The 286,215-nt window shown below is 38.8% G+C and overlaps 20 protein-coding genes, 5 long non-coding RNA genes, 1 other non-coding gene and 2 pseudogenes across 41 annotated transcripts in view; 14 read left to right on the top strand and 14 right to left on the bottom strand.

Annotated features, from left to right (window-relative positions):
- The first annotated feature begins 11,952 nt into the window (after positions 1-11,952).
- On the top strand, positions 11,953-15,333 carry LOC112185533 (aspartyl protease family protein 1). Its single transcript, XM_024323797.2, has 10 exons — positions 11,953-12,400; positions 12,506-12,641; positions 12,986-13,218; positions 13,363-13,587; positions 13,713-13,848; positions 13,948-14,021; positions 14,102-14,183; positions 14,264-14,327; positions 14,822-14,893; positions 14,986-15,333. Exons 1-10 carry the CDS (start codon positions 12,087-12,089, stop codon positions 15,183-15,185), a joined length of 1,536 nt encoding a protein of 511 aa, XP_024179565.1. The 5' UTR covers positions 11,953-12,086; the 3' UTR covers positions 15,186-15,333.
- A 3,929-nt stretch (positions 15,334-19,262) lies between these two features.
- LOC112185535 lies at positions 19,263-21,593 on the bottom strand. The gene is made up of 3 exons (XR_002930314.2): positions 21,109-21,593; positions 19,789-19,834; positions 19,263-19,573 (listed from the first exon to the last, which is right to left on the bottom strand). It is a non-coding gene; the product is annotated as an uncharacterized LOC112185535 (long non-coding RNA).
- Positions 21,594-33,547: 11,954 nt separating this feature from the next.
- LOC112185534 (aspartyl protease family protein 1) lies at positions 33,548-44,524 on the top strand. The gene is made up of 10 exons (XM_024323798.2): positions 33,548-34,571; positions 34,676-34,811; positions 42,211-42,446; positions 42,591-42,815; positions 42,942-43,077; positions 43,178-43,251; positions 43,335-43,416; positions 43,497-43,560; positions 44,063-44,134; positions 44,219-44,524. Exons 1-10 carry the CDS (start codon positions 34,195-34,197, stop codon positions 44,305-44,307), a joined length of 1,491 nt encoding a protein of 496 aa, XP_024179566.2. The 5' UTR covers positions 33,548-34,194; the 3' UTR covers positions 44,308-44,524.
- A 673-nt stretch (positions 44,525-45,197) lies between these two features.
- On the bottom strand, positions 45,198-50,128 carry LOC112188812 (pre-rRNA-processing protein esf1). The gene is made up of 7 exons (XM_024328023.2): positions 49,505-50,128; positions 49,341-49,415; positions 48,912-49,147; positions 48,669-48,831; positions 48,365-48,490; positions 45,890-46,605; positions 45,198-45,682 (listed from the first exon to the last, which is right to left on the bottom strand). Exons 1-7 carry the CDS (start codon positions 50,063-50,065, stop codon positions 45,418-45,420), a joined length of 2,142 nt encoding a protein of 713 aa, XP_024183791.1. The 5' UTR covers positions 50,066-50,128; the 3' UTR covers positions 45,198-45,417.
- A 5,920-nt stretch (positions 50,129-56,048) lies between these two features.
- LOC112188811 (T-complex protein 1 subunit zeta 1) lies at positions 56,049-60,930 on the bottom strand. The gene is made up of 13 exons (XM_024328022.2): positions 60,454-60,930; positions 59,859-60,010; positions 59,659-59,706; positions 59,414-59,506; positions 59,032-59,138; positions 58,606-58,720; positions 58,416-58,502; positions 57,587-57,791; positions 57,312-57,406; positions 57,074-57,142; positions 56,866-56,973; positions 56,609-56,727; positions 56,049-56,446 (listed from the first exon to the last, which is right to left on the bottom strand). The coding sequence occupies exons 1-13, from the start codon at positions 60,785-60,787 to the stop codon at positions 56,371-56,373; spliced, it is 1,608 nt and encodes a 535-aa protein (XP_024183790.1). The 5' UTR covers positions 60,788-60,930; the 3' UTR covers positions 56,049-56,370.
- Positions 60,931-64,884: 3,954 nt separating this feature from the next.
- LOC112187049 (peroxidase 64) lies at positions 64,885-66,391 on the top strand. Its single transcript, XM_024325676.2, has 4 exons — positions 64,885-65,141; positions 65,226-65,414; positions 65,548-65,710; positions 65,804-66,391. Exons 1-4 carry the CDS (start codon positions 64,935-64,937, stop codon positions 66,196-66,198), a joined length of 954 nt encoding a protein of 317 aa, XP_024181444.1. The 5' UTR covers positions 64,885-64,934; the 3' UTR covers positions 66,199-66,391.
- Positions 66,392-66,581: 190 nt separating this feature from the next.
- LOC112187051 (methyltransferase-like protein 23) lies at positions 66,582-68,165 on the bottom strand. The gene is made up of 7 exons (XM_024325677.2): positions 67,887-68,165; positions 67,678-67,782; positions 67,480-67,566; positions 67,266-67,316; positions 67,064-67,157; positions 66,888-66,972; positions 66,582-66,798 (listed from the first exon to the last, which is right to left on the bottom strand). The coding sequence occupies exons 1-7, from the start codon at positions 68,061-68,063 to the stop codon at positions 66,645-66,647; spliced, it is 753 nt and encodes a 250-aa protein (XP_024181445.1). The 5' UTR covers positions 68,064-68,165; the 3' UTR covers positions 66,582-66,644.
- On the top strand, positions 68,146-69,843 carry LOC112187052. The gene is made up of 4 exons (XM_024325679.2): positions 68,146-68,542; positions 68,632-68,689; positions 68,816-68,893; positions 69,543-69,843. The coding sequence occupies exons 1-4, from the start codon at positions 68,243-68,245 to the stop codon at positions 69,737-69,739; spliced, it is 633 nt and encodes a 210-aa protein (XP_024181447.1). The 5' UTR covers positions 68,146-68,242; the 3' UTR covers positions 69,740-69,843.
- A 189-nt stretch (positions 69,844-70,032) lies between these two features.
- LOC112187050 lies at positions 70,033-74,996 on the bottom strand (annotated as a pseudogene).
- Positions 70,756-72,184, top strand: LOC121051678. The gene is made up of 3 exons (XR_005806460.1): positions 70,756-71,024; positions 71,149-71,201; positions 71,753-72,184. It is a non-coding gene; the product is annotated as an uncharacterized LOC121051678 (long non-coding RNA).
- Positions 74,997-80,498: 5,502 nt separating the features above from the next.
- On the top strand, positions 80,499-85,387 carry LOC112187859 (la-related protein 1C). The gene is made up of 6 exons (XM_024326812.2): positions 80,499-81,333; positions 81,888-82,404; positions 82,484-82,622; positions 82,733-82,823; positions 84,550-84,621; positions 84,765-85,387. The coding sequence occupies exons 1-6, from the start codon at positions 80,821-80,823 to the stop codon at positions 84,957-84,959; spliced, it is 1,527 nt and encodes a 508-aa protein (XP_024182580.1). The 5' UTR covers positions 80,499-80,820; the 3' UTR covers positions 84,960-85,387.
- A 4,148-nt stretch (positions 85,388-89,535) lies between these two features.
- Positions 89,536-90,948, bottom strand: LOC112190274 (protein FD). 3 transcript variants are annotated; one of them, XM_040515293.1, is made up of 3 exons: positions 90,246-90,948; positions 90,073-90,150; positions 89,536-89,965 (listed from the first exon to the last, which is right to left on the bottom strand). In XM_040515293.1, the coding sequence occupies exons 1-3, from the start codon at positions 90,885-90,887 to the stop codon at positions 89,936-89,938; spliced, it is 750 nt and encodes a 249-aa protein (XP_040371227.1). In that variant the 5' UTR covers positions 90,888-90,948; the 3' UTR covers positions 89,536-89,935. The 3 variants fall into 3 exon arrangements, with proteins under 3 accessions (XP_040371227.1, XP_024185470.1, XP_024185469.1); XM_024329702.2 differs by having other exon boundaries at positions 89,536-89,968; XM_024329701.2 differs by having other exon boundaries at positions 89,536-89,981.
- Positions 90,949-103,913: 12,965 nt separating this feature from the next.
- On the bottom strand, positions 103,914-107,196 carry LOC112189863. Of its 4 annotated transcripts, none has more exons than XR_005807356.1 (8): positions 106,982-107,196; positions 106,746-106,851; positions 106,554-106,651; positions 106,161-106,363; positions 105,388-105,454; positions 105,213-105,271; positions 104,547-105,072; positions 103,914-104,450 (listed from the first exon to the last, which is right to left on the bottom strand). It is a non-coding gene; the product is annotated as an uncharacterized LOC112189863 (long non-coding RNA). The 4 variants fall into 4 exon arrangements; XR_005807355.1 differs by having other exon boundaries at positions 106,967-107,195; XR_005807357.1 differs by having other exon boundaries at positions 106,168-106,363; positions 106,746-107,196.
- A 487-nt stretch (positions 107,197-107,683) lies between these two features.
- TRNAE-UUC lies at positions 107,684-107,755 on the top strand. The gene has a single exon. It is a non-coding gene; the product is annotated as a tRNA-Glu (tRNA).
- Positions 107,756-110,028: 2,273 nt separating this feature from the next.
- LOC112186374 (UPF0434 protein Mmar10_2939) lies at positions 110,029-111,298 on the bottom strand. Its single transcript, XM_040514322.1, has 3 exons — positions 111,032-111,298; positions 110,845-110,899; positions 110,029-110,472 (listed from the first exon to the last, which is right to left on the bottom strand). The coding sequence occupies exons 1-3, from the start codon at positions 111,130-111,132 to the stop codon at positions 110,362-110,364; spliced, it is 267 nt and encodes an 88-aa protein (XP_040370256.1). The 5' UTR covers positions 111,133-111,298; the 3' UTR covers positions 110,029-110,361.
- A 56-nt stretch (positions 111,299-111,354) lies between these two features.
- Positions 111,355-113,512, top strand: LOC112186372 (pentatricopeptide repeat-containing protein At3g51320). The gene has a single exon (XM_024324758.2). The coding sequence runs from the start codon at positions 111,355-111,357 to the stop codon at positions 113,017-113,019; it is 1,665 nt and encodes a 554-aa protein (XP_024180526.1). The 3' UTR covers positions 113,020-113,512.
- Positions 113,513-113,897: 385 nt separating this feature from the next.
- Positions 113,898-115,258, bottom strand: LOC112186373 (SKP1-like protein 1A). Its single transcript, XM_024324759.2, has 2 exons — positions 114,871-115,258; positions 113,898-114,330 (listed from the first exon to the last, which is right to left on the bottom strand). Exons 1-2 carry the CDS (start codon positions 115,165-115,167, stop codon positions 114,157-114,159), a joined length of 471 nt encoding a protein of 156 aa, XP_024180527.1. The 5' UTR covers positions 115,168-115,258; the 3' UTR covers positions 113,898-114,156.
- A 5,067-nt stretch (positions 115,259-120,325) lies between these two features.
- On the bottom strand, positions 120,326-125,334 carry LOC112189091 (protein MID1-COMPLEMENTING ACTIVITY 1). 3 transcript variants are annotated; one of them, XM_024328365.2, is made up of 9 exons: positions 124,995-125,334; positions 124,542-124,689; positions 124,028-124,460; positions 122,820-123,220; positions 122,473-122,582; positions 121,635-121,706; positions 121,203-121,309; positions 120,752-120,848; positions 120,326-120,603 (listed from the first exon to the last, which is right to left on the bottom strand). In XM_024328365.2, the coding sequence occupies exons 3-9, from the start codon at positions 124,433-124,435 to the stop codon at positions 120,551-120,553; spliced, it is 1,248 nt and encodes a 415-aa protein (XP_024184133.1). In that variant the 5' UTR covers positions 124,436-124,460; positions 124,542-124,689; positions 124,995-125,334; the 3' UTR covers positions 120,326-120,550. The 3 variants fall into 3 exon arrangements, with proteins under 3 accessions (XP_024184133.1, XP_024184131.1, XP_024184134.1); XM_024328363.2 differs by having other exon boundaries at positions 124,542-124,692; XM_024328366.2 differs by having other exon boundaries at positions 124,542-124,707.
- A 15,501-nt stretch (positions 125,335-140,835) lies between these two features.
- On the top strand, positions 140,836-143,262 carry LOC112189740 (F-box protein At4g35930). Its single transcript, XM_024329087.2, has 5 exons — positions 140,836-141,098; positions 141,187-141,740; positions 142,277-142,351; positions 142,443-142,552; positions 142,642-143,262. The coding sequence occupies exons 2-5, from the start codon at positions 141,294-141,296 to the stop codon at positions 142,901-142,903; spliced, it is 894 nt and encodes a 297-aa protein (XP_024184855.1). The 5' UTR covers positions 140,836-141,098; positions 141,187-141,293; the 3' UTR covers positions 142,904-143,262.
- Positions 143,263-143,444: 182 nt separating this feature from the next.
- Positions 143,445-144,956, bottom strand: LOC121051142. The gene is made up of 4 exons (XR_005805249.1): positions 144,348-144,956; positions 144,036-144,263; positions 143,660-143,922; positions 143,445-143,586 (listed from the first exon to the last, which is right to left on the bottom strand). It is a non-coding gene; the product is annotated as an uncharacterized LOC121051142 (long non-coding RNA).
- Positions 144,957-153,446: 8,490 nt separating this feature from the next.
- LOC112185619 (GDSL esterase/lipase EXL3) lies at positions 153,447-155,591 on the top strand. The gene is made up of 5 exons (XM_024323881.2): positions 153,447-153,776; positions 153,898-154,028; positions 154,118-154,351; positions 154,790-155,045; positions 155,126-155,591. Exons 1-5 carry the CDS (start codon positions 153,494-153,496, stop codon positions 155,305-155,307), a joined length of 1,086 nt encoding a protein of 361 aa, XP_024179649.1. The 5' UTR covers positions 153,447-153,493; the 3' UTR covers positions 155,308-155,591.
- Positions 155,592-162,112: 6,521 nt separating this feature from the next.
- Positions 162,113-164,177, top strand: LOC112185618 (GDSL esterase/lipase At3g14820). 4 transcript variants are annotated; one of them, XM_040515569.1, is made up of 6 exons: positions 162,113-162,248; positions 162,620-162,805; positions 162,915-163,045; positions 163,164-163,397; positions 163,504-163,759; positions 163,836-164,177. In XM_040515569.1, the coding sequence occupies exons 1-6, from the start codon at positions 162,230-162,232 to the stop codon at positions 164,018-164,020; spliced, it is 1,011 nt and encodes a 336-aa protein (XP_040371503.1). In that variant the 5' UTR covers positions 162,113-162,229; the 3' UTR covers positions 164,021-164,177. The 4 variants fall into 4 exon arrangements, with proteins under 4 accessions (XP_040371503.1, XP_040371502.1, XP_024179648.1 ...); XM_040515568.1 differs by having other exon boundaries at positions 162,147-162,260; XM_024323880.2 differs by lacking the exon at positions 162,113-162,248 and having other exon boundaries at positions 162,499-162,805; positions 162,915-162,991.
- A 985-nt stretch (positions 164,178-165,162) lies between these two features.
- On the top strand, positions 165,163-176,322 carry LOC112185620 (annotated as a pseudogene).
- Positions 176,323-204,926: 28,604 nt separating this feature from the next.
- LOC112183686 (GDSL esterase/lipase EXL3-like) lies at positions 204,927-207,411 on the bottom strand. Of its 2 annotated transcripts, XM_040514206.1 has the most exons (6): positions 206,600-207,411; positions 206,301-206,462; positions 206,042-206,172; positions 205,676-205,909; positions 205,318-205,573; positions 204,927-205,244 (listed from the first exon to the last, which is right to left on the bottom strand). In XM_040514206.1, the coding sequence occupies exons 2-6, from the start codon at positions 206,395-206,397 to the stop codon at positions 205,054-205,056; spliced, it is 909 nt and encodes a 302-aa protein (XP_040370140.1). In that variant the 5' UTR covers positions 206,398-206,462; positions 206,600-207,411; the 3' UTR covers positions 204,927-205,053. The 2 variants fall into 2 exon arrangements, with proteins under 2 accessions (XP_040370140.1, XP_024177810.1); XM_024322042.2 differs by having other exon boundaries at positions 206,301-207,411.
- Positions 207,412-207,554: 143 nt separating this feature from the next.
- LOC112186725 (translation factor GUF1 homolog, chloroplastic) lies at positions 207,555-209,817 on the bottom strand. Its single transcript, XM_024325226.2, is given in 2 exon segments — positions 207,555-207,798; positions 207,801-209,817. Coding segments are annotated over 2 exon segments (2,031 nt in total). The 5' UTR covers positions 209,713-209,817; the 3' UTR covers positions 207,555-207,679.
- A 17,095-nt stretch (positions 209,818-226,912) lies between these two features.
- LOC112186727 lies at positions 226,913-230,592 on the top strand. Of its 3 annotated transcripts, none has more exons than XR_002930867.2 (4): positions 226,913-227,125; positions 227,350-227,454; positions 227,654-227,957; positions 229,580-229,973. It is a non-coding gene; the product is annotated as an uncharacterized LOC112186727 (long non-coding RNA). The 3 variants fall into 3 exon arrangements; XR_002930869.2 differs by lacking the exons at positions 227,654-227,957; positions 229,580-229,973 and adding exons at positions 230,020-230,060; positions 230,558-230,590 and having other exon boundaries at positions 226,920-227,125; XR_002930868.2 differs by lacking the exons at positions 227,654-227,957; positions 229,580-229,973 and adding an exon at positions 230,558-230,592 and having other exon boundaries at positions 226,922-227,125.
- A 46,341-nt stretch (positions 230,593-276,933) lies between these two features.
- Positions 276,934-279,183, bottom strand: LOC112186726 (GDSL esterase/lipase EXL3). The gene is made up of 5 exons (XM_024325227.2): positions 278,841-279,183; positions 278,595-278,725; positions 278,278-278,511; positions 277,664-277,919; positions 276,934-277,336 (listed from the first exon to the last, which is right to left on the bottom strand). The coding sequence occupies exons 1-5, from the start codon at positions 279,106-279,108 to the stop codon at positions 277,143-277,145; spliced, it is 1,083 nt and encodes a 360-aa protein (XP_024180995.1). The 5' UTR covers positions 279,109-279,183; the 3' UTR covers positions 276,934-277,142.
- Positions 279,184-284,169: 4,986 nt separating this feature from the next.
- LOC112187943 overlaps positions 284,170-286,215 on the top strand; it is a 4,459-nt gene continuing 2,413 nt past the window's right edge. Inside the window, exons 1-3 of one of the 3 annotated variants that reach the window (XM_024326920.2) lie at positions 284,170-284,449; positions 285,243-285,563; positions 286,076-286,215. The exon at positions 286,076-286,215 is cut by the window's right edge and continues 512 nt beyond it. In XM_024326920.2, the coding sequence (XP_024182688.1) occupies positions 285,295-285,563; positions 286,076-286,215 (409 nt within the window). In that variant the 5' untranslated portion in view covers positions 284,170-284,449; positions 285,243-285,294. The remainder of the gene's footprint in view (positions 284,450-285,242; positions 285,564-286,075) is intronic. The other 2 variants (XM_024326921.2, XM_024326922.2) reach the window with 2 other exon arrangements.

Below are 286,215 nucleotides of genomic sequence, written 5' to 3' on the forward strand. Positions count from 1 at the left end.
TATGTTCTCTTTTATTTATTTAATTTCATACTATGGTATAATGAATTGTTTATAATTAGAACTTTTGAGCATGTTTAATTAGATAATATTGATTTTTTTTAAGCATGCCTTGTTATTTTTGTTTTATATAATTATCTTTAAGCATGATTATATATATTTTGTTATATATTATTTATGAAATTTTGAGCATGTTTTGTGATTTTTATTTACGTTTATATAATTATTCCTAAGCATGCTTTTATTATGCTATTGTTTATATTTTTATGCATGATATCTTATGTGTAGCATATATTTTGTTGTATATTTGTGAAATTTGAGCATGCCATGTAATTTATTTTTATATATGCTATGTTTAAATGTGCTATGGTTATTCCTTATTTAGCATGCTACATATAAATTGCATCTTGCCATGATAATGAAAATTCATGCGCATTATAAACACATAATTACAGTGATAAAGTATTTTCACATAGCATCGAAAAAAATGTGACCATTACGAACTTGATCTTGAAATCTAATTCATATTTTTTGAAAATAATTCATGTGGATGTCTTTATGACTGCGTAATTTATATCTTCCCTCTTGTTTATGTAGATGGTTAATCCAACTCGACCTGAATTTGACATCTTGGACTCAAAAGGACTTGAGTATCATCGTTGGATTTCCGATGTGGAAACTGCCTTTGTGGCAAAAGACTACACTGCCACCATTACTGGCCCCAAAGATGATGAACCATCTAATAAGGTGAAAGCAAATGTCTTAATATTTCTGAGGCAACATATTGATCCTAGCCTACGCTGGGAGTACCTTCAGTTGAAGACACCCAAAGAACTGTGGGATGCCCTTAAGGGACAATTTGAGAACATTCATGACATTTTACTCCCAGAACTGACAGTTCAGTGGAATGAAATCCGCTTGCTTGACTACAAAAGGGTAAATGACTTCAACAAGGACATGTTGCACCTAAAGGCACGTCTCAATTTATGTGGAAAAGAACTCACAAAAGATGATATGATCCAGAAGACTCTTTCCACTTTTCCTACTTCAGCACTTATACTAGCGAACCAGTATAGGCTGGAATATGACAACAAAAGAATCACAACATTCAATAAGCTGATCAGCCTACTGCAAGTGGCTGAGAGACATAATGAGGTTCTCTTGAACAACAATGTCAGACCCACTGGGACAAAGAAAATTTCCGAGGCTAATTATGGCAAAGAAAAAGGTGAAAAGAACTCCAAAGCAGAGGGGGTTGGATGTGCTGATCCCTACCCATGTGGCAACAATGCACCACGTGGCAAGGGACGTGGGGTCGTGTAGTATGGGTCGTGGAGGCCCTCCCAATGTATGGCGCAGAGATGGCAGTGCTGGCCCAAGTGGTCATGGAAACAAGGTGCTAAGGCACCTAAGAACCCTTCCGTCAAACAGGAAAGAGTTGACAAATTAGATTTCTGAACAAGACCTTGATTTGATTATCATTGGCTTATTAATAAATTTCAGATTTTATTCTGAAGCAACTGAATTTATTCAAATTTATTTACTACACATATTTACATGGTTCGAAATAGCACTATAAAGATGTAAAACAATACATCTAGAAAAAGAAAAATTATTTAAATGAAAAGATTATCATTCTACCTAAAATAGAAATACTCTAAAGAATATGAGATATATTTAATGTCAATGTTGAGAGAAAATCTGCACACTGTGAGCGTAAATGTCACCCAACATAATTTCACTCGTATTCATTTAGTGAATAGAGTTTTAATTATTTCGGGTTCGACCCATTTAAGACAGAATGTGTCTCTTAATTATATTCCCTTATTACAGGAAAACACCCTTTGATTCCATTTATGAAGAAACCAATTGTGGATGTGTGTTTGTCTATTTGTTTTTGCGGCTGCACCCAGATATTTGAATGGGTTGCCTACGTACCCTTGGAGAGGGATCAAGCCACTCGTAGTTCAAGATTTCCAATGGGTGAATGACCCATTGGAGGGTATTGCTTTTTGGAATAGGAATAGTGTTTGGACGAATTTGGTGTGAGTGAACCAGGGATTCGATTTGTTTTGGATTTGTTTGGGGAGGCTATGACGTTTCCTGGTGTATGGCGGAATTGGACTGATGCGGCCAGGGATTCGGATTGGATGAACCAGGGAGTCAGGGATTTTATTTAGAAAGGCTGTGACGTTTCCTGGTGTTTGGCAGAATTTGACTGATGAGGTCAGAGATTCGGATTGGACGAACCAGGGAGTCATGGATTTTATTTGGAATTGCGGTTGCATCTAGGGGGTCGCTAGATTTCCTACATACCCTCGGGGAGGGATCAAACCGTTGTAATTCTTGAGATTTGTATTTCTAGTGTTGGGAGAATTTGACTGGAGTCAGTGATTCAATTTAGGACTGGTTGAATTTGACTGGTGGAGTCAGAGATTCTGTTTGGATTTGTGGTTGCATCTAGTGGGTTGCTAGATTGCCTACGTACCCATTGTGGGATCAAACCAACCGTAGTTCACAGGAATTTGTATTTTTGGTTTTGTACCGACTTTTGTGTTTGACGGATGTAAATATATTTTTTTTTCTGAATCCGTCGAATGTATTTCTTTTGCAGAGATTCAAATCGTAGAGCGTCTGTCAATCTGATTTGGGCACCCAGTATGCCGAATTCGTAATGGGTCGTGGAATGGGCTTTTGTGTTGTCAACGAACTTGGCCGGACCCGAACATCGAAATAAACCGTTTAGAAATGGGCTTCAAGATGTGTAGGTGGGTGATTCCGGAAGCCCGTGGATGGACACCCATTAATTTATATCCATACCCAATTTGAGCCTAATGTCTTGGGCCATCTGTTAAAGGCCCTGCAGCAGGCATACTCCCCATCTCAGGTAACTCGATAACCTCTGTCTCTTTTTTTGGGGAATATCTCTGGCAGTCTAAGATGGAGATCGAACTGGAGACAGAAACCGGCTGTCAGAGTTCAAAACGGAGAAGGAGTTGTGCTATAGATGGATTGAACTCAATGTCCAGATTCTGCACTGGATTTTCTGCGTTTGAGATTGGGTAATGGCTTCGATCCTCTCACTTCTCCTCTGTACCTCCAATTTCTTGTTTGTGTACTGACTGGCTTTAATCAATCTTACCCAGATCTGCTGCTGCGGGTTTATTTCCAATTACGGTACTTGGTCGATTAGTCGTGTGCAGGAACGAAAAGCAGGTGCAATTCTTCTTCTGGTAATAGACTGGTACGACCCTTCTATGAATGGCACGATCGATCAAATATGCTTTTAGACCACCGTTTCAGGTTTTGACTCAATTACATCTCTTTTCAAAGGCCTGGAAATTGGCCATCATCGTTTTTTTCATGCCTTTCATTCTCTGACCCGTGCCAAATGTTCTAGTCTTGGTCTTTTGCATCGAGATAATTAACCTTGCTGCAATTAGTTATGTCACCCTTTGTCTTCTAGCTTGCAAGATTGAATTAACTAATTGTATTATGCTTGCCACCGTTTGACTGTGCAAGTTCCAGGTTGAATATTCAAACCAATGCTTCTTGTCTTCTTGCTTATGACATACAGCAAGTTCAAGTTTGAATTCTTGTTTAAACAATTAAGCTTGCTTCCATTGTTTTGTCTTCTTGTTTGTCAATCACGCCACCACTTCAAGAAACAAAGCAAAGCTTAATTAATCTTTCTTTTGCTTATGAGCATCTGGACCTTGTCCAGTCCCTTTTGTATTTCTTTAATATAAACTCTTTTGCAGGTTTCCATTATTTCATCACCGCCAAGCTTTGTCATGCAATTTTGTTTGAAACGTGGTCGTAAAGGATGAGACTTTGAGAGACAGACTTTTGTTCGACTCAGTTTCTATTTGCTGACTATAGCTTCGACATTGGCTTCAAGGAATATTTGTGTGATGGTCATGACCATCCATGACTTTGGCTGTTCGTGAACAACCTCCGTTAAAGCGATAACAGCGTCATCCTTTGGAGGAATTTAGCATTGAAGCTGGGCTGTTCATGAACAACCAAATATTTCAATGCGTTAAGCTTGCATCACCATTTGGGAGGGATTTTGAGCATGAAACTCGGCTGTTCATGAACAACCGCCCTTGTTTCAATGCTTCAGGCCTCGGAGCATTTGGGAGCAGCAAGAACATCCTTTCGATGAGCTTAGGAGAACTCTAATAATTGTGGTCGTTCATGAACGGCCTATTAGAGTTTTGGAGGGCCACAAGACATATGAGGATTACTTGGAGAAGGTTGTATCACAGGGAAGGCAGACTTGTTTTTCCTGTCATTGACATAATCTGGGAAATTTTGTCTATGAAAAATTAACCATAATGTAGCCTTATACCTGCAGACTTTCTTCCTCTTTCTCTTGTAACTAAACGTAGCTTCACTGCGTAGTTGTACCTCCTTTTCCCCTTTCCGCTCTCTGTATTTCTGCTCTGTAACTTTTTCTCCTCTGTCGCCTGTATCTTTGTATTTCTCTCCCCCCTCTGTGTATTTCTTTTCACGTTGCCACCTCTATATAGCAGTAGTTGGATAAGTGTAGCTGGGTAGCTGATAACCCTTTCCAACTTTGTATTTGAATTTGAATGAAAAGTTTATCTCCAGCTGTTATCTTCACATTTGAATTGGTCAAGCACTTAACCAACACTTGAATAGTCAAAGCTAGCAGAACATGTATCCTTGACGTCAGTTGTACTTATCAAAACTCAAAGACCAAAATTTTGAATAGCAATTATCCTCATTTGCTGGATATTCAAACTTTAAGCTTATCAATCAGAGATGTATGAATGTATTTCTTTTTTTCTTGGTCTCGCAACAGCTTGTACAAGCGTATAATTGTGCACCAATATTTGGTGTGATGCCCCCCCACCTTTCTGATCTAAAAAACCATCACCATATAATTTTTGGACTTGTGATTTTTTTTTTTGGTTTCAACAGTCACAGATGCTCTGTATGTACCAAGAGCTAATCGAACCTTGTTAAGTTTCAAAGATATTCGTGCCAACAGTTATCATGTAAAAACACACTGTGAGAATGGAACTGAATACCTTTTATATTACCTCTAATGAATGTGGAAGGAAACGCATTTTAGAGAAACTTATGAGTCAATCTAGTGGATTGTACCTCACTACAATTCGGATCATTGAATCATATGCTGCCACCAACAATGAAATGTGGGACACTGACTCATACAGGCTTTGGCATGACTGCCTAGGGTAACCCGGTCGTGACATGATGATCCGTATTTTAAAGAACTCATATGGACATCCCTTCTTTCGAGTGAAAAATAAAATGGGAGAAAAATCAGCCACACTGCAAGCATGGTTCTAAAAATCGGCCTAGGCGGCGTCTAGGCGCTAGGTGGAGGTTGCCCGATTTGATTTTGGTCTAGGCGAATGGTTTGGGCGCTGGGGTCTCAGGCGGCCACCTAGGCGGTCTAGGCGGAGGTTGGGCAGTCCTAGGCGTTAGGCGTTAAGCGCTAGGCACTTGGCTTTCTCAAATTTTCAGTCTTCTCGATCGTCATTGCAGCAGCAAGGCGGCAATCCTTGACTCTTCTCTGTCAGTTGGCGCCCGACCCATGTCGATACGGTGAGGATCGGCCTCTTCAGATCCCTCATGGGGTTGAAATTCGTCACCTCTCTCTGGTTTATGCTTTTCTGGTTTCGCCGGAAAAGTGTTATTCAGTGAAGAAAGGGAGCGAAGATGAAGGGAACCAAATAAACAATTGATCAAGAAAGTGGGATTCGTCACCTTCTCTGTTTACCACCGTATATAGACTTTAAGAGATAAGACTAGACCCTTGAGTAGTTAAGAGTCATAAGACTAATGATAAACTAATTGAGGTAACCAAGAATATTAGATCAGCACGTTGCTAAAACAGAGGAGGTTGCATAGGTTCTTAGTAAAATTAATATTTATTATTTAATTAGAAGTGATAGTTAGTTAGTTACCAATGAGATAATGTGAGAACGAGTAAAATGGCCTCGGGTTACCGCCCAACTAGCACCTAGCGTTTTTCAGAACCTTGACTGCAAGGTGTCGGTCCTAGTACTGCTCAAATGCAGCCATTGCCTTCTGAAGTACCAGAAGCACTACCTCCCTCCCATTATGCCTCATTGACTATTTCAAAGGCACATCACTCGTTTTGCAAAGCCTACTTTTTAGCAAAAACAGGATCGAGACCTTCCTATGCTAAAGACACAAAACAAAACATTCCATTCTTACAAATGATACAAGAAAATATCTGTGGACCTATCCATCTAGAATGCGGACCATTCAGGTACTTTATGGTTCTAGTGGGTGTTTTAACACGTTGGTCATATGTCGCTTTATTGTCCACAAGAAATGCTACACTTGCAAAACTCCTAGCATAAATTATACGTTTAAGGGCTCACCACCCTGATCATCCTATCAAGTCTATAAGGCTTGATAACGCTGGAGAGTTTACATTTGATGATTATTGCATGTCTATTGGGATCGATGTAGAGCATCCTGTACCCCATGTGCATACACAAAATGGTCTCGCAGAAGCCACCATCAAAAGGCTACAGATGGTGGCTAGGGCACTGGTTATGCTCACCAACCTGCCTATATCTGCCTGGGGTTAAGCAATATTGCACGCAGCTTTACTTATTCGTTTCAGGCCCACTGCTAGCCAACCATTTTCTGCGTACCAGTTGGTAACTAGATATGAGCCTGACATTTCACACTTAAGCATATTTGGTTGCGCAGTATATGTGCCTATTGCCCCCACCCCCACAGCACACCAAAATGGGTCCTCAGAGACGATTAAGTATTTATGTTGGATACGAATCCCCAACAATTATCCGCTACTTGGAACCCTTGACAAGCAATCTCTTTACAGCTAGATTTGCGGATTGTCACTTTGATGAGACAGTCTTCCGGTCGTTAGGGGGAGATAGGAAAAAGGATTTTCAAAGGGAACGACAGGAATTGTCGTGGTTTGTCCCCACTCTGTCTCATTTTGATCCCCGCACTTCACAATGTGAAAGTGAAGTGAAAAGAATAATCGATCTTCAGAACGTAGCAGATTCGATACCTGATGCGTTTACTGATATCACAAAAGTGACGAGATCACATAGACTAGCTGCAAATGTGCCTGCAAGGTTAGAAGTCCCTAACAAGGGGCACGGTGCCACAGATAGAGGCACTGCAACCACACTTAGTGGAGGTGTGGTTGAGGCCGTGGCTCTCCAATGGAAGAGGAGGAGGCCACTTGGTTCGATTGACACTTACCCAAGGAAGAAGAGGGCGAGTAAGGCACAAACCGATCCATTAATCATCAATGTAGATAATCCCTCTCATGAGATTGTCTCTGATTATAGTTATGTCCATGAATCAATACTGGAGGACGCTCCGATGTTTGAAATGATTCCAGAGGACAAAAAAATCTCAATGGATTATGAGAGTGCATATGAGTTGACAGAAAGATCTTCCATACACATTGATGATGTATTTGCATACACTGTTGCTCAAGAAATCATAGAGCACGATGATATCGAACCACGCTCTGTTGCAGAATGTCAACAAAGAGCAGATTGGCCTAAATGGAAAGAAGCAATCCAGGCAGAACTAGATTCTCTGGCAAAGAGACAGGTATTTGGTCCGGTAGTGCTAACCCCACCAAGTGTAAAGCCTGTAGGACATAAATGGGTCTTTGTCAGAAAGCGTAATGAGAAGAATGAAGTCCTGAGGTACAAGGCTGGCCTTGTGGCGCAAGGTTTCTCACGACGCCCGGGAATTGACTACGAGGAGACATACTCTCCCGTAATGGACTTTATAACGTTCCGCTACTTAGTTAGCTTAGTAGTTTCCGAAGGACTAGAAATGCAGCTCATGGATGTAGTTATTGCATATCTCTATGGGTATCTTTTATATATATATATATGAAAGTTCATGGATGTGGTTACTGCATATCTCTATGGAGATCTTGATTCAGAGAAAGAGAGTGATATATATATATATATATATATATATATATATATCTAAACCATTGAGTGCGTATGTAATTAGTTGAAACGCTCACTGTACGGATTGAAACAATTCGGGCGGATGTGGTATACCCGTCTAAGTGACTACTTGATTGGGAAGGGATATAAGAACGATGAATTATGCCCCTGAGTATTCATAAAGAAAACAAGTTCTGGATTTGCAATTGTAGCAGTATATGTCGATGATATGAACATAATAGGTACTCTTGATGAAATAAGAGAAACTGCGAGCTACTTGAAATCCGAATTTGAGATTAAGGATCTTGGGAAAACTCGATTCTTTCTAGACCTTGAACTAGAACACCGAGTTGTGGAATACTAATCCACCAGTCTGCGTATGTCCAAAAGATGCTCAAGCGATTTAACAAGGACAAAACGCATCCTGCTAGCACTCCCATGATCGGTCAAAGTTTGGATGCAAGGAAAGATCCATTTCTTCCAAAGGAAGATGACGAAGAGGTGTTGGGAGCTGAAATTCCCTATCTAAGTGCAATAGACGCATTATTGTACTTAGCCCAATGTACTCGACCAGACATTGCATTCTCAGTGAACTTGTTAGCTAGATTTAGCTCAGCGCTAACGCAGCGTCACTGGAATGGTATCAAGAACATTTTTTGATACCTAAAAGGAACCATTGACTTGAGACTTTCTTTCCCTACAGAGAGACAAGAGGGACCGCAGATGGAACTGCAATCCCTAAAGGAAATGTTGATGGCCAAAGCGCCACTCACTACACCGAAAAGCCAAATGACTTTTTGGTTGGTTTTGCTGATGATGGGTACCTCTCTGACCCACATAAAGGTCGTTCCCAAACTGGTTATGTATTTACCATTGGGAACACGGAGATATCTTAGAGATCAACCAAGCAAACCCTTGTGACTACCTCCTCGAACCACTCAGAGATCATTGCTCTACATGAGGCAATTCGTGAGTGTGTATGGTTAAGAGCTATCATTACACATATTCGAGGGACTAGTGGTTTGAGTTCTACCACTGAAGAGCCTACTTGTATTTATGAAGATAATGCAGCTTGCATCGAACAGATGAAGCTAGGATATATCAAGGGTGATAATACAAAACACATATCGCTAAAGTTTTTCTACAATCAGCAACAACAGACCCTCCTCAAGATTCAAGTGAATCAAGTAAGGTCTGTGGAGAATGTGGCAGATTTGTTCACCAAATCATTGCCTAAGGCCATATTTGAGAAACATGTGAAAAGCATAGGAATGCGAAGACTTTCCAAGCTCCCTTGATTAATGTAAGTATCAGGGAGAGGTGTAGACACCAGGAGGAGTCTAACACACACATGTCATCCTCAAATGTAAAAGGTGCATTGTGCTCTTTTCCTTCGACCAAGGTGTATTTTTTGTCCCACATGGTTTTTATTGTTACTTGGCAAAGTTTTTAGTGAGGCAACAACTCATGCACCATTTCGTCTTTGACTTGGCACAAGGGGGAGTGTTAAAGGAAAAACACATTATGTGCCTTCGTCAAAGTGACTGACGGAGAGGAAATCAAGGAATTAGTGATTACTATCAATCAACAAGGATTACGGACAAATCAGCATTTAATGTCATCATTGTAATTGATATTTCCGTTGTAATTCTCTCCCTATATAAAGGGACTATGAAATGAAATGAGTAAACCAATTCCAATTCTCATTTTACTTTTACAGAAAGAGAGTAATAGATGCAAGAAAATAATAGGAAATGAAAATAAGAGAGAGATTCTTAGATAGGACAAACGTGCCACGTGGCGATAGGCCCGACCAATTGGTGTCTATGCAGAGGGGTGGTTTGGATATTTCAGCTTAATTAAGCATGAGTAGTTTCATATTACAATTAAAAATAGAGAAACATGACCGGTTGGGTATATCAGCCACGTGGCACGTTTGCCCTATCTAAATTTTTTTTTTAAATGAACAACTTTCCCATATTTTTGCCACTCCTTAGAAAGTGTTTCATTTGTTTTTTCTGTATCCCAAACACATAAAATGATTGATTTTTTTTTTCTCAAAACTCCAATTCCATGAACCAAAGGAGGCCTTAGTTTATACCTATTCCATCACCTTTGTTTCAATCCAAGTAAGAGAAACATCAAACAAATTGTTAACGATTTTCAGAAATATCTGGTTCTAGCTAGTGCAGATAACATCAAGACCCGCCCTTTTGACACAATTCCATAACAATTCAACATTTCTATGATAGTTGCAAATTCGAGACCAGATGTCCAAACAAAATCTGAGATTTTCTGGTTGAAAGAAAACCCCTAGTGGGAAAAGAATATGATTGCAATATCCTACTGTACATACTAGGGAAGTCTTCACTAGGTTTGGCACTATCGGTTGGGGCCCATCAGGACTCCCAGGTACTATGCCATGGGCCGGGTTCATGACCCACCATGGCGGGGCTCATGGTGGATGCCACCCCCGGGCACCCAGGGCCCGGGGCATGGCTAGCACAACCCATCTAATTACACAATAGAGGGCTGATAAGACATCAGGAGAGCAGCCTACGTCCCACATTGAAGATAGGGGAAACTCTTTTCCCATGCCCGAGTATTAAAGCATCAGTACAACTACCTTTTACGGGTAATAACTCCTTTATCCATTATTTACTTGATACTACATATTAGTTTCTCACTCAGGCATCGGAGAGATGTAAACCGTCTGGTACGGTTTACCCCTCTAACGCAGTATTCTTGATTCAGGATCTAGGAGTTGGATCGATATCCCTGACGGTATAGCATTCTGTGTGAGGTACCCGGAGAAAGCCACCAGAAACATTGGCGCGCCAAATAGGGGAGATCCATCATGACCGAGCCGGAAGAAACGGCAGGAGAGGGTAGAAGTGTCGTCCGAGCATTGATATTCTCTCCGGGTACTTCATCAGCAAAAACGCCAAGTGTCTCAATAATTTAGCATGCATGGAATCGAGCTTTCTTATCAATCTAGTTTCAAAAATGTATTAACTGTCTAAATAATATGGACAAACAAGAGAAAGTGAAAACCGTTGAAAAATTCCTCAAGAACTCTTGTGATGTTTTGTTTTGCTCCACTTTCATCATTAGTAGTTCACAAATCTCAACAATTGGCATATGAATATTGTCTTGGTCAAGTCCTCAATGACAAGGAATTCCCCATTGGCATTTGAGTATGTTCAACCCAACAAGTAAAAAGCAATTAAAACATTCTTTGGGTGCCATTGTATTAATTTTAGTGATGACCATGTGATTTACCGAAACTCTCACATTGAGTCATTGATGAATTAATGCTGAGTCTTCTAGTGTAATATGTCATTCTTTGGGTCTCATTTTTTTTTCTTTCTTTTTTCAATTGCAGCAATGCAATAGGTAGTCTCTCTTGTATAAGAAAAAAATAGGTAGTCTCTTATTAGATATTTATCTCAATTTATTTCAGCAAAATATATATATATATATATATATATGTATTTAATGAAAAGATATTGTGTATTGTGAATGAGGATAGTTTAGGAAGTTTGAGGTTGTGTTTCTAGTAAAATATTAAAATAAAAAAGTTAATGGGTTGTGTATCTAGTAAGAAATGTGTATCTATCATTTAGCAATGTGTAACCACTGCGAGTGGCCTAGTGGTTCTTGCCTAGTTGGGTGTGCTCCCCAATCTAGGTTCGAACCTCGAAGCTGTCAAAGTGGTCAGGTACTGTGCTGCAATGCACAGTTGAAGCATTTCACATGCGCCGAAGGGATTTATTTTGGGCCTAAGAAGCCTTTATGTTCCCCTTGACAAAATTAAAAAAAATCATTTAGCAATGTGTGAAATTACTAACCAGTGTTTGACCAAAAAAAGGAAAAACTACCGACCAGTAAAATGCATGAAACAGCAGGACGCACTTCATCCGCGAGTTCGTCTAACCCAAACTTCACATACCATATATCTCTGTCTCTCTCAACGGCGACTTGACTTTGGACTCAATACGCGTATCCTGAAATCCCTGGAGTCAATCCCTTCACACATGTATATACAACAAGAGCTACGTTTCAAAGTCATGCTTCCAATCCATTCCAGACACTTTCTCTGAAGCCATGGCCGCCTGGACTGGCAGAGCTTCTAGTAGCAACTCTACTCTCTTGCCTTTGTTAGTGATTTTCGTGTTGGGTTTGGCTTGTCGGAGCTGTGACGGGTTCGGGACGTTCGGGTTTAATTTCCACCACCGGTTCTCGGATCCCGTCACCGGAATTCTCGGCTACGATGAACTCCCACAAAAGGGGAGTCCTGAATATTACGCTGCCATAACCCACCGTGACCGGTTGATCCGGGGCCGCCACCTCGGCGAAACGAAGACGCCGCTTACTTTCGTTTACGGCAACGAGACTTACCGGATTCCCGCTTTTGGACAGTATGAGCCTTTCACCAACTTTTTTGATGACTTTCTGTGCACTTTGTTGTGTTAGAAATTTATAAAGATTAAATCTTTTGTTTCGGTTTTGGTCTGAAATTTCAGCTTGCATTATGCGAATGTTTCTGTTGGGACTCCAAGGACTTCGTATCTTGTGGCTTTGGATACAGGCAGTGATTTATTGTGGTTGCCGTGTGATTGTATCAGTTGTGTGAAGGGGGTTGATACATCACATGGAGAGGTAATATTGCTTAACTCAAACTGTGTTTTCTGGGTTGTGTTTGCTTTTGTTCATACACAAATGGTATGATCTGACTTGGAAAAGAAATATGTCATAACCTGTTTTCTGACATTTTGTAGTAGAGTAAGTTTGAAATTAAAAGCAAGAGATTTATCCAAGTAGCGTAGTAGTTTATCCGTGTTGAATGAATCACATGTGTTGTTCATCAAAATTTTCTGAGAGCTGGAGAAAAATACACCATCAGGATGGATTAACATTGTTGGTGAATCAGTGCATTTGATCATTGAGGGGATCAGTAATAAACAAGTTTTGATGCTATTTATGTCTTTGACAATTATCTACAGTTGGATTTTGACATTTACAGCCCGAATAAATCAACAACAAGCAAAAAGGTTCCTTGCAACAGCACATATTGCGAACAACAACAGCTGTGCTCTTCACCAAGTAGTGATTGTCCTTATTTTATTAACTATCTTTCTGCTAGCACTTCATCTTCTGGAATCGTAGTAGAGGACGTTTTGCACTTGACTACTGATGATGCTAAACTAAAAGGTGTCAAGGCGCCGATAGCCTTTGGGTAAGTAATTCTCTCATTTCTTCCCTAACTTTTTGTAATCGAGCATGCAGTGTTGCTACTGACTACTGAGTATATATATTCCTAGACATTTCAGTTTAAACTGGTTTAGGGAACTTCTGATGTTGATGCTCTACTCTATTGCAGGTGTGGTAGGTATCAGACTGGTACATTTTTAAGTGGGGCAGCTCCCAATGGTTTATTAGGGCTTGGTATGGATGGTGTATCCATTCCTAGCATGTTAGCAAAACAGGGGCTTGCTTCAAATTCTTTTTCCATGTGTTTTGGAATTAACGGAACTGGTAGGATCAGATTTGGTGATAATGGAAGTGTAGACCAACCAGAAACACCATTCTATGTCGGAGATAAATAGTAAGTGGTTAACTTAAATGTGCATATGCAGATGACAAGTGTACATACTTTGGAATTAAACTTTTTTTTTTTTAATTTAATATCATCAAAGTTTTACTAACCTTTTGCTCTTGAACTTGTACCAGTCCAACTTACAACATTACTGTTACTCAAATAGCCATTAATAAAAGTGTTGCTGATCTTGATTTCTATGCGATTTGGGATTCTGGTACCTCATTTACGTACCTAAATGATCCAGCTTACACCCAGATTTCTAATAGTGTAAGTAGTATAATTCTGTGTTTCATAAATATAATCTTGAGTTTCTGGTCTATCATATCAGTATTTTTATCATCTAAGTCACGTTTTCTCTTTTTTCAGTTCAACAGCGCCATCAAAGATAAGCGGGCTACCGATAATTCTGATCTCCCTTTTGAATATTGTTATACAGTCAGGTAATTCTATAGGAAGACAATCTTTGTTTGCAATTTTTATCTTTCAGAAACTCCAGGCACTAACTTAACTTTATGTGCAGACCAAATCAAACGTTGAATTTGATAATGAAAGGCGGAAAGCAATATAATGTTATTCATCCACTTGTAGTTCTTTTGGATGAGGTAATTTTCCTCTACTTTTAGCATTTCCAAATCCTGCTTATGCATCATATCATGCTAAACTTTACTATTCTGATCCCCAGGAAGGAAATATACTGTTCTATTGTCTGGGTGTTGTCAAAAGTGAAGATGTAAATATAATTGGGCGTGAGTATCTCTCTCTACACACTGCTGATCTCACAATTCATTTTTCATGCTCTGCTGTCATTCTGGAATGCTTACTTTCTATACCATTAATGCTCCTTTAATTATACTACCGAGATATTATAGTTTGTTGCACCCTCTGCGAGTTCTTTTTTAATTGATTAACTACATGATGTTTCTGGTTTTATGAACATCATGTGATAATTATTTGAATTCAATTATAGGAAACCTAATTAACTTCTGGTAGAAGGGGACAAGTTCAAGAATGATCCTTTTCTGTATCCCAAATGGTACTGATGAACATATGTAATTCTGAGAAACAATAACCTTGATTAAGAAACTGCTTGATGACAATCCAACACCCTTATAACCAGGTTTCACAGATATGTACCAGGGTTGATTTGTACCCCCTTATAATCATCACAGACAGTCAAATATATTTGTTCATGTTTTCAACAATTGTAGTGTACAATGTGGATTTACTGATCTTCATGCAGAAAACTTCATGACTGGTTACCGTATAATTTTTGATCGCGAGAAGATGGTTATGGGTTGGACAGAGTCTGATTGTAAGTCTTACTTCCATCCTTTACATAAACATCTCCTTAAACTATTTTTTCTGGTGTCATTACTCATTATTGGGATGTTTTCCTTCTATTAGGTTACCATGATGAGGAAACCTCAACTCTTCCTATCAATCCATCCAAATCTCCAGCCGCATCCCCCACGGTCTATCCAGAAGCAACAGTTAACACCACTTCTAAGATACCATCAGCCTCATCACCAAGTGATTCACCGAAATTGAACTCTTTTACTTGTGCACTCCTCATGGTTCTTTCTGCAATTTTTGCCACTGTTTAATTATTCTTTATGGGTGCCAAGGTTTTATCGACCCTGTATCATATGTATTCATAATCATAGGCATTTGTTCCGGGTACAATACACAGAAAACTGGAAATTGACTTCAAATTTTTGGTATACAAAACTGACGTCAACGCCGGGTTATACATATGCTATTGGCTGTTGACCAAACAGCAGTTGTTTTTGTTTTTTCTTCTATTACAGAAATGAAAGTATATGACTTGGTTTCTTCTTCTAACATAGGTATCATTTTCAACACACATAGCCTATAGAAATAAGGGTTGGGCTTTGGATTTGGTTGTTGGGCCATCTCAAATTTTCTTGGGCCGGATATCACCACTTCTGGACAAACTATATTTGAGGCAAATGTAATGAAATAAATAAGAAAAGGGCTATAGGCTTACAGAAAAGCATGGTTGAAAAAAATTTCATGATTTCTGACTGTATCTCATAAATAACAGAAGCTACACAGAAATACTTAAGAACAAAGCCCTCTACATGTGATCTTACTGTATCTCATAACAAGGGAAAAAGAACCAAAACTGCCTTCTGCCAGAAGAATAAAATTTTATATTGCAAAAGACAAAAGGTGAGATAGATTATCATGAATTGACCTGAGCAGATGTGCTTGATTACTAAATCCGCCCACTCGGAATTCTATTTCTTCGCATGATGCTTCGGCCAATGAAGAGATATGCCCTTGGTTTCAATATCAGTTTCATTTTCGTCCAACTTTGGCCTTCTTCTTAACTGGTTGTACTATGGTTTGGGGATCCTGCTCAACTTTTGTGTCCTTTTTACCTGGGAATTGCAAAATTTCCTCTTTGTTTTTGAGGGCGTGGCTTTCATCTTAATTGATTTGATTAATGAAGATTTATCTATCGTTGACGAGAAACCCTTGGATTGTACTTTTACTTCCCTTTCTGGCACTTCTTCTGGGTCACCCTTCTGCTGTCCTAGTGCTGCCTGCCGGGCATATGTTGCACTCCTGCAAAACCCAAACCACATGTCTTTGTAATCAATATTCACAGACAATAAATGAAAAGTATTAGAGTAACTATTGGAGCCATAATTCGAAGTTTTGAACCAAAGAAGACCATTGACTTGTATATCTTTCAAAATCTTCACCAAGATCCTGGTATATACAGATTAATAATTGCTTGTCATAATATCAAGAAAACCGAAGGGAGATTACCTTTTGAATTGCGGAACTGTTGGATCCATGGCAAAGAGGGGTGAGGTGAACATGACAGCAAAGCGTGTATCTTCCAAATCAGCAGTTGGTAATTTGTTCTCCTCCGGAACTTCCTTACCCTTCTCTCCCTTCGCCTTTTTACGTTTCAAATTGTATCCCTTTACACCTTTATCTGCTCCATTGTCATCAGCAAGTAATATAACTCGAGCTCATTTCTACTTGCTTCTGCTTCCTTTTCCATATCTTGGCGCTGCTTTTCTTCTTTGTTACTTTTACCCCGAGACTCTTTTTTACTCTTTTTAACTGAAGGTTCTTCAATGAAGAAATCATCTGGCTCTTCTTTTGCTTCTTGATCAGAATCACAACTCTCATCTTCTGATGAATCATTAGACCTATTTCTCTTAGCCTTCTTTTTCTCACGTCTTTTTCTGAGATTGGCATCCTAAACTGTTCTGATTCCTATCCTTCTTTTCGAGAATGCGCTTCCTTAAATCCTCTAAGCCAGTATTGAAGGTGACCTCCATATCCTGGCCATCCTTAAAGCACGGTACATATCTCTTTTCTTACTCTTTTTATCAGGCTTATCCTCTGCATCATCTTCAGCCTCATCCTCGGCCTCATCACTTTCACTCTCGTCAGAAACCGAAAACTCCTTCATTTCCAATTCATCAAGTAGTAAAGATATAACCCTAATGTCTAACAATAATTATATATTAGCTGATAGTAATTTAGTTGCTCCTTCAATCATATTTGCAAGCCCTAAACTTTTCAGATTACTTTAACATAGTGTCCACTCAGATATGTGAAACTATTGTGAAATCCGCAAGAACGTAAAGAATTCACTACTAGCAAAACGGGCAACTCACACATATTTAAATTCACGGATGTCAGTATGTAAAAAGCGGTACCTACAATGCAAGCACGGAATGTTTTTCAGTTGCCTTCGGAGGGAGCGCTAATGCTCAACTCACACTGTTTTGGGAGTCCGTGTGAACCATTTCCACAGGTCCCACAATTTCTCCACATTCATTATTAATATTTAAAATATTTTTGAATTCTCACTTTGTGTCAAATGCCTCCACATTTCAGACATATACTTTTCTATGTGAAAAGAAAAATATCATTTAAAAAAAAATTGCTACTAGAAAAAAATATGACTAAATTCAGTTTACCCCCTCCAACTTAGGGGTAAACATCAAGTCAGTCCCTAAATTTTTTTTTTAATCAAGATCATCCCTGAAGTTCTGTTTTTCATCATCCGCGTCCAAATCACAAAATTCTCTCCGATCATGACGTCACTTGCTGAGTTGGCCCCGACATGGGGCCCCACTTTTCAGTTTTTGGGCCTCACTTTAGATGAAATGTGGAAATTACCCTCCTCTACCCCATACTATTTTCCTCGTCTCTCTTCCTCGGGTCCTCCTCCTCTTCTTCTTCTTTTTCTTTTTCTTCTCACTTCGCCGTCTCCACCCATTCACGGAGCTCACAGTCCGCGTCGCCATCCCACTTGGCCTCCACTTCTACTACCTCCTCCATCCACAACGCAAGCTCGCATCTAAGGACCACGCGCCTCCCTTCCCTCCCTCATCCTTCTCCGCTGCCATGCTCGACGACGCTTTGACCTCCAGCGACGACCTCGAAACCATCTCAGCACGCGGCAGCGGCCCCGATTCCGACTCATACAATCCATTCCTAAACTTCAAGTTCGAGTTTGTCTTCAGTGGAGACGACGTGGAGGAGGTGGGTTCCGGCGAGCTAGGCATGGGCCAGGCCGTGTTCGATGAGTAGGATTTTGTTGTCCAGGGTGGTGGTGTAGGCAGCCATGGTTGTAAAGCACAAGAAGACAAAGACAAAGATGATGAAGATGAAGGTCTCAGATTCGAGCAGCCCCATTTGGCCTTCCACCGACGAGATACCGACCTAAAAAACTCCCTCAATCAATTTTCCAAGGTAACCCATTTCTAAAGCTTTGATCTTTCTCTTCTGGGTTTCTTTCATTTTGGCTAAAGTTTCAATCTTTGGTTCTGGGCTTTTATTTTTTGTGTAGGTTTGCTCAGCTATAGAATTTGGGTTCTGAATCAGATCACTAAGTATCAGAATTCTTATTTGTTTTGTGTTTCTGTTGGTGGAATATAGTTTCTAGGTGGTTTCTTAAGCACAGGTGACAGTACCCGCCCCGGATTTCACCTTGAAATCCGAAGTGGCCCTGCGGGGCCCACCTTAGAAAAAATTCTACCAAAAATAGAACTTCCCCTAAAATGGGCCCCGCAGGGCCACTTCGGATTTCAAGGTGAAATCCGGGACGGGTCCTGTCAACAGGTTTGTTTTTCGAAGTTTGTACCTTGAGTCCTTGACTGAATTGAAGGTGAAGTGAAATCTGGTTTTATGGTTTGGGTGGTGGGGGGATGCCTTTGGAGAGTACAGAGAGTGGGTTTGGGGAGATTGGGAGATGAGGGAGAGGAGAGAGTGTGTAGTCGGAGACTGGTTTTGATGGTGAAGAGATTGAGAGCGGGAAGTGAGGTAGGAGAGGAGGGTTGTGTTGCGCTCATGGTGGCGGCTGAGCGGAGCTGCGAAGGGATTTGTGTAACCCCAAAGGGGGTTGTGGGATGTAGGAGAGGTCGAGAGGAGGAGGAGAGGATCAGAGGAGGGTAATTTCGACATTTCATCTAAAGTAAGACCCAAAAACTGAAAAGTGGGGCCCCATGTCGGGGCCAACTCAGCAAGTGACGTCATGATCGGAGAGAATTTTGTGATTTGGACGCGGATAATGAAAAACAGAACTTCAGGGATGATCTTGATTAAAAAAAAAATTTAGGGACTGACTTGATGTTTACCCCTAAGTTGAAGGGGGGTAAACTGAATTTAGTCCAAAAAAATATATATAGAAATTCACAACCAACCATTTTTTTAACATTTCAATACTTTATTCTCAATAAATTATACAAAGAAAATTCCACAACAGCAAAACTTGAAGTTTAGACTTTTAACTAGAAAGTGTCAACATTTATTTAAGGACTAAATTTAAAGGCATAGAAGATATAGTTGACATGATCATTATATCAACAAAGGATTAAGTCTGTTTTACAACAAAGGATGAAGTAGATCATGTTTGCTGATGTTCCAGTCAGTTCCACCATCTTGTAAACCTTCTAAGACCCTTTTCTTCCTCGTCATCCTGCTATAGATGACATAACTGCCAAATATGTTATAGTTGTTAAATCATTCTCAGTACTTATACACATAAGTGACATAACCATAATTTGAGCAAAAAGTAAGGTGCAGCAAAGAATACAGAAGCAAATAAGCAACAGAAAGGTCCCCTATCATGTTTTTACTATGTATTTTGCAAAAACCGAGAAGTGCAATTTGAAAAACAGTAGCTCATCTTGAAGCAAAATGAAACTATACCTGAAAATAAAGTGGCTAATCTGTAGCTTAAGGTCTTTGTTTGTACCTGCGAGATGAACATCATAAAATAATTAATGAATGGATAACTATTTAGTGTTAATATTCACTTAAGCCGCTAGGTAAAGCAAAGATATCAGTACATACATGAGTATACTGGAGTAAATATTATGCAGAAATAGAAATACTAATGCAAGCTAAGATAACAAACATGTACCATGAAATAAGTCTTTCTCCTTCAGTCTGTAATTCCAAATTATGGACAAATATGTTTAGAAAACATTTTGTAATCTTTATTAATGCTACGCATATCAATAACTACTCCAAATTTTTGAAAGGGAATACTCATTATCATCCTGCAAACTAAAGTGTTGTTTTAGGATCTTAAGGTTGAAAATCAAAAACGAAAGCTTGCAAAAAGAGTTTCAATAAAATTGAAGTTTATACTTTTCTACTGAAGGAAACATAATCTTACAGATTGCAACTTTGTTACAGAGAATGTCCAAACTTAAAGTCTCAAACTTTCAATCACAAACCTTGATACTTGATTCTAGTCTGTGATTTTATAGAGCCAATAAAATCAGTAAACCAAATATGTTTGATTAAGGACCTCGAAGATTGTAGGACCTACTATTATGCTAGACCTATTCAACAGAAACAGAACAGGAACACCAAAAGTGTATTACTATCATTCAAAAACAAAACAATGAGCTACTGAGGACTGAGGAGTCACACCACCAATGCAACCAAAAGTACAGTATAATAGTAATAAGTCTTAACTCTATTGAGAAGTTCCCTATATCAAACCCACTTTTCCCATTTCTTCTTATGAACCACATTGAATAAACCTTATCAAATCAGATAATTCAAATAAGTCTTAACTCTATCAAATAAGTCTTATGAACCACATTGAATAAACTTTACCAAATCAGATAATGCAACCAAAAAGATTCAATATATGTATGTAGCTACTGACTTACATATACAGGCATGCCTCATTAAATATATTCATTCATTCATCTCTTTGCTGCAGCTATGATAGAGACCAAAGGTGAATATCGTATATTCTAGCTTCTTACAGTTGTATATTCTGAGTTCTAACTAATATTATCATATATCAAAAGCGTATTCCGAGTTCTAACTAATATTATCATATATCAACATCTGATAAGACTCACAATACCTATTATATAACATTTTCCCACTATACTCAATCACATACCTATTATATAATCATCCAATTCAAGCACAAAACAATTGAAACAACCAAATTAATCAGTTCAATAACAAAAAAATTCATAAGAATATGGATTGTAAAGTTACCAATTAAAGAGAAGAAGAAGACGAAGAAGACATGGACGAAAAAGCACAAGCTTTTGATTCTCATGGCTGGAGATGGTGATTCCAATCTCAGCAGAACCTAAAACTTCGATGAAGGCGCGTGTGGCAATCGACCGGCGTCTATTGGAGACAAGGATTCATGGCTAAGACAATCGGCTTGGTCTGAACTCGTTGATGTCGGCGGCGTCTTGAGAAAGTGGTGGTGGTAACTTCGAGTAATGGTGCAATCTTTTGAGGTTGGGTGTGGTAAGGACCGGGTTTTGGTCATCTCTCTCCACTGCTCTTAATGGTGGTGGCAGTGTGAGATGCCGACCGTGGGCCGGCGTTGAAGCCAACAAAAACGGGAGTTTGTGAGGGAGAAAGAGAAAGAGAAAGAGGGACTGCAGCGGGTTTGAAAGGAAAGGAAAAGGAGGCCAAAAAGGATATTAGGGTTTAATCAGAGGCTGCGTGTTTTTCTAAAATATTTTTTAATAATACTTACAAATATCTGTGTGAGTTGTTTGTTTTGCCACTGTAATCGGTATGAGATACATTTACAACTCTAACAGATATCTGTGTGTAGTTAACTGGATCTTTCATACGGATATTCGTGTGTATGCTCAGTTCACACAGAAATCCGTATGAAACAATATTAGTCACAGAAGTCTGTCCTTCTATAATTTATTTAAGGGAAAATTTCACAAACAGTACACCAAGTAAATGCCACTAATAATTCTTATACACAAAGTTTCAAACCAAACATTTCGGTACACGAAATCTGAAACTCGACCCACTATCAGTACACGACGTCAATTTTTGACACCAAAATGTCCATTATGCCCTCAATTCTTTTTTTTTTTTAATAATTTTTTTTTTCTGTTATTTTTTTTTTCCTTCGTTTTTATCTCTTTCTTCTTCCTTCTTCCGGGCTCACTCCCTCGCTTCCAACGCCGCCCTTGCGAGGTGAGCTTCTCCCGCCGCTGCCACTCCGCCTCCACGTGGTTGAGCAGCGTGTCTCGGCCCAGCCCGGGTTTCCTGCCCTGTTTCTTCGGCGCTCTTTTCATCTGGCAGTCGGAATCTGCGAAGTCCGGGTTTGGGTTCGGAGCTCCGTTCTTCTTCTTGCTAGAACCAAAAACATGTTTCTTATCGTCATTGTACGAGCTGTGATCCTCTTCCTGCACGCCGGCAATGATGCCGATGTCAAAAATGGAGAAGTTCCGGTTGATGAACTCGAGCGGTCTTGTTTCCGGGTCGGGCTTATCCGACCCGAACAACGACTTGGTTTGCTGGATCAACCCCCAGTTCTCTCTGATCAAACCGGAGGAACCCATTTCAAGAACACCGTCGGAAGTTGGGATGCAGATCAAGGTCTCAATCCCGTGGATTTGGGCCTCTTTGGCTCTCTCGCAGTTGTTGAACTGAAGCTCGTGGGCCCCGCTCAGCCAGATTGAGGTCCCGGAGCCGAAGGCCTTGCCGGGAACAAAGCTGTCCCCAACGGCGAAAGATCGAGTGAGGGAGTGAGCCCGGAAGAAGAAAGAGATAAAAATGAAGGAAAAAAAAAAACAGAAAAAAAAATTATTAAAAAAAAAAGAACTGAGGGCATAATGGACATTTTGGTGTCAAAAATTGACGTCTTGTACTGATAGTGAGTCGAGTTTCAGATTTCGTGTACCAAAATGTTTGGTTTGAAACTTTGTGTATAAGAATTATTAGTAGCCTTTACTTGGTGTACTGTTTGCGAAATTTTCCCTTTATTTAACACACAAAAATAATTATTTTTAAATAAACTAATATATTATATGTACTGAAATCTGTGTGAATTTTAGTTCTAATGGATAACTGTGTGAGTAGATTATAAAATGTTTTAGTTTTCACACAAAAGTCTGTCTCTAATGTTTTTTCACACGGATTTCCGTGGTTATTGTTGCTGCATAAATTCTTATGGACCCAACCATACTTATTTCACACGGTTATTTGTTTGAATTGGTATTTCACACTGATATCTGTGACTTTTAAAAATCTGTGTCAATTAAATATGTGTGAGTTGTTTGTTTTGTAAGCAAGACAAGTAGACAACTGCAGATAGTTTCTACTGACTTGATCAGCAATGGATTTTCGTTTCAAGGTCCTTCCCCTCGGTTCATCCTCATCCCAAGAAATATCAATTTTACTTTGTTGCAGAGCTCTAGTTTGGAAGTCTAAACCAGCAATGAACGGAGGCGAATCGGGGATCATTGATGATGTTGTTATCCTCGTTCTTCTACTTCTTATTGTTCTTCGACCCCATGGCGGTGGTTTCAGATGAGGCTGGAGGGCTTAACCTACGTTCTTTCTAGGGTTTTAGGAAAACAGAAGTGACCTTAAATAAAAATTTACCCTGGAGTTCTCACCGGGAAAAGTTGTTACCAGAATTTATCAGGAAAAAGTTACCCTTGAAATCTGTTGAGCCTAATCGAGGCCGCACAAGCTAACTGACGTTTCGACCCAATCCAAATATATACGTGCCTCGAGACTTGTGGCCCAAATCCATAATATATCTATGGTACATTTTGTGGTTTGCTACTCACTACTAATATTCACCTGATCAGTAATTAACCAAGAGAATTATGTTCATAAACTCATGGATGTAATTCCAATGGTAGAAAGAATTATTCTAATTTTTTGTTGTTTTGTTTTTCACCTTTGGATTTATATCCAAAAATGGTTGAACATAATTTAATTTTGTCAGTTACTAAAAAGGTGAACACTATTGTGCTACTCACCGTTATCAAGTAAGGGGTCCTTCTAACATGAAAATTTAAAGACATGCTTAGTGTGTTCGTAACTAACTATCTATTGTATTGTTTCCAACAACATACATATGAATGTGGTATAAAAAACATGGTAATTTTTGAACAAAATTTTTCATTACAAATTTAGAAATTACTACTCTCACTTAGTGATTTTTTTATCCTTTATTTCAATTCTTCCATAATAATAGACTTGCTTATGTAAATAACTTATCAGAGGTTTAAATCGAAGACATACTCAATTCCATTATACACACTCATTATACATCGTTAAAATTTTCTAATTATCCTACATATTAAATTTAGCTTGAGTTCTCTTTTTATTTACAACCTCACATTATATATATAAACAATGGGAGTTTCTATTCATACCTCCAAAATTGGTATTTGGACCTCCTCACTTAATAGACCTCCAACTTACTTTTACAAATAACCAATATGCTATCTACACCTCCCTAATTTTCCCAAAATGCCAATTTCCCAAAAAAATCAATAAAAGTTTGTTTTTTTTTAGATTTTATTCATACCTCTGAAATTAGTAAATGGACCTCCTTCAATTTTTGAACAATTCACAATCCTATTTCCCCTTAAAAAAAAAAATATTCAGGTGGTGGTCTCTCTCTCTCACGTAATTTTGTCGCAATGTCACTCCTATTTTGTTTCTGTCATTCCATATGTATTTTTTAGTCTTTCTTCCATGTACAAGTGCATGTGATGTTGACTAGTTATATCAAAGCTAGATAGGTACTGTAGAACATATGAATGTGCATAATCATGTTATGATTGTTCAAAGTTCAAACATAAATACTCAAATTTCTGCTAGATAACTTGGTATAAATTTCTAAGTAAGAAACTGACAGAAAAAGAAGCTAAAACTAAGTATAAATTTCTAACTAGGTATTAAGCTTGATAGATTCTGTCTCACTTCTGACTCGGGGAGTAGAATCTCACCACCACGATTTACGTTTGAGAGATATAGAATAACTGTTGCTAATGATTTTAGGGTTTTTGTTGGAGGAGAAAGTTTTCTCCAAGTTGAAGACTTATAATTATTATTTTTTTCTCCCATCTTTTGTGTTTTTGTTGGTAATTTGATATGAGTTGACAAAGTCAACTATTACTTGGAAAAATATGGAGTTCCAAATACCAATCTTGGAGATATGAATAGAAGCTCCCATAAACAATATGCCTAAAAATCATGAACACTAGACATGTAGCCTAAAATCCCTCAATGACACAGACTTTCTTATGGCATTACTGTGTTCATATTTATTATTCAAGCTTTCCAACAATCATGTTCAATGATACACTAAGGTCTCGTTTGGTTCACGTAAGGGAAATCAATTCTCTTGTCTTTTCCATGGGGATGAGAAACTAAAATTCTTGTTGGGTTTCATTTCCTATGTTTGGTAAAGCAGGGGAAACTTTCAGGAAAGACCATTTGATTTCCCTTCGGGTGTTTGGTTGGTATAGGAACCGAAAGCAAAAATATAACAATGTTTCAATAATACCTTTGTATTTAAAAATAAAAATAACATCATGAAAATTCAAAAGTACACCAATTTTGACAATAGCACATTTGAGTAAGGATATTGTAGTCCAAAATTTGCATAATAAATGATGGGAAAGGAGAAGGAAAAATCAATCCCATGGGGTCTGAAAGGAATGATCTTCCCACCTATTTTTCCCCTCTATCAGGAAATACTTCCAAAGTTTGTGTCTTCCAAATAAAGGAAATGAATGGCTTTCATTTCCTGATTCCTCAAATCCTAGAACCAAACATGGTCTAAAAGTTAGGGTGGCGGGAACATAATTCGGCGCCAATGAAATTAAAGATTTTTTAGAAAATGTTGGATCATAATTCATATATATATATATATATATATATATATACACATATTTGTACCCTAAAATATGGAAATTACTTGTTCTAAAGTCCAATTTAATGTTGACTAATCCAATTCCATTATTCTCCTAATCTTGTACTTTTGCTTAACGTTTGTCTTTATTTATATATATTTAGGGGGCGGATCCGTGACCACTTAAAATATAGTTAAGATTATACTCTAATTCTAGACCATTAGATCATATAACAACTAATGGTTCAGATTAAACAATATTTTTATCGGTTTTTATTTTTAATAAATGCATATTCTAAAATACAAAAGTAGATGATTATACTTTTTCCTTTTTCTTACTCCTTCATTTACTGCAGGAAAAACCCATTTTGGAATACCAAATCAAATGACATTATCTATTTAGTCACTTTCTTTTCTAACCTCATTAATTTTAAGGTATCAATTGGAAAACTATTTAGAATTTTTCATATAACATAGAGTAAATTTTGTTTAGAGGTTGAGAAAAAAAATTCTTCATTTGTTGATTCTACTCCTTAGGTGAGTTGCATATCAATCAAAATGCAAAAAAAAAAAAAAAAAAAAAAAAAAAATCAGTTTTATTTTCTCAATTAATTTTTTCCCTGCAACAAATGAATTTAGAGAATAAGAGAAACAAGAAAGTAATTTGAGGGAATGGATCCTGTAATTATTGAGCATTTTTTAAGTTGTCTGTAATAATGAATTTGGAGGAGAATAGGAAAGAAATTACTGGCTGGTTATTTGATTAGATATGTAATAAAATATATTATTTTAAAAATAAATAACACATTTTGTTTAATTTGAACCATTAGTTGTTATATGATCTAATGGTCTAGAATCAGAGTATAATCTTAACTATAATTTAGGTAGCCACGGATCCGCCCCCATATATTTATTATGATTTACTTATCATGCTAGGAAATGATGGAGAAGCATGGAAATGCACTAAAAAGTCAACCTTAACACATTTTCTCAGTCCGGCTAGGAAAAAGCGAGTTAGACAAGAAAGGAGGGTCGGCAGCTTGATCAAACGAACTTCAAATGAGTTGAAACTTTCTAGAACCATTCTAGACATTCTAAGAATCATTTCTTATGAGAGTGAAAGAGTTAGTTCGGAGTGGAAGGCCTTTAAAAGATCGGTCCAAACTTCTGACTAAAAGATGAAAAAGGCAAAACCGGACCTATAAGGATTCCGGCAGAATTTCCGGCTAAACCACGGTGAACTAAGCTCTGAAATTTTACCATGATGATCTACATTTATCGAGGAACATTTGGTATGAAGAAGTCGAAGGCCAATTCCAAAGCCTCGGTGGAGATTCAATTGAATGAAGCTTCAGAAGCAGAAAATGAATCATAGTTGAATAAGTGTAACTTGGTCGAGAATCCATTTTGGACGGATTTGTTGTGCATTTTTGAAAGGGTTATGTTGCTGCAATTCTCAAGTAGAGTTCTAGAAGAATCCTACAAGATTATGACAAGATCAATCCATCATATTATCATTTGGATAATAGGCATGGTGCATAGGGTTCTCTCCATGCTTGTCATTGACTTTGGTGACCCATAACCACCCCAACACTCTTTAATTTCATGTTTCTCATGCATAATAAAGAGAGCTAGCTGCTCCTCTCTTCTCCTAAGTCATCTTTTTCTACTCTACACTTTAATAGCTCATCATTATTTCCATCTTTTTACTTCATCTCTTCCATACCCTTTTTCCTTATTTTTATGATCTATTACCACTCTCATACTCCACCTCCATTCTTCTTACAATGCTTGAGCTGCTATCTTTTCTTCTATTCATTATTTTACTTCTCTATCTCTTCTCTATATAAGCATCCATTTTAAACCATCACCCATTCCACCCCATTACATCTTTTTTCTCTCTATCTCCACAACAAAACCTCCATCTCCACCTCCCAAAATCCAAACCCATAATATTCGTACTCCCTTTACTACTCCATCTCCTCTATCACCACCACCACAACTACCATCTTCCAATAAACTATATCACCACCACCATAAACTCCATCACTACCACTCAAAATTAGCCAAAGAAACATCATATCTTTATCACCATTCCATTCATCATCAACATCAACAAGTTCATAATCCATTCATTCCCCCATCAAGGAGGATCTAAGGGCATTAAAGGAGGAAAACCATGGAGGAGCTAGTCATCAATTTGTCAAGTTTCAACTAGTTCATTCTTTCCTTAACTCTTTAATTTACTTTGATGTATATTATAAATTTGATGTTAATTTGTATGATTATGAGTGAGTAGTTACTTTGTTGGGGCTAGGGTTGAAAGCCCTAGCCAATCTTGTATGGATTGATGCTATAATATGATGTGATGCAATTTTCTTTAACATGCCTACATGCTAGTTCAAGAGTTGAATGCATATGCTTAGACCTTACCACTTTGAGTATGTGTGTTTGCCATATCATGATATAATTAATGTTTAGAAATTGGTAACCTTTGAATGTTAAAGCATGAAAGCACACTAGGTGTGCATGTAGGGGTTGTGAGTTACAATCACTTAGAGATAAGCTTGGCTGGTTTGCATGATTTCTTCATCTCCAAATTTTATGCACTTAGGGTAATGCACTAGATACCTAACCGGATTGAAATGCATGACTTAAGTAATTAAGTATTACACCCGAAAGGGGTTGCTTGATATCACAATAGGAGCATGTCCCTTGTCATACCCGAGAGGGATGCAATGAGAGAAATTGGTTAATTAATTTAGCATCATTCATATAGAAATGCATCAATACTTGCGAGAGAGGTTAGTGGTAGACAATCTAAATCCTAACTTTCATCCATTTGATCACTAATTTAGTTTAGAGTAATTTAGTTTACATTTAGTTTTGAGCATCTAGTTGTTTTCAATTCAAAACTATCTTCAAAAACCAAAATCAAATCACTACTCCATCTTGCACATACTCACCATGAGCTTAGATTTCTTGTGAATTTAGGTTTGTGATTGTACATTTGCATATTCTAGCTCTTCTTAGGTTCACACCCTAGCTAGTGAAAGGAATCCAATCCTCGTGAGTTCGACAACCTTTCTTAAATCCCTATACTATTACTTGTATCCATTATACTTGAGGGTGGCTATTTGGCTAACATAAAAAAATATTAGCTTCCTCCAGCATCCTATATAAGATCCTATCGATAATTACCAAATAAAGAAAATAGAAAAAATTAAGTAGAACAATGCAACTATTGTGGATATTGGATCTTTATTGACCTCTTAATTAGCAGAAACAAACTGAATTTGTGTTGTCATGGTTACTCATTCATGTTGAAGGTATCTATAATTCACACAATGCATGCACTTATGTCTCCTATTTTCACAAAAGTGGTATGACATCAATTAACACCCACATTTACCCCTGCCTAGATGAGCTAGGAGCTCAATTGGCTCTTGCTATTGCATATAAATAGCGTGCTGCAATTCCAATCACGCCATATTTTGGGCTCATCACATACCTGCCTTACTGGAGTTATCAGTCGCTCATTTAGTTACTTTCACTAATTAGTTTCCTTTGTGTAAATTGGTTGTCCATGTCGCGCGATGTGTATGGATTACACAATAAAAAACACATTGAATAATGAAAATTCCAACTTCAAGATATAAAAGGAAAAGTAAGAAGGCCTGTCCTTGAATGACCTGGTGGCTCTTTCAGGTAAACCAACCTCAACAATCCAACTGCAGTTATTTATATTTCATATTTCTCATTCCTCTAAGAAAGTAAGAAGTGAAGAGTAACTTTTGACACATCTGCACGATCAGGGCGCACTCTAGGGCTCTCCCGGTGCTCATCTTTCCAAAACAGAAAACGCAACTTCAATGCACTCTTAAACCTCGTTTGATTTGTGAAAAGAAAATTAACTCTTTTATCGAAATTAAATTTCCCGCAAACTTCCCTTTCAGGTGTTTGGTAACATAAAAAAAGTCATCTTGTTAAAAAAATTAAATGCAATACAATAGTAGAAAGAGAGTAATAGATGCAAGAAAAGAATAGGAAATGAAAATAAGAGAGAGATTCTTAGGTAGCGCAGGTGTGTCACGTGGGGATATGCCCAGCCAATTGGTGTCTATGCAGAGGGGTGGTTTGGATATTTCAGTTTAATTAAGCATGAGTAGTTTTGGATTACAATTAAAAACAGAGAAACATGACCGGTTGGGCATACCAGCCACGTGGCACGTCTGCCCTAGCTACCTAAAAATTTCTTAAAATGAACAACTTTCTCCAATATTTTTGCCACTCCTTAGAAAGTGTTTCATTTATTTTTTCTATATCCCAAACACATAAAATGATTGATTTTCCTTCCCCAAAACTCCAATTCCATGAACCAAAGGAGGCCTTAGTTTATACATATTCCATCACCTTTGTTTCAGTCCAAGTAAGAGAAACAAATTGTTAACGATTTTCAAAAATATCTGGTTCTAGTGTAGATAACATCAATATTAGACCCGCTCTTTTGACACAATGCCATAACACATCTAAGATTTTCTGGTTGAAAGAAAACCCCCAGTGGGAAAAAGAATATGAGTGCAATATCATACGATTTTCTAATTCAAGAAAACGTACCAAGATTACAGCTTCATCTTCTATTGTATTTTTTACTGCCCTCAGACCATCGCGAACAGCATCCTTAATCTAGGCAAATTGTATGGTCATTAGGCCCTACACCTCTAAAAGTGAAAATAAGAATTAAACTACCACATGACTTGCCGATGGCAATAAATTATGTGTATCATGTAAGCATTACCATGAAAGGGATGCAAGATAGATATTGAAACATGGATAGAACAAAATTGTATATAGAATTTTAGGTTTCACGAGTCTATTTTCTTTTCTTTGTTCTTGGAGGGAGTCCCTTCAATGTTGGTTTTTCTTTGTATGGGGTAAGGGTTCGTATCTTTCCCTTGACATGATATATTCTTCTTCTTTGTAGAAAAACATGTTCCTCGAGTTGTCAAGGTTTGCCAAAGAAAAAAAAAACAGACAATAATTTTAGTTAGATCAATAACAATTTTATATTGATTGATTTCTCACAAATAATATGCTAGGATGATGATTCAAAAAATGATCTATTTTCATTTCAATAATGAAACTATGTTGTGGCCCTGTGGGTTTAGGGTCAACCTTGGCTAGTAGGCTGATGGGATGCAATTTGCAGATGATGGGATGCAATTTGCAGAAAGAACAAATGAACAGAGAAAATGAAAAGGAAAGGAAATTTAATATTACTTCATTTCTTCGATGCCAATGAAATGGCTTGGTCCACAGTACATAAGCAATTGAAATAACAAACAGACAAGATAGAGCTAGCTGTCATGATAAGGATTACAAAACATCAACTCTGGTGACTCATAAGCTGTGGTCCTGGGCAGGGTTATAAATGAGCCACGTTGCTCATGATAATGCCAAGGATGGGTTAATCTCATCAAGTGCCCCCCCCCTAGAATAAAGCCTGTCCTCAGGCGCTAAAACTGGGGAAGTTTGCTGCCATGACATGTGCTTCTTCCCATGTGGCGTCCTCCACTGGTAAGCCCTTCCATTGCACAAGCCAAGTAGTCACTGCACGTTTCTTCTTTCGGATGATCCCCATATCCAGAACCTTGAGAGGCTGCCAATGGATTTCTCCGTGACAATCAAACTGTGGCAGTGTCGTGGAAATGGGAATGGAATCACCAATGCGTTTCTTGAGCAATGAGACATGGAATGTCGGGTGTATCTTGGAGTGAGCTGGTAAGTTCAATCTATAGGCAACCTTGCCAACTCTTGCAGCGACTTGAAAGGGACCATAATAGCGAGGGGAAAGTTTATGTGTAGGCCTTTTGATCAACGACTTTTGGCGATATGGATGTAACTTCAAAAACACCCAATCCCCTACAGTGAATTCTCTCTCTGTTCTATTTTGATCACTGTGCTGCTTCATTCTGTTTTGCGCAGTTGCCATGTGACCCTTGAGGTCTTTCAACAGTTGATCTCTAGCTTGCAAGGAAGTGTCCACTGCATGCACCTTACTTGAGCCAGGCAAGTATGTGGAAAGCGAAGGAGGAGGGCGACCATATAGCGCCTGAAATGGTGACATCTTTATGGTTGAATGGTAAGTGGTATTATTCCACCATTCAGCCCAATGCAGTAAGGAGCTCCAAGAAGATGGTTTGTCAGAGACAAAGCAGCGCAAGTAGGGCTTCTAATTCCTCTTTCTGTGAGTGGGCGTACCGATAAGGTCGCACGTTCACTGGACCTGCTTGAGGAAGAAGTGTAATCTGATGGTCAATATCTCTAACAGGAGGAAGGCCCGCTGGTGGTTGAAACAAGTCCTGAAATCGGTCCAAAAGGAGCTGGACACAACTTGGTAATGGGTCATTGGGCTCGAGTTTGGGCTGCTCGATCAACTGTGTAACTGAGTCCAAATGGTCTGCTGGAAGGAGAGCTAGAAGTTCTTGATTGCTGGAGGCAGTTGGTGTCTGTGTAATCCCTCGTAGTGTATGCAGAGTGCCATTAGCTATAAAGATCATAACCTTTTCAGCGAAGTGCCAACCAATGAAGCCTAAACTATCTAGCCATTTTGCCCCCAATACCAAGTCACAACCGACTACCGGAAGAAGGAGGAAATCGCCGGCAAAAGTGTACGATTATATCTGTACCTGCACGTTGTGTACTGTTCCAGCTGGGCGGAGATCATGGCCCGAGGCAGAGGTGAATTGAAGCGGGGAATCATGGTAGATTGGGAGACCCAACCGATGCGCAATTGCCGGGTTAAGGAAGTTGGAAGCAGAGCCGCAATCAATGAAAATCCGGATTGGGGTGTTGAGGATAAGGCCCTCCATACGCATCACTGCTCCAATGGTTGAGTCTGTGATAGCGTGAAGGGGAATGATGTCTTCCTGATCAGTGGAGGAGGTCTCTAAGGCTGTAACAGCATCAAAAAATTCCGGCGACTCATCGGTGAGGACTGGCAGCGGCGACTCCATGATGGCCAGAAACGGTTTCTTACAGACATGGCCCTTAGAATACGGCTCGTCACAGGTATAGCAGAGTCCTCGATCTCGTCGATCCCTTTGCTCAGCTGGGCTCCATTTTCGGAATGGACCAGCGGGTCTACCGGTCGATACAAAGTTGGAATTGGGTAGCTGTGGGGAGCTAGAAATAGAGCTAGCAGGAGGTTGTGGACGTTGAACCAAGGAGGCGACCACCGTGTTTTGCAAGGCTGCAAACTGGGCAGACATTCGATTTTGAAAGGTTTCGAAGGAGTGGTGAAGGTCCTCATTCTGATTTTGGAGGAAGTCTATGGTGTTTTGAAAGTTGAGGGCTTGGGTATCGGATGCGTTGGAGGACGAAGAGGGTTGAGCTAACGCGGGGGGTGGTGGGTTGACGAGGGCGGAGGAGAAGGGGACGGATGGGGTGGGATTTTGCAGGCCACGGGTCATGGCTTTGATACCAGATGATGGGATGCAATTTGCAGAAAGAACAAATGAACAGAGAAAATGAAAAGGAAAGGAAATTTAATATTACTTCATTTCTTCGATGCCAATGAAATGGCTTGGTCCACAGTACATAAGCAATTGAAATAACAAACAGACAAGATAGAGCTAGCTGTCATGATAAGGATTACAAAACATCAACTCTGGTGACTCATAAGCTGTGGTCCTGGGCAGGGTTATAAATGAGCCACGTTGCTCATGATAATGCCAAGGATGGGTTAATCTCATCATAGGCCCAGCAGGTCGTTGCCTCCACGCCTGGGGCCCCTGATTTTTGTAGACTTCCCTTATTGGCTTATTCGACTTCTTGAAAGGCTAGGGTTGTGGTACAAAATTCAATGGGCCACCAGATTCTTGTGGGTTGGTTATGAAGAGTTAATTGGGCTTGCCAGTCATAGATATAACTCATATAAGTCATCATCTTCATCTAATCGTTGTTATTTTTTTTGTTTGGTCTGACATCTTCATCTCATCAGATATGTGTAATTCACGCTTCTTGAACCAAAAAAATGTCCAGGTCTCCTTAACTCCTTTGGTCGTCTGGTGAATAGTTAGGGCGCAAAGAATACGTAAGTTGATTTCCAAATCCATTAATCACTCACAAACGTCCAGCCAGCCCAATTCTTTATTAGAGATCTGACTCCCGCCATGTGCTGCAAATTTCGGAAGCCATTAACCAAGTCTCACCGTGTCTCCCTTCTATTGGCGCATTGTTTTTCTCCAGTAGACTACGTGAAAATGAGGGATCCCCTTCAGTCCTTCACCCGCGAGTACGACTAACAGTGACCAAACTTAACAGTCATGCATCTCACTGTCTCTGATCAACGGTGACTTGACTTCGGAATATTCAATACGCGTAATGCCGCCCAATCCTGGAATCCCCGGAGCCAAATCAGCCAATCCCTTCACACATGCATGCATATATATAAAACAAGACCCACGTTTCAAAGTCGGATTATTCCAGACACTTCCTCTGAAGCCATGGCCTCCTGGACTTCCAGAGCTCCTAGTAGCAACTCTACTCTCTTGCCTTTTTTACTGGTTTTCGTATTGGGTTTGGCTTGTCGGAGCTGTAACGGGTTTGGGACGTTCGGGATTCCTTTCCACCACCGGTCCTCGGATCCCGTAACCGGAATTCTCGGCTACGATGAGCTCCCGCAAAAGGGGAGTCCTGAATATTACACTGCCATGACTCACCGGGACCGGTTGATCCGAGGCCGCCACCTCGGCGAAACGACGCCGCTTACTTTCGTTTACGGCAACGATACTTACCGGATTGCCGCTTTTGGACAGTATGAGCCTTTCACCAAGTTTTTTGATGACTTTCTGTGCACTATGTTGTGTTAGAAATTTATAAAGATTAAATCTTTGTTTCGGTCTTGGTGTGAAATTTCAGCTTGCATTATGCGAATGTTTCTGTTGGGACTCCAAGGACTTCGTATCTTGTGGCTTTGGATACTGGCAGTGATTTATTGTGGTTGCCGTGTGATTGTATCAGTTGTGTGAAGGGAGTTAATACATCAGATGGAGAGGTAATATTGCTTAAAAGCACTTCCAACAGTTTTCTTATATTTTTATTTTTCTTTATTTTAAGAAAAAATTGAATTTTTTTGCTCTAACGCCTCTAACAGATTCCATGTAACTAACTGTATTTTAGGATAGTGAGGAAAGAGAAAACAAAATTTTTTAAATTTAAGGAATAATTATAGAGATTTTAGAGATGGTTGTAAATTCGTTAAAAACCTAGCCGCAACGACTAGGGTTGAGAGAAACTTGGATTTTCCCTTGTTTTCTTTGCAAATTCTTCTTCGTTATCGGAGATTATGGTGGACCGAGGTCTTCTTTTCCTTCTTCTCTTCCTGGCCTGCCTGGGCAGTGAGGCATCTATTGTTTTTGGTTTTACTGATGGTGATCCTTTGGTCTTTTGGAACGAGACTTGGGCCGGCGGTGCGACGACGGTAGGCCTCCAATGTAGCGGGGCTTTGTGTCCACGCAGGCGTTCGCGGTGATCCAAATCCGACTGCAATCGAGATTGGTGTTGGAGATGGGTTCTTGGTTCTTGGCCTGTCGGCTGTGATGGTAGGTGGGGATGTGATTCAGATAAGGACGGTGTCGAGAGGTGATGTTGGAGGTGTTATTCCGGGTTTGGGCGATGGCAACGGGACCTGGAGAGGGTGCGAAGGTGATGTTTAGATTAGTTCTGGTGGTAGCAATGTTGTGAGAGTTAGATCTAAAGACTATAACATGGTGGTGGCCTTTGCTGGTAGAGGTTAGTGGTCTTTTCGTGACTGTGGCCGAGATTGCGTTGATCGGGCGCCAGCTTTTGGAGCTACCTGGATCTCTGAGGTAGACGACGGTGGTGTAGCTCCAGGATGGAGAGACAGAAGGTGTGGCGGTGGTTGTGATGATGGAGATGGCGGCCTGGCTGCTGGTGGAAGGTAAGTTAGAGGCGGTAGACTAGAGGACGAGGTGCCCAATTGCTTAGGTGCTCTCAGCAATTTCAATTGGGACTGGGGTTCAAACTAGGGATGGTGATGGGGAGGGTAGGGTAAGGGGATTAAATTACTATCCTCATACCCGACAACCCGCCCCAATCTCCGTAATAAGATATTGGGGATTCCCCGTCCCCATCTCCAGTGGGGATAACGTTCCCGTACCCGCCCCAATCTCCGTTAACAATATTACTAATTTATTATATAAAAATTTATACAAATAATTATTAATTGTAAAATATGAAGTTAAAATCAAACATCAAAATGAAATAAATTTTTTATTTCAATCAAGGAAAATTGACATGTTGATAAAGATTTTTTATTAAAAGAATTTTTTTTTTTTGAACATATTTATTAACAGAATAATATCAAAAATATATATATATGATAAATAATATATATATATATATATATATATTTCAGATAATTCTTATTGGGTGGGTATGGGTATGGGGATCAAAATACCATCCCCGCCCCGTACCCGATTTCATAATTCGAATACTGGGGATCCCCATCCCCGTTACCCGAATTTCTCCCCGTTAGGGTCGACTACCCGATGGGTACCCTACTCGATGGGGATTTTTGTCATCCCTAGTTCAAACCTTAGGGTTTGGACCTTGGGCTGGGCTTTTGTGAGTTAGGGTCCAGTTTTTGAATATGCATTTTGTTGTTTCTTCTTCTTTTAATTCCTTTTTGTTGGTATTGGGTGATTGACATCTCCCTGATTCCTTTCCCAAAAAGTAAATGATAAAGGAATCAGCGGGTTACCAGGTTTGAGATATCTTGCCAAAGATGTTCACTTCACTTGTGCCCTTTTGATTACTCATGATTGATGTCAAATAGTTTTTTATGTGCTTCATTGTTCCGTAAAAAAGTATAATTGTTTAGGTAATAGCATTTTTGTCAGCCCCATGAGAGTAGGTCATTATGTATGATTTCACTGATCAATAAAAGAGTTTACAAGATTCTTTAAAAAAAAAAAATTAGACTGTTATATAATTCAACTAGGAATAATATAGGACTCCCTCTACAGTAACAAATATTCATTTATCGATAAAAAAATAAATTATTCATTTATTAGTAGGAAAATGCCTGAGATACCAAATATTTATATCAAAATTGAGTACCAAATGATGTGGCATACAACACTTCATCAATATCATTCCATAAATTTCAATGACATGGATTTATTTATTTTCAATTTAAAAACAGAATGTTTTTGAGAAAATATTTTGTATATTATCAAAACCCTAATGTTTTACAAAAATCAAAGCAATTACAAATATAATTACACTGCTTCTCGTGAAGAGCAGCCAATATTATTCGTTAATTAGCTTCATCTTGCTTAAATGGGGAAAAAGATGAAGAATAAAACAGATAGAGAGACCAATATTGATTCTTATCTAATTCTTTATTTGAAGTCTATTATCCACCAGCATTCTCAATTTATGGACAAGCTAGTTGATCTCATCCCTGCTCAGTTCTGTTTATCCAATGACGACCGGAATAAGCCATGGTTTCAAGGCCTCATAAACCTACAAAAGCTTTAGGTAAGAAAGAAATAAAGAAAACTCGTAGAGATCGATTCAAAACTCAAACATCAAAGACCCAGTTATAATCTTTCATGTGGGAATTGTTTTTTTTTTTTCTAATATATATTTTGATCTGGGTATCAAGGTTGCAGAGAGCCAGATTGCTATAACAACTCCATCTATTCATTTTCTAAATTAATTTGGTATTTTGTTTAATTGTGACTTTTATTTAATATAAGTTTTCTTAATTCTTAAAAAAAAAAAACATGAAATTTATTTTATATCCAACAAGGAAATCCATGTCAACATTTAAATTGATGATATGGCATGTGCCATGTCATTTGGTAAGTAATTTTGGTACAAAGTTTTGGGATTCCTAGCACTACTCTTATTAATAATATAATAAAAGAAATTTTAAATACACCCCTTCAATTACTTAATGCACATCCCTGATATTTGTTTGTCTCAATTTTTCATCAAACTTTCATCTATGCCCCTCCTCATTAAATAAATGAATGAGAAAAACTTAAGAAAAAAAATAGGTTGACTATGTATTATAAATTTTTATTTAATACATTCTTTTTTGTTTTATTGTGGTATTAATTTTGGCACATATCAATATGGTAATTACTAATTACCCTTCTTTCTCACATAAGTGAGGTTGATATATCACTAGAAGATTGAATAACTTAACTTTCTTATTTTTATTGTTTTTCAAGTTGAAAAACTTGATGCCTCTAAGATTTTGAAATATTCAATATATGTTAATATCTTCGTGATCGATATAGTCATAGTCAATATTAAAATCGCTAAAGAATGAGCCATGGTGGTTGTTTTGCAAACAAAGTGATTGATCATGATGTATTCATGTATCTAAGGTATATTTAATGGTTTTATAACTTCTTTCAATATGTTTCAATCAATTTGAATTTTTTTTTTGATATGTCCAACCAATTTGGGTGCTTGCTAATTCTTCATATTGACTACAATTATTATATTTGTCATTGATGTTCACCTATGATCTTGAAGAGACGTCGATTGTATTATGAAGACGAGGAGAACATTTAACCTAAGAAAATATTTAATTAATATTTGATATATAAAGTATTTAATTCTTATTTTATTTTTGTGGACTCTTCTTTTGTTTGTTTTTATTTATTTATTAATGAGGAGGGGTATAGATCATCATATAGGGGGTGTGCATTAAGTAATTTGGGATGGAAAAATGCGGATTCAAATTTGCTCACCACTTTTATTTTGTGGTGATATCACCATCCTATTAAAACTTGCCACATCATATATAATTAATTGAATACTTAAAATATAATTTTTTAATAAAACATCATGATAAACTATAATTATGTTTTATAACACGTGGCAGTTTTGTATTGAGTGGTGGTATCACCACTAAAGTATTGGTGGTGAGCAAATTTGAATCCGAAAAATGCTTGGGATCCCAAATATTTTTACCAAAATTGAGTCCCAAATGATGTGGCAGTTGCCATGTAATCATTTTCATCCCAATAGTTTCTGACATGTCCAATTTCTTTTTTATTAATTTCTTTTCATTTGAAAAAGGAAAAAAAAAAAACTCCGGTATTTTTATCTTCAATGTTCAAATTTAGGGTTCTAGCTACCCGAACATTGATTCATGAATCCAACCTAAGAGCACGTTCATCTTTTCTCAATTTAATAACATTTATATATGTTGCACAAAAATGGAACCCACCTCAACTAGAGATGAGCAAGTTCTTTTCCTAGATGCTTGATCTTTGAAGAGGTAGTTTTGCATCTCTTGCCCATCAATTTTCTACCTAAAGATGTTTAGAATTTTTTAGTTCTTCAATTAGAGAATGAGCATATTGGGAAGATAAGATCTATGGAACCAATTAGAATGTCATTTTCAATATTAATTGCTACAAGAGAATTGTCTTCGATTCTAGGGTTTGAAAAGAGAGAAAACAATGGCCTGCACATGAAAGAAACTTGTTGCGTTTATGATCTTCAGTTTTTTCCCTGAAAATAGATGAAAATAATAGGCACAGAGTGAAAATAATAAAGCAAGTTGGAAATTATCAAGTTAAGGTCATTATGTGGCAGTTGACACATCACTTGCCACATCATTTGAGATCAAATTTGGGTAAATATATTTGGGGTATGTAGCATCACTATTTGGGATGTGTATATAAACTTCTCATATAATAACCCTTTTAAAGTAATAAATTTTTGCGTTGCAATTTAGTTTTTTATTGACTATATAGGATAAAACAAGAGAGAGATGTTTTTTCTCTAACTTTCGCAAGAGCGTTATCTCGATGGCGGCTAGGCTTGGCTGGTGGCGATCTTGCACCTGCGATCAAGAACGGTGGTCATCTCTCCTCTCTTCTCTTCCTCAGGGGTGACAACGAGCGTGCTCAACTTCTCTCCGTGTTTGTAGGGTGCAGCCTCTTTGCTCTGGCTACATTTGCGGTCGATAATAGTAGGGATTGCGATATGGTGGCTGATCCGCTCTTGGATCGGCTTCAGGTCTTTGGTCCTCAGATTGGAATGCCCGAAGGAGGTTTGCTTCTCGGGGCAGCATGTTTGTCTGCACCCAGAGGTGTTGGGATGGCCGAAGAAGATGATGGAGCTTGGTTAAATCCAAGCAAGCTAGTTCGGGGCTTTTCCACTATTGGTGGCAGAGCTTTAAGTGATACAAGCTAGTCGTGGGGTTCTTCTCTTGACAACAGTAATGTTGACGACTGTTGGGTCACATTTTTGGCATAAGTCCATTGATTTTGGAGGCTGGAGTCCTGGAGGCTTTGGATGTGGCGACCAATGTAAAGGTGGCAGTGGCGACGGAAACCAAGGTGGCAGCAGCGGTGAGGTGGCGGTAGCTTCCTTATGGTTTGTGTTGACTGTTTCTCTTAGGCATGGTCTGTTAGGGTTTCCCATATTTGGGCTTTTTGGTTTCCATGGTGGATCTTGGGCTTTAGGTGGGCTTGGTTGTTTTGTGCTCACAAATCTCTAAATTTTTTTTTTTTTACTTTAGTTTTGGGCCTTTACTCTTTTAAACAAAAGAATGATGGGTCTATCTTTTTCTCTTTTTGAGTAGGGAAGATCGACAAGAAACTTGTAGCCTTGTAGGTAGTTTTATTTGATTTCGGGGTTATTTAGTTTCTTATTTTTTGCGCTTAATCAAAAAAGGTGGTGTGCTAGGGGTATGCTCAGTAGTATACTCGTGTTAGGGGTGTGCTAGGGTTGTGTGCTATATGTAATAGTTTCTACTGACGGCCCTATGGGCAAATCATTATTGTACTACTTGCTAAAATGCTTAAAGAGATTGACCTTTTCAAATAAAATAAAAAAAGTAAAAAAGGTAATAATTTTTCGTTATCCCATCATTATTTATTGAGCTAATTTCATTTTACCTCCCTAACATTTACATGTTAAATCAATTGTGGCATTGCACTTTTAATTTCGTCACATGTACCCCTGTGCTCTCTAATTTAATCAATCATATCCAATAATTCATTTTTTTGTCAAGTATTTTGTAAATTGAAAATGTGGCTCTAATGGGGCCCCTTATATGATGACGATTTACTAATGTGGCATGCAAAATTATATCATATGTGACTACAATTTCAAAATACATCACACAATAGTTGACAAAAAAGCCAAGGTTAGATAAGATTGATTGAAATTAGTAAGTACAGGTGCACACGTGATGAAATTAAAAGTGCAGGGGTACAAATAATTTAGGGGTGTAAAGATCAGAGAGGTAAAATGAAATTTGCCCTTATTCATTTATAAAGATTTTATTGTATGTCATTACTTATTCTGTGAAATATTGTAGTACGTAGAGTAAGTTTGAAAAGCTCTAGATTTATCCTTGTAGCATAGTAGTTTATCCGTGTTGAATGAATCAACTACTGGCATGCTTCAAGCAGGGGCGGCCCTGAGGGTGTGCAGGTAGTGCCGCCACACAAGGCCTCCGAAAATTGGAGGCCTCCGACTTTGAGTTTCGAGTATATATAGGTATAAATGAATATAATTAATTTAGTTCCCCATCCATGCATAGAATCTTGTGTAGTCTAGTTGGTAGGCTGGCCAAGGCGCGCGCGGGTTATTATATCCTTGTCACACAGGTTCGAATCTCATACTTCAATTTTTAATCTTCTTTTCTCTTCCTTTTAAAAAAAAAAAAAAAAAAAAAAAAACCTTCTGTGTCCCTGATTTGTTTTGTCTTTTGTCTTTTTCTTTTTAAATCTTCCTTTAATTTTTTCTTTTTTCTTCCTTTTCTTTCACTCTCGGTGTCTCTGATTTTCTTTTTCTTCTCTCTTTTTCTTTGTCTTTTTTTTACATCTCAGGGTTTAGGATTTTCTTTTTCCTTTTGTTAGTAGATTTTTTTTTCGTGTCAGCAAATCAGATTTTTTTTTTCCTTTTGTTACTAGGTTTATTAACCTTATATAAGAGCCATTATTTGAAACTTTCTTAGTTATTTTGATTAGTTGTTTGAGAATAATTTTTATATTATTTAATGATCTTGTCATAACATATTTTTATTGTACCCATTCTTTTTTTTTTCTTTTTTTTTTTAAATCATTATGCAATGAACATAAGACCTCTGTCAAATTTTCGCACTAGGTCTCTAAATTCTCAGGACCGGCCCTGGCTTCAGGTTGTGAGCTTCTAGATCATAAAGGAATGTTGTCATAAATGTACTCAAACTTTAAAGGGTAGCAAAATTACCTTGTTCTCTTGGAACGCTTCAGGTTGTGTGGTTGTGTTGTTCATCAAAATTTTCTGAGTGCGTGGGAAAAATACACCATCCGGATGGATCAACATTGTTTGTGGCTCAGTGCATTTGATCTTCGAGGGGATCGGTAGGAAACAAGTTCTGATGGTGTATTTGTCTTTACATGCAGGTGGTGGATTTTGACATCTACAGCCCTAATAAATCAACAACAAGCAAAAAGGTTCCTTGCAACAGCACATATTGCGAACAACAACAGCTGTGCTCTTCACCAAGTAGTGATTGTCCTTATTTTATTAACTATCTTTCTGCTAGCACTTCATCTTCTGGAATCGTAGTAGAGGACGTTTTGCACTTGACTACTGATGATGCTAAACTAAAAGGTGTCGAGGCGCCGATAGCCTTTGGGTAAGTAATTCTCTCATTTCTTCCCTAACTTTTTGTAATCGAGCATGCAGTGTTGCTACTGACTACTGAGTATATATATTCCTAGACATTTCAGTTTAAACTGGTTTAGGGAACTTCTGATGTTGATGCTCTACTCTATTGCAGGTGTGGTAGGTATCAGACTGGTACATTTTTAAGTGGGGCAGCTCCCAATGGTTTATTAGGGCTTGGTATGGATGGTGTATCCATTCCTAGCATGTTAGCAAAACAGGGGCTTGCTTCAGATTCTTTTTCCATGTGTTTTGGAATTGATGGAGGTGGGAGAATTAGATTTGGTGATAATGGAAGTGTAGGCCAACCAGAAACACCATTCTATGTCAGAGATATCCAGTAAGTGGTTAACTTAGATGTGCATATGCAGATGACAGGTGTACATACTTTGGAATTTTTTTTTTTACTTTAATAGTTTAATATGATCAAAATTTTACAAACCTTCTGCTCTTGAACTTGTACCAGTCCAACTTACAACATTACGGTTACTCAAATAGCCGTTGGAAAAAGTGTTGCTGATCTTGAATTCTATGCAATTTGGGACTCTGGTACCTCATTTACGTACCTAAATGATCCAGCTTACACCCAGATTTCTAAGAGTGTAAGTAGTTTAATTCTGTGTTTCATAAATACAATCTTGAGTTTCTGGTTTATCATATGTGTATGTTTATCATCTAAGTAATGTTATTGTCTTTTTTCAGTTCAACAGCGCCATCAATGATAAGCGGGCTACAAATAATTCTGATCTTCCTTTTGAATATTGTTATACGGTCAGGTAATTCTATCAGAAGACAATCTTTGTTTGCAATTTTTATCTTTCAAATTAACCTCCAGGCACTTACTTAACTTTATGTGCAGTCCAAATCAAACGTTGAATTTGACAATGAAAGGCGGAAAGCATTATAATGTTATTGATCCACTTGTACTTCTTTCTGAGAGGGTAATTTTCATCTACTTTTAGCATTTCCAAATACTGCTTTTGCATCATGTCATGCTAAACTTTACTATTCTGATCCCCAGGAAGGAAATATACTGCTCTATTGTCTGGGCGTTGTCAAAAGTGATGATGTAAATATCATTGGACGTGAGTATCTCTTTCTAACACTTTGCTGATCTCACAATTCTTTTTTTGATGCTCTTCTGTCATTCTGGATGTTTTATTTTTTATACCAATAATGCTCCCTGAATTATACTACCGAGATATTGTACTTTGCCGCGGCCTCTGTGAGTTCTTTGTTGATTGATTAACTGCATGATGTTTATGATTCTATGAAGATCATGCAATAATTGGTTTTAGAGTTGGATTCTAGTCTACTACTAGAAAAACTCATCAACTTCAAGTAGCAGGTAACAAGTTCAAGAATGATCCTTTTCTGTATCCAAAATCGTACTCAACATATGTAATTCTGAGAAACAACAAACCTTGATTAGGAAACTGCTTGATGACAATCCTTATAACCAGGTTTTACAGACATGTACCGGGGTTGATTTGTACCCGCCTTATAATCATCACAGACAGTCAAATGTATTTGTTCATGTTTTCATCTATTGTAGCCTACAATGAAAATTTACTGATCTTCATGCAGAAAACTTCATGACCGGTTACCGTATAATATTTGATCGCGAGAAGCTGGTACTGGGTTGGACAGAGTCAGATTGTAAGTCTTACTTCCATCCTTTACATAAACATCTCCGCAAAATATTTTCTTTGTGTCATTATTGAGATGTTTTCCTTCTTTCAGGTTACAATGATGAGGAAACCTCAACTGTTCCCATCAGTCCATCCGAATCTCCTTCCTCATCCAAATGTCCGGCCGCATCCCCAACTTGAAAGAGTTTTATTTATGTTGGTTTTTTGTTTTATTTTCATTCGAATAATTGTAGAAGTTCCATTCTACAAGGAGTTGGTTTGTATTGACTAATTCTCTAGGAGAATCCCTTGAGTCTCGGAGTTGTTAGACATGGGATTAGTCGTTGCTATTTTCTGCTATGTTTGTTGTTGTACTTGCTATTTAGGCACGTCAATAAAATCAGTACTTTGAATTCAACAATCTTCTTCGCTAGTATGCTGTTTAGTCAAGTTCGAATTATAACACCACGGTCTATCCAGAAGCGACAGTTAACACCACTTCTAAAATACCATCAGCCCCATCACCAAGTGATTCACCCAAATTGAACTCTTTTACTTGTGCACTCATCATGGTTCCTTCTGCAATTTTTGCCATTATTTAATTATTCTTTCTGGGTGCCAGAGGTTTTCTCGACCCTGTATTATATGTATTCCTAATCATAGGCATTTCTTCCAGGTAAATTACTCAGGAAATTGACTTCCAATTTTTGGTATACAAAACTGATGTCAGCGCGGGGTTGTACAGTTTTCTTCTATCACAGAAATGAAAGTAGATGACTTGGTTTCTTCTTCTAATAACATACGTATCATTTTCAACATACATTTTGGGCTTGGGGTTTGGTTGTTGGGGCATCGCTAATTATGTTGGGCCGGATCTCACCAATACTAGACAAACTATATTTGCCGCAGTGGGTCAAGTGGCTTCTGGGTTTGGTTGTTGGGCCATCTCAACTATATTTGACAAAGAAGTACCGAAACAAACAAGAAAAGGCCGGTAAGCTTACAGAGAAGCATATGGTTGACAAAAATTTCATGATTTCTTACTGAATCTCATAAATAACAGGAGCTACACAGAAATACTTGCCAACAAAGAACTCTAAATGTGATCTTATTGTATCGCATAATAAGGAAAAAGAACCAAAACTGCCTTCAACCAGAAGAATAAAATTTTAAGTTTTGCAAGATAGATTATCATGACTTGACCTAAGCAGGTGTGCTTGATTACTGAATCGTCCAACTTGGAATTCTATTTCTTTGAATGATGCTTCAGGCAATGAAGAGATATGCCCTTGGTTTCAATCGGTTTCATTTTCATCCAACTTTGGCCTTCTTCTTAACTGGTTGTACTAAGGTTCGGGGATCCTGCTCAACTTTTGTTTCCTTTTTACCTTGGAATTGCAAAATTTCCTCTTTCCTTTCGAAGGGCTTGGCTTTCATCTTAATTGATTTGATTAATGAAGATTTCCCTATCTTTGACGAGAAACCCTCGGATTGTACTTTTACTTCCCTTTCTGGCACTTCCTCTGGGCCACCATTCCGTTGTCTCAGTGCTGCCTGCCGGGCATATGTTGCACTCCTGCAAAACCAAAACCACAAGTCTTTGTAACCAATATTTATTGTCTGTGAATGAAAAGTATTACAGCAACTATTGGAGCCATAATTTGATGTCTGGAACCAAAGAAGACCATTGACTTATATATCTTTCAAAATCTTCGCCAAGATCCTGGTATATACAGATAAATAATTGCTTGTCATAATATCAAGTAAAACCGAAGGGAGATACCTTTTGAATTGCGGATCTGTTGGATCCAGAGCAAAGAGGGGTGAGGTGAACATGACAGCAAAGCGTGGATCTTCCAAATCAGCAGTTGGTATATTGTTCTCCTCCGGAACTTCCTTACCCTTCTTTCCCTTTGCCTTTTTACGTTTCAAATTGTAGCCCTTTACACCTTTATCTGCTCCCTTGTCATCAGCAAGTAATAACTCAAGCTCATTTCTACTTGCTTCTGCTTCCTTTTCCATATCTTGGCGCTGCTTTTCTTCTTTGTTACTTTTACTCCGAGACTCCTTTTTACTCTTTTTAACTGAAGGTTCCTCAATGAAGAAATCATCTGGCTCTTCTTTTGCTTCTTGATCAGAATCACTACTCTCATCCTCTGATGAATCATTAGACCTGTTTCTCTTAGCCTTCTTTTTCTCACGTCTTTTTCTGAGATAGGCATCCCAAACTGTTTCTGATTCCCTATCCTTCTTTTCAAGAATGCGCTTGCTTAAATCCTCCAAGCCAGTATTGAAGGTGACCTCCATATCCTGGCCATCCTCTTCACCATCCTCATCTGAACCATCCCCATCTCCAGACTGGATTAAGGCACGGTACATATCTCTTTTCTTACTCTTTTTATCAGGCTTATCCTCTGCATCATCTGCGGCCTCATCCTCGGCCTCATCACTTTCACTCTCATCAGAAGCCAAAAACTCATTCATCTCCATTTCATCAAGCTACAATTAAACCAATATAATCTCAGATATAACCATAATGTCTAACAAAAAATTATGGGAGAATATCACAAATAGTCACTGAACTATGACTCATTCGACACTTTGGTCACTGAACTTTCAAATATATCACTTTAGTCACTCAACTTCAAAAACGTCTTACATATTAGTCATTGCCATTAATCTCTTGTTAACACCGTTAAGACAGAGGACATTTTTGTCAAATCATTAAACATCTATCCATTTAGCCTCTTTTTTTCCATATATTTTTGCTATTTCAGAATCAAATTGGCACGGCCGAGCTGCTTCAAGCTCCACCTAAATTTAACTAATCTCGAATGGGTTTTGCGAGCCTGGACTGACCAATCTAAAGAAATTGATGTTTGCTCTCAGCTCTGAGTTTCCTGTAAGACATTCCAATGAGATTTTGGTCCACTTCGAGTAGTAAATTGCATGTCGAGTTCTGAAATCGGAGACCCGCACAGATTCATTGTAGAGATTATGGTCTCTGGCTTTTCTGGGTTTCAATTCGTTCGGCCGATATGTTCGTTGGGGTTGGGGTTGTTGTAGAGGTGTTGCATTGGAGTGTGGGGATGTTGGGTACTAACAGATTTGGTGTCTTATATGCTGTTGTGCTGATGGTCCTTCACCGAATGAATGGGCTTGAGATTGGCTGAGATTGAAGGCAAACCATTGACGTTGAGGAGGAGAAGAAACATGTGTTGATTGATGGTCTTTTGTAATTATACATTACTGACATTGTTGTTGCTTCTCTGCTAATTGGACCTTGGTCTCTATGTCCTTTGAAATTGATGTGCAGATTAATGAGCTTCTCCATCCAATCATTTTTTTGGATTTTTGGAGAATCAAATGGATGAGCAAAGTGTTAGAAGAGCATTAAATGGATATGGCCAAATGGGTTTCGTGATGAATGATGAACACTAATACTGGATTCAGATTTTTTTTTTTTTTTGGTCGGAGGATTGAAATTGGATCTACTTTCTGGGTTTTGGTTTCTACTTCATCCTTGTTCAGAGCTCCGAGATAGCATTATTTTGAGCATGGATTTGGATTCTTGTTGGACATTTTTGTTGCATGTTTCATTACCTTACAGTTTATAAATAATGACAAAGCAAAACTGGATAGAAGAATGTATTATTCTAATTTTGTTCAATTGTCTTTGAAGAAAGAAGCAAGATGATCAACTGAAACAAATAAGACAGATGATCGATTGAATAGTGAAAAAAGATGTCTCTCAACCCTGTCCTTAATTATTTCTATGGTTTTCAAAATTTCCAATTTTTTTTTATTAATTAGACGAAATTATCCTTGTAGTAATTTATTATTTACGAGTCTTTAACTGACGGAAATAACAGAATGACTAAAATGAAAGATGATGTTTAACTTGAGTGACTAAAGTGATATTTTTGAAAAGTGAGTGACCAAAGTGTCGAATGAGTTAAAATTCAATGACCATTTGTGATATTCTCCCAAAAATTATATATAGCTGATAGTTATTTAGTTGCTCCTTCAATCATATTTGGAAGTCCTAAACTTTTCAATCATATTTGGAAGTCCTAAACTTTTCCAAAAATTATATATAGCTGATAGTTATTTAGTTGCTCCTTCAATCATATTCGGAAGTCCTAAACTTTTCAAATTACTTTAACATAATGTCCATTCAGATAAGTGTAACTAATATGAAATCCACAAGAACTTAAAGAAACTGTAAGCAAGACAACAGCAAATAGTTTCTACTGACCTGATCAGCAGTGAATTTTCGTTTCAAGGTCCTTCGCCCTGGTTCATCCTCATCCCAAGAAATATCAATTTTACTTTGCTGCAGAGCTCTAGTTTGGAAGTCCAAACCAACATAGTTTGAAGGTACCTGAAAAAGCCAAAGACTTTACAATCATTACTATGTTTTATAAGAAAATCCCACTGATATCCTTTTTAATGAAATAATCAGTTTCTACATTACATACTTCTCTTATATGGAGAATATAGAACATAGAACTAGTTGCCCAAACTCTATAATCTTATCGATGAATGATTGAAACATATACCTCCGTTGCAATATCACGGGGTGGATGCTTAATTTCCAATGAATCAGGGATGAATCTTAGATCAAGAGTATTTGATGACCTTTCAAACTCAACTCCATCACAATTTCTGTAAAGGTAATCTGCTGTGGCACTTGAGTCACATTCCACTACAGCATAGTAGTACCTAGTGAAGATGATATATCAGCAACAGATAAATAACATACAAGCTGGAAACCAAAAACCAACACAAGCATGAATAACCACCTCAGCCGGCTTTTCTCATAAGCACGCATTTTCTGATTAATAAGCTCGTCATTGTCATCGTCATCATCACTTTCTTCATCACCTTCCTCATCTTTCTTATCAAATAGCCCAACAGGACCATGAATTTCTTCCTCTTTCATACGCTGAATTCCAAAGTCCGATGGATACACAGCAACAGACTTCATTTCTCCACCTTTCGGAAGAAATGACCTCAACACCACAAACAAGTCAACAGCCTACACGAAACATAGAGCAGCAACACTCAGTTTCCAGTACATCACTCTTAACGGTGGAAGCTTGTAGATACTCTTTTCGTTTTGATAATGAAAATTCATTTCGTATTTGCATAGATTTCAATGCCACAATGTGTCACTTACATAACTAAACGTAATCAAATCAATGCCAAGCTCAGAAATTGAGAGCACGTACCTTAACATACCTCCAATCCAGGTTAACAACAGCAAGCCTGTGAGTTTCCTTCTCAATTTCAGGTATATTTTCGTTCTGTTCATACAATAAACCCAGTAATTACATAAACAAATCACCACTAATCACAACTTAACAAATACAAAGCTTAATAATTTCAACAATACCTGCATTGCCGGCATACCGTCCTCAAAAACCACCTCATCTTCTTCTTCATCATCCGTCCCCGTATCCGTCGTCGTCTCCGATTCGCTTCCGGCCACATCATCCTCCTCCAATTCCTCACTCTCGCTCTCCTCCTCTTCCAGATTCGCCTTCTCTTCTTCCTCCTCACTCTCACTCTCCTCCTCTTCCAAATTCACCTTCTCGGCTTCTTTCTCACTCTCAACCTCTTCGTCGCTCAATTCGTCTTCTTCCTCATCCTCTTTGGTATTCACCTTATCGTACTTGACCTCCTCTTGGTCCTCGTTGGTCTGATAGTAGTGGCGCAGCGCCTCGCCCGGGTCGGCCTTCTTCTTGAGCTTGCCGCGCTTGTCCGACGGAGCCGAGGACGAAGCGAAGCGGGGATCGGTGAACATGGCCTTGAAGCGGTCGTCGATCTCGACCTTGGCCTTGTGCTTCGGAGCATTTTTGAACCGCGGGTCCCAGTGGACGGAGGCGAATCGCGGATCGGTGATGATGTTGTTATCTTCCTTCTTGTTCTTCCTGTTCTTCTTCTTCGACCCCATGGCGTCGTTTCAGGTTTCAGGCGAGGCTGGAGGAGGGCTTAACGTTCTTTCTAGGGTTTTAGGAAAACACTAGGGAACTTAAATGTCAAAAATTTACCCTGGACTTTTCACCGCGAAAAGTTATTACTGGAATTTACCGGGAAAAGTTACCCTCGAAATCTGTTGAGCCCAATCGAGGCCGAAGAAGCTGATTGACGTTTCGGGCGAATCCAAATCCATATAATGCCTCGGGCTCGGGACTAGTGGCCCAAATTGGAAATGTATTTTCTATGATTTTATGGTAATTTTGTGGTTTGCTACTCACCATCTCTCTCACCCTTATCAAGTTGAGGGCATTTTTAACATGAGAATTTAAGGACTTGTTTAGTGTGTTAGTAACTAATTATCAATTATTTGCCAAAACTAATTATCAATTGTATTATTTTCAACAGCATACACATGGGTTGCTGTAAATTATTGACAGTATCACAATTTTTCATGTTTATTATAAATTCATAAATTATTGCTGACACTGGTGATTTTGTTATCCTTCTAATTCCTCCGTAATAATAAACTCACTCATGTAACAGCTTATCAGACATTCAAATCATAGACATACTTAATTTAATTATACATACTCATTATGCATCGTTAGAAATCTATATTCTTTCAAGACTAACTTGACCTTCTCTTTTTATTTATAACTCAATCACATGATTTGAAAGTTGATGCTTTTCTAATTTTCATATATATGTTGCTTCGCTTTATTCACAACACCACATTATTTGATCTATTTACAATTGTGAAACTAGAAGAGGAAGAACATGATGTTTTAAGGGACCAATACCTCTACGTAAACACTATCGATCCAACTTTTACAAATAAACAATATTTCCAAATATCATCTAGATACAGAATTTCTTATAGAATTAATTGCCAATAATTATGTTTAACGCACTGCAGTTTTTTTTTTTTTTTTAAGGGTAACGCACTGCAGTATAGAGATAATGAAATTAGTATTAACTTCAACAAAAAGATTTAGATTCTTCCAATATCCTATTTGAACTCCTATCAATGATTACCAAAAATTATAGAGAAAAGTAGTACTATAGAGGGAATGTGGATCTTGCATCTATAATTCTATATTGACCTCTTAAATAGTAGAAAGAAACTGAATTTTTTTTGTCATGGTTAGTAATCCATGTTGAAGGTATATGTAATTCACAATTTCACACAATGCATGCATATATGCCTCGTATTCTCACAGAAGTGGTGTGTGACATCAATCAACGTCCACATTTGCTCCTGCCTGGATGAGCCAGGAGCTCGATTCTATCTTCTTATTGCATACAGATAGTGTGCCACAATTCCAATCACGCTATATTTTGGTCTCATCACCTACTTGCCTTGCTGGAGTTACTGATGGCTCATTTAGTTATCTCTATTATTTAGTTTTCTACCTGTAAATTAGAGTTGACAATTCCAACACAATTCGATAACACGACTCGAAACCTGTACAATTAAAAAATGGGTCGACCACAGATCAACTCGTCATGAGTCATGACCCTTTTAATAAATGGGTCGGCCGCGGGTCAATTCGCCAACATGAAGTGAACCCGTATTACACACACACACACACACACATATATAACCAGCGTACACTGATACACGAACTTAGGATTGTACAACTTGAAATAGTTTCTTCATCATTATTGGATTTAATTATTCATGAATTATATATAATAATTTATATTCTTCGTCTTCTGGAGTTTTAGTGAATTTAATCAATTCATGCATTTTTTTTTTTGTGAAAAGCGTCGCAATGTTAACTCTTAAACGGATCATTTTGTCCAACACGACCTAACCTAATTATTAGATGGGTTAAGCGGGTTGGAAACATGTAACCCGTTTAATAAGTAAATTGGGTATGAGTTTAAATTTTCAACACGATTATTAAATAGATTGGGTTTGGGTTTGTCTCCTATCACACAACAAATACCTTAGCCCAATATGATCCATCGACAGCCCTACTATAAATTGGTTGTTCGCGTCACGCGATGTGCATGGATTACACAAGAAAAAACACGTTGAATTATGAAAATTCTCACTTCAAGATAGAAAGGAACTTGTTTGCCTCAAAATCGTCTCGGCCCAAATTAGAGTCTGAGGGATTTGAAGTCCAATTGTCCTTCTTGATACGCAGGCATGCCAACTCGCGGCCAATTGGCCAAGCGAGGTTTTGATAAGATTTGCGCTTGATCTGACTTCTTTCAAGTGACTGTGGACCGAGGAAGGAACCGTCTCGGCCGCTGGGTTCTCTTGCCTTTGTTGCAAGGACTTTCGGCGTCTTCACCGATGCTGTTTCTCTTTTTATTTTTTGATATAGGTTGCAGAAAGTAAAGTGCGAAAAGTGAAAGAGCAAGAATCTAAATGCGAATTAATTAAATTGCATGAAATTTAAAGAGACTGAAGAGTAAATTGCAGTAAAGATAAAGTGCGGAAGGTAAAGAAAGCGACAAAAATTAAAGTAGGCTAGAGAAAGAATGAAAAGATTGATATTGTAGAGAATTTGATGTATTGATTTTGAGTTGTGTTGGTCAGGGACCTTTTACAATGACCTAGGAGGGTCGTATTTATACAATCACATAAATAAGGTTTAGGAAATAAATTACAATTAAATTAAATGAATTTCGATCTTAATGACCGAAATTAAGATATGCTCCATATTACTTCATTCCTTAACCGCACTATTACTACTTCCATCTTACGGCGCCATTATATTTGATTTGTTTTAATTTCTGCAATATTGTCTTCAATGCCTTCAAACTCAATAAAATCTCGGCATTAATTATATCAAAGAATAATTGTCGCCGTTATTTCCTTCTCTTCTCATTTCTTCTCCAAAAGTTAATATCTAATAAAATCTCATAAATATGAAATTTATCGAGTATCAACAAGAAAAGCACTATATTTTCCTCATCTATCGGCCAATTGATTTACGGGCCGGTTTACCAAAAATAGGTACAAACATAGCCCCCCTTAGTTCCTTGAGCCTCGGCTTGAGCCGAGTAGTTAAGGAACTAGTGAATAATGTCGGCCTCGTTGTCTAGTGAACTCTTGGGCAAGAGAAGAAAATTGCTCTTGGCCTAACATCAAAAATATTTTCCAGCCATAATCATAGAGAACCATGGCCTTTTACGGCTGCCGAATCACAAGACGGCTGCTGACAAACAATTCTTTCTCCTCTTAGTGGTATGCTTATAAATGTTTAGCTCGAAAACTTTCAAATTTACAAATGCTTGCTGCATGATAGCACTTTTGCAATTGAAAATTAAAATGAGATTCATACCTTTATTGGCTACACGTCTCCATTCCACAATTAATAAGCCATCAAGGTCACCATTCACCTTTAAATATCGGCTCTAGTTTTGCAGCAACATGCTTACTGTTTTTACAACCATGCATCACCAACTTCTCCTTTTTATAAAAGCACTCGACCGCTTTACTTTCTTTTGGCCGTAAAAAATCGCTTTTTTTTTTTTTTTTTTTAAGAAACGAAAGCAAGAAAACATAACGTAAAAATTATAATGGTCAATTTGGAGGAGGCCAACGATGTTTTACTGCAAACTTGGAATTTCCTTTGTTTGTGGCCTTTGATTCAAGCAATTGGAGGCACTGTAACATTGAATTTGAATAACTTATATCTTCTTGATCTTCAACCACTAAGTAGGCTGAACGTTGAACCTCACCAAGCGTATTTAAATGACCCACTTCAGCTTTCATTTCAAACTTGGCCGATTTTGATTTTTCTAGGTCGGTTTTATCTCCGACAATCATGTCAAAGTGTACAAGCTCCTCACTTAAATAATCAACTTCTTGATGGTGCATTAGCCCTCCAAGTGGATCAAAGCTATGAATTCCGTCATCTTCATATGTCTCATAAATAGGCTCAATGTCGAAATCAAATTTGGGCTCACCATCTGGAGGAAAATCAACCTCGTCAAAAATGCAACAATATTGAGGTTGCGTTTTGGGTGTTTGTAAATTCCATGCGGCGTGGCTATTGAAATCAACAAAACTTTTGCACGCAGCATAACTGTACCTCCCATTAACACCATATATTGAACTTGAGCCGTTTGAATTCGGCTCAAAGAAACTCATTGTGAATAAGCCTAAAACATTAGTGTCCCACTGGGCGTGCCAAAAGATGTTTGCCTCAAAATCGTCTCGGCCGAAATGACGGCCGAGGGACTTGTGGTTGAATCGTCCTTCTGAAATTGCGCGGGCGTGCCAACTCGCGGCCGAATGGCCGACTGAGGTTCAGATCTGATTTGCGCTTGTATCCGACTACTTTCAAATGATTGTAGGCCGAGGAAGGAACCCTCTCGGCCGTAAGGTTCTGATGCCTCTGTTGCAAGGACTTCGGTTAGGCGTCAATGCTGACCGGGGTCTTTTATCACGTTCACTTCTTGGATAAACTCAAAGGTTCGGGTGACAAGCGAGAGATCTATTGGGTGAAGGTACTCGCAAATCACGGTGAAGACGAAGGTGAAGTGGACTCGGTTGTGAGATGATATATGTGTGAACGACGAATCGCATCAATCCAATCCGGACTGGCCGAAAGAGATCAATGGATGATAATTCTATGTTACGAACTACTCCTAAGTGCGAAAAGTAAAGTACATATAAAATAAAGAACAAGAAAGTAAAGTGCTTGAATGTAACGACTGAAATAAAAGTAAGAAACTAAAAATGAAAACAAGTTATGAAAGTTGAATAGAAGGCAAAGTACCTATGAAAGAGTAAGAGAAAGGTTTGAGTAAAAGTTGTGTATTGATTTGTTTGTGTGGTGCAGGACCCTTTTACAATGAGTTACAATGTGCTATATATACAAGTCAAAACCCTAGCTAACTTGTCCTCCAAGACGTGGAATTGAAGTAGGATTCTCCTTCCTTCTAGGATTGATTCGTCTCATAAAATCCATAATTGATTTGAACTCCTTCCTTGCGAGGATTCCTTTCTTGAATGAACTCTTCGGCCGACGTTACTACTTAGGTTCGGCCGAACTGCCCCACTCTGCTTCGCAGCCCAATTATATAGTTACTCATGCGGACTCGGGCCGTCTAACTTTATGTCGTCTATGAGATCCGTTTTTCTTCGTATTTTGGGTCAATTGACCCAAAATCTCAAACCTCTATTGGTGCATCCATCTCAACCATACATCTCGAAAACTTCTAATCTCGGCCGAATAGCCGAACATTACTTTTATTCCAGTCGAATGACTCAATGCCTCTCTGATCAACCCTCAAATCAACACACATGGGAGTTACTAAAATCAGGTCCAAACAGAACTTTAAATCTTTAATATATACAAGTGCGTAATAAATTACTAAAAAAAATTTTTAGAGAAGTTTCATATTTTATTGTGAAAGTAGTTAAGTTTGTGACAATATCACGCAACAATTAACTAATTGATGACTGAACGATAAGCCTTGTTAATATGTTGTTTACTTTCTTGCCTTTAGAACATTTTGAATTGAAAATTGTAGCTATTCAAGGTGATACATAGTTTACCCTAAGGATCTACATTAGTTCACATTATCCTAAGGATCTACGTTGTTTGAACAAAAAAAAAAAAAAACTTTTCTTCTCACAAATCAATCGAAGTCTAAAAAGTGCATGTCACATATGCATTGAGGTTAAATTTTCCAATAGGATAGGAAATTAAATTTCTCACAAACTTCTCTTTTCAGTATACGGTAATATAAGAAAAGTCATAAAAAAAGTAAATTTAAATTCGTAATTAACGTAATAAGATAAGAATGAGGAAACATGAATCTCGTGAGCCTATAGAAGGAGCCACATTCTTCCATATTTTTGTCCTTCCTCCCAGAAAATATTGCCTTTTCTCTGAACCAAACGAGACTTTTAAGTAGTTCCTACCAATTCCATCACCGTTGTTTCAGTCCTAATAAGAGAAACAGATTGTTTAAACAGAAGCTGATTTTCAGAAATATCTGGTTCGAGTGCAGATGACATCAATATTAGACCCACTTTTGACACAATGCCAATGCCATAACAATCCAACATTTCTACGGTAGTTGCAAATTCCAGACCAGATGTCCAACCAAAGTCTAAAATTCTCCATCTGGTTGAAAGAAAACCCCAGTGGGAAAACCGGAACACCATAACGTTTCAGCCAAACTAGAGGGTATACTACACAAAATTCTCATACATAATTCAGTTTCCCTATAACAATCCTCCACCAGAAAACTGCACTCAGAGTTACATCAATGTAGTTATAAAGACAAAACGACAATCTGAAGCTAAGTCGGCTTCCTCATGTTGCGGCCAGCACGGATCACTTCATCCACCAACAACAATTGCGACGTAATTACAGGCCTGCATAGTGTAACACAAACATCCGTTAGTTACATAGATCTTTTTTTCCCCTAAGGAAGTGCAACAATAATGATTATTCGCCTTTTCTAGGTTAGTAGATTAATATCTTCCCAAAATATTGATAGGTGATAAAATGTCAAGTAACGAGTTGCTATATCTGACCCTGAATTTATAATCTGCCGCTTAACAGAGTAGTTGTCGAAGATCCCCTCCATTTGTGGGTCAATGGGTTCCCCAGTGTGCTGATTTAGTCCCACAACATTTCCCCGCTCATGCTCTCCCTGAACAAGCATAGACATGGCACCACAAAGCTCAGACGTGATTATTTTTCAATCAACTCAAGAAGGATGGCCAAATCCTCCCCACCCCAGAAAAAAAAAAAAAAAAAAAAAAAGAAGAAGAAGATTCAAGAAGTATACCTTAAGAGAAATGATCACATCTTGTGTGTCGAGGCCAGCATTCTCAGCAAGTGTCTTAGGCACCACAAGGAGAGCATCAGCAAAAGCTTCAACACCGAGTTGAGCTCGCTGTTCCAAATTTCTCAACATGAGAAAAAGAGATAGACATAGAAAATAAAAGCGCTTAAAAGAATTTCCTACGAGGAAATTTAAGGAGACAATTGATTACCCCTTGAACAGTTTTCTTCACTTCATTTATCAGATATTGTCTGGCTGCAACTTCAAAAGCTCCAGCACCCTGAGTCACAAATGAAAGAATAACAATTCACAGTCTAATATATACACCAGAAGGCACAATTTGCTCCCCTAGTATACAAATGGAGTGAAGATTATGATTCAACAGAAAAAGGAAAAAGAAAAAAATATGATCGCAATATCCTACGATTTTCTAATTCAACAAAACGTACCAAGATTACAGCTTCATCTTCTATTGTATTTTTTACTGCCCTCAGACCATCACGAACAGCATCCTTAATCTGGGCAATTGTATGGTCATTAGGCCCTGCACCATTAAAAGTGAAAATAAGGATTAAATTACCACATGACTTGCCAATGGCAATAAAATTATGTGTAACATGTAAGCATTACCATGACAGGGATGCAAGATATATATTGACACATGGATAGAGAACAAAATTGTATATAGAATTTTGCAATTTGCGTGGAGGTACTGACTGAATACCTTTGATTAAGATTGTGCAGGAATGAGGGTTCTTCACATTTTCGACAAATGTATACTTCTCTTCACCAAGGACATGCTCGTATACAAGTCCAGCCCAGCCAAGGCAATCCGGAGTTAAATCATCTACAGAGTTCAAAGCCTCCCCTCCACAAGCCAAAACCAACCGTTCCATATTTCTCCTCTTCGCTCTTCTCAGAGCAATAATCTACAAAATCAGGGGTTAGAAAAAGGTTGAACAAAAGAATACCACTGTACAAATGTATAGCCAGTTCATAACAAAACACCAATACAGCTATGTTGAATTCGTAAAACTAATATGACCAGACTTTATAAACAGTATTCTGATGGGGTATTCCTAAAACTAGCTAACATTTTGGGTTTTCATCATGTCATATATTGTGATTAAGATTCACATTGACATTCAGAAAATTCTTTAAAAGCCTGGCGGTATCGACTCTCATATAAGTTTCATCATGTCATATATTGTGATTAAGATTCACATTGACATTCAGAAAATTCTTTAAATGCCTGGTGGTATCGACTCTCATATAAGTGCACAGATTTTACTAAAGCAATAGAGAATAATCAAGTTGTTTGTAATACGCACCCTGCAGACGCATATTATTAACGATGAGATATAGAACCATAAAGCAGCAATTTCCAGATTAATCTTTCTTTCTTTTTTAAATGTATTTATGGAAATAGTTATGGAGGCCTCTCCCAGATCTTTACCAAAGTGATACATTTTTTAGTCAAACAACCAATTCAGAAATTTGACAGAACGTAATGAATAAAAATCGTGGGAAATTTAGCAATGATTCATGCTTACCCCTGCCCTTGCCAGAAGGTCCAGAGATGGGGGATCAATTCCCTTCTGATTGATAACGACAAAATTATTGTCATTACCAGAACAAACCTGCAAGTCACAGAGTATAAGAAACAGAAACATTTCAGCATGTGCAAAAATGCTAGAATGCTGCATCAACAAATTAAATGCAGCATCAATTATAACACTCTACCTTATTTTTCAGCTCAATAATCTTTCTAACTCTCTCGTCAACCTGACGTCTTTCAGCTAAAACCATTGCTTCTCTCTGCTCCGCATTTGAATAGAAAAATCCAGCGTTCACTTCACTGAGAAGAAAACCATCAATTCCATCATGATCAGAAAGCATGACTATGAGAACAGAAGATGCTAGCTGCACAAAGGACTGCTATCTTGTTCACAAGCTTTAAGAATAAAAAGTGAAAGCCATAATGCAAGCACAACGCAAAACAAAATACTTTTAAGACAATGGTTTTTGCTCACAAATAACTTGTTTGTGAAGAAAGTATAAAGAGCTCCATATATAAAAACTGATTCCACTATTTCAGAAACATATGGATATATTATTAACACCAAAATTTACGCAGGTTTCTTTTCAACGAAATTTCTACATATTTACCTTTTCTCATACTCCAGAGATACATTGGCTGTCAAGATGTAACAATTCTCTGCTCGTCGCTTCATATCAGGATGCCTAGAACCATGATCAAGGACAAGACCCTCAACCTAGAATAAGACATAAACTAACTGAGAAACTGCAGAATAACAACAGAAACTTCTATCCCATATACAAAGCACTGACAAAGCATACATCAAGCCCAGCAATCAAAAATAAAAGTTGATCTAGCCTGCAGAAATATGATTTTTATTTCCATCACTGAATCTTGGAATGAAAAACAAAAACAATAGAAAGAACACTGGAACATCCAATGGTATTCATCAAGTGATAAAGATCAAAAGAGAATCTTAAAGGTTGAGTAGCATGTAAGATATTAACATACCAAACGTGTGTCTGCATCAAATTTATGGCGCATGTGCATAATCTCCACCATAAATAGATCAATTGCCTCCTCAGGTTTGCGGATGCAAAGAACCTGTCAATAATGAAACCGTAGTTTGTAACAAATGAAGATGCAAGAGGTCTGCGATAAATACTAGATTCTGTAAGCCACTTAACTCAAAAATTAGAATAACATGTAGAATAAACATTATTTCAAGCCTTCTTGCACAAACCACAATTACTCACCGCATTTACAACTATGTCAGTCAATTGATCAGCCAATTCTTCACGTAACTGCAAAAAAGAATTTTTCATATTAGAATGATATATAACAGGAATAGATTTCCTTTGCTGAGCAGGACTCAAACCTACAAGTAAACCTCACTCTCCCCTTCCCCTTTCGCCAAAAACAAAAAAAGAAAAAGGAAAAGCATAATTCAAGATACCTTTGTTCGCACAGTTGTCCTTGCTACCATTTTCAGGATTTCTTTGTCAGGCTCACTCCCCATTACAACAGGAGTTTTAAATTTCTCGATAAATTGAAGTGTTGCTCTTTTGGCAATCTCAAAACCATCAACCAGAACACGTGGATGCATCCCTAAAACAAATAAACAAAAAAATTATTATTATCAAAGGGCAGAAAACAAGAAACATAGAAGATATGAACAAGTTTCAAGCATTTTTTTTTCTTTGCTATAAAACAGTCTACCAAGCACACATGTCCGCTTTTCTCACATAGTAACAAAAAAACTGAAACAGCAACCCCATTCCCAGATCTTAAGAACAATAAAACTGGCGATACAACCAAGCAGACTCCTAATATAAACTTCAACTCGTAAAATTTTAACAAACTAATAGGACTTGACATGGATAAAACATGAATCGAATACTAAAAATAGATATATTATCCATCCAAAGCACTGAGAAGCTCTATTTTATATAGACAAGAAAGAGAACTTGCTGTTCCAATCAAGCATAACATAGTAAATTCTATGTCCATAAGAGATTCATTACAAAATGATGAGCTATAGGTAAGCGAACCTTCATCGATGTATCGTTCGGATTGTTTCATGAGCTCGCCGATGAAAAGAACAGTAGAGGTGGTGCCATCGCCGCTGATGTCATCTTGGGCAACTGCAGTCCTGGCAATCATAATCGCTGTGGGGTTTTGAATCTGCATTTCTTTGAGGAGAGTGTTGCCGTCTTTAGTGAGCTTGATGTCTCCAGAGCCACCGACGAGCATTTTGATGGTGCCTTTGGGGCCGAGGTTGGTTTTGAGCACATCCTGCAACCCCTTGGCGGCGTTGATGTTCATGTGCAGCGCCGCCGATTTGTTCAGCACCTCCGCATTAGGGTTCAGCACTCGCAGAGACATCTTCTTCTTCTTCTTCTTCTTCTTCTTCTACTCGAATTGAAACCCTAAAACCCAAGTGACTGGGTGAGTGGGTATTAGAGATGGTGAAACTGCGACTGTGCTAGGGCTCTGTGTAGACGAGCAGGGAGAGAAAAATGTTCTGGAGGAAACCAGTGCTCAACCTCGCCTTATTAGTTTTCAAATTGGGCCAAAGTATACAAGCCCAACAGATCGGGTTGGCCCGAGTCCGGCCCGAATCTTGTTGAAGCTCGAGCAAACTGCCTGACTTAAATAATCAATTAAGTTCATACCTTCACAATTATTACGTGTAATCTCCATTATTCTGCCTTTTAGAAAACATTAACAAAAAAAAAATTCTCAACCAATTTACAGTTTACTGTTTTTTGTGAAGACACCATTCTCTCTCTCTCTCTCTCTTTTTTCTTTCTTTTTTTTAATTTTCACCACCTAGAATGAAAATTAATCTAATCAGATTGTTTCTCAATTCGATTAAAACAATGTGTTCAATTGATAATTTAACATAAACAACAAGAAAAAGAGAATTTCAACATAAGCATAGCAACACTGACAATTGGCATTAAGATTTTATCACTGATCGATTTCAGTTCGTTCCAATTATTGTAATGACGTATCCAATTACAAAATCAATTGTTCTTCATTGAATATATAAAGCCAAGCATTATCAAATTAGATGATGGTTGATAGTAGTGGTGACCCGTGTCAATCAATTGTTCTTCATTGAATATATAAAGCCAAGCATTATCAAATTAGATGATGGTTGATAGTAGTGGTGACCCGTGTCATCGCTCCGAGAGAGAGGCTAAGAAAAGAAGAAATGCATAGGGCAAAATTGAGAGTTTAGTGGCAAAATTGTGGAGAGGAGGATCACATGCTAAATATGAAGGTTTGAATAAAACCCACTCAAAGTTAAATTAATTCATAAGATTTAAAAAAAAATTACAACAATGCAGCGATTGTAGATCTTAGATCTTTAGTTGCCTGAAAAGAGCGTTCTTTGCTAGTTAGTGCGTAATTGAATACAATTGTTTAGTAAAGAGTCATGATATTATTTCATGATGTTCTCTAGGTGCCTATTGTAATAAGGGGTTTAGGCTCAATGTCCCTCCTTGTATTCGACAGTTTCATTAATCAAGGCTTGAGGGCAGCCGCACCAGCCTTTTATTAAAAAAAATATAATAATAGCAAAAAGAAATTGAATTTGTTTGTCATGGTTACTCATTCATGCTAAAGGTATCTCTACTTCACACAATGCATGCATATATGACTCGTATTCCCACAGAAGTGGTATGCAATCCTGTTCCCCTGGTTAGCAGGGATTATGGGATTGTGTGGTCACTCACCGTCCGATTTCAATCGGACAGTTGACAGCTAAGTGATGAGATATGTGGTGAGAGCTGTCAAATGTCTGATTTCAATCGGACGGTGAGCGACCACACAATCCCTGGTCAGCAGCTGACCAGGGGAACATTTTCGAGTGGTGAAAATCTAAAAAAAATAATCTGCTGACCAGGGGAACATTTTCGAGTGGTGAAAATCTAAAAAAAATAATTTTTTAATAAATATCATATCTTAATGTGACAGTTGCTAAGTTTTAGACAATATCACGCGACAGAAACTATAATTCTCTACCTTGTTTACTTTCTCGCTTTTAGAACCTTTTGAATTGAAAATTGCAGCTATTCAAGGTGATGCTTTGTTTACCCTAAGGATCTACATTAGTTTACATGGCATGGCCACTCTTTTATTAATTTTTTTTTTTTTTGGACAATGCCACTCTTTCATTCGTTAGATTGCATTAAAGATGTTGGTTTAATTAACGAAATTTGGGTACAGAGCATGATTTTAGAATAATTATTAGATCCAATTCAATTGTACACATTGATCAAATATCATTGATTAGTTAAAAACAAAAAACATCATTGATTAGTTGCTCAGTCTCAATGATACAAAGTCTCCTGCTGCATCTGTGAATTCAAGTCATGTCAACTGGTACACTGAAAGTCAAAGATTGAATGATATATAAAAATAATATGATTAGACATTTTGAGAAAAATGATTAGTTTCCCCCAATATTTCATATGAAATCCTATCAATAATTACCTAAAAGAAAAGGAATAGAGAAATTATGTGGATGTTGATCTTTATGTTAATTCAATCTCTTTAAATAGCAGAAAGAAACTGAAATTGTTTGCCATGGTTACTTAATTATTTTCATGTTGAATATATATGTACAATTAAATGAATTAATCACGCAACGCATGCCATGTATGCCTCATATTCTCACAGAAGTAGCATGGGATCAACCAATGCCCACATCTGAGGCTCAGATTCTGAGCATACCTGGATGAGCTACGAGCTCAACTCCGTCCTGTTATTGCACCACCTTGAATTACCAATCACTTATTTAGCTACCTTTACTAATAGTTTCCATTGTGTAAAATAGTTGCCCATAACACGCAGCATGCGAAGATTACACATGTAAAAGCATATTGATCGAATAATGAAAATTCTCGCATTAAGATACAAAAAATATCTCTAATATCTACAAGTGAGTGATTCACTACTAAAAACCTCAAAGTGCTACCACACTACAGCGCTCTTATTGTCTTTAGAACATTTTGAATTGAAAATTGGAGTTATTCAAGGTGACATTGTGTTTGGTGTTTTCCTAATTAAGAACCTGCTGATGGTTGGGTTAGAATAATAGGGGGAATCTTTTTTGTTAAGTTCAAGTTCATCGAGTCAAATTAATGGTTGATTATGTCTGATGCTTTAGATAAGTAATAGAAAAGTTGAACAATGACGGTTCACTTAATATTACTGTTATCACAGAATAATGCGATCACTAAAATTCTAAATCAATCAAACCAGATGAGCCTAACTAATTTGTATGGTATAATAATTTGATTAGGTTTTGGAAAAGTCGGTGGGATTTCTACTGACCTCAACCCTGTACTTTTAATCCAATACTTGAAGAGAATAACCTCAAAATGCATGCAAGACTTTGATTAAGTCACTAAACTATATTATGCTGCTTATGAAAGCTTAATAGTCTATGGTTATTTATTTACAATTGTGGTTAGGTCAGCTAAGTGATCCACTATTTACCTAAATTATCCTAATTATATTTCATGAAAAAGAAAGATTTGGAAACATAGTGGTTGGGATAAGTTGATGAAGTTGGTTAATTGTGTCTCAAACTGGAAAGGCTCATGCACAATTATGATGTCAATTGACAAGCACCGTTCAGGAAACCGTCACCCACTATAACTACTAAAGCTCATGATAACTTTGAAAACAAGCTAATTGACGAACAAAAATAACAAATTTTGATGGCTCAACCTTAACCACTTGAAATTCCTCTTTGATTTTCCTCAGTTGCTGAGGGCTCAATTTCAGGCTGAAACAGCATAATAATTGGATTTTGTTCCTGTTTTTTTTTCACAAAAGAGTAAAACCTAAAGGTTTACTGGTTGTTACAGATAAGAGTGAAATAAGCTTAGGGAAGTTTAGGAAAATGAAAGCAAGCGCAATTTGGTGCAGTCATAACCTTTGAGAGCAAGGAAAGGAATTGAATTAGGAGTACCAGCCATATACCATGCAAAAGCGTTTCTTATTGAATTTTAGAGAGGGAATAGTTGTTGGAATTGTTGGATTTGGTCATTCCAAAGTGCATGGGTGCAGAATCTTCTCTTTTTCTACTGTATCAAAACCATCATTAATATTCAGGAACATAGCCTAGCAAGAAACAATTACAGGAGACATGCGAGACATTTAATCATTAAATAACTTGAAATTCATGAGCAATTGCCCAGTCCTAGAGCGATCCAGAACATTACTCGATAAGAAAAGTTAATATATCATGTTCCACAACATCTAAAAGGGTTTTAAAAGTTGCAACACATATGTGATCTTAGTTGTCTTTTTATGAATGATGAAGATGCCTTCATTATTACTACATAACATCTTTCTTAACTAATTCATTATTTGGGGCCACAATAATATTCAAAACTTAATACTTTAGTCAGCAGCAACACTCCCTATCTATAAATACTCCTCTAATCCAACATTATTTCCCACACTTAATCAAAGTTAGAGACTTAAGAGAGTTGAGAGAGTTCTAAGAATGGCTTTTAACCTTGTGTTCTTGAGCTCAATCCTCATCCTTTCAGTATTTTCTCCAGTGATCAATGCGCTGAGCTCGAACTATTATGACAAAAGCTGTCCTAATGTTGAGCTTCTCGTCTCCGATGCTGTCAAGAAGGCGACAGCTAACGATAAAACTGTCCCTGCTGCACTACTCCGGATGCATTTCCATGATTGCTTCATAAGGGTATGCATATATTTCCTGCAAGAGTAGCTTTCACAGTTTAAATATTCAAATTAAATTAACTCACACTCTTCCTTTTGTTTTCAGGGTTGTGATGCATCTGTGTTGTTAAATTCCAAAGGAAACAACAAAGCAGAGAAAGATGGGCCACCAAATATTTCTTTGCATGCATTTTATGTCATTGACAATGCAAAGAAACAAGTGGAGGCTTCATGTCCTGGTGTGGTCTCATGCGCTGATATCTTGGCTCTAGCAGCAAGAGATGCTGTTGTGCAAGTAAGCTAGCAAACCTAGAGGATTTTAAAACAATAAGATATTACTATTTATCCTCATAATAAGTAAAAGAAAATAATCTCGAAAAGAAGTTCAATTTCTTGCCCTTTTTCTGATTGTAAAATTGATCTTACAGTCTGGAGGTCCAAGCTGGAATGTGCCAAAAGGAAGAAAAGATGGAAGAACATCAGTGGCAACTGAAACCAGACAATTACCAGCACCAACCTTCAACATTTCCCAACTCCAACAGAGCTTCTCTCAAAGAGGCCTGTCCTTGAACGACCTGGTGGCACTTTCAGGTAAACCAACCTCAACAATCCAACTGCAGTTATTTATATTTCATATTTCTCATTCCTCTAGGAAGTGAAGGGTAACTTTTGACATATCTGCAGGAGGGCACACTCTAGGGTTCTCCCACTGCTCATCTTTCCAAAACAGAATCCACAACTTCAATGCCACACACGACGTCGATCCTACGCTGCACTCATCCTTTGCAGCAAGCTTGAAGAATACATGTCCCATCAAGAATAGGCCGAAAAATGCCGGTGCCACAATGGATCCTTCTGCAACAACTTTTGATAACACATACTTCAAGTTGATCCTCCAAGGGAAGAGCTTGTTTTCTTCAGACCAAGCTCTGCTTGATTTTCCAAAGACTAAAAATTTGGTTAGCAAGTTTGCTAGCTCACAGCAAGCTTTCTTGGATGCTTTTGTGAATTCTATGATTAAGATGAGTAGCATTACAGGTGGACAAGAGGTCAGGAAAGACTGCAGAGTAGTAAATTAATTAAAGGCCTCCTAGCTTATTGGTAGTCAAGTTCAAGTCAGAAGAGGTGGGAAATCCATCAAATAGGCTGGTTCTCTATAATTACGTTTCTTAATTTGAGAGAGAGTGTGAAAAGAAAGTGTATGTCTGCAGTAGTTATGTGGTTTCAATATTGTTGAAATAATTTTAGTACAACAAGAACATTTTATAAATACAAAGTTGGCTTGAAGGGCAACAAAATTTTCTTTTATAGAACATGAAGCAGATTTCCATGAATTTATTAACTCTGTGTGAGTCAACCGAATTTAGTTCAACAAGCGATTCACTTAACAAAGATGGTCACATGCTGTTCATTACAGTCAAATGGACTACTTAACTTGCTGCAGCAGAATTTCAACAGTAAAGCGTGAATGCAAGTCAGAGTGGTGGCATTACCATAAATAACCAAAACCCTAAAAACCATTATCTCAGCGATGTTCACTGTCCAGAACAATCTCTGCCAATTGAAGGTTTCCACTTAGCCCAGATGCTTTGCTGGATGGCATAAATGAAAACGCATCCAGAAGCTTCACACACTTCAATCCCCATTTGACCATCAAGAATTCAATAAGATGATGCCCACTGCAGATTATCACAAGAAGTGTCTTCAGAGGAACATATTCAGACTTCAGACTTTCAACAACATTAAAACCCAAAGAAGGTCAAAATACCTTCGATTATGGTACGTTGTTATGAAGACCGAACCAGGAGAATTCTGGAGCAGATATGCCACAGTGGCAAAGAGGTCATCAAAGGCTTAGCAACACAAATAAAAATCCACATTTCAGCTCAACTTAAATTATACAGAAGCCAAAGAAAATCAACAATATAAAGATAATAAGCATACCCTTAGCATCATACAATACATCAGCCCCAAGAATAATTTTCGGGTGTAAACTGAATATAGATGCATCCCAAACTCCCCATGTCAATCCTAGTACCTGGAAAACAGAACTAGACCTCTTACGGAGAGAGACACAATGAAGCTTACAAATTTGAAATTTTACAACTCTTGACTAAGCCGGTCGATTTTTGGCATAATAGCTTACATTGCATTGAAGTTTGTTAAGTTCAATAACACTTTTCATGTTGCTCAGCACCTGCAGATACAAAAAACAACAAGGCCTATGCAAGTTACTAGACTATAAAAACACTAGTAGTATGAAAAATGAAGATCCTTCATCAAACTAATTGGATTCATCAAACTAACTACACATCGTAAAAGAACCTTAAAACAGTAAAGCTTGATTGAAAAAGCAATACCTCTAACCTATTGGATTCATCAGTAAGAGTGACGTCAGCGCCCACTTTGGCGGCAACCAAACCAGGCAAAGAAGTTCCAGCACCAAGCTGAGACCAAACACAGTACTTAAGTAAACCAAAGCAGTAATTTTTTTTTTTTTTTTAACAAGAATAAGATACTAAACCGAATAAAGAACAGCACAGTAAAAACTCATTTACCTCAACCACACTAGCTCCGGCGAAACGCAGTCTTTGCTGCCAAACATACTCCGCCAGGACTATACTGCAAGGCCACACGAACAGCCCATAGTCTTCTTTCATATTCTAAAATCAAAATTCACAACAAAGATCAATAATTTCCATATATTCTTGGCTTCAAAAAAACAAAAAGCTTTCTCCTTTACTTGGATTTTAGTAGAAAATCAGACCTCGATTATGGATATAGACAAGTCCGGTCGGTCCGAGTCATCTCCGAAATGATGACGCGATACTGTCGTCATCTCCGATTCACCGCCTTCCATATCCGACCGCCTTTGCTCTTCTTCTTCCCGCCGCTGCGAAATCTGTTTATAGAGTCCAATTCCGGTAAAAAGCTCCAAAGACATTTTCAAATATGGACCGACAAAAGCCCAATGGGCTCAATCTGAAAGGCCCAATAGAGTTTATCCACAATATAGTAAAATTTTCAATTCATTTTCCATTGCTCTTTCTGGAACCACCCCCCAATCTTCTTCTTCCTTTTCTACTTCACACTGAGTGAACTCGGAAGCTCGCCGATTCTCCAATGGCGCTTGCTCACTACTCAGTCGCCGTTCCCATCGAAGCCTCGAAGCATCCGAAGACTTCGATCCTGAAACCTTCTGAGTCTCACTCTTCACTCTTCTTCTCCTCCGTTTCCAAACCTCGAAGCGTTTCAATCTGTTCCGGAATCGGACGTAAAGTCAATCACTTTCATGCTCCGTCGGCTCAGGCCGAGCCGCAGGAGTCTCCGGCCAGTTTGGCCGCGGAGACCTTCACTCAGTTCAAGCATGTGCTTTTGCCGATCACCGATCGCAATCCCTATCTCTCTGAAGGAACAAGACAGGTAATACTCTCAGTTTTCACTTTTTTTACTTTTTACGCAGCTAATTTTCAATGCTTTGATTTTGTGATTAAAGATGGAATTTTGAATAGGCAATAGCTACTTCTGCTGCTTTGGCAAACAAGTATGGGGCTGACCTTACTGTTGTGGGTATGATTTACTTGACTCTCTATGCTAGTACCATTGTTCTTTATATGTTGTGGAAATGAAGCACTAGATAGACCCATTTTCATTCTGCAATGTGTCTAGGAATATAGGACTTTGCTTTGTTTGCAGTTATTGATGAGAAGCAGAAGGAATCGATTCCCGAGCATGAAACGCAACTTTCGACTATCCGCTGGCATCTCTCTGAAGGTTTGTTTTTTACCTTTGATATGAAGGTTTTTGTTGTTGATAATGTGAATTTAACACATAAACATACACAAACAGTCTCTAGGCAACTGTGTTGTAATATGATGCATTTTTTCTACTTTTTTGCTCATGGTAAGTTGATATTCTGTGTTCAAAGTCAATGAAAACTTGCACAAAGTACACTGTCAATGAAAGCGTAGCGGCATTGCCCTAAAAAAAATTGATAAAAAGGCTTCTGGTTGATAACTCTGTTGTTGAATGTGTAGTTTTTGGTAAAAATGGCCATAAAGTATTTTTAGAGATGGTCCACCTTTAGCCAAAATTTGATGCTTGAATTTGTTCAAGTACAAATAAAAAGGGGTTGCAGCAGCATAATTTGGTCAAAGTTGCACTGCTAATGCATTTATTGTAGCGCCAAACTATTGACTGTAGAAGAAGAGCATCTATAAATCATGGCCCCTCTTATAAAGGGACTATGATATGTTCTATTGTGTTGTAAGTTAATTGTATAGGAGTGGACAGATTTAACTGCATACAAGAATAAGTGGTGGTCAAGTTTGATTACTGCATCATTCTTGTAAGAGAATTTATCTACTCAGTGATTTTGTGTTTGGAACTGTTTTCTTTAACCCTTCATATGATTAAATGATAGGTGGATTCCAAGAATTTAAGCTGTTAGAGCGACTTGGGGAAGGGGTCAACAAGCCAACGGCCATTATCGGTGAGGTTGCTGATGACCTGAATCTGGATTTAGTTGTCATAAGCATGGAAGCTATTCATTCCAAGCATGTGGATGCAAACCTGCTTGCTGAGTTCATTCCTTGTCCTGTCATACTTTTGCCATTGTAATTGTAATCACTTCTTTCCTCTGTTTTCTCATATCAGTCATATGTAACTGTAACTCAAGGAATGACTCTTTTAGTAATGCCAGTTTCTTGTGGCGGGTTCTTTGACTTTGTAGTCTTGTCTGTTCAGAAAAGATGAATTAGCATGGAAAGTTTAGTTATCAGTGACCATTGCGCTTCAGATGCATTCATTGGAATGCTTATTTATAATAATGCACCTTACCATACAAAGATAGATGACTACGATAGTTTTATCACATTTGGTTGGGAATTAAACTCGTATTATTTGTATTGAAAGTGCTCGAATCATGGGAGAAGCATGTTTACTCACTTGAAACTTATGATCATGAGCATGAGATCTGGTGTGTGCAATGCTCCTCATGCTCATAGTAATGCCCTTATCATGTGTCTGAGGCTTGTATACACAGTTACCCTCATAGGCTCATACAACTAATATCTAGATATGTAGTATAGTCTTATATTTGGACAAAGAAATGCACAAAGAAATAACATCTGCAGAACAACAGTCTTCTCTTTAGTTGGTGGTATTGTTGTGGAAAGATCTGAAGGCTTTACTAGCTGATGCCCTCAGTACGTACTGGTTATAAGCTGCTGCTATCAGAGCTCCAATGAATGGTCCGACCCAGAATATCCACTGCATACCGCCATTGAAACTCTCAGATTTCCATGGAAATGGGTTGTTTAAACACTAGAGCGATTCCCTCGTAATAAGATTTAGTTTAGTTAAGAATAATCGCATGTTTATTCAAAAAAAAAAGAAAAAAAGAATAATCGCATGTATACCTGGTCGTCCCAGACTTTGTCATTGTTGTAGATTACAGCAGCAGCAAAACTCCTAGCAGGGTTGATCCCAGTCCCAGTAATAGGTATGGTGGCCGGGTGAACCATAAACACAGCAAACCCTATTGGTAATGGAACCAATACCTGAACCAAGCAATATGTTAGGTACTTACATCCATATTCTCTCTTCTAAAGATGCAACCCCCTTATGAACAGTAACTCCCCTTATGAATAGTGTGATGACGACTTTACCCCTGCTTGTCTCAAGTAAATCTCGATTGCCCCGGAGTGTTGTGCTGTCTGTTTCTGGCCATCTGCCGTGTTGTTCTGTTGCCACGAAGAGAGAGGGTTTGATCAATAGCCTGGAAGAGAGAGGTACAGTATTGATTTGATCCAAAGAGACATAAGAGAGAGAGGGCCAGGAGTTTGCATGACCGGCGATTTCAGCTGTTTTGGCGCAGAGATTTTGGTTGTCCTTTGCTGACGAGGTTGGATTTTCATCAAGCATCAAAGATAATTTGTTTTGGGGGTGAATTCAGATTTTCTTTTGTCTTCATTGACTCAGAATAGTTTCAATTTATCTGATTTCTATTTATTATGGTTGTCTTGCAGTTGTTTACTCTATTTGGTTGGAGCGCAAGAATTCTTTAGCTGGCATAGATTTGGTATTCAAAATCTAAACTGATGCTTTATGAGGTTTAGCTTGTGTATTAGTTTGTTTATTATGTTGGGGATGTTATAGTTTAGGGATTCAGTATGTAATAGTATGGAATAAACTGAGCAATGGGATAAACTGATATAAACTCTGCTTGAGCCCATGATATTATCAGCCTCTTGCTTTTGGAGTTTTGATAATAACTTTCTTCTGTATCAACTAATAAGATGGTAAAGACCAACAAAATAAGTCAATCGATGCTGTCTGTTTGTTTCATTGTGTTTATTCGTATGTGATGTTTTATTTAGGTGCCAGCAATTCTTTACCTTTCATTGTAGCAGTGACTGTGGCCTTCTATGGAACTTGATGAATAGGTGTTAAGTTGAATCACTGAACTTGAAAAATGAACCACCTTCGTAAGATTTGAAAACCGGATATTGAAATTGTACATTGTCCTTGAGTCTTAGTTGTTTTGTTTGATTCAGATATCAACTTTTCATGTGACAATATTGAAAAGCTTCTGCCTTGACCTCCATAACTTAACTATTTACTTTTCTCCAGGGATGCCTACCAGTCCTTATATTTATGCAAACAGCCTGATAGAAGTCCTAAAGAAGAATCATGTTGCTGGGACATGTAAAAGCTCTCCACAGTGAGAAAGAGAGAGATTTCTAGAAAGTTCAAGTTCAAACTAAGAGAGAAGAAACAAAGAAATAGAAAAAAGAAAAGACGTTTGTTTCCTATATGGTTCTGTTCTTGCTTTTTCTTCATCAGATTTTTGTTTTCTAGATTTTAGTGGTGTTGGTTTGATTTTTTATGTTATCTCTTCAATTTATCAGACAATGTAAACAGAACCCTATTGAAGCCATGAAGATATTTTTATGGAAAGTATAGCCTATAGATGATTTCTTGGTTGTACTCCAGTGATATAGAAATGATTAATGTTTATGAAAAGTATGTTAGATGATCAATATAAAAAAATGATTTGTGTTACTATTACTTTTTGTTCAATTTGGACCCAAGTTTGCTTAGGGTTTAGTCATTTGGGTTACCTCTGTAGAAGTCACACAGGTTGTTCATTTCTTTCTTTGTCTGTTTAACTTTGACTTCAATGATTGTTTAATTTTGTTGGGTGAAATTTGATTTTTATGTTGCATAAGTGTAGTGTGCTGTGATATGAAAGCTTTAGTCCACCCACTCTCTGTGATGTTCTGGTGTTCAGTTTAGCGTAGGCATATATGGTTTAGGTGAATTGGAAGTTCTTTAGGGGAAGTAGCCAGATAGGATTTAGAGTAATTGGAATTTGAAGAACTGTATAGTGTGTGGTATGTACATGGAGGAGTTTCAGATGAGGATTCAATTTTAAGAAGCGCAACTATGTTCTTTTAGCTTTCCCTTTGGAAAAGGATTGCAATATTACTTTATATTCTTATGTTGATAATAAAGAAACAAAATGTACCTCATCCCTGTGCACTATTAGGAAAATTGCAACAAAATGTACCTCATCCCTGTGGAGAGGCCTTCTTAGAGCAGGGAAAAGTCTTTACAAACTCCGACACTCAAATAAATGATCTTAGGATAAACCTTGCGCATACAGGATCTCAATAGAAAGAGCTTCAGGAAAATCTTGAGAAGAGTATAGCTCAAAAGGAAGAGCTTTGGAAAAAGATTCTACATAGCGAGGCTCAGAACAAAGAGCTTAAGAAAGCTGAACCTCAAAGGAAAGCACTTAATGAAGTGCTTTAGAAGATTGAAGCTCAAAACAAAACTTTTGAATTGTAATTGTTCTCACTCAAAATTCAGTTAAAGTATCTTTTGTTTTCAGTGCAGAATTGCGCCTTACTTTGGATTTTACTTGGTGTTTTTTACTATTGCTATTGGTCTATTTATTTGGTGTTCATACTGTTAGAATGAGAATTCTACACTTTTACTGTTAGAATTGAAATTGTTAGAAAAATGTTTCCTTTCTCAGAAGATAGAGAAATCAATTGCAGAGGGAATCTATATTGTTCTTCTTTGTGTTCAAGTATATTTTTATTCATGGGAATCCTATCGGTTGGCTAAAGTTATACTGCGAGCATTAGCTTTGAATTATAAATTTAATTTCAATTTTGTTTACTGCTCTTTACATTTAGAAAGGGTGTATGGTAGTAAGGCTAGGTTTAGAAATGTGGTAGTTGTTCACTCTTCGGGATTCATTTAAGCTTGCCAATATGTTTGAAAAAAATTATTTTTTGCTGCTTCCTTTTGGTATCTCTGAAGTCATTGCCTTTGTTTTGTGCTTGCTCAGTTCTTCTGAGCTCAAATTTTTCCTTTAATATCGTTTTAATTGCACCTTTTGTTGTCCATTAAGCTTCCGGATGATTCATTAAGTCTTCAATCTAATCTTCTATTTTTAGCTGCATCAAATTATTGCTCTTTCTCTTAAAACAATTTCATAATTTGATGTTTGTCTGGTGACTCTTTTTGTGTAATATCCATACAACTCCTTTCACCAATAGAGAAATTTCATTAACGAAAGGAACTGTATCACATCGGCCAACTTAAATATCTTTTTATCTTGCTTTATGTATATTTGATAATGGCACTTTCTGTCATGTTTTTGCACCCTATGTGAAATGTGATGCATCTCAAGAGCTGGCCATAATGGTTTGACATAATGGTTTAACATAATTTGCATTGTTTAATGTTAATATGTTTTATGCAGGTAAGATTTGTTTTAATTGAGGTAAGAAAGGGAATCTAGAAGACAATTACTTTAGTTCTTGATTGTGCTCATGGCCTCTGTAAGTGTGACTCCTTTATCTGGGTTAAGATACGGCGGTGGAATTACAGTTGCTGTCAATAGTTTTCCCAGTGAGACATTTACATTGATTGTTTTTCAGGGACCATTAGCATTACAACAGCAGACATTTTGTACATCAGTTGATCAATGTACATAAAAGCTTTTTGGCTATTCTTCTTTGTTTTCTCATTCCCTTTTTTTTGGAAACAATACACCAATTATTACTACGACTACAAGACCCGCAGCATCGCGCGGGCCTTTTTAGCTAGTACTTTTTTGTTTCTGGAAGTCATGGTTCAGAAAGTAAAGGCATTACTCATAGGCACATGGGAGTCACGTGCGCTTCTCTTAGCATCTGTTCCAGAGAAGACTGTAGACCAGAAGAAAAGTGCCAACTATTTCAGCTCCCAACGCAGCGCCTTTGGAATAATCAGGAGCAACCGAGTTGGCACCACCTCGATCCATGCGTGAGGTAGTAATGCTTTATCAAAGCTTTCACTAACCCTACGCCGCATATGCCTCCTAAGCATTGTGCAACAATGTAAGCCACTGTTCGGAGCAGTGACATCCTCCTCGCAACCAACAGCCCGAAAGTCACCGCAGGGTTGATGTGACCGCCTATACTAGAATAATGTTCTCTTATCAAATATCTAGTGTGTTACAATACTCTAACAACATGACATGTCAGACATTCTCATAAATTTATTCGATACCTGAGATTCCAGCGATGGAGTAAACCAGGATGAAGATCATGCCACCAAAGGCCCAAGCAATTAATGCCAAGAACAGCAACGCCGTCACACTGAGCAGCTTCCTTCTTGTGTCCGATGATGGTGGCAACCGTGACATATAGGAAGAGAAGAGTGGCGACAAACTCCGCTATCACGGCTCTGTAAAACGACCATCGTTGAAGCTCTCCCAACTCCAAGAGAGGAACCTATGGTGGCTCTACATATAGTCCTTCTCACGATGCTGCTCTTCGTGAACCTCTAAACCTTCTTCACTCACTTCCTTCAACATTTTTCTCTTCTTCTTCTTTGCTCCTCTTTCTGTTTTGTAGATACGAGGAATGAGCACGTACTGGCTTTAGTATATATGGCGTAATAACGTATGTAATTCATTGCATGTCGATTAGAAACTACGCAATTGCACAGTGCATGGCTTCATATTTTCGTTGGATGCTTCTATTATCCAAGTAAGTACTGTGGGGATTACCAAATTTGTTCATGTTGTCAATTTTAATTTAGTACTCACAAGTGCACGAATCAATTGTAGAATAGAGGTGCAAGCACGAGGTCATTCCCTCAAGGACTGATTGAGACAATTTTGTTATGACAAATGTGCTATACTTAAATGAAAAAACTGATTTTTATGATGTGATTGAGTTTTAAACAGAAAATTAAAGAAAGAAAAACTAAAATTAAAGACAAGAATGAGCAATGAGATTCTTTAGAGTTTAAAACAGATTATGAAGATGCTAAAGCATTGAATCCACCACCTAATACTTCTATCCGATTCTCTAGTTGATAACAATTGAATTCCCTAGATATCATGCTAAAGATTTCCGTACATAAGCTTTATTGATCCCAGACATATGCCAAATTTCTTATAACCTATGAATTCCAACTTATTAATCCTATATAGAACTTAAGTAGCCAAACTATAATTTACTTGACTTAATGATCAGGTTCAAGCAAACATGTTCAACTCCATTAAGCACAAAATAACTAGACAATCATGCAAACAAGAATATCGACTATGATCAAGCACTTGTATTCTTAATTCACAACTCTTTAATCACAAGATTGATTTATCTTGGGTTAATTACATATAAGTGCATCATAGAATGTTTTTTTAGCCATAAGGCCACCAATTAGTTTTTTCCTTCATAAGGCCACTAGATTAAAAAATGTGTTATATTTTGGATATTAAAAATCAATATATTTACATAAATGCCACTATAGTACAAAATCAACATTAATTCTCTCTCTCCTCTCCGGCCGACCTCTGGCCAACTTCCGGCGAGTCTCCGGCCGACCTCCGACCAACTTCTGGCGGGTCTCCGGTCAACTCCGGCGACCACAAAGCTACTGTCACTGACACCAAAAGCTACTGTAGTTAGCAACAAAAGCTACTCTGATGAAATTTCCGGCAATCTCCGGCGAGGTCACAAAAGCTACTATCACTAGCAATAAAAGCTACTGTCAGTAGCAACAAAAGCTACTTTAGTAAGATTTCCGGCAACCTCCGTTGAGATAACAAAAGCTACTATCACAAACAATAAAAGCTACAGCTTGCCAAATAACCTATGCTCCCCAAAACAAAAAGCTACTATCCTCACCAACAAAAACTACTGTCACCAATACCAAAAACTACTCTCACCAGCAATAAATGCTACTCTCACCAACAGCAAAAGTTACTTTCACCAACATCAAAAGCTACTCTCACCAAAAACTACTTAACCAGCACCAAAAACTATTACCATAGCCTAACAAAACTACTATCATCGACTAAGAAAGCTATTACCAACTAACACAAAAGCCACAACGAAAAATCAAAACAACTATAAATATACAATGTTGAAGCCATGCACTGCTCAAATTTGAATGTATTGCACATATCATAATCCATCAACGTAACTTGTATTCATGAGCACCATTCACTAGAGTAAGCCATAAAATCCATAGGAATTACCAAAAGCTACACTAGAGCATCATTCTCTCTGCATCATCTAACCCATCTGCCATGATTCAAATCATACTCTTGAAAGCAAGTGCACTCAATTCGAAAGCCCAATCCAGACCTTCACCTCATAGATGAAATTGAATGCCAGATCGGACCTCGACGACTACGAATCATCCCAAAACACCGGTTCGAAGCAATCTGGAAGCAAGCCGAGCAAATGAACTACCTCTGCCTCGCTTCGAGCCTCCACGCCACCGGTGAGGTCTAGATTTCAGGCCGGCGTCGGTGACCATCGCGCTCTACTAGACGATGAGCCCTGAGCGGCTTAGGAGGCAGTTCCAGCAGCTCAAGTCAATACCAAACTGAGCCCTAAACGATGTCGTCGATGCCTGGGCTGCCTCGCCTCGCCTGTCCTCGCCATGCACCTTCATCATCGTCGCGATTCTCCTATCACCTCTCCGATCACGATTATCAACCAGAAATCAGACTGCCGCCGACGACTTCCCGATCTGCCTGTTCCTCTCTTGTTTTCGTTCGATCTATAATAGGTGACGACGGCGGTGCAAGGTCTGGTAGCACCATGCTGGTGGTCGCGGGGATCGGAGGTTGAGACCAAGACGTGAAGGCAGTGGTGCTCGAATTGGAGCAACAGAGAAATAGAAGGAGAGCTTTCTCGTTGAAATTAGAGTGGGCTTCGTTGAAATTAGGGAGGAGGGAGAGAGAGAGATCGAGATCTGTGATCGATGTAAGGGGTCGATGCAATTGGGTTTCCGGTGATTGCAGAGGGAAGAGAAGAAGAAGAGAGATCGGGGAAAAAAGAAAGAGAGAGAGAGAGAGAGAGAGTGAGAGTTTCTTTTTGTTTTGGCCGGAGGAAAAAGATTCCACAAAGGGTAAAATTGTCAGAGTGTAAATAATTTAAACATACAAGTGGCCTTATGTGTACAATAAAACTTTGGTGGCCTTATAGCTAATTTAAGTTTCAAACTGACACTTGTATGTAATTTTCTAATTTATCTTTTGGCACCCTAGAAAACATCTACTCATTGATCAAGCATCATGTTCTCCAACCAAATAACTCATAAACAAAACCTAGGTCTTATTGACCCCAAGCAAAGATTTTGAATAAAAGTTCTATTGAAACGGTGATTAAGAGTTTAACATAGAAATCCAGAAATTCAATAGCAAACCAACTAAACAAATAGAATAGTCATACTAGGGGCTTCATCTCAGCCCTAGCTTAGAAGTTTAGCAATCCATAACCATGAAAAACATGACTAGAATCAAATAAAACATGAAACAAACAATGGAAGAATTGAGGAACTCGGGTCCAGTGATGGTGAGAGCTTCTCTTCTCCTTGTTCTCTGTTGAATATGCTGCCTCTTGTGCCTCTAGGCGTGCTAGGTTTTCTGCCTTGTATGTCTCTTTCCAATCCTACTTGACTTGGGCTTCTTCGGTCTTCTAGTCCAACTTGGAATAGATTTCTTCTCTCTAAAGGAACGCAGGGTTATTAAAGTCAATGTAAGGAATTACTCCAAATATGTCAAACACGTTCAGCCTTGTTCCATTCAAGTGCTAAGAACAACGGACTTGGACCTCACTAGTTAGATTCCCAAAAGATATGCGAAATCCGTCAGAATCTGCCTTCCTGAACTAGGTTCACTTAAATCATCATAACTTCCTCCACGAGAATGCGAATCCACTTCTGTAAAATTTTTCAGAAAGCTAACATCTGTATCTTTCCAATGGTATAAGGCTCTCCTGCTAGTTCCTTGTGAGAAGGTACAGTTTTATCCTTGAAGTTGACGTAGAGCAGAGCCAATTATGGACACTCAGGATAGCAATTATCCTTTCAATCCTGCGTTTGATTTAGCTCCAAATCTTTCTTTTCTCCAATTTCACCTACAAAACACAAATACAAAGTAAATGACTCAAAAATGACAAGAACTAAGCCTAGAATCCTACATTTAAGGGTATAAAAATATATGAAATTATGAGTTATCAGTACACTTGACTGGCTAATACCTGTACATGATCCTAGGATCTCCTCGGGTGCGAATCTAGTCAAGAAAATCTCATGGACTTTTTATTTTTCATTGAGATCCAGATTCAAGAACTGTTGTTGGATACTGGGGTGGTGTTTATTTGCTTGATTTTAACTTTTATCGTGGATTATAAATTTAGGAATGCTAACAAAAGAACAGTGAATTACTTCAAGCGGTTAAATTTGTAATACACATAAGCATTTTGAGTTTGTGTAGCCTCATTAACTACTGCAATTAAAATGGTTCAAATCAACTAGATGATCCAATCATCCAAACAGTTCCTTCATAATTTTGACTTTACAACTTAGTACGAATTGAATGGTTCCCTTAGGCCTCGTTTGGTTCACAAAAGAAAAATCAATTCCCTTACCTTTCCCATGGGAAAGAGAAAGTAAAGTTCATGTCAGGTTTCATTTCCTCTATTTGGTAAAGCATGGAAAGTATTCAGAAAAGACCATTTAATTTCTCTTCCAGTGTTTGGTTGGTGCAGGAAAGGAAAGTAAAAATATATCAATGTTTCAATAATACATTGTATTTTAAAATAAAACCAACATCATAAAAATTCAAAAGTACACCAATTTTTTATGCAAGAGAGGGTATTGTTGTCCAAAATTTTTATAATAAATGCTGGGAAATGGGAATGGAAAATCAATCCCATGGGGTCTGAGTGGAATGATTTCCCCCCTATTTTCCCCTCTGTCAGGAAAGTATTTCCAAAGTTTGTGGTTACCAAACAAAAGAATTCCTGAGTCTTCAATTCTGCGAACCAAACGAGGCCTTAGGTAGAGAACTTAAAGTGTGTTTTGTTCAACTTCATCACTAAGTAATAGTGAAGAGATATTGTACGTTATTTCATGCATTCACATGTTTCGAGCTTCATGATATAAAAATAACTTGATATACTTTTTCAAACAATTATAGGCGTACTAGAAAAAATTAAATATCTTTGTAGTAAATAGTTTTAGTTGAAGTGGTAGCGTGAACTTGACAAAAAGCAGAAGATCAATACTTAAAAGTAGCTCTTACATTTTTTTTTTGAGAGCTTATTATGAGACGTATCACATTTCATGCATCAATAAATAACATAGTATCTATCTTTTCTTTTTTTCTTCTTCGGTTCTTCATTAAGATAAAATCTCTATTAAAATTAAACGAAATCTCATTCAATCAGAAGTGATAAAATCAATCAATGCAATCGAATCCTTATAGCATTAAGAGTTCTAGATAAAGTATCGACGTGAATTTCCATTAAAAAAAAAAATGTATCAACATGAATTTGACGAAAAATAGAAAATTGATACTTTCAATCAAAATTATAACGCTCATTATTCAATCTGAATCATCCCCTTATTATTTCTGAATCCCCATTTTCTTTTCCTTTAAAAAAAAAAAGAACAGAACAAATTAGAAACCAAAACAATATAGCAAGATCTTGAAGTAGGATGTGGCACTAAATTGTGTGAGAGGCTACTTTGTTTGAAGGCATTTAAAAACCTAATCTCCAAAGGTTGCACTAAAGCATATCTACTTGTAACGAGGTGGAGCAATGCCGTTGGACGACACTCGGCCTTTCCACGTGGAACTCCTAACCAAAGCCAGAGTGGCCCAGTAAAAAAGGTAAAAAAAAAAAAAACCCAGCATAAATAGCAGTAATTCGAATCCAAAACCAATTCCAAAACGCAATGAGCATCACAGCACTGGAGGCTCCCTCTGCAGGTGTGGTGTGGATGACCTAAAACACCCCCAAACATCAACCCCCGAGGGTAGTTACGTAATCTCCTCCGCAATAGAAAACCTGCAGCACCCAGCAATTTCCCCAAGAAGAAACAAAAACACACACACACACAACCCCCTAGAGAGAGAAAAATCAGAAGAGCCTTCTCGCTCCTCTTCTCTCAGAGCTCTCTCTCTCTCTCTCTCTCTTGCGATCCGATCGCCCCAAATCTTTGGAACCCTAATTGCCCCCACAGACGTACATTGCTCCAATCCCTAATTACCTCTCCATTCTCTCTATCTCTCCCCCAAAATTTTGATCGCTCTCTCCCCGTTTTGCCCTTCTCGTCATCGTCGTCGATCAAAACTCGTCGACTCTCATCGCTATCCCAAACCCTAATTCATGGCTGCGATTAATCCAGGTAACAGGAACAATCCCGAAACGGCTCCGCCGGTTCAATCGCCGCGTCAGGGCGGTGGTGGTGAGAGTGTGAGCAGTCCGCAGTCGCGTCGGGTGGCCAAGGCGGCGCCTTGGACGCAAATTGTGCGAGGGGAATCTGAGCCGCCGATCACGGCCGCTCCTTCCTCGCCATCATCATCGACCGCTGCTGTGACTGAGCAACAAGCTGCAGCAGCGGCTTCTTTTTCGTCGGCCTCGCCTACTCAGTCTAATTCGCCGTCGCCGACTCCGGCGGAGGATTCAGTGGGTGAGGGCTCGGAGAACGGTAGTGGGCCCAGCGGCAATGCGGGTAAGAAGCCCGCCTGGAACAAGCCGTCCAATGGAGCCATTGAGGTTGGGCCGGTAATGGGAGCTGTTTCTTGGCCTGCTTTGTCCGACGTTCGGGCTTCCACTAAATCGTCTTCTGAATCTTTGAAAGGTGTATCTGATGCGCCTTTGTCCGTCTCTGTCACGCAGGTTTCTTCCTTGCCTACTACGATTCAGGATTTAAGAGCAGAGAATGAATATATACAGAAACTTTATTCCAAGTTATATGCTTTTCTTTTTTTGTTTGAGTTGTTGGTTTTAATCATGCTCAGTCAAGAATGCATTTCTTTACTCTAGTTTTACTAATCGATATATATATATATATATATATATATATTGTTGTTCTTGGCTATCTGCATTTGCACGGTGTGCTTGTTTGTTTGCTGTGAAAATTACTTTGCTGCAAAATTTTCGTTTTAGATATATTATTGAATGACGTTCTTATGCCTTGAGAAGTGAGGCAAGTGAAAGAAGAGGGACTTAGAATGTGTGGTACTAATTGTTTGAGACGATATTTATAAAAAACTGATCTTGGGGTTCTGCACAATTTTTTGATAGACACAAGACAAATGTCTCACTCTCCAGTGGGTTAGCATAGTAGTTGCAGGTTGATTGTATTTAGATTTTGCATTGTTAGCGTGTTCCCTGTCACGGTTGTTCTATAGTCATACGTACATTAATATATCACTTCATATGTGTGTTAGGGGGCTGGAACTACAACAATCTCATCACTGAAACAAGTGAATTCTTCTTCGACTCCAACCCATAGTGGACCTACTCGCCAGAGATCGATGAAACAAAGAAATAATGCAAGTGCATCCTCTAATGGTGGCATCCCCCAGCATCAAATGCCAGCTGGCCAAGGTGTTGAAGTGACTCCAAATAACCCTTCACCTAAGGATCATAGCCATAGGAGTGCATTTGGGTCACAAACTCACAGCAGCAACGATCATCCACAGCAACGTAATTCCTTCAGAAACCGAAATGGTGGTCCACATCCCCGTGGAGATGGTTCTCACCATCACAACTATGGCAGCAGGCATCAGGACCGTGGAAGTCAAGATTGGAACAATCATCGAAATTTTAACAGTAGAGACAATCACATGCATCCTCAGAGAGTTGTTCCTAGGGCAATGAGGCCATCTCACCAAGCACCGGCACCACCAAATGCTCCCGCGTTTATCCCCCAGCCTATGAGGTCTTTCGGTCCCATAGGATTTGGTAAGCACTACGTCATATTTAAAATTTAATTAACCTGGATGCCTTTAATTGTGTGTTTATGAAAATGTGATATTTTCAGACGTGCAAGGACCACTGGTATACTTTCAACAGGATCCACTAGTACCTTTTATGGCACCACCACGGCATCCCCTGATATTTGCAGGTCCAGATCGTCAGCTGCATAATAAGATTATTAATCAGATAGATTATTATTTCAGGTACTTCTTTTCCTTTTTCCTTTTTAATTTAGGTTTCATAATTGTCAGCTTCCCTTGTAAATCCCCTGGTAACAGTAACTGCTCTTGCACTTCACACTCATTTATTGCAGTAATGAAAATTTAATTAAAGATACTTTCTTGCGGCGAAACATGGATGATCAGGGATGGGTTCGTGTTAAATTAATAGCAGGCTTCAACAAAGTGAGTTTTTTTTTTTTCTGGACGTATTTCCTTTAATGAGTTTTGCTTCCTGTGTGGTAGTTATATGGTCATCTCTCTCTGTGTTCAGGATTAAGCTTTACATCTCTTCAAATTTTCACCTATTGCAGTTCTTAGTCATGTGTAAATAAACAATTAAAATCAGATAAAAGATAGAAACACTTCAAGGAAAATTATTTCTGGTCTACTAACTTGTTTTCTGGCCTTCATGCTCTTTACTTATTCCATATTGATGCTCCATGCATAATTTATTTGGGTCTATCAATCAACCAAGTGTCACCTGTTTAGGGTAATCTATGTTTAATGCAGCATCCTGTACCATTTGCTTGAAAATTAAGTATGTTTCATTTAACCAACCTGGTTACATGCTGAACCATGTGGCCCTTCCATGTAAACCATTTTAATTCCCTCTGGCTTCGTACAACAATTTTTTTGTTTTTGCTGGAGGCTTGCTATGAGCCTTGTTGCCTATGAAGTTGTAGGACATATTGTCCTTTTGTGACGAGTTTATGGATATGAATATATAGATAACTAATAAGCTAGTCAAAAGAGTTTGGAAGATTAATCCTCCTGTCCAAACTTTATAAGTTCATAGATTAAATATTAATTATTTAATTTTTATATTTTACTCCCTATATATAGGGAATCTACTCGGATATAAAAATTGCTCCTTTTACAGTTATATGCTTATATCTCGTAGACTGCCTTTTTTTTTTTTTTTTTGTAGACTATAAGATTAGCTTTTTGTTTTTGTTTTGTCATCATAAATTCTTTATCTATGGTACCAGAAAGTTTAGGCTATCACTCCCTAATTTGTATGTCTAGTTGCTTCTTTGCAATCAGTATTTTGTTTTTCTCTTTTTGTTTCTCATCACAGGAAATAAGTAGGAATTTTGAAAAATTAGCTTCAATGATAGATACATTTGTACATCCATTTTGATGTTAAGGAAATTTCTTGTAGCAGTAGTCCAAAGGATCCAAAGTTTGTGTCCTGTACTTGTTTATCAAATGATGGTCTATGTTAGTAGCTTATTTGTCAAAGAAATGAAACACTGCCCCATCATTTGGTACACAAATATGGGATCCCTAGCAGTTCTTGCAGAAGCTTATTCGATATTTAACACAATAAAAAATTTGGTCAAACTATATTATCATCATTAGATCACTGGTGCATTACATGTTTTCCATAATAAGGGAATGAAGCAGTTAGCTGGGTTAGCCAGATTAAGGGGGAAAAGGTGGCATTTTGTAAAGGATAATTGCTGGCTTGTGGTTGCCTTAAAGCATTTAGAGTTCATTTTGGTCTTGTTCATACCAAAGAGGGGAACAAACGGAATACAACTTTAGGGGTCTTGCACACTTCCTGTCTATTTGGCTCACACTTCCTATAGTTTAGTTTTAGTCGTTATCCAAAAGCATAGGAGATATTGTTTTAAAAATGCAACATAGTGGCCATACGAAACAAGAAAATGCTATAGGGTAACTTCAAGTTCACAGCCTGTTGTATTTGCAAAGAGAAATCTATACTCCATTTCTCATCCAATTAAAAGATTAGTGCATCAGAAATCAGAAATCAGGGAAGCAGTGAGCATGTCAACTCTGGTGCATTATGCATTTTAGACTCTTCAACATTGCTGGTTATGCTTTTGCTTTAGTTCTTTTTCTGGCAACCAAGCAAAGTCATTTTATTTGTCTACTTCTTTTTCAGGTTATGAATTTGACAGACAATATCCAGATTATACTGGATGCTTTGAGAATGTCAACTGTGGTGGAAGTACAGGTAATTTCGTGATCCATAATTTAGGGATTTGATGCAATCATGTAATCAATCGTTTAATGTTATTCTGATGTTTATAAGAAACATTTTGATGTTTCTAGTTTTATAGCATGTTGGTAACATTCAAAGCTTGTGCTATGGTTTAGGGTGATAAAATAAGGAGGCGCAATGATTGGATGAGATGGGTGATGCCAGCTGCTCAGTCTCCTGCTGTTTCAAGCTCTCAGACCCTTGGAAAATCTGGAAATGATATGCTATCAGCTCATATCCAAGGTATTTCACTTGATGAGAAGACTACTAACAACAAGAATATTCAGAACAATACCCAGCCGCAGCCGTAGCCGTCCTCTGGTGATGGATCAGGTCAATTCAGTGTTCAAGGAGGTGCAGATCGCACTATTTCAGCAAGAAATTAGAGTTAAGGGGACGTGCAAGACTGCACATACTTTGTTAAAGAAAAATGAACTGTAGGAAAAGGTGTTTGAAAGACAAAGATGGTGAATATTTTTTAAATCTTTTTTCCTTTTTGAAAATAGTAGTCATGCCATGGCATGATGAAACTTGCTTTCTTGCCTGGCAAATAGAAAGAAAAAAAAATTAAATGGGGAAGAGAATTATCTAGGAACAGAAGCAAAGCTTAGTTGTGCTGAAGGTTGTTGACTCAAGCTATTAGCTTGAGCTTATTGGGATTACTGTACTATTTTTGGGGCAGTTTCCATTTTCACTAGATTTAAATTTTATGGTGGCATGGTTGATGCTTTTGTTCTGGGAAATTTTGCTGTCCTTTTCCCCATACTGCTGCCCTTCAGCTGGTTTTTACAAACTTTGGGGTCAGACAACTTTCGATTTCAGGAGGAGAATGTGACCTTGTGCGAGACAGATGGGGGTGTGGGTGTCCATGTTTGTCCGGCGTGTCTCTGTGAACTGAGGTGATGTGGGTGGCTTTTGCTGGGTTCTGCTGCTTGTGCTACAGCAAATTTGGCTGTCACTAATGGCATGATCATCATCTTTTCTTTTAATATCCCACACACACGCATATATATATATATATATATATATATATATATATATATACATATCCTATCCAGAGCGGAGCTCCGCTTTGAAAATTAACGTGTGAAGTTCGAGTTTTCGGTCACTTTTCGGTCGCATATCCACATCTCGACTGTTCAGTTTTTAGGTACTAGTGTATAGATCATCTCTGAAAATTTTCAGCCAAAATGATGATCGTTAAGGCATTGATAAGTGCCTTAAAGCTAGTACGGTTCAGGTTGACAGATTCAGTCCTTCCATTGGTTTAAACGAGTTAGATGCCTTAATGATCATCAATTTGGCTGAAAATTTGCAGAGATGATCTATACAGTAGTACCTAAAAACTGAACGGTTGAGATGTGGATATGCGACCGAAAAGTGACTGAAAACTCGAACTTCACACGTTAATTTCAAAGCGGAGCTCTGCTCTGGATTGGATCTGTATATATATATATATATATACAGATTTTATCCAAAGTGGTGCTTCATTTTGAAATTAAAATGTGAAGTTCAAGTTTTCGGTTACTTTTTGGTCGCATATTCACATCTCGACCGTTCAGTTTTTAGGTATTACTGTATAGATCATCTCTACAAATTTTTAGTCAAATTGATGATCGTTATGATATCTAACTCGCTTAAACCAATGGACGGACTGAATTTGTCAACCTGAACTGTACTAGCTTTAAAGTAGTTATCAATGTCTTAACGATCATCAATTTGACTGAAAATTTGTAGAGATGATATATATACTAGTGCCTAAAAACTGAACGGTCGAGATGTAGATATGCGACTGAAAAGTGATTAAAAACTCGAACTTCACACGTTAATTTCAAGGCGGAGCTCCACTCTGGATAGAATCTGTATATATATATATATATATATATATACAGGCGGGTTCTGAAGCGGACGTCCGCACTTCGCTAAAGTGCGGACGTCGACGCAGCAGGAGGGTTCCAGGCTACGACGGCGGCGCGGGGCTGGCCGGAGGGAGGCCGGAGGCGTCCCAGACCTCTTCTGGGCGGCGTTCGAGGTCGGAGGAGGTCGGGCTTGCCGGTTTCTGGGCAGCCACCTCACCTGCAGTTGCAGGTTCTATGCAGCACAGCAGAACCGTCGCCGGCGACTCCACCGCACCGCATACCCCTCCACACGACCCCCGGCGTCCCTCATGCAAGCCGCGCCGTGCCATCGCCGCTCGATAGAGGCCGGAGGAGCGACGTCCGCACTTTTTCTGGGTTGCGGACGTCCTCTTCAGAATATTTTCGTATATATATATATATATATATATATATTATCTTTAGAATTATATCAATACATATGTATACTGCTATCATCTTTACCATTTGGGGATTTCACTGCATATTTGCATAAATGATTCCTGGTGGAATAGGCCTGAGATCTTTCCAGGTCAGAACTAGATGGTGGTTAGTACTCTGTTGATCAAAACTAAATGTGGGTGGTTTGTACTTTGGCCATGTTTGTTTCCCAGAATCTGGGCATTGGGAAAGGAAAGTGTTTCATTTCCTGCGTTTGGGACAGCCAAAGGAAGGGAAATTGGTTCCCAAAGCAAAGGAAAAAGTGGAGGAAATTGGTTCCTCCCCCTCCCCTAAGGATTCACTTTCCCAATAGAAAGAAAAATGATTCATTTCCTTTCCACCAACCAAACCGGGCCTTTATGTTGATTGCACGTTGGAGCTTGTGGACCTTACGTCGAACCAAATTAAGCTTTTATTTGAACTTTAGTTAAGCGTAGATGATATTATCAATATTCTTAGTGGTGATCCTTTCTAAAGTTCAATTGCTTCAATGTTGTGAATTGATTGATATCCAGACGAAGCAAAAGAAGGGGAAAAAAGAAAAAACTTTATACAGTTTACTGTAAGGTTTGGAAATAATCATCTTTGATCATTCACTGAAAAAATTATCCTACATGGCTGTAATTCTTGCTGGTTCAAATCAGTCATATGCCTTGTCAATAATCAGTCACAGATAATGGCTTAGATATGGTATTTAAGCCTTTAAGCCAATTCAAATACTTTTAGGCTGTGTTTGGCACCATGGATTGGACTAGATTAGAAATTCAATCCTGATCAGACCTCATTGGATTGGAAAGTCTTGCAGCTTTCCAATATCCATAAAGATCCATTACATATGATTGAAGTTGAATCTCCTAAAGAAAATAACAGCTACAGATCGAGAACCCATCAAACAAGAGTTAAAATCGAAGAGAAATTTATCTGATAATTGGGACAAAGCAGAATGAGATCGGAGAAGGTTGGAGACAGTCGGAAGCAGTCGAAAATGGCCGCAAATTGCCAGATAATTGGGACAGAGCAGGTTAGCAAGATGAAGGTCTGGAGTGTTTTGCATGGTCGAGATGAGTCGAGAGAAAGAAATCAGAAGCGGATTTGTTTTATGATACCATTTCAAATGGATTTGTTATCCATCTCTGATAGGACACAAGATTTTCGTTTTATGATACCATTTCAAATGGATTTGTTATCCATCTCTGATAGGACACAAGATTTCCGGCCCAACCATATTTGGGCCTCCAAACATGACTAGTGGTCAGATTTGACTTTTGTTTTCCTATCTAGTCCTTATAAAGGAAAACAAACACGGTCTTAGAACATGATTTGTGGATTGGTACCAATAATGTAAAAAGGTCTTCCTTCGCGCATAAGAATGAAATTTTGGCAAATAAGGGGGAATAATGAAGTTTCTTGGGACTCATATGAGACATTCATTAGGAACTTTTTATAATCTGTCTATAAGAACTGCATTAACTTAAATTTTAACTCTTTTACAAAACAAAATAAATATATATATAACATTAGTAAGTCTTGGGATTTGATTCATCAATAGGGTTGGTCTAGTGAAAACATGCTAGGCTGCAAATGAGGCGGACGCTGCAAGACTTCTCTTGATAATAGGGGGTCTCTAATTCGAACCCCAGCTTGTGAAAAATATCCCTTGAAGAGGGGTCATAATCAAGTTGTTCTCGACCTCGGAGTGGAAGTGCCAGCCACCATTTTTATAACAAAAAAATAAAATAAAATAGTTTTCCACTGTACACAAACTAATTTAAATTTAAGCCAATAAAGCAATTTTCTTTAAAAATTAAGGTCAAAGGCGTTCGAAACTCATATGAGGATTAAACAGAAACACGGATAATCTCAGATGCTAACGAAGTCTGTTCTCATATCATTAGAAAACTTAATAGCCAAAATGTTCGTGGATATTTTATTCTAAAACCCCGGTCAAAATAGTTGAGGAAAGAAAGTAGAGACTTCTTTCTTGCTTTTCTGGGTACCATGAAAACCTCGTGAACCAATAAGCAGAAACCTGGCCTCGTGGCCGTCATGTGTCTTGTCCTCGTGAAAGTTGGGAGACGATAGAAACTTCAAAACCATGCAATTTTTTTTCTTGTCGCGACTCAAACTACAAGTAAGTCCAAACCTCAAACCCACTTGCTTAAACTTCAATCACAAACATAATCACTTGCTTGCTGATTCATACAAATTAGCCCCCCACATTTTTATGCTTTCTCCTTGTACGTAAACTCTCCCATTGGCTCAATGGCTCATAGTGAAATACATTATTATGCTTTCTCCTTGTACGTAAACTCTCCCATTGGCTCATAGTGAACCAGGTGATGAGTGACCCAACAACCACTAAAAAATACCATCATATGGTCAGTGACTAGTGTTAATGGAGCACGATGGCTATATGCTACAATACCTGTCTAGTGATATGGTCTAAAAAATTGGCCATTCTATGATTGCTTAGATAGTTTTATTGAAGAGAATTTTGAGGTTTAGAGAATGAGTGGGAAGTGAGAAACAAACATATAATGTCTGTGAAAGCGAAGGAAAAGATAGGAAAACATAACAAACACGCAAGACCCACCAAAATTAAGTTCCTGCAAGTTGGGAAAGAGACAGAACAAGCTTGCAAGTGATATAGATCGTATATACTACTGCCGATTAATGTGCATAAAATCCCTAAATTATGTTCTTAAAAGCAACATTACTTGTATAAACTTGGCCGATTAAGGCGAATTAGGCGCTCCATTGATAGTCATTGCCATATTCTAGCTAGCTTGGCTACCAGAAAACCTCGATCTACACGGAGAAAGATTTTAGTACTACTAGACTACCCTAATTAATTACCCACAAAATACTACAACGCATTAGATACTACTCTAACTGAGAGAGAGACCTTGCCGGGGAAAAAGAGGAATTCAAATTCACTGAGCTCTCTCAAAATGGTGCTGTTGATGATCGATTCAGACAGTGCTTTTTGGGTAGTTGAGAAGCTGCTGCATTACTTGACTGCATTAGCCAAAAATAAAAACACAATAAAGAAAAAAAAAACGAAAAAAAAAAAAAACTTGAAACAATGACTAGCAACTTGTTGTTCTACCTGTTCTTGCTGTCTTCTCAGCCTCGCATTCTCTTCCATCAAATGCTGAACCTCAAGCTCCAGCTCATTCGTGTAAGCCTGTAACAACCAGAAAGCGAAAAGCTTCAAAAAAACGAAAACAATTCCACGCAATGGACTTAGTACTTTTGAGAATTATAGGGACAGCAATATTCCTGCTTCCTTGCTCTGGATCTTGCAGCAGATTCTCTATTCTTGATCATCCGCTTGTGTCTCCGATCTCCTCCTCCGAAGTTGCTGCGATCAGATTCCGGTAACCTCTTCTTCCCGACCCCAAAACCCGACGGCATAACCAACCCAGAAGAAGGAGAAGATTGGTTTCCGAGACCCTCAAATGGGTAAGCACCACTGAAAGAGTTATCAGAAACAGTACTACTATTGGGGTGGTTGATGTTAACAATAGGACTAGTGTTGAGATTCTCTAAACAGAAGAGCTGAAACTGGTCCGAGCTCAAATGATTCAAGCTCAGAACAGTGGCTGGGCTCGGCATCACAGCTTGAGGAGGAGGAGGAGAGTTGCGAGTGGTGTGGTGATGGTGGTGGTGTTCGGGTCTGGGAGAGACCACATTGCCAAAGGGCCTTGCCAGAAAGTCCTGGAGGGTCATGTTTCTGAAGTTGGGATTGTTGTTGAGTGAGTTGTTGGAGTCCGAAAGCGAGGCGAGGTTGATGTCCTTCCAGACCTCCTCCATGGTTCTTCTTGGGGTTGCCTGCGAGAAAGGAGAAGCGGGTGTTGTGGTGGGGGAAGACCAGGAAGATGAGTTGTAGTTGCTTTCTTCACTACCAGTTGATGACAACATTGAATCTGAAGAGAGGTTTATAAAGTGACGAGAGAGATTTTTTTTATTTTTATTTTTTGATTAAAAGTGACGAGCGAGAATGGAATCTGAAGATTTATAAAGTGGCGAGAGAGACTCTCAGTGTGTTTTGGAGAACAGCTGTTGGGGTGGGGGGAGGGAAGGGTGGGTGAGTGAGATTTGGCACTGTTTATGGAAATGACTGTTACTTTACTATCATTCTCTCACTCTTTCGGTATTGTTGTGTGTAGGGCTTTATTCGGAAGATTAAAAGTGACGTTGTTGTTTTGTGTGTCTGTGCTTGTGTGACTTATTTGGGCTATGCTAATAATGCTATGAGCGCATATATACGACAGTATGAATCTATGGCCATTGAGGATAAAGACTTGACTTGGAGACAGACTTGCTAAGTTGCTAGAAATATGAATGTCCGGTTTAGATTAGGAAAGACCTACTTAGCACTAGCACGGTCTAAATATTAAGTCTGTTTGACCAATTAATTAGTTTTTGCCTCTAATTTAAAATGTGGATTTTCATATAAAAAAAACGAAAAGAATTTAGGTATAGCTTTTTATATTAGTGAATTGTGATCGATGAGGCTAGCATTCTCTAGTATGGCCGCCTCACACTTGGGTTTCAAACCCCGACACTTATTGGAGTTAAATTCCAATATATTCTTGGTGGTCAGGGGAGACGAAGCGTTCTGATAAGATTCCTCGAGCACGGATTAGTCTCTGGATCTAAGAAGCCTTTGGGAACACCGTGTGATTGACAAATCAAAAAAGATAAGTATACTCTAAATGTGAATGAGTTAAAATTAAAAAGAAGCATATAAAATTTGTGATAAAGTGCATGATGATTCTACGAGATGATAAATTAACACTTTTCTTTTCTGCAATAATAGCTCAAATTTCTGGCTAGATCTTATCTTTATGCAGGTGATGAATGTTCTTGGCTCTCCGAAGCTCCGGAGTTTAACACCGACATCCATCCTAATAGTACTTTTGGTCCAATATCCTCAACAAAACAAATATCATTCGTTCTGGTTATTGACGGTGTTGGAGTTAATTACACAACCAGACTGTTCTCTACTCTATGGTTCTTTCCATCATCAAACAGCTCATTTGAAACCGTCTTGTTAAGCTTTACCTTGAGCAATCACAACGGTTGGCTAGCCTAATGATGATCTCACACACTAATGATGAATCCCATTATATATATTAAGTGACTTTTTGAGCTTAAAACTTAGTATTACTGTTAACAAATATGACTATTTTATATGCCCAACACTGTATAAGAGAATAGTAACTGGAAAGCACATGCTACGTCGACTCTCCCATTTAGTATTGGACTAAGATCAACAGTGAACGCCAATGCTGTTATTTTTTTTTCCTTTTTTATTTTTTTTGGCTTCCCTACTGTACTACTATAGTAGCCAGCAACTCTCGAAGAAGCATGTCAGTCTCTGCACTCGTCTCATATTGCTTTTTCCACTCGGTTATTAATTCAGAAACAGAGAAAGGCTTTCTCCCTCACAAACCATGTCAAGACACCTGTGTTGTTCATAGGATAATTTGCTGCTCCTGCAGTGTGGAATTTACTATCGGAGGATTCATACATCTTCTCTGCAATGATTATCTATTCCTGGCGAGTACGCAGTTCTTTTTGTCTGTGTCTGTTTCTCTGACCAAGTCATGGTATGTGTTGGACTTTACTTCCTTTGTGGTTATTTACGTGGCAATTTGTGGTTATTTACGTGGCAAAGTTAATCAAATCAGGAATCGAACTCCTTAGTTGTCTATTCCTTTGTGCTATATATCTTCTCCTTTCGTCATCATAGTCCAGAAAATTAAGGGAAGTTGTTAGTTGTTTGTTTGATATTGTTTTTTAGACTAAATACTGTTTATTTTCTATATTTATAAGGTTTCATCGTTTCAGTCCATGATCTTTGAATTTCACTTAAAAAGTCTCTGAACTCCAAATTTCCTCTCAATTAGTCTCTGTTATCAAAAACTCCGTTATCTTCTCCTAAAAAGTCTATTATATCCTCAATTACTTAAAAAAAACAAAAATTCTCTTCCTCTTTTTTTTTTTTTTTTTTTTTTTTTTACCTACTCTTCTTCCGACTCTCTAGCCTCCTTCTGTTTGTCTTCTCATCAAGATGGTTTCAATCCACAGACCATCAAGAGGTGAAATGAAAAAAAGAAAGAGAGAAAAAATAAATTTTAAAAAAAAGTAAGTGAGGGCATAATAGACATTTTCCACAACTTTAACTGAAAATTTTGACGGCAGGGATCAATTGGGAGGAAATTGAGAGTTCATGAAATTTTTAGGTGAAATTCGAAGATTAGAGACTAAAATAAAGAAACCCTATAAATATAGGGAGTAAACAATATTTAATCATTGTTTCTTCCACATGTTATGTTTTGAGCATATGGCTCAATAGATGTTGGTATGAATATAAAAAACCTCTTTTTTTTTAAGGGAATATAAATAACCTTACAATGTAGTAAATTTAATACAATGCGATTCTTAGAGATGGAGTTTCAAAATCCTGATATTTGAAGAATGAATGATACGGATTTTAGAAACCTCATTTTTTCAGAAAATGATATTTCATCAAACTTAAAATTTGACCCGATTTATGTTAAAACTTCATGCCATAACACGCAGTTGTGTCTGAACTCATGGACCATACAGTAATAAACCCTAATTTTCTAAACTCATGATTTTTTTCCGTACTTGCCATTTTAATTGTATTGTGAGTTGGAGTTGACAGTACAATTGCCCATCCAGAAGATGGGACACCATTCTGCAGTTAGTATTCACCAGCTACTGTAAATCTGATTTAACAATCTCAACGAACCAAACGAAAACAGTAAATGGGGTTGAAGAAATTATTTTCTCCGTGTCAAATTGGGAGGCAAACAAGCATGCCTTAATTGTTCGTCAGTGTGTGAAAGATTTGAGAGGTCGTCTAGTCGTCTCTCTAATCTTTAATCTGTATAAGACATCTGTCAGCACTGTATTGCTCTGACCCAAACTCTTTCACATCTTTTGTGGTCCTTTTTTCTCTGTAAACATTAAGCCCTATCACTCCTTCACTGTGAGGCATGCCTTTCAATCAGTCACTATTTTCTTCTTCCAAAAGAGTACCTCAGACAGTAATGTAAGTTGTAAACTCCCTACTTAACCATATTCCCAAAAATGAAAAACAAAACCAAAACAATGGCTATTCATCGATCAGAGTATCAGACTCTTCTTTCTTGTGAAACATTAGGGTGGTTCCAGAACTAGAACACTATGTTCGCTCCCCAGATTTGTATACTCTAAATCTTCAGGTGGAGAAAAGGTTTGTAGGTTTTACTTTTACATATTAAGGGATTAAGGGAAACAAATAACTTTAGTTTAGGTCTTTAGCAATAGATGGATAAAGGGTACTAGCCAGTACTAGTTCTGGGTTTGATTTGATTGAGATTGGAGGTTTCTTGTCTTTCCCATAAATTACATCGAGTTTTCAAAGAACCGTCAAACAAACCCAGAAGAATGAAAACAAAATTCAAACAGATTTTGATGATATGTACCACCTCTGATTCCTTTTTTGAATTTACAAAATGTGAGTGGATGATTGGTATATGTGTCTCAGGGCTACATGTCATAACCCCATGGTCCCCATAGGCAGTAACGAGGAAAGTTACGACAGGAACAGAGCTTTAGCCGTTGGACCCTTTGCTGGTGCTTCTGTTGGACTCTGCTGGTGCTTCTGTTGCTTTTTATTTATTTATTTTATCTTTTTACATATGAACCAAATCGAAGCACAACGTTCGAGGCAAATATAGGAATGGCTTCTCCTAAACCCGGAGAGAGAGAGCGAGAGAGAGAGAGAGAGAGAGAGAGAGAGAGGCGGAGAGAGGGGGCGGGGGCGAGCAGAACCAAAATAGTTTAGTAGGTACTTCGCTTCAATGGGGAAGCTCCATTTCTGATGTGCTCTGGTAAAACCTTCAGTTGTACCAAACTACCAACCAAATTCACGATTACCGCTGCAAACTATAAAATTGAGTTCTTTGTTTGGGTGGGAGTGGGGACTTCTATACCTATATATGTCAAAGTAACACAAACTCAAACGAGAATGTCCAAATTTGATAACAAAAGATGGAAAGGAAGGTCACTGATTTAGGGCTACAGCCCAATGAAGCCATTTATATACTAGCTATTAATTTGCTTACCAAAAATACTATCTATAGCTTTGTTCGGTAAAGTGGGCAAGGACAATCTCACATGCACACTATTCCTGTTTACAGTATCATTGATACAATCAATGTGGAAAGGAAAAGATGTGAACGTTTGCTAGAAAATCAATATTATAGTTTGGTATGCCTTTAGTGTTTATACTTGGGTTATTATCACAAATAGTACCTGAACTTATCATCTATCTTATCGATGGTACCTGAACTTCAATTTTGATCACAACCAGTACCTGAACTTTTCGACTTCATTTCAAGTGGTACATATCACTAACTTCCGTTAAAAACTAACATGTGCAAAACACATGACCTATATTCAATAGTAGTTTGACTAAAATACCCATTAAAATAATTTTGTTTACTAGATATTTTGATCAATTAATATGTTCATAAAAATATAAGTTCAATTAAAAATAAAATTAAAAATATATCTCTACCCTCTTATGAAAATAAAATTTAAAAAAAATATCTCAACAAAAATTAATTATTTTTATAGATACAGACAAAACATTTCAAATAAAACTATAAAACATTTTTTTTTTGACAAACTATAAAATATTTAAAACCAAAGCTTATCAAAACTTTCGTAATATTTTTTTTCCTGTCATTCATATATATTTTTAATTGAAGTTGAAAGTTTTTCCTTTTGATAGTCTCATTTTTTATAGCCATATTGCCACAATATAAGTGAAAATAAGTGATATTACAAAAAAAAAAAAGAGGTAATTTTACAAATTTATCCTTGAAAAATGAGTCACATGTTTTGCACATGTCAATTTTTAACGGAACATTAATGGAAGTTAGTGATAGGTACCATTTGAAATAAAATCGAAAAGTTCAGGTACTGGTTGTGATCAAAATTGAAATTCAGGTACCATCGATAAAATAGATGATAAGTTCAGGTACCATTTGTGATAATTACCCTTTGTACTTTGTAACAAGGGGTAAGTTTGGTATCATTGTGCTTATAAGATAAGTTACTTTATATTGGGATATGAGAATAAGTGGCTATTAAGTAAAACAATTGAATATTTGGTAAATTAGATTTTTAAAAGTGCGTATAGTATTAAAAACAGGAATAAAGTGTTTTACTTAACTTGAAACTAAAAGTGCTACAATAAATAATAAGTCACTTCTATAAGTTTGGTTAAGTGGACTTTTACTTTTGGTTTTTAGAAAATAAAAAAAAAAGGGATGTTTTCAATTCTACTAAACATGTTCCTATCTATTGCTTTTAATTTAAGCTGTTTATAAGTAATTTGAAACGCAGCCCATGTCGTCTATTGTCTGATTAAAGTTGCTATACTTAGCTACATTTTGGAAGAAAAATGAGCCACCTTTGGCTTACTATGACCTTAGTAGAATAATTGTTTGTAGTAGAATTTGGATGGTACTCCTTTTTTTTTTTTTTTTTTGAAAGGGGGATGGTACTCTTTTTTACTTGGGTGAGGTTTACAATTAGACTACTCATTAGCCTTTTAGATGTATACTAGGTAGAATGCCCGCGTGCTACTGTGTTGAGTCACAAATTACTTATGCATTTGTGCCCCAAAATTATAGAATTTAATTTGTCTTCCAAGCTATTTTACCCTCTTTAATCCATTTCCTTTTGTTTGTAGGAATCCATGCATTGAGAATAAAATGACAATTTGAGACTTAAAATGCGGAGATTTGAAGCTAGAAGAAGAAGACACGGAGAGTGGAAGAAAATTGCAAATTGACTTTTCCGGTGAGCTTTTCCGGCGAGTCGCCACTCATGGAGGATCCATTCTCCAGCAAAGAAGGACCATAGTTGTGAGAATCTCCCACCACTTGAAATTCAAACATTTCCTTACACCTTGTCCTTTTGTCACCTTGCATATTTGAGACCATTTGAGGGACAATGGTGTAAGATCGAGCATCTCTTGCACATCTTGAGACCAAAAGGGATAGCTGATCAAAGAGAGGCCAAAGACTCAATCATCATCATTCTTGACTCCATTCCATCATCTTCATTCTAGCCAAACTCCATCTTCTCTTCACAACTCCACCTCCCTAGCTTAAATCCAAACACCAAACTCGATCTCCACCACTTCCACCACCCATTAATTATACAACCATCTCAACACTACAAACATCAGTAAGTAACTATAACTCACCACAAGCAACAAATAGAGAGGCATCCCATACTTATATAGAATATAGTAAAATGCATAATACATGGAGTGCACTAAAAACAAATCAAACATAACTTTCTAGGTCCCTCTAGACACAATATACCAGTGAGACTCACATTTATCAGAGTTGGGAGACAGACGTCACCTGTCGATGACGAACCCACTATGTGGGCCATATAACAGACAATACTGAACCTGCAGAGATAGAACAATGCATAACTTGCACTTACATAACATAATTATTTCCAGACAGCCTACTGGTATTGATATGCGAAGAAAGTACTTATCGAAAATCTCTTTCAAAACTTATCACATTTTGCATGATGCACATGTACTAGTATAAGCCAAAGCAATCACAATGGAAATAAAAATGGTGCACTCAAAATCATAAGCGTATAATAAATATAGTAACATATCATCCATAATATATTTATCATGATTCTAGAGCAAACAAAAGTTACTCACCTCAACTGAACAAGTTATACAAGCAACTGGTACAACATCCTAAGTTGTGGTTTTTCAACTTAAAGCAAATAAACACTCAAAATGAGACACGAACTAGAACCTTAAAATCAGTGGTAAAAGCAATCTAGCAGAACCTACGTCCAAAAATAGAATCTCACTTGCCATGCACACTTATTAGGGTGGTGCTATTCACACACCCCCTCTATTTTTCTGTTACTTTAATTTAATTTTCTTTTTCAAATTACCCTAACTACCATCCCTTACAATTATGTTTTTTTCTTATTTTTTTTTCTATTTGGCAAGTCAATCATGAATCAACCATCATTATATAATAATTTTTTTTTTTGCTACTAAGATATTATGATACGAAGTTTTTCCAAGTAAAACTAATTTTCAGCAGTAAATATGGTTTTGCTCTCCACATTCTGATTGTTAGGTAAAAAAGTATAGGGTCTAATTCAACATTGTGAAGAGAATGCCAATACAATAACTAGTTGGTTATTTAGAGTAGTAGTTATAGCTACTGAACTTAAATATATAGATAGTAAAAAGTTGGTACGTATATAAAAATGAAATGCATAAACCATAGTTGGGGCTATAAAACTAGAGAGTAAAAAGTTGCACACGAACTTATAGTAGCAAAGAGCAAGCTATCCTAATCTCAACACATTTAATTCCTTTCAACTAGAAGCAATGATAAAATTGTCAGCACAAATACTTCAATAATGTATATTGGAGCATGAATTACCCAAATAATTTGGTAGAAAATAACAAAAATCAATGTACTAGTCCACAACATTGCTTCATAAAAATAAAAGCTAGTAAACAGGAGTAACTAGAAGTATCAAAGCCAATCAACCCTTAATAAAAAAACACAAACCCTTGCTAAAAGCCAGCCCCACCCCCACAAACAACCACTCCATATCTCTGAAACCCCCCTCAACTTATATTTGCATAATTTTCTTATGACAAAACCTTTCATATTCTAGTATAATATAGTAGAACAAATCATGGCTATAATTATAAGGCTATCATTATTAGGCTGTTGTAAAGTTCTATAGTTACTCAATGGATTCAAATACATCAAATAATTTCAGTTAGAATTTTACCAGGAATGATGGATTCTATGAGACTCGAATGATCACTGAACTCATATTTTTCTTACAAATCAAGTGTAAAATTTTCTCCAAAGATGGGTCTAAAGTTGCTTGTTCTACTTTGATTGAACTTCAAAGCATCACATTAGAGAGATAGAATGACTATGCTAGAGAAATTTTTGATGAAAAAAAAGAAGAAATGGGAATCGAAAAGGGTTTTGAAATCCTATGTGCCTGCGGGAAAATAAGGGTTTAGGATTTTAGGATGATTGAATTGCCAAATACAAAAAGAAAAAAAAAACTTAATTGCAAGAGAGGGTGGTTAGGGTAATTTGTAAAAAAAAAAAATTTGATTTAAAGTAATAGAAAAATAGAGGGGGTGTGTGAATAGAGAAAAATAGTGTGTGAATATATATACTGATCATATCTAGAGTGAAGCTTCGCTTTGAAATTAAAGTGTGTATTTAGAGTTTAGAGTTACTTTTCGGTCGCATATCCACATCTCGACCGTTCAGTTTTTAGGTACTAATGTATAGATCATCTCCGCAAATTTTCAGCCAAATTGATAATCGTTAAGGCATTGATAACTGCCTTAAAGCTAGAATGGTTCAGGTTGGACAGATTTAGTTCGTCCATTGGTTTTAGCGAGTTAGATGCCTTAAAAATTATCAATTTGGTTGAAAATTTGAGTACATGATCTATACATTAGTACCTAAAACCTAAACGGTCGACATGTGGATATGCGACTGAAAAGTGACACTAAACTCTAAGGCCTCGTTTGGTTGCTGGAAATGAAATTGGTTCCTTGGTCTTTCCCATGAACATGGGAAAGTAAATTCCCCTCTAGTTTCCCTACCAATGTTTGGAAATACCGGGAAAGTAATCGAAAAATGTATTTTACTTTCCTTTCCGATGTTTGGTTCCAGCATGAATAGGAAAGAAGGTAACATCAACTTTTGAATAATATCCTTATTATCAAAACATAAACAGTTCAAGATTCAAAAGTTTATTGGATAGTTTGGTAATAACAGCCATTAAAATAATCTTTAGAGTAGAAAATTATTGTGCAATTAATGCAGGGAAAATATGAGGAAAAATGAATCCCATGGAGTGAGGGAGGACCCATTTTCCCCCTATTTTTCCTTCATGCAAGAAAGTTGTTTCTTTCCTTGGGTGTGCCAAACACAAGAAATGATAAAAGTTTCCATTCCCAACTTTTTCATTCCGCGAACCAAACGAGACCTAAATGCACACTTTAATTCTAAAGCGAAGCTTCGCTCTGGATAAAATCTGTATGCAGAATGTGTGTGTGTGTGTCTCACTCACTTGTTCTTCTAGTATTAGTTAAGAGAAATTTTATTTACACATTACTAAATGATAGATACACATCTCTTACTTAATACACAACCTATTAACTTTTTTATTTTAATATTTTACTAGAAACATAACCCCAAACTTCCTAAACTATCCTCATTCACAATACACAATATATTTTCATTAAATACATATCTTTTTTTTTTTTTGCTGAAATAAATTGAGATAAATATCTAGTAAGAGACTTCCTTTTTTTTTTTGCTTATACAAGAGCTCATTGCTGCAGTTGAAAAAAAAACTGAGACCCAAAGAATGGCATATTACACTAGAAGACTCAGCATCAATTCCTCAATGGCTTAATGTGAGAGTTTCGGTAAATCACATGGTCATCACTAAAGTTAATACAATGGCACCCAAATAATGTTTTAATTGCTTTTCACTTGTTGGGTTGAACATACTCAAATGCCAATGGGGAATTGCTTGTCATTGAGGACTTAACCAAGACAATATTCATATGCCAATTGTTGAGATTTGTGAACTACTGATGATGAAATTGGAGCGAAACAAAACAATACATCACAAGGGTTCTTGAGGAATTTTTCAACGGTTTTCACTTGCTCTTGTTTGTCCATATATTTGGACAGTTAATATATTTTTGAAACTAGATTGATAAGAACTTAAGAAGGCTCGATTCCATGCATGCTAAATTATTGAGAATCAAATTCATGATATCCATCTGCGGTAGACTTGGAAAAAAAAACTGCATATATTTCTTAATTCCAACTATGTTTCTTTATTGTTCATATAAATATATCTTTTGGTAATTTAACTTACCCATAAAATGTGATGTTGGGTGTGTGAAAAAAGGGATGTGTATTTAGTATTTAGAGGTGTGTGAATAAAATTTCTCATTAGTTAATTGATTCAGTTGATAAACGTTTAGTCTATTATTAATAAATAAGCCCCCACTAAGTCTAATGTGTTGGTCAAAAGGCAACCAAATCAAAGTGTAAAACTCTATTGCTTTGGACTAAGTGCTTTTATTAATAATAGAAGACGATGATTTTCATGTAATTAATAATAGAAGACGGTCACCACTGATCTCCATATTTAATCAATGTTTGATTAAAAATTTAAACAAGGGTAAGCAACAGTAGACAAGGGCGGGCACCAAGAGTCCAAAATATAAAGAAAAAATAGAAGAAAATTTCAAACAGAAAAAAAAGTTTAACAAAATTGGTTTGGTTGAGAGTTGAGAGGAAGCACTAGAAGATAAAAAAACTTGTGAAAGCAAAAAACTCTTCTACGAATTAACTTTGTTTCTACTTGGCTTACTTCTGTTGGCGTGTTGCTGCACAACGAGTCACTAACACAGGTTAGATTTTCTCTCTATTTTTAGTTTTTTACAATTATTTCTTTCTTTAATCTCCTAACTTGTAAATTGGCAATAGATTTTCTCTCAATTTTTAGTTTGATTATTATTGTATGACATTCAATGTTTACACGTTGTGCTAAACAACGAATTGTCTCTAATTTTCTTGTTTAAATTTTTTGATCTATTTTTCATTACGCCCCTATACAAATAAAATTATGGGTTCGCCACTGTGTATATATATATATTAGACCAACTTTTCGATCACATTTCAGCACCTCAACCGTTCAGTTTTTAGGTCCTAATGTATAGATCATTTCTACAAATTTTCAGCCGAATCGGTGATCGTTAAGGTATCAAACTAGATTAAATAAATGGACAAATGAAATCTGTCAAACTTGAACCATTCATACTTATAATCTTAAATCGTCATTTTGAATACCTTAATGATAATCAATTTGGCTGAAAATTTACAGAAGTAATCTACACATTAAGAACTAAAAACTGAACGGTTGAGATGTAAAAATATAATTGAAAAGTTGGTCTAATGCCCTATTCTTAGAAAAGACTAAAAAAGGGATCTCTCACTAGAAGAGCCCTATATATATATAAGGGTAGATGATATAGAATTCGATACACAACGGCACAAATTTTTGTACAGATATATTAGCATGAATCAATCATCGCATTCGCAATATATAACTCTCCTTAGATGTCTTTGTCCTACTTAACCTTCCTCTTAAAAGGTGGGATAGATATTAACCAAGATCAAAAGGCAGAGATATGCATTTCAACAGGAATATCAGAGACCCAAGAAGTGGTACGTTGATGGTAATTAATAAAATCAAACACATTGACCACAAGCTCACACTTAAATGCCAGAAAACAGGGTTATAAATCTCAGAAAAATGAAACGAGATAAGATAGCAACAGAGACCGACTCCAAAAGCAAACTTCAAACACATTAATGCCAACAAAAACAGAAGAAAAAATCATAAATATTAGGAAGATAGCTATACAATGGGATCAAAAATTGCAAAAATAGTTCCCCTTGAAGTTGTCGTCAAGCCTTGATTAATGAAACTGCAGAATACAAGGGGGGACGTAGAGCCTGAATTACGTCTGAATTGAAGAAAATAAAGAAAGCCAATCGAGGCAGCACACAGATGTAGAATCAAAACCATAAAATCGAACCACCATAGGTGGTCGAGTTGGTAAGAGACTCCAGGTGTGGAACCCCCACACCCGGGTTCTAATCCCGCTGACGCTTATTGGAGTTAAATCCCAATATATTCTTGGTGGTCGGGGGGAGGAAGCATTCTAACAAGATTCTCCGAGCACGGATTAGTCTCTGGGTCTAGGAAGCCTTTGAGGATACCGTGTGATTCGCAAATAAAAAAAAAAACCATAAAATCGAGGCAAAGATACTGAAGACATTGTTTGTAGCGTGTCTATCAAAAGAACCATCGTACTATCAAAATTTGCTTAACATGTAATCATGTTCTTTCATAACAAAGCTAAAGTAAAAGCTACATGCAGTACAAAACTGGATACTCTAAACAGCACAAAAAGTTTCAAAGGAAAAGAAAGCAATATGCTGTGAAGTAAACAACTTCTAAACAAACGTCATTATAGGTCATTAAAACAGAGCCAAAAATCTCATACAACATCACAAAATGAGCACAAACATAAATAAGAATAGCTTCCTCATGAGATTCTATATATATATATACGGATATACCATTATAGGTTTGACCACTTTTCTTCTCGGCAAGATCTCACATTCGACTATCCTGAGTGCCTAGCTAGCTAGCAAGCTAGTCCTCTAGCTAACAACATCCTGACAAACAAATTCCATCTTCTTTCAGGTTATTTATTTATTCAATTCCAATAAAAAACAAAGGCTCCGAAACTAATCAACCAAAACAATTCTCCCATGAATTCATCAAAACTCAATGAGATGCATAATATAATCCAATACATTCAAGATTTTCATGTAGTACCACGCGATTAGTGAGTGTTGGGAAGCAAAAGTCAATGCTCGGACGGTGACTCGACCAAGCTCGGATTTGTTTTGACTAACAAATAAATAAATTAACTCAGACTGAAGTGATCTCAAGACTCAAGTTATGCAAGGACAGAAAAAAATTCATATATGCAGATCCTTTAACAAAATAAAGAAGGAAAGGGACACCCTATTAGATCAGTATTGTTGCTACGTGATCAAAACCTAGACCCAAATGCTAAGAACGAAAAACACAACCAATTAAAAGGCTCCACCCACACCAAAAATTAGAACTTTGCAATTCAGATACAATCTAAGGAACAAAACTCTTTATCGAATAATCACCAAGGGTCGAACCCAACAAAATTGACTACAAAATTTACATAAAGATGTTATTTTTTATGCCGACAAACTGGGAGCATGCGGAAATTCTGACTTGTCTATGCCGATCAACAACCCCTCTCATTATCAATGTAAGCAAGACTAAGAACCATAGCAGAGACCAGCCTCAACAACAACAAAAGATTGAACCGAACTCTCTCTCTTTCACTCTCTCTTTCTGTCAATTTTAATTCTCTCTCTTCTAACTATAAGATAGTAGGAACGAATCGATGCTATACAGACAGAATAGCAGTAGTTGGTGCCACTTGATGCTTACAGGTGGAGGGGGAAATTACGCAAAATAGCAAAATCGCCAGTCCACTATTCATAAGAAAAACACTCATTTAGTGTATACTAGAAACTGTGCCCACACTTTGCCGCGAGTTTTGGAGCTAACACAATGTTATTTAAGGACTAAATTTAAAAACATAGAAAATATAGTTGACATGATTAACTAAATATTAAGTCTGTTTTACAACAAAAGATGAAGTAGATCAAGTCCCTCCATCAGCAAATATCTCTTTAGCTTGACCTGAATGGAAAACAAACATTGCATAATTAGGTAATAACAAAAAAAAAAAAATGAAAATACAAAACTAAAAAGAAACCATGTACTAAAATTTGACACCTTTCGTCACCATTTTGTGGAAAATTGTTAGGTATGAATATGTTAGACACCTAATGTGGTGGTAACCCCCGCAGCTTCATCTAGAGCTAGGCGTCAAGCCGTGTAGGAAGACTAGCCCTAGCCACTATAGCGACCCCTGAGAATCACCCTCACTCAGCCAAAGAAAGATGAAGAACAGGAACGAAACTAAATGAGGCGTTTCTAGCTCTAATTTCGGCTGAGCTTGTTGATTGTGGCAAAGCTCAGGAAATATGGGAGAATCAAATACAGTGCTAAGACATAATCACTTTTCAACAATCAGTTTGTTCATGACTGAAATTCATGTTGTATAGGATGGTTGTTTCTTTTCAGTCCTTTTATGTTTGCCTTTGATTCTAGTTGGGATTAAAATTCAAATAGGTGTACTTGAAATGCCCTTTTTCCTTCCACAGTTGATAAGGTCCCTCGAGATATGCCTGGTATCACAGCATGCATAGATCGAAGTTGACAACAATCCAGCGATCAATGCAAGTAGAGTTCAAAGTGTCTGGAAGAATAGAGAATTAAAAGCACCATTAAGCTAAAGTAGCTACAATTACGTTTAAATCATGGTGTTGAAGGGAACAATGAGTAGAACCTCTTACGCTGAGAGTAACTGATAGATCACATGTAAAAGGTAAACAATACCTTGTTAAAGTTCCACGTTCCCATAATAGGAGTGCAATTATCACTATTCCTACATTCAACTGTTCACCAAAAGAAAGAATATATTAAAAAGAGGACTGACAGATAGATTATGTGAAGAGGACATGTTGATTATAAATTCTCTCTACAAACACCCAAAATAAGATTATTTCTTTACCTTGGAGAATCAAGAACTCGTCCTTCAAATTAAGTCAATTGCTTCTGTACAGAAATACTGCATGTAACTGGAATAAAAAAGAACACATCAAATGAAAAAGAATCTTAGCAAAATCAACAACAAAATCAATTGCAGAGCCCAACCCAAATGAGTCACTTAAGAATAGAACAACAAATTGCATCAAGTCGATCAGTCTTGTCTCTAATTGAGTAATCGAGGGGATACAATTCTGCAGTAAAATGAGTATACCTTTCTGTTGTGTTTTTGGCTCATTGATACAATCTAGAAAAGTTAGGATTCAGAATTCAAATCCAAGTCTAGAAAGGAAAGAGATTTGCGCGCAATTTTTTTATAAGTTCTAGGAAAGTTAATCTTTTAGATTCTGCTAGGATTTGTATTATAGGCTTAGAAAGGCTTAGTCTATTAGGATTAGGAATCCTAATCCCATGTTGTAGCAGCAGCTTCTATGTCCTATAAATAGGAGCTGCAGGGGGTTTTCTAAAAATTAAGACAGAGAGCGCAGAAAACTAAGAGTCAAGGTGATAGAGAGATAAGAACTAGTATGAGGGGTTTGAGTGATCTGCAATAAGTACTTGTAAACACCTAAATTCTTCATAGTGCTAGTGAATCTCTCAAGAGAGATCACGAAGTGGACGTAGGCTAAAGTTTTGGCTAAACCACTATAAAACTGCTATGTTTGTTTCTGTTTTCAGTTCATCTATTATTCTGATTTTGCTTAGGTAGTAAAACACAATGATCCTAAGGGGGCTTACACAATACTTTCATCATCCAAAGAGATTCCAAGACTGTGCTGAAGTAAGGCCACATAATATGCTGAAGATAAGCAATACTGCAACAAAGCTTCTTCATCAAATGCTTGATATCTCTTCTTTCACTTTGACCAATCCTCTTCATAGAATTGTTGTCCAGCAATCATCAGATTAGAAAGAAATTCCCTTGGGCCCAAACCAAAGAACTAAGCAAGCAGTAAAAAAGGAGGGCGTAAGAAACACAATATTAAATGCATCTGTTGAGTTAGTGTATACACTAACAGAAAGAAAAAAAAAGTATCATTGTTACCTCCCCCAAATGAACATTAGATCAAAATTGCTTAACAAATTAATACTTAATAAACTGATGACGCTGAAGCATGGAGAGGACAAAACCTTAGATGTGTGAAAGAAATTTTCTGTGGCCAAAAACTTCCCCTGAAGCTTTGGTGTGAAAGTTGATCCTATACTGCAGGGTTTATAGAAACATTTTTCTGATACCAGGCAAAGAGATAATCATTATCAAAACAAAGCGAAAAGGAAATCTATTGCACACAAATATGGTAGTACAATGAAGGAGAGTATAACCTTTTCCTTTTTGCAACATCATGATAGATCAATGGCCTTCAAGGAAAGTAGTTGCAACAGTCACTCAGGTGTTGAGATCATAAACTCAGGCTCTGAATTCTTCAGACTATTTACAAATCAGATTTTAATCAGAAAACATATTATAGGCAAGTGAAAAACAGTAGATCAAACCATATGACTGCAATGCATAGAGAAAGACGATACTATGTGCAAGTAAGTACATGAAAATGCATTACGATGCAGAAAGGGGGACAATTAGCAAATGCCAACTTCCTATTGTTGCTCTCTGTCCAAGCGGTCTAGGACAAACTCCTTTCTATTCAATGCGCCAACACATTTGAATAAAAGCTTGACATCATCAAGATAAATGCAAACCATCTTATCATAAAGGAAAAAGATAAACTCAAACCAATAAAAAATGAAAAAACAAAAACAAAGTCCTTTCCCTCTGTTTTGGGTCTCCTTTCTTTCAAACTCGAGAAAAAATAGAAAATGTCACAGAAATCACATTCTCTTCCAAACAAACAGACCCTAAGATTGAGTAAAATGCTAAGCTGAGCTATCCATTACATAGAAAAAAGCATTACAAAGCTGGGCATCTTGGTACTTTTAACATAAAGCCCAGTTCCTCCAGTTCAGGGTAAAAAGGAAAAGGAAAATTTACATGTTTTGTGGGCTCATTCTATGCCTTCCTCACGATACTCAGATTTTTCATATATGGAGACAATCTAATAGGTTAAAGTCATTCGAATAAGTTGAGCTTGAGTTATTACATAAAAAAGAATTGAGACAGTGTTGGTCTCAAAAGCAAAAATTCTTTTGGGTTCTCGATCAAGTGCATAATTTACCATGATACGAGAATCCAGATTGTGGTATCTATAGCCAATACAAAACTTCTAGACAATAATTATTTCTCTTCTGTCATTGAAGAACAACAATCCATTGTCGTCCAGCGGTTAGGATATCTGGCTTTCACCCAGGAGACCCGGGTTCGATTCCCGGCAATGGAACTTTTTTGGCTAGACTACTTTCCTTTTGCAATCTGGGCTGAATTGAGGCCCATTACATAGATCTAGTGGGCTAGCTCAGACACCTTTGATTGCTTCGGAACTTCTGGAATAGAAGACCAAGATTTACACGACAATGTATTGTTGGGACGCTCGTGGAATAATGATAAGGCTCTCTCTTTCTCTCTCTCTTTTTTTTTTTTTTTTTTTTCCAAAAATCAATGCACCATTCACTAGGATAATATCATTTAACATATAAAATCAATACATTTGGTGCGTTGCAAAATTTTCAATACTGCTAAACCTTCATGTTATACTGCAGAACTTTGGTTTTACAGCCTCAGTTGTGAGCTTTAGCTTAAGGCTTACACTATTGTTAGGCAAATTTTTCACCACTGCAATATTTCAGTAGGGTGTTAAACAATTCACAATTCACAAATCACAACTTAGAACCCAGCTACATGAAAAGAAGAGAAATATATCATCATCTCATCGGTCAGCATCATTTCCACCATTTGAGTCTTCTTCTGCCCTCCCACCGGAAACCGGCACAACGGACACGTCTTCCGGCATGCGTTGAACCACTCATCGACGCATGACTTGTGGAACTTGTGCCGGCAAGGGAGGATTCTCATGTCCTGATGTTCCTCCACTAATCTTGACAAACACACACAGCAAAACTCACCTTCAGCTGCAGACTCAACCAAACCCTCTTCTGATTTGACTACATCATATAAGCATAGCATTGGCTGCTGAAATTTTTCTTTGAAAAAATTGTAGAGGAAGGTGACTACAGTTTTGAGAACCATTTGATTCTTAATGAAGGATTATCATCTCAACAAGGTGTTTATAGAGTTTTAGTTGAAGGAAAGTAATGGGTCATATTTTGTTATTTTTGCTTCGTTTTGAAGGAAGGGCAGTTGCAACTAAAGAGAGTGTTACTCTTGACCTTTCTTATATTTAATTAATCACAGGCAGAGTATAATGAAACCTAATACTTGGTTTTGTTCCCTCTATGGTGTTGCTTCTTTCTTTGCTGCAACATTGCATCAATCAATTTATCTTCAATTTCTGGGAACCACCAACTTTGACAGAAGTTGTGTACCCTTCTGATCTCTGAACTCCTGCCAAAGGTTAATGGTGACCATATAGACGCCTGAAAATATTATTCGAGTTAGGATTGATGTAGCAGCAGATAGTATTTAGAGTTTTAGAGCATCTTCATTGTCAGAAGATAACTAGGAACAGATTCATATAATAGATTTTCCAAGCAGACGTAAAATGCTCGTTAAATTTGTACTATAAGGCTGGAATTTAAGTTATTGCCCTGGCACCATCTAAATTTTCGGGGAGTTTACTAGTGAATCAGAACCTACACGTCCAAAGGCCATCATCCTCAGGAAACTTGCAACCCATAATATGCCGGGGTCAAACACTGCTACTCAGAAGGTAACTTGATGGTCAAAAAGTTTGTGAAACTCAGAGGGTAACTTGATGATCAAAAAGTCTGAAACTTGCATCGAATCTGAGCCACATTTACAGCGCCTTACCCAGGCTACTTGGTCAAGCTGTAACTTTTGATGACTATATAATGATGGCTAACAAACAGACGAGGCATTATTCAACTTCAAATTGAAAACAAGAATATGACTGGGTAATACATGGAAAATCATTGCACCTTATATATTGATTATATTCAATACACTTGAGAAAGTTACATACTAGCAGTTAGCGAAAATCAGACAAGCTAATGGCTCTATCAACCCTAGATGCATGCTTTAAGGCTTCCTTGCAAAATGCTTGGTGTTCAGGTCTGGATTCAAAACCCGGCAAGGGTTAAAATAGTAAAGGAAATCTAGTTGTGTAGGCCAAGCTTTCTTCATATTGTGTATATCTTGGTCCAAGTCCTGATCATTCTAATTATTGGTTTTTCATCCAACAATCTAAAAGATGATAAATTCCACATATTAGAGTCAGGGAAGACTCGGGAAAGGCCTTAAAGTCATGTGAGGACCAAGACAGTGAAGCTCAAGTAAGAGATGTGGGATGTATCTGCAGTTAGGGAAGACAGTCAGCTACTAATCCTGTGGTACTCAGTAACTAATAGAAATGTTCAGCCAGAAAAACCTAGCTACATAGCAGGACTGAGACCAAATATGAACATCTCAAAGATCAACCAAAAGCAAAAGCTGTTCAAACCATCTATACCAGAGAGAAATCTTTTCTCCTCGTAAGTCTTAACACAGATAATAGCAGAAAAAAAGACATGGCAGTCATCAATGAAAACGTTTACATCTGCAATATGGAATTGTTTGAGAATTTATTCAGTTCAAAACTTTATGACAAATCTCAGTAAGTACAAACGTTTCCCACTCGGAAAGATCTAAAAGAACCTCCCTAGCACTACCAGATTCCTCCGAGATAATAAGACACAGATTTTTGAACATGTCCATACATGCTTTCCTCCGGCATTTCCTTATAAATGGAAGAACAAGCCAATTCTTACAATAGACTTAAAAAACACAGCTAAGAAGACAAGAACTTGCAAACTCAATTGGTGACCATACCTTAAGCTTCACAATTGATCTCTTGTGACTACCTCTGCCTCCTCAATCTGCTTTCCTCTTGCCTGAGGATTCCCCACCCTCTTCACGTTTTATTGCATCTGTATCAAGCATCTTGCCATCCGCTGGTACTAAGCAAGGAATCCCATCCTTTATCTATCAAATAACAATTCCAAGTACAAATGAAACAAGATATCAGCCACACTACACGAGATAACTAAAACACCGAGAAAGTGTAATTTTCAAATTTCGACAACCACTCATGTTCAGTCGAAGCTAGAATGCTAAGCACAATGCTTCAAGTAATCCATATGCAAGTGCATTATCAGTTACACAGAGATATAGACAGGTGCATCTTTCACCTTTCAACTCATTCCCATGTTTCATAAATCGCAAAAGAAGAAAATTTAATAAAATTCTGAGCCAGAAATTCTGGGCCTTGATTCATTTTAGCATGACCACAATCCCAATATTTAGCTCAAAGCAAGAAACTGTATGCTGCACACAAATACGAGCACAGGAACTTACAGGATACGAAACACCAATAGCATCACTGATCAAAGAATTCGTTTCCTCACAGAACCTACCAAAATTAACCCAAAACAAAGCTAATTCAACCAACTAAAATAAACACAAAATACCATACACAATGTAATTCCTAAAAATTTAACCTTTTTCTCCTACAAACAGAAACACAAAAAGGACCAGAATTAACCTCAGGGGTTGCCTAGAAAGCGGGCAGACGAGTCTCTCGTATAAGGTCTTATTGAGCCCCGAGGCCGCATCTTTCAGAACCTTAATGCTTCCTCTCACCATTGTTTGTGTTCCTGGGCTCTCTGAGTACACTCTGTTCCAAAGAGACAAATACCCTTATTCCAAACGCACCGTTTCGTAAAGCCCTAATCAAAACGACGCGTTTCGTTTTGGGTCTCAGTGTTATGTACCTACCTGAGCACACCTCGTCGTCGCCTGAGCCACCAAAGCAAAGCAAAGAGACTGATGTGCGTTAATGGCGAAAACCAAGTCAAGCCCAATTGAATGGCACGCATTTCCACGCGAGAACTCTTTCTCTTTCGCTTTCGCTCCGTTCTCGCAGAACCCACAAGGCCAAATCTTTATATCTCATCCGCACACTACTGCTCTTCTTCTTCTTCTCTTAAACCCTGTTTGCTTAACCCCCGTATCTTGTCGGTTCTGGATTCATGTCAGACCCTGGCCCAGATCACCCAAATGCACACCCAATTGATCACTTGGGGTCTTTTCGATTCGTTCTGGGCAAGAAAGCTACTCAAGAGCTATTGGGATTATGGCGATATAAATTTTACGATTCTGACCTTCAGGTACATTGAAAAGCCTGGTGCTTTCTGCGTCAACACGGTGATTAAGGCTCATTCGGATAGCTCAGAGCCGGGTCGGGCTTTGGTGGTCTATTTCGAATGGCTGAGAAGAGGGTTTGCTCCCACCAGCTATAGTTTCGTGCCGCTTTTCGGGGCTTGTAGTAAGTTGGGTGATGTTGAGTGTGGGAGGAAATGCCATGGGCAGGTTTTGAAGCATGGGGTTGAGTCTGTGCTGCCTGTGGGGAACTCTTTGATTCATATGTATTGTTGTTGTGGCAGAGTTGAGCTTGCTAGGAAGGTGTTTGATGAAATGCCTAAGAGAGACGTGGTGTCGTGGAATGCGATTGTGGATGGGTATGCTAGGTTTGGGGATTTGAATGTCGCTCATATGGTGTTTGATGCAATGCCTGAGAGAAATGTGGTTGCTTGGAATGCTATGCTTGGTGGGTATTGGAAGGGAGGGAAGCCGGGGTGTGCGTTGAAGTTGTTTAGGGATATGGTGCGGATGGGAATGAAGGCTGATAGTACTGCAATGGTGAATATGCTCGCGGCTTGTGGTCGGTCAGGTAGACTGAAAGAAGGAAGATCAGTTCATGGATATCTAATTAGGGCATTCACTGAGTTGAACGTAATTGTTGAAACGGCTTTGATCGATATGTATTGTAAATGCAAAAGGGTGGAAGTGGCGCGTGTAGTGTTTGAGAGCATGGCATATAGGAACTTGGTTTGCTGGAATGCTATGATTTTGGGGCATTGTTTTGAGGGAAATCCTGAAGATGGACTTAGCCTGTTTAGTGAAATGTTAGGTAGAACGGAGTCAAACGATGGAGAAACCATCCCTGATAGGTTGTCGAGGCCAACCGAAGGCAGAAGGGGAATTCTTCCGGATGAAACTACTTTCATAGGTGTTCTTTGTGCCTGTGCGCGTGCTGGATTGTTAAGAAAAGCCAGAGATTACTTCAGGCAAATGATTAATGTTTTTCATTTAAAGCCCCAGTTTGCACATTATTGGTGCATGGCTAATGTTTATGTTGGTGTGGGGCTAATACAAGAGGCAGAGGAAATGATCAGGAAAATGCCAGAGGTTGCTGAAGATTTGACAAAAGAATCCTTGGCATGGGCTAATGTGCTTGGTTCATGTCGTTTCCAAAAAGATGTTACTGTGGGAGAACAAATTGCAATATCTCTGATTGACATGGAACCTCAAAACATTGCATATTACAGATTGTTGCTGAATGTCTATGCTGCTGCAGGCCAATGGGAGGATGTTGCTTGGGTGAAAGAAATGATGAAAGAAAACAAGGTCAGAAGGCTACCTGGCTGCAATCTTGTAGACCTGAACGAAATAGTCCATAAGAGTTGGTAAATGTTGGCAAGAGGGTACTTACTATATTATGATGAGTCGAGTGCACTCAGAGGTTGAGTTTGTTTAGGACTGACTTTCAACAGCAGTGACTGGCTCGAGAGATACTGACAGTTAGTATAATGGACATTCCACAAAAGGCAAAAGAAGATACGGGATGATCCGAACATGTAAGGAATATAGATGGTGGTTCTTGGCACCCTGACTTTACAGGACATTTCACAATGGCAAAAGAAGATGAGATGTTCCATACTGTGCAAGGGCTCTTATAGCTTTTCCTAAAGCGGGATTGATCATGCAAAGAATTGTTTTGCATGTTAAGATATCAACTGATTTTTTGCCTCAGTAATAAAAGTGTTTCTTCATTAGAAGCTTTGGCGATTCGGCGTTTGTGGTTTGGCAACTTTCAAAATGAACGAGCAGCGTCTCTTTGCAATATAAGCTTTGCCTTCTTAAGGTTTTAGCAGTTCCTCATATGGGGTTTTCAGGACTCTGGCATGAGCACTCTTATTTTTTCCTCTTCTGTAAATGAGTTCAAATTCTTCTCACTTCTCAGGACCTAAACTAAAAGCTTTTCGAGTGGTTTCTGTGTACAGATAGTCTAGACTTTTAATGTCATTTTGCAATTCTTCAGTTCAAGATGAACTGATGCAATTCTCCTCTTGAACTGATGCTTCTGTTTTCCATTGAAGGATCTAATTTACCATCAATCTTAGAGAGTTCATGTTAGAGGTCTATATTTAGCTTTCTACTTGCACTGCACAGATGCACATTCAAACTCCTGTTCTGTTAAAATCATTAGAGTTTTCACCTTCGTTGCTTTGAAAGCATAAACACAGAACCAGAAGCAGAGTTCCAAGCAATTTGGGATCCACTGGGAATAAGAAGGCGCAGAGGAAATTCAACAACTTAGGGTAACCAAAAGCATTCAGTAGTACAGTAAATTGACCGGCAGGATTGATAATGGAACAAACCACTACCAATACCAGACTTCGAAGATTTATCTACAATTCAAAGGATTCACGACTAGAATAAAATGTACTTCAAAACATAAAATGACATAAGTCAATTGCTTAGCTAGAGTACATAGTAGTAGGTATCATGCCATAAACAACAAAACACCACTGAGATCATCTCCATCTATTCGAATGCCCATTGGTTCTCACGACGCACCTCCTCCTCTTCCTCCGGGGTGAAGTCATTCTTGATATTGAAGGTCTTCCTGATCTCCTCTGGGGTCTTTCCCTTGATCATGTCCGCAACAGTCTGGCATGTCAGGTCCAGCAGATTCTTGATATTCAAGTAGTTTGCAGCCTGTCAATCAATACCAACGTGTAGAAGTGGTAAACCTCCACATAACAGATATTGCAAAATCAATCCACTCCAGAAATCATTCCGAAAATACAACTTATATAATGTAGTTGCTGCACAAGCATAAATATACACCCAACCAACTGACAACAACAGCTCAACACCATCTAATTGAAAGATAACATTGATTACAAATTACAAAACTTAATTTCAATTACCATATTGGGTTAACAAACTTCAATTCCATGATTCTATTCGGAAAACTTCATTTCAATCAATCATATTAGCCAAGTCTTCAATTAAGCATACACAGCAAAGTGACTGAAGTTAACTTCCAATCAAACTCGGAATCGAAATTCTGAAATTAGGAGAATCAAATTCAATCACCGAAGGAAAATCCCCAATTCCCTAACCCTAACCCTAAGAGCTCATCAAACAAAATTACGGCCCTAAATCGCAATCCCGGACCCAACAAAACTAAATTCCCAATTTCAGAAACCCTAAATCACAAACAGAAAGGCGATAAAGATAAGAGAAACGCACCAAGATTAGATCGAAGAGCGTGGCCTGGTCAACCTTAACGAAATCCTGGTCCCAAATCTTGAGCTCTTCCTCGGTGACCTTCTCGTCGGGCTTAGCAGCGTCGACGTGTTTCTTACAGTACTCGATGACCTTGGCCAAGATCTTGCTGGTGACGTTGGGAAGAGGAATTCCGTTATCGGCGCAGTCGTCCTCGATCATGTGCTTGATCGTCTGCGACTCCAGCGCGACGGCCTCTTCGACCTCGAAGGACTCGCCGTCCGAGCTCTTCAGGGTGATCTTCTTCGCCGACGACGACATGGTTTCGAAACGACAGCGTTTCTGGGGTTTCGCCTTTGGAGTGATTGGTATTGGAAGCAATAATGATGGCAAAAAGAGAGAGACAGCAAATTTATAAAGAGTTTTTACTCTTCTGTAGCATTTTTTTGCCCGAGCTACTTAAAGGTTTGAAGGAGATAGTGACACGTGTCTATTATTAGGTCTACCGTCTACAACAGAATCTCTTGAAATATTTCTCTCTCTCTCTCTCTCTAGATTGATTTTGTCTTTTCCCCAATCTTTCTCTGCGCCGCCCCTTCTCCTTTTCTTTTCTTTCTTCCGTTTTCTCTCGTTCTCTTCACTTTCTTCTCTTCTTTTCCTTCTCTGATACAAAAATCAAATATTTTTCACTATCACAGTGAACAACCCAAAATTGTAGAGAACAATTTCATGACTTGATTTTGGTTTATCGGAACATGAAAAATCAGGTTGATTTCTTGTTCTTTTCATTCATTGGTGATCAGTGGCGGATCTAGAATTTGAAAATGGGGTGGGCTACATATTTAAGTGTCTTTTTTTTTTGCGAAGACCAAATTTTTTTTTTTCAGTACAACTATGTACAAATGTAAGAAGTATCGTGTTGTATTCATATCAACGGAGGCCAAGAGGCAAGAGTATTTGGAAGAGAACAAGCGGTGACTGATAGACTATAGAAACGAGAGTGGGAAACCTGAGAGAAGAAGAAAACGAGGGCTCAATTTCTAATGAGTAATGGAATGGACGAAGAGAAGACTGGTACCTAATTATTTTCGAGTGGGCTTCAACATCAAGACGACAATATTTTGATGATACTATATATATAAATTTTTTTTTCTTCAAAATTTTCAGACAGGCTTGAGCCTTCCCATCAACCATGTGGATCCGCCAATGTTGGCGATCATTCAATTGTTGAATTAAGGCCAAAAATTGATTGAAGGGTGTGGCCGATTCCATCAATCGAAGAGAGTTAACTGGTAGGATTCATTTTGAGGTGCATGTTGTCTTTCCCCAATTGCTGCACTGAAGCCCTCAAGTTTTGAATGCAACTCACATATTTAGCTTCCCCTGCTGAAATTCCTAGCTAGGATTTTGTTCTTGATCTTACTACTAAGTGAAGGTTCTTGGTTTTTTGCGTTTTGGTTGTGAATTTTTGAGGTGTGATAATCACGCTGCTTAGTTTTTGACTGATTGGAGAGGAATGTGTGTTCTCGGTTTGCTCGAATTTATTGCAAGGAAATATTTATCTTGGTAACAGTTTCATAGAAGATTTCTGACCCAAAAATAGCTATGAGTTTCATATCATCGAAGGAAAAGAAGTAAAGAAAAGGAGAGACAGCTCTTAAAGGGAGAAAAGGATAAAAAGAAAGTGGATGTAAAGGAAGGAACACACCCCACATTACAAACTGCACACCCTTCCTAATTTTTTAATATTTTCTGATGTCCTCTTATATTTGTTTCCCATATTACCCTTGCATATTACAACATTTTACATTTTTCTTCAGTCTCTCTCTCTCTCTCTCTCTCTCTCTCTCTCTCTCTCTCTCTCTCTCTCTCTCTCTCTCTCTCTTGTATACTCTATTGAGGGATTTTCTGAAGCCTGGTGATTGCTGTGAGTTTGACTCTCATCAAGAGAGTCCCCCGCCAAATTCTGGACATTGGCTCCTACACCATTCTTATTTCACTTTCCTCTCCCTTTCTCCTTCACCTTCCCCAATCACTATTGCTCCTCTCCTCTCAACCTGAACTCCTACTTCTTCGACGACCATACTCTCCATTTCACCTATGATTTCGAGTCATTCTTTGCCTCTCTCATCGATAATTCCACCCACAAGACCCACTTGAATCAAATCCAAGCACAGTTGCTTGTACTTGGTTTCCATGACAGCGGCTTTTTATCACCAAATTAGTTAACTACAGCTCAAATCTTTGGTACATTTCATATGCCCACCAGGTGTTTGATGAATTTACTGACAGGTAGGGATCCGATCAGTTTGGACACCCCAGATCATTTGAGAAGAATCAAGGTCGAGACCTGGATCGTTGACCCGAGTGCTCCTACCGGCGACCCAATTCCATCTTCACCGTCCGGCCACGAAACGACGGTGGACCACCATCAATTGAAGCGTCTCTTCATCATCGACCTCTTGGTGGTCTCGGATCATCCATGCACTGGCTGTAGAGAGAGAATTGAAGGCCCGAAGTTCATGATCCTCTGACGGTTTTTGGGCAAGTTCCGGCAACTCCAGCGTCTGGCCACCCCACAACGGCGCACCGGCACTGTTCTCTTCGTCTCGACGTCGTCGTCACACTTCTAGTGGTAGTTCGTTCAATCGTCAACCGTGGAGGAAGAATCGACGACGAGAAGTTTTTGGAGCTCCGGCAGTCATCATCGAATTCCGGCCACCAATTGACTTGCATGTGGTATGAAAATCGATCCCCTCGTCATGCTCTCACGTTAGTCTACTTAGCTTTTCACTTCGATCGATTTTGACTGATTTTGGTTTTGGGGTTGCTTTGGCTCCGTGTCTTCGACGCCGGCAAGTTTTCCAACGATCTTCTAGGTTGTTCGAGGTATGAACCTTCTTCTACTCGTTGTGCTCTACACGCTGGTATAATTGGTTTTCAGTTTTGAATGAGTTTTGATGGATGGGTGTTTTGAGAGGATGAGATGCAACTTTGACTTGGTTGGAGAAGAAGGGTAATATGAGAAACAAATATAAGAGGACATCAGAAAATATTTAAAAATTAGGAAAGGTGTGCATAATGTAAAGTGGGGTGTGCAAATTTCACTCATAAAAGAGATGTAGACCTTTAGATCTAATATTGCCACATGTCTTAATCTCCTTCAAAGCTTAGGTAGTTCAGGCAAAAACAATGCTCAGGAGGATCCTCTCCTGAAAATATAATGATAAGAGAACTTCCATATTAAGAAACTCTTAGGCCTCGTTTGGTTCACGGAAAGAAAAGTAATTCTTTTGTCTTTCCCATGAGAAGGGAAATGAAATTCCCCAACGACTTTCCATTCCGATATTTGGTAACATAAGGAAAATTATTAGGAATTTTGTTAAAAAATTTGTAAATAATGTAATAAAATACTATGTTGTGAGTAATAAATGCAAGGAAAGAAGGAGGGAAAGTGATTCCCTTGGGGTTTGGAAAGAACCCCTTTCCCCTTTATTTTCCCTTCCTTCAAGAAATGATTTCCTTTCCTTTTGCATCCCAAACGTAGGAAATGAACAAGTTTCATTTCCTGATGCTTACTTTCCGCGAACCAAATGTGGCCTTATATCGGTGGTTGGGCTCTAATGAGGATTTTCTAATTAAATGGTTGTGAGACCCATTTTCGATCATATTTCGGTAAATCAACCGTTAGATGTTTAGATATTTATGAGTACATCATTTTTGCAAATTTTCGACCAAATGATTATGAATACTTTAACGATTTTCAATTTGGTTGAAAATTTACATAAGTGATCTACTCATGAATATCTAAATATCTAACGGTTGATTTGCTGATATCCTTTAAAATTCCTCATTAGAAAAATAGGTCTCACAACCGTTAATTAGAAAGTCTTCACTTTAAAAGTCTTCATTAGAGTCTCTCCCATTTTTGGTATCATCTGCTGATATCCTTCAAAATGTCACGTGATAGGGTCGAGTCATCGGAGGCGGGCGGCCGTGGAGTGAGGAGTGGTTGGTGGTGGTAGAGGCAGAGTGTATCGGAAATGGGTGGAGATCAAGTTGGTTGTGGAGGTATTAGGGTTTAGAGGTGAAGCATTGACCATTTTGCTCGATCTTTATGAGTTTATTTGCTTGGTTAGCGTACAGCATGTGGAACCGAAAAAGTCTTATGGTTGTGAACCAAAGCATTTTCCGATAACATTTTAGCACGGCGGAGAAGAATGTTAAAATCTCAAAGAAACTGATAGCACAATTGCAAGTAAAGTATCCAAGCTCATTTTCATGGCATTTGTTAATATAAATGATCCGGTATCATTTTTATTTAGCACTTATCTGGTAACACTGTATATTTTTGGTCGATCTGAAGGTGTACCAAAAGCCCTGGGGTCGAAGGTCAACTTCCATAATAAATAAAGTGTGTTTCTAAATGTACCCAGCAGAAATCTAAGTACACCCAGCAACTTATTTAAATTAAAAATATATAAATAAATTCTACTAATTTTCCCATTATGCCCCCATCTCTTAACATTTACCCAGATTTTTCCAACATCTTACACCCAGCACAACATCAAGTCGTTCGCAATTCAAGGTTGTTTTGCCTATGAGACGTTTAATTGCAAATATCTTTCTATGTACTTCTGTTAGGGTTTCCTGATATAGACGATCGAATTTATTTATATAAGCAGCTAGTGTTAGTTTTCTTTGTAGTATGAGCATGATAGGGCAACCAGCCTACTTTTCAAGGAGTTTTGTTTGATTTCCTGTGCAATTTCACAGTTTGGTTTGTCAATGATCAAGTTCCATAATTAAAAGCTCGGTAGCCTAGCCTACCTTTATTTAATTAGCTTAGTCTCATTCTTGTCATCACCGTTAAAAAATAAAAAATAAAAAATAATTGTTGTTTTTCTGGGAGTAGAAGTACTCTTGGTTAGTTTCTTCTTCTCTCTGCATATTGGAATCTTGTTGATTTTGGATACAGAGACAACAACAAAATGACAAATCAATTTCATGAGATGAAGGCTTATTAAATAGGAGTGAAACAAGTGCAGTGTTGAACAATTGATTCGCACTTTTGTTAACTCTTGAAAGAAATTCTTTTGCTTTAATTGAAAGTCAGTACAACCAAAAACTCAAGTAAATATGTTTGCAAGCAATTAGCATCGTAGAATTGCTCCAGTTACCCATTTCTACCAGAACATGTATAAATCTGAATTTCTAACCGATGAAAAGAGAAAGGAAAGAAGATGTTGCTGGGTATGTTTTTTGTGACATTATTTTGTAGAACGAGGGTATTATGGAAAATTTAACTGGGTTTAACTAAATATTGTGGGATATAAATAATTAGCTGGGTACATTTAGAAAGACCCTAAATAAAACAAGATTATGTGATCATTTTCTATATATAGGAGCAAATTTTAAGCAACCCACAAATGTGGATCCATATTCCATAGCCAGCCAAGAGCGAGTAAATGCAATCACATAAAACCAATTGGTTAAGTCAAACATTTCTATACTATTTTTCGCAAGGATACAAGAAAGTCTATGATACACAGGGTCATGAATCTTAAGAAATAAAGAACAAAGAGCTAATTTACATATGAGTAAATTTTGACCACACATAAATTCCCCGCATAAGTTTCAGTGGCAACTAGCCATTACCTCTACATATGAATCTCAAAACACTGAATAGTGCTTGAATTATCGCTTAGGATTCCATGTATTGTGAGGGTGGAGGGCTAATTTTTGTCTTCTCAGGACCTGCAGGATGGTTTCATATCAAACAATTAGCATATTGGTGCAGAAGTAGTGATCAATCTGAGATTAGATTTCTCAATACTGTGTTACATACAAGATTAAAGACGAGGTTCAAGAGAAGATACAAAGTTCAAAACATGGAACCACGTACCATATGCCATCCCACGTATTTCGACTTCTCGCCATTCTTGGACAAGGGCACAGCAGCAACACATAAAATGTGAAAGGAAATCATCAATGAAGCCTCCCTGCCAAAGCAAGAAATAAGAGAGACTATAGTGGAGGATAGTGATTAAATGCATCATTGCTGGGTCATATGATAATAGCATGTCACTTGTGTGGATTTATCCACAGTCAAATCTTTTGCAGTGATATGATCATACAGTTTATATAGTTCAAATGCTGAGATCTATGTATGTTTTAACACTTGAGAGCAATGATCTATATTTTCTTTCAAATTACGAGCCGCATCCAACAGAGGTGAATGATCAGAATGGATGTATGTCATGTCTCATAATGCATACAGCCCACAAATCCATACCATGCAGTGGGAGGACACTAAGATTTTGTTTTTGAAGTGCAGGAAATGGGAAAGGAATTACCGAGATATTCAATGTCTTGCGAAGTTTCCTTCTAATGCAGCATGTGTAGCAACAGCACGACAGTACTAGCGAATACGCCATCAATTCATTACATGCTTCAGCTGAAGCTGTTAATCATCAGGAAAATAATATAAAATCAGTAGCCATGTGTAGAATGTGAAGCTTGCAGCATTGCATTTCTACAGTAGAAAGAGGAAGTAATGGAACAACAGGCTGCTTTGTGTTATATACTCCACAAGCCATCAATATTTCAGTAGATGCATTGGGAATTTGGGATGTGGTCTGATTTTTACACACTCCTAATCTATCCAGTGTACAACCCCATTATTGTTGGCCTGATACATATTGTTTAACCATTCTCAAAGCTTATACGATTCCTTCATAGCTTATAGTTTAAAATTAAGTGCAGAAGTCCAGAACCAACCAACTTACACATGTGCCTGTTAGTTGCCACAGTAGCAATTTTTGAAAATGTCCCACAAGGATAGAAGAATGTCTTGAAACCTGCAAAACAAATGACCGGCTTAGGTAAATGGAAATATTATATCATACAGAGAACAATTTTCCCATTGAGCACTTGAAATAGAGGATAGTTTTAGTGCATTGTGTCATATGATGCACTTAACCCCAACCCTGACCACATATATTCATAAATACACATCACTTGAACTTACTTTGAGCCTAGACTCATCAAAAAACCTATCCCAGATCAAATAAATCTTACACAAGCATTTTCATGTGCATTGGTAAATGGGAGTTCAAGAAAAATTGCGTTTTAGTCATTTTCTCCATGTATTAGAATCAAATGCGTGAAAAACAAATGAGCTAGGAAGATACCTCCATGGTTTAGAGTCATATATTCAGAGGAGAAGAAGTTAGACAATTGTATGATATATATTGTGAGTTCACTCATTCTATACAAAAATCAGAGACAGCAGACTATGGAAACTGACTCTCCAGAATCCAACAAGATATGTGAAGTAACTAATGCACATATTTCCCCTTTGGACTGAATGGCATGATTTCAACAGAATCTATTCTAACCCTATCTACCACCCCTTGATGACCTGAGGCAACGGTCAAGAGCAAAGACAATGTATGATCTCGCAGAAAAAGAAACCCAAATTTCCTGTTATTGTTGTTCAAGAGCTCATATAGGATTAAAAAGCACATCAAACGTACAAGGAAAATTAAAGTCAGACTAATGAAATTAAATTACCCTGATTATCAGCTTAATCCACTTCTTGACTAAAAGCGAGAAAGAACTTACACAAAGAGGGCTCCGAGCAACAACCTAGAAGATCAGTATTCCATTCTTCATGGTAATGTGAACCTCTATTTGACAACAGATCATGTCCGGAAGAGACTGAAGATGTGTTTCTGCAGAAGAAGAAGAAAAGGGCATCAAGAAACAGAAATATATGAAATCCATTCAGCAGCAAAATCGAAAAGGGCAATTATTTGACATTTTGATGTTGAGTAAAAACGAGATTGAAATTGGCATTAATATCATCATAATTATATTCAACAATTGCAACACCAATATTTTGTATGTGCTATCAAAGTATCAAGACTGCATAGAAATTACAGATGTACTAAAATCAACAGAAAACTAACCTAGAAATGTGAGGTTGACTCTTCTTGTAGTTTTTTTCATCAGATGAATGTTCTTTCGCACTATTGACATCTGAATGATTCCGCTCGAATTTCTTCTGATTTTTTTCAGGGGAAGAGTTTGCAGCTACAGTTTCAGTCACTTCTATCAAACGCTGAATCACTTCACATTGAGTCACATCATAAGTAGATTGCGACCGTTGTAGTTCAAGTTGAAGTTTTTCATTTTCCTTCTCAAGCGCCTTGCAAAAAGGCAAGTTTGGATAGGAGCACGAAAGCGTTTTCTTCAACACTACAGTATCGTTTTTACAGGGATCTGGTTTAAGGATCACATCGTGCACCTTCCTATCCTCTTCATCCAATGTGTACTCACGTTGATCCAGTTCAATGTCTTCCAGTCTCTCCTGTGGTTTGAGAGAAGAATGAATGAACTAAAATCAGGCTAAACTGTTATAAAGTGCAGAAATAGCCAAAGAACTGTTGGTATGAAATAGCCAAAGAACTGTTGGTATTGTAAGCAAATAAGAGTTATAGTGCTAAATGTATTACATATGAAAGTTAAACAAACTACAGATTATCAGATCTTTTTTTTTTTTTTTTGAAATGGAATTCTCAGATTTAATTATAGAGCTTAGATTCAGTTATTCATTATCTCAGAAACTGCCAGTCAAGGTGCATTGCCCAATCATGTTGAAAATATGAGTGAAACCAAAAGTCATAGCAACAAGATGATAGGAAAACATTGAGAAGCTTCACACGACCTACTCTCCATCGCTTAATTCTTCATCAAGATGGTGAAACACCCAACCTACTTGAAAATTCACAGCAAGTCTGTCACTCAACGTCTTAATAAACTGACACTTAAAACTAAAACTCTAAGTAGACTAGACCTCCTAGCTACCTACTCACAGTAATCCATCTCTGACTCTGCAACTACCCAACCACCGAGTAAATTGGACTTGCAATAAAGAAGTAAAGCATAATTTTCAAGTTATCTAAATGGAAATCCAATACGTTTCTGAGAGTGTACAACTCTACATAGATACTTTGCTTAGAGGGCAAACCTGTTAAAAACAGTGGATGGCAGATAATCACCTAAACAAGGGCAACCCAACTAAAATGTCTAATCCTAAAGCAGACAAGGAAAACAACAACAATGAAATGAAAATCAAGAGCAGGAACAAACAATTAAAAAAAAAAAAAATCAATACCCTGACTCGAGCATTATCCACTAGAGTAATCAAAGGCACAAGCTTCAAGTATCTATCAATTTCATTCTGAGCCTTCCTGAACTGGTACACGATGTTCCATCCCATTGCAAGCAGATACAAATAGCTCCGGTCTTGGCAGCTGTTGACCAAAATGTATGACCTCCTCAGAGCCTCCTCCAGCTGCTCCAACGGCTCTCGAGTCTCCGGATACCTCTTGAGCTCCGAGATCTTGAGTTGCTCCAATAAATTCCCGATCAGCTTCAGATGCTGCGCAAATTGCCTGCAGTTCTTCTTGTGCATTCTCGCCGTGGCCGCCGCCTTCACGATCATTCCGATCAGCTTCACGGCGTCCAGCCCCGTCAACTGAGCCACATTGGCAATATCCCCGAAGTGGTCCCATGACGCCATTTTCTCCTCTCAAAACCTTCAAAAGCTACAGAGATGGCACTTGCACTATAATCACTGAGATTTGACTTTAATATAGACCAAAATTAAGCTTCAAAACAACACTTACTCTGTAAACGTTGCAAATTCTGGCAAATTTATGCTTTCAGGCCGGATCAGAAGCTCCTCCGCCGGAAGAAAACGTCGAAAATTGCAATTTTCTGCGGAGATCTTCAGCAATTTGAGCTTTGTAACACTTGAGAGCCAGCACATTTAAACTGCTGCCAAAAAAGAAGCTGAGAAAATCAGATAACGAAATCTTCAATTCTTCATGCTTTACGCTTCTTGACTCGCTTTTCAACGCTGAATTTAACAAAGCCGAAAAGAAAAGGAAAAAAAAATGACATAAACAAAAGAAATCCGTTGTTTGCTTTATCCCTTCAACAAGAAAAATCATAAACAAAAATATCCACCGCCGTCACCTCGCCAGAATCTTCAGAAGAGAATATGCAAATTTCCCTCAACAAAAAAAAAGAAAAGAAAAAAAAAAGCAAAATGAGAGTGAGGCAAGTGAGAGTTTTACCTTTTTCTTCCCTGGTGTAAATTTTCTGAAATCCTTGGGCTTTGGGTTGTTTTTTATTGCATGAAACTGGAAGAGAAGTTAAAGAGGAGGCATCGGAGTGCGAGCAGCGCAGGGCATTGCTTTGCGGGCACGAGTTTCTTCTTCTTCCTGCTCCCTCCTCTCTGTGGACTTCGGAAGATTTTGAGCAGAGAGAGAGAGGTGTGAAAACTACCACTCACTCACTCTATATCCTCCATCTTCTTCTTCATCCCAATTTTCTATGTTAGAAAAGGCTTCGGTGTAATTTGTCCCTGTGTTGTTTTGCAGGAAAGAGTTGCTCTTTGGCCTCCAGTGCACACGCCACGCCAGAGAAGGTGGTGCGGGGAATTTAGATTACGTATTTGCCCTTGCTTCGGTTTTGATTTTACGACAGTGCCAACGACCTTTTGGCCGACGGTAACGGCGTCATTACTTGTTTAATTCCAAAAAAGTAAAAACTTTTGGCAGGTTTGGTGAGTTTTAAGCTACTTTTCTTTTCCTTTTTTTTTTTTTAACCTGCTTTCAAAATTTACATGAACACCACTTTAAATCGTAAATTAATTTTCTCACTATTTATTAGACAAAAGTGATTGATGTTCATAGTGTTTGATCCACATTATTGTAAGAGAATTGTCGTATATGATTTTGTCGGATAATTGTACCTAAAAATTTTCATATGTGTGCATTGTGTGGTACTGTAGTTCTTACTAAAATATTGAGACTGTTGTAACTCTTGCATTTGTAATGGAAAAATAGAGTCTTACTTTATCAAAGTCAAAAAAGGCAACACGATCATCTTATCTTCTCAATTACAAACAGTCTACAATCTCATAGTATTGAAAAAAAAAATCTACAATTTTAAAACATTTTTTCTTTCTGGTTATATTTAAAACATATATTTCTTGTGGAACATGTTTTGGAAATAATCTATATAGACTTGTTTAAATTATATTTCATTGGACCTCTATCAAATTTGGAAACATGCTATATTAAAAATTTAAAACAAGCTACTCTTCATCTTCATCTTGACCTCCCAAATTTTAGATATAGTAAAAAAAATTATGTCTCTTTTTCAAACAAAAAAAAAAATTATATGTCTTAAACTCTTAACACGTTATCTTGATCGATATTAAGGATTACGAATTTGTTTAAGGTTATCACGATTTATCTTTTTCTTAAACAAATTTTTTTTTTAACATAGTCACATTCTATCTAATTTGTTGGGGTCGATTTTTGATATTCTAATTGTGCAAATACTTGGAGTACGGGTGGCCGATATTTACCCCAAATCTTTTCTCTTTTTTCCCAGTTCCCCTTATGCTAGGGCGGAGAGTGCTTTGACAAAAAAAAAAACCACAGAAAAAAAAGGGATTTTGTCCATTTACCCCATTTCTAGGGATTTTTTTCCCACTTACCCCATTAAGTTTTTTTAATTCTCTCTTACCCAATACACTCTAAGAGAGTCTTCCCTAATACCTTTTTTTTTGTTTTTAATTTTTTTTTAATACCATTTTACCCTCACCCCCTTGTTACTTAGAGAGAGAGAGAAAAAAAATAGAAGAGAGAGAAACCATGGGAGACTTCGCCGGAGCCGGTCACCGGCCGCCGGAATCCGGTCACCGGTCGCCGGAATCCGGTCACCGGTCGCCGGAATCCGGCCAACGTTCGCCGGATTCCGGCCAACTTTCGCCGGAATCCGGTCACCGGTCGCCGGATTTCGGTCACCTACTGCCGCCCACAGGAATTTGCTGAAAATCTCACCGGAAAGTTATTTTGCCCCCAATAGACAGCTATTGCCCCCTAGTAGATGGGCAATAAACCTCTATTGCCCCCCAATAGACGTCTATTGCCCCCTAATAGACGTCTATTACCCTCCAATAGACGACTATCAGCCATGTATTGCCCCCCAATAGATGACTATCAACCATGTATTGCCCCCCAATAGGACTTTCAGTTGCCAGAATGGGAACTAATCTCCATAAATTTAGACAAATAAAACTTTGATTACAGAAAAAAAAACAAGGAGATTACATCAATTCAAAATGTCTATTGCCCCCCAATATCCGTCTATTGCCCCCCAATAGACGACTATCAGCCATGTATTGCCCCCCAATAGCCGTCTATTGCCCCCTAATAGCCGTCTATTGCCTCTTAATAGACCTTCAATAGACCTCTATTATCTCAATATAACTTTTTTCTTTTCATTTTTCTCTCCTACTAGGCCTTCTGCCCTCATTTTATCCCAAATAAAAAAAAAACCAAAGAAACAAATGGACTTGCGCCCCTAATAAAACATTTTGTTGTCTTTTTTGCTTGCATTATAGGCCTTCTGCCCCATCTAGATCGACTCCATTCTTGAAACACTCCAATAAACTCTGAGAGCTCCAAAATCATGTTGACACTTCTTTCAGTCTAATTCATTCAAAAACAGATTCACAGTATCGATTCTTCAGATCTCAACATAAACACCAGAATTGAACAAATGCTCTGAAAGCAAACTTGGTTTCAACAAAATTCAAATCATTCAGCATCCTAGCCAACCTACATCAGATTCAAAAGCGGCATCCTAATTCAAAACTAGGTTCGAAAATTACCGCCGGAGACGAAGATCTAGTAGGTCGAGTCGTGGAAAACGCCGGAAGACCACTGCCGCCGTTATTGGCGCTATTGTTGGAGTAAGAAGACAGCGCATGAGGCGGCTGGCCAGGGAATCAGAACCCGAGATCATCGTCCTCACCACATCAGAGGGGATGAGATCGAGCTCCCGGAGGCTACCGGTGGACCTGTAGCTCGAGGTGTTCGATGAATCGCCGCGGCGGAGGAGGACTTAGGAGTGGAACCGCCGTCATCGTTGGCAGAGAAGTCATCGACTTCGAATTCGGCTCTGTGATCTGCGGAGAAGTGGTGGCTGGAGGAGGTGAAGGAGCCTGGTCAACATCCCCAATCTCCGATTCACTTCCTTCAGGTTCAGCATTCTTCCGATCTGGATTAGGACCAGCCAGTCGTCGAGGTCGACTCCGATCTGGACCGAGTCGTCGAGGTCGATTCCTCTGGTGACGACGCTGTGGTGGGCGGCCCGAGTCTGGAGGAGAGAGGTAGACTGCCTGGGTCGAGCGCCGGAGCTCGTGCGCCGGAGCTGGAGACGCCCTGGCTCGTGCGCCGGAGCCGGAGGTCAGTAGGAAGGGAGGGAGGGAGGGAGGGAGAGAGATATCGGCACTAGCTAGAGAGAGATTGATATTGAGCGGTAGTGGTTGTAATTATTTAATTGACTTGAGGGTAAAATGGTCATTTTGTGTGAAATTGTGTATGTGGGAAAAAAAATCTGTTGCTGGGGTAAGTGGGAAAAGTTTGGCTCATTTTGGTGCTTTTGGGCAAGAACCCGAAAAAAAAAGGTAGAGAGTGATTATTGATTAATGGTAACTAATATTTAGGCAGGTTTTTAACTTTTTAATCGATGGAAACAAGGTGGCAGCTGAGGCAGTAAATGAAGACAGCTCAACCGACAAGGTCGTTGAGAAGGGGAAAAGGGTAAAAGAGTAATTAATGAAAGTTTAAGGCTTTAACTATAAACAGTAACACACCGCATATTCTAATGGGGCCATAGTGGGGTTCAACATCAATTCTCTGGCAACTGCCAAGTGGACCCAACTAAATAGTACGACCGTGACATACTCCACATGACAGTCGTGCCACGTGTAGTTCGTCTAGCTGTTTCAGCACAACCCATTGATAGCTCTCTCTGTCTCCCCTTCTAACATGAAATTCTTTTCCAACAAATTTATTTATTTTCTTATCGACTTATCCAAAAAATAGAAAATAAAACCACCTAATGAATGAATATCTTTTCAGAGATCATACAATTTCAGTAACTATTCTTTCAACATCGTATAGAAGATGACGGCGTCTTTCTTGTAATTGTCTATGAGATATTATTAGAACAATACAATCTCTCGAGATTCTCCATTTTCAGTAACTTTAAAATAATTCGTGTGGTAATGTTTTGACTCATATAACTCATGGTGTCTGTAATTACATTAGTACTTTATAAAGGATATATCATGATATTCAGTTTTCTTCATAAAAAAGCTAGTGAAGTAATGATACTTCGATTCGTTATAAAAAATTATGATTTTACTCAAAAAGATAGCCCTCATTCCAACTTGTTTAATAAGATCACAACTAAGAAATCAAACACCCGAGTAAATCATCTAACGAGTAAAAGAGGCGTAAGGAACTATCCTAAAGTGACGCTTCATATCCAAAAGTCCAAAACTACTAAACCAATGAGACTATCAAAACACCCTCTATTTTAATGAATTTCAAATTCTAATTATCTTAATTGACCGCAACCCAATTACCCTAAAAGTGATTTTGATAGAGTAATATTTGTGACAAAATTCATTTACATTATATCAAAATCAGCACACTTCTCATTGATGTGGTTGAAAGTTGATCATTATTGTACTAAATTGTTCTTTAGATTGGACTCAAAAGAGAAGAAAACAAATTGTTGAGACATGATGAAGGAATGTGGTAGGGACACCAATTATATGACAATTTTGTGATAATATGCTGGTTGATATTTGATTTGCTTCATCATTACACTATATTAGAGAGATTTATACATCAAGAACCTTTTCTCTGATAGAGATTTAGGAAAATCTTAATTTGGGTCCATTCTTATTTTATGTGGTGTATATTCATTATACAGTTTGGCAAATTCTGACTCAACTTCTTTTTCTTTTTTTTTGGAAACGTTGTCTCAACTTCTTAATATTCCTTAAGTTTTAATTTTTTAAAATTATTCATCCGATTGTTTTTGCCAATCTTTGTCACAAATTTATAACGAATCAAAGATAAAATCCAACTAAAAGACCGACCGACCGACCACCCTTTCCCTCCTAATAAATACCTAAAGAATACCCGTGCTAGTCGGAAGCGATCCAGAAGGCCGCCGCTACTTCATGCTGCAAAACTGTAGGTTTCGACCTCATGGGGAATGTATTTAATTAGAAATACTTTATAGTTTATACCAACAAAAGCCACCTAACGGCCAACTATTAATCCAATGAATCTTGATCACGGGTGTCAATTATCACTATAAGACGTAGCACGCCCTATGAGCCTAATCCCCATAAATAGAAGTGCCTACACCAATTGAACTTGAGTCAATAACACAACAATATTAAACCTCAAATTGAGTATCTTAAACCCCGAGTCCCTTTGTTTATCACAAAACCCCTATGCTCATCTTACACATGTATAATTTATACCCATTTCAATATGGCTGAATGGTGTGCGTGTGAAATGGTGGAACAAAAATTAGGTACTAATTAAAAGAATAAGGACCAATAGTGTTAGTGTGGATTTGTTGGGACCAATATCTCCATTATTAAACAAATTGGGTGCTGTCTTCCTAAGTTTAAGAACATGAAAATGATGCATATAATATTAACCATGTACTTTTTTAGTAAACAGGTGAACTTAAAACTGGCTAAAAGTATGTATTTCATAGAAAAAAAAAAGGTGCAGAAAAGGCTGGCCTGCGCAAGATTACAGGCTGTGTGGACTCAACTAATATGAGTCTCTGGTACCCAAAAATTGTATGTATTTTCAATTCTCTTCCTTTTGCCTTTTGGGATTGTGTAGTTTTCTGGGGTATATACAAAAAGTATGAACCCTTTTGAGTGCCTGAGTGGTGTGAGTGTGTCCCAAATTGCTTGTAGGTTTGTGGAGGAAGAAGGTGGTTGCCATCGGAGAGGGTAGACTAAGCTAGCTAGGCATAGCTTCCATTGACCTTCATGGAATAGCACTAGCTATCATTGTCTTTGTGTTTGGTCATCCACGAAGCATGAACATTGCAAGAGAAAACCATTATGAAGATCTTTAAAGTTGGAATTGTTTGATATTTCAATTATACCTGTGTTTCGAGTTTACTCTTATGTATAAAACTATATTGTTGTATTTGAAATATTATTCAAAACTTTTTTCAACATAAATTATGAATACTAATACGGATAGATATGTGATTCATATCCTAACCACTCCCCTCGGATCCAACTACACGTTGATGGTGGGTTAAATCTTACAATTTTCAGAAAAGTGCCAGTGAGATAAAGAATTGGCCGGCAATGAAATAATTAGGTTGTAATGGCAACAAGGTAAATTCATAATAATGAATACAACATACTTTTTACAATTGTAATTATATGTTTTGGAGTAAAAATACCTCTAACATTTACGGCCCAAAAGGTGTCTATTAAGCATTTGTTTTAGTTCCCATCAAACAACTAATCATTTTCGTGCAAGGGCTCGGTTACAAAAATTAACAAAACATTGAATTGTTATTGATATTAAAAAAACTCTTATAGAATTCTATTTCGTTATAAGTGTGAATTCAAAATTGTTAAACTGATAAACAGTATCATCTTAACCTAGTAAATAAAATACAATATAGATGAAGAATCTTTGTACTGTCTTCATTTAACTTTTACAGATCTTCCCATATCTTTGTAATTGGGAAGATAAATTCTTACATAGGGGCTGCCGCACAGCCACGTGCTGCAGCCCTCTAATCATTAAAAAAAAAAAAAAATCATATTTTCTGAAATTGCCCCTGGTTTTTAATGTAAAATACTAAAAATACCCTCTCTATTTGAGCACTGATTGGGTCCCCGCACTGCCACATTGTGCCGGTGCCGTATGAAAGTCTCTCTCTTGAATATTTGGGAAGGGTTTAAAAACCCGAAAGAAAATAAGAGAAAGGAGCTGGCGCTGTTGGGACTAGGTTGTCATTTGTCAACTCGTGATTACCAACGGATATGTGACCCATTAAAATGAATGATTAGAGTAACATGCCCCCAATTACTACCACATACCAACTTAGTCCTTTTCTGTTCTAGAAAACTATGTGCCAATTCCTAATGGTAAAAGAACCATTTCAACATAGAAAAGGTGACCAATTCAACTAACTTTTTTTCCCCACTCATTGAACATTACGTGCCCTAAGAGCAATGGCCAAAAGAAACATGCTTTGACAGAGGCCTTTTTGGGTGCGTACCTAAAAATCGATAGGATGGAGTTGTCAATGGCTAGCTATATTTGTTTGCACTCATTGAGGCTAAACCCACTTTTGGGTGGTCATTATCATAGCCCATGCATTGTTGTGGGCATCATTTGTCTCGCAAGTTATGTAAATCCAGTTTATTTGTAGCAGCTTAAGGATTCTGTTTCAATCTTTAGACTTGTTTTTTTTTTAACAAAAACACGTATTAAAGCCAAATATTGCCCTTAAAGCAATGAACAAGTCGCAACTAAAATCGGGGCCAAAGATAAAGAGTAATGGGACTATGATGTTGAAAGCATAAATTTCATATGGGGTATTTGAAGGGGAGTGGATCCTCTCCTGAGTTCAGTTTTTACCTGAGCTTTCTAAGCTTTTCTCTAGATAATGACAAGTGGCTCTAATGGATCCAATGGTCTACAATGTCAGTTTATCCTTCTCTTTTTTCTGATAGAGGGATTAGCATTGTCTATCTGCTTGACTGCCTCAGTCAATCAATAGGATCAATCTCTCTTTTGGGTCTAGCTCTTTGATCTCCGATCTTGAAGAATTAGAATCATTTTCTGAGTTCATGTCTGTTTGAGATCTGGTGGAGAATTGGATCAATTCAAGAGGGTTGAATTGGGTTTTATGGATTTGAAGAACTGGCCTTTTAGATGAGATAAAGTATATTTCTTTGATCGAGTATGCTGTCTTTTTGTTTGATCTTTATCTCTTATACTATCTTGGGAAGCTTGCACAATTGGATGAAATAAGGTATTTTCTCTCTCCTTCCTATACTGCTGCATTCGTTAAATCCAATACTGGACATGATACAATTGATAGTCAAGGATAGGTTCTTTAAGCTTCCACAAAAAAAATGCAATTTCCGAGCATTTTGAACACCATAGTCGAGGCCCTTTCGTTTAACCGCTGCCAAGTACAGCTTTCCGGTGACCACGTTGACGCTCGAGCTCGGGTAGTGGAGGTGTGGATTGTGGTGTTGTTCTCTCTCATTGGCCTCGGTGGTCCTTGGGTGGGTTGCGAATCGGAGCTCCGGGTTTTGAATTGAGAGCATTCTATTGCTCGCGTGGCTCTGTTCTAGTGTTCTTGATCACTTGGATCCAGAGAAGTATAGATCCTTGTTCCATCCAGTAAGCAAAATAAAGGAAGAATATTTCATTAATTTGATATAATTATCCAATTTGTAGTTAACCAATTTGTGGTTATCTAAATTGGTGCAAAAGAAATGAAGAGAAGCAAAACTGAGAGAGAGAGAGAGAGAGAGAGAGAGAGAGAGAGAGAGAGAGAGAGAGAGAGAGAGAGAAGAAGAAGAAGAAGAAAAACTGAGAGCGGGAGAGAATTGCAGTGTGAAAGAAGTACAGGAGAGAGAAAGAAATAAAATATATAAAGAAAAGCCAAGTTTGTTGTAGGCCATCGGATTTCGGTATAGCCACGTGTCTTAATCGAAATAAAAGCTTAGGAAGCTCAGCTAAAAATCATGCTTAGGAGAGGATCTGCTCCCTATTTGAAGTCTCTAACTACAATTTGTAAAACTACGTGTCACGGACTCACACCACTTATATTAAAATTATATTTATATAAAAAGATTATGTATTTTTATTTTATATCGATGCATATAATTCACGTATCGGTGTCCAAACATTAAATGTATTTTGTGTTACTTAGAACTCATAGTGAAAATGTGTGTATCGTGTCAAACTCAGAAGTTCATGTAGCGTCAAATACCATAAAAAATTATTTTTAAAGGATAAATAGATTGAGATGAAGCGGCAATTGATTAGCGTTGAACTCTAGTGCGCCAACTTCGTGTCGTGGTGATGAGCATGTATAAAAAACTTGCCTCCGGCCCATACATAAAACAAAGAAGAAATCCAATAAGTCTAATGAAATGTCATAGTAGCACCCACTAGTCACTATCTACATTCCATTTGGAATCTCATTCAACTTGGAACTTGATGGTGGTGCAATTCATTCAAGAGGCCTTCCTTCAGAGTTCAACCCCATAAAAATCACAATTGCTTTATCCGCATGTTCAAGATAATGATGATTTGGGATGGACTTGCGGGCGAAAGGTTTCATTCATTGCTTGTCGGAGAAGCCATCATGCTATTACGATAATCATGATAAACATTCCTGGTTGACGTAGGTTTTATAAATATCCATTAATTGTTGGAATCATAGTGTCATTTATACTCGTGGGGCTAATATGGATAACATCAATAATTGCTAATGGTATCCTAAAAAAATAAAATTGTGTGATAGGCCTATTAGCTCAGTCGGTTAGAGCATCGCCACGGTCGCAGGTTCAAGATGTGCCATCTCATGTTTTAAATCTTATGGTTTGTAATGTTATCACTTGCGACTCTTGTCACTTTGACCTCCATTGCTGCTAATTTTTCACATTTGGCCTCATTTGGTTCACAGAAGGGAAATCAATTCCCTTGTCTTTTCCATGGGGAAGGGAAACTAAAGTCCCTGTTAGGTTTCATTTCCTCTGTTTGGTAAAGTAGCAAAATTATTCAGGAAATACCATTTGATTTCCCTTCCGGTGTTTGGTTGGTGCAGGAAAGGAAAATAAAAATATATCAATGTTTCAATAATACCCTTGTATTTTAAAATAAAAACAACATCATAAAAATTCAAAAGTACACCAATTTTTTTATGCAAGAGATGGTATTGTTGTCCAAAATTTTTGTAACAAATGCTAGGAAATGGGAAGGGAAAATCAATCTCATGGGGTCTGAGTGGAATGATTATCCCCCTACTTTCCCCTCTATCAAGAAAGTATTTCCAGAGTTTGTGGTTACCAAACAAAGGAAAGTAATGACTTTCCTTTCCTGAGTGACTGAGTCCTCAATTCTGTGAACCAAACGAGACTTTGGTATGCAATTGATAGAAGAATGATAATGGAGAAGTTTGTGGTTCACCGAAAATCACAAGGGTTTTAGGTTCACCCGGTCAATAATTTTTGTCTCCATTTAATTTGCGGTTAATAGAAGAAAAATGATGAAGAAGTTTGTGGTTCACTAAATATCATTAGGATTTATGTTGACCCAATCCTTCTAATGGAAAGGGAAATGAATTCAGCAAATTAATGTATCCCGCACTTAAAAAAATGATCTAAATTAACCAAATTGACCCATTTTCAATTTACCCCTATTAATGTCTAAAGCATGCAACACTGGCTGGGTGGCTGCATCCTCTCAAATTTGGACGCCGAGATCGCCCAAACTGAGCAGTAATCAACCATATAGGTATTATTATCCATGTTCTTCACCCTCTTCTCCATCAGCCCAACATCCTCCTTCCCATTCTCTCTATTCGCCCAATTCCCAAAGATTGCTCTTGCTAACAAATTATAATTGAGACTTCCAAAGTCAGCTTTCTTAAACTTGAATCATGAATCATCTCCAAACAAACCATGTTTCTTAGCAAAACCAAATTGCATGAGAAACCAAAGCCCCAATATTCCAAACCAACGCCCGTATCAAAGTTCTATATATCATCTGCAAATGAACTTTGCATGTTTTTTGAAGACTGAAAAAAGATTTTCTCCTTTTCCACGATGAAAGGAGAATTGCTGAAAGACTGAAAGTGCGTGGATAACATCAGAGTAAAAGGAAGAAAATCAAAGAGTAAAAAGAAAACCTCCTCTGCAGCATAATCGAGGAAGCCGGGGGTGCTTTTACGACTTCTTTTGTTCAATAAAGGGTCAAAGTTGAAAATAAAAATATAATTTTCAATTGCTGGGTGTATTTTAGATTCATTTAGCAACACCCATCGAAAGCCTGGGTTTGGGTCCAGCTTTGGGCTGAATAAGTGGACTTGGTCCAGCTTTGGGCTCATTAAGTGGTCTCGGTCAAAGATAAGTGGAGTGAAAAGTGGTCTTGTCAAACTCTTTGGACTGAAAAGTGGATCCGGCCTACATGTCTTTATTTTCCATTTACTTCTTCATTTTACGATATTGGTCAAGTGTAATTACTGTGTTTTTTTTTTTTGGAGAAATTATTGCGTTCAAACTCAATTATAAGTTTGTAACCGACACTAAGACAATTTCATTACTATTTGCATTGCTTGTCAAAGAGATCTGAATTCTCTCATAGTTTTTCTGTGTTATTTTTCTGTGTTATATTCAATATAAAAATTGTTGAAGGTTATCACGAAAAAAGTTTGAATGTAAGTGAGGCTAACATTTTAATAAGACAAGCTTCGTAAGGTATTTAAAGAATATTTTTTAACAAATTACTATGTAATTTTTAGAAAATGTTCACAATTACTTTTCTGTTAAATATTAACTAGCATTTCTCCACACATGCTCTGCACGTGCAAATAAATTTTTTTCTTCTTCAGAAAATAAAAAAGAAAAGATAATGGAAGAAGACGGTTATTGCAGAGAGAAGTTAGTGAGAGAGAAAAGTGGGTTGTGGGATTTATTTTGTTTATTTTTATTAATAAAAATATAATTTGTAATTATCGTAATAGCCCTTGTGATTTAATTAATTCTCAAATTATTTTAATCTCTTAAGGTCATTTCTGTCAAAATGTTTGATTTTGGCTAACAAAATATTTTCTCTTAATAATGGTATAGATAGTATTAACCTTTCAAAAAAAAAAAAATTAATAGTATTAAACTATCAACCGATCTCAATTTTCTAGCAAAGCAAACCATGTGCCTAATAGAATCTTAATATTTTGTCTATGAAATTTGAGATGCTAAGCCAAATGGTTCATGGCGGATTAGGTCAAATATCAAATTAGGCTATTACATTAGCAACAGAACATGACACTACTTGCAAAGTTACAAATTGAATTTTTTTGTTAGTGTGTTATAGACACTTGTGTTTGTGCAATGACTTAGTAGTCATGACAGGACTCACCCCGGATTTCACCCCGAAATCCGAAGTGGCCCTGCGGGGCCCACCTTATAAGAAATTCTACCAAAAAATTTAACAGAACTTCCCCTAAAAGTAGGCTACCCAAAACCTGTAGGAAAACATTTACACTTCTAAATCAACCCATCCTTATCCTCCTGGAGCCACCTGCACCCCAAAACACAACTCCAATTTCACAACTAACAGTCTCAACCCACAATACAAGATTAATTTCACAGGTTATCAGAGTAATACTATTCCATTAAGTAACAAAGAACACAGAAATAGAATGAGTACGCGGAAGCAATGCTGTTGGCTATACCTCGAGTCCTCGACTCCATGTACGCCCGACCTCATCTAATTTCGCATGCAAACTGGGCATTTGAAAACTAAGGGCCCAGGGAAAAGTACGTAAAAATGTTAGTGTCAGTGGACAAAAATAAACAAATTAAAAAGAAAAAGATTTCATACTTTCACACGTTTATTTCTTTAAAAACCCGATGCATGCCGCAATAAGAAAACACATTTAGCTTTAAAACCGAGAATTTCAAAACGATACACTGACTAGCCTCGTTAGTCACAACATTTGAAAATTATAATGAAAAACAGAAATCTCGTTTCTCAAGAAAAGAAATAAGACCAGCCCCGCTGGCTACAGTGAAAATCGGACTAGACCCCGCTAGCCCAGCAATAATACAATGAGTAGGGGAAGATGATAGCCATACGAATGAGCCTTCCAGGCTCGGGTGATAGCCTCCCAGGCTAAAGTACTCTCATTACTCCCGTAATATACCCTTACGCCACTAAGTGTAGCGATAGGATACTGGGCTTCAGAATTACTGTCACAGAAACAGTAACCAGCGCCACAAAGACGGAGGGCTTCGGTGATCCCATCACCTTGCCACAAAGGCGGAAGATCAAAGCTAGCAATGATAAGTCACCCAAAGTATGGCAAAAGAAATCCGAAAACCAAGTAAATTCATTAATACATAAGGCTTCCCCATCTCTTGCAAATGAATTTCCAACGACGTGTCCCACACGTCAGGAGTATCTCAAATCAATAGCAGAACGGCGAAATCAAACAAAATCATAATTCTCAACCCGAGATCATTACTAAAGCATTCCCAATGCCAAAACCAAAGATCGAATAAATAAACAAGAATTAATTCCATCAAAATCCCATTTCGAAAATCTTTCAGAAATCTCAAATCGACGAATAGAAACATAATATAAATAGCATAATTCCGGAAATCACCTCAGAAATAATTCGTCGAAAATCATGCTTTCAAATAAAAGCCATATATCGGAGATACTTATCGAAAGCTCAAAATCCATTTTCGAATCATAATTGAAAATAATGCATAAATAATCTCCGACAATAAATCATATTTCCGAACTTAAATCATAAATCCCAAATCCGAGCATAATAAGTTCATATCTGAAACTCATGAAAAATCAATGTCAAATTATAATCCAAGACAAAATATCATGCTCGATAAATAAAACGATAATTAAATAAACCAATAATTTACTTAAAAACAAAAGTCCACTCACAATACTATTCCGACGATCACGCATTCGAGTTCCGTCATCGAGCAATAGCTCGGTACGTCATCCTGTACATGATTATATTCCGTGAATAATTATTCAACAATTTAATACGATTCCTAAAATCAATTCCTCATAATTACATCTCCCATTCTCCTCGGATTCAGCCCAAATTATACCACTAATACCAATTCGTTAATTTAAAGGTTCCAAGGCAAAACTGAGAGATATCCGACGGTCGGATTCTCGTAATTCGATAATCGAAACCCTAAACTTCATAAATTCATGATTAATTCCAAGTTTCTCCAAAAATTACCAAACTTCACATACAAGCTCTACACAATTTATAGGATTTCATGGGCTAAAAAACCGGAATTAAAACACTGCCCTACACGCCTCCACGCGCCACCCACAGTGGCGGTGCTTGGGGCTCACGCGCCGGTGGCCACCACCTCCAATGGTCACCAAATTTCGGCAGCGCCACCTACTCATCAGACCCAACATTTTTTATGTTCACAACATTTTCCAATTTTTACCTCAAAAAGCTCCAATTTGGCCGTTGAACACGAGCCCAGAAAACCCAAGAACCCAAGAATCGGGTTCTCCTTGATTCTCCTTCTACACTGCAAATCGTGGCTCAAGGCTAGGGGCAAAACGAACCTTGGCAAAAACCGTGCCTTCGACAGTGGTTTGGTGGCCGAAAACGGTCGGAATCGCCGGAAATCGACGAAACCTCCGTTCGGCTACAGTAAACTTCGCGGCTCAATTCCGAGCTCCTTTGGCCTAGCCACCGCAAAACACCACCCCAGGCATGACAAAGAGGAGGAGGCGAGCCTGCCGGTGCCCGGATTCCGTCGTGGGGTGGCCGGAAACGGAAGAATTCGCCGGTGGAAGAAAACGAGTAGAAGGGGAAGGAAATCGGGGAAGAAGAGAGAGAAAATTCGGTAGATTTCCGAAAATGAAAATCTACCACAGTAACTCAACTATTTATAGAAAGTTATCGTGAAAAGTAACCATGAACAGTAACTTTAATCTTTCGCTTATAACTTTCGCATATGAACTCCGATTTTAGCGTACCACATATGCACGCGCTCGATTTAACGTCCTCTACAACTTTCATGAAAGAAGTTTTCTCAAATTTTGGCCCGATCAAAAAGTCAACTTTTAAGGCCATTAAAAAAAACCGAATTAGGGTAAAAAGTGAAAGTAGTTGTCGTTTACCGTCCAAATGACTAATAAACGGGTAAGTGAAGATACGAGATGTTACAAGTCATATGACTGTATTGAGTATATTTGGGACTTACTTGTGTTTATGCTTATGAGGGCTTGTCCATGATACGTTAAGTAGACTAATTCAATTTAAAGGCAGACCGACTCCATACAACGATTGACTAATTTTTTTTTTTGACAAGAAATAATTGATTAATGTGTTAAATCAGTTTAATACATGGATAGAGTAGACTGATTTAACACATTAGTCAATTATTTATTGTCGAAAAAAAAAGTTATTCAATTATTGTATAGAATTGATCTGCCTTTAAATTGAATTAGTCTACTTAATTCAATATTGGGACATTGGGTGATGTACCGTATAACTTTTATGCTTCCAAACACAAAGAAAGTGCTTATCAAGCGCTTCTAATTCTCTCACACGTAATCTCTCAGACCGGTCCAAACTCACTTATGATTCTGTCCCATACTAGTCAAAGGCTACCAATTTAATATTTGAAAAAATTTGAAAGTTCAATTGACTACATTACCCTCGTCACATCAGCCCATAGAAGCGCCACTCACGCGTGGTTAATGCTGACATAAAGGGTCGATTCTGTACTTTCAGGGGCATTCAATCCCCATCATGCGATGGGCCTGATAAAGCCATAGCCCACCCACTCTCCCACCTCTCACAACACCCGAGATACCAAAAGTACCCCCCCTTCACACATTCCAAGATTCCCCAAACCACCCTCCCAACCCCTTCCCCCCACTTGGTTACCACTCAACCCATCATCACCAGGGGCAAAATCGACCACCCACAATCATTTTCCCCTTCCCTCTCAAACACGTGAATATTTTATTATTCCCTCCAAACATTTAAAATAAATAAAATTAAAAAAATCCAAATATGGGAACCACGCAATCTCCGCCATCCGATAAGGACCAGTGACCCAAGCAGTAAAGTCACCGCAGTAAATTATGGACCAACCAAATCCCGCCACGTACCCCCAGCTCGGATTATTAATGTAAATCACAGTTTTTCTACGGTTTTTTGTTTTTGTCTTTTAGCGACTGTTAAACTTTGGCGGGCAAATCGTATCAATTTCAAAACAAAAAGGGGGGTAAGCGAAGAAAACCCTAGCGGCCCCATTTCCCTTTCTCCTCCTCCTCGCTTCGTTTTCGCTCTGCTCCCCCATTTTTATTTATTTATTATTTATATTATTTTTTTTGGTTTTTCTCTCAAATTTTGAGGCTGTGTTGCTCTCGTGTGTCTCTGATTTTCGATTCGATTTTGATTCTAGAGCTAGGGTTTCGGCGGAGTTGGCGATTTCCTCTGGTGATTTTGGCTACAGAGGTGGAATTGGAGCGATCTGTAACCCTGGAAAGGTAAGGACTGAACTTCGTGTTTACATTTGATGCGCAAGATTTGATTTTGATTTCAGTACTGAAGGCAGATTCGAACTTTTTGTTTCAGGTTTAGATGATAGTTGGCTAGGTTTTGTGATTGGAAAGCGAAATTGGGCATGAGAATTGGGGATTTTGGGAGATTAATTTAGGGTTGAATAAAAAAAAAAGGGGAAAATGGGGAAGGTTTCACCGAAAGAGAGGGGTTTGAAGAATTCGAAGCAGAAGAAGGGTTCCAGGGGTTCAGGGAACAAGTATCTGAAGCCCGGTGCTCTTGCTCAGCTAAAGTACAGCAAGGCCAGTTCTGCTAAGCCGTGTACTGATCTGGGGAGGAAGCGAGTGGCTGTAGTGGAGACGAAGAAGGATGATGTTGATTTGGGGATTGAAGATAGGGCTAGCCCTTTGATGCCGTCGCCTGTGAATTTGGTTAAGCAGAGTAGTTTGTTGAAAACGCCGGTAAATTCGGTTAAGCAGAGTAGTTTGCTTAAAACACCGAGGACCCCTTTGATGCTGTCTCCTGTGGATTTCGTTAGGCAGAATAGTCTGATGAAAACACCAATGACCCCCAGAATGGAAGATTGTGAGTCGGAGTCCAGGCTTGAGTCGCTTCCCATGGATTTACTGGTATCCTATATTTGACTTCCTCGTTTGTCTGCTTTATAGTTTTCATTTACTTTCTTTGTTTGTTGTATTTTGTTTCTGGTATATATGCGGATCTCGAATCATTGTGTTCATTTTGGGAATGTTTTGTATGTTTCGCCACTTATTCAATCTGGGCTGTAGTTAAGGCAATACAATTGATAGAACATTATGCTTAAGGATTAAAGATTATAGGGACAATACGGGATAACTTGAGAGTTGGATGTCGTTGCATCAGATGATTCATCATCTGGTTTCTTTGATTTTAATGAGTGATAACTTTGCACAAAGAACAATTTTTATCTGAGTTCTGAATACTTGTGCAGAGTTTTCCTTGGTTGATTTTCTTGTCTTGTAGTGTGTTGGTGAGATAAACATGCTTTTATCTCCATTAGATATGTTTGAACTATTGATTTCCTTTAAAATTTGAGAGCCTGAAAAAATATCTCACCTGTTTCTCATTTGATATAATATGTTTTCTTCCTGTACTGATACTGATTCATCTTTTTTATAAATTGGAGGTTAAATTATTGTGTCACCTGCACCATGACCAACTGAAGCCGGTGTTTCATGTTTCTCAAAGAATTAGGAAAGCTGTGAGTTTCTTTCTCTCTGTATCATATCCATTTTGGTTGCTTTTCTAATCTGAAGATAAATGACCTTCCATATTAATATTACTGGCAACAGGTTATACTTGCAAGGCAGTATCACTTTAATTATACAACTCCAGATCGCTCTCGACAGGAGATGTTGAGAACAATGACGCCCCACCCCACTGAACACTGGCCTTTCAAAAGGTTGATATTTCAAACGAACAGTTTTATTGCTCTCTACCCAACTATTAGCTTTGCTCTTCATTACATTATGTTTTAAATGGTCTTTGCAGCAAGGGAGATGGCAAGGGTACATGGATACGAAGCCCGCATACTCCAAAAGCACCAAGACATGGTCCCAGGCCACCATCTCGCCTCAAAGTTTCAGAAATGCGGCAGGTTGCTGCAGTTCTCTTTCAGGAGTCAAATTTCCCTTCTAGATGCATGGTGCCATCTGCCTTACCAAAGCCCCTGTGCAAATCTTTGGCTTCCAATAGAGTTTTGTTCTATGAGGAAGAGTTATGTCAGGCTGTGGCTCAGAATAAGCTTCTTTAAGCTCGTCATTGCCTAGTGTATCTGTATGTATATAGTTTGCTTCCATTATCTATATAGGTGGCATGGTCAGGTTAGGAAGTATGACGTTTTGTAGCTTTGCTGGGGAAGATTTAGGAGATATGGAACCCTCATATATTTGAATTAGGAGGCAAAAGAAATCAGATCATGGTTGCGGGAATAATGTTTTAAAACTGGTTACCTGTATATTTCCTATATATGTTTTGAAACAATGGCTAGTTGCTGTCTTAGCAAATAGCAATATCTACTTCAGTGTCTGTACTGAAGTCGATCTTAGTAGCAACAGTAGTTGTCAGATGTAAACGGCTTGAATTTTTAATATTATTTCCTTTTCAGAAGTCTTTGCTTTCTCCATGAAATAATAGTTGATGATATTATGAGCTAGAAAAGAGCACACATGGAAATTTCTTATTGTTGGTATCTGACAAATTCTTGAACAAACACAACCAACTCAAACCAAAAGCAATATGAGGATTTCGTATAACTTCTATGATTCTTCAGATAGTTCAGAAAAATTTGTTAACTTGCTTTAATATTGCAGAGGTCAGGATCCTGTAAGCTGTTTCTGTGGGATGAAAGCCATCCCAGAATATGTAGTTGGAAGCATCATTGCAAGTACCTGGAGTGTATTTGTTGCACAGGGCCTTTATCTACCACTTCAAATCCTGAATCAATAAATCATTTCAGCGGACTACTTTACTACAGTTGAAGATAGAATGAAAATGCAGCTGAGATTACCATATTGAGCAGGGTCTTGGATCATCGAAAGCAAAGGGTTATATATATCAACGTAAATGAGTTTTGCTTCTTGAAGTCTCTTATTGAGGGAATCTATAAGGGGGAAGAGCTTTGTGTTGAAGGGGATTGCTGCTTGGTTCTCAGTCTCGTAGCAGGCTCTCTTTGTACCTCCATTGAGTGTTCTCTGTGCTGGCACACATGACACACCCAATTGGCGGCATACTTAGTACTCCAATCACTCTTGCTCCCAGTACATAAAGTTCCTGTAATTTCTCCCACATCAACTAACATAAGGAGTATGTAGGGTACAATATTACACTTCAAATCCATAATACTCTAAATCAGTTGGACAGTGCTAATATTTGTTGAATAGTACCTGAAGGAAATTTGAAGCTGATTCAAGCAGGAGATTTGATAAGCTGGAGTATCATAGTGACCACTCCTCGGTGGTGTAGAATAATAATTAATTGCTAGGTCATTGCTTCCTTGAAAGAACGAATAAGCTTTCTGACAGTAGAGTGGCTGTTTCATCCCCAACTGCTGCGTTTATCTGGCTTTTGTATTCTTTGAATAAGTCTAATTGATCTGATAAGGACAGGATAGACTGATACATAGAATGAAGAGAAACCAAGGTTGTATGATACGATACGATATGTTGTACATAATAAAAATTAGGATAAATTATTACCGTGATATTTGCTTTGAACAAGTTTAGTTGATACTTTTGCTTCTTCTACAGGTGATCGGCTTTTACGTCCTTTATAAGCATCTCCACAAGCACAGCTTCAGCTCAATCATTGGGTTACAAAACAATAAATAATGAAGTTTGTGGTAGCTGTTAGATTAGAGTTAGAATTAATATAACGTAGGGTAATGTAGCTTGGCGTTGGAAGATAATTCCACATAACTTTTCTGCCAAAAAATCCCACTACTTTGAGTCACATTTACACAATTAATACTGAATGAACCAAAGGGAAGCACATTGATGAGAGAGTCTATCAAAAGCTTAACCATAACACGTGGCCTAGTGGTTGAGCGTCTAGGTTGGGAATCTTCTAATCCGCGTTCGATTCATGAAGCTGTTAATTCTTGACAAGACCTCCAAATGCGGATTAATTCTTGGCTGAAAATTTTGAGATACCGGAGAACACGGTAAAAAAAAAAGAAAAAGAAAAAAAAAAGGGCTATCAAAAGCTTAACACCAAAATGTTATATATATCACATGCATTCTACTTCTTTGATAATGAATGATAGACATCATGTTAAACACACACTTTATGCAATAGGCCTTTTTTGATGAAACTCTACACCTGTTATTCATGAAGGTAGTTAATTAGTGTGGCAAATTAGATAACAGCTATCTCAAGCCAGTCTTAAAAACGCACATGTTAGAGGCAAGTCATGTCTTCTTGCAAGTGTACACAAGCAGTACTACTGAGGCACAAGCAGTACTACTGAGGCAACTGCAAAGAAACACCTTTTTTTAGGATGATGAAAAATTCATTAATGGGCAAAGCCCTAACATACCAAAGGCAAAGCCCAGGCTCGATAACAGATGATAAAATTAAGGAAAGTGCTTGTTCACCATATTGAGCAGTAAAACCTTGAAAGCAGCTATGATCACCATATTGAGCATGCATGGTTTTCGGATCAGGGAAAGTGGGGATTATAGATGTCAAAGGAGTTATAGATGATACACATTCTCGGTAAGCCTCCACAGTATTATCTGTGATGTATTACACCAAAGACTTGGTAGTCCTAAGAAGCACCGATACGGGTACGAGTATCCGGATACGGTACGGTCGGATCCATGGATACGGCAAATCTTAAATGTAATTGGGTCAGGGTACGGGAAGGATACGTCAATAAAATAAATATTGTTGAAAGATGTCGACATAATGTGTGTCTCCTCAAATTTGGGTTTAGAGTTGTAATAGGAAAGTGTTCTAGGTATTCAATTGTATTCGGATTCTATTACCTTTTGTGTATCTTGTAACTCCCTATAGAGGGCTGTCAATGGGTCGTGTCGGGTTGGGTTCATGTCGGGTCAAGGTATTTGTCGTGTTGCAAGAGACAAACCCAAACCCAACCCATTTAATAATCGTGTCAAAAATTTAAACCCAAACCCAAACCCAACCTAATAATAAACGGTTTACTCGTTTCCAACCCGCTTAACCCATTTAATAAATAGGACGTGTAGTGTTAGACAAAATGTCCCATTTAAAGGTTAACAATACGATCCATTTAACTAAAAAAATGCATAAATTGATTAAATTTGCTAAAAACTCCACAAGACGAAAAATATAAATAATTATATATAATTCATAAATAATTAAATCCAATAATTATAAAGCAAAATATTTGAAATTGTTTAATCCTATGATCAAATACTCCCAACGTCCAAAATTTCAATAAGAAGTACAACATAATTGGGTTATACGGGTTCACTTCGTGTTGGCGGGTTGACCAGTAGCCGACCCATTTATTAAATGGGTCATGGCGGGTTGACCCATGGCCGACCCGCTTTTTAATCGTGCTAGTTCAACCCGCTTTATTTAGTGCGGGTTTCGAGTCGTGTCGGAATTGACAGCTCTATCCCTATATAAAGGGCTCCTATTATCAATAATAAAAACACAATTCTAATTCTCTACAACACATTATCAGCACGAGCTTTAACCCTAGCCTAAGAAAAAAAAGAAAAAAACCCTAAAACCAAAAACTGCAGCCGCAAGCCCTAGCCGAAAAAAACCCTACACCTCCCTGCCTCAGCTTCCCTGCAGCCCCCAGCCCTGCCGCAGCTTCCCTGCAGCCTCCAGCCCTACCGCAGCTTCCTGCCACAAGTCGCAAGCACTACAGCTCCCTACCGTAAGCCCTAGCGCGTCGCCTACTGCCCCGCCTGCACGCCTGCCACCTACCGCAAGCCTCCTTGCTGCCCTTACAGCCAACGCACCCAGCGCCCAGCCCAAAGCTAGCCTGCTAGCGAGCCTTGCGCCCAGCCTGCCCCTGCGCTCCTACCGCACACCCAGCGCCCCCGTGCGCCTGCAGTCCCTGCAGCCCCGCAACACACTGCAGCCCTGCGTTCCAGCCCTCTGCCACCACCAGGATTGCAAACCGGTTGCAATCCTAGCTTAGGATTGAACAAACACTACAATCCTAGCTTCGGATCGAACATCCACTGCAATCCTAGCTTAGGATTGAAGTGTTACCACCGTTGCAAGCCTCGCTTCATCATCTCCTCGTTAGCTTCGCTCCATCACACATGCATCATCTCCTCGTTAGCTTCACTCCATCACACCTGCATCATCTCCTCGTTAGCTTCGCTCCATCACGCCTACATCAACACGTGCATGACTCAAACTCTGAATCAACAAGTAAGTTTTTGAGATTAAAGTTCCTGCTTTCTTGTTTTTTAAATTCCTTTATTTGCTGCAGGATTTGAAATAAACGAACATGGGTTCAAGTATTTAATAAGAGGAATTGTGGGGATTCATGCTAAACAAACTAAGAGCTTTCGTAATCAATGAACTAAGAGTGTTCATTCGGACTAAGAGCGTCTGCAAGTATCAAATTGTGACCATATTAAAACATCATTGTTTCCGTCTAATCCAAATATTCTTGGAAATCGATTTCTTGGTAGCATAGCTCTGAAATCTTATTTATATTAGTTTTCGTGGAAGCATTGACTCAGAAACTAATTTGTTCTTGTTTCACTCTTTTTCAGGATGTCAAACTTGAACGAGCTCGATTTTACTCCATTAGATTCTACGGGCATGGGATATTAATTTATTGCCTACAATCCAAGAGCCCTGTTCTAAAGGAACCGCTCAAGACTCACAAACTGAGATAGATAATTCCAGGGCACTTACCCTGATGAAGCGCCACATGGAGATGGCACTCCAGTTTGAGTACATGAATGAGGATAGCGCTAGAAACCTTTGGGTAGCGCTTCGTGAATGTTTTAACAACATTCACAATTTTCCGTACTTAGAAGCATGATGGAATTATCTTTGCTTCTCTAACTTTGACAAAGTTATGGAATATTGTTCGGAAGATCTCCGCATCAGACATTGATGCATGCCTGTGAAAAACTATCACAGAAGAACAATTGATTGAGAAAACTCTCAATACCTTCCCTGTCTATGCTATGAGGTCCTGTGATTTATTTCGGACTCATATAAATGCAAGACGGATCACAAGCTTTCAACAACTTATTGAAGCTATGGAAATTGCTGAAAGGCAAGGCAACGAGCTTGTGAGAAGAGAAATTGATAGGCTTCGAGATAGCTATCCAGAGCATCGTCTGATGGCTAGACAAAGTTGCCATAGACGTCTTGATCCATATGATCAACATGCTCATGAAGGTAATTGCCAAATTTGGCAAATACATGACCAAAAGAGTCATGATGTTGAGGGTTGGGGGTTGGACACCATGGCGCCAATTTTGGCCATGGTAACATTCCAACGCCAATGGTCCTAGGGACCATTTATATTGCGTCAATACGCCTCAATCAAGAGAGCATCCTCTACATTATGTTTTATGGAGTACTTGATCAATGGTGATCAAGACATCGACATCGAGTTCAAAAAGATTTTAAATCTGGCGATGAAGACAAAATGCCGCAGATTTTTATTTCGAATAGTCTTTTATTTTTCCAAGAATTATGTAATGGCAATTATGCCTTAATCAATTAATGACAATTTTGTATTAACTTTTTCTCAAGTGGCGCATCCAATGAAGTATGATGTCTAGGAAAGTGATTGAGATTAGTGGTACTTAAGAGAGCCTCGCTCCACCGACATCTCTCTCTACTTCCTGGCCATAATTGATTGGAGTAATCGAACGGATTGAGTGACTACAATCTGTCTAAGTTTGATTTCATTTTGGATTAGACTTTGGTTAAAGAAACTTTGATGTAATCATTGACTATTAATAAAGTGTCGATTTTTTTACTTAATGTCTTGGACATACCTTAATTCGAACTTTATTTGAAAGATATAAAAGCCAATGGTTTTCATGTGGAAACACATTGTGAGAATGGACAGGAGTTCCTTTGCATCACCTCTAATGATTACGGACATAAACGAGTATTAGAGAAACTTATGTGTCGCTCTAGTGGGTTGTATGCAACCACTATTCGAGTTATTGAATCCAACCATGTCATGAGAGACGACTTATGGGATTTTGACACATATAGGGTTTGGCACGACCGTTTGGGACACCCAGGTCATGATATGATGATTCGTGATACTAAAGACTTCACACGGACATCTCTTCTTCAGAACGAAGAGAAGTGAGAATCAAAAGTGGATTCAAAGAGAGCTTTGCACCGCCGCCGAGCCTTGGGGCACCACCACCGGCCAGCCAACTCCGGCACCGTGATCCCCCTGCGGCAAAATCATGGCTTTGACGCCATGTATGGAGACTTGACTCCTCTATCTACTTCTCAAAGTAAATTGTGACATTGTGGCTCAACCAAAACCTTCATTGGTTGATTATAAAGCCAACCTTTCGTTCTGTAAAGCCTGTTTTTTTTAGGATCACGACCATCCTATGCAAAGAACAATAAAGAAATAATTTCATTCTTACAAAGAATCCAAAGGGATTTTATGGATCGACTCAACTAACTTGCGGACTACTTAGATGTTTTATGCTGTTGGTTGATATGCGGACACGCTGGTCACATGTCGCGCTATCATCCTGCTTAAGATGAACTCCTAGCCCAAATCATATGGCTACGGGCTCACTACCTGGATCATCCCGTTCAGTCAATTCGACTTGAAAATGCTAGAGAGTTTACATCGATGACTATTGCATAACATTGGGTATTGATATCAAGTATCATATTCTCATGTACACACCCAATTGGTCTAGCGAAAAAGCCACCATTAAACGACTACGATGGTAACCCAGACATTGGTAATGCGCACCAATATTTCTACTTGGGTTATGCAATATCGCATGCAGCTATGCTAATTCGTCTACGACTCATAGCATCCACTCAACTTTTATTTGTGTTACAGCTAGTGACTGGGTTCGAGCCTAATATCTCTTACTTATGCACATTTGAGTGTGCGGTTCATGTGCCAATTGTGCCGCCACAGCTCATCAACATGATCATTGCAACGAATGCATACATGAGTCTCCAACTATAAGTCCGCTATGTAGAGCCCTTGACAGGCGATCTCTTTTTTTGTTGGATTTGCGGATTGTCACTTTGATGAGACAGTCTTCCTGTCGTTAGGGGGAGATTAGAGTGTCAACGTTCAATAGGAACGACATGAATTGTCGTGGTCTGTCCCCACTATGTCTCATATTGATCCTCTAAAAGTGACGAGATCAATTATACCTGCTGCAAACATGTCTGCAAGGATAGATGTCCTCTTGAGCCACCCAGAAGAGATGGGCACGGCACCACCACCATGGATGGTGGTATAGTGACGCCACAATGTGGCATAATGGCGTCATAGGCCTTGGGTTCCATTAGAGAGCATAGGAGACCCATAGGTTTGATGGATTCTCGCCCTAGGAAGAGAGCGAGTTTGGCACAACTTGATCTATTGATCATTGATACTCAAAATCCGCCTCATGAGAATATTCTGGATTGTGGTTATGTCCAAGAGACATCGTTGGAGAATGCCTCAATGTTAGAACCAATTCCTGAGAATATAGAGATCTCTACGAACTACACTAGTGTACATGAGGATGTGAAATTATTGAGACCAATGACATCTAACCTTACTACGTTGAAGAATGCCAATGTAGAAAAAATTGGCCTAAATGGAAAGATGTGATCAAGGTTGAATTAGATTCACTAACGAAGAGGAAGGATTTCGGGCCTGAGATGCCAACACCTCCTAACATAAAACCTGTTGACATTAATAGGTCTTCGTTAGATAGCGTGGTGAGAGAAAGAGATGATAATCTCGCCTTATGGCGCAAGGCTTCTCACAAAACGCCCTAGAATCGACTACGAGAAGACATATTCTCTTGTAATGGATGTCATTGCACTCCATTACCTTGTCAGTTTGGTAGTTTCCAAATAACTGAACATGCAGCTTACGAATGTGGTCACTACGTATTTTTATGGGGATCTAGATACAAAATATAATGAATGTTCTTATGGACTTCATTTACCCAAATCAAGTGGCTCTTGACCACGGAGTGCGTTTGTAATGAGGGTGAAACGCTCACTAAAATGACTACTTGATTGGGAAGGGATATGATGAACTATGTCCCTGTGTTTTCATGACAAGTTTTGGATTTGCAATTGTCATGGTTTATGTTGATAAACATAATTGGAACCCTTCAGAGTTAAGGGAGACCGGTGAACACCTGAAATCCAAGTTTGAGATGAAAGACCTTGGGAGAACACAGTTTTGTCTAGATTTAGAACTTGTATACCGTGTCAATAAATGCTTTGCATTTTGATAAAGTCAAAGATGCACTCCCATGTTAGTCCGTAGTTTTGACCCTAAGAGGGATACGTTTCGTCCCAGGGATGATGACGAAGACGTGTTAATTGGCAGAAGTGTCTTACCTAAGTGCAATAGGCGCATTATTGTACTTAACACAATACAAGACTACACACCTCAATTGTTATGAACTTGTTGGCTAGATGTAGCCCTGAGCCAACGCAACGCCATTGGACTGGTATAAAGATAATCTTTCGTTACTTAAAAATGTATGATAAATATGAGCTTGTTCTATCCCTACAGAGAGAAAAGAATGACGGAAGAATGAGAACGGATCTTATTAGCCCAAGTGGCACCGTCCAAGATGCCGTGATCGGCAAAGCCGCCGGTCACCCATCCTCCTCCCTTACATCAAAACGATGATGATGTTTTGATGGATCTTGCTGATGCAGGGTATCTCTCTGACCCTCACAAAGGTCCCTCCCAAACGGGTTATGTCTTTACCATGGGAAGCACTGCGATATCTTTGAGGTCTACAAAGAAGACCCTTGTTGCTACTTCCTCTAATCATACAGAGATTATTGCTCTACATGAAGCCGTGCGAGAATGCATATGGCTAGGATATGCAGTCAGACACATTCAAGGAACTTGTGGTTTGAAGTCTACCACAGATGAACCTACATGCATCTATGATGATAATGCAGTTTGTATTGAGCAAATGAAGTTAGGTTTTATCAAGGGCGACAACACCAAGCATATATCGCCTAAATTCTTTTATAATCAGCAACAACAGGCACTTCTAAATATTGAAGTGAACCAAATCCGATCTGAGGATAATGTGGCGGACTTATTTACTAAGTCGTTACCAAAATCCACCTTCGAGAAACATGTGAAGAGCATAGGATTGAGAAAGTTATCTGAACTCCCATGATTGTAGCAATTAGGGGAGTTATTGACATCAGGGGGAGGCATGATGTCTACATGTTCGATCTTGAAGAGTGAAGGACGTGTTATGCTCTTTTTGTCCTTTGACCAGGGTTATTTTTGTCCCACAGGGTTTTTGTTACCTGGCAAGGTTTTTAATGAGGCAACAATCAAAACATCATCACCAAGTTTGAGCGGCACAAGGGGGAGTGCTGAAGGATGTCGACATAATGTGTGCCTCCTCAAACTAGGGTTTAGAGTTGTAATAGGAAAGTGTTCTAGGTATTCAATAGTATTCGGATTCTATTACCTTTTGTGTACCTTGTAACTCCCTATATAAAAGGCTTCTATTATCAATAATAAACACACAATTCCAATTCTCTACAACATCTAGCATAATGAATTATAATGGACATAATTTTGACGATTATTGCATAGAATCATAGATGTAATGTCTGGTATAAACAACCAAATTAATAGTCATACCTTAATTGTTACGCACATTACTTCTAGAATGCATGCATGCTCTTGAGTTTGGATGTCAGGAAAGACATGATGGTGAGCTTGACTCTGCTGATCCATGCGCCTTCATGTCTGCAGTACGAGGCAGGTGGCGGTGGCTAATTCCAGCGGCTACCGGCCGCTCCGATGATTTGTGATGTCATATTTTCCTTGTTCAATCTCAAAACATGAACAAATTTATATGACAGATATATATGTATACATCAAAAACAGAACAATTCCAGCATTGATTGTTTAGGAGATTGAATAGTGGATCCTGGAAACAACCTATGAATACTATCGTAGAACTCAATTTCATAGGAAGAAAGGCTTCCGGGAGGTTTGGTAACTGAGTTAATTACCACCGTTTTAAACTATTGCATGGTCTGTATATTTCTTTCGTTGGACATTTTCTGGAAACTTGTTGAAGATAGAAATGTTTAGATACAGCAACTAAGGAAATACCGCTGGAGGCAAAATTATTTCTATCACAATAGGCTATCGGATAAGCATTGGCCATCATACATGTTTACATAATGGAGGTAACAGAGATGTTCCCCTGGTCAGCTGCTGACCAGGGATTATTTGCTCAACTACCGTTCGATTTCAATCGAACGGTTGACATGTATTTAGATTTTTCAGAGATGATACATGTCAACCGTCCGATTTCAATCGGACGGTAGTTGAGCAAATAATCCCTGGTCAACAGCTGACCAGGGGAACGGGACCGATGGAGGTAATAAACCGTATTGCTTTTAAGGTTTGACTGCCCGCCCAATTAATATGCTTCTCTTTTAGTGGCATTTTGTAATTATTATGCACTGTTTTCTGGGCCAAAGTAAATTAAAATCCAACTATATTGAGCAGCTACTACAAAGTACATTACTGTTCCAGGCCAGATAATTGAGCTGAAGCTGCGGTTATAGAGATGCTTATAAAGACCCGAAAGTCGATTACTCGAAGGAGAAGAAGAAGCAAAAGTATCCACATATTACAATGGCTTTTCTCTCCCCAAAAATTTTTCCTTCAGCTTCATCTGTCAGAGTTTCTGTGATTATCTTATTTATATTGCTCTCCCATAATGTTGCTGCTATAACACTACCCAAAAATGGAACAACTCCAGTGGTGTTTGCTTTTGGAGATTCAATATTGGATACTGGCAATAACGATTACATCATTTCTATGACCAAAAGCAATTTCCCACCTTATGGGAGAGACTTTATGGGAGGAATGCCTACAGGAAGGTTTAGCAATGGAAGAGTCCCCTCAGACTTCGTTGGTAATCAAAACTCTGAGGAATACATATTCTTTGTGGTTTCTATTATTTTCGTTCTGCATATAGTCATACTACCATCATTTTTGTTGCTTAATACTGATTACTTAAGCAAATTAATTTCCAGCTGAAGAATTGGGAGTGAAGAAGATGTTGCCGGCTTATCTGGATCCGAATTTGCAGCTTCAAGACCTACTTACTGGTGTATGTTTTGCCTCAGGAGGTTCAGGATTTGACCCTCTCACTCCCAAATTACAGGTACATATATACATATTATAAATATCTTTACATTTAAAATCTTTAGCATATTATGCATCCTTGCTTTCTTCTGATTCTATTTGTATCAGTCTGGCTTTTCATTATCAGATCAATTAGACTTCTTCAAAGAATACAAAGGGAGGATAACTACAGCAGTTGGGGAGGAAAGAACAGCCACTATAATATCAAAAAGTTTATACGTTGTCTCCGTTGGAAGCAATGACATTGCAAATACTTATTTCTCTACACCACTGAGGAGCTCTCACTATGACATTCCAGCTTATACAGATCTCCTGCTCGAATCAGCAATAAATTTTGTTCAGGTACAATTGCAAACATTAGCATTGCCCAATAACTTTTTAGAGTGCTAGGGTTAAAGTGTCATACTAGTACTACGCTTTTTGTTGGTTAATGTAGGAAGAGATTACAAGAACTGGAAAATTCTACAATGTGTTGACGTATGACATGCATACAATTGCCTTAAATTGGTAAAATGAGTCATCAAAATAGCAATATTAGTCCTCAAAGTGGTAACATGAGTCCTTAAAGTGGTAAATTTTCTTAGTTACCACATGAGTCCTCAAAATAGTAATATTAGTCCTCAAAGTGGTAACATGAGTCCTTAAAGTGGTAAATTTTCTTAGTTTACCATGAGTTCTCAAAATAGTAATATTAGTCCTCAAAGTGGTAACATGAGTCCTTAAAATGGTAAAAATAGTTGATGTATGAGAAATGTTAACATACCATAGCTTTACCCACAGGAACTTTATGCACTGGGAGCAAGAGTCATTGGAGTATTCAATTTTCCACCACTTGGGTGCTTGCCATCACAGAGAACACTGCATGGAGGCATAGTGAGGGCGTGCTACGAGGCCGAGAACCAAGCTGCAATCCTCTTCAACTCTAAGCTCTCCCCCCAAATAGATTCCCTCAATAAGAGACTTCCAGAAGCAGATGTCATTTACCTTGATATCTATACTCCTTTGCTTTCCATGATCCAAAACCCTGCTCAATATGGTAAAGTCCCATCATCATTTTGATTATCTTTAACAGTAGCAAATTTAGTAAGTAATTGCCTGAAATGATTAACTATCCAGGATTTGAAGTGGTGGATAAAGGATGCTGTGGAACAGGATATATTGAGGTTGGTCCTTTGTGTAACAAAGACTCCCCAGGTACTTGCAGTGACCCGTCAAAGTACCTATTCTGGGATGCTTACCATCCCACGGAGACAGGATACAGGTTCCTCACCTCTATGATTTCCGAACAATCATTATAACAAATTCTTATGAGCAAGTTAAACGTACTCCTCAGATTGCTTATTTTTAATAATTGAGTTGGTTGGTTGTGTTCATCCAAGTGTTTGACCGAGACAACAGAAAGAAATTATCTACAAGACATCTATCTAGCTATTCTCTTTTTATTTGAGTTCTTTTAGCTCAAGGTACAAATTGTTATCTTGCAACTTGTTATAAAAACTCATATACACGAAGGGTGAGGTTGAATAAACCTCCTCTCATCCTAAAATGGCATGAGGTATTTATCAAACATAATCAATTGATTTTCTTTCCCAATAACTTCTTCCTTCTCAATAGTTGTAGTCCTAGTCATCTACCATAATGCTGCTGCTGCTATAACACTAACAAAAAACAAAACTCCGGTATTGGTTGTTTTTGGAGATTCAAAAACCGCGAATGAACACTATAGCCAAAGCCAATTCCCAAGGAAGAAAGCCTACCAGAGAGCTTAGCAATGGAAAAGTCCCCTCAGACAGGACATCTAAGTTCTCTGGGTGGGTTCTAATAAGATGCTTCGGCAGTCTTTCTCACTTTTAGTTAACAAAGGAAAAGTACGTCTACTTACCGGTGTAATTAAGGTATGTTTTTTTTTTTTTTTTGAGAAAATAGATAACTTCATTACTTATCCATGGCCAGAAGGCACGTACATCAAATGTTGTCTCATACCAAGAGTCTAGATGGCACAAGCCGCCAAGCAAAAGACAAGTGACCCTCACTGTTAACACATGCGCTTACTTATTGAGCCTAACTACAAGAGATCAAATCCTCACTACTAACCTCTCATTGAATAGTAAACCTAGTCGCCTAGAGACCTCAATTGGTGTACAACTAGAGAAGATTGAGATGAAAGTAGTAATAGGCAAGAAAACCAAGAAAGCGAAAAAACTTTCCTAAGCTCTTATCTCGAGAATCCTCTATCGTTACCACTCTAAAGGATTTGCTAGAGGCACGAAAGTGCGTAATTCCCTAACAAAATTAGAGAGTACAAACCTAGGGTTCTTGAACAAGGTGAGAAATACAACTAAAAAAATGTCCCAAGAGGCTCCAAAACAGGCCCACCCGAAGCCCAGTAAGCCGAGATTGGCCCAAACTAACTTCCATCTCCAAACCCGTGCAGCAAGCACAATAGCCCTTAGCAGCCACCGTACCCACGCCCGCTCCGGCAAGATTCCCCCGGTCACGACACGGACACCGCCACGACCCAACGCTCCACGATTCCGCCGCCGAAGTCGAAACCGCCACGACACCACGACCCAACTGTCCACGATCCAGCGCAGCCTGAAGCCGAAAACTGCCCCGACCCAGCTCCCCCAATCTGCAACGCCGTCGATCTGCAAAACGAGACCCACCATACTGCACTGCACGCACCCCAGAGACTTCCATTGATCTCGAGCAGAAAAACCACAGGCAAAACTTTCGAGCAAACACCCACACCGGAGCCTTCAGAATGCCTAGCATCGAGTCCCGTCTGGCAGCAGATCATGCGTCATTAGTGAGGCCAAAGTGCCCGCAGGACGAGAGCGTTCTCTTAGGTGAAGCTGCCGCCGACCTTCTTAGGGTTTCCGAGAGAGAGAGAGAGAGAGAGAGAGAGAGAGAGAGAGAGAGAGAGAGAGAGAGAGAGAGAGAGAGAGAGAGAGAGAGAGAGAGAGAGAGAGAGAGAGAGAGAGAGAGAGAGAGAGAGAGAGCCTTAGCTTCCCCTGATTTTGGAGAAAGTTCCTTGTTTGGTGTAATTAAGGTATGCTACTGCATAAATACATCACTCTATCCTGTTAAGGGTATAATAGGTATTAGATAGGTGTGGCTATTAGGTAGGCGTGGCTATTTTAGAATGGTATAAAAGCCTTCACTCTGTAATTTCATGATCAACTTAGTAACAACGTAGTCCTCTCATTTTTCACGTTTTCTCCCTCTCTCCCTTTCTCTCATCTTCTTCTTCCTTCATCTCTGATTCATAGCTCAGCTTTCATGGTATCAGGAGCTCAGGTCCATCGGTGACCTAGATGTTCTTGCTTCCTCTATCTTTTGCTTCCACATTTATCAGTTTCATTCAATTTTGATTTTCCCCAATTCCAAACCTTAACCCCCAAATTCAGTTTCTCCCTCTGCCATGGATCCTTGCTCGAAGCTTGAGTTTTTTCAATGTTGCAGTTGTTCTGTTTAGAAATCCGAAAGTCATCGATATCAAGCTTCCAAGGCCTTGCTCAGTGTGACGTCATTTTCCAATTCGAGTGCGGACAAGCGATTCCCTCAACCAGAATTTGAGTGCAGATTCATCTCCATGGTTTGATACAATCACAGAGAGTTTGGTAATCTCTTTCCGATTCACTCATCTCTACTTGTTTTTCATCTGCTCTCTGCAATTGTTGTTGCTCTGCTTCACTATACTGCTGATGTGCTATTCTATTATAGTATTATGGGATCTTGCTTAAGTCGTTTTTGTTTCATCCGTCTACTTTGCAAGTCATTATGATGAAGTATATTGATAGAATATTTGAAGAATAATTGAATTTTGAAGAAGAAGAAGAAGAAGAATTGATTGGATTTTGAAGTAGAAGAATTAGTTGTAAATATGTGTGAAAGAACAATTGAGTGAATTTTGCAGAAGAAGAATTGGTTGAATTTGAAGAAGTAGATGATTAGTTGTATATAGTTTGAAGAATGAAAGAAGAAGAGTTGAGTTGAATTTTGAAATACTGGTTGAATTTTTGAAGAAGAAGAATTAAATGAATGTTATAGAATAAGATTTAGTTGAATATTGAAGTTTGTTTTTAGTCTGGAACAAGATTCTTTGAAGAAGATTTAAGTAAATGTTACGGAAGAAGACTAAACTTGAATATTGCAGTTTGTTTTCTTTTCTTGATGGATGGTTCTGACTTGACAAGTGGGATAGTAGAAGATGTCAGCTCATGCTGTTTTGGATTGTGAGAATGGCTCTAATGTGAAGGAAGTCTCTGAATTGAAGATTTTGGTTAAATTGATTCTGGGTTTGTAAGTGATGAGATGCCTAAATCTGGGTTTGTGTTGTGGTAGTGAAGAATTGGATGTGGTAGATAAGGCTGAGATTTATCTCACTAACAAAAAGAAAAGTTGTATGGAGGCATGTTTATTTTATTTTATTTTTATTTTTTTATGGTGATCAATCTGTGATGCAATATAGATCTAATGATGGTGTATTTCATTCTGACCTGGTGGAGATATCACTATTGGTGAGTTACTTAAAAAGAAAGCAAGTGAAGTTGTCCATGTCTCTGAATAGGTTAAATGTGGATGAGACAATGCAACATTATGACATGGGTACCCTACCTGGAATCAGAAGAAGTGCAACTGACCAGTTTCCCACCTCAATAAGTTTTGTGAAACTTGCTGATATGTGAATGGGTTATGTTCCTTGCAAAATTTTGAGTTCATTGAGTTGAACATCCACAAACTCTGGTGATCATTTTGCTAATTCACAAGTATCTACCATCAATCCTTGAGAAAATGCAAGAATTTGAAAGACTGATAGAATGAATGACTAAATGATTGAGGTGTTGGTGACGTAAAGGAGTATGCAAAGGTGCTGCAGGTCTTGTGCATATTACTGGAAACTGATTGAAGTGTTGGGTTTTGTTTTTCAATTGGTTTCGTTTTTGCAAGATTAGCTGGGTTTTTCTTTGTTCCAACCATTATGCTTGGTATCCAAGCATATGGTTGAGGGGAGATGTTAAGGGTATAATAGGTATTAGGTAGGTGTGGCTATTTTAGAATAGTATAAAAGCCTTCACTCTGTAATTTCATGATCAACTTAGTAACAATGTAGTCCTCTCATTTTTCACGTTTTCTCCCTCTCTCCCTTTCTCTCATATTCTTCTTCCTTCGTCTCTGATTCATAGCTCAGCTTTCATATCCAACCATTAAGCTGAAGCTGTGCTTATGGACCTATAGTGACATTGTGATTATGAAATTCTTGTTTACAAGTTCTCATGGTCAAATTAATCAGCTTCAAGTTTCGTAGAGGTACAATCTTGAACAAATTGCAAACATATTATGTTAGCACTGCGTAACTTGTTTTTTGAGGGAAATGGAATAAATTCCAATGATCAAAAGATCATGACGACCATACAAGGTCAATCTAGGGGATTGATAGGCTATTTCTATACACCTAAATAGATGCACAAAAATGCCTATAACTTAACCCTACAAGAATGTCGAAAATAGTATAGGTAAGTAGGGATCGTTCCCGCAAGAGATTGTGGTCTAATCACTAATCTAAAGACTCAAAACAAAATAAACCTAAACTGTTCAGTTAGAAAGATCTGACTGGCAGACGACTCTAAACTATTCTAAATGTCACGAAAATTTACAGACAGACTCTAGACATAATAAACTAACTACTGACAAACTTTGATAATTTTTTAAGGTGTTTTGATTGGCGAACTAATTAAATAAAAACGAAACACTAAATGACTCCGAAAACAAAAAGACTTGATTCAAGGTTTTGAAAATCAAAGATAAAACAAGTTAGAGGAATTGCATCCACCACCAATCAATCAAGTAAACTAATCATGTTCAACCTAATTTCATTTATCTATGGATGAAGATGCTCAAGTTAACCCAACGCCTGAATTAACCTATTGTTCTTCCTTACTTGTATGCTAGGTGAGAGACGCTCTACACCTAACCTATTTTCTAAAATGCAACCTAGGTTGACGCAACTCTAGATTTAACACATAGAAATCATTAAGATTAAGAAAAACGAGACATCACAAGACATCATGAGTACGACGCGTCTCAATTAATCTAGGAACCTAATCACTCGCCTTATAGACGATTTACTACTCTAGAACTCTCAACGGAACCCTCGAAGCAAGGCACAGGCAATGATCATTCTTAGCAATAGAATCCTAAACATGCAATCTAAGTTGCGCACCAAAGAAAACATGCAAAGGAATCATCAATGTGAAGATAGAAATTAGATTCTCATCCAATAGATAAACAAAACTAATTGAAAGTCATAATAAGTTTACAATCATGATTTGGGCTTCAAGCAGCCCCCTAACTAATAAAAACTAGTTAAACATAGAAGAAAACAAAACAAAGAAGGGGAGGAAGAGAGAGGAGAGAAGAGAAGACAAGAAGACAAGAGCTGCTGCAGATTGATCTCCTTTTATATCCTTAGAGGTTGCCTTCATCTTTCTGTTGTGTAGGAAATCCAAAACCTAAAAGAATTAGGGTTCACGTGCTTAGGTGGAGTTCTCCTATTGGCTCTTGAACTTGATGACTTATTCCAACCATTCACATCGCCCATTAAGTCAGAATATGATGCACAAACTCGTCCTCGGGCTTTTCGGTGTGATTTGGGCTTCAAAACATAAATTCCCGTTCAACCTCAGATTCACGCGCAGCTTGACCTTCTTGTACTAAATTGGCCATAACTTATTCTAGAAAAATGGTATTGACAAGCCGTAAAAAGATCTGGAAACTAGACATCCGAAGCTTTCCATCAATATAAAGATCATCCTCTGAATCATTGTGAGCTGGTCTCAGTGATCTGTCGAAGTTGACTGATCTGCACAGGCAGATTTGCCGATTTTGCCTTTCAATCCCTCTTTTACTTCTTTTCTCCTTCTTTGCTCAAAATACCTATAAAACAAGTAAACAACATAAATAACGAGAAAATACACTAACTAACAAAGAAAGTATAGAGGTTAACGTTATTAATATCGCATAATTATGCTCCTATCAGGGATCCAAAGATCACCCATTACAATCACTGCTCAACTGACTACACAAATAGTCAGACTAATACCCATAAGGGAATGCAAAAAGGAAATATAAAACTACTAACCAAAACGAAACTACAAAGAAAAAACAACTAACAACTATGTTTATTTCGAAATACAACCCTAATTCTCCGCATCTACGTACCATGAATGGCTTAGGGCCTAAGACCATCTTGGTGTACCCTTCCATTGTTCAAAGCAGTGAATAGCCTCAAAATAGAGTCATATAGAAGTCCAGCCCACAACAAGCCCAACAAGAGCCCTGGCCCAAACAAGAGAGAGGAGAGAGAATGGACTGAAACCAGAAGCCTAGCCCACACCCACTGCTCTCAATCTGCAACTCAGACCGTCGATCATTGGAACCCTAGGAAGCTTGTCGGAGACACTGCTACCACACCAAGCAAGCAAGCCGCCATTGCCATTCCAGCTGATGACCTCAATCTTCAACCATCCCCGCCACCTCGAGGGACCTGGGTCTGACCTGGAAGATAGCCACACAACAGGAATAAGCCCAACCTGCTGCAAAAACCAGTAGTGCCTTCGAAGAGATGCCGACAAGGGTGCACCATCGACAACCAGAAACCAGATCCGTCGCCGCCTCACACCCACTTCTCGTCCAGAGATGCCGTTCACCCCCATTCCCAAATCCGAGAATACTCCCCTCCGCTGCACATGCGAGCGTCTCACACCAGATATGAACGGCGCCGGAAGACACCCCCTGACAGGCAAGGAACAAATCAGTTGTCGCTGCCCTGCTACCAAAAACCCTAGGGTTTTGGTATACTCAGCTCCGAAAAAGTTAGAGCGATTCTAACTTTGGTGCTAATTTTAGTAATTTACAATATGAGATTTCGATGATTTCAATGATTTTGTCTTCCTTATTTTTATATAAGACTACAATTTAGAGGGCCGCATTTTAAGCTTTTGCACAGGGCCTCCGAAAAGTTTGAGACGGCCCTGGATGTAGGGTTAGGAGACTCTGAGGTCAGCTTCTCCGCACGTATTTGTGTCGATTCCTCAACATTCATATTTCATTGCACTGGTATTTTTTAAACTGAACTACCTGGTGCAGGGTTTCGTCCCAAAAGGGCTATTGCATAATTCATTGTCCAAGTGTTTAACTGGTGCGTGGTTTGTATATATGATTCGTTATCAATCAGGTACAATGAAAGGTTTGATACCCTACCCATTTAATGTAGTTGCATTCCATAATAATTGTGTGCATTGATTTGTACTGGGCTTTTCTAGTAGCAAATATGTTGTGGAATTCTCATGCAATTGACATCAAACAATATAATTTTAAGTCCAACTATTATCTAACAGCTACTACCATTATTATTTTTAGCCCAAATATTAATTGAGTTGAAGCTGAATTTGTGGTATAAAGACCCTAAAATCAATTGCTTGTAGAAGAAGCAAAAGTATCCACATATTACAATGGTTTTTCTCTCCCAAATACTTGTTGCATCATCATCTGTCAAAATTTTCTCAATCATTGCAGTCATTTTCCTCTCCCATTATGTTGCTGCAGTAACACCAGCCACAAATAAAACAAATAGAGCAGTTTTTACTTTCGGAGATTCAACAATGGACACGGGCAATAATGACTACATCATTTCTATAGCCAAAAGCAATTTCCCACCCTATGGGAGAGACTTTGTGGGAGGAAAGCCTACCGGAAGATTTAGCAATGGAAAAGTCCCCTCAGATTTTGTTGGTAACCTAAATTCTAAGGAACACATATGTGGTGTATAATTGTTCTGCATATATCCATAATACCACTATTGCTACAATATTTTTAATAAGTTATGCAAATTAATTTTCAGCTGAAATATTTGGAGTGAAGAAGATTTTGCCGGCTTATCTGGATCCGAAATTGCAGCTTCAAGACCTACTTACTGGTGTATGTTTTGCCTCAGCAGGATCAGGATATGACCCTCTCACTGCCAAATTACTTGTATCTATAAACTCTTTCACACTATTAATCTTTACTATATACATCATATAATATCTTATCATATGAAACGTCTTCAAAAAAATACATCCTTGATTTGTTTTAATTTTATTTGTATCAGTCTGTCTTGTCACTACCAGATCAATTAGACTTGTTCAAAAAATACAAAAGCAAGATAACTGCAGCAGTTGGGACTGAAAGAACAGCCACTATACTGTCGAAAAGCATTTCCTTTCTTTCCATGGGAAGCAATGACCTTGCAATTAATTATTTTTCTACACCACTGAGGAGCCCTTACTATGACATTCCAGCTTATACAGATCTCATGATTGAATCAGCTTCAAATTTCTTGCAGGTACAAGTCAAACAATTGCAAACATTACCACTGTTCAACTTGTTTAGAGAGTGTCATAACAGTACTTTATGCTTTTTATGTTAATTAATGTGGGGAGAAATTACAGGAACTTTATGCAGTGGGAGCAAGAGTGATCGGAGTAGTATGTATACCATCAATTGGGTGTTTGCCAGCACAGAGAACACTTAATGGAGGTATAAAGAGAGCGTGCTACGAAACCGGGAATCAAGCAGCAATCCTTTTCAACTCGAAGCTCTCCCACCTTATAGATTCCCTCAATAAGAGACTTCCAGAAGCACACCTCATGTACATTGATAACTACAGCCCTTTACTTTCCCTGATCCAAAACCCTGCTCAATATGGTAATGTCTCATCATCATTTTCAATATATTCAACAGCAACAAAGTAATTTTTAGCTGAAATGATTTTTCAATTCAGGATTTGAAGTGGTGGATAAAGGATGCTGTGGAACAGGAGATCTTGAATTTGGCCCTCTGTGTAACAGAGACACCCCGGGTACTTGTAATGATGTGTCCAAGTACATATTCTGGGATAGCTTTCATCCTACAGAGAAGGCATACAGGATCCTCACCTCTATTAGTTCAAAGGAAGTTAAGATATGAGGGTTTCATCTCTGAAAAATCACATGACAGATACCAATAGAAATAAAGTATCCATAACTCCATAAGGATCTGTATTTTTTCATATTATTGAAGTTTCTAGCTCATATCATCTACTGTACTTATCTTGCCATTTATTATTGGATGGGAAAAAAAAATAGCAAAGTGAAATTAAGAAAAGTAAACGAATTTTAAGTTCTGTACTTCTGGCCACTACTGCTATAAGGTGAAATATGGTACAGACACTAAAGTTTGCTACGAAAAAGCCTAGCCATTGTTTCGAAACATGTGTTAAAAATATACATGGTAGTTCAAAAATATATTTCCACAACCATGGCCATGATATCCTTTTGCCTACTAGTTCGAATATGAGGGGTTCCATATCTCCTACTCTGCCCCAGCAAAGCGACGAAACAGCATAGTTTCTAGTCCATACCCCAGCCTGATGTCACTATAGATAACCGGAACTAAATATATAGAAGCATGAGTCGAGGAAGTTCTTAAAGCCGTTTATGTGAAACTGTGGTGTTTTCCAATATTGGTGCCCAACTCTTGGGTAAGAAGATTGGAATACTAAAGGTGCCAACTCATACAGAGAATGTGTATCATCTATAACCCTTTGACTGTAATAACCCCCGAAAACCATGCTCGATCAATATGGTGATCATAGCTGCTTTCAAGGTTTCACTGCACTGCAGTTGCCTTCAATACTGCTTGTGAACACTTGCAAGAAGCAGACATGGCAACTCAAGCTAGGAGACTTGCCTCTAACGTGAGTTTTTGATACTGGCTTGCGATAGCTGTTACCTAATTTGCCGCACTTAATTAACTACCTTCATGAATAACAGGTGTAGAGTTTCATCTGAAAAGGCCTATTGCATAAAGTGTTTAATGTGGTTTCTATTATTCATTATCAAAGAAGTAGAATGAATGTGATATATATACCATTTTGGTGTTAAGCCTTTGATAGCCTATCCGATCAATGTGCTTCTTTTTGGTTCATTCAGTATTAATTGAGTACATGTGCTATAAAGTAGCTAGTGGGATTTTGTGGCAGAAAAGTTGATATGAAATTATCTTCCAATGCCAAACTTCATTAAATTAATTCTAAGTTCCTAACTAAATCTAACAGCTGCTACTACAAACTTCATTAATTATTGTTTTGTAATCCAATGATTGAGCTGAAGCTCTACTTGTGGATGCTTATAAATGACGTAAAAGCCGATCACTTGTAGAAGAAGCAAAAGTACCCACTAATTACAATGGCTCTTCTCTCACAAAAAGCTCGTCCTTCATCTTCATCTGTCAAAGCGTTTGCAATGATCTTATGTATATTCCTCTCCCATAACGTTGCTGCTGTAACAACTCCCATAAATGAAATAACTCCGGCAGTCTTTACTTTCGGAGATTCAACATTAGATACCGGCAATAACCACTACATCATTTGTATACTCAAAAGTAATTTCCCACCTTATGGGAGGAAAGCCTACAGGAAGATTTAGCAATGGAAGAGTCCCCTCAGACATCATTGGTAATATAAACTCTATATATGTGGTTTCTGATATAGTTGTTTCTGCATATATTAGTACTTAGTAGTACAACTATTGCTGCACTCTGTGATTTTGATTAGTATTCAGGTGAAGGATTTGGATTAAAGAAGATTTTGCCGGCTTATCTGGATCCGAATTTGCAGCTTCAAGACCTACTTACTGGTGTATGTTTTGCCTCAGCAGGTTCAGGATATGACCGTCTTACTGCCAGATCACAGGTATACACACACACACACACACACACACATCATATATCTATAGGATTAGTGGTGGAAAATAAAAACAAAAGTTTGGGTTTGTTCTTTGAGGTTGGAGAAAAGAGGAGGAAAGATAAGTTTGGTGTGGATAGGATTAGTGGTGGAAGCAACGAACGTTGAGAGAATCTGACGAGCTTGAATTGGTTCCTGTGATGATGGTTTCATGGCCGATTATAGTTTTGGATAGAAAAATAGAAGGGTGAGTAGTGGTTTTGGATAGAACTAGGGCTGCCAATTTCGACACGACCCGATAACACGACTCGAAACCCGCACGAAATCAAGCGGGTTGAACCCGCAAGATTAAAAAGCGGGTCAGTCATGGGTCAACCCTCCATGACCCATTTAATAAATGGGTCAGCCACGGGTCAACCCGCCAACACGAAATGAACCCGTATAACCCGATTATGTTATACTTCATTCTGAAATTTTAGACGTTGAGAGTATTTGATCATAGGATTAGACAATTTGAAATATTTTGCTTTATAATTATTGGATTTAATTATTTATGAATTATATATAATTATTTATATTTTTCGTCTTGCGGAGTTTTTAGTGAATTTAATCAATTTATGCATTTTTTTAGTTAAATGGGTCGCATTGTTAACCCTTAAATGGTTCATTTTGTCAAACACGACACAACCTATTTATTAAATGGGTTAAGCGGGTTGGAAACGGGTAACCCGTTTAATAAATAGGTTGGGTTTGGGTTTAAATTTTTGACACGATTATTAAATGGGTTGGGTTTGGGTTTGTATCTTGCAACACGACAAATACCTTGACCCGACACGAACCCAACCCGACACGACCCATTGACAGCCCTAGATAGAACGATAGAAGTCATCGTGGAGGGTGGAGACTAAAAGTGGACTAGAAGGAATCATGTGTGTAGTCGTGTAGATGTCTGTTAGAAAAGCTTTGACCATTAATGTTAATTCTGTAATTTAATCTCAACCGTACAAGATCATTAAAAGAGATCCAACGGCTGTCCTTGTTGTCCCTCAAATTAGTTAAAAAAAAAGAATCCGTTTAGTGGAAGGGATATATATATATATATATAGTTTAAGGAAAACTGAATTGGGAGAGAATTGAGTCGTACTTTAATTGATAATAGGGGCCTCTTTATATAGAGGATTACAAACATAGAAATAGAGTTGTACATGGAAACATAATCGTACATTGATTAGATATCTCCTAAGATTCTCCGAGAATATCTCTAATATAAACTTTATTTCAACTAGAGCAAGTAACCTCGAGTTTGGGCCAGACACATATTCTGGATTTACTTGAACACTCCCCCTTGTGTCGCCCAAACGTGGTGCTCATCTCGTTGTCTCATTAAAAACCTTGCCGAGTAACAAAAACCCTGTGAGACAAAAATAACCTCGGTCGAAGGGGGAAAAGAGCACAACACACCATTCACATTTCAAGACCATACATGTAGACATCTCCCCCTGATGTCTGCATCTCCCCCTGATGACAACGGTCATGGGAGTTCGGATAACTTCCGCAAAAGATGTTACCAACATGTTTCTCGAAAGTGGAATTTAGGCAATGACTTAGTGAGCAAGTCTGCCACACTGTCCTCAGATCGAACTTAGTTCACTTTGATCTTGAGAAGAGTTTGTTGTTGTTGATTATGCTTGGTATTGTCGCTTTTGATGTAGCATTTACTTCTTTATTCAAAACAAGCATCATTATCTTAAATGCTTGTAGGCTAATCTGTGGTAGACTTCAAACCACAATTGTTCGAACATGCTTAATTATGGATCCAATCCATATACATTCACGAACCACTTTGTGAAGAGCAATAATCTCTGCATTGTTCGAAGATATAGCGACTAAGGTCTATTTCTATAGACCTCCAAGATATCACGGTCTTTACCCATGGTGAACACTTAATCATTTTGGGAATGACCTTTGTATGGGTTAGAGAGATACCCAACATCAGCAAAACCTTCCAAAACACATGTCATTTTGGGATGGGGATAGTGGACACAGGCCAGTGTTGGCGGCGTTCCTGGTGTGTGATGGGTCAGAATCCATCATCTCTTTGTAGGGATAGAATAAGCCCATATCAATCATATATCTCAAGTATTGAAAGATATCTTTTACACCAATCCAATGACGTCGCGTTGGCGCAGAGCTATATTTAGCTAACAAGTTCATGGAAAATGAGATGTCCGATCTTGTGCATTGAGCTAAGTACAATAATGCGCCTATTGTACTCAAGTAAGACACTCCTGCCTCTAGGACATCTTCATTATCATCCTTTCAACGAAGAGGATCCTTTTCAGGATCAAGACTACGGACGATCATGGGGGTGCTTGAAGGCTTGACCTTGTCAAAATGCCTAAGCATCTATCGACATGATACTCAAGTTCCAAACCGAGACATAATCGTGTTCTCCCATAATCCTTCATCTCAAAATCGGATTTCAAGTGTTCAGCGGTTTCCCTTAAATCTTTAAGGGCTTCTAATGAAGATTATGTCCAACATAAACCGCGATAGAATCCGAAACTTGTTATGGAAACGCGTGGGCATATCCATTCCCAATCAAGTAGTCACTTTAGTGAGCGTTCCAACCTTATTGTAAACGCGCTCCGTGGTCTAGAGCCACTTGACTTGGGTAAATGAAGTTCACCATGAACCTTCATGTATATTCCGTATCTAGATCCTCATATAGATACGTAGTGACCACATTTGTAAGCTGCATGTTCAGTTATTCGGAAACTACCAAACTGACAATGTAGTGGAGTGCAACGACATCCATTACGAGAGAATATGTCTCATCGTAGTCGATTCCAGGGCGTTTTGTGAGAAGCCTTGAGCCATAAGGCGAGATTGTCATCTCTTTTTCTCATCACGCTTTTTAACGAAGACCCATTAGTTAATAGGTTTCATGTTAGGAGGTGTTGGCATCACTGGCTCGAAAACCTTCCTCTTCGTTAGAGAATCCAACTTAACCTAGATCACATCTTTCCATTTAGGCCAAATCTCTCTACATTGGCATTCATTCATCAACGGACTCAACAAACTCATGTGCAACGAAGTGCGTGACTACATCATCAATTATGATGGAGTTTCTATCCCACGTCTTAGGTACACTAGTGTAATTTTCATAGAGCTCTATATTCTCAGGAATAGGTTCTAACGTTGAGGCGTCCCCCAACGATAACCCTAACCTGGAAGATTCTCATGAGATGGATTTTGAGTCTTGATGATCAAAGGATTGGGATGTGCCAAAGTGTCATTCGAACCCACGGGCCTCCCACGCATCCTAGATGGGGCCATGGCCTATAATGCTAGAGTGCCACTCTCTTTGGCGTTGGCATCATGCCTACCTCCGTGTAGGGTGGCGCTACGTCCTCTCGTAGGGACGTACTTCCTTGTAGACATGTTTGCAGCATATTTGTGTGATCTCGTCACTTTAACAGGGATCAAGATGAGACATAGTGGGGACAGGCCACGACAATTTCTGTCGTTCTTGCTGAACATATGTGTTTTTATCTCTCCCTGATGATGGGAAGACTGTCTCATCAAAGTGATAACCTGCAAATCTAGCGGTAATGAGATCGCCTTGCAAGGGCATTAAGTGGCGGACGATTGTTGGAGTCTCAAATCCAACGTAGTTGCCCATTCGTCTGTAAGGACCCATCATAGAGCGCTGTGGCGGCGCAATTGGCACATAAATGGCTCACTCAAATATGCGTAAGTACGATACTTGTACACAGTCACTAGCTGTAACGCAGAGGTACATTGAGTGGCGGTGGGTCGTAGACGAATTAGCATAGCTACATGCGATATTGCATCACCCAAAACGAATATAAGGAGATTGGTGCGCATTACCAATGTCTGGACTACCATTGTAGTCGTTTCCGCAAGACCATTTAGGTGTGTACATGGGAATATGATGTCCAACATCAGTCCCATTACAATATCCATCGAAAGTCTTTCGATGTAAACTCTCTAGCATAGTCAAATTCAATTGATTTAATAGGATGATCTGGGGAGTGAGCCCGTTATCATATGATATGTGCTAGGAGTGGAGCATAAGCAGCATTTATAGGTGGACAATGGCACAACACGTGACCAGCGTGTTTGCATGTCAACCAACATCATGAAATATTTAAGCGTCTGCAAGTTGGTTGAACTAATCCACAGAATCCCCACGGATTCTATGTAAGAACATAATGAGTATTTTCATATCCTTTGCATATGACCGTCTCAGTCCTAATTTCTCTAAGGAACGGGCTTTGTAAAACGAGCGAGAGGCTTTAGAAGCAATCAATGAGAATTTTGGTTGGGCCTGAGCATCTGAAATGCTATTTGAAGCAAGTTGGTGATTGCAGCATCACCTAGGGCGCCATCACCATGATGGACACCATCCATGGCGTCATGGATAGGGACTGTGCCAGCCCTAGGCTGGCGGTGGACGGAGGGGGTGCCCTAGGCAGCTGCGTCGGTCACAATTAGTCCAAAAATCAACTTTTGATTCATGCTTCGTTTCGCTCGAAAGAAATGATGTCCATGTGAAGTCTTTAGTAGACGGATCATCATATCATGACTAGGATGATCTATCTTGTCGTGACAAAGCCAATATGTGTCTAAATCCAAGAGATCTTCTCTCATAACTTTATTGGATTAATAGCTCGAATAGTGACATAGAATCCACTAGAGAGACGCATAAACTTCTCTAAGATGCACCTTTATTCGCAATCATTAGAGGTATTACAAAGGAACTCATTTCCGTTCTCTACGTGCGTTTTTGCATGGAATCCATTGGCTATTCATAGGTGTGATTGGCCCTAGGAGCGTAGAGAGTTTCTATGACAGTAATTAAGGTGCCATTTGGCAAGTGGAACTTGGGCTATTCCATGTCCTTGAATTAATACTGATGGCCCAGCCATCGTAGTCACAACAGTCATATGCTCAGAATCAAAATGGAGTCATAATGAAAAGAACTCGAAATTTTATTCATAAGCCAATGGAGTTACATCATTGTCTCTTTGACCAAAGAAAATCTAATCCAAAATGCTAGCTAATGCAAAACAAGGGTAGTTATCTAACTTATTTCGGTAATTCCAAAATAAATGTGACCAGGTGAGTAAAGAGATGTCGGCGGAGCAAGGCTCGCTTAAGTACCACTAATCTCATAATGTTCTTAGACATCACACTTACTTTGGGTGAGCCTACTTTGAAGAAAGACTAAGCCATTGACATTTACTACAAAGTATATGGCAATTGCCTATTACATCTCTTGGAAAAATAAAGACTTAAACAGAATTGGCGATCAATTGATCTCAGCCGGATTTGTAGTCTTCAACCCTTCACTCTAGATCATCTTCTTGATCTTCTTGTTCCACATAGTGAGCTTCTCTTGCTTCACAATATGCTTTGTAGGCGGTGACTAGTTCTTCACGAGCTCTACAAATGTGTGCCCAATGATCAGACACTCCACATCAAGAACATACATCTTTTTGCTCAAACTCTATTGATTGAGGCGCTTTGAAGATGGCTCTTAGTGTTGGTAGCGCCACCAACATGGCCAGAGGCATTGCCTCCCTCTCTCTTTCCAAGTTTACCTCTTCGGTTCGGTGTTTGCCTATTTTGGCTGTTACCTTCCCAAGTAGAGCGATTATATGGACCAGAACATCCAGAAGTATCCCTAAGATTAGGGTTTCACTCTTGGCGCCTTCTCTTAGGGGCGTGACTATAATTGGATTCCGGAATATGCTCTATTTCCACGGATCTCGAATTATAGTCCTTCACAAGGATGTTGTCATGCTTTTCAGCGACATTCATAGCTCTAATGAGCTCATGAAACCTTGTGATCCGTCCTGCAACAATATCGATTCGATAGTTCTTAGCAACCATCAATGCAGAGACGGGGAAGGTAGAGAGAGTCTTCTCAATCAACATCGCATCTGTGATCTCTTTACCACAAAATTCCATTAAGGATTTAATGTAAAGTGCTTCTGAGTTGTAGTCAAGAGCTGACTTGAAATCACAGAAGCGGAGGCTATGCCATCTCACTTCTAGGTCAGGAAGAAATGAGTCACGGACGTTGCCAAATCTTTCTTCGAGTGAGACCCACAGCCTTCTGGGGTCTTCTTCATTCATACACTCGTACTGGAGCGAATCATCCATATGACGAGTCATTAGGATGATGGCTTTAGCCTTATTTGCCTCTAAGGCTGCTCTATTTGCTTCCAAAACTTGAGCTTGTTCAACAGTTAGCACCACCTGGCTAGGCTAGAGAATCGTATCCAGGATTCCATCGGCCTTGAGACGCTGGCGGACATCACGAACCCACCTGTGATATTCAGAGCCAGTTGTTCTCAATGGAGCAAAGTCCAATTTGTTCAGGTTCCTCATCCTGAAAGAGAAGAAGAAATTAGGGTTAGTTTTGGAGCGAAAAAGGCTACCACGAAAATAAATAAAATTTCTGAGCTTAGTCGCTTCCAAGAAATTAGGAATTTCCGAGCGTAGTCGCTTCCAAGAAATTTGATTCCAAGAGGGGTTAGATTAGATCGAAACAATGATGTTTGTGGTCGATCGTTTTATCTCAACAAACTCTAAGTTTGGAGGACTCTACAAGCTCCAAGCTTGGAGTGAGCACGAACCCCCACAGTTCGGCTTAATTTGGTCTCCCCTATTATGAAGAAAGGGGGGTAGAAGAAGGGATGTTGCAAGTCCCCGAGAAAAATAAGAGAAATTGAATAAAAACTAAAAAAACGGGAACTTTTAGTAAAAAAATACCTTGAAATAGGTGGCCGGAAAATGTTGCCGAAAAAATTGGCCTGGAAAGTCACCGGAAAGTGGCTGGAAAAGTTGACCGGAATAGGTCAACAAGCGTTAACCGGTGCTGACCGTCGCTGACGTGGCAGTGGGGTGGGTGCTGATGTGGCAGTGGGGTCTGATGCTGACGTGGTAGTGGGTTCTGGAAGCTGATGTGGCGGTGGGCCTCTGGGCTTCAGGGCTTTTGGGCTTCCTTCTTTTCCTCTTATTTTTTTTTTTTTTTTCTTCTCTTTACTGTCGGTTTTCTGTAGAAGATTTAGTCGGCCGGTTCACCAACTTTCAGGCCTGTTTTTGTGCTTTTTCTTCCGGTTCCTGAATCTTTAGCTTGAGAGGCTTCTGTTACCAAAATTTGGTGGAAATTGGAGGTCCAGAAGATGGTGAACCGGTGGAATATTTGCTGCGAGTTGTATGGAGCTTCCGGTGGTCGGTTCGGTAGGTTTCCGGCCGGTTCTTGTGGTGGGGTCGTCGGTTCTGGACACCTGGGATCGAGTTCTTCAAGGTGTGAGGTGGAGGCAGAAAAGCTTCAAGGTTTTGTATTCGGATTCAAGGTTTTTAGCTTCTTGAATCAGGGTTTGGCTATTTGTTTCAGGGTTAGGGCTTCGTGTTGATAACGTGTTTAAGGAAAACTGAATTGAGAGAGAATTGACTCGTACTTTCATTGATAATAGGGGCCTCTTTATATAGAGGATTACAAGCATAGAGATAGAGTTGTACATGGAAACATAATCATACATTGATTGGATATCTCCTAAGATTCTCTGAGAATATCTCTAATATAAACCTTATTTCAACTAGAGCAAGTAACCTTGAGTTTGGGCCAGACACATATTCTGGGTTTACTTGAACACACACGCACACACACATATATATATATATATAGGCCCGATCACAGGTGGAGGTCCGTATTGTCGCTAAAGTGCGGTCGTCGAAGCAACATCAACTTCCAGGAGGCGGCGACTACTTGGGGCTTGCCGGACAGAGGCCGGAGGCATCCCAGACCGTTCTGGGCAGCTATCGAGGTCGGAGGAGATCGAGGTTGCACATTCTGTGCAGCGGCCAGACCTGCAACTGCAAGGTTCTGGGCAATGCCGCAACCTCGTCACCGGCGACTCCACCCGACTGCAGACTGGCTTCTCAGACCCCTAGCCCCACTCCGGTAAGCCCCGCCGCGCTGTCGAAGCTTGATCGAGGCTGGAGGAGCGACGTCCGCACTTTTTCTGGGTTGCGGACGCCCGCTCTCGAACGGCTCAGTGTGTGTGTGTGTGTCTATATATATATATATATATATATATATATATATATATATATATATATATATATATAGGGAGGCTTTCCAAAGAGGACGTTCGCACTTTCGATAAAGTGCGGACGTCGACGCTGCAGCTCTGCTCAGGCCGTGAGGGAGCGGCGCCGCTTGCCGGACAGAGGCCAGGGGTCGGAAAGACCAGTCTGCAGTCGGGTGGAGTCGCCGACGAAGAGGTTGCAGCTCTGCCCAGAAACTTACAGTTGCAGGTCAGGTCGCTGCCCAGAACCTGCAACCTTGATCTCCTCCGACCTTGATCGCTGCCCAGAAAGGTCTGGGATGCCTCCGACCTCAGTCCGGCAAGCCCCGAGCCGCAGTCGCCGCCTGAAAAGCAGTAGAACCGTCTATGTCGGCACTTTAGCGAAGTGCTAAAGTGCGGACGTCCACTTCAGAACCCGCCTGTATATATATATATATATATATATATATATATTTCTTTTACACTAATATTTTTTTAGCATTTACAACATATCATATCGTATCATATCATACCATACATCCCTGGTTTCTCTTAATTCAATTTGTATCAGTCTGTCTTGTCGTTATCAGATCAACTAAACTTGTTCAAAGAATACAAAAGCAAGATAAACGCAGCAGTTGGGAATGAAAGAACAGCCACTCTACTGTCAAAAAGCTTATTCGCTCTTTCGATAGGAAGCAATGACCTTTCACTTAATTATTTTTCTACACCACTGAGGAGCGCTCACTATGATATTGCAACTTATACAGACTTCCTGCTTGAATTAGCTTCAAACTTCTTTCAGGTAATATTCGACAAACACCAGCAGTTTCCCCACTTGTTATAATATTGTACTCTCTAGCTATACCCCTTATCTTAGTTAATGTGGGAGAAATTACAGGAACTTTATGCACTGGGAGCAAGAGTGATTGGAGTAGCAAGTATGCCGCCAATTGGGTGTGTGCCAGCACAGAGAACACTCGATGGAGGCATAGAGAGAGTCTGCGATGAGACTGAGAACCAAGCAGCAATCCTCTTCAACTCGAAGCTCTCCACCCTTATAGACTCCCTCAATAAGAGACTTCCATAAGACCCTGCTCAATATGGTAATCTCAGCTGCATTTTCATTCTATCTTGAACAGTAGTAAAGCAGTTCGCTGAAATGATTTAGTGATTCAAGATTTGAAGTGGTGGATAAAGGATGCTGTCGAACAGGAACTGTTGAGTTCGGGTCTCTATGTAACAAAGACACTCCGGGTACTTGCAACGTTGCGTCCAAGTACATATTCTGGGATGGCCTTCATCCCACATAAACAACTTACATGATCCTCACCTCTGCAATATTAAAGCAATTAAGTTGACAAATTCTCCTGAACTCTCTAAAGAATCATAGAAGATATATTAAGTGCCAGTTTGGTATGGCTGTGCTTATAAGATAAATTGGCCATGAATAAGTGGTTGTTAAGTAAAACAGCTGAATGTTTGGTAAATTAGATTTTTTTTTTCCGTCAAAGAAACTAAATTTTTTAAAGTGCTTATAGTACTAAAAATAATGGTGAAATATTTTACTTAACTTGAAAATAAAAGTGCTACAGAAAAAGATAAGTTGCTTTCATAAATTTGATTGAGTAAACTTCGCTCTGGCTTAAAATAATTTTTTTTTTTTTTTTAGTTAAACAACTCAGATGCTACAACTAGTCTTTCATGAGGCAAACTCACAAACCTCTCACTTACAAAAGGGAGACTATGCCACTAGACCAAATAGTACTGGGTAAAATTAGTTGTTTTCAGTTTTACCAAACACGTTACTGTCCATTGCTTTTAATTTAAGCTCCCTACAGACTTTCCAAATGCAGCCATATGTAATCATCATATTGCTTTTGGTTTGACTTGAGTTTGTTCAAGAATTTGACAGATACCATCAATAAGAAATTTCCAAAAGATCTGTTCTCTTGTAGCTCATAATATCAACTATTATTTGATGGAGAAAGAAAAGAGGAATTATGAAAATGTTAGGAATTCAACCCGTTTACACATAACTACTATTGCTACTAAGATCAACTTCAGTAGACACTGAAGTTGATATTGCTATTTGCTAAGACAGCAACCAAGCCTTTGTTTCAAAACGTAGATAACCGGAGCTAAATATATAGAATCACAAGGCAAGGAAGTTCTTAAAGCAGTTTATGACTTTATGTGAAGCTGTGGTGTTTTCCACTACTGGTACCATCACGGGGCCTATGATGCGCGGATACGGCAAAATGGCTTTGTATCCCGTATCGATCCGGGATACAGGAATGATACGCGCGGATAATGAGATCCATTCTCATTCTTCCGTCATTCTTTTCTCTATGTAGGGATAGAACAAGCCCATATCTATCATATATTTTTAAGTTACGAAAGATTGTCTTTATACCAGTCCAATGGCGTTGCGTTGGCGCAGGGCTACATCTTGCCAACAAGTTCATAACAATTGAGGTGTCCGGTCTTGTATTGTGTTAAGTACAATAATGCGCCTATTGCACTTAGGTAAGACACTTCTGCCAATTAACACGTCTTCGTCATCATCCTTGGGATGAAACGTATCCCTCTTAGGGTCAAGACTACGGACTACCATGGGAGTGCATATTTGACTTTATCAAAATGCAAAGCATTTATTGACACGGTATACAAGTTCTAAATCTAGACAAAACTGTGTTCTCCCAAGGTCCTTCATCTCAAACTTGGATTTCATGTGTTCAGCAGTTTCCCTTAACTCTCAAGGGTTCCAATTATGTTTATCATCATAAACTGTGACAATTGCAAATCCAGAACTTGTCATGAAAATGCAGGGGCATAGTTCATCAAATCTCTTCCCAATCAAGTAGTCATTTTAGTGAGCGTTTCACCCTCATTGCAAACGCACTCCGTGGTCAAGAGCCACTTGATTTGGGTAAATGAAGTCCACAAGAACATTCATTATATTCCATATCTAGATCCCCATAAAGATACGTAGTGACCACATTCGTAAGCTGCATGTTCAGTTATTTGGAAACTACCAAACTGACAAGGTAGTGGAGTGCAATGACATCCGTTACGAGAGAATATGTCTTCTCGTAGTTGATTCCAAGACATTTTGTGAGAAGCCTTCCGCCATAAGGCCAGATTATCATCTCTTTTTCTCACCACGCTATCTAATGAAAACCTATTAATGTCAACAAGTTTTATGTTAGGAGGTGTTGACATCTCAGGCCTGAAATCCTTCCTCTTCGTTAGTGAATCCAATTCAACCTTGATCACATTTTTCTCACCACACTATCTAACGAAGACCTATTAATGTCAACAAGTTTTATGTTAGGAGGTGTTGGCATCTCAGGCCTGAAATCCTTCCTCTTCGTTAGTGAATCCAATTCAACCTTGATCACATCTTTCCATTTAGGCCAATTTTCTCTACGTTGGTATTCTTCAACGGAGTAAGGTTCGATGTCATTGGTCTCAATAATTCCAAGTCCTCATGTACACTAGTATAGTTCGTAGAGATTTCTATATTCTCATGAATTTGTTCTAACATTGAGGCGTCCCCCAACGATGTCTCTTGGACATAACCACAATCCAGAATATTCTCATGAGACGGATTTTGAGTATCAATGATCAATGGATCAAGTTGTGTCAAACTCGCTCTCTTTCTAGGGTGAGAATCCATCGAACCTATGGGTCTCCTACGCTTTCTAGTGGAACCCATGGCCTATGACGCCATTATGGCACATTGTGGCGTCACTATACCACCATCCATGGTGGTGGTGCCGTGCCCATCTCTTCTGGGTGGCGCCATGTCCTCTTGAGGGGACATCTATCCTTGCAGGCATGTTTGAAGCAGGTATATGTGATCTCGTCACTTTTGGGGGATCAAGATGAGACATAGTGGGGATAGACCACGACAATTCTTGTCGTTCCTGTTGAACGTTGACATTCTAATCTTACGACTGGAAGACTATCTCATCAAAGTGACAATTCGCAAATCCAGCGAAAAAAGAGATCACCTGTTAAGGGTTTTACATAGCAGACTTATAGTTGGAGACTCATGTCCAACATAAATATATATATGCATTCGTTGCAATGACTCATGTTGATGCACTGTGGCGGCGCAATTGGCACATGAATCGCATACTCAAATATGCATAAGTAAGAGATATTAGGCTCAAACCCAGTCACTAGCTGTAACGCAAATAAAAGTTGAGTGGCTGCTATGAGTCGTAGAAGAATTAGCATAGCTGCATGTGATATTGCATAACCCAAGCGGAAATATTGATGCGCATTACCAATGTCTGGGCTACCATCATAGTCGTTTAATGGTGGCTTTTCCACTAGACCAATTGGGTGTGTACATGGGAATATGATACTTGATATCAATACACAATGATATGCAATAGTCATCGATGTAAACTCTCTAGCATTTTCAAGTCGAATTGACTGAACGGGATGATCCGGGTAGTGAGCCCGCAGCCATATGATTTGGGCTAGGAGTTCATCTTAAGCAGCATTACGAGTGGATGATAGTGTGACATGTGACCAGCGTGTTCGCATATCAACCAACAACATAATACATCTAAGCAGTCCGCAAGTTGGTTGAGTCGATCCATAGAATCCACTTGGATTCTTTGTAAGAATGAAATTATTTCTTTAGTATTCTTTGCATAGGATGGTCGTGGTCCTAAAAAAAATAGACTTTACAGAACGAAAGGTTGGCCTTATATTCAACCAATGAAGGTTTTGGTTGAGCCACAATGTCACAATTTACTTTGAGAAGTAGAGAGAGGAGTCAAGTCTCCATACATGGAGTCAAAGCCATGATTTTGCCGCATGGGGATCACGGCGCCGATGTTAGCTGGCCGGTGGTGCATGGTGGCGGCGCCGCAAGGCGTGGTGGCGGTGCAATGCTCTCTTTGAATCAACTTTTGATTCTCACTTCTCTTCGTTCTGAAGAAGAGATGTCCGTGTGAAGTCTTTAGTATCACGAATCATCATATCATGACCTGGGTGTCCCAAACAGTCGTGCCAAAGCCTATATGTGTCAAAATCCCATAAGTCGTCTCTCATAACATGGTTGGATTCAATAACTCGAATAGTGGTTGCACACAACCCACTAGAGCGACACATAAGTTTCTCTAATACTCGTTTATGTCCGTAGTCATTAGAGATGATGCAAAAGAACTCCTGTCCATTCTCACAATGTGTTTCCACATGAAAACCATTGGCTTTTATATCTTTCAAATAAAGTTCGAATTATGGTATGTCCAAGACATTAAGTAAAAAAATTGACACTTTATTAATAGCCAATAATTACATCAAAGTTTCTTTATCCAAAGTCTAATCCAAAATGAAATCAAACTTAGACAGATTGTAGTCACTCAATCCATTTGATTACTCCAATCAAATATAACCAGGAAGTAGAGAGAGATATCGGTGGAGCGAGGCTCTCTTAAGTACCACTAATCTCAATCACTTTCCTAGACATTATACTTCATTGGATGCACCACTTGAGAAAGAGTTAATACAAAATTGTTCATTGATTGATTAAGGCATAATTGCCATTACATAATTCTTGGAAAAATAAAAGACTATTCAAAATAAAAATCTGCGGCATTTTTGTCTTCATCACCAGATTTAAAGTCTTTTTGAACTCGATGTCTTGATCACTATTGATCAAGTACTCCATAAAACATAATGTAGAGGATGCTCTCTTGATTGAGGCGTATTGACGCAATATAAATGGTCCCTAGGACCATTGGCGTTGGAATGTTACCATGGCCAAAAGTGGCACCATGGTGTCCAACCCCCAACCCTCAACGTCATGACTCCTTTGGTCATGTATTTGCCAACTTTGGCGATTACCTTCATGAGCATGTTGATCATATGGATCATGACGTCTGTGGCAACTTTGTCTAGCCATCAGACGATGCTCTGGATAACTATCTCGAAGCCTATGAATTTCCCTTCTCACAATCTCGTTGCCTTGCCTTTCAGCAATTTCCATAGCTTCAATAAGCTGTTGAAAGCTTGTGATCCGTCTTGCATTTATATGAGTCCGAAATAAATCACAGGACCTCATAGCATAGACAGGGAAGGTATTGAGGGTTTTCTCAATCAATTGTTCTTCTGTGATAGTTTTTCACAGGCATGCATCAATGTCTGATGCGGAGAGCTTCCGAACAATATTCCATAACTTTGTCAAAGTTAGAGAAGCAGAGATAATTCCATCATGCTTCTAAGTTCGGAAAATGTTGAATGTTGTTAAAACATTCACGAAGTGCTACCCAAAGGTTTCTAGCGCTATCCTCATTCATGTACTCAAACTGGAGTGCCATCTCCATGTGGCGCTTCATCAGGGTAAGTGCCCTGGAATTATCTATCTTAGTTTGTGAGTCTTGAGCGGTTCCTTTAGAACATGACTATTGGATTGTAGGCAATAAGTTAATATCCTGTGCCCGTAGAATCCAATGGAGTAAAATCGAGCTCATTCAAGTTTGACATCCTGAAAAAGGGTGAAACAAGAACAAATTAGTTTCGGAGTCAATGCTTCCACGAAAACTAATATAAATAAGATTTCCGAGCTATGCTACCAAGAAATCGATTTCCAAGAATATTTGGATTAGACCGAAACAATGATGTTTTAATATGGTCACAATTTGATACTTGCGGACGCACTTAGTCCGGATGAACACTCTTAGTTTGAATGAACACTCTTAGTTCATTGATTACGAACTATCTTAGTTCTTTTATTATGAACACTCTTAGTTCATTGATTACGATCGCTCTTAGTTCGTTTAGCGTGAATCCCCACAATTCCGCTTATTAAATACTTAAACCCATGTTCGTTTATTTCAAATCCTGCAGCAAATAAAGGAAATTAAAAGACAAGAAAGCAGGAACTTTAATCTCAAAAACTTGTTGATTCTGAGTTTGAGTCACGCGCTTGTTGATGCAGGCATGATGGAGCGAAGCTAACGAGGAGATGATGAAGCGAGGCTTGCAGTGGTGGTAACGCTTCAATCCTAAGCTAGGATTGCAGTGGCTGTTCGATCCGAAGCTAGGATTGCTGTGGCTATTCGATCCTAAGCTAGGATTGCAACCGATTTGCAATCCTGTTCGTTGCAGAGGGCTGGAACGCAGGGCTGCAGTGTGTTGCAGGGCAGCAGGGGCTGTAGGCGCGTGGGGGCATTGCTTGGCGGGATGGTAGGCTGGCTGGCAGGTGCACGGGTGCGCTGGGTGTGCGGTAGGAGCGCAGGGGCAGCAGTAAGGGCAGGCTGGGGGCAGGGCGAGCTGGCAGGCTAGCTTTGGGCTGGGCGCTGGGTGCATTGGCTGCAGGGGCAGCAAGGAGACATGCGGCAGGTGGCAGGCGTGCAGGCGAGGCAGTAGGCTGCGCGCTGGGGCTGGAGGCTGCAGGGAAGCTGAGGCAGGGAGGTGTAGGTTTTTTTTTTTTCCGGCTAGGGCTTACGGCTGCAGTTTTTGGTTTTAGGGTTTTTTTTTTTCTTAGGCTAGGGTTAAAGCTCGTGCTGATAACGTGTTGTAGAGAATTGGAATTGTGTGTTTATTATTGATAATAGGAGCCCTTTATATAAGGAGTTACAAGGTACACAAAAGGTAATAGAATCCGAATACAATTGAATACTTAGAACACTTTCCTATTACAACTCTAAACCCTAGTTTGAGGAGGTACACATTATGTCGACATCCTTCAACACTAGAAGCATTATGGGCTGAATTATTGCATGAATTATGAAGAATTATGGGCTTCATTTTCGGTTACACAAATTTAAATTATGCCATTATAATTCCTTATGCTAGAAGCATTATAAGCTTTTATTACGCAATTATTACATAAATGTTATGCCAGAAGCATTTACCCAATTTATTACCTATACGAAATGCCAGAAGCATTAATGGGATTTGAACTCATTTTCTTAGGTACATAACTGCTGCATTAATTTATTTACGTTACGATTTAATAACATATATTGAGTTTAGTTATGTTATAATTATGAATATTAAATAAGGCTGAGTCAGAAGTTCAAATCAAGCCCAAAGTCACAACAACAAACCCCAGCCAGAAGCTCAGGCCCAAGCTACAAGGCCAGAATAGAAGCTCGCCATGACAAAGGTTATGAATCTTCTCAAACTAGGCTCATCCAGTTGGATGCGATGTCTAGGTAAGGTTCAGATGAGGTTGTATACTTAAGTGAGGCTCGGTTCACCTAAACCTCATCCTTCCTTACCTGGTCGTATTCAATTGGAGTTATCGAAACGGTTGAGTAATAACTTTTCATTCCTTGACAGACCAGCCTGAGCCCAGCAGGCCCATTCTCCCCCCGCAGGACCTAGCAGCCCAGAAGGCCTCACATACTCTTTGACTAGTGCATGAAAACCTAGGTCACGAGCTCACATACAAAGCCTACGACTAAGCCCCGTAGGCTTCACTATCAATCTCACTCTTTCTTTGGTCCAGTAGAACCAAAATAAAAGGAAAAATGATTTGATATTGTAAATAGATTCACCATATCTAATATGTGTAATTAATTGCCAGAAGCATTTATTCACATAATTGTGTGATAATTAATCTATAATTACTAGCATGCAATTAATATCTCAATTGATTTGTGATTTCCATTTATCAAATTTGTGAGATATTATTGTAATTTGCTCTATTCAATATTATTGTGTTACTTGTCTAAATGTTCACACTAAAATATATGTGTAGAAAATGCAGGTATCTAATGAGCTAGAAGTTCTAAATGAACTAGTAGTTCATACATATATCGAACTTGTAGTTTCGATAATACCATTTAAGAAATTTGAAGTTTCCTTCATAAATTCACCACACATGATAAAACCAATAGATTTAACATGTCTAATCCGATTTTTTATACCATGTTATAAAACCTGAAGTTCTTATTAGTTGCTTATGGACGATATCACCCAAAGCACTAAGATTATTTGTTCCTTTCCTGTAAGAAATGTCAAATCTCAATAAGCTTGACTTTGGTGCATTGGAGGTTTCCAGAAGAAACTATCTAAAGTCACCACCAGAATCAACATGATCTTTGCTATCAATGTGGAGGAATTGACCACTGGTCTGGAAGCACATGTTGTAAATAAGTATCATGCCAGTTGCGGAACTCGAGAGACTAATTTTATCGAAGGATCAATCTCTATGGATACCACAATAGAGATCATGGACTTCCAGGCAACTACTATACATACCGAGGATTAAAAACTCGAAGACATGAGTATGATTGGCCCCATGTTCCATATCTAATGAATGATGTTTCAATCTTCGGATTTTGGTGATTGTTTTCAATCATTTTGGATTATGGAAAAGTGGTTATGTTCAAATATATTTAATTCAATAAACTTATTTATACATGTGATCCATTGATTTAAATAAATGAATAGGCATATTATGTGGAGAAGTTTGTTGTCTGGTTAAAAGTGCTGCTATTACGTATACCATACTCCCAGATCGAAGATATTTTTTCAAACTTATTGCCTATTCATACCTTTGTGACAACCGTATTAGGCCAATCCAACCTGATAAAGGGCTATGACAAAGCCCACTTTATGTTGTCCAATGGTACTAAACTTACCATTAATGAGACCTTATATTCTTCAAGTTTTAGAAGAACGTTATTGAGTATTAAGGATATTCGAACCAACGGTTACCATGTTGAAACTACTGAGAAAAAGGAGTGGAATATCTTTGCATAACCTCAGAGCGTGCGGCCAGAAGCGTACATTGGATAAATTAAAATTTGTTAGCTAGAAGCTAAATAATTCAAGCAACTACTGGCTATGGCATGACTGTTTGGGACATCTAGGTCAAAGTATGATGCATCATATCCTCAACACATTACACTTGCATCCCTTTCTGAATAAGGATCTTGTGTATAATGACACACTATGCCAAGCTTACTAGTTAGGAATATTTAATACTAGACCATCATATGCAAAAACTAGTACATACACCACCACTTTTCTGCATAGAATGCAAGGGAAATTTGTGGACATATCCAACCACCATGCGGACCAGTTAAATATTAATGGTTTTGGTTGATGTTGTAAACACGAAAATCCTGCAACGAATGAAAGAAGGACACGTGTACAAAATAATATATTTTTATTAATGAATTTGAGGATTACAATCTCTATAGATGCTCTTTCACAAGAATCTCCTCTGATTCAATCTCTGATGCTGATTTGATCCAAGGGTGGCGAGCACTTGATCTTGAATCAAACGGTTACAGTGTGAACTTCTTGTTATGTTGACGATTTGAGGAAGACGATTGACCAAGGGTTGCAGAAACTTGATCTTGATTGGTTTTAGGCCACGAGTTGTGTCACGTGGTGAGCGTTCTTCAGCTTTGGTAGGGGACGAACGGGCACATGTGTTTGGTGCTTATTGATTCTCCACAAGCTTGATGAAGAACTTGTAGAGGATTTACTTTGTTAAAGACGACGGATGATCAAGGGCTATAGAGGCTTGATCTTGATCAGACTTGAACCACGAGAAGTGTCACGTGGCGAGTATGGCTTTGATGGCTGATGAATCGGCACGTTTACTTGGTGCTTGTTGATTTTCCGCGAGTTTGACGACTTTTGAACTTGCAGGTGATTTCCCTTGTTTGTCTAAAGTCGGTGAGGTGAAGAGACCAGCTAGGTAGTTGATGGTTCTCCACGAGCTTGGGAGACTTCCTAGCTTTGGAGAGGTTTCTTCCGTCTACTTGCGTCCCTCTGTCTGTCGTCCCCTCCTCATCTTGATTTGAGAGGGGGTATTTATAGTGTTGTCACCTCCCTAAATTTGGAATGCATTGATGATATAGTATTAATGACATTCATTAAATATGTAATTAAATCAATCAATTTAAATTCGTTGATTTCATTACCTTTTATTTAAGGAATATGCCAATCAAATATGAGTTGATTTAATGCTTTTCAATCAGAATTAAACAATTTAATCTGATTGATATTTGAATTTAGTACTTGATTTCAATCAGAATCAAACAATTTAATCCGATTGATATTTTTATTTTGTAGATACCTCTACTAGTGACACTAGTTTGCTATCTCACCAAGCATAAGTAACACCCTCTTTGGGACACCCACAAGCCATGGTGAGGCCCAACCGCTACTTGCATCTTGTAGCCCTATGTTCAAGCTACGCTACGGTATCTGGAAGTCGCAAATCCGTCGCCGGGAAGCCACATTTCCAGCCTTGCAAAGTTGCCTTCACAAACATGCTTTCTAGACTAGAATAGTGATTTTAGTCATCCCACATCTAAGAAAATGTAAAGGAGATGGCTTCCTTCACCTATAAAAGGAATGCCTCCTCCCACTTAAACATCATCCCATTACATCTTTTATAATCCCCTTGGGCCGCAAGGCTCAACACACTAGTGTAACATTCAAGTGGACGTAGTTTCCCGCTAAGGCGGGAGACAAACCACTATACATCTCGTGTCACTCTCTCTCTCTCTCTAAAGCTAATTAGAGATCCCTCGGATCACTAACGTTAACATTGGCGCCGTCTGTGGGAAGCCAACACAAAGGCTTCGTCACCTACCACGAGCTTTGGCCCGTTAGCGTCCAGTCAACGCCCAACAGGGCTGGTCAACGCCGACCAACTATGGTCGACTTCGATCAAATGCTAGTCAACAATTTATAGGGCAAGTCAACACCCAACTCAAAGGTCAACGCTGGCGTACACAAAAAAAAAAAAATTTTGCAGGTGCCAAATTGCTCTGGATACCCATTCCATCTTCAATCATCAGCGGCGAAATCCTCTGCTAAACTCCATTAGCGGCACTGGCGAACTCTCTCTTTCTCTTACGATAATTAGACCTCAATGATCAACAACGACCTTCTCCATGGTTCTATTACTTCGCCTTGAGCCACTGCCAAGCAGGTGTTCCACCAGGAACAACATAAAACACTCATGAGGAGACTTACGCTGGGGAGCCTCCGCCGAGCAAGCAACAACAGCAAAACTCCAGCGTCCATCTTGACTCTTCAATCTATATCATTGTTGCTAGCCATTCCAACTTCACTAGTACAAATTTTCATCACCGCCGACCACAACCAGCGGATAAACCTCCGCTAGGCACCGCCAAAGCTTCACTGGCACCGCCAGCAAACTTCATGGACACCGCCGGCAAGCTTGACTGCCACCGCCGAGCTCCGTCGGGCAAAGCTTCCGCTGAGCTCCGTATTTCCGCGGAGCGAGTCTCCGCCGAGCTCCGTGTTTCCGCTGAGCACCGAGTACCGCTGGACACCATCGACCAGAAAAGGCCACCGGGCTCTGCCGGCAAAACCTCCGCTGAACACAACTTCCATCTAGCAGCAGCTTGCACAGCGCCATCCAGCGGCCACCGCTCATCAGCTAGCGTTCGGCAGCTAGGCAATCGTCCTCCGCCAGCTCTCCAGCGGCGACGTTTACCGCCTGCAATACCCAACGTTCATTCCCCTCCGCCGAGCTTCTCCGCTGGGAAACCTCCGCCGAGTTTCTCTGCCATCACTGCCGAGCTGCACCACTGAAGTTCACCGCCGAACTTCACCATCGAGCTGCACCGCTGACAAAAATTACCGCTAGTCTGCACCGCCGGACTGTACACCGCTAGCAAACCATCCTCCGCCACACATCTATCTAGCGCCTACTGCTATTAAGGCTTCCGCCAGACTCCGTCCGCCGAAGACCTCCTCCAGCAACAAACCGCTGACCAAAAGCTCCGATAGGAGCCACCGCTGACTATAACTTCACTGACCAAGTCTCCACTGAGCTTACACCCTCCACCAAGAACCCATGTTCTTAAAACACCGCCGGTCCAATGCTCCGCTAGCACCATCTTAGCAGCTCCCCACCACCGGCAGTCACCAGCTCCACTAACTCCATCAGCGATAACCAGCTCCGCTAGCACCTCCAGAAGGCACCGCTAGCATCAACAACAACCCAAACATGCCCCGAGCTTTGATGGCTGTCAAAATCTGCAAAATAAGCTAAGCCTCTCTCTTCTCTTAATTTGCCTCTGCTACAGAGATATATGAGATTGTCAACATCACACAATTAAGTTATTATTTGTGAACAGCTTAGACTCAAGCCACATACCCTCTGACAATTAATAAAGAGTGCACGTGCTATGCTATGTTCTAAATTTATGACATACACGTAATATTGTCTGATGGTGCACAACTACAGCACACTTGTCGCTAATTTAGGTGTTCCATGTACATAACCTATAGCCACATACGGCACTCTTAATTGATAGATGAGATTCAAACTTGCACGTGACCATGTATGGAGTTCAGACCTTTACACCCACACATGCTTACAAAGTCTACATATATACATGTCAATTAATTTCATTACCTATTTGAAATTCAAAATTAAAGGCACATGGTGAACATGCTTCTCTCTTAGCTACATATACACATATTATACGACTAGTCACTAATAGGCCATGCCAATCAAAACATGTTACATGATATGATGCATGCATTATAAGTTATATGGCACCATGCCACTTAAATGTCCACAATATTAATGCATTACCATGGCCCCCGGTCAATGCACATATCAAACATTTAATAGTTTTACAAACTTACATGCTAATTGTTTGCTTTGTTTTGAGGTTCGATTATCTCTCTCGGCAACTTCCTCAAAACGGAACCAATACCTCGATGGTTAGTTGATGCATTCCAAATAAAGTCTCACGATCAGATACCTCAATTCTTTACAATCTATTAAAACCTCGGCTCCAGATAAGTCTATCTTTTACGTTCTTTCAATTTGAGCTAGCGCCATGCCAATACCATGCTTTTACTACTTCTAAGCATGCCTACAATATATCACACTTGATATGCTTTTACATGCTTCCATAAACTTTTGAGCATACCAACAACATTTCGTAGATTTGGCAAAACTTTCTAGACCTCACATGCTAGATATGCCATGCTTCACATACCGATCTCAATGATCCTTTAGCATATCTACAAAAATGCAAAAATGATATTAGCATCCACATTACAAGTACATGCTATACACATATGCCATGCTTCTATTTTAATTGCAACTCAATTAAATAAACATGGGACACTCGAACAAAATATTATTACTTGCTCTATGTGTTTATCATTTTTCATTCAGACCAACCGCCAAGCGGTAAGGCAGCGACTCATAATGACAATGACCGCTACGCGGCATTGCAGTCAAGTTTCTCCTTCGAGAAATAGTAAAGGGACTAGTTAACACAGCCCACGGCAGCCATTGATCCGGCAGTTAACCTCGACGCTTGGGTACCAAAGATTGGGCTCGCTACGTGTAGCTCCCTCTCAACAAACAATTTACCGACCATCTGGAGGTCCGTCGTGGCTGGGGAGTGGGGGACTCCTTGGTGGGCCTAGCAGGGGCCTACCCGAAAGGGCAAAAGCGTTCGCTCCAACCAATTCTAGATGGACAACGCACTCGCACTAATTATGCTTGATATACGGCACAAAGCTACGCTTTGGTATCAACCCGCAAGAACACCCTCCTTGACTGGGACTTCGGGGACTTGTACATACAATCCAGCATAATTAGCAACGGTCACGCTCATGCCTCAGGGCATCACCTCGAGCTACCCGTTAGTGCCTCAGTGGCACCGCCGAGCTTTTCGCGCTCGTGCCTCAGCGGTACCGCCGAGCTGTCATGCTCTCGGCTCAGCGGCATCCTCGAGCTCTCACGCTCTCGCCGCAGCGGTACCGCTGAGCTGTTGTGCTCTCGACTCAGCGGCATCCTCAAGCTCTCACGCTCTTGCCGCAGTGGTACCGCCGAGCTGTCTTGCTCTAGGCTCAGCGGCATCCTCGAGCTCTCACGCTTTTGCCGCAGCGGTACCGCCGAGCTGTCATGCTCTCGGCTCAGCGGCATCCTCGAGCTCTCACGCTCTCGCCGCAGCAGTACAGCCGAGCTGTTGTGCTCTCGACTTAGCGGCATCCACGAGCTCTCACGCTCTCGCCTCAGCGGCATCTACGAGCTCTCACGCTCTCGCATCAGCGGCACCACCAAGCTGTCATGCTCTCGCCTCAGCGGCATCTTCGAGCTCTCACGCTCTCACCTCAGCGGCACCGCCGAGCTGTCATGCTCTCGCCTCAGCGGCATCCTCGACCTCTCACGCTCACGAGCTTCTGCTCATGCCTTCCGGCACCACGAGCTCCCTCTCATGCCTTTCGGCAACCCTTTAGCTTCCGCTCATGCCTTCCCGGCACCCCCGAGCTTCCCGCTCATGCCTTCCGGCAACCCTTGAGCTTCCACTCATGCCTTCCCAGCACCCCCGAGCTCCCGCTCATGCCTTCCGGCACCACGAGCTACCGCTCACGCCTTCGCGGCACCCTTGAGCTTCACGCTCACGAGCTTCCGCTCATGCCTTCCGGCACCCCGAGCTTCCGCTCACGCCTTCGCGGCACCCTTGAGCTTCACCCTCACGAGCTCCCGCTCATGCCTTCCGGCACCACGAGCTACCTCTCACGCCTTCGCGGTACCACGAGCTACTGCTCATGCCTTCCCGGCAACCAGTGAGCTACCGCTCATGCCTTCTCGGCACCCCCGAGCTTACCGCTCATGCCTTCCCGGCAACCCTGAGCTTCCGCTCATGCCTTCCCGGCAACCCTTGAGCTTCCGCTCATGCCTTCCCGGCAGCCCTTGAGCTTCCGCTCATGCCTCCCCGGCACCCCCGAGCTTACTGCTCATGCCTTCCCGGCAACCCACGAGCTTCCCGCTAATGCCTTCCAGGCAACCCATGAGCTTCCCGCTAATGCCTTCCCGGCAACCCACGAGCTTCCCGCTCATGCTTTCCCGGCAACCCACGAGCTTCCCGCTCATGCCTTCCCCAGCAACCACGAGTTTTCCGCTCATGCCTACCCGACAATCCTCTAGCTTTACACTCATGTCTACTCGACACACCACATGTTAATGGAACATTGAATTCTTCTACCATTTGTCGCTTGCGACAAATTGAATTCTTTTCGCGTTCCATTAATACGAGACAACCAAACAAACACAAGCGTTCACATATTCATCATTCACGAATTACAAACGTTTACCTTCGCAGCGCTCATGTAACTTACATTTATCATATGCAATCCATATGCTCACACGACCATACGCGTTCTCGAGTTTATATGTCATAATCGATCGTACTCAGCACCATTCGCGTGTAGACATCAACATGTATCACGGACCCCATACGTTCATATATGCCAACGCATATCAATGCAACTCACATTTGTTGCCCAATGCAACGAGCATTCTACATATGCCTGTTTTTTGTCTTTGTTGTGCAGGTTAACGAGTCCCTTCTTGCTTACGGAGTTCGGGGACTTGTAGGGGCCCCGTGCCGCCCGGTTACTTATGCTTGATGACTTCATGATTATAACTCCCCAACCAAGAAGCTCCTCTTACTTGGGGACTTTGGGGACTTGTAGATACCTCTACTAGTGACACTAGTTTGCTATCTCACCAAGCATAAGTAACACCCTCTTTGGGACACCCACAAGCCATGGTGAGGCCCAACCGCTACTTGCATCTTGTAGCCCTATGTTCAAGCTACGCTACGGTATCCGGAAGTCGCAAATCCGTCGCCGGGAAGCCACCTTTCCGGCCTTGCAAAGTTGCCTTCACAAACATGCTTTCTAGACTACAATAGTGATTTTAGTCATCCCACATTTAAGAAAATGTAAAGGAGATTGCTTCCTTCACCTATAAAAGGAATGCCTCCTCCCACTTAAACATCATCCCATTACATCTTTTGTAATCCCCTTAGGCCGCAAGGCTTAACACACTAGTGTAACATTCAAGTGGACGTAGTTTCCCGCTAAGGCGGGAGACGAACCACTATACATCTCGTGTCACTCTCTCTCTCTCTCTCTCTCTCTCTAAAGCTAATTAGAGATCCCTCAGATCACTAACGTAAATAGTTCCTGAAGGACTTAATATACATAGAAGTTCCTGAAGGACTTAATATACAGAGATATACATAGAAGTTCCTGAAGGACTTAATATACACTATGTAAATAGTTCTAGACCACCGAACACGCTCTCCATTGATTTTGAGACGTTCACTTTATAGATTGAAACAATCTAGATGGATGTGGTATAACTGTCTAAGTGAATATTTGATCGGGATGGGATATGTGAATAATAACTATGCCCATGCATGTTTATTAAGGAAACAAGTTTTGGTTTTGCAATTATGGCGGTCTATGTCAATGACATGAATTTGATTGATACTCCTGAAGAGATCAAAGAAACCACAAAGCACCTGAAGTAGGAATCTGAGTTGAAAGGCCTTGGGAGAACAAATTATTATCTCGACCTGGAGTCCGAGCACAGTGCAGATGAAATTTTGGTCCATCAACCAAATTACATCCAGAAGATGTTAAGATGCTTTAATGAGGATAAAAGCAAGCACACCTATGGTCGTCCGAAGTCTAGAGAGAATCATATTGTCCTGCAGATGATAACGAAGAGATATTGGTGCCAGAAGTTCCATATCTAAGCGCAATATGCGCATTATTGTACTTGGCTTAATGCCCTAGTCAGGATATCTCATTCGATGTGAACTTTTTAGGTAGATATAGCTCTACGCTAACATGCCACCACTGGAATGGCATAAAAGACATTTTTTGCTACCTTAAAGGTACGACGGACATGAGCTTATCCTATCCCTATGCATAAAGGAATGGATAAAACCCCCTTGATCCTCAGAATGATGCTTGTCTTGTTGGATATACTGATACAGATTATCTATCAAATCCACACAAGGCGTATTCCCAAACTGGTTATGTCTTTGCCATTGGGAATACTACAATTTATTAGAGGTCTACGAAACAGACCCTTGTTGCTACCTCTTCGAATCATGCTGAGATTCTAGCCCTTCACAAAGCAGTACGTGAACGTATATAGTTGTGAGCCATCACAAAAGCATGTTCGAAGCACATGTGGACTGCATTCCACCATTATGAACCGATCATTATCTACGAGGATAATGCTGCTTTCATCGAGCAGATAAAGATGAGTTTCATCAAAAGAGACAACACCAAACAGATTGCACTGAAGTTCTCCTTTAATCAGCAACAACAGGAGCATTAGAAGATTGAAGTTAAGCAGATTTGATCTGAAGACAATCATGCAAACCTCTTCACCAAGTCACTACCAAAGTCTACATTCCATAAGTATGTCTAAGGTATTGGTCTATGTAAACTATTTGAATTACCTAACATGTAATTTTCAGGGGAAATCGAAATCAGGGAGAGTATCCCGAAGCATACCCACTTGACAATCGTGTACTCTTGGTTATTTTGTCTCACTGGGTTTTGTTACTTAGCAAGGTTTTAACGCGGCACATCTTTAGCATGGTCACCCCAATTATAGTACATCCTGACGATGCTTTGATTCGACATATACGCATTTGCTCATCTTTTTCCTTCAACCACGGGTTTCTCCCACTGGGTTTACCGGCCAAGGTTTTGATGTAGCAACTCTAATGCATCCCTCTCGTAGACATACTAACTACTTATGATGTTGATAAGAAGACTTCACCTATCTTTGAAGTTGTGATACGACTACTCCACACTCACGCGCGTTGCGCTCTTTTTCTCCTTCAACCAGGGTTGTTTTTTTCACACAGGGTTTTTATTACTTGGCAAGGTTTTTTGACGAGGCAACTTAGAAGCGCACAACCTAGGCAACACTATTGACATGGAATATCCAAGGGGGAGTGTTGTAAATATTTGTGGATAACCATGCAAATAGTTGTTGAGTAATCTTTGCCAATCACTATTGATTAGTGATTGATAGGTTGTAATTGTAGGAGTGATTGAATTGTAATTAAGCACTACCTTTTGGTACACACCATGTAGTACTATATAAGGCTCCTCATGGTGAGATGAATAACACACACATTCTATTCTCTACGTCTAAACTCTCACTCTCACTCTCTCTCTCAAATTCTTTCACTATTGTTTTACAACACTTTAAGCATTTCTATAAGTAAAACATCTTATTTAGTGGGAATCTATTTGGATATAGTTGGGTTTAATTTGGCGCAGTTTTGATCTTTGCCAACTCATATTCACAAAAGAAAAGAAAAGAAAAGAATAGTCTAGAGTCTAGACCATTGCCTGCTCCCATGTTCTTTGCTGGTGTGCAGTGCAATGAATTCTAAAAAGTAACTACTACAATAAAATTGTCTGGAGCAAAGCAATTCGTAGGCCTCCAATATTGTTCACGAAAGCAACAAGTAGCACCACATTATATGATTATATTGAATTTTTCAAGCTTGATGGAAGCTGCTCAAGCTTCTCATAATCCACAAAAATTTACAATTTTCAAGATATTGTTAGAAGCAACAAACTTACATGATCATGATACCTCCTTTTCAAGTTTCAACACAGCCATGAAGGCTTCTTGAGGCACATCAACTTTACCGATTGCCTTCATTCTTTTCTTCCCCTCAGCCTGTTTCTTAAGCAATTTCTTTTTCTTTGAAATGTCTCCGCCATAGCATTTGGCTAAAACATCCTTTCTAATTGCCGATAAAGCTTTACTGGCAATCGTTTTCGTACCTATGCATGCTTAAATCAGTACTTTAAACATCTATCTTGGTATAAGCTCCTTCAGTTTTAGTGTCAACGCCCTCCCTAAAACCACTATGCCAAAATCTTTATCAGACGACAGAAGAAAATTGTTGTCTGATTTGCAGTGCCACCGTTGTAGACTGAGCCGCTGTCTGTTGAAAATTCAGACAACGGTGGAACACAGTTGTCTGAGAAAAATACAGACAACGTGTATGTATTAAACGTGTTGTGTGATACTCGGCAGATGGCTCAGTAGGTGGCTCGGCAGATGCCAGGTGCAGCTGATCGGCAGTTGCGGCACTGCCTTCAGACAACAGTGCTAGTTTTGAAGCTGTTGTATGTTGAGCTTCTCAGACAACAGACTTTTATTTTGTGTGTTGTCTGACTGATATTCAAACTTCAGTTCTTGAACTATATCTGTTGTATGATTATCTTTAGAACAACATAATTGAATTTCTTCTGTTGTCTGATTAACTTTGTAACAACAGTGTAATTGCTTCTGTTGTGTGAGTGTAGATTAGAAGACAGTGATTTGTTAAAAACTGATGTGTGATATGAATGATTGTAGTGTAATTTGTCCTCATTTTTGGCCATCAGACAACGGGCAGTTTCATTGTATCTATTCTGTTGTCTGATTATTTTAACATATCCCATTCCTGAATTAAATTGTGCATTTAATCCATTTACATACCAAATATAAACATTGCAAACCATCAAATATAAACATTGCAAACCACTAATCATTGAAGCCAACATTTTAAACAAAAAAAGCATTTGAGCGCATGCCCATCCACTTAACACATCAAAAAGCTGATACATATATATCTATCGTTCCAAAACATGCAACACATGGTGCATGACAATGTACCAACAGAAAAGCACAAAAAAGGATGCTTTTCTTAGCAAAAAAGGACCAGCAACAAGCCTATCTTTTGACAGTTCCATTCCCACAGCCCACAGCACCAATAAGTGAAGGGTCAACAAATGCAACCATGTCCACCATTTTATATGCCTTCAACTGATCATAGAGGTACCTAATAACAAAAATTTACAGCAAGTCATTGGGTTTCAGCAACTATACTTCTTATCGAAGCATTGGGGGGAGAGCACATATATATAAAGAACTGAATATATATTTTCTACCTCTGGTACATGGCAATGCAAGTTCCAGTGGTCAAAGACTCGCCCATATAATACCTGCAAATAAGAAAGAAAAAAACTATCAGATTGACAGGGCTTATACTCTTAAGGCATGGTAATGATCCTAATTAAAGAGACATAACCAAAACCGTCCGTATTATATCTTTTAAAACACACACAACCTAGCTTTGTTATATCATATTTAAAGTGTTATAAGAAGACATTCAACCCCAGACTTAAAATTACAACCTAGCTCATACGTGTAAGGAAACTGAAGAAACAATCATCATAGAAGCTTACTTGAGAAACACCATATGTGTACCAGTACGTGGTCAAATATGTTGGTGACCTAACCAAACAAAGGTGAGAAAGTTAAACAGTGTCTAAATATCTATCATGACTTAAGAACATAGGAACACGAAAATGACAAACAAAAGAGAGCAATGAACAAATACTAGAAACAACATATAAATACATTAGTCTATAACGAAAATTATTACATTCATAGATTACCGTATATAGAACATGATCTCTTGCATCATATAACGGACTTGTGGTGCAGCTGTACATTCATACAAAAATAAGTATATGTGCTTTAAGCTTTTTGAGAAGTGGTGTTACAATTGGAGAGTTCAAAAACAGAGGTATGAAAAATGTACCATTTGGCCGGAAGATATATGCCACAGCATTCTACCAAAACCAGAAACAAAAACAAACAGCAAATCATAAACAAAAACAAACAGCAAAAATAGTAAACATTAAATGTAAGAGGCAGATAAGAGCACAAGTATGCTAGTACTTTCATGAATGGAATGATACACACACTCAGAACCTTAACAAGATATGTGTCAAGCCAAAGAAAAGTTAATTAGCAAGAAATTCAAGATGCCCTACAACCCAAATATAGGCAACCAAACAAATATCGTGCTAATAAAAGAGAATTGAGTGGCAAGTTGGCTAATTAATCAGCACAAGTCTCCTACCATGAAACATTTTAGTGACTGACCAATAGCTTGAAATCCTTTATTGCCAAACAATCAAAATTAGCAAACTAGTACACAAATCATTGAAAGCATAACAAGACTAGTATGTTTAGGTCAGTAACAAGATTCTATGCAAGGTACACACACACGTACTAATGGATGCAGTTCCTATATGATAGTAAAAGGCTAGGCCAGCAAATATGCAGTACAAACTTTGCATATTTATCATCCACCGAAATTACACAAATCATTGAAAGCATAACAAGACTAGCATGTTTAGGTCAGTAAAAAGATTCTATGCAAGGTACACACACACACGTATTAAAATGGGTGCAGTTCCTATATGATAGAAAATAAGGCAAAAAACAAAGTCAAAACCAACCTTCAACTTATTTATCATCCCATTGTTTTGGTCTAGCTTCCATTTCTCCACTGGTACCTCCAGTCATTGTGCCAGATTTTCACAGCATAATTCCATCAATAGTTACAACTAATTTAAGAGGGGTAGACAAAAAAAGTTAGACATCCAGCAAAATATAAACATGTCCGACACAGAATACTTATCAATAACAAAGTAGAACTCATTACCTTTGAACCTCTCACCACTCCAACTTAGGCGCTTAGCCTCATCAAGTTCGTCAGAAACAAGAGTATTGCCAACCGCAAAAAGAATACCCTTCTCCAAGGCATGATCAAATGTTTGGTTGTTAAGTAGACAAACTAATAGCACCATTTTGTAGATTCTCATGAATAAACTTACAGTTTTCTTACAAATGAAAAACTTACAGAATATGCACTACACATGCAGACAAACACCAACAAGATTACACAAGATTGTGTATCTTCTCAACTACACACTTTGCGACAATAAAAGTTTGCACACTAAACCAATGTAGGCACTGGTAGAAGCAGAAAATAACACATCATACTTCAATCTCTACTGTACCATAAGATAAAAAAGGACAAGTGGTGGAATAAAGCAAGAAGACCAAGTGGTGGTGTTCCAAACTTGCAGCAACAAAGTCATCTCCTTGTGGTCATGTCTTTTGTTGACAAGTTTTGGCGGTGGAAAGTGATCAAGACATATGAAGACAAAACTTCATATATAATTAAGCCCTACTCTATAAACTATAGCATGCTGCAGCTTCATTTTGAAATGGGAATTAAATGGCAAAATGACAAGAGCTAATGTCCAGATCATTGGAAAAGAAACATAAAGCATACAATGGAGTTGGTGATGCAGTTAAATATGCTTAATTTAAGCGTATTGTGTTCGGGCAATTTCAATTGGTGTCACAATAACAAATGTAGAAAGGAAACATTATATTATATTAAGCTGTGTCTACCTTTTTGTGTTCTGTAGAGGGAAGAATTAACATCAAGACGGGTTTTGTTAGAACTTAGATAGCAGAATTGCATACCTAGCTTCCCTTAGTGTTAAAGGTTTAATCTTTCCGTCCCTAATTTATATCAAACAGCTAAAACTCCAAACTAACCACAGTAATATATCTAAATGCAACATAAAACATTATAATCTGTAAAGTAAAAGAGCAAGTCTCTCTCTTTCATTCTCAGTTCCATAGCAACATACCATTTTTTTTTTTGCAGTAGCCATATCTCTCATTTGCTTCAACTCCAATTCTTCGTTGTCAGCTTGCATTCTTATAGCACTCCTACGATGAATTGGAAACAACCCAAGTTAGAAAATAGACAAGAAAAATTATATAAGAAGAGAAACCCAGTAACCAGAAAATAAAAAAGGTTGAGAATTTACTTATAAAATGGTGGAATTTGTAAGAGGTCCTTTTGGTTTTGAAGAAGAGCTTGAAAAATGGTTTGTTTCTTATGGTAATTTGGTGGGTTTTTGTTTTTGAAAACTAGAGCACGAAATGGTGTGAGTATTTAGAGACGGAAATCCCAGAGCTTCCATTGGAGTGAGAGAATGAGAGTAAGAGTGAGAAATGGTGTGAGTATCAAGCATTTTTCATAAGATCAATCAAAGCAGCTGCAAGAAAAAGATGGTAATAAACTACTAGAATGTTGTACATATTTGGAGAGATTCTGAGAATGTTTGATGACATGGAAAAGACCATCAAAATTAACTTACCATTTATGTAATTTTAAGGACCAAAGTAATCCAAGTCTCCTGTCAGAGTCTCCAATCCTAGCATTGAAGAAGGTATGGCTCCAATAGTCCTATAAAATCTGCAACCACTTCAAAGAACAAACAAATAAGGACTCAAATGTCACTCCACTTTACGGAAAATAGTAATAATTGGCAGTACAATATCAAGAAATACAACTACAAAAAATGGAATAATTACACCAATACTTTACAAGAAAGTAATATACATACTCAACTTTTGTAATGAAAAGATGCAAGCATTATAATATCTAGGCATAGAACCCATGGAACACTTTTTGTATTGCACAAAAACTCAATGAAATGTTTCCCAACTGTCCAACTAAGGACCATATATATAATAAAACTAATAGTTAAGCACACTGAATACATGAAAGCTCTTTCTCATATATATAAAACAAAGCATCTCAACTAATATGGAGTTGGTGGTTTCCTTGCGTAAAAGAAAGCAACCTCACACAGTAAAGAAGTGATTTTCTGGGACTACAAAATCACAATAACTTGATCTAGCCCATTTAATCCATATGCCATCAACCATTAATCACATAACTAGGTTTAATACACAACCGGGCTTAACAAAAAATACCCTATTGAATCAAAAAAAAAAAAACTAAATCGCCACAACAATCCATAAAGACTGGTCAAAATTTGTTTAAAAAAGAAAAAAGGACTCATACCACAAGCCAAGATTCTCCTTTCCATCTCCTCTTGCATCTTCTACGCCTGAAACCCAGCAAATAAACAAACTTAAAATCCTAGAGAATCAACCATATATCTTCAATTTGAACAAACCTAGACACATAGAGAAAGAGAAGAGGAAACTAGTACCAATTGGTGAGCAAATTCGACTGGGTGAAAGCCATTGAGGTTGCTTTTGACGCTATTAAGACCATAATGGAGCGTATCATTCTGGGTCCCTTCGATTTGGTGCTCAATGTTCTTGGGTGCCTCCTCTGCTTTCAGTTAACCACTCGTCAAACCCCCAAATCTAATAACCCTAACTTTCAGTAGAATGAATGCTCTTCCAACCCAGACGAAGTAAAACCTGAGCACCAACAACAACAAGCAAGTGGTTATAAACTTGAGCCAATCGAATGCTCTTAAGCACCAAAAGAACAAAGACAATGAATAAGTGCAGTGAAATCTCAAATTTAACTCACCAATAAATGGATTTGAGCACCAATCCCTAAACCCGTGAAAACACCCTTCCTCCTCCTTTAATTCAAACCTAACTCGATTGGTGATAACTCAATCCCTTTTCAGTAGAACGAAGAATCCCCAAATCAAACCCAACTCGAACCCTAATCGAGTTGAACCCAACTCGATTTATGAGAACCCAACTCAATTTGAGAGAACCCAATCCCCATTTTTAGCAGAACGAAAAACCCTCAAATCGAACTCTAATCGAGTAGAACCATAATCCAAACTTAAAAGATGGTGAGAAGATGGTGATTTGTGATGGCTAAATGTTTTGAGAAGATGGTGAGTAGAGCTCCAGGTTTTGCTCGAAGTGAAGAAAAGCTTGGGATTTTTCTCTCAGACATGAAAAACAACTAAGGCTCTAACTTTGTTTAAGTGTGCCCTCAGTTGTCTAAGGCATTAACCCATAACATGGTTTTTTTTTTTTTTTTTTTTTTTAAGTTAGTAAGACAACGTATATATACATTTACGTTGTCTAAATGCTACATATCTGAAGGAACAAAAGATGAAAATTTCCCACTTGTGCAATCAAAATGCCAGTTTTGGCGCTTAGGCTAGGCATTTCTCATTCACACAACAAAAATAGTTCATTATGTTGTAGGAACTTGCAAGCATAATAAATTGAAGCTAAATTTGCTCATTCGGGGGGGGGGGGGGGGGGGGGGGGGGGTGATGAATGCCATTTTGGATGAGCCATTTCTCCCGCCTAGTGCAAATCCCGCCTAGGTTTACCATTTCTCATTCAGACAACACAAATAAGCCATTCTGTTGTAGGAGCTTAAATCATGTACCAGCATTTCACTCAAATATTGGCCTTTTTGGGGTTACTCACTCACATTTTGAGGTACATGTGATTTTCTTCCAAACTTGCACAACGGAAACAAAAAAATGCGTTGTATGTTATTTTACAACTTACTCTCATACAACATATACAACAATACTGTTGTGCAAGGTGAGTCAAAGTTTCGACCCAAATTTGAGCAAGGTGAGGGGGAAATTTTTTTTACATTCAGACAACAAACAAATCTTTAAAACTGTTGTACAATAATCTTGGACCCAAAAAAATTGATGTATGACCTCCTTATACAACGCCAATCTCATTAAACCTGTAGTGTGAAGCAGTTTCAGTGATCGCACAACGGAAATTTTTTTTTCGTTGTCTAAAAAGTGTAGTGTGATGCAGTTTTTGGCATAGTGAACATATGCCTTATCCTTGTGAACAATAGTAGCCAATGGCTCTACAGGATCACCATTAATTTGAATATCAAGTCTTATTAGATCACTTTCTTTGTACCCAAGTAAAGTATACTCCATGCTAGGATAACCCTTACTTTTGGATTTGAGCTGGTCAAAGAAATCACCTACCATCTTAGCTAGGGGTAATTCATAAGTGAGTGATGCCCTATTCTCAGCAATAAACTTTATTTCCTTAAACTCTGCTCTCCTTTCCTGTGCCAACTCCATAAGGGGGCCGTTATACTCTTCCGGTGTAAGCATCTCAATCTTCATAATAGGCTTCTCAATTGACTTCCTTTTCCCAGGTTCAAGAAGCAAAGATGAATTCGAGCATTCAACAACTTCCCCATTTACTCTTCCGGTGTAATTGCATGCATATATTATTTGAAACAAAAGTACACTCACAATATACAACTAATGTGGCCAAGCGTATGGATCCTCGTCGAGCAATAGGTCAGTACCTCGTCCTGTACAAAATTACAATTCATAAAAGATGATTCGAAAGTTAAATACGATTCTAAAACGAAACCCGAAAACCCCTTGTAAACCAATATCTCACTTTCTTCTCGAACTCATCCCAAACTTTACAACTACGATCGATTCGTCGTTTTAAGTATTATACAGTAGAATCAAGATAAATTCGACAGTCGGATTCTCGTAAATCGACAACCCAAACTCCACAGTTCGGTAAATCACAATCAATACTAAACCTCCTCCAATATTTACAAAACACACACCAACAAGCTTCAAAAGATACAAGGAATGCAACCAGCAAATTTAGGAGGCCAGAAATGCCCCCAGGCGCCACCGACCAACCCCCAAACTGGGTATCAACACCTATGCCAAAATGTTTCTTTCAATAAGTCCAGCAACTTTCACAACTACAACAAAGTCCAATTTGAAGTCAAAAGTATGGAATTTACCTCGAAAGCAAAAAGGGGAAATTCAAAACCCTAGTTCTTCAAGGCTTCATTTCGTGCTCCACACTTCAAATTGGACCAAGAGACTTTGAAAAATTAATGTATGATCCAAGAGCTCCAAGACTCACTAAGTAATATCACCAGAGGTGGTCGGAAACTCGAGTTTCGACCAAAACCCGAAAAACAGTGACTTTGCCTTTTTCTCCTCCTTGTTGTACTCTCTACAGCTCGAATCAAGCCACCAAACCACCCATAATTGAAAAGGGCGGTGAGAGCTTTTCAACGGTACTTGTGGCCTCAAAATCTGTCGCCGGACAGAGGAGTTATCACCGGTCAAAGTTGATGTGGTCGGGGGGGGGGGGAGGGGGGTCGAAAATGAAAACTTACCACAGTAACTCCTCCTTTTATAGAAAATTTACCATGAACAGTAATTTTAGGTTTTTTTTTTCTATAACTTTTACATACAAACTCCGATTTATGCGTGCCATTTGTCTGGTCACTAACTCGGTTTAACGTCCTCTAAAACTTTACTTTCATGAAGAAATTTTTTTCAAAACTGACCCGACCAAAAAGTCAACTTTTTGGTCCACTAAAAGTATCAAAACAAAGTAAAAAGTGAAAGTAATTGTCGTTTACTGTCCAAATGATTAGTAAACCGGTAAATTGAGATACGGGATGTAACATTGTCTATCAGAATTAGTTTACTGTTAGGCCACGTTTGGTTTGCTGAAGGGAAAAAAATGCAAGCAATGTCTGACCTTTGATCCATTATAGTAATTTTGATATCTTAAGTTTAGAAAATATCACCTTGATATATGAGGTTTTGCCCCCGACCCAACATAAGTACATGGGGCTGTTAACTCCATAATCGTATATGGGCAATTTCAATCTATCATAGTATCTGTTTTTTCCTTCTTCCTTTTTTTTCTTCATTCTGAGTGTTTTTTTTTAGTAGAAGGGTTTGGGTCGAAATCTGATATGGGCACCCATCTCCCCTTTCCCACCATCGGTCAACCAACAGTTTCACCGACCCGCATCACCGCCAACAATCACCCTTCACTAACTCTGTAATTGGAACCTAGCGAGGTAGAGTTGGATTTAAGATACCTTCATTGAACTTCTGACAAGAGTAGAGGCAATCTGCAACAAGTACGACCGATCCAACGTCTCTGGCGATGATGCTTTCGCTCGCCTCTACTCCTCAATTGAGGCGAAACACAGCCTAGAGACTTATGCTCTAACTGCGAGATCTGGGTTTAGACCAAATTTTCGAATTGGCGATTGGCTCGAACCCTTTACTGTACAACTAGAAGATCAGCTCTCCTCTCGCCTTTTCCCTTTCTTTATCTCTAGGCTCAAAGCCCAACCCTTTCATCCATTTACGAATGGAATCTAGTTGGAAGGAGAGAGATTTTCAGATTTGAGAGAGGATTCGTAAGAGATAGAGACCAACTGGGTTTGATTCAAATCTGGTGGAAAACAGATAGGGTTTAAAGATATTGGATAAATGGACGAAGTATCCTTCATTTATGTCAGTTATCTAACGTCATTACAGAGTTAACGACTCCAGGTACTTATGTTGGGTCAGGGGCAAAACCTCATATACCAATGTGATATTTTTTAAACTTAAGGTATCAAAGTTACTAATGGATCAAGGGTCGAACACTAGTTGCATTTTTTTTCCTTCACGGAAAGTAAGCATCAAGCAAGGAAACTTGTTCATTTCCTGAATGAAGGAAAAATAAGGGAAAAAGTGGTTTCTTCCAAATACCAAAGTAATCACTTTCCCCCATTCTATTCTTGGATTTATTACTTACAACACATTATTTTATTCGATTAATTACAAACTTTTTGACAACTTTTCTAATATTACCAAACATCAGAATGGAAATTCTTGGGAGATTTCTTTTCCATTCCCATGGAAAAGACAAAGGAATTACTTTCCTTTCCGTGTACCAAACTGTTACGTCCCGAACCTCAGTTTATCAGTTTACTAGTCATTTGGACGGTAAACAACAATTACTTTCACTTTTTACTTTGTTTTGATACTTTTAGTTGACCACAAAGATGACTTTTTGTTTACGGTCAGTCTTTGAGAAAATTTTCTTCATGGAAGTTGTAGAGGACGTTAAACCGAGTCTGTGGACAAGTGGCACGCTTAAATCAGAGTTCGTATGAAGAAGTTATGGTCTAAAATGTAAAATTACTATTTATGGTGAATTTTCTATATAAGGTACAGTTTCTATTTGGAAACTTACCCTGCGATTTTCTTTCTCCCCCCCCCTCCCGGGCACCGTCAACTTTGACCGGTGATATCTCTTCCGTCCGGCAACAGATTTTAACACCACAGGTACCGTTGGAAAGCTCTCCCTGTTCTCTTCAATTCTAGAGTGGTTGGTGGCTTGGTTTGAATCGTGGAAGGTGCAGCAAGGAGAAGAAGATCAATGCATCGCTGTTTTTTAGGTTTTAGTCAAAACTCTAGTTTCCGACGACGATTCTTGTTGGGCCTTTGAGCTCTTGAATCATACAACCATCCCTCAAAGTCTATTGGTCCAATTTGAAGTATGGAGCATGAATCAAAGGATTGAAATTCTAGGGTTTCAAAATCCCCTTTTGCTTTCGAGGACGACGTACATAGCCACTGTTTGATGAGGAAATTCTTACGCTTGAGCGGCTAAGTCATACTGTGAGTGGACATTTGTTTTTACATTAATGATGCATGCAGTATTATATTTTAAATATCTAATTATCGTGTTGATTTATAACTTGCTTATAATTTATTGGGATTTCTTGAGATTATATTTCCAACAAGTTATTTATAAATTATCGAGAATTCTTGATGTTATGATTTTTGAGTATCTATTTGTATGATGATATACGAGTATGAATGGTTTATTGAGTATTTGAGCATGGTTGTATTATCGAGATTTTTTGAGTTATGCTTTCGTTGATTTATTGATGATTCACAGAGTTAAAATTGAGTTCCCTTTTTCAAAAGCATTTATTGATTTTCGAGTTATGAGAATTGTTGAGTTTTCGTGGATTTCTTCCGGTTTATTTGAGGAGGTAAATATGTTAGTGCATGCATGCATTACCTGGTCGGCAGTCCCCTCCGATGCGTCATCTGGTCGGCAATATCCTCCAATGTGTCCCTGGTCTGCAATATCCTCCAGGTGGCATGAGATGATTAGTCGACAATTCCCTCTAGTCATATCGCCTATTTTGATTTTAAAAGATTCCAAGACGATTTTCGAGATGTTTTACAATACCTGTTTAAGTTTTCAGTAAAGAAAAGGATTAAGAGTATTTTCAAGACTTTACTGCATGCGAGGTTTTTAAGAGAATAATTTGGGAAAGCAGTAAATTTTATATTTGTTTTCCTTTGAGATTGCTTTTTTTTTTTCGTCCACTCACTCTAACCGAATTGTTAAGTGATTTTTCCTTGGGCTTTTCGGTTTCAAATGCCCAGTTTGCACGCTAGATTAGTTGAGGTCGAGTGTACATGGAGTTGAGGCATAGCTGTCACTGCTTCCGCATTGTAGGACTCATCTATCCTTTACCTTTCTATTTTATTTTCTTGTATATCTTGTGTATTAGATTGCTCTGATAACCTGTGGGGTTAATATTGTTGAGACTTGTGTAATGTGAATTGGGAGATATTGTGATTTGGAGCAAGGTGGCTCTAGGAGTTGAGGAAAAATTTGGGGCTGGTCTTGTCACAAATGAGGCCTTAGTACTATAAACACTTTTAAAAATATAGTTTACGTCAACCGAAAAAAAAAAAATCGGTAACACCTGACTGCTTTACTAAACAACCACTTATTCTCATATCACACTATAAGCCAATTTATCTTATAAGCACAACCGTACAAAACTAGCACTTAATATAACTTCTATGATTCTTCAGACAGTTCAGAAGAATTTGTCAATCTGCTTTAATATTGCAGAGGTGAGGATCCTATAAGCTGTTTCTGTGGGATGAAAGCTATCCCAGAATATGTACTTGGACGCATCGTTGCAAATAACTGGAGTGTCTTTGTTACACAGAGGCCCGGACTCCACAGTTCCTGTTCCACAGCATCCTTTATCCACCACTTCAAATGCTGAATCAATAAATCATGTCAGCGAACTGCTTTACTACTGTTGAAGATAGAATGAACATGCAGCTGAGATTACCATATTGAGCAGGGTCTTGGATAAGGGACAACAAAGGGTTATATATATCAATGTAAATGAGTTGTGCTTCTGGAAGTCTCTTATTGAGGGAGTCTATAAGGGGGGAGAGCTTCGAGTTGAAGAGGACTGCTGCTTGGTTCTCAGTCTCATAGCAGGCTCTCTCTATGCCTCCATCGAGTGTTCTCTGTGCTGGCACACACCCAATTGGCGGCATACTTATTACTCCAATCACTCTTGCTCCCAGTGCATAAAGTTCCTGTAATTTCTCCCGCATTAACTAACATATAGTACAATATTACACTTCAAACCCTTAACTCTCTAAACCAGTTTGACAGTGCTAATATTTTTCGAATAGTACCTGGAGGAAATTTGAAGCTACTTCAAGCAGGAGATCTGTATAAGCTGGAATATCATAGTGAGCGCTCCTCAGTGGTGTAGAAAAATAATTAATTGCAAGGTCATTGGTTCCTATTGAAAGGATGAATAAGCTTTCTGACAGTAGAGTGGCTGTTCTTTCATTCCCAATTGCTGTGTTTATCTTGCTTTTGTATTCTTTGAACAAGTCTAATTGATCTGATAATGACAAGACAGACTGATACAAACAGAATTAATTAAGAGAAACCAAGGACATATGATATGATACGGTATGATATGTTGTAAATACTAAAAATTATTAGTGTAAAAGATCATATATATTCACACACACGTGTGCGCGTATGTATACCTGTAATTTGGGAGTGAGAGGGTCATATCCTGAACCTCCTGAGGCAAAACATACACCAGTAAGTAGGTCTTGAAGCTGCAAATTCGGATCCAGATAAGCCGGCAACACCTTCTTCACTCCTAATTCTTCAGCTGGAAATTAATTTGCTTAAGTAATCAGTATTAAGCAACAAAAATGTATCAATAATGGTAGTATGACTATATGCAGAACCAAAATGGTAGAAACCACAAAGAATATGTATTCCTAGAGTTTTGATTACCAACGAAGTCTGAGGGGACTCTTCCATTGCTAAACCTTCCTGTAGGCATTCCTCCCATAAAGTCTCTTCCATAAGGTGGGAAATTGCTTTTGCTCATAGAAACGATGTAATCGTTATTGCCAGTATCCAATATTGAATCTCCAAAAGCAAACACCGCTGGAGCTGTTCCATTTTTGGATAGTGTTATAGCAGCAACATTATGGGAGAGCAATATAAATAAGATAATCACAGAAACTCTGACAGATGAAGATGAAGGAAGAATTATTGGGGAGAGAAAAGCCATTGTAATATGTGGATACTTTTGCTTCTTCTTCTTCAAGTAATCAACTTTTGGGTCTTTATAAGCATCTCTATAACCGCAGCTTCAGCTCAGTTATTTAGCCTAGAACAATAATGTACTTTGTAGTAGCTGTTCAATATAGTTGGATTTCAATGTACTTTTCTCTGCAATGCATGAGGATTCCAATTCTTTTTTGCTACCATAAAACAGTTCACAATAATTACAAAAAGCCGCTAAAAGAGAAGCATATTAATTGGGCGGGCAATCAAACCTAAAAAGCAATACGGTTTATTACCTCCATTATGTATGATGGCCAATGCTTATCCGATAGCCTATTGTGACAGAAATAATTTTGCCTCTGTCAACAGCTTGATAATACTATTTCCTTAGTTGCTGTATCTAAACATTTCTTCAACAAGTTTCCAGAAAATGTCCAACGAATGAAATATACAGACCATGCAATAGTCTAAAACGGTGGTAATTAACTCAATTACCAAACCTCCCGGAAGCCTTTCTTCCTATGAAATTGAGTTCTACGACAGTATTCATAGGTTGTTTCCAGGATCCACCATTCAATCTCCTAAACAATCAATGCTGGAATTGTTCCGTTTTCGGTAGTTTTATGGTAGCAGCAGCATTATGGTAGATAGATATAACTATAGTGATGAAGAAGGACGAAGCTCTCAGGAAAGAAATCCATTTCATTATGTTGATATTGTTATATACCGTCCTTTAAGCATTTCTATAAGTAAGGCATCTTATTTAGTGGGAACCTTGTTGGATATAGTTTGGTTTAATTTGGCTCAGTTTTGATCTTTGCCAACTCATATTCACAAAAGAAAAGAAAAGAAAAGTCTAGAGTCTAGACCTTTGCCTGCTCCTATGTTCTTTGCTGGTGTGCAGTGCAATGAATTCTGAAAAGTAACTACTACAATAAAACTGTCTGGTGCAAAGCAATTCGTAGGCCTCCAATATTGTTCACGAAAGATTATATGATTATATTGAATTTTTCAAGCTCGATGGAAGCTGCTCAAGCTTCTCATAATCCACAAAAATTTACAATTTTCAAGATGTTGCTTCTAACAATAAACTTACATAATCATAATACCTCCTTTTCAAGTTTCAACACAGCCATGAAGGCTTCTTGAGGCACATCAACTTTACCGATTGCCTTCATTCTTTTCTTCCCCTCAGCCTGTTTCTTAAGCAATTTCTTTTCCTTGAAATGTCTCCGCCATAGCATTTGGCTAAAACATCCTTTCTAATTGCCGATAAAGCTTCACTGGCAATCACTTTCGTACCTATGCATGCTTGAATCGGTACTTTAAACATCTGTCTTGGTATAAGCTCCTTCAGCTTTTGTGTTAACGCCCTCCCTACAGCATATGCCTTATCCTTGTGAACAATAGTAGCCAATGGCTCTACAGGATCACCATTAATTTGAATATCAAGTCTTATTAGATCACTTTCTTTGTACCCAAGTAAAGTATACTCCATGCTAGCATAACCCTTACTTCTGGATTTGAGCTGGTCAAAAAAATCACCTACCATCTCAGCTAGGGGTAATTCATAAGTGAGTGATGCCCTATTCTCAGCAATAAACTTCATTTCCTTAAACTCTGCTCTCCTGTCCTGCGCCAATTCCATAAGGGGGCCAATATACTCTTTCGGTGTAAGCATCTCAATCTTCACAATAGGCTCCTCAATCGACTTCCTTTTGCCAGGTTCAGGAAGCAAAGATGGATTCGAGCATTCAACAACTTCCCCATTTACGCAGTTCACTTTATACACAACACTAGGTGCAGTAGTAATCAAGCTCAAATTGTACTCTCTCTCCAGCCTTTCCTGCACGATTTCCATATGCAGAAGCCCCAAGAACCCACATCTAAACCCAAAACCCATAGCACTCGAACTCTCTGGCTCAAACTGCAAAGCAGCATCATTAAGCTGCAGCTTCTCAAGTGCATCCCTCAAGTCCGGAAACTGGTCTGCATCCACAGGGAACATCCCACAGAACACCATTGGAGTAGCCTCCTCATAACCCGGCAATGAACTCTCCGCCTTCCTACCATAATGCGTGATCGTATCCCCAACTCTCGCATCGGCCACCGATCTTATAGAAGCCGAAAGAAACCCCACCTCACCAGCATAAAGCTCCCCCACTTGAAACTGAGTCGGAGACAAAACCCCAAGGTCATCAGCATAGTAGTCCTTCCCGCTAGCCATAAAATAAACCCTATCCCCCTTCTTTATCTTCCCATCAATCACCCTAAAATACACAATCACACCCCTATAAGGATCATAATAACTATCAAAAATCAAAGCCCTCAGCGGCTTGTCAGCAGTGTCAACAGGTGGAGGCACCCTCTCAACAATGGCATCCAAAATCTCACTAATCCCAATCCCTTCCTTAGCAGAACAGAGTATCGCATTACTACAATCCAACCCAATAACCTCCTCAATCTCCTTCATTACAGTATCCGGGTCCGCCCCAGGAAGATCAATCTTATTCAAAACAGGAATAATCTCCAAGTTATTCTCCAATGCAAGATAAACATTCGCCAATGTCTGCGCTTCGACACCCTGCGAAGCATCGACAACTAACAAAGCACCTTCACAGGCAGCCAAAGACCTCGAAACCTCGTAGCTGAAGTCGACATGTCCAGGAGTGTCGATCAAGTTCAGGCAGAAGGGTTCACCGGTTTTGTAACTGTACCTCATCCGAGCTATCTGTAACTTGATGGTGATGCCTCTCTCGCGCTCCAGGTCCATGTTGTCCAGAAACTGCTCCTTCATTTCACGCTTCTGGACTGTTCCGGTGGATTCTAGAAGCTTGTCGGCGAGAGTGGACTTGCCGTGGTCGATGTGAGCGATGATGCAGAAGTTGCGGATGTGGGAGATGGGGACCTTGGAGAGGCGGTCGTGGCCGAGCTGGGAAGTGGGCTGGGGGGCCTGAGAGAGGACGTGGAACTTGGGCTTGGGGCGGAGGTGGGTTTTGTGGAGGAAGGGCTTGGAGGGGGAGAGGGAGATGAAGGGTAAGAAGGCGGTGGAGGGTTGGGAGCGTTGGGGAGTGGTGGTGGCGGTTGTGGAGAGGAGGAAGGCCGGAGAACGGGAACAGAGGTCTGCGGCCATTTTTGGCCGAAAACCAGTTTGGATTGAGTTGTGGTGAATATATGGCTTGGGCTACTACATTGTGTTTTGGATTGAGTTTTTGACTAATACTTTTTTGTGGTCTGAGGAGAGCAGAGAGCCCATGTAAAACAAAAGATGAGCCCGACTCCTATCTCCGAGTATTTTAATCCGGCCGTCCATTTCATTCTTAACTTCTTAAGGCGATGACGGCCGTACAGGGTGGGAAAAGAAAAAGAAAAAACAAAAAACCAAAAAACAGGCTGAAATCGGTTGGTTTGGTGCGGGTTTTTTTAGAAAATTAACAAATTACATATAAATTATTGACAAAAAATTACTTAACAAATACATCATTTAAAGATTGAATTAAATATATAAGTACTAAATCTTACAAATAAGGACAATTTGCTTCATGAGTTAGTTTACTTTTTTACTCTTAACTACTTCTTTTGACTTTTAATCCCTTTATAATGATTAAATCTTACAAATAAAGACAATCTGCTCTCCACTTGCCACATATCATGAGTTAATTTATTTTTTATCCTTAACTACTTCTTTTGGCTTCTAATTCATTTATGTTACTGTCACGCCCCGAATTTTGAATAATTAAATTCAAATCCGAAACGCGATAACTCACCAAGCACAAGAAAAACACATAGAAAATTTTTCATTTAAATTAAGCAACATAACAACTGAGCTCACAATGTCAATACCGACTCGTTCTTTAGAGTCACATATTACATTACAGATAGTTTACAAATAAAACTGAATGACAATTCAATAAGTAAACACACCCACCACAACTCACTACACAACGGAAGACTTAAAACTAGGATTACCCTTCAACGTCCACGCTACCGAACGTACCCCTCAACTTCGACGACGATTAATCGATGTTCTAACCTGCACAGTAAACCCTACACCATAGAATAGTGCACCGGGTTGAACAAAACAATCCCGGTAAGCTTTTTAAGCCCGTATGAGTAAACTCAATTAAAGTGACTCGCGTCACTCATACTTATAATTTCTCAAACTCGTGAGATAAATTAAAGCAACATATTTAATTCCACAACACAACCAAACATCAAGTTCATATCATATCATATCATCTCAACGACAAATCACACTCACTTCCCCTCAACATAAAGCATTTGTCAAAACGATGACCTCACATCTCGCTCACAACTCACTACAAGTCTCAACCACAACCGCACTTACAATTGAATTAAGTTAAATCAGTAATCCCTGCATGGAAACTTAGTTCAGGAGATCACATTAAAAACGAACAATAGAAATCATATAAATCCATGCATAGAGTTTAGTTCAGGAATTTACATTAAACAAACAATTCAAAAAGCGGTAATCCCTGCATATAATTTAGTTCAGGAGATTACATTAAAACAAACAATTCAAAAGGCAGTAATCCCTGCATATAACTTAGTTCAGGAGATTACTTAAAATTCAACAATTAAAAGAAAAAGGAAAATCAATGAAGAAGTCAAACAACCCACACTAAAGTCAATGATCACCCATCAACTCCAAACTAAAGTCGATAGTCGATGTTCACTCATCGACTTTGACTAAAGTAGATGATCACCCATCAACAATCTCAAACCTCAATCACTCAACATTAATTCATAGCCTCTTCATAACAATCAACACATCAATTATAGCCACTTTGGTACTACTGTATAAACTATCGCCATTTTGGTCACCACTTTGGTATTACAATATAAACTATCGCCACTTTGGTCACCACTTTGGTACTACAATATATTTAATCACACTCTCAAACACAACTTCACCAATAATGTCACACCATCCAATATATATATTCCACGTAAATATATATATATATATATATATATATATATATGTAGTCATTCACGCAGGAATGACCACTAATACCAACTATAGTTTTATAAATTATTCCTCTCGAAAATCATTTTATATCAAAACATTGTTTTAACTTACCCATGAATCGTTGTCGATCAAGTTCATATATTTTAAAACAAATAATTTGTTTCGAAAATGATTTAACAATTAAACATGTAATTCTGAGTAATAAATAAATCCGTTCGTAAATGAACCACGTGAGATTTACTCACCTCAATCCAGCTGCGTCTTCAATACAGCCCAAAATCACAATCACAACCGTCCGCCCAACCAAAACCGTCAGTCACCTAATCAAAATACGATCCTAACTTAGCAATTGATTCATAACACACTTAAACGAAAATCCAACGGTCAGATTCTCACGGATTGCCTTTGGGATCATCCTATCAAAATTATTCGAAGATCCAACGGTCAGATCTTCGCGGATTGCAAACTGAAGATAATGCGTAAAACCGAAACCCTAGCATGCATCAACTTTCTCCAAAATAAACTTATAATATATCAAAACGACCGTATCGATGTGTAGATGGATAAACTGAAAACAAAACACATTTTGGATGACTGACGCGCCACCACGCGCCCCCACAAGTGACAGGTCAGCAGGCGGCGGTCAACGCCGGGTCAACCACCTCCAATGGCAAAGTGACCAACTACAAACTTGTTCAAAATGAAGAGATGAGCCACCTTCATACCTGGAGTTAAGTGAGATTCGGTCTAGATCGTCCTATAGGGGTCGTCAACGGGCCGGGCCGGGCCCATTCATAGCGGGCTTGGGCCGGGCCGGGTCGGGCTTTATTAAAAATCAAAGGATCCAAGCCCGTCCATATAAAGCGGGCCTTGCGGCTTTTTCGGGCTGGGCCGGGCTTGGCCTTGCTGGTTTTTTTGGGCCGGGCCTTGCGGGCTTTATTTATAAATAAATATTTAAAGACACATGCAAGTATTTTTTTTTTTAATCAAGCTTTGGAAATTCAATGGATAATGATCAAATACAACCAAAGATAACAATCTATATAACTATATTGTACCCAAAAAAATCTATATTTATATATAGATACTAATTTGTTGATAAATAAATTTTTAAAGACCCTAATTTTTTATAAGTATATCATACACTCCAAAGAGCTACATATAGCAATTCAAAGTAAATGAGAAACCGACCGTTGGATGAGTTTATTACAATAAATTATGAGTATGGTAAAAAATTTAGCCAATTTCACCATATTTTTTAATCCGATCGGATTGGTCAACCGTAGTCACTTATATGTTTTATTGGTTGACCGATGGCGTGGCAACCGCGAAACGTGCTTATTTTTTCACATCACGTTTGTATATATTCCATCGATGGATGTGCGTGGACATAAGATAAAAAAAATTTAATTTTAATTACAAACACATTGGACTATACCAATTTTATTCCTAAAGTTATATGACTTATACATTGCATTTAAATTGTTTAGGTTCATTCTAAAGCAACCGTGAAGTGGAAAATGAATTCGGAGAAACCAACCGCTTGATGGAGAGATTGTAATGTTTTATGGTGGTTGTAGAAAATCCAGCCAATTTGGTTCACGTTTCGAATTCGATCAACTAGGTCAAACGTAGTTACTCTTATAAACCTATATTTATATATCATACACTCCAAAGAGCAACCCCTATCAATTCAAAGAAAATGGAAAACCCGACCGTTGGATGAGTTTATTACAATAAATTATGAGTGTGGTAAAAAATTTAGCCAATTTCACCATATTTTCGAATCCGATCGGATTGGTCAACCGTAGTCACTTATATGTTTTATTGGTTGACCGATGCCGTGACAACCGCGAAACGTGCTTATTTTTTCACATCACGTTTGTATATATTCCATCAATGGATGTGCGTGGACATAAGATAAAAAAAATTAATTTTAATTACAAACACATTGGTCTGTACCAATTTTATTCCTAAAGTTGTATGACTTATACATTGCATCTAAATTGTTTAGGTTCATTCTAAAGCAACCATGAAGTAGAAAATGAATTCGGAGAAACCAACCACTTGATGGAGAGATTGTAATGTTTTATGGTGATTGTAGAAAATCCAGCCAATTTGGTTATCGTTTCGAATTCGATCAACTAGATCAAACGTAGTTACTCATATAAATCTATATTTATATATCATACACTCCAAAGAGCAACCCCTATCAATTCAAAGAAAATGGAAAAACCGACCGTTGGATGAGTTTATTACAATAAATTATGAGTGTGGTAAAAAATTTAGCCAATTTCACCATATTTTCGAATCCGATCGGATTGGTCAATCGTAGTCACTTATATGTTCTATTGGTTGACCGATGCGGTGACAACTGCGAAACATGCTTATTTTTTCACATCACGTTTGTATATATTCAATCAATGGATGTGCGTGGACATAAGATAAAAAAAAAAAAAAATTTAATTACAAACACATTGGTCTATACCAATTTTATTCCTATAGTTGTATGACTTATACATTGCATTTAAATTGTTTAGGTTCATTCTAAAGCAACCATGAAGTAGAAAATGAATTCGGAGAAACCAACCGCTCGATGGAGAGATTGTAATGTTTTATGGTGGTTGTAGAAAATCCAGCCAATTTGGTTCTTGTTTCGAATTCGATCAACTAGGTCAAACGTAGTTACTCTTATAAACCTATATTTATATATCATACACTCCAAAGAGCAACCCCTATTAATTCAAAGAAAATGGAAAAACCGACCGTTGGATGAGTTTATTACAATAAATTATGAGTGTGGTAAAAAATTTAGCCAATTTCACCATATTTTCGAATCCGATCGGATTGGTCAACCGATATGTAGAATATATATATACACATATTTTATATAGAAATATAATAGTATAAGAACTTCCACACACACACACACACACACACACACATATATATATATATATATCTCTATATATATATATATATATATATATATATCTATATATATATATATATCTCTCTCTCTCTCTATATACACACACATATATATTAATATATATATATATATATATAAACACACACACACATATATATATATATATATATATATATCTATATATATATACACACACACACACACACACACATGATATATTGATATATATATATATACATATCTATATATCTCTATATATATATATATAAACACACACACACACATATATATATATATATATATATCTCTCTCTATATATATATATATATATATATATAAACACACACACATATATGATATATTGATATATATATATATATATATATATATATGACTATATATATATATCTATATAAACACACACACAAATATATATCTATATGTGTCTATATATATATATATATATATATTTACAAACACACACACACATATAGATATATCTATATATATAACACACACACACACATACATATATATATATTAATATATATATATATAAACACACACACACACACAATATATATATATATATATATATAATATTTTGCTGGCTTTTACGGGCCGGGCCTAGCAGGCTTTTAAGGGCCGGGCCTAGCGGGCTTTTGGCGGGCCGGGCCTGGTTTTTGCGGGCCTCCATCGGCCCACCAAGGCGGGCTTTTGCGGGTTTTTTGACGGGCCGGGCCGGGCCAAAAGCCCTGCGGGCCGGCGGGCCTCCATCGGCCCACTTGATCCGCGGGCTTTTTGATGAGGCCTATCGTCCTAGATCAAGCTTGGAAGTTGGATCAATTTCGGTCGTCTGATCACGTTTCCAGATTCAACCAGAGCCGTTGAAAGCTTCACATCTTGATCTTTTGCTCCACACACCAAATCATGATGCAAGGCCTGTATGGGGATGATCAGTAGGAAGAGGCGATCCCAGAACCGTGAAGAAATCGGCCGAGAAGTCGCCGGAGATCGGAAACCGGTCGGGTCCCGATCGTACAACTGAGGGCCTTCGATCTCCCTATGTGCTGCTCGGGCGGTGAAGATGACACCAGGGATTTACGGAGAGAGGCAAAACGGGTCCATCTTGGCCGGGTCCACAGCCGGAGGACGATCGACGGTGCCAGAAAACTCGGGTCGGGTCGACGGAGACCCGTCGGGTCTGAGGAGAGAGAACGGAGAGAATCTGGGGGAGAAAATGAGAAAATGGGAAATTTTGGGATTTAATGAAAAATCCCGAAATTTCTCATATTTATAGAAATTTCCCAAATTTTCAATCGCTCATAACTTTCTCATACGAACTCCGATTTCCGCGTTCCACATGTCAACAAACTCGTATCGACGCGCTCTACAACTTTCATGAAGTAAGTTTTTGAAGAAACCCAACGTATAAAAAGTCAACCATTGCCACTCCCCTAAAACCATATTCTTCGACTAATCCGAAACACACTCCATTCACGAGCCACGAAATCGTCCAATAACCACTAATTAAATTCCGGAAAACATTAGAAATTAATAATGAATTTCCGGGGTCTTACAGTTACTTTTTTTTTTTTTTTTTGAGAATAATCTCTTTATGTTACTTTGTTGCCATGTGTCAATAAGACATATGCAATTCTAACCTTTATGCATGGATAACTTAATCTTAATTATTTTCTTTAATCCAAACTCTTTTTTGTTCAAATCCTGCTGCTTGCTATTGCATTTGTCATCGCCTAATCCTGCTACTGCACTCATACTCGTCCAGTTCTGCTACACGTGTTCTGCTAATGTAGTCGTCATCGCCTAATCTTGCTACTGCACTCATATTCGTCCAGTTCTGCTACTGCACTTGTACTCGTGTTCTGCTCCTGTACTCGTGTTCTGCTCCTGTACTCGTCATTGTCTAATCCTGCTACTGCACTCGACCAATTCTGCTACTGCACTCATACTCGTCCAGTTCTGCTGCTTGTGTTATGCTAATGCACTCGTCATTGCCTAATCCTGCTATTGCACTCATATTCATCCAGTTCTACTACTGCACTTGTACTCGTGTTCTGCTACTGCACTCGTCTTCGCCTAATCCTGCTACTGCACTCATACTCGTTCAGTTCTGGTACTGCACTTGTACTGATGTTCTGCTACTGCACTTGTCATCGCTTAATCCTACTACTGCACTCATATATGAGCTACAGAATATAATAGAATGTAGTTATCATGCAAAGCACATGATATGCATAATGAGTTTGGAGCTAAACCAAAATTGGAAACTTCACTTCTTATAACAAGGTTTAAACAGTAAAGCTCTTTGCCAGCTTCTCAAAGCTACCTTCATTTATGTATAAACAACCAAAACATAAGTGGAGTTCAATCAGACCCTTACACATGCATTTGAAAGCATGCTTACCTAGTGTAACTTTTAGACGTTTTAGTTACAATTCCAGCACTTGGACAACAGAAAAGAAATACCAAAAAGCAAAAAGCTTACAACCCTGCTGAATTACTAAGTCAAAATACCTATAAGAACTAGCATAAGTCGTAAGTACCACGACAGGCATCAGTCAATGTTCAAAATGTTAAGGCAAACGAAAACATTCAAATTATATAGCATCTCAAAGCAATGCACATGAACAATCAAACAAACACAACAAAAAGCACTAAATGAAGAAACAATTTTTATACAATGCCAAATATTCAAAAGCGAAGAAATTCACTCACTTGAGCTTTTGAAAGGAACATTCCGGAGCTCGTCCGCACTTCGCTCTTTATACTCTTACCAAACTCATTGTCATCCACCATGGACATGCCTCTAGCTTATCTTTGGCCTAGTTCCATAAATTCACACAAATCAAAACCCAAACTTTAAACCACACTGTCAACCAAAGACACCAACTTTCTCTGCTAAATCACACGGATAAAAAAAACACAAAACTTGAATGAATTACCAGATTATTAGATGATCATACTCATCCTTAGAAAGAAAATTCTTATAAATAAAAGCCCTGCATATCATGAAAACGATAAAGAACAAGGTCAATTGCGAACAAATAATCAAAATAGAGATATGAAAAATGCAAAATTGAGAAAGATAAGAAAACCAGGGACTCCATGAGAGCTGAGAGAAGCGAGACAGATCGAATGTAACAGAAGAAGGACCTTTCTTCATTTTGATCAGGGATCCCACATTGCAAAAATGCACACAATACTCCATCAGGGATTTCCGGCACAATTGGGCAAGCGGCGGGCGGGTCCGGGACTGGAGGCAGCCCAGGCAGGGCTTTGGGTTTTCGTTTTGGGGTGTTGGTATTGGGTCAGTGGCATACGCGTAAATATTTCATCAAACTGAGCACTTTGGTCATTTTTCATTAAAATTAGGAGTCAGACTTGTATCATTTGGTTTTTGGGTCTGAGCTTATGTCCTTATTTGTATAAATCTTTTTGAAAATGGGTTTTCTGTGTTTATATCTTTGGTCATGTGCTACCAATGTTCTAAAACTCGACCGCCCAGGCCGCCTAGGCGCTGGGCAGCAGCTCTCCGACTCGAGTAGTGGTAAATCGGCGGGGTTAGGCGGGATGGAGTTAGGCGGCCGCCGAAGAGGCCTAGGCGGGCGCCTGGGTGGTTGGGCGTTAGGCGTTAGGCGGCCTGTTGACTAATCTGGAGCGGTGGTGAACCAAATGAATTTGGCCCCAGATGAGGTGGTCAATGGATGCAACCGACGACGTAGATCTCGGTCGTGATCCCCAAGGTCCCTAACAAGGAAACTCGGATAAGACACTTGAAGAGGAACCAGTCGTTCCACTTTGGGTTCTCGTCTCCAAATTTGCTGATGTAATCTGTTGGGTCTATGTTGAATAGGGAATGTCAGAGCAATACTTACAGTAAAATTGAGTGAGAGCGAGTTGTGATGGTGGAAACCAGGTGAGTCCACGAGTTCTTGAGCAAGTGGTTCATAGCCATGACGGCGGAGATAACAAAGGAGAGAGGACTGTAACTTATCGAGAGGCTGAGAGTGATTGAAAGAAATCATGTTTCTTTGATATCCTATAATATTAAGATTCTTTGGTTCATCTCTTGGTGGCCATCAGGTCATGTGTTCGAATGTCATTGCAATCTGGGAATAATACTCTCATAGAATATTCTCCATTATTCTTATTTATTAACAATAAGTCTATATTGTTGTAGAGAAACTGAATTGGAGAGAAATTTTCTGTGTGTTCTCATTGATAATAGGGGTCTCTTTATATAGAGGATTACAATGCATAGAATCTCAATCATACAAGGAAAGTAATTCTACATTGATTAGGATTCTAGATCCTTCTAATTAAATCCTATTACCACTAGGTCAAGTAACCTAGAGTTTGGGCTAAACACAAATTAGGTTTTCCTTCAACACTCCCCCTTGTGTTGCCCAAACGCGGTGCTTCTCTCGTTGCCTCGTTAAAAACCTTGCCGAGTAACAAAAACCCAGTGGGACAAAAATAACCTCGGTCGAAGGGGAAAAAGAGCACAACACACCCTTCACGATTCGAGACAAACATGTAGACATCTCCCCCTGATGTCTGCACCTCCCCCTGATGACTACGATTATGGGAGTTCAGATAATTTCCGCAAGCCAATTCTTGCCGCATGTTTCTCGAACGTGGTATTGGGCAATGACTTAGTAAACAAGTCTGCCTCACTGTCCTCAGATCGAACCTAGTTCACTTTGATCTCGATGAGTGTCTGTTGTTGCTGATTATGCTTGGTGTCATCGCTATTGATGTAGCCTTGCCTCATTTGTTCAAAACAAGTAGCATTATCCTAAATGCTCGTAGGCTCATCTGTGGTAGACTTCAAACCACAATTGTTCGAACATGCGTAATTATGGATCCAATCCATATGCATTCACGAACCACTTCGTGAAGGGCAATGATCTCTGCATTGTTAGAAGATATAGCGACTACGGTATGTTTTGTAGACCTCCAAGATATCACGGTCTTTTCCCATGGTGAACACTTAACCGGATTGGGAATGACCATTGTGTGGGACAAACAGATACCCAACATCAGCAAAACCTTCCAAAACACATGTCGTTTTGGGATGGGGATAATGGACGCAAGCCAGGGTTGGCGGCGTACCTGGTGTGCGATGGGTCCGAATCCATCATCTCTTCATAGGGATAGAACAAGCCCATATCAATCGTACATCTCAAATATCGAAAGATATCTTTTACACCAATCCAATGGCGTCGCGTTGGCGCAGAGCTATATCTAGCTAACAAGTTCACAACATATGAGATGTCCGGTCTTGTGCATTGAGATAAGTACAATAATGCGCCTATTGTACTAAGTAAGACACTTTTGCCTCTAGCACATCTTCGTCATCATCCTTTCGACGAAGATGATCCTTTTCAGGATCAAGACTACGGACGATCATGGGGGTGCTCGAAGGCTTGACCTTGTCAAAATGCCTAAGCATCTATCGACACGATGCTCAAGTTCCAAACCGAGCCATAATCGTGTTCTCCCAAAATCCTTCATCTCAAACTCAGATTTCAAGTGTTCAGCGGTTTCCCTTAACTCTTTAAGGGCTTCTAATGAAGGTCATGTCCAACATGAACCGCGATAGAATCTAAAACTTGTCATAGAAACGCGTGGGCATATCCCTTCCCAATCAAGTAGTCACTTTAGTGAGCGTTTCAACCTCTTTGTAAAAGCGCTCCATGGTCTAGAGCCACTTGACTTGGGTAAATGAAGTTCACCATGAACCTTCATGTATATTCCGTATCTAGATCCCTATAGAGATACGTAGTGACCATATTTGTAACCTGCATGTTCAGTTATTCGGAAACTACCAAACTGACAGGGTAGTGGAGTGCAATGACATCCATTACGAGAGAATATGTCTCATCGTAGTCGATTCCAGGGCGTTTTGTGAGAAGCCTTGCGCCATAAGGCGAGATTACCATCTCTTTTTCTCACTACGCTTTCTAACGAAGACCCATTAGTTAACAGGTTTTATATTAGGAGGTGTTAGCATCTCTAGCTCGAAAACCTTCCTCTTCGTTAGAGAATCCATCTTAACCTGGATCGCATCTTTCCATTTAGGCCAAATTTCTCTCTACGTTGGCATTCATTCATCAACGGAGTGTGGTTCGATATCATCTAACTCAAAAACTCATGCGCAACAAAATACGCAACTACATCATCAATTCTGATGGAGTTTCTATCCCACGTCTCATGTACACTAGTGTAAGTTTCATAGAGCTCTATATTCTCAGGAATAGGTTCTAACGTTGAGGCGTCCCCCAACGATAACCATAACCCGGAAGATACTCAAAGATACTCATGAGACAGATTTTGAGTCTTGATGATCAAAGGATTGGAATGTGCCAAAGTATCCTTCGAACCCACGTGCCTCCCACGCATCCTAGCTGGGGCCATGGCCTGTAACGCCAGAGTGCCACTATCTTTGGCGTTGGCGCCATGCCTACCTCCGTGTAGGGTGGCGCTACGTCCTCTCGTAGGGACGTCCTTCCTTGCAGGCATGTTTGCAGCATATTTGTGTGATCTTGTCACTTTAATAGGGATCAAGATGAGACATAGTGGGGACAGACTACGACAATTCCTGTCGTTCCTGTTGAACATTCGTGTTCTTATCTCCCCCTAACGACGGGAAGACTGTCTCATCAAAGTGACATCCGCAAATCTAGCGGTAAGGAGATCGCCTAGCAAGGGCATTTAAGTGGCGGACGATTGTTGGGAGTCTCAAATCCAACGTAGTTGCCCATTCGTCTGTAAAGATCCATCATAGAGCGCTGTGGCGGCGCAATTGGCACAAAAATGGCTCACTCAAATGTGCGTAAGTACAAAAGACGTGTACCCAGTCACTAGCTGTAACGCAGAGGTACATTGAGTGGCATTAGGTCGTAGACGAATTAGCATAGCTGCATGCGATATTGCATCACCCCAAGCGGATGTAAGAAGATTGGTGCGCATTACCAATGTTCAGACTACCATCGTAGTCATTTCCGTGAGACCATTTGGGTGTGTTCATGGGAATGTGATGTCCAACATCAAGCCCATTGCAATATCCATCGAAAGTCTTTCGATGTAAACTCTCTAGCATAGTCAAATCCAATTGACTAAATAGGATGATTCGGGGAGTGAGCCCGTTGTTGTATGATATGTGCTAGGAGTGTAGCATAAGCAGCATTACAAGTGGACAATGGCACAACACATGACCAGTGTGTTTGCGTGTCAACCAACATCATGAGATATTTAAACGTCCGCAAGTTGGTTGAATCAATCCACAAAATCCCTACGTATTCTTTGTAAGAACAGAATGAGTAATGTCATATCCTTTGCATAGGACGGTCTCAGTCCTAATTTCCCTAAGGAACAGGCTTAGTAAAAGATGTCCGTGTGAAGTCTTTTTGTAGACGGATCATCATATCATGACCAGGATGACCTATCCTGTCGTTATAAAGCCAATATGTGTCTAAGTCCAAGAGATCTTCTCTCATAACTTTATTGGATTTAATAGCTCGAATAGTGACATAAAGTCCACTAGAGCGACACATAAACTTCTCTAAGATGCGTCTTTGTTCGCAATCATTAGAGGTAATGCAAAGGAACTCATTTCCGTTCTCTACATGCATTTTCGCATGGAATTCGTTGGCTATTCATAGGGTACTATTTGCCCCAAGAACGTAGAGAGTTTCTGTGACAACTGTAATCAAGGTGCCATTTGGCAAGTGGAACTTGGGCTATTCCATGTCCTTGAATTAATACTGATGGCCCAGCCATCGTAGTCACAAAGTCATATGCTCAGAATCAAAATTGAGTCATAATGAAAAGAACTCGAAATTTTATTCATAAGCCAACGGAATACATCATTGTTTCTATGATCAAAGAAAATCTAATCCAATAAAAAGTAATATGGCAATCGCCTACAACTCTTGGAAAATAAAAAGACTTAATCAAAATCGCCAGTTTCTGGGTCTTGATCCTTGTAGTCTTCCACCCTTAGATCTAGATCGCCATCTTGATCTTCTTGTGCCATGTAATTCGCTTCCCTTGCTTCACGATACGTCTTGTATGCGTTTGCAACATTCTGGGGTGCGGTACATGATTTGGCCCAATGTTCAGTTGATCCACATCGAAAACAAACATCATCATGGTCAGGCTCCCTTGATCGAGGCGCCATTGGGGCGCAATTTGAACGACCTATCCTCTTGGTGGCGTTACTACCATGGTCGGAGGCTCCGCCTCTCTCTCTCTTCACACGTTGACCTCTACGGTTCCGTGCATGCCTCTCTTGGCGATTTCCTTCCTCTTTAGGGCGATTATATGGACCTGAACGTCCAGAATTGTCCCTATCCTTAGGGTTTCGCTCCTTACGTCCTCCATTAGGGGCGCGACTATAGTTAGACTCCGGAATAGGCTTAGTTCCCACGGGTCTAGCATTATAGTTCTTCACAAGGATATTGTCGTGCTTTTCAGCTACGTTCATGGCGCCAATGAGCTCATGAAACCTTGTGATACGTCCTGCATTTACATCAATCCGATAATTCTTTGAAATCATCAGTGCAGAGACGGGGAAGGTAGAGAGAGTTTTCTCGATCAACATCGTATCAGTTATGGCTTGGCCACAAAACTCCATCAGAGACTTGATACGAAGAGCTTCCGAGTTATAATCAAGCACAGACTTGAAATCACAAAAGCGGAGGCTATGCCATCGCACTTCTAAATCAGGAAGCAGGGAGTCACGAACGTTGCCAAATCGCTGCTCTAGTTCTACCCATAGCTTTCTTGGGTCTTCCTCATTGAGGTATTCATTTTGGAGCGCGTCATTCATGTGCCTTGTCATGAGAATTATGGCCTTAGCTTGTTTTGCTTCAAAAGCAGTAGCTTGCTCAATGGAGAGCACGTTCTGACCAGGCTCTTGGATGGCTCCCAGAAGTCCATCAGCCTTAAGATGTTGGCGCACATCTCAGACCCACCTATGGTATCCTGCGCCAGTTGTTTCTAGTGGAACGAAGTTCAACTTGTTCAGGTTACTCATCCTGAAAAACAACACAAGATTAGGGTTAGTTTCGGAGCGAAAGGGCTACCACGAAAAACTATTAAATTTCTGAGCGTAGTCGCTTCCAAGAAATTAGAGATTTTCTGAGCGTAGTCGCTTCTAAGAAAATCCGATTCCAAGAAGGGTTTTTGGATTAGATCGAAACAACGATGTATGTGGTCGATCGTTTTCTTCTCAACAAACTCTAAGTTTGGAGGACTCTACAAGCTCCAAGCTTGGAGTGAGCACGAACCCCCACAGTTCGGCTATTTGTCTCCCCTATGAAGAAGAAAGGGGGGTAGAAGAAGGGATGTTGGAAGTCCCCGAGAAAAGAAGAAGAAATTGAAATAAAACTTCAAAAACGGGAACTTTTAGAAAAGTTTACCTTAAAAGATGGCCGGGGAAAAATGTCACCGAAAGTACTGTAGCAAGTACTGTAGCTGCCGGAAGTTACTGTAGCTGAACGAAAAGTTGTCCAGAAAAGTCGCCGGAAGTCGACCGGAAAGCTGTCGGAAAAGTCGCCGGAGTACTGTAGCAGCGTACTGTAGCTGACCGAAAAATTGTCCAGAAAAGTCGCCGGAAGTCGGAAAAGTCGCCGGAAGTACTGTAGCAGCCGGTACTGTAGCGCGGGGGTACTGTAGCAGCCGGAAGTACTGTAGCTGCGGAAGTTTCTGGGATTTGAAGGCTGCGATTATAGGGTTTCAGGGTTAGGGCTCGTGCTGATAACGTGTTGTAGAGAAACTGAATTGGAGAGAAATTTTCTGTGTGTTCTCATTGATAATAGGGGCCTCTTTATATAGAGGATTACAATGCATAGAATCTCAATCATACAAGGAAAGTAATTCTACATTGATTAGGATTCTAGATCCTTCTAATTAAATCCTATTACCACTAGGTCAAGTAACCTAGAGTTTGGGCTAAACACAAATTAGGTTTTCCTTCAACATATATATCTATATATTATATAATATATTATATATATACACACTTATTTTATATTTTTATATGTTATAAAAATAAATTAAACATTAAATAAATAAAACCGCCTAGGCGTCTGGGCGCTAGTCCCCTAGCCACCGCCCGACAAGCGCCTAGCGATTTTTCAAACCTTGTGTGATACTATGTAATTTTCTATAGAAAAATTTGTTGTTTTTAATTTTTTATGGTCTGATTCTGATTGGATTTTAGTTCAGTTTCTAGTCTCATGTTTGTGTTCAAAAACCCGATCGGATTGATATACTCTTATTTTTTTACTTATTTATTTAGTTTTATTTATGTGGCTTTTTGTGATTGGGCATGTCTACACACTTATTATAGACGTGCTCACATTCGATCATGTACTACTATTTAAAACTCCCCATCAGATCAACCACGTGTCCATGCCACGGTTCCTCTTCTCCCTCCCTTCCCCTTCTTCTCCTCTTTTGCTTATTCTTCCAGAATTCGGGCAAGAAACCTGTCAAAATTTGTGGATTCTTCATTCCCAGACAACTTCACCAGATGATTTCTGCAAAGAATATTAACAAAATTATCTTTCCAAAATCATCTCATCCCGTGAGAATCTACAATTGTCTTTGTGGATATGTGATTTACATTGGCTCCATAAATAGGCGACTCAATACCATGAAAGAACAGAATCACCCCCTCATGAAGACATACATCAGCTGAAAACCAATCCAGGTCCAGAACTCCAGATACACATGCAGATAACGACTACCTCACAGTGAGGATCGACTTAAGTCCAGCTCGCCTAGTGCACAAGCCAAAGGACTAAGAGCAAATGCATCCATGTATGATGTATCAAGGGCAATTGCTCGTTAATTTGTCAACCAAATTAGTACTACCAATCCACTATTCATCCAAAATTGGTAATTGCCTCCAACTTACACAATGCACCAATAAAATTAAGGCAATTTGACTGCCAATTCACCATTCACACTTCAGTTTGAATAATTCATTAATTCAATTTCAAAATGATGTTTGTTTAAGGAAACTTGAATTGGGAGAGAATTGAGTCGTACTTTCATTGATAATAGGGGTCTCTTTATATAGAGGATTACAAGCATAGAGATAGAGTTGTACATGGAAACATAATCGTACATTGATTGGATATCTCCTAAGACTCTCCGAGAATATCTCTAATATAAACCCTATTTCAACTAAAGCAAGTAACCTCGAGTTTGGGTCAGACACATATTCTGGATTTACTTGAACAATGTTAAATTTATAATTTGATTAATTAACATAATTAATAATGAGATTAATCACCGAACATTAATTAAAAAAATTAAGAAATAATTTTTTTAATAAATCACATTTTATATGCATAGATATCATTATCATCAAAAAAATGAAAAATCTATAACAATTGATAAGATTATCAACCAATCTTCATATGACACGTCACTACAACAATAATGGCATCAGACAACATGCTTCAGACAACTGCAAAATTTTTAACTGTCGTCTGATACTTTGGGACGACAGCAAAAATTATTCTGTCGTCTGAATTTTAAATCAGACGACAGTTGTTATATTGCTGTTGTACAATTACAAATAAGACAATGCTTGTTTTTTTGATGTTGTCTGAATCAACAATTCAGACAACAGTTATTTCATTGATGTTGTCCAAGGTTGATTAACACAATAGTTGAGAAAATATGTTGCCTGATTGTTTTTAATCACACAATAGTTATTAATTCTCTATTGTGCAACTATTATTCAAACAATGGTGGCATTTTGATGTTGTCTGAGTAATTTAATTTAGACAATAGTTTTTTCTGTGTCTGTTGTGCGATTATTATTCCCATAATGTTAGTATTTGATGTTGTTTGACTATATCTTTAGACAATAGTTTTTTTTTTGTCTGTTGTGCGATTATTATTCATATAATGTTAGTATTTGATGTTGTATGACTATATATTCAAACAACAGTTTTTCTATGTCTGTTGTACAACTCTCCTTCAGACAATGATTGTGTGTGTTTCTGTTGTCTAAGTTTTTAAACCCGCGGCCCCGTTCACATGGTCACCTACTGACCAAATATCATTTGGTTAGTCACCGTTCGATTGAGATCAGACGGTTGACAGCTCTCATCTCAGATTTCATCACTTAGCTGTCAACCGTCTGATGTCAATCGAACGGTGACTGACCAAATAATATTTGGTCAGTAGGTGACCAGGTGATCATGACTATTTAATCCCGTTGCACTAATTGAATTCCCACACTTAGCCAAAATTCAACTTTTCAACTCCCTCCATTTCGATGGCTGACACAGAGTCGTTTTAGCACTTGGTCAAAATTTCCACACTCATACTCGTCTCCGCGCTCTCTCTCTCTCTCTCTCTCACACACACACACACATATTAAGATCAGAGGGATTTATCATACACCAAATGCCGCCGGCGACGGAGGAACCTAACAAGACGGCGTCCTCGACAAGATTTATGAGTTCTCGGCCTCGCACATCTTCGATTTCATCAAGGACGAGACCGATGATGACAAGATCAAGGCCGAGCTATGGTTTGACTCCGCCACAGCCTACGCCCCTTCCCGTACGATTCCCCATCCCTCTTCTCTTTTCTTTATTCTTCAGTTCGTCAATTTCTCAGATCTGTTTTTGTATTGGATTCCATTTTCTTTCCAAATTAGTGATGATTGATGGTTTAGTTATGCTTTCATCTATGATTTTACCTTTCTTAATATGATTTCTTGATTTCTTTGGTCCATAAGGACACTGACAAGGTTTTGATTATTTTTGGCCAAATTGTTTGTGCAGCCTTCATGCCTAGAATCAAGATTGGTGGCATCAGTTTTATTGGGTTTTCAATCTTATTAATTTCAAGAATCGAAGTGATATGGGTTTTACCACGATCTCATCTTGGTACTGTCCTATGACTCTTCTCTATTTGCTTCATTGATTTAGTCTCTTAATTGAGTGTTCTTAGTTTGAGATATGCTGGGTTTGCGATATCATACTGTCAATAACGAAAATTTTACACCTTGACTGCGTGCGAGAACTGATATTGTCAAATTGATATTTGTTCATGTGAAAATTCACTTTTCATATTATTTATCTGCAGATTGAAGGTGGTAGTGGACCCAATTCTCTATGCTCAACGATATGAGTAGATTGAAGGTGGTAGTGGCCTTCAAATCTGGGTTCTTATATAATATATTAGACTATAAATGGGTTCTAAAGGTGCTAATATTGAATGTGGATTTTAATATTTTTAAAAGATTATGGGACTTTCTAGTTCCTATGCCTCTTTCCTAATCAAATAGATTATTTAGTTTCTGCTGAGTTGTTCAAGTTGTTGTCTCGAGTAAACCATTCAGGCAGAGTACTTGACTTATTATTCAGTCATGGAATTTGGCTAGTTTGTAGTTATACCCTATGATGCACTGACACAGGTACGGGGTACGGGGTACGATACGATACGTGGATACGTTTTTTTTCAAAAAAACAGGATACGATACGTTTTGACACATTTATAAAATAATATGTAAAATATATATATATATATATATATATATATATAGTGTTAATAAATATATTTGATGAATATTGCATATAAAATGATGGAAGCAATGAAACAAGTAATTGAAAGACATAATATTCAAACAATCAAACAAAACATAAGTCAAATGATCAAAGGAGGACCGTAACAAATTTCCACAAAGGAGAACCCTTATTATTATCTCCCACACTTCCACTGGTTTCACCCTCATTAGTAGATGAATCTGTTGCTGTTGCTGACCCTCGTAACAAATTTCCACAAAGGAGAACCCTTATTATTATCTCCCACACTTCCACTGGGTTCACCCTCATTAATTAGTAGATGAATCTGTTGCTGTTGCTGACCCTGTTGCATTTGCATCGCTCATCTTCCTAAACAGGTAAGAATAACAATAAAAACGATAAATAGATGGTTGCTGCCAAGACTTAATTAAACATTTGATTCCAAAACGTAATTCATACTCCAAAACATTCATGTAACAGACTTAATTAAACATTCATCATTCATGTAACTGATTCCAAAACGTAATTCATACTCCAAAACATTCATGTAACAGACTTAATTAAACATTCATGTAATTGATTCCAAAACATTCATGTGTGATGTAACAGACTTAATTAAACGATAATTCATACTCCAAAACGTAATTGATTCCAAACCTACTGGCCTACTCACTGTAATTGATATAAGATGATCCAAAAATCTGAACATACCTTTAATAATAGCCCACAGAAGTGACAGAACAACCTTCAAGGCTTCAACTCTTCAAGCTTCAAGCCTTCAACCCTTCAACCCACACTCCCACAGAGCTTCAACCTTCAAGGCTTTCAATTCAGAACATACCCATCAAGCAACAAACAGAGATGCGAAGATTGTCTTCAGAGAACTCGACCTTCAAGGTCTCAACCTTCAAGCCTTCAACCCACAGGTGTTAAAGCTTCAAGCTTTCGAACTGAACATACCCACCAGCTTCAAGCTTTCGATCTGAACTGCTAAACATACCCACTAGCTGCGAAGTGCGAACTCGGGAAGAAGCCGAGTGCGAACTCGGGAAGAAGCCGAGTGTGAACTCAGGAAGAAGACGACTGCGAACTAGGGAAGAAGTCGACTGCGAACTCGGGAAGAAGCTGAGTGCGAACTCGGGAAGAAGCCGACTGCGAACTCGGGAAGAAGCCGACTGCGAACAGAAAGTCAGAAAGGGACGCCGCGAAGAAACGAAGAGAAATCTGATGCGAAGAGAGAGATCTGATCGAGTGCGTGTGTATTAGGTTGAAAGTGATAGGAAATTATCCAAAATACCCCCAAAACGTATCCAATATTTTGTCAAACCGTATCCAAGACGTATCAAAAAGGTCAACTCATACTACATAGTCAATGATACGTTTTAAAGGTCCTAGATACGTACCCAGTGCGTATCGTACCCGTATCCGTATCGGATACGGATACGATACACCATAGTCAAAATTTTGAAGTATCCATGCTTCATAGGTTATACCCTCCTTCATTAAATTGCCAGTCTAAAAGTTCAGATCATTGGTTTGTAAGCAAAACAGATAGAATGTTCATTCCTTGTGATTGATTTCGATGCTTCACTATCTAGTCCATCTCAATTTCTTTTGTTGGTTGAAACATATATGTTAAGGTCCTTTGTTGATTTTCAGTAGCTTAGGTTATTTTGAAGGATGAAACAGCCTAGGCTGGTTCTTGATTGCTTTTGAAGAATATGGTAATTTCAGAGAACACCAAGATACCAATGATGATCAAGATTACCAATGTGGGTCTTTACCTTCTCAGTTTCCATTATTATATGTAGGATAATCTCCAGTTTGTTTTTTTTTTCTCCATAGAGATTGATAAGTGCTGCATATGCTAATATACTTGGGCTCTTATTAGCAGCTAGCTTCTCATACTATTGTTGTTCTTAGCAGAATATGGATTGCAGTAAACTAAGCTGCCATCTATTCTCAAGGTGCAGACTTCACCGAAATTGGACCTAAAGTTGCAGTCATGATGATGTTTACTTTCATAATTTAATCAGTTGCTTAAAATTCCATGAATCAACTTTGCATATTCATCGATAAAAAAAGATTACATGAATGAACTTTGCATCTTGTAAATAGACCAGTATTGCTTTTGTTTTGGTGCTTTTGGTTTGAATGTAAAAGCCTCCCCTTTTTTATTTGCAAAGAAACAAATAAACTAGCTTTTATTAATTTGGCTTCTTTTGTCTTTTCTTCTTTGTGATATCATCACACTCCTACACACTTCTTCTTTTGTTCTTTTGGTTCTGCACCTTATTTGCATCATGACACATTGCACCCAAGAAACATAGTTGCCATCCTTTTAGGCCGTCTCTTTAATTGTTTTGGCCTTCTGCAAATATAAAGACTAAGTGCGTCAATTTTATCTTGGAGTTGGCTACTACAAAGTTTGTATTTAATCTTGACAAATTTGTTTGCTGTGCAGGTTCAAGTAGGAGCAGTGTTTGTAGTCACAGTAGTGTCAAACTGTCGAAGCTTTATTTTAAAGGTGAGCTTATTCTCCAAGTGCCAGTTCTGGCTTCATCTTGTTTGCACACGAAAGTTCAGAGTCTGCTGCAAAATTGTATTTATTTTGACAACCTCTCTCCCTGATTATGCAGGTGCAAACGAGAACATAAGCCGAGTATCAAAGCTTCAGGATTCAAACTGAAGGGTGAGGCTCTTTTTCATCTTGCAAATAGACCTGATATTATCAGAGAAGATTACATGAATGAACTTTGCATCTCCAGGAAGAAGACGGTGAGGAACACAATGCCAAGCGTCAAAAGACTGAACATTTATACAAGTCCAAATATTGTTCATTGTAGTTTTATTGCTTTCTTTCGATGCTATTGTATCGCCCCATGTACTCAGTTTCATTTAATAAAGATTGTTGTTCTTCCATACAAGAAAATGTACATCATAAGAGTCACTTTCAGAACACTAATTACGTAAAAACCATTGTCCAAGAGAGTTAAACACAACTAAAATGATAGCAAAAATTGTTGTTGAAGCCACCTTAGCACAACAACACTACATCAAAAACCATTGTCCAATAAAAACTCAAACAACAGTTATTCAGAGAGACCTATAGTCTCAAAAGCGGACAGCCAACGCCATTTTCATCAGCCTATTGTGTTGTTTAAATCCAGTCAACAGATAAAAACTAGTCCTTTGATGTAGAATCTTCATAGAGACAACAGTAAGCATATATGGCGCTGTTGTTCTTTCTGGTGTTTAGACAACAGTCATGTAAGCAACTGCTCTTGTGCAAACTTTACTCAGACGACAGTTTTCTGCTGTTGTCTAATAATTCCATCAGACGGCACAGGCTTTAACAACAGCACTGAACTTCATCAGACGACAGTCCAAAACTGTCGTCTGATGCCATTATTGTTGTAGTGCGTGTCAACTACAAATATTGTTATCTTATGAAATTATATCTAATTAAGATATGTGATAAGATTTCCGATCTATATATACGTGACACGTGTACTTATCCTAACTTTTTATCTTTCAAGATTGATTAAATATTTGATAAAAAAAAGAAAAAAGATTGATAATAAATAAGCTTCATTCTTTACTCACACATTCCTCTCATTCTACACCTACATCTCTTTTGAAATCTTATCATCAAATCTCATTTCTCCTATTTTCGATGGAAGAGTTGAATACATGCACTACTACAAAAATTCAATCAGACGACGCCTCTCACACGATGCATCATAATTTTCCATCGTCTAATTGATTTTTATTTTTTCAGATGTCATTTTTACAAAATTTGTCGTCTGAGTGGTGCCAAACCCCATCTGAAACCCCAATTCCCCCCCCCCCCCCCCCAACATGTATTAATCAGACGACGAAAAATAACAAAACTGTGGTCTGATCAGTATGTTTGGCTGAAGGAGGGAGATTTCCCACACCACAATTTTCTCCAACTCCCGAAGGAGGGAAGTCCAATTAATAGGATACAACCCCAAATTTAAATGGCTTCATTCAGACCACGTTTTTACACAAATCTGTTGTGTGAGTCCTTTTCCAAATTGATTGCGCATTAGGGCCTTACAAATCTAGCTGAAACCCTAACACGTACTTGGAGCAAAAAAAATAACAAAAATAAGAAAATAGCAAAACCCTCTCTCGACAGCTAGTGCCTCACTCTATCTTGACTCGTCTCACTGTCGATTGACAGACCCAAAAACAAAGCCCTCCTCTTGGTCGCCTCACTATCGATAGACCCAGACCAAAACTAGAATATATCCTCACCCTCTACCTAAAACCTCACTCTCCCAAACCCCCATTCTTCTCTCTATCTCGACAGACCCAAACCAAAATGAAAATCCTCACTCTCTAGCCAAAACCTCACTCTCTGAAACCCTCATTCTTCTCTCTAACCAATCTCATCTCTCTGCGAATAAGACTGAGCCGGTGAACTAAGATTGAGCCAGTTTAGCCTATCCAGATCGAGCCAATTCCCTTAGAATGAAACACTGTTGGCCGGACAGTTTAGCCTTTCAGACTGGTTCCCGTCGCATCCAGCCTCAGGTATCAAAATCGTTTCTTTTGGTTGATTCTCTTCGTTTTTGCAACAACTGGGTTTTGATTATTACGTCTTGTTTTCAGTTGGGTCCTCTCAATTTTTGATCTTTTTGGTGTAATTATCATGGGCTAAGCTTTCGGCTTTTTAATAATCTGTGAATATGCTTGATTCTGTTTAATTATCTTCTACGTTGCTTAAATTTTTATTTATATGTATATACATATGCGGTGATGATAATGAGAAGCATATTTGAATATTTGATTTCATCATCTGAGTTGTTGTTCTTAACTGGTAAGACACCGTATGAGCTATTATAATACTGGGCTAGCAGTTCGCGCACACAAACACATAATTTTATTCTTCTCCAACTCCTAAGAGCTAGTTGTTACTGTTATGTAGAGGTAAAGTAAAGGATTTACACGTGTTTTGATTGATCTGAATCAAAGAGTCTGATTAACTAGTTTTAGCTAAGCTAGGAATGAAAAAGCTGCATGTGCATAAATATTTTGATAGGGTTGGAATCAAAGTGTTGCGTGAGGGTTGTACAAGGCACGATTCTAGTTGGTCAGGTTTGTTGATTTGTCTGAAGGTTTATACTAGCAGCTGGGTTATAAAACTCCTCAGGACTTATGCATCTTTTGTATTCATAAGATGATTCACTGGGATGATCCCCCTCATGAAGTCGCCCTCCTTTGTTCTAAATGTCCCCGGAAAACCCCAAAAGAAAACCTTAACATAAGTGAAACTCATACTCAATGGGGTTGAGTTTAGGTTACTCTAATTTAGTTTGGGTTATCCTAATTTTAACCCAGATATTGGGTTAATTACTTCATGTCACACCAGAGAGGCAGTAAACCAAAAATCCAGTCACGAACTTGTGAAACAAAAGAAACCTAGTTGAGCTGGTCGCTCTGACCAGCTCCATAGCTATTTTTGCCCGAACCAAACTATATGTGACATGTACCTCATGGTTGACTAAACAAAGTTAATTTCAACTTGGAATATAACTCAAAAATAGGTACCACGCTACTTGTAAGATATAGAGCCATGCCTATATTTATATTCTTAGGGTCAAATTAGATACTAAAAGCAAATGAATCTCTTTTGGGGTAAGATTTATCTATAGACATCGAAGTCCTTTTCTTCATTTTGATAAGATTTAGAACTGATGAATCCTCCACCAATAGTACCCCAAAGCTCGTTATCACTTTAAACAAAGGCTAAGGCCAGTTAAGTGGTTCTTCAATCAACCACATCTCTTTCAACTATATATTAGAAACTCCATCATAATTGATGATGTAGTAGTGCATTTCGTTGCGCATGAGTTTGTTGAGTCTGATGATATCGAACCACGCTCCGTTGATGAATGAATGCCAACGTAGAGAGATTTGGCCTAAATAGAAAGATGCGATCCAGGTTAAGTTGGATTCTCTAACGAAGAGGAAGGTTTTTGAGCCAGTGATGCCAACACCTCCAAACATAAAACCTATTAACTAATGGGTCTTCGTTAGAAAGCGTGATGAGAAAAAGATATGGCAATCTCACCTTATGGTGCAAGGCTTCTCACAAAACGCCCTGGAATCGACTACGATGAGACATATTCTCTTGTAATGGATGTCATTGCACTCCACTACCTTGTCAGTTTGGTAGTTTACGAATAACTGAACATGCAGCTTACAAATGTGGTTACTACGTATCTATATGGGGATCTAGATACGGAATATACATGAAGGTTCATGGTGAACTTCATCTACCTAAGTCAAGTGGCTCTAGACCACGGAGCGCGTTTACAATAAGATTGAAACGCTCACTAAAGTGATTACTTGATTGGGAAGGGATATGCCCACGCGTTTCTATAACAAGTTTTGGATTCTATCGCGGTTCATGTTGGACATGATCTTCATTGGAAGACCTTAAAGAGTTAAGGGAAACCACTGAACACTTGAAATCCAAGTTTGAGATGAAGGATTTTGGAAGAACATGATTATGTCTCGGTTTGGAATTTGAGCATCGTGTCGATAGATGCTTAGGCATTTTGACAAGGTCAAGCCTTCAAGCACCCCTATGATAGTCCGTAGTCTTGATCCTGAAAAGGATCCTCTTCGTCGAAAGGATGATGACGAAGATGTGCTAGAGGCAGAAGTACCTTACTTAGTACAATAGGCGCATTATTGTACTTAGCTAAATGCACAAGACCGGACATCTCATTTGCAGTAAGCTTGTTAGCTAAGATATAGCTCTGCGCCAACGCGACGCCATTAGGATTGGTGTAAAAGATATCTTTCAGTACTTGAGATGTATGATTGATATGGGCTTGTTCTATCCCTACAGAAAGATAATGGATTCAGACCCATCACACACCAGGAACGCCGCTAACACTGGCCTGCGTCCTCTATCCCCATCCCAAAACGACATGTGTTTTGGAAGGTTTTTGTTAATATTGGGTATCTCTCTGACCCATACAAAGGTCATTCCCAAACTGGTTAAGTGTTCACCATGGGTAAAGACCGTGATATCTTGGAGGTCTACAGAACAGACCCTAGTCGCTATATCTTCGAACAATGCAGAGATTATTGCTCTTCACAAAGTGATTCGTGAATGTATATAGATTGGATCCATAGTTACACATATTCGAAGAAATTGTGGTCTGAAGTCTACCACAGATGAGACAACGAGCATTTATGAGGATAATGTTGCTTGCATTGAACAAATGAAGCAAGGCTACATCAAAGGCGACAACACCAAGCATATATCGCCTAAATTCTTCTACAATCAGCAACAACAGAAGCTCCTCAAGATCAAAGTGAACCAGGTTCGATCTGAGGACAATGTGGCAGACTTGTTTACTAAGTCATTGCCCAAATCCACGTTCGAGAAACATGTGGCAAGAATTGGCTTGCTGAAATTATCTGAACTCCCATGATCGTAGTCATCAGGGGGAGGCGCAGACATTAGGGGGAGATGTCTACATGTTCGTCTCGAAGTGTGAAGGGTGTGTTGTGCTCTTTTTCCCCTTCGACCGAGGCTATTTTTGACCCACTGGGTTTTTGTTACTCGGCAAGGTTTTTAGCGAGGCAATGAGAGAAACACCGTGTTTGGGCAACACAAGGGGGAGTGTTCAAGTAAAACCCTAATTTGTGTTTGGCCCAAACTCTAGGTTACTTGACCTAGTGGTAAAAGGGTTTAATTAGAAGAATCTAGAGATTATCTTTCATTGTATGATTCAGACTCTATGTATTGTAATCCTCTATATAAAGAGGCCCCTATTATTAATGAGAATACACAGCGATTTTATCTCAATTTCTGATTCCCTAAAACGTCTGTGTCATTATTTTCTTGTGTTTTTATATTTAAAATGTTATTAGAGTTTTTGTATAATTAGTTAATGGGCATAATTGCCAAATAAACTATGCATATCTGTATCCATTAAATTGTCATACGTTTAATAAAAATTGATGGTTGTTTAAATATAATTATTAACCAGATTTTACTTCGCCAGCATAATTATGAGTTTTAGTTTGCCGCATATCTATTATTTCTAATATATTAGGTGCAGATTGAGAATAAGATTCCAAAAAAAAAAAAAAAAAAAGTTTTAATTGAAGTGGGTAATAGTCAATGTTTCAGTTGTCTCAAGATGAGTCTGATCCAGCTGAACACGGGTTGTATCTATCTGTTACTATCGTTATCGGTCTCGGTTATCTGCAAAACAGACGAAGGTCAAAGGGAAGACCGGGTGTGCCGGCCTTCAACACTCCGATGCCTAAGTCAGTATCGTGTAAGATAATGATAATGGAAAGTGATAGTAAACAGTTACATCTTTAGGTTGTTGGAGATGACCTTAATGTAGCAGGTTTGTAGGAGCTTGGTTCCGTTTCTTTCGGTGTGGGATGCTTGGGATCCCGATATCGCCCCGAGGGGTATCGGTACCCTCGGCTGGGAGCTTACCTCGCTGGTATATTAGCGATACGAGTCTTGTGCTTCCGATACTTGTGCTTAGGAGGTATGTGTATACCAACAAGTCCCTAGTCAAGAGTTCTCTTGGGTGGGGAGTTTGTCGTTGGTAAAAGTATCGGAAGTTTAAGGAGAGTTTATGCCACGTGGCTTCCGTATAGCCATTACCCCCAGTCCCCTAAGTCCCCACTTAAGAGGAGTCTTGGCTGGGGTGAGTAGGTTGTTGTGTCTCTATCGCGAATCGGTGGTGGGGTTGCATGCGTCTTTTGGCGCATAGGTTATGCCCTTGTGACACGTGTGGTGATGTTATTTGCTTTTCATGTGCGGGAAGACCAGTGTACTGGAGTCCGTAACGTATAATAATGGCGTAGTGGTGAGGAGCCGAGGCAACGGCGCATGATTTCTGTAACGCTCAGGGATGTCGGACACGTGGTGAGATCTGGGGTCATCGTCCTTGAACGTCCAACTGTCCATGTATTCTCGAGGTCCCTATATAAGGACAAAGGAGAGATATGGAGATGGTTACTGTTCCTGCGTTTGTGTTGGAGATTGAGGTAAGGACTGGGTGAAGTTGGAGTCTCTGATATGTAGGAAGCTTGGAACTTTCGTGCGGTGGGCGGAATTTTCGTGTTTTAGGTACGTTGTCTCTTCACCTTTCTGGGTACATTTAGGGGCATTTGTGTGTGTAGGTGTTGTTAAGGGACCATTCCGGGAGTGAGATTTACCGACGGGTTCTGGGTTGGGTTTGGTCCGATGAGGTTGAATTTCTGGTTGAGCTGAGTTTGCTGTTGTTGTTCAGGGTAGGTTTTTAAGATATGAAACTTTGCGGGGGAGGGTCGAGGACAGCGATAGATAAGAAACGACTGACCAGTTATTTATATCGCTCGTAGTATGGCGCGGGAGAATCGCAGACCCTCTCGCGGAGGGGAAGGAGCCTCTCGTGGTGGCGGCGGTGCTTCTCGTGGTGGAGGAAAGGGTGATTGTCACAGTCGCAGTGAAGGTGTTCCTCTTGGGGGGCACCGCGGGTGGTTCCCCAGGAGGTGGTGAGGGCGCTTCCCGAGGAGGTAGTGGGGGAGTTCCTCGTGGGAGTATCAAGGGAAGTTCTCGAGGAGGCGGCGAGGGTATTTCCCGAGGAAGTGGTAAGGGTTCATCTCATGGAGTTCCGAGTAGGGTTGGGCAACCCATGGTGTCGGATATACCTGATGTGGAGGATGTCGAAGTATTGGAGATCCCGCGTTCGCCACGGGGGCTGTTGCTCCTTGGCGATATGTCTATTGATTAACCCGGTCCGAGTATGACGGAGGAGCAGATCGCCGAGATGAGGACCACTTGGGATATTCCATACAGCATCTTATTGCGCCCTTTGAGGGATGGTGAAACTTTTACCACCCCGAGGTGGGGTGGGCATGCTTTTACGAATATCAACTCAAGTGTGGGTTGACGTTTCCAATACCGGAAGAGCTGCAATATCTGCTGTCCTGCCTGAATATATCGGTAGGGAACCTATCGCCCAATGCACTGAGGCAAATAATGGGAGTGTTGCTGCTATGGGAACTTAGCAGATTGTTATGTCCCAGCATTGGCGAGTTTAATTCTATGTTCAAGATGTAGTACTCGATGAAAGCTGGCGATAATGGATGTGTAAATTTTAGGGCGCGCGGCCGCGCTATTATTGAGGACATGCCGTCAAACATTTATGCTCACTGGCGGGGAAGGCCGTGCTTGGTAGGAGGCCAGTGGTAGAATCCGGATATGATGCATCGGGCCCCGACCCGTTTCTAACCCATCTGTGAGTATCGTGATTGCATTTTTGGTGGGTTTTGCCTTTGGTGTACACTAATAACGTGTCTTTGCATCGTAGTGAGGCAGGAGGTTGATTTGACCACGCTAGAGCAAAGGCGTGTGGTGAGGGCGATGGGTGCGTTTCCCAAGGGAATGGGGGGTTATATCGCTTGTGCAGGCTCCCGATTTACGAGAGGTTTGGTTTAGGGAGGCGTCCTGGTGAGGGGTTGCTCTTTTTGTTTGGTGTTTGGTCGTATGCTATATTGTATCCTCGCTAAAGTTGTATGTTTATTTTACAGCGGATATGCCGAGCGAGGCCCCTAGCAAAAGTGATGCCCCATACGCCGATGTAGATCCCGATACCATTATTAAGGGGTTGTTACGAGAATCGGAGATGGCGAGGCGGGTTGATGTCGATCTGTCAGATAATGTGCACGTAATTGACCATCGAGTGAACATGTTGTTGCCCGACGAGGTGTTTCTAAGGTTTCCCGATACCGTGCTGGAGTATCTCAACAATCAAGCTAAGAAAGAAGCTAGTGTTGAGGGGCATGAGGCTCAGGATGCTCGGGAACTGGCGCAAAATCCCTAGGGGCCGCCGATGCAAGTGGTTGAAGCTGGCGAGCGCCTTCAAGTGCATGCTGGTGAGCGTCAGTCCCCCAAGACTCGGGAAATGGTGAGACAGTCCCCCAGGGTCTCGACAGGAGGGGTGGATCTTAGTGACGTGGCTCGGGCCTCAGAGCCCACGGTTGAAGTGGAGATCTCCGTTGAGGAGTTGCTGGAAGAGGTGGAGCGGCATCAAAGCGATACCAGCGCCGTGCTTGGCTGGTGAGAGACGCAGTGTTGGAACAGCTAGATGCTGTCTTTGGCGAGGATGTTGGCCTTCCAATCTCACTGGAGGTCATCACCGTTGACAGTGGGGAGACGGAGGTGACCAGCCAGGCTGTTGGCGAGACAGGTTTGACGGTTGAAGTGTCTAAGGTGCAACCCGAGTCTGGGGAGGTCGTGGCTGGGGTTGCCCAGGTTACTGAGATGGGGACCCATGGCCAGGATAGTAAGGGGGATGGGATCCGAGTGTTAGACACGTGTGCCCGCACGAATGGGGTCGGGTCAAAGAAAAGGACTTCCTCGCAACTGCGTCTCCGGAGTCCCCCAGTTGGTGTCGGTATCAATACTCGTGGTAGCAAGAGGTCTCGGGTGGATAATGTATCGCGCTCAAGATCTACAAGTATGGGCTCGCGAGGTTCTAGCGATGAGGTTGTCGGGGTTCTCACGCGCACCCTGGGCGAGATTGGAATTACTGATGGCACCATTCTTCATATGGTTGCCGACCTACGGAACTGTCATCGCGACCGCATTCGCTTGAATGTCGAAGATCCTCGCCTGGGGTATCGGGAGATGCAGGAGAGGTTGATGAAGGTATGTATAGTTATGGGTTTGCTAGTTCCTTATTTCTTTCACGTAGGTATATTGACATTGGTGTGTGATGTAGGCTGTGAACATGAATTACCATGCCTCTGGCGTGTTGGTAGCTCTTTTTGATCAGGAGATAGCCAGGCTGCAGAGGGAGCAGGCGCTCGAGTTTTAAGGTGCAGTGGACCAAGGCCAGGTGGAGCGCGAGGATATGAGGTGAGTAATTGATGAAGGGATCGCGAGGAGGATGGAGCTGGAGCGATCACTTGCCATAGAGGAGGCTCGTCGCCAAGAGGTCGAGGGTGCTATTGCTCCACTGAGGGAGGCCAACTTGGATCTAACCGGGAACCTACAATGGGTAGAGGATGACCTGAAGGTTGTGGATTAGGTTAGGTCCTGGGTCGGCGAGGCCGAGGAGCATTTGCAAGAATTGGAGAGGCAAGTTCGGGAACGCGATGTCGAGTTGGAGCTTCGTGCTGCTGCCTTGGAGAGTTTGGCTCCTTATCCCGATCCGGTGGTAGAGTTGGAGGGGCAGGTTGGTACCCTGCAAACGGAGGTTGACCGTTTACGAGACGTTGAACTCGAAGAGGGCTAGAGGGAGGCAAAGATGGAGCGACTGAGGAGGAAGTTAGCTGAGCAGCAGTCGCAGGCCAGTAGCTTTTCTGAGGACTGCATTCGCTTGCATGCCGCTGCTGGGACACATTTCGATAAACTCCAGAAGGCTAAGCGAGATGGCGCGGATAAGGATGTGGATCTCTACCTCCAGTCGTCTCATTCTCAAGAGAAGATAAAGAAGGCTTTCTCGGATGGGGCCTTGCACTTGATCCAAGATGGTATCGCCGTGGGTTGGATTGACCAAGAGAAGATGGTGAGGGATATACAGGCCAAGAAGGCAACGAGGTTGCAAGCCAGTGCTGCAAGTGGTGGTCGAGGTGCTGGGATCGTGATCCGGGAGCAGGCTGTACCGGAGCATGTATCGGCCCAAGCTGATGATCGCGAGGTGGATGGTGCTACTGGCGAGTGGGAGGCCCGCCTGGATATCGAGGGCCAGGTGCAAGGCAAGAATGAGTAAAGGAGAAGACACATAGCACCGAGGGCGAGACTTAGCTTCTGTATTTCGTCATTTTGTGCTAGCGATAGGTCTTCCTTTTCTTGTAAATGCTTTGGATTTTGTTGAGACATTTGACCGAGTGGTCTGGTTTTTGGAATGTCCACTTGGTGTTGGGACGCGAAAAGTTTATGGGGAATATTAGACATTGTTGGGCGATAGTCCCCCATGCGTTGCATATATTTATTGCTTTGTCGATTGGTTGCCTTGTCATTAATGCAGGTCATTAAGGCGACGCGACGATTGGTCGTCTGGAGATTGTTGGTGCCGGTGGCATTCCCCTATAAATAGGCAGGGGTAAGGAGATGGGTTGATCATATTTTCAACATGGCGTTTTCCTTGTTTATCATTGTGCTTCTGCTGCTAAAATCTTTTCCTCCCTTTAGGTAGTGTGTGTTTCCAAATTTTTGGGCTTTATAGCTTAATCTCATCTTGGGTTATGGGCTTTATACCCTAATCTTACAAGGACTCGGCTTCTTCACCCATTTGGGGATTGCGCAATCTGTGCCCCTGCGGAACTGAAAACCCGTCCAAGTGAGAAACCCAAGGACCAAGATTGTTGGAGGTGCGGCGAGCTACAATGATGGAGATCGGGCGGTGATACGGCGGAGAGCGGTGAACCGGTACTACCCCCCAGTCTTTCCCACCATTGCCCGGCCAGCCTATTAATCCTCTTCAATCTTCTGTTGAAGCTCTGCAAATTCCAAAGAATCAGACTTGATTAGAGCTAGCTTGTACCGAACTCGGGAGGACAAGTGAGGATAGTTGCATATGTATCATATATGTATGAATATGTAACGTTGTCATTGTGTATCGCATTTGTGTGAAGTATCAATTGGTGTATCGTTATTGGCCGCAAAGCCCTTTGTAATAAACATTCCTTTTGGAGTATGTATCGTATTTCATTGTGCTATCGCCCTTTATTTCTGCATGAGCTTTTCATTGTGTATCACTTGTCACCGCGGTGAAGTGCGAGTGTGGGCGCCGGATTTTAGGGCGTAGTATGGTATCGATATTTGTGGCGATAGCGAGTGACGAACTTTTGACTGAGCAATTTCATTTGGCGTGGCATCTCGTCGGCGTTAGCCGTCGCTGTCTTACATGTGAGGGGCCCATGAATCGCGATGTGTCACATGGTGAACTGTGTTCGTGGCGATGTATTGGCCACCATTTATTCAGTTGCTTCATGGCGAAGCATGGCGTAGCGTTTTTGTAATACAAGCATAGGAGCATTTATTGATGGCGCAGTATCACATGTCGTTAACATTCATTGATTGATAGGAGCATTCATTGGTGGCGGGGTATTGGATATCGTTAACATTCATTCGTTGGCGTGTCGCGTAACATTCATTTGTTGGCGTATCGTGTAACATTCATTTGTTGGCGTATCGTGTAACATTTATTCATTCATTCGTTTGCATATCGCGTAACATTTATTCATTCATTCGTTGGCGTATCGCGTAACATTCATTCATTCATTCATTGGCGTATCGCGTAACATTCATTTGTTGGCGTATCACATAACATTCATTCGTTTGATCGCAACTGGCAGCACAAGGGTTTGCGAGGGACAGCATTGTGCTGTATCAGCGGAACTGGCCGTGAGCGATATAGCATTGACATTATAAAGTGCGTAGGCAATAAGTTGGGATTACTATACAACATGCCCTTGCCTATTGCGTGTTATGATGGCCATCGTAAGGCCTGTGGAGATAATGACGGGAGAAATGTGTTCGATCATAGGTTGGAAGGCGATAATTGTTAGCATTCGCTTAATTTAGTAGGTGGGTGTGGCGAGTAGGAGTGTTGTATTCATTGCGAGAGCATTCGATGCATAGGTAAGATCATGTCATTCAATACTACGCGAAGGCAGCTACAAAATACATTTGACTAAGAAAGGTAAAAAGAGATAATATTGATGCTTACAAGCATTTGGGGGGGGGGGGGAGTGTAGGCTGGATTCCTTGCTCTACCTGGGGTAGTAGCGGAGGTGCTGGGCGTTCCATGGATGTGGGAGGGTGATACCATCTGTTCCCCACAAGTAGAAAGTAGCGGGTCCGACGGCCTCGATGATTTCATACAGCCCTTCCCAGGTGGCCTTGAGCTCCGTTGGGGTTGGTATCTTCTCCTTCATCACCCAGTCCCCGACGAGAGGAGGCTAGGCAGGACTCTGGCGTTATAGTAGCGAGCCATACGCTGCTTGTTGTTGATATTCCGAAGATGGGCTGGCTCGCAGCGTTCTTCCAAAAGCTCCGAGTCGAGGTTCAGCCAGTCCGAGTTGGTGAGTGGGTTGAAGCATGCGACCCTCTCGCTATGAACCTCCTGTTCAACAGGGATCACGGCCTCGATTCCGAATGACAAGCAGAAAGAGGACTCACCATTGGCCCCTGTTGGGATCGTTCTTATTGCCCATAGCACCTCGGGGAGTTTTTCGGCCCATAAGCCCTTGGCATCGTCGAGCCTCTTCTTCAAGTTCTGCTTGATTATCTTATTGACAGCTTTGACTTGGCCATTTGTCTGTGGGTGTGCGGGGGAGGCATATCGGATCTGCTTGCCGTACTGGCCAACAAAGTCCCTGTAGATACCTCTCACTATGCATGGAGGATTTGCTACATCACCAAGCATAAGTAACACCCTCTTTGGGACACCCACAAGCCATGGTGAGGCCCAACCGAGACATGCATCCCGTAGCCCTATCCGGAAGTGGTAAATACATCGCCGGGAAGCCACCTTCCCAGCCTTGCCAAGTTGCCCTCACAACATAGCTTTTCTATACTAGAATAGTGATATTTGAGTCCCACATCGGAAACCATGTAAAGGAAGAGCATTCCTTCACCTATAAAAGGAATGCCTCCTCCCACTAGGGGTGTGCAAAACACTGTACAAACTGGCCAAACCGGTTAAAACCGACCGGTAAATATGGTTTGGTTAAGGTTTTTTAACTTTAAAAATTGAAAGCCGGTTCAATACCGAACCAAACCATTTATGAATTGGGTTGGTTTGGTTTCTCTTTTGCTTAAACCGCGGAACCCAAACCGACCGGTATGTTTGAAATATAATAAGAAAAAGTGTTAAATATAAATATATATATATATATATATATATTCATTTGTCCAGTCGTTGTAAGTAAGTTCTAAATATCTAATTATAACTTTATTCTCAAATAATATACTACCATATCAAATCTCATGCCCAAAGGCCTAGAAGTCTAATAAATAATCGCTACAATTAATTTGATCAGCTCATATCACATATCTCAATCTCTCATTCTCTAACCTTTAATACTACCCTATTAAGCTAGTATTTATAGCTAAGACATCAAATAATTCAATCACTTTGAATCTATTCTAGATTTTGGTTTTTGAATATTAGTTTTGGATTTGATTATTGTATTTTAAATTTAGATTATGCTTATTTAATATAATTTTTATTATTTAGTCTTCAAGGGATATGCACTTTAGTAGGGGGAAGGAGCTTTCCTTCCTGTACAGTTTGCCCTCTCACACCGTGTACAGTGTTTCTCTTCTGCGGAGCCTTGTGGCGATAGTCTTGTCTTGGGGCTCGATACCCTTGGAGAGGTAGTTGATAAATGGGTCCATCCATGAAGGCGGACGCTCGCTCTCTGTCAGGAATATCTCCGAGAATGGCTTATCAATACTCGGATTGTCCAGGGTTTCCAGCTTGAGGTCTCCCATAGAGGTGTTTGGGGGCGATGTAACCAACTTGGCGACAGCGTCTACCTTGTTGTTCTGTGCCCGGTGGATCAGGGTGAAATTATGGTTGGTGAGGCATCGCTAGAGTAAAGCCTTGGCGAGGGATTGGTAGTGGGATAGATATGGCTTTTTGGCTTGGAAATCGTCGCCGACTTGGTTGACTACAAGTTGGGAATCACTAAAGATTGCCAGTTTCGTGACTCCTAACTCCTTGGCCAACTGGATGCCGACGATCAGAGCTTCGTACTCAGCTGCGTTGTTTGAGGCTTTGAACTTGAATTGTAGAGCATACTAGTATGTGTTCCCTTCTAGGTCAGTCAAGACTACCCCGACACCACTGAGCTTACTATTGGAGGATCCGTCGACGTGAAGAGTCCATGTGGGGGTGATATGGGGTTCCGAGAGAGTCTCGTCCGAGGATGCTGCATCTTCTCGGGTTATGAACTCAGCGATGAAATAGGCGGCGGCCTGCCCTTTGATGGTCGTACGTGGTGTGTAATGAATGTCAAACTCGCCGAGTTCGATGGACCATTTTACCAACCTTCCTGAAGATTCCGATTTCTGGAGGACTTGTTTCAAAGGCTAGTTGGTCAAAACATGTATGATATGTGCTTGGAAATACTGCCGTAATCGCCGGGCGGCTATGAGGAGTGCGAGGGCAAATTTCTCAATATCGGAGTACATGGATTCGGCATCGTTGAACCCCTTGCCGGTGTAATAGACTGGCAATTCATTATTGTCCTCCCGTCTGAACAAGGCAGCGCTGATCGTGGTGACTGATACGGCGAGGTAAATGTACAGGACCTCTCCTGGGATAAGGTTTCGAAAGAGTGGGTACTGACGCTAGATAGTCTCGGAGGCCCTGGAAAGCCTTATCGTGCTGAGGTCCCCAATTGATCGTCTCGGTATGGTGAGTTTTGAGGAGCTTGAAGAATGGGGCGCACTTGTCGGTTAAGCGCGAAATGAATCGAGCGAGAGCGACGACCTTCCCAGTGAGGGACTGGACCTCATTCCTTGTTTTTGGTGATGCCATATCGAGAATTTCCTGTAGCTTCTCGGGGTTGGCCTCGATGCCCCTCTCGCTGACTACAAAACCCAAGAATTTGCCGCCTAGTACGCCAAACACGCACTTGTCTGGGTTGAATCGCATACCATATTGGAGTAGGATGTCAAAAACGATGCCCAGATTCTTGATGTGATCTTCAATGGTGATGCTTTTGACGAGCATGTCGTCCACATATACCTCCATTATCTTACCGATATGATCTGCGAACATGGCGTTAACCAGTCTCTAGCATGTGGCCCCGGCGTTCTTTAGACCAAATGGCATTACCTTGTAACAGTACAAACCCTTATCGGTGGTGAAAAATGTGTGCTCCTAATCGGAGGGTTCCATGGCGATTTGGTTGTAGCCTGAGAAGGCGTCCATAAAACTAAGGAGCTTGGGGCCTGCAGTGGAGTCAACTAGCAGATCGATTCGGGTAGGGGAAAATTGTCCTTTGGGCAAGCCTTGTTCAAGTTGGTGTAATCGACACACATGCGCCATTTTCCATTGGGCTTCTTTACCATTACAACATTGGAGAGCCATGTCGGGTAGGAGTCTTCCCTGACAAACCCGATGTCTTGGAGTTTCTTAACCTCGGCCTGGACAGCTTTGTATTTTTCTTTTGTGAACTCTCTTCTTTTCTGTCAGATTGGGGGAACGTCTAGTGAGATGGTGAGTTGTGGGTGAGCAGGTCTGGCGATATCCCTGGCATATCGGCGTATGACCATGCGAACATTTCCTGTCGGGTCTTAAGGAAGGCGATTAGCTTCGCTTGGAACTATGGATCTGTTTTGGACCCGATCTTAACTTTTCTTTCTAGATGTGTATTGGAAATGGAGACCGATATCAGGTCTTCCAAAGTATCTGGTCTCGGGTGCTTGAGCTTGCGCTTATCGTCCTTCTTTTTTCTGCATGTATCACGGTAGTCTGGAATCTCGGGATCTTCCCTTGGATCATTGGGCTTGTCAGAGGGAGAGGGTAGGTTTGAAGTTAGGAGTACCTCTTGTCTGCCATGTCCCCTCGCGACAGTCAAGGAGTTGCATTGTCTCGCAAGCTCTTGATCGCCTCTGATGGTGAGAATGCCGCTCGGGGTAGGTATCTTCATCATTAGCGTATGTCCTGCCACAAAGCATTGGAGTCCCCCAAATTGCGTCTCATCCCAGGATGACATTGTAGGAAGAGGGGCAGTCGACGACGATAAAATTTGTGGTCATAGTGGCGACAGTGCTGCCTCCTCCGAGTGTGATCCGTAAGTTGTCGGATCCTAAGGGTTGCGTGATTTCTCTTGCAAAGCTAATCAGGGGCTCGTGATGTTGGCTCAGTTTGTTCTTGTCTAGATTGAGGCCTTCGTAGCAGCTGCCGAACATGACGCTGACCGCCCGTCACTATCGACCAAGACCCGATGGCATCGATAGTGGTCGATGACCATGGTGATTAAGAAGGGATCGTTATGGTGCTTTTTTATGGTGTCCTCGCTGCGATTAAAGGCTATCGAGTGCCATTCTACTTGCAGGGTGTGGCAGCCATGGATGAGTCCCAATATCTCCTGGCCACGAGGGCATTGGCGTTTTTATGCATGGTGGGTCTCGGGTGTCCTTGGAGCGCCGTCGTGTATCATTAGGATCCGCCCGTATACCTCAATGGCATTAGCGCTTATGGCGGGAGTGCGATATTGCGAGAGCTGGCCGCTCTGAATGAGGTGCTCGATAGCATTTTTTAGTGCCCAGCAGATATTGGTGGGGTGGCCAAACTCCTCATGATATGTACAATATTTACCGTTATCTCACGGTTTTGCCTGGCCAGGCTTGCGTCGTGGCGGGCGTGGGATGATGTCCTTGTGGTTGTTCTATATATCCTCATAAGAAGCGGTAAATGTGGTGTAAATCTCATATCGGGGTGCGTCGAAGCGCTGGTCATCCCTGTGTAGGGTGCAGCTGTATGGTGCATCGCGATATCGACTGCTTGAGGAGTTGTATTTTGGCTTCTCGGGGCTCTTTCCGTACTGTTTATCCCTTTTGTCATTGTAGTCTTATTGCTCTCGTTGGGACCTGTCGTGTTGGATAGGCTTGTCCTTAAAGAAATCATTGCCTCTACCTTTTGTGGTCCCGGTGGGGTTGTTAACTTGGGGGTCACTGACTGGATGCGCGTTGGAGTTGGTATCGCGACCAAAGGTATCGTATTCAGCTTGTGCAAAGGCGGTAGCCGCATCGAGGAGGTCGGCATATGTCGCAGGTGGATTGGTGTTTATCTGTAGTAAGAAGTACCCTGGCTGGAGTGCTTGCTTGAATGCGGACGCTGCTAGGGTCAGGTCAAGGGAACGGTACTGTGTAGCCTGTTTCTGTCAGCGGCGGATAAAGTCTCGTAATCGCTCATTTGGCCATTGTTTGAGCCTGAATAGGTCAGGTGTCGTGCGATATCCGCTACCGCACAGAATGAATCTGCGGAGAAATTTGTACCCTAGCTCTTGGAAGCTATCGATGGAGTTGGGAGGAAGATTAAGAAACCAACGCAGGGCCTCGTCAGTTAGGGTTTCCTCGAACGCATGACATGCCATTGCGTCCGTGTATCGGGTACCATGTAGGATGGATTGGAACACTTCTAAGTGGTGGTAAGGGTCTCAGGTGCTGTTATATTTCTTAATCTTGAAGGGCTTGGCCTCCGGTGGGAGCTTCTCAGCCTATATTCGGGCAGTGAATAGTCCTATCTTTCCTTGAAAGTTGCCGTGATCGGTTGCCAGCCGGTCCTGCTTTCAGCGTTTTCAACTCGTGCCTGTAAGGAGGCTATGGCTTCGTTCATTTGGAGCAAGAGCTGAGTATTGTGGTCGGGTGGAGGTACGTTGGCGGCTGTGGAGGAGTTTGTGCCCGTGGTTCCCGCTATATCATGGACAGGATGAGGTGGTGGCACTGTGTCGAGTTGATTGAGGAGTAGGGGTGAATTCAAGTAGATGACTTGGGGTCCTGCATCGTGCTGCCAGGCATGGGGCTAGTGGGGCTTCCCGATGTGGACCTTGGGGACACGAAGGTACCAGCGAGGCCAGTGCCTGGGTCGGTGGTGAGGACTACTCCTGGTGTCAGGACACCACTGATAGTTGGTATCGGGGTCTCCTGCTGATGGGCTCTGTCCAATGCCTCGTTATGCGCGACTCACCGCTGGAGTGCCTCCCGGAGGATGCGATTCTGGTTTGTCATATTTTCGACCTCCCGGCGAGCCGCTATGGCTGCTGCACACTCGGCCTTGGCCTGTGCGCGTGTCTCCATGAGGTCGCGCGGCGGTTGGATCGGTGGTTATGACTGATCGAGTCTCGGTGTTCGGGCTCTGAAACTCGAGAGTGCGTTGGACCTCGCGAGTCGTTGTCTCGTGAGGAGGATCGTCGTTACTGGTATCGGGATTACTGGTAGCCATCAATGTGTTGTTCTGCCAGCAAGGAGTGAGGGGAGTCCTTCTAGCGCCAAATGTTTCATTTGTCTCGAGAGGAGTCTGATCTAGCTGAACACGGGTTGTATCGGTCTGTTACTATCGCTATCAGTCTAGCTTATCTGCAAAACAGACGAAGGTCAGAGGGAAGACCGGGTGTGCCGGCCTTCAACACTCCTATGCCTAAGTCAGTATCGTGTAAGATAATGATAATGGCAAACAGTTACCTCTTTAGGTTGTTGAAGATGACCTTAATGTAGCAGGTTTGTGGGAACTTGGTTCCATTTCTTTCGGTAAGGGATGCTCGGGATCCCAATATTGCCCTGAGGGGTATCAGAACCCTCGGCTGGGAGCTTACCTCGCTAGTATATTGGTGATACGAGTCTTGTGCTTCCGATACTTGTGCTTAGGAGGTATGTGCATACCAACAGTCAAAATACAAATAAGATTCCAAATTTTTCTCTAACATACAGATAATCGTATTTAGTTTTTATTAGCCACGTTCCTTGTTTTCGTATCCAATATGGTAACTAGCTAATAGCTACAATTTCAGTTTCCATATCCAATGCTAATTGTGCACCTTTTTCCATATCCAATGTTAGTTATGCATTGACTTTCCAAATCCAATACTAATTGTGCATTAGTGCACTTACATATTCAATGCTAACTGTGTACGTTGTGCACATCCAATGCAAACTACCCAATGATATTGATACTAAGGTGCTATAAATCGTGGTTCGGGAAACAAAATTTAATCAAACAAACTTTCAGCTGAAAAAGAGAGAGCATCAATCATCAAAAGGTATCAATTTCTATTTCAATTATTATTAATATTTGTTCATCGATCCCTTATTAATATCAATTATGACTTTAGAAATCAATTTTTATTTTCACCAAATACTAAATACTTGTTTTTTTTTTTTTTTTCCTATGCAGCTTGATAACATATCTTTGATCAACTATATGGACAAGGAATGGATATTTTTAGATCAGGACACTGACGAATATAATGCTAGATTGCATGCATTTCTAAATTATGCCGTAGAGCATGCTTCTTTTGAAGGTACAATCAAGTGTCCGGGTAAAAGGTGTCATAATGACTACAATAGACTACCTGCTGTTGTTGAGCAGCATCTTATGGTGGATGGCATGGATCCGAAATATGTTAACATCCCTTGGACCGAGCATGGTGAACATTTACCAGCTGTAGTTTATCATAATTTTCCAAGGCCTTCGTCATATCAACCAAATTTTAATTTGACAGGACTTTCGTCACATCAACCAGATTCTGATGTGCAAGATATATTGCACGATGCATTTGGCATGTACGAAGGTGAAGATGATTTACTAGAACCAGCAGGGACTATTAAAGGTCCATCCTTGCCAAACGGCCCTACCCTCGATGCACAAAGAGTTTACCAGCTTTTAGAAAAAGCTAACACTAAATTATACCCTGGTGCAGGAAAAAAGATGTTTGATTTTTTGAGAAAGCTGTATCAAATAAAAGCATTGAACAGTTGGAGTGATGTATCGTTCACACAGTTGCTTGAATGGTTAAAGGCTTATTTGCCCCCAGGGGAAACTCTTCCTGTTTCCTTCTATTTAACAAAAAGTTCATCAAAAGTCTCGGACTGACATACCAGAAAATCAATGCGTGTCCTAACGATTGCATGTTATATTGGAAGGAATATGCTTCAAACACAGTTTGTCATGTATGTGGTACTAGTTGGTACAAAGAGAACACCTCCCCCACGAAGAAGGTACCAGCCAAGGTTTTGCATTACTTTCCATTAGGGCCAAGGCTTCAAAGGCTGTATATGTCTCGCCACACCTCTGAATTTATGGTTTGGCATTCTGAAAAGAGACCACGAGATGGGGTTCTACGTCATCCAGCCGATTCTCTTACTTGGGAAGAATTAGACAAAATTGACAATAATTTTAGTTCTGATGGTCAAAATGTTCATTTGGGTCTAGCCAGTGATGGATTCAATCCTTTCGGTATGATGAGCTTGTCCCATAGTACTTGGCCTATTATGGTTACTGTTTACAATTTCCCTCCTTGGTTATGCATGAAAAAGTCATACATGATGCTATCATTGCTCATTCCAAACCCTAAAAGTCCAGGGAATGACATAGATTTGTACCTGCAACCTTTGATAGATGAATTGAAAATTCTATGGACAAAAGGGGTTCCTACGTAAGACGCGTTCAAAAAAGAGTTTTTTCATATGAGAGCTGCATTATTGTGGACTATAAATGACTTCCCAGCATTTGCCATGTTGTCCGGATATATCACAATCTAAAGCTTGCCCAACTTGTGGTGAAGAGACTGATTCTTTTAGGTTGCATCACGGTAAGAAAGAAATCTACATGGGACATCGAAAGTGGCTGCCAGATAACCATATTTTTCACACATGGTATAATAACTTCAATGGAACAACTGAGCATCGTAAACCCCCTAAACCAATGACAGGTTTAAATTGTTTGAGGGCGTTAAGCACATTGAAGTTCCAGTTAGGAAAGGGAAAGGAAAAAAGCTCCAGTCATAAAAGGAAACGAGTTCAAAATAATGATAACACAAAATACACATGACCGTGGAGGAAGCAAAGTATTTTTTTTCAACTACCTTATTGGAAAGACATATTATTGCATCATAATATAGATGTCATGCATGTTGAGAAGAATGTTATAGAGAGTATCATTGGGACTTTGCTAGGAATTGATGGAAAAAATAAAGATAGCTTAAAGGCACGCCTTGACATGGTCTTAAAGGGTGTTAAGCATTCGCTCCATCCTGAGGCACGCGGTGACCGAACATGGCTACCCCTGGCGAAATACACTTTATCCGAGAAGACATTAATGTGTAAAGTACTTGAATCTGTTCGGGTTTATGATGGATTTTCATCAAACATTCGTAGATGTGTAAGAATTGATGAAAGAAAATTGGTTGGTCTTAAAAGTCATGATTGTCACATAATCATGCAGTATCTACTTCCAGTGGCCACCCGTCGTTCACTAAAACTAGACATAACCAAGGTGTTATTGAAACTTAGTGCATTTTTCAGACAATTATGTACTAAAGTTGGTACTGTAGACCATTTTTGTGATTTGTCAAATCGGATTGCTGAAACACTTTGCAAATTAGAGATGATAATGCCACCATCTTTTTTTTTTACTTCATGGTACACCTTCTAATACACTTAGCCGATTGGCAATTGCAGGACCTATGCAATTTTGATGGATGTACCCAATCGAAAGGTATGTCAAATAATATATATATATTTTTTGAAACATTTATACGATTTATATTTCTGATTTCTATATGAAAAAAGAAAATTAGTTGTCGACGTATATGTAGATATATTGACAACATGATATATATGCGTATATGCACACCCATGATTAAATGTTGTCGTCATTCATGCTAGATCAACACCAGATTTTTTTTTTAAGAGAAGAAAATAAACATTAAATCAACAAAGCTTATATTGGGGGGGACATGGACCAAAACCCCAAGAAACCGCGGTTACAGAGACAATCAGGCCAAAGGGCCCAAACTCTAACCACCAAACGCCTATTTCCAAGGCTACATTGAGCATATAAATCTGAAAATTCCAATAAAACCTCGTAATCAACCGCGAAGAAGATAGCGTCCTCTTCAACACCGTGTTCGAAGTTGCTAGACTACATGTAAAGGATTGCTTATCAGCAAATCGACAACAAAAGTAAACCAGAGTTGAACAAAATCGTCCTCGTCCTCGAGCACCAGATTAAGCACACATATCTTATGTAAAACTTCACGTCCTTGATGAGACCATAATACTAGCATTTACATAAACAATTTGACTGTTTACTGGCTCAATTCAGTTTACTTCATAGTTACTTTACTTATTTTGTTTTAATTACTAACGCTTGTGAATATATAGCTAGCCCTATATATATCATATATATTTTGTTTATGATCGAGCTACAATTAATTTCATCATAAGGAGTGAATGATATTTTTTCCAGATACTTACATGACTTAAAAAAGTACGTACGCAATAGGAGTAGGCCTGAGGCAAGCATTGTAGAGGGTTATATAATTGAAGAATGTTTATCATTTTGCACAATGTATCTGTCACATGGAGTTGAGTCAAAAAGAACATGTTAGCATGAGTCATGGGATTGGTATCCCATTTATCCTGGTAACTGTGGATTGATTAAGATTAATTGTGTAATCAGGGAGAGAATATTTGTATAATTAAGGAGAGAATATCATGTTGTAATTATTGTAATTAATTTCCTAGTAGAACTCTATAACTTCTGTATATATACTCCAATTCGAGAGATGAGAAATATATGAGTATCAGAAAATTCCCAATCTCTTTGTTCTGTTTGACTGAACAAGGATCGTGACAGGACCCGCCCCAAATTTCACCTTGAAATCCAAAGGGGCCCTGTGGGACCCACCTCAGAAGAAATTCTACCAAAAATTTGGCGGAACTCCCTCTAAAAGTGGACTACCCAAAAACCTGTAGAAAGACATTTACACTTCTAAAATAATCCATCCTTAATCTTCTGTAGCCACCCTGCTCCCTGTATCACAACATCTCCAATTTCACAAACAATTCTGAACTTAAGAATATTAATATCTTGGGTTATCAGAGCAATCTAGTGTACAGGCGTACAAGATGATAAACTATAAGATAAAGGACTGATACTTTTATAATGCGGAAGCTATGACAGCTATGCCTCAACCCTAAGTACGCTCGACCTCAAGCTAAACTGGCCTGCAAACTGGGCATTTAAAACCGAAGGGCCCAAGGGAAAACATTTAAAAACCGTTAGAGTGAGTGGACGAAAAATAAGTAATTTCGAATGTATAAGTAAAACTTAATGCTTTCCCAAGTTATTCTCTAAAATCTCGCATGCAGTAACAATCTTAGAAATACTTTCAATCATCAACTTTACTGTAATCTCTTAAAATCTCATCCTCAATCCTTTTTTAAAACATCCTTTTCAAGAGGTTCGTTTGATGACTAGAAAGGGCTGCTATCTAGTCATCTCATGCCATCTGGGAGGGACTGCCACCCAGATGACTCATCGGAAGGGACTGCCAACCGGAACAGGAGGCGGTGGATAGAAGGGACTGCCAACTAACCACAGGTAGTGAGAAGGGACTGCCAACTACTACCTCATGTCACCTGGGAGGGATTGCCAACCCGGTGACGCATCGGAATGGACTGCCAATCGGACTGTAGTCTGGAAGGGACTGCCAACCAGACTAATTACCTAGAAGGGACTGCCAACTAGGTAATGCATGCATGCGCTGACTGATAGCCTCCTCAATAAACTGGAAACAACCTCTTTCAATTACTTGCTTTCGGAAAGAAACTCGCTGTTACTTCCATAAAACATTAAAAATTCTCCGAAAGCATAACTAAGGATTATCTCGCTAAATCAAACCTCAATATCTCAATACATCCTCAAAAGCAACCTCGAAAGCTTAAATCAAATACTCTGTAAATCAATAAATGTTTTCGGAAAGAAAACTCAATCTAACTTCAAGGCTGATAAGTACGGAGCTCAAAACTCAATAAATCTCGATAATTCAATCATGCTCAAATATTCGATGAAACATTCGTACTCGTGAATCCTCATAAAAACCGATATTCGAAATCAATAATTCTCATAATATTTTCTGAATCAGTCACTTCCCGAAAATCATTTCCCAACTCAATAACTCATAAATAACTATCTCGAAAATCTACTAAAAGCCCTCGGGAAGGAATTTCAATACTAACCTCGTAATTCATAAATAAAACTCAATAAATTAAATCTCATAAAACCATAAAACTCAATGATTCAAATTATACATTAAATCTCAATCGGAAAATGCTAATATACTGCATGCACAATTAATTTAAATAAATGTCCACTCACAGTACTGTTTAGGCGACCACGCTACCGGTTTCCTACGTCGAGCAGTAGCTCTGCACGTCCCCCTGTATACAATTGTACTTCGTGAATAACAATCCGGAATTTAAATACGATTCCAATGCCCTATTCTCAAAAATCAACATTTTCATTTCTTCTCCAATTTAATCCAAACTTCACCATTAACACCAATTCCTCGATTTATATATTCCACAACGAAAACGAGGGAAATCCGACGGCCGGATTTCCCACAATTCAATCACAAAAGTCCAAACTTCGGAAAATCACAAACAATTCCAAATTCCTCCAAAATTCACCAAACTTCACATACAAGCTCTACAACATTTAAGAAATTAATCTAGCTAAAAACAAACATTAAGACACTGTTCACGCACCGCAATCACTGTTCACCGCACTGTTCACACACCGGCAACCTCCGCCTCCGGCCACCAAATTTTGGTAGCAGCTTCGTCTCAACCATCCAAACATCTTTCTCAACTACCACAAAGTCAGAAAACACATGAAAATACCTGAAACTAAGCTCAAACAGTAAAACCCGATATTCCAAATAGTACCCAGAAATTCAAACCTTCATTTCGTCAATTTCACTTCGATTTGTGGAAAAAAACTTGGAGGGATATCATCCACGTCTCGAGGCGCATCGATCAAGCTCAAAAATGCCGCCGGAGAAGGCCGGAATCTACAGTGAACTTGTTGGCTTCGATTCGTCGTCTATGGTGAATGATAGGGTGCAAGGCATATATAGATAGAAACCTTGTTTCAAGACGAAGAGATGGACACCAATTTCATGGCCGTAGGTGGCCGGACGAGGCGGCAGCGACGCCGGAAAGTTACGTCTGCGAGAGGAAGAGAACTGGAAATTTTCGGGGCTTTCCCGAAATGGAAAGTCCAGATTTCTATTTATAGACATGAATTCCACGAAATTACAAAACTGCCACTAACTTAAAACCCTTATAACTTCTTCGTTACAACTCCGATTTTAGCGTGCCACATGTCTCCGAACTCGATTTAACATCCTCTACAATTTTCATCAAGAAAACTTTCTCAAATTTTGACCCGAACAAAAAGTCAACTATTCGGGCCCCATAATAGTACTAAACTTATGTAAAACGTGAGCGATTGTCGTTTATCGTCCAATAACTAGTGAATGAGTGAACGTCTAAGGTTCGGGACGTTACAGATTGGTAGTAATGCTAATGACCCTGGGATTGTTCCTCGTGAAGGATTACCATTATTTGTCGAAACAGGACGGTCCATAGAGCCAGGACATGAGTTTACACTAACTGACCTTGAGTGGGAACATGCACACACATGTGTTGATAAATTGCCCTCAGATTAAGCAACATCTAGAGTAAGTTATTTAATATTGTTCATTCTTGTGCGACCATTGATTTTTTTTTTTTTTGAGGTTTGGACGACAGTAGTAACCACACACACACCCTCATGCAGTGTATCCCAGCATAGCCAGACTAATCACTGCACCGCAAACGCACGAACCTTGGTGTTTAATCAACCTAGGTCCCTCAAATCTGCTAGCCACGGGGTGGAGTTGGGATTTGAACGCTAGACCTGGGGGTTTCAAACTAGGCCGCTCGACCAACACACCATACCACATGGTTGCTACCATTGATAAAACTTCATTCATGTATCACTAACCAATCATTGTTAACATTGTTAGCGACCATGTGGCAAACACACAGCAAACTAAGAATAGATGCATAACTTTGATGGAGGCCGAAAGACAAGTAAATAATACATTTTCGACATATTTTCAGGATTTTGTAAGATTTTTTCCATTTAAAACATATCTTTTTGTAACACTTGTGTCATATATTCAAATGATGCATCATATTTTAATGAAATAGATAGAGGGAAGAGTACGAAGAAAAGAATTCATCGACCCAAACATTCGAGCCTTGGCTATAGGACCACATAAAAAGGCAAGACGATTCAACAAGTGCATCAAGAACAGGTTTCACTTTTTTGTTGAATCTATTGATGCCCAGTCAGAGACTCAAAACTGTGGTGTGTTTGTCAAAGCTGGGGTGAGTAGTTACGCTACAGCAGGAGATCACAGGCCAAGGAATAGTGTAAAAGACTACTCTGGTGTACTAACAGACATTATTGAGCTAGATTATCACCATGGTCGAAAAGTCTTATTATTCGATTGTGATTGGGCAGATAATAGAGTTCGCAATAGAACCGTCAAATGGATGAGTATGGCATCATTTTCGTAAACTTTGATCATCTACTTCCTAAACCAGACACTCTCATTCTTGCATCACAAGCAGTGCAATTTATATATGTTCAAGACCCAATAGAGCCGAATTGGCACACAGTGATCCAAACCCAACCCAGAGATTTATTTGATATGGGCACAGACGTAGAACCGGAGCCCTAGCTATGATGCCCAAATTTGATTGCAGGGATTAACGATGATGGAATAGCAAGAACATATGTGGACGGTGTTCTAGTGAATGAGTTCATAGAATGAAATTGAAATAGTTTTTTTTTTTTTTGAACAATTTTTTCTTCTTCTGTGGGTAGTAATTATTTTGCTGCAATTTTGGTACTGTTTTTGTTTTTCAATATATTAGCAATTTTTGTTTTTCAATATATTTACACTATCTCACTTTTATCTATTTGTTATAGTGTCTTTCCTTTTATTAACGCTTGACGACAATGCACTCTTTTATGTGGTGCCCCAATTATAAAATAATTCATCTATTGCTTAAAGAAAAAAAAAACAAAACAAAAAAAGCTCTATTTCCTATCTAATCTATTCCTCATCAAACGTTTGGCTGACAAAGAGCAATAAGGAATCGTATAATATTATTTAGTTATATTTTATTCAGAAATCAAATAAATTAAATTATATAAACAGGTTATTTAGAGTATGTAGTCAATTAGGAAACCACTAGAGCGTTATGTATTTAATTGGGGGACTTTCACGGGTGCAGAGAGCGGGACAAAGTAGAGAGCTGGTGTTTGTTTACATTAAAATGCCTGAAATCAAAAGTGAAGCAATGGAAAAAATTGGGATTGAGCAGGACAAAATATTTTGTTTCCACCAATTGTGTATTACAATTCCTTCGAACTTTTGGAAGGATAAAACGTGGTTTTGCTATGATAAGCATATAAACAACCACATCTGTAGAAGTGGAGGACAGTTCCTTATCAGGTTTAACAATTAATTCTCGATCTCTCATCTCTCTGGTCTCAATTGGAGAAGGTTTGCTTATCTCTGTTAATTATTATTCGTTTGCTAGAGGTAGAGTTTAAATTTATTTGCAGGAGAATGAGTATGATTGTTTTTATTGACTTTCGTGGTTTTGACAGATGAGTCACTTAATTGAGGATGAAGAGGATTATGAAGAAAATGGGTTTGACGAAAGTGAGACACAAGATGTTGGTGGCATGTTTAATTTTCAACAAGACGACGATAGCGGGACACAAGATGTTGGTGGCATATTTCATCAGCAAGATGACATCAATGTTTCATTAGAGGCTCTTGGCGGAACAAAAAAACACTGCGGTCCAAACCAAAAAAATTGGGCAGTGGAGGGTCGGGAAAAACTCTTGTGGAATCGTTTTGGACTTCCTAAGGGTCTGAGATTGAAGGTGGCAAGATTCTCAAGATTTTTGGGTATTTTGGCAAAAGACTTTACGCTTTTTTCAATTAGTACACCTGACTACCGGCATTTCAATGCTAGTGACAATCTTGAAAGGGCTTGGAATCGTGTTAAGGTAAATGTTGAATGTTTCAATCCTTTCTTAATATTGTCTTACATGTGACTTTATAATGCATGTAAATAATTTGTGAAGGAAACTATTGATTGGTCTAATCCTTGGGTTGCAAGTTTGGAAGGTAAAAGTAAGAAAAGGGTGCATAGCAAGTTAAATGAATGGTGGAAGCAATGGAAGTCTCAGTTGCGAAAAAAATGGTATAAACCATTCATGAACACACCACGTAGGTTTCATAAGCCTAATGATGATCGTGTTAATGAGCGCCAATGGAAGCTTTTTGTTGCAAACATGGACAAGAAGAAACATCAGGTACAGAACAATTATTTCATCTTCTTCATGAGATTTAATTTAAAATTACTTACTGATGTTTACATGTTGGACTACAGAGAATAGCAAGCATCAACAAAAGGAATCAGTCTCAAAAGAAGATAAATCAATCAACAGGGACTTGAACCTATGCAAATGTGGCTCATGAATATGTAAGTGGAAACTCTTTCCTTTGTTTCTATCAATAAAATCTGTAGTTTTAATTCATTTTTTGCTCAAGTATTGCAACATATTCTCTTGGCCAAAGCTAATTCTGAGCTTTCAATGCAACAACATTAATAGGTGTATTGATCTTAACTAATACAGGTTGTTGCTATGACATTCGCTTAGCTATTGGGGTTTAGGCCCTATATATACCATTATACCAACTGCCCGCTTCTTAAAAAGAAAATGTCAAATGTGGTAGATTGCAAACATATAAAGGGAAGAAGAGACCTTGACATTGATTTATTGTAATGAGTTCCAGATTGGCACAATATATACTTTGTCGACAACTATGCTTTTTGAGAAGTTGGCATGGCAAGATTAATTGCTGCATGCTTGGTAAATTCTTCCATTACTGAGTAATTGTTTAATCTGGGTGAAAAAGTTAACACCTGCCTTGCCTGTAATTAAATAACAAACTCTATAATTAATACATCAAGGATTATTTTCAGATTATTAGTCCAATTGTTAAAAACGTGATTACCTGCACACATTTGGATTTGTTTCTAACTCTTTGTATCTTTGTTTCTTCTCTGTTTTACTTGCCCACCTTCTTGTGTATCTACTACATATTTTAAATATACAATATGTTGCACAGGAAATTTCTCATGGTAAAGAGCCAGATAGGTGGGAGCTATTTAAATTAACACATCAAAGGAAAGGGTCCCAAGAACCGATCGATGCGGCATCTGCAAAGGCAATTGTAAGCTAATTTCTCTGTAGCTTTATTATATTTGTAGATATTTCGTATCTCCTTTGCTTATGGTCTATCCATTATATTTGTTATAGGTGGATTTTGAAGAGGCTGAACAAAAGAGGCTAAGCATGAATGTTGACATCACTGCTCCAGAAATCTGTGAAGAAATGTATGCTAAACTTCTTGGTAAGGACACTACTAGCAAAACAAAAATTACCCACATATTTTAATCTGTGTGAAATAAGACTTTCTCACACGGATTTTAGTGTCTGATGGCTTTTACCCGCTATACACGCACAGATTGAGTTACCGTGTGGTTTGGAGGGGGGTAATACTCATCTCACACAGATTATAGTGTCCGTGTGAATATTAGAGGTGGGCCCTCTCACGCCCCTAATGTTTAACACAAATAAAAATCGATATATAATCTCATAATTATACATACGTGAACGTTCAGCCATCAATACAAAAATACCTAGAAACTTTTTTTCCTTTTTACCCAAGTACATATTGATGCTCTGAACCCACTATGTCAATATTGACCCGCTCCACAGAGTCATATATTACATAAGCTTACGAATTAAATTGTCAACAACAAAATAAAACGTAAATGCTCCTCAGAGTTTACTACAACAGAAGTCCTTATCAACGGTAGAGTTACGAAAATGGCTTCCTACCGTAAAGCTGCAAAGGCGCTACCTCAGCTTCAGCCCCAATTATCCTAACCTGCAGGATTAACCCCTACACAGTTTGAATAGTGTACCGGGTTGTCACACAACAAACCCGGTAAGGTTTTGCAAGCTCGTATGAGTAACTCAAAACAGTTAACACAACTCACACCAGAAATAAGGAAAACAACTCACGCTTTGATTCCTTAAAACACGAAATAAAGGAGAATAACTCACACTTTAATTTCCTTTCAAATCGAAATAAAAGAAAGCAACTCACACCTTGTTTCCTTTTAAAACGAAACATAGAAAACAACTCACTCCTTGGTTCCTATCAATTGTACCAAAATCGTACCATAGAAAACAATCCACACTTGAATTCTATCAATAAAACATAGAAAGCAACTCATTCCTTGATTTCTATCAATTGTACCAAAATCGTACCATAGAAAACAACCCACACTTGAATTCTATCAATAAAACATAGAAAGCAACTCACTCCTTGATTTCTGTCAATTGTACCAAAATCGTACCATAGAAAACAACTCACGCCTTGATTTCTATCAAATCGTTAATAAGGAAAACAACTTGCACCTTGTCTCCTTAAAAACCGTTAATAAGGAAGCAACTCACACCTTGTTCCCTAAAAACACGTAATGTCATGAGTTATCAATAACCAGTTCTCGTTACCCCATGAATTACCTATATGGCAGACAGATTAGAGCTCTAACTGAAACGTAACCACTCGTCCGACCAAAGACGTGATTACCTGATATTCTGCCCAAGGTCATAGACCTTCGTTTCTCGGGCCGCACAGTCCCTTGCAGCAAAACATTAAAGGAGTCACACTGGACCCAAAATGTTACACAAATCGCAACGCTTTTCAAAACAATCGAAATCAACATTTTCATAATCATTGTTTTCCGAAAAGCCATAACACAAAACAATAAAGAGCATCAATTCATGCATATTGTTTTCATACCCAAATCTCAACGCTTGTCAAAACAAATCGAAATCAACATTTCCACAATCATTTATTTTCCAAAAAGCCACAACACAAAACAATAAAGGTAATTCCGTTCATTAATGAACCATGTGAGATTACTCACCTCGAACTCCCACTGCGTCTTCAATATAGAACAAGGCAGCCCAACCACCCAAAATAGCTGTCTAAGGAATACTTCGTCACGTACCTAAGAAATTACAGCTCTGATTCAGTTAACGAATCACAATTCAATAAAGTTCGAATCCCCAATCAAACCAAAATCTCAAGGTAACACCAAATTTAGCCGAAACCACTTCCGAGACCTCCCAAAGTCTCCAGAACACTTCCACGATCGATGTGTCCAAATCACAAGTCGATCCGATGCTTAAATGCTCAAGGATTGAATAAATTCACCGATATGAAACCGTAAAAATCATAACAAATCCATTCGAACTCTAAAATTTGCATATTATACATCGAAACGCTTGTATCAACGAGTAGAACATATATAATACCAGAAACAGTATCCTAGATGGCCAGAACACCATCGGAACGCCACCACAGGTGGTGGTGCACCGCCGCCGACCAAAACTCATTATTTCCCAAAACTCCCAACATCAAAAATATTCACCTAAGCATGCTTGTGAATTTTCATAACTAGCTCGAAGTCAGAAAACAAGCATAAAGGGTCAAAAACTACCTCGCAAGCCGTTGATTACTGTTCAATCCGAGTTGAACCAAGTTTCACGTGAATCGATCCAAACAACCACCACAGATCAATCCAGAAAGCTGCTATGAGCTCAACCAAGAAGACTTGAAGCCTCGCCGACGTCGGAGATCAGAGAACCGATCAGGTCCTAATACACGAATCTTCGCAGCCTTCTAGCGCCGCCATGGGTGAGAATCGCTGCTAAAGGATGCCAGAGGGATGACCAGAGCAAGCAGACGAACTGATCTGGAGAGTTTCGTCGCCAGAGACTGCCGGAGTTTTCCAGAAAATCCTGGTCGGGTAGGCCAGGTCCGGGTCAGTCGAAAAACTCAGATAGTGAAGGCGTCGACGGAGAGAGAAAAGAGAGAGAATGAGAGTTTCCGGAAATGGAAACTTGGAAATTATAAAAATAATTTCGGAAAATTCCTATTTATACCAAAATGGAAACTTCTTCCGAAAGCCATAACTTCCCCATACGAACTCTGATTGACGCGTTCCATATGTCCACGAACTCGTATCGACGCGCTCTACAACTTTCGTGAAGGAAGTTTTTGGAGAATCTCAACATATCAAAAGTCAACTTTTGCGCCACCCCTAAAGTCATATTTTCCGAATAAAATTTCGTCCGAAACACTTCTGCTCCATCCACAAGCCACGAAACTTTCCAATAACCACAAATTAGATTCCGGAAAATCCTCGGAAAATAAATACGAATTTCCGGAGCATCACAGGCCCCACTATCTTTCCATAAATATAAATTACCATAATGAAATGCAGTCCGTGTGAACAACTTCCTTCTTCACACGAATTTCTGTGTCAAATATATACCTATCTCACACGGATTTCTGTGTCAAATCTTTTTTCCCTAACTTTCACTGATTTCTGTGTGTAAAAGTGATAGCATTTATATAAAAAAAATTAAAAAAATTAAAAAAATCTGCTAATTAATTAGGAACCAATGAAGATTCTACATTACTTGAAGAAAAAAAATATCATTCTAAAGATGTCAATAACAGTTGATAATACGACTTATGAAATGATCAGTGATAGGAGCATTTTAATGCGATATTTTAATAGTTATTTCCTCATATTTTACTTAGTTATTTCCTTAAATAATTAAATTTTAATTTAGTTTTTATTTTCTAGGTACATTGGAATAAATGGAGAAGAAATGAGCTGAAATGAAAACACATGGCGAAAAGAGAGGAGTCCTAATGGTACTAGGAAACCACATGGCTTGAAGATGACGTGGGAGATATTATGGGAGATTAAATCTGATTTTTGCATGGGAAATCATGGAGTTAATGTCAAAAATCAAGAGAGGATCAAGGATAATGACGCCATGGAGAGATTTAAGGGAGAAAAGGTCCAAAACAAGTCCAGATTCATTCATATTTTCACTCAAGAGTATTTTGGCCGAAAATTAAGAGAAAAATCAGATAAAATCTTGGGAAAATCAGCAATAATATATTTTGAAGGATTATGGACTTATTTTGGAGGCTTTTGATTGGCTGGATGACTCAACAGAGCTGACATGGCGTTATCTGATTGGCTAATGCTGTGTGGATCAATCTTGAAGACTTGGAGACTAAGTTTCCATCCTCCTATAAATAGGAGCATTCTCTACACAACAACAACAACACAACCACACCACAACACACCTCTCTCCCTCAGAAAAGAAACATCATAAAAATTCTTTCCATTCTCTAGTCTTCAGAAGCTCTGTGTCTCAACCAAGAAGGAGAAGAAGTCATGCAATACATCAAGATCCTAACCACCATCCACCCTTGTGTCGTCCCTACAAGATTGCTTGCTTTCAAGGATTTTCAAGTTCTTCGTCTCAAGGCTTTGTCATTCATCATTCACGGTGTATTTCATACTTTCTTTTGTTTTCCTTTGTTTGATTCATAGAGTTATGAATTCTAGTTAACATGACGTTAAGGCAAAGTTTAAAGCCCGTTTATATGTTTTGAAATAAAGTTGTGATTTTTGTATGTTGATTTATATGTTGCTTATGTGAGATTGCTTAATTGATTTTGTTTTATAGAAAACTTTTATATGTATGTGTTCTTTGGTGGCCAACTTAGGATATATGCATGTAATTGGAGCTAGATTTAAGTAGTAAAGGCTTTGGACAAAAGTCGAAATCAATTAAGGAGGATTGCAAATAGGTGAACTTATTCATAACTAGGTTGTGCACCTTGGTTGACATCCTTTCTTTGTTCTTCATGCATTGAATGTGTTCTTGAGTAGCTAGCTTTCTAGACTATGATTGCATGTTCAATAGGTTTAATTTAGGTGCTTTCACTTAGATTAAATGTTGAAGGAAAGTAAAAAATGAGAAATCGTTTGCTTTCTAACGTTTCACATGGTCAACTTCTTTCTCATGACATAGAAAATCAACTATAGGAATTGTGATTGGATTTCTTTCATATGATTGTGGTTTTAATCTTTATTCCTTGCGTTCCACCCGTGTATATATGTTTTTACATTTTCTTTATTTTATTTATTTTATTTATTTTATTTTTGATTTAATAAGCCTCAAACCCCCTTTTGTTTGTTTTATTTTTGTAAATAATACTTTATACTTATTTTAATTCTTTAGTTTTTTTTGCAATTACAAGTGTACCCTCAATCCCCGGATTAGAACGATCCCTATTTACTATATACTAACGATGACATTTTCAGGGTTAAATTATGCGCTTGCTTTTAGCGTATCAATCAGCGTTTCTGCATATGCCCCTAAATTCGAAGGATTGGTCGAGCTTATGTTCTGGTGAACTAAAAATCTCCTTTAATTCTCTCTTTACTCCATCATCAGTAAATATAAACTTGCACGAATTTCTCGTTAGCTGAAATATTTCCCTCCTTCCAAGACCTAAGAATTCAAGAAACGGGCATCAGTTGTGAGCTTTTGTTCTATTTTATATTAAATGCACTAGTGACATCGGACATACCAAAGGCAGAAGCAGCAAGGTTGTACTCGTTGGAAAGGCTGGTAGAAAAGACCCCAGAATCATCGGTGCAAAGGACTAGAGGATGCTTTGCACTGTACATACAAACATATTGTTGATGTTATTAATTCTATATATCTTCAAATAATTTGGAATTGATCACAGACCTTATGAAGTTCTATGCAGCAATCTATCAAAAAGACAAAAGAACAGCAACAACATGCAATAACTACACAATACTTACATTTTCATATTGCGGTTTATGATTTCTTGTCAAAGCTAATAAAATCTGAACATAAAATCCAATTATCAAACTTTTGAAAGTCCACGTGCATAATCAAATCTAAATTACTTCAAGACAACATATATACTCGCAATGATGATGTGAAATTGGACTTTCGTATAGGCTAGACATGCTTATAGCCAAGGACTCCATCAATTGGTATGCAATTTTGATACACTCAGTCATTAGATTCAGCCTGTTTCCCATAATTTTGACTATAAAAAGCCTCCAAACTTTCATTTGCTGAAACACATATCAAGGCTAAAATAAGAAAACAAATCCCAACCTTTGCTATCAACCTTAGCGTCCACCAATTTGTTGATCTGCTCCATGCCATCTGATACCTAAGATTTACTTCCACCGATTCTTCCTCAACCTTGATTCTCAAAACGTAAGCCGTGTATCTAGCACTCAGGAGTGTCAAAGGACTGTTGTAGATACATATAACCACAAGTATCAGAGTAAAGTACACTGTACAGTAGCAATGTAAACTCGAAACCATGTTACTTCAAATTTCCAAGAAAAAGCACAGCAAAGTACCAGCAATAACAACAACTGTGAGAACCTCCCCAATCATTTTGATTGCTAACACACCCTTCTTATGCGACTTGAATCGTCTTAGAGACGGGTCCCGTGCCAAGAGCTGCAGAGTTACACACAATATGCAAATAAATAAACACAGACAACTACATTCCGAAAACCCCCAAAACTATAATCAAAATTTTGCAATCTAAAGTTCTAAACACAACCAGATTTAGTAAAGCTCTTTTCAAGTAATCTAAAAGCCCCAATCTAGGGATTTAAAACAAAAAATGGTGCATGCTGAATTCAAATCAAGCATAGCAAGATAATCAATACTTCCAAATCAAAAACAAAATAAGAATATTACAGATCTGTACAATCAACAACACCCATATCTGAAAGGAAGCGGATCCGTATAATGCTCAATGATCTATTCGTGACCAACAATAAGAGAAAGGGAGAGACAGAGAAAAAGAGAAAGGAATTACCCATTCTCTGTAGAATCCATATTGCCCAGAACAACCAGAGAACTTGAGGCTTTCTTTTTTCTTGGTTTGCAGGTGAGGGAGAGATGAGAGAGGGAGAAAGTTTAGTCGGCTAAGGAAACTGAAAAAGACCGCACAGAGAGAGACACACACACTGAGCGGGAGACTAAAAGTCTAACATTATTAGAGGAGGGAAATTCAATTTGTTGAAAAAAGTAAGCGGGCAAAAATTACCACGGAAATCGGTGTGAAATACATTTGTATAAATATATGTGTCAAAATTTCACACAGATATTCGTGTATTGTTCATTTCACACAGAAATCTGTATTAAAAAGTTATTGTAACGGAAATCCGTCCCTCCATAATTCATATATCATAAAAAAATTAACGATTTCTAAATAAATTAATTTGTAATATGTACAGAAATCAGTGTGCATTGCTTTTCACACAGATATCCGTGTAAAAAATTTTTAGTTTTTACACAGACATCTGTTATTGCTGTTTATTCACACTGATTTCCGTCGATATTGTTATTATATAAACTACTATGGGCCCAATTATGCTCTTTTCACACGGATATCTGTGTCAACATTTCACACAGATATTTGTGTGTTACTCATTTCACACAGAAATCTGTATCAAATACTTATTGTAACGGAAATCCGTCCTTCCATAATTCACATAACATAAAAAATTAATGATTTCGAAATAAACTAATTTATAATACGTACATAAATCAGTGTGAATTGATATTCACATAGATAACCGTGTGAAAATGTTTTAATGTTTACACAGACATCCATTACTGTTGTTTATTCACAAGGATTTCTGTGTTAACATTTCACACAGATATTCGTATGTTACTCATTTCACACAGAAATCTGTACCAACAACTTATTGTAACGGAAATCTGTCCCTCCATAATTCACATAACATAAAAAATTAACGATTTCTAAATAAACTTATTTATAATATGCACAGAAATCAATGTGAATTGATATTCATACAGATAACCGTGTGAAAATGTTTTAGTTTTTACACAGACATCTGTTACTGTTGTTTATTCACACGGATTTCCTTTGATATTGTTATTGTATAAATTATTGTGGGCCCAATTATGCTCATTTCACACAGATTTATGTTAATATTTATATTTTGCACAAATATCTGTGGCTTTTAACTACAGTAAATCCTTGTGTGTTGTTATTTTGCTAGTAGTGGGAGAAGGGGAACAAAGTGAGGGGTGTTGGTGCAGGGGTTACTTAGGATGAAGTCCCTGGAATCCATGTTGAAGAGCAAGGAGTATCAAGAGAAGTGAAACAGTTGCGAGAGCAATTGGAAGAGCAAGCGAAAAAGGCATAAGAGAGAGAAGCACACATGATGGAGGAACTACAAAGCAAAATGGTTGAGCAAACAAAACGGATGGAACAAATGTTTGAAGTAAGGTGCGTAGAGATGGCACTCCAAAAAATGGGAGAGATGTTTAAACAATGCGGAATATCAGTGGATACACAAGAAGATGTCATGCAAATGATGTCTTAGTTTGCTCGTGACTCAAAGGCCATCGACTGTTGCTTTTTCACCAGATAATGATATCTACCATCCCACAATGCCATTTGATTGCCCCAATATGCAAATTGATTAACCAAGTAAGAATATATTTATCTTTGCATTTTGACTATACTTATTGGATGTGGAACTTTTTTACAGTTCATATTATGATTTTGTACATATGCTATTTTTGATCAGTAACTCGTCTATAACTTGGTCCATATGTTTAGGAATCATGCCTCTATCAGCCATTCTGCAACTAGAACAGGAGCTAATCATGTGGAGATGGTGGTCATTGCTTCAAGACTATTAGGATTTCAATTCAATGTCATGTTAGGATTTCAATTTAGTACTAGATTAGGATTTGAATTCGGCATTTATTTCAGATTATGTAGACCTTATAAATAACAAAACTATTTATGTACTTCTGGTAAAATTTAAATGTTAGTGGATTTGATTTTAAATATGAATATTTCATTGAGGTTCTTCTTTACAGGTGTTATAATTGTTGTAATCATGAAACAATTGATAACGAGATGTTAGATTATTGCTAATTTGAATTTTCATAATAGCATATATTTTTTTTTAATTTGCTCTGAATTTTAATGGTAGGTTTCAATAATTTTTTTTAAAAATATATATAAAAATTCAAATGATACCTTTGTCATAGGGTATCCATAATAGATACTGAAGAAAATTCGTTGCTTTGCTTAATAAATATTATATAAAAATTTATAATATTAAATGAAATATTAAGGTATTTAGTATCGTATACGTATAAAACAAGTATTTTTATATTTCAATTAATATATAAATAGAAATTAAAAGAAAATGAAGAGAGAGAAAGAAAAACATTAATACAACATTTAAAATAAAATAAAAAATAGAGACACCAAAGTTAAAAACGTGGCTTTTGGTTACTGGAGCTTGCAATAGAGGATACCATTTTTCATTCCATTACTGCACCGTACCTAATGACTTTTTGATACGGTTATCCATATTCTCTAGAGCAAAAGATACAGAAAAATTAAAGTGTTCTATAAGGCATATACTAGTAGTGGCGCCCTTCGCTGTGAGGTTATTTTGGGAATGATAAAGACAAAAACCTGACCAAGAAAAACAAAAAATGGAAAAGTCAAGGAAAATAATTATAGTCCGTATTTAATTAGAATTAAAGGTGGGATTTTTCTCCCATGTATTTTTCTCTTTCTTCGCAACATCTCCCTTTTCTTCCATAAAACAAGATGACACTTTCTCTTTTCTCAACTTTTTCCTCCACATCTCTCTCGATTTGTCTTCCATCACATGCAACTTGTAAGTTTCTCTAAATTGATCATAGTGGGGTATTTTGCCGGCTCCTCAAGTGGACATAACTCAATCGCACTAATTGGACGTAGGTGACACTATAAATCTTGATTTTGTTTAGTAGTTGCTTTCTTTAGATTGTTTGTTAATCGAGAAGTTCATATCGATGTGTTGTTTGTCTTTAGATTACATGGAGAAGAAGAGTCAGGCTTGGATTTTCGAAAGAAACATAGTGGTGCCGTATCTTGTGAAGATATTCGCCGCTCTTATGCTAGCTAGTTCTTCAATATTGCCAGGGATCAAACGGTTTTGGCCTCAAATAATTGAACATGGGAAATGGTTAATTGGGAACGGAACAAAGATATACTTTTGGACAGATAATTTTCTTGGTCGGCCTTTAGTTGATTTATTTGACTTGGGGTACAGGCAAATGGAGGGAGTTGTCGCTGATTACATTCATGAAGGGCACTGGGTGTTTCCACAATTGCTTCAGTTGCATTTTCCAGCTATATGTGATTTTATCCAGAAGCATGCTCCGCTTTCTCTATTGATGCTCAATCTTCTGATGAATTGATGTGGGTTTCTTCATCCCACCCTTCCCCGTGTTGATTGGAGTCGTCTGCTAAATTCATTCCTCCCCGCATGTCAATTCTAGCTTGGAAGGTTCTCAAGGGGCGCATTCGATCTCTCTGAAGATTTTCTCCAGAGACTTGGTGTATCTCTTGCATCAAGGTGCTTTCTATGCTTTACTCATGGTGAATCACTTGGGGACAAGTTATGGTACTGTGATGTTTACCATACACTCAATTTACATATATTTGAACAAAAATTACAATTTATATGAATCAAAATTACAACATTGAGAACAAAATATATCATACTCATTTACACTATTAACATATAATTAAACAAAAATTACAACATTGATAACAAATTTGTTCAAAAACTTGTAACAAGATCATAGGTGGTGTAATTACCATTAATAGAACAAGCATTACCACTTTGAAAATAAATTTGTTGTTACATTTATAAATATATGTATAACATACGGGTATGTATTATAGAATTTTTCAATCATCACTTGATCACATTTTTCTTAATTGCCCTTTTGCGGAGTCACTTTGGCAACATATTGCGTGCATTTTTGATTTTGGTGGGATTCATGGTTCTTTGTTGGATATAGGCTGCATCATGGTTTATTAATTGGCCGAAGTGCACAATTGCATGAGCTTTGGCGTATTGCTTTTGTTGGGGTGCTTTGGTGTCTCTGGAGGTTTAGGAACAAAGTGAAATATGATAGTGATTCTGTTAATGTGGCTGGTGCCTTTCAATTGGTTAGTGGGCAGATCATTTCCTCTAGCATGCTTGCTTCAGGTACCATGTTTAACAATGCATGTCCAAGAGCTTTGCATTTTAAGGAGGCTTCGGGTCCCTTGTCGGCGTAGACATGCTCAACGTATTATTGAAGTTAATTGGTTTCCTTCTATTATAGGATGGGTTAAAATTAATACGGATAGTGCTTGGAGGAATGCCTCGAATTAAGCGGGGTATGGTGGAGTTTTTTGTGATTTTCATGGTCATGTAATTGGAGCTTTTTGCTGCAATATATATGGATATTCCTAGCTCCATTGCTGCTGAAGTCATGGCAGAAATCAAAGCCATTGAGTTGGCTAGCTTGGGTTTGGGATTGGAAACATGTATGGTTAGAGGTTGATTATGCTCTAGTTCTTGCGTACCTTCCTCAAATCTCCCCATCTAGTGCCTTGGCAACTTAGTGTTTCTTGGTTAAATTGTTTACACCGCATCTGTCAAATGCAATTCCGCTCTTCTCACATTTATCGCGAGGGGAACCAAGTAGCGGATGCTCTTGCTAATGACGGCCTCTCTTCATATGGTTTGATTTGGTGGGATGTACCTCCTGATTTCGTTCTTTCGAAGTGTAGTAGGGATTACTTGGGTTTTGTCCAATTTTCGCTTTCATTAGTTTGTTGATCATGTATTGCTTGTTTACTTTGTTTTTGTGGAGTTCGACTTCTATCACTCCGAACTTGATGTATCCCTTTATTATTATTATTTTTAATAAATAGGTGATCGGGTCTTCCGATCTCTGTTTCAACGTTAAAATATATATATATATATATATATACAGATCCTATCCAGAGCGGAGCTCCGCTTTGAAAATTAACGTGTGAAGTTCGAGTTTTGGGTCACTTTTCGGTCGCATATCCACATCTCGACCGTTCAGTTTTTAGGTACTAGTGTATCGATCGTCTCTGCAAATTTTCAGCCAAAATGATGATCGTTAAGGCATTGATAACTGCCTTAAAGCTAGTACGGTTCAGGTTGACAGATTCAGTCCGTCCATTGGTTTAAGCGAGTTAGATACCTTAACGATCATCAATTTGGTTGAAAATTTACAGAGATGATCTATACACTAGTACCTAAAAACTGAACGGTCGAGATGTGGATATGCGACCGAAAAGTGACCCAAAACTCGAACTTCACACGTTAATTCCAAAGCGGAGCTCCGCTCTGGATCGGATCTGTATATATATATATATATATATATATATATATATATATATATATATATATATATATATTGAGGTACACCGTACACGAGGCATGAAGTCGAGCCATTGGTTTATGTAGTGGCTTAAGTGAGGATAGCACGACATGCATACATATAGAGAAGATTTTACTGACTAATGAAAATGCAAAAGGATGTAAGAATTCTAAAATTGATAAATTGATTGAGGTCATCCACTCCATGAATTGTAAAACAGATCAATTGTAATGAATTTGATCCAATTAATGCAGGACCCATCAAGTTTCTGAAGGAAAGGCCTTCAGAAAGGTTACGCGTAATTTTATTCCTTGTTCTTGAAGGAAAAGGCTTCGATTCCCTTTCGAGCAAGGAGAGGTTCTATTTCTGATTTTCTGATGATTCAGTCAGATAAGCATTATCCAACACTAATTGCGTGCAATTATCACAGCCAAGTTAGACAACGAGCTAGCAGATTTCATCAACCTAGCCGATCTCAAGCTATCATGATTCGAATTCCTCATAAAACCGATTCAAACACTAGCCGATTCAGTCCTCAACGCCGCCGACGCAGCCAAATCATACACACAGGAGTGCAAGCAGCTCAAATCCAAGACCCAAAAGCTCAAGAGCCTCCTTCTCGACCAAACATTCCACACTAGCTAACACCTTCGACCTCTGCAATTACCCAACTCACCGCATCATCGACCACACCACAGAAGCCCTGGACAAGATTCTGTAACTGGTCAACAAATGCCAGTTCCCATGCACCGCAATCCCGGCCTTTGAGTTCCGCAAAATGACGTCACGGCTGCAGGACTGCATGGCCAACATCTCGTGGCTACTGGACATCCACAAGTACAGGTACTTGGGGATGCTCCGATTGCAGCGCACCAGCCGGTTCTGGGGCTTATTTGGGATCAGATTGCTGTTCTTCACATTGGTCAGCCCGAAGATCGGTCCCACGCGGCGGCTAAACTGGCTTTGCTTGCAAAAGAGCATTGTCTGTTTAGGAAGCTCATTGTTGAGGAAGTCGGAGTCGGACCCTAGCTTGGAGAAAATTAGACAAGAAGGGACAGTTGAGGGCCGAGAGAAGGCGGCCGAGGCGCTGCGATGCATCAACGGGGAGGCATTATAGGGAGGGAGAAATAAGGAGTCGAGGTTTGTAACTTGCAGGTTGAGGGCTAATTGTAGCGTAATTATTTTGTTCACATATATATATAAAATAAAATAAAATAAAATAAAAAGATTAGCACTTCCCATACGTACATGCATGTTGTTTTCCATTTAACTAGTTTAACCAGAACTCATTGGTTGTCAACGTGACAACGTCATAATAAAGTCTTTGTTCAGGTAATAAAGTAGTCAATAAAGTGAAAAATAGATTTTTGTTTGAGTAACTGAGGACTAAAAGTTGTAACCTCGTGCATGTATATATGTATTGTGATTTTTTTTCATTTTACCGTAGTTTATAGTTCGATCTTGTCTATTTTCTGTTTAGATGCTGTTAATATTGCATTTGTTATGAATAATCCTTGTCATAACCTTTCGTTTTCTCGGTAAGTATTGTCATTGCATCAACATCATGGTAGTAGATGAAACTATAATAATTGACAAGTACAGGTGCTAAACTGGTCTTTTTCAAAATGGAACTCAAAAATGGAAGCTATCACTTATGATACTTGTCTATCTTCCGTCAGATCTATGTGACTGATGATTGAAAACGTTAAATAGGCCTTCTTGTGTTGGTTGAAACTCAAACGGAGACTAATCTGTATAATAATGGACTTGTCAATTTTCTGTTATTTAGGTGTCACCTTTCATTTCCACTGAACGTGGTGATAATAATTATGGCACCAACATTATTGTAGATGAATGTATCTATGATGATCATTGACAACACTTATGGAGACTAATACGGTCTGTAGATTCATTAGATAATTATGGGGCATAGGACCAACAATATGAGGAACATATATATGCCTTACCATTTGTATGATTGTGAAGTTTCTAAGAAAAGTTGTAAGAGGATGGATTGATAAGACGATAATGTAAATCAAGCAAACAATTCTAGCCCTAGCCTTTATCCGGATCGGTCCGTTGATTGATCAGTCCGCAACCGTGCCGACGGCCGGCAAAGGAAGTAATGTCACAAATCAAAGGTAGTCCTCGTTTTCCTTACTGATATTGAACCCTTCCATAGAACAGATCATGAATACAACTATCGAATCTCCAAAAACAATAAGTGCAGGAACTGTTTCGTTCTTTGGTAGTATTACAGCAGCATCAGCATTATGGTGGATGAATGCAACTATAATGATTGAAAAAACTTGGAAAAATGAAGACGAATTAGGAAGAAATTGTTAGCGGGATAGAAAATTCATTGTGTTAAATTAGTACTATATTCTCACTGCTTTTCAGGTTTCTGGATCTAGCTTACTAGACATCCATATATAAATAATAAATTGATGCGTATCTACTTTACCTAAAAAAGCAGCTAAGAGTTCGGTTAGGTTATTTATTATGGGGCAAATATGATGTACAGTGTATTAGTTGTTAGATAATAGTTTGGTTTATAATTTAATGTAGCTTTTGATCATTGCCAATCGTACGTTGCATGTACGTTATGTTATGTGCCCCTGTTAATATGATCGATGTGACATATATCAATTTCAATCTGTAGTACTGGAATACTGGATCTTACTTAGTGACAAAAGAAGATGAACAAAATCAAATAGTACTGCAATATCAAATAGTCTTTGCTTCTTGCATTGCTTGTTGCAGATGAACATAATTGCTGATCGAAGCAGGCAAACCCGAAAAACCAGCTTACGGTTTCGATTGGTTTTGAGTTTGTTACTTAAAGTCTTAGTTAAATTGGATTGAATTAATTGCAGTATGGATTTCTGTAGCTGCTTTTGACAATCATTGTTAACAAATCTTGAAACAAGAATGAATCTGCAAATGTCATGGTATTTAATTTCATTTCAATCATTAACTATTCTCTGGGACATTTTGGGGCCAGCTCAAAAATCTGGATAGCGTATAGTAATGGGACATTAAATATCCAACTGCATATTTATGGTCACTTCCAGCGGCGGAACTGTGTTTCGGTCGGACGGCCGGAACGCCCCCACCCCCCCCCCCCCCCCCCCCAAAAAATCCACGTGATAATCAATTCATATATGAAAGTTTAATAAAACAATCACTAACAGAAATATTAATGCTTTGAATGGTCTTAATTACTGGGATACTTTATTTTACACATATTTTTATGTTAGCCATTAGATTTAAATACTTTGAATGGTCTTTATTACTTTAAAGTATGATGTGGCAAGTGATGTGGAAATAATTATATTTTCTTTAAAAAAAACTTAAATTAAAATTATTTTATACAGAAAATCAAATCAAATTAGAAGATGAATGTCATCTTCTTCTTCTTCACGCAAAAAATAAAAAAAAAGAGGCATGGCATCTCTCTCCCTCTAAGTCTCCAGCTTTATATTCTCCAAGTTAATTGCAATAACAATAATTATGTAATTGTTAAATATGTTTCGATCGCATAACTCAGTAAGATTGTGTAGACTGAGAAATAGAAAAACCACTCAATCTTCTTCATCTAGATCTAGATCGAATGATAGGTTGTGATTTTGGCCTAAAACAAAGAAGAGGGGTATGCAAACAATTGAAGACCCAAGGAGAAGAGAGATCTAAAAACTTGTAGTACAATTACTAATACTAACTTGATGGAATAAAAGAAGGGGATTATGGGAGGATGGATTTTTACAACACAAACTGCAGTAAGACAAAATGATTTGGGTGAGAATATTTTTTGTAGCAAATCGTGTGAAACCTAATTAAATTAAATGAAATCAATAAGGTATCATTCAAAAAATAAAAAATTGATTGCTCAACTCATGGAAAATGTGAGATGGTGCTAAAAAAAGAGCAGCAAGGTCTCTCAATCTCTCATATTTTCCAGAAGAAGAAGAAAGACGTTCATCCTCTATTTTTTGGTTTTTGATTTTCCTTATAAAATTAGTTTAATTGGAGTTTATCTATTTTTTCTGTGAAAAAATATTTATATAATTATTTCCATGTCATTTACCACATCATGTTTATAATGAATCAAGACCATTGAAAGTACTTAAATCTAATGGCTAAAAAAAAGTGTAAAATATAGTGTCCCAGGATCCCGACCCTAATTAAAAACCAGCTGGTTGCTTTTTTTTTTTATGAAACCAGAGTTATCTATCGATTTGTTTAGAATTTATTGTTTACTTATGGATTATATTGAATATGATTTTTAATTTATTTTCGGTGTAGGTTTTTTTTTAAAAAAAATTTATGTCTCGAACCACCCCCCAATGTTTAAATAATCCTGGTTCCACCCCTGGTCACTTCCTAACAAATATCCAATTCCATGTTCTTCAGCAGTACCATATATAGTACATCTTGCATCTGTTGATGATATTTCAAGCCAATTATAGTGATCATTCAGGCAAAAAGTATTCTTCTAAGTTTTAATGAAAGTCCTTGCTCTAATATTCAAAATTCTAAGTTTGATTTTTAGGGGAACTTCTGGAGGTGATATAAGGCAGCTAATTGCTGCGTTGGGTTTCAGAGACTGCCTCGATTCTTATTGTTTAGTTCAAACATTGATACTTATAGAGCAACATATTTGTATTTTTAGCGCAACTTTCAGGGTAGTAAAGTAGATGTAATTTGATCTCTACCTAACGAGGCATGTTACATGACTTTCAACAAAAAAAAAATGGCATTGTGACATATGACTGACAAATCATTATTGTTTCACAACACACACCAGCATTTTTAATATAAGGAGTTATACATCGATTTCAATCACTTTCAATGAATACCTACATCAATGGGAATGCCAATGGCAGCTAAGACATGGGGACTAATTTGGTTTCAAGTAACTTGAAAAATGAATAGTACAAAATGCATACAATTTTGGTCGAATTTACTGATGGCAAAAACAGAGAAGTTTCTACTAAACTGAGCTCATCTAACTTTAATAGTACAACCTTGAGGACAGTAAAAAAGAAGAAGAAGAAGAGAGAAACACACTAAAACTGGCACTTAATTTATTGAGAGAGACGAGGAGGGTGAGTAGTTTCAGAACAATTTGTGAATTTCCTTATCGAAAGCCATGGGGACAAGGGTCTTGTATGCCTTCTCTGTGGGATGGTAACTGTCCCAGAATATGTATTTCGATGGATCGCTGCAAGTGCCCAGAGAGAAACGAGTACAAAGAATGCTGACCTCTATGTTTCCAGTTCCGCAGCACCCTTTATTCACCACTTCAAATCCTGCACAATCCATAAACCATTGTGTTAAACGAGTAATGAATCTGCATTGTGGCCTTTAGGTTTTAGGGTCATTATCACAGTGGGCGAGATAGACCCATGATTGTATACACTCAAGATTAGATTTAATTTTTCTTTCCTAGCTACAAGGTGTACATTGCATATAATCATGTGCTGATCTCTCTCATAATATCTTCTCCTTGTGTATGGCTAAAGAATATGATCATCCTGTGAATTACTAGCAAGTAAAGTCCGGATAATAGTTGGTGCCTCTAATAATATATTGGTCAAAGATAATGAAAGTATATGATGGTGATGATGATTGATTACCATATTTAGAAGGATTTTGGATGATGGAAACCAATGGATTATAGATATCAAAGTAGACAAACTTTGCTTCTGGAAGCTTCTTATTGAGGGACTCTATTAGGGAAGAGAGCTTGGAGTTGAAGAGGCTAGCTGCTCGATTGGCTTTGGCTGAACACCCTCTCTTTATGTCTCCACTCATTGTCCTCTGTGATGGCACACACCCAATTGCTGGTATACCTACTACTCCGATCTTTCTTGCTCCTACTCCATAAAGGCCCTGCAGTCCCAATCACCCACATTAACACGTAATAAAGCCTATTTTGGCACTTCCATTTTCTTCCCTTGCATATATAGTTGCACGGTATTCTTTTTCTTTTTTTTGAAAAAAAATAAAATAAAATTCAATTAACTTCTTTTTTTGTATGAATTTGAAATTGTGTGACACGATACAAGCAACGAGTGGATCGCATATAATGTCAAGAGGTCTTTCGACATCCAGTACACACTAGCTAGATGGGTTCATTAATTGGGAGTTCTGAATTCGGTTTTGCAAATTAATACCATTTTGATACATGAGCAAACCACTTCTTTGCTAAAAGACAATAAATTAATTCATCATGTGGGTTTATGTTTACCTGAAAGAACTTTGAAGCTGAATTGGCCATGAGATCTGTATAGGCTGGAATATCGTAGTGAGGGCTCCTGAATGGTGTAGAGAGGTAAGTGTTTGCAATGTCATCACTTCCTATGCACACAATGTGTACTCCTTTTGACACTATAATTTCTCTTCTTTCCACCCCAACTGCTGCATCTATTTTGCTTTTGTACTCTTTGAACAACTCTAATTGATCTGATAATGATAACACATTCTGATAGAAAAAGAGTTAAAACGATGCAAGTATATGAAAAACACATGCTAGATTAAGTAAGTGTGGAAGAGTGAGATGTGTACCACTATTTTGGGAGTGAGGGGATCATAACCAGAACCACCAGAGGCAAAACTTACACCAGTAAGTAGGTCTTCAAGCTGCAGGTTCGGATCCAGATAAGCCGGTAAAATCTTCTTGATTCCAAGTTCTTCAGCTGAAATTTTGAGCAAGAATTAATCTTTCGTTAAACAAGAGCGAATGGTATTATACTACTATAGCAATGCAGTAACATATAAGAACACGAAAAGAGTTCAAGTTAGATTACGTACCTATCAAGTCTGAGGGGACTCTTCCGTTGCTAAACCTTCCGGTAGGCACTCCTCCGGCGTAGTCCCTCCCATAAGGTTCAAAGTTGCATTTTACTATAGTGTTGACTAGGTTGTTGTTTCCGGGATCCACTATTGAATCTCCCCAAACAATCACTGCCGGAAACGTTACATTTTTTGGTAGTGTTAAAGCAGCAGCACTATGGTAGATGATGAATGTAACAATGATGACTGGAAAAAAGAGAGGAAGTTTTTGGGTGAGAAAATTCATCGTATCCAAGTGTACTCACTCTGCTGCTTTCGGTTATGGCAGTGGTCTTTTTAAGCAGCTCCACAATTGACCCTATATTTTCTCTTGGGCTCCATAACTATAATGTAGTAGTTGTTAGGTAAATTTGGTTTGGTGTAAATGTAATGATATGCATGTGTTACTTTCAGATGCAGCACTGCAATGCCAAAAAGGCAAATAGTCCTACTTGTTTTGGACGGCAAAATTAATAGGAGTATCTAAACCATGAAACCAGCATAGGGTTTTATTTTGTTTGATTCTCAATCTGTTAATTGGGTTTTAGTCAAGTAAATGGTTTGCCAAATTTGGCAATGATATAGATGAGGCCTAAGATTTGTGGCCTCAATTCTAGGTGTCAAGCCATGTCACCTATACACCTCACTAATTTGTCAAATCATGTCATGTCATTCTTGAATAAAAAGACTATCTTATCCTTTTAAAATCTAATGGTTCTAAATTATTTTAGCTTTCTTCTAGAAAATATATATTATTTTTTTTTTTTTTTTTCTTTTTTTATTATATATATAATTAGTCAAATATATATATATATATATATATATTGTTGAATATATAATCGCTCTAAATTATTTTGACTTTCTTCTAAAAAAAATATTGTTTGGTTTTTTTTCCTTTCTTTCTTTTTCATTATTTTGGATTTTTTTTTTCATTATACATATTCAAAAAAAAGTATGGGTGTGTGTATATATATATATATATATATATATATATAATTCGTCCCAAAAATTTATATATTTTGGTTGGAGAATTAATGTGGTGTGTGTGTATATATATATATTAATATCGTAATTATAATCCATGAAATCTGGTAAATTGAAGTAATATTTAAATCTTTTAATAAATAAATTTAATTAAATTAATGGAAGATTAGTTACCTTACATTAACAAGTTAATTTGAAAAGTCAAAAATTAAATTGGATTCACAAAAATGGAAAGAAAATGTATTTAAATCGTAATTTTAACTCATAAAATCTGGTGATTGAAAACCTAGATATCTAAATTGATTGGGAAGTTGATATCTGAAAAGAAATTGCTTAATATGGAATACAATATATTGCACATGAGGAAATTAATTTTTGAAAGTATACTTGTTTTGTTGATCCCAAATTTTTCAATAGACAATAATGATTTTTAAATGTGAACGATAGCTTCTATTTTAGTGTAAATATGTCATTAGAAAAAAGTTCCAGTGAACTCTACTTGTTCATTATTAGCTGCTTAGTACTTTTTTGTTCGTATAAGACATGTTAGTACTTAGCTGACTTTCAATTTCAACGTGAATGATATATGGCTACAATTTTAGTGTGAATATGTTATTAGGGAAAGATTCCCCGTTGAACTTTACTATTGGCTACTTAGTACTTACTTGTTCGTGCAAGACACACTAGCTTATTTTAAGTTTCAATGGATGATGGCTTCTATTTTAGTGTGAATATGCCATTCGGGAAAGGTTTCCAGTAAACTTTACCGGCTCATTATTAGTTACTTAGTACTTATTATTCTTGTAAGACATGCTAGCTAACTTTAAATTTCAGTATGGATGATGACTTCTATTTTAGTGTAATTATGTCATTAGGAAAAGGTCCCCAGTGAACTTTACTAGCTCATTATTGGCTACTTAGTACTTATTTGTTACTGTAAGACAATTTGGATGATGACGTCTATTTTAGTGTAATTATGCTATTAGAAAAAGATCCTCAGTAAACTTGACAAGCTCATCATTGGCTACTTAATACTTACTTGTTCGTGCAAAACATGTTAGCTCTTTTAGTTTCAGTAGATGATGGCTTCTATTTAAGTGTGAATATGCCATTAGGTAAAGGTCTCTAGTGAACTCTACTAGCTCATCATTGGCTACTTAACACTTGTTCGTGCAAGACATGTTAGTTCTTTCAGTTTCAGTAGATGATGGATTCTATTTAAGTGTGAATATGCCATTAGGTAAAGGTCTCCAGTGAACTTTACTGGCTCGTCATTGGATACTTAGTATTTATTTGTTACTGTAAGACATGTTAACTGACTTTAAATTTCAGTGTGGATGATGATTTCTATTTCAGTGTAAAAATGCCATTAGGGAAAAGTCCCCAGTAAACTTTACTGGCTCATTATTAGCTACTTATTACTTATTTGTTCGTGCAAAACATGTTAGTTGACTTTAATGTTAATGTGGACGATGACTTCTATTTTACACCTTCCTTAATTGCACTTTTTTTTTATTATTGCTGTGTTATACACATATTGTTCATTGAATTTCTACATAGTATTAATAACATTATGATTTTTTTTTCATGTAAAAATAAACGAACAGTTGTATTAATGAAGTCTCACTTGCCCTTTAAGGAACACTTCCTAATGTTGAGTTTGGATGCGACAATATTAAATTATCGAGAAATTTTGAAATGATGGAATCTAGAATTTTATCAATTCAATTTATTAATGATATTTTCTTACCTCTTTAATTACCAGATTTCATAGGTTTTAATTACGATTTCAATACATTTTCTTTACATTTTTGTGGATCCAATTTAATTTTTGACTTTTCTAATTAACTTGTTAGTGCAAGGTAAACTAATCTTCCATTAATTTTATTAAATTCATTTATTAAAAGAGTTGAATATTACTTTAATTTACCAAATTTGATGGGTTATACTTAAGATATTAATATAGTTTCTTTCCATTTTTGTGGAATCAATTTTAAATTTGACTTTTCTTTAATCAATTTTTTTTAAAAAATTTTGTAGGTTAGAATTATGACATTAATATATATATATATATATATATATATTTATACCATATTAATTCTACATCAAATATACATATATAAATTTCTGTACGAATTATATATATACATATATAATATAATTATATATATATATGTTTGTGAATATATATATATATATATATTTATACACACAAACACATATTTGTATATAATTTTTTTTTGGAGAATTATATATATATATATATATTCACAAACATATATATATAATTATATATATAACGAAAAAAAGAAAAGAAAAAGAAAACTAAAATAATATATTTTATTTTTAGATGAAAACTAAAATAATTTAGAGTCATTAGATTTTGAAAGGATAAGATAGTCTTTTTACTCAAGAATTACATGGCATGATTTGACAAATAGGTGATGTGTGTAGGTGACATAACATGACACCTACGATTGAGACCACAAATCATTTTCTTTTGGAAAATTATGTCCATAACCTAGAAACAAGAAACCACTAACACTAGTGGTATATAATTTCTTGTCCAATATATCAATAATTGTCCTCAACCAACCATAAAAATCTACGTATAACTTTTTGAGAAGTAGCCAACTGCAATTTTTTCTACAACCAGAGTGATATGTCTACATCGATCTATTGATGATATTTCAACCCAATTTTAAGGTAATTGAAGTTAAAACGTAGATTTTTATGGTTGGTTGAGGACAATTAAAAGGATAAAAAGTCTAGGCAAAAAATTATTAGAATGCCTATATGAGAGAAGTCATAGAACACTCTCTTTTTAAAAGCGCCAGAAGAGGTCTCTTATGAATGAGTAGTGTGCTTCCCATTTTGTCTCTCTTCTGTTTTGGGTTTGTTCCACCGTTTCATCTCAGAGAGAGAGAGAGAGAGAGAGCGAAGGGATCCGGAACAGAGTCCGTAGATTTTTATCTATTGTCGACTTGTGAAGTGGTGCATTTTGCTTCCACTGTGCTTCCATTGCGGCGGAGTAGAGGATTGCGGCAGAGTCAGGGTTCGAGTAACCCCTTTCCCATACCGTGCCACACTGCCAGTGTGTGTGTGTGTGGCCCTTCGAGGGGATTTGAATAAAGGAGGAAGCAAAGACTACTAATTATTGGAAGTTTGTGAACCGCGTCTGCATGTTTAAGGACTTAATTCCCCCAAGTCTTCGGGATGAAAAAGGAAAAGAGAGTAGATAAATAAAATGAGGAAGTTAAATCAGAAGCTAGAAGAACGCGAGAGACTTCCCCTAGTCTTTGGCCCAGATCAGGAGCCAGTGTCTTTTCAAAATTCCCCAATTTTATCTGAACTTTATTTGCAAATTATGCCTCGAGATTTCGGCTTCGTCCATTCATACCTGCGATATTCAAGGGCAATCATAAGTTTGAAAATTAGCCATCTCCACATGAACATGATTCACATTGGCATTGGACTCGACGACTTGCTATTACTGGACCATGATTCACGTTTCTCCACTGACGCCAGTAAGAAGAGAAAATCGTGTCAAAATATGGCCATGCAATGAAGATACGAGTAAAATAAATCAATTTATGCGTCATGTGCAAAGAAGAGTAACGGTTGAAGAAAAATTGGTGTGATTAAGTGATTATTTTGACTGCAGTAGAGTCTTTAATTAGAATTTTAAAATGCAAACTGTATGAAGACTTTTAAATCAAAATGTTAGAGCATCTCCAACAATATAAGTTACTTTTTAGTTAAATTTAACTAAAATTATAAAATATAGCTATTAATTTAACAATGTTGTACCACCAATAGTAGCTATTTGTAAGTGATAAACTATGTTTTATTGAATCATAAACTGACATGCGGACAAAAGAGATAAGAGAAATATAACTTTTACTTTAGCTATTCTTAATTGTTTATTTTAGCTAAAGTTAAATTTAACTTAGCTATACCTAGTCTATTAGAGTTGAATTTTGCTTCAAAACTAGTTATATATAGCTAAAAATCGAATTTAGCTACTCTGTTATAACGGTTTATCCAATTTTTCAGATTTTGATTTTCAACATATAAATCATCTAACCGTTTATTTAAAATTCCTCATTACACTAAGTTGGCAGGGTCAATTTGCTATAAAATTGGGCTTTAAGATTGTTTGTTCACATTTCACCCCTACATTTATGGGTTAACTCGTGTAGTTGGAGCCCAAACAAACCAACCCCTGAATGCACAACCACCTCCTCCAAACCCACAAAAGATAAGCCCCGAAACCTTTCAATAAAAAAAGAAAAACACTTAGTATCTGAGAGTGCCTTCAGACGAAATCGAACGGAAGACCTACGCACTAACGAAGAAACCTAATTTTTTTTTTTTTTGCTAATTCTTAAAAATTTCTGTAAATTTCATCAGTAAATTAGCCATTTCAGCCTTCAGGTTCAGAACTCTTATCAAAACACTAGTCTCTTCTTCAGTTCTTCTCCAAGCCGACATGAATTCAGTGACCGCTGCCTGAAAATGTCACCGGAGCTCTTATCAGACTACTCTCTACTACTTCTCAAGTCTTCATCTTCCTGAGAGGAACTCACCCACAAACTAACAAGGTAATCGTTTTTTTTTCTGGGTTTCTTTCTTTTCTGTTTGTTTATCCAATAGTGGTGAATTTTTATAATTAGAATTTTTTTATTGTAAGTGATAGGTTAAGTGCCAAATTAAGCCCAAGCGAAGCAAATGAAGTGCGCTCTGATTTCTTCTTTTTTGATATTTTTGGGTTGTTCTTAATTGTGGTTTTGTTCTGTTTCTTTTTTATGTTTTGGGTTCATTTTCATGTCGTGAATGGTTGCTTGGGTTTTGGGGTTTGGATAACAAGGTGGTTGCTTTTCTGGGTTTAAGTGGGGTTTAGTGTTTCTTGGTCAGTTGGGTTTTTTCTAAGTTGGTTATGTAATGGGGAATACTGGTAGGACGCTGTAGCTAAGCTCAGTTGAGATGTGAGATTCCAATTTTTAAGAATAAATTTTCGAAAAAGAAGAAAGAAATAGAGGGTGTGAGCAGTGATTTTGGGGATCATGGGTTTGTAGCCGAGTTCAGTAATTTTGTTCGTGCTGCCCAGTCTGAGTTTGTTAATAAATCAATTATGCACTATTAAGTTTTATGTTAGATATTTAGACAACAAGGCATGTTGGAGTTTTGGATGTATTAGATTGTGCATCTTTTTTGCATAGGCGGTATAATCTTATGATGTTATGATATAATTTATGAGTTGATTTTGAAGAACACGTACCTATCTGAAGTAGAATCCCAAGTTTTTACCATGGAAGTAGATAAGAAGCTTTTTAATTTTAGTGTTTTATGGGATTCCTTGGTTAATTCATGGGGTTCTCTCTGCTGTATTTGCAGATTGTAGTTAAGCTCGTTCGATAGTATACATTCCAGTACGAATCTGAACCCGATGGATATTGTTGAATCTATACAAGATCTTCCAGTTCAGGATCCACCAGCGGAGGAGTTCTCCTCTGCTGATTTGACTTGGACCAAATTTGGCAGTTCCGAGAATCATGATGATGCAGCCCTCATTCCTTATGACCGAGTAGACGAATTTATAATCGGTGAATGCTCAAATTTAGAGTGTCCAACGCGATTTCATATTGAGAGGGGAAGAAAAAGAAAGAAGGGCTGCTTAAAGGAGTACGCTGATGATGAGTATTTGGAATATAAGCTGTGAGTAAATAATTTCTTAAACTTTTCTATCTTATTGCTCTTACATTTTCTGCTCTGAGGGACAACAGACTTCTTTTCAATATTATTTTAACTCTGCTTTGATAGTTTGAAACCTTTGAGTTTTTTGGCAACTCTGAAGCGTGATTCAGGATTTCATTCTTAATAAAGTTCTGAAAAAATTTATTTGTGTGTCTGTGTGTTTGTTTTGCTGTTTAAATTTGACTGTGTTGTTTTGTCTAATAAAACTCAAGCTTCTGATGACAGCATTGGTATTTAGTATCCTAAAGTTAATACTTAATACTGAGATATGGAATTGTTATAAACGAAAGCTTAGACCTGTTTATGGTAGAGAATCAGTCACAAATATAATACTGTCTAACAATTCATAAATGGAATGACTGTTCAGATGGACATGGAATGATCTATTTCTAGCTTTAAGATTTCATCGTTACTGCTGTTTCATTAACTTGTGCACCTACAGTTATGAAGTTGATTTTTCTTTCTCCTTGAAGGTATTGGTGTTCTTTTGGTCCTGAAAATTATGGGGAAGGTGGGGGTATTCTACCTAGCAGAAGATATCGACTCAACACCCGCAATCGCGCTGCTAGACCTCAATCTATGCGGGGCTGTACATGCAATTTTGTGGTGAAGC

This window comes from Rosa chinensis, chromosome 2, assembly GCF_002994745.2.
Source record: "Rosa chinensis cultivar Old Blush chromosome 2, RchiOBHm-V2, whole genome shotgun sequence".
Classification (NCBI taxonomy): domain Eukaryota; kingdom Viridiplantae; phylum Streptophyta; class Magnoliopsida; order Rosales; family Rosaceae; genus Rosa; species Rosa chinensis.

Bases quoted from the DNA above. Each gene is read 5' to 3' on its own strand.
- LOC112185533 (XM_024323797.2), top strand. From the start codon at position 12,087: ATGGCCGCCTGGACTGGCAGAGCTTCTAGTAGCAACTCTACTCTCTTG. The intron at 13,219-13,362 runs GTAAGTAATTCT...ACTCTATTGCAG, and splicing joins AAGGCGCCGATAGCCTTTGG to GTGTGGTAGGTATCAGACTG. The intron at 14,184-14,263 runs GTAATTTTCCTC...TCTGATCCCCAG, and splicing joins TTGTAGTTCTTTTGGATGAG to GAAGGAAATATACTGTTCTA.
- LOC112185534 (XM_024323798.2), top strand. From the start codon at position 34,195: ATGCATATATATAAAACAAGACCCACGTTTCAAAGTCGGATTATTCCA. The intron at 34,572-34,675 runs GTATGAGCCTTT...GTGAAATTTCAG, and splicing joins CGGATTGCCGCTTTTGGACA to CTTGCATTATGCGAATGTTT. The intron at 44,135-44,218 runs GTAAGTCTTACT...TCCTTCTTTCAG, and splicing joins GGGTTGGACAGAGTCAGATT to GTTACAATGATGAGGAAACC.
- LOC112188812 (XM_024328023.2), bottom strand. From the start codon at position 50,065: ATGGGGTCGAAGAAGAAGAACAGGAAGAACAAGAAGGAAGATAACAAC. The intron at 48,491-48,668 runs GTATATGTTTCA...TGGCTTTTTCAG, and splicing joins CCCGTGATATTGCAACGGAG to GTACCTTCAAACTATGTTGG. The intron at 46,606-48,364 runs GTCAGTAGAAAC...GTTTAATTGTAG, and splicing joins GAAAATTCACTGCTGATCAG to CTTGATGAAATGGAGATGAA.
- LOC112188811 (XM_024328022.2), bottom strand. From the start codon at position 60,787: ATGTCTCTGCGAGTGCTGAACCCTAATGCGGAGGTGCTGAACAAATCG. The intron at 59,139-59,413 runs GTATGTTAATAT...GTCTTATTCTAG, and splicing joins TTGATGCAGACACACGTTTG to GTTGAGGGTCTTGTCCTTGA. The intron at 56,974-57,073 runs GTAATCAATTGT...AATTTGGAACAG, and splicing joins TGAAGAAAACTGTTCAAGGG to CGAGCTCAACTCGGTGTTGA.
- LOC112187049 (XM_024325676.2), top strand. From the start codon at position 64,935: ATGGCTTTTAACCTTGTGTTCTTGAGCTCAATCCTCATCCTTTCAGTA. The intron at 65,142-65,225 runs GTATGCATATAT...TTTTGTTTTCAG, and splicing joins TCCATGATTGCTTCATAAGG to GGTTGTGATGCATCTGTGTT. The intron at 65,415-65,547 runs GTAAGCTAGCAA...TTGATCTTACAG, and splicing joins CAAGAGATGCTGTTGTGCAA to TCTGGAGGTCCAAGCTGGAA.
- LOC112187051 (XM_024325677.2), bottom strand. From the start codon at position 68,063: ATGTCTTTGGAGCTTTTTACCGGAATTGGACTCTATAAACAGATTTCG. The intron at 67,567-67,677 runs GTAAATGAGTTT...GTTTGGTCTCAG, and splicing joins CCGGAGCTAGTGTGGTTGAG to CTTGGTGCTGGAACTTCTTT. The intron at 67,158-67,265 runs GTAAGCTATTAT...TCTGTTTTCCAG, and splicing joins TTAACAAACTTCAATGCAAT to GTACTAGGATTGACATGGGG.
- LOC112187052 (XM_024325679.2), top strand. From the start codon at position 68,243: ATGGCGCTTGCTCACTACTCAGTCGCCGTTCCCATCGAAGCCTCGAAG. The intron at 68,543-68,631 runs GTAATACTCTCA...AATTTTGAATAG, and splicing joins TCTCTGAAGGAACAAGACAG to GCAATAGCTACTTCTGCTGC. The intron at 68,894-69,542 runs GTTTGTTTTTTA...ATTAAATGATAG, and splicing joins CCGCTGGCATCTCTCTGAAG to GTGGATTCCAAGAATTTAAG.
- LOC112187859 (XM_024326812.2), top strand. From the start codon at position 80,821: ATGGCTGCGATTAATCCAGGTAACAGGAACAATCCCGAAACGGCTCCG. The intron at 81,334-81,887 runs GTTTCTTCCTTG...TATGTGTGTTAG, and splicing joins TGTCCGTCTCTGTCACGCAG to GGGGCTGGAACTACAACAAT. The intron at 82,623-82,732 runs GTACTTCTTTTC...CATTTATTGCAG, and splicing joins CAGATAGATTATTATTTCAG to TAATGAAAATTTAATTAAAG.
- LOC112190274 (XM_024329701.2), bottom strand. From the start codon at position 90,887: ATGTTGTCATCAACTGGTAGTGAAGAAAGCAACTACAACTCATCTTCC. The intron at 90,151-90,245 runs GAATATTGCTGT...TGGTTGTTACAG, and splicing joins GATCCAGAGCAAGGAAGCAG to GCTTACACGAATGAGCTGGA. The intron at 89,982-90,072 runs GTAGAACAACAA...TGGCTAATGCAG, and splicing joins TGAGAAGACAGCAAGAACAG to TCAAGTAATGCAGCAGCTTC.
- LOC112186374 (XM_040514322.1), bottom strand. From the start codon at position 111,132: ATGGTGAGAGGAAGCATTAAGGTTCTGAAAGATGCGGCCTCGGGGCTC. The intron at 110,900-111,031 runs GTTAATTCTGGT...TAATTTTGGTAG, and splicing joins CTTTCTAGGCAACCCCTGAG to GTTCTGTGAGGAAACGAATT. The intron at 110,473-110,844 runs GTAAGTTCCTGT...GTTATTTGATAG, and splicing joins CTATTGGTGTTTCGTATCCT to ATAAAGGATGGGATTCCTTG.
- LOC112186372 (XM_024324758.2), top strand. From the start codon at position 111,355: ATGGCACGCATTTCCACGCGAGAACTCTTTCTCTTTCGCTTTCGCTCC.
- LOC112186373 (XM_024324759.2), bottom strand. From the start codon at position 115,167: ATGTCGTCGTCGGCGAAGAAGATCACCCTGAAGAGCTCGGACGGCGAG. The intron at 114,331-114,870 runs GTGCGTTTCTCT...ATTGATTGACAG, and splicing joins CGCTCTTCGATCTAATCTTG to GCTGCAAACTACTTGAATAT.
- LOC112189091 (XM_024328365.2), bottom strand. From the start codon at position 124,435: ATGGCGTCATGGGACCACTTCGGGGATATTGCCAATGTGGCTCAGTTG. The intron at 123,221-124,027 runs GTATTGATTTTT...CTCAAACCACAG, and splicing joins TGGATAATGCTCGAGTCAGG to GAGAGACTGGAAGACATTGA. The intron at 121,707-122,472 runs GTAAGTTCTTTC...TTTGTTTTGCAG, and splicing joins TTGCTCGGAGCCCTCTTTGT to GTTTCAAGACATTCTTCTAT.
- LOC112189740 (XM_024329087.2), top strand. From the start codon at position 141,294: ATGGGGAAGGTTTCACCGAAAGAGAGGGGTTTGAAGAATTCGAAGCAG. The intron at 141,741-142,276 runs GTATCCTATATT...TATAAATTGGAG, and splicing joins CGCTTCCCATGGATTTACTG to GTTAAATTATTGTGTCACCT. The intron at 142,553-142,641 runs GTTGATATTTCA...TGGTCTTTGCAG, and splicing joins GAACACTGGCCTTTCAAAAG to CAAGGGAGATGGCAAGGGTA.
- LOC112185619 (XM_024323881.2), top strand. From the start codon at position 153,494: ATGGCTTTTCTCTCCCCAAAAATTTTTCCTTCAGCTTCATCTGTCAGA. The intron at 154,352-154,789 runs GTACAATTGCAA...CTTTACCCACAG, and splicing joins CAGCAATAAATTTTGTTCAG to GAACTTTATGCACTGGGAGC. The intron at 155,046-155,125 runs GTAAAGTCCCAT...TTAACTATCCAG, and splicing joins CCAAAACCCTGCTCAATATG to GATTTGAAGTGGTGGATAAA.
- LOC112185618 (XM_024323878.2), top strand. From the start codon at position 162,526: ATGGTTTTTCTCTCCCAAATACTTGTTGCATCATCATCTGTCAAAATT. The intron at 162,806-162,914 runs GTAACCTAAATT...ATTAATTTTCAG, and splicing joins AGTCCCCTCAGATTTTGTTG to CTGAAATATTTGGAGTGAAG. The intron at 163,398-163,503 runs GTACAAGTCAAA...GAGAAATTACAG, and splicing joins CAGCTTCAAATTTCTTGCAG to GAACTTTATGCAGTGGGAGC.
- LOC112183686 (XM_024322042.2), bottom strand. From the start codon at position 206,583: ATGGCTTTTCTCTCCCCAATAATTCTTCCTTCATCTTCATCTGTCAGA. The intron at 205,574-205,675 runs GTACTATTCGAA...GAGAAATTACAG, and splicing joins TAGCTTCAAATTTCCTCCAG to GAACTTTATGCACTGGGAGC. The intron at 205,245-205,317 runs GTAATCTCAGCT...TTATTGATTCAG, and splicing joins CCAAGACCCTGCTCAATATG to CATTTGAAGTGGTGGATAAA.
- LOC112186726 (XM_024325227.2), bottom strand. From the start codon at position 279,108: ATGAATTTTCTCACCCAAAAACTTCCTCTCTTTTTTCCAGTCATCATT. The intron at 278,726-278,840 runs GTACGTAATCTA...TCAAAATTTCAG, and splicing joins AGTCCCCTCAGACTTGATAG to CTGAAGAACTTGGAATCAAG. The intron at 277,337-277,663 runs GTAATCAATCAT...TGGATTGTGCAG, and splicing joins CCAAAATCCTTCTAAATATG to GATTTGAAGTGGTGAATAAA.